At 38.4% G+C, this 256,551-nt stretch overlaps 9 protein-coding genes and 4 non-coding genes across 24 annotated transcripts; 4 read left to right on the top strand and 9 right to left on the bottom strand.

The window, feature by feature from the left end:
- Positions 1-15,033: 15,033 nt before the first annotated feature.
- hrob (homologous recombination factor with OB-fold) lies at positions 15,034-33,480 on the bottom strand. Of its 3 annotated transcripts, none has more exons than XM_007229936.4 (11): positions 33,169-33,473; positions 32,935-32,991; positions 30,089-30,725; positions 28,413-28,744; positions 26,912-26,995; positions 24,469-24,606; positions 22,194-22,302; positions 18,101-18,186; positions 16,587-16,709; positions 16,070-16,256; positions 15,034-15,268 (listed from the first exon to the last, which is right to left on the bottom strand). In XM_007229936.4, the coding sequence occupies exons 1-11, from the start codon at positions 33,178-33,180 to the stop codon at positions 15,228-15,230; spliced, it is 1,806 nt and encodes a 601-aa protein (XP_007229998.3). In that variant the 5' UTR covers positions 33,181-33,473; the 3' UTR covers positions 15,034-15,227. The 3 variants fall into 3 exon arrangements, with proteins under 3 accessions (XP_007229998.3, XP_022528717.2, XP_015461300.3); XM_022672996.2 differs by lacking the exon at positions 15,034-15,268 and adding an exon at positions 16,359-16,432 and having other exon boundaries at positions 16,160-16,256; positions 33,169-33,478; XM_015605814.3 differs by lacking the exons at positions 15,034-15,268; positions 16,070-16,256; positions 16,587-16,709 and adding an exon at positions 17,361-17,714 and having other exon boundaries at positions 33,169-33,480.
- A 4,996-nt stretch (positions 33,481-38,476) lies between these two features.
- Positions 38,477-41,380, bottom strand: rps11 (ribosomal protein S11). Its single transcript, XM_007229935.4, has 5 exons — positions 41,274-41,380; positions 39,929-40,063; positions 39,645-39,720; positions 39,227-39,356; positions 38,477-38,674 (listed from the first exon to the last, which is right to left on the bottom strand). Exons 1-5 carry the CDS (start codon positions 41,319-41,321, stop codon positions 38,551-38,553), a joined length of 513 nt encoding a protein of 170 aa, XP_007229997.1. The 5' UTR covers positions 41,322-41,380; the 3' UTR covers positions 38,477-38,550.
- On the bottom strand, positions 39,064-39,148 carry LOC125784546 (small nucleolar RNA SNORD35). Its single transcript, XR_007427328.1, has one exon. It is a non-coding gene; the product is annotated as a small nucleolar RNA SNORD35 (small nucleolar RNA).
- LOC125784543 (small nucleolar RNA SNORD35) lies at positions 39,492-39,576 on the bottom strand. The gene has a single exon (XR_007427325.1). It is a non-coding gene; the product is annotated as a small nucleolar RNA SNORD35 (small nucleolar RNA).
- LOC125784533 (small nucleolar RNA SNORD35) lies at positions 39,807-39,891 on the bottom strand. Its single transcript, XR_007427315.1, has one exon. It is a non-coding gene; the product is annotated as a small nucleolar RNA SNORD35 (small nucleolar RNA).
- On the bottom strand, positions 40,134-40,219 carry LOC125784547 (small nucleolar RNA SNORD35). Its single transcript, XR_007427329.1, has one exon. It is a non-coding gene; the product is annotated as a small nucleolar RNA SNORD35 (small nucleolar RNA).
- A 1,160-nt stretch (positions 41,381-42,540) lies between the features above and the next one.
- On the top strand, positions 42,541-50,674 carry LOC103042396 (apoptosis regulator BAX). The gene is made up of 6 exons (XM_022673009.2): positions 42,541-43,026; positions 44,844-44,880; positions 44,968-45,129; positions 46,792-46,921; positions 48,103-48,192; positions 49,048-50,674. The coding sequence occupies exons 1-6, from the start codon at positions 42,999-43,001 to the stop codon at positions 49,144-49,146; spliced, it is 546 nt and encodes a 181-aa protein (XP_022528730.2). The 5' UTR covers positions 42,541-42,998; the 3' UTR covers positions 49,147-50,674.
- Positions 50,675-55,327: 4,653 nt separating this feature from the next.
- LOC103023787 (apoptosis regulator BAX) lies at positions 55,328-67,330 on the top strand. The gene is made up of 6 exons (XM_022673016.2): positions 55,328-55,444; positions 59,487-59,535; positions 59,622-59,780; positions 61,488-61,623; positions 61,746-61,850; positions 64,036-67,330. The coding sequence occupies exons 1-6, from the start codon at positions 55,417-55,419 to the stop codon at positions 64,132-64,134; spliced, it is 576 nt and encodes a 191-aa protein (XP_022528737.1). The 5' UTR covers positions 55,328-55,416; the 3' UTR covers positions 64,135-67,330.
- Positions 67,331-69,188: 1,858 nt separating this feature from the next.
- Positions 69,189-102,096, bottom strand: map3k14a (mitogen-activated protein kinase kinase kinase 14a). Of its 2 annotated transcripts, none has more exons than XM_007229937.4 (16): positions 101,971-102,096; positions 85,649-85,905; positions 85,389-85,428; positions 85,083-85,281; positions 84,503-84,943; positions 81,076-81,210; positions 80,858-80,987; positions 79,860-79,988; positions 76,992-77,090; positions 76,750-76,907; positions 74,739-74,889; positions 74,255-74,632; positions 72,842-72,951; positions 72,155-72,293; positions 71,270-71,370; positions 69,189-71,168 (listed from the first exon to the last, which is right to left on the bottom strand). In XM_007229937.4, the coding sequence occupies exons 2-16, from the start codon at positions 85,893-85,895 to the stop codon at positions 70,950-70,952; spliced, it is 2,676 nt and encodes an 891-aa protein (XP_007229999.2). In that variant the 5' UTR covers positions 85,896-85,905; positions 101,971-102,096; the 3' UTR covers positions 69,189-70,949. The 2 variants fall into 2 exon arrangements, with proteins under 2 accessions (XP_007229999.2, XP_007230000.2); XM_007229938.4 differs by lacking the exon at positions 101,971-102,096 and adding an exon at positions 92,762-92,887.
- A 3,933-nt stretch (positions 102,097-106,029) lies between these two features.
- Positions 106,030-160,024, top strand: gpatch8 (G patch domain containing 8). 8 transcript variants are annotated; one of them, XM_049467983.1, is made up of 10 exons: positions 124,871-124,954; positions 127,625-127,737; positions 134,669-134,687; positions 139,299-139,371; positions 149,422-149,463; positions 152,867-152,934; positions 153,542-153,628; positions 154,024-154,167; positions 154,276-154,406; positions 154,616-160,024. In XM_049467983.1, the coding sequence occupies exons 6-10, from the start codon at positions 152,908-152,910 to the stop codon at positions 158,724-158,726; spliced, it is 4,500 nt and encodes a 1,499-aa protein (XP_049323940.1). In that variant the 5' UTR covers positions 124,871-124,954; positions 127,625-127,737; positions 134,669-134,687; positions 139,299-139,371; positions 149,422-149,463; positions 152,867-152,907; the 3' UTR covers positions 158,727-160,024. The 8 variants fall into 8 exon arrangements, with proteins under 8 accessions (XP_007230001.3, XP_049323940.1, XP_049323941.1 ...); XM_049467984.1 differs by having other exon boundaries at positions 146,537-149,463; XM_007229941.4 differs by lacking the exon at positions 149,422-149,463 and having other exon boundaries at positions 127,702-127,737.
- arf2a (ADP-ribosylation factor 2a) lies at positions 123,853-237,966 on the top strand. Of its 2 annotated transcripts, none has more exons than XM_049467985.1 (5): positions 123,853-123,872; positions 228,225-228,382; positions 228,840-228,950; positions 229,062-229,186; positions 237,147-237,966. In XM_049467985.1, the coding sequence occupies exons 2-5, from the start codon at positions 228,235-228,237 to the stop codon at positions 237,306-237,308; spliced, it is 546 nt and encodes a 181-aa protein (XP_049323942.1). In that variant the 5' UTR covers positions 123,853-123,872; positions 228,225-228,234; the 3' UTR covers positions 237,309-237,966. The 2 variants fall into 2 exon arrangements, with proteins under 2 accessions (XP_049323942.1, XP_007230008.1); XM_007229946.4 differs by lacking the exon at positions 123,853-123,872 and adding an exon at positions 217,801-217,938.
- On the bottom strand, positions 165,124-176,949 carry gosr2 (golgi SNAP receptor complex member 2). The gene is made up of 6 exons (XM_007229945.4): positions 176,744-176,949; positions 175,264-175,328; positions 171,721-171,829; positions 168,647-168,779; positions 167,960-168,100; positions 165,124-166,406 (listed from the first exon to the last, which is right to left on the bottom strand). Exons 1-6 carry the CDS (start codon positions 176,770-176,772, stop codon positions 166,245-166,247), a joined length of 639 nt encoding a protein of 212 aa, XP_007230007.1. The 5' UTR covers positions 176,773-176,949; the 3' UTR covers positions 165,124-166,244.
- On the bottom strand, positions 193,201-207,044 carry wnt9b (wingless-type MMTV integration site family, member 9B). The gene is made up of 4 exons (XM_007229944.4): positions 206,870-207,044; positions 203,630-203,883; positions 201,286-201,551; positions 193,201-198,504 (listed from the first exon to the last, which is right to left on the bottom strand). Exons 1-4 carry the CDS (start codon positions 206,959-206,961, stop codon positions 198,031-198,033), a joined length of 1,086 nt encoding a protein of 361 aa, XP_007230006.2. The 5' UTR covers positions 206,962-207,044; the 3' UTR covers positions 193,201-198,030.
- Positions 237,967-256,551: the final 18,585 nt, after the last annotated feature.

Here is a 256,551-nt window from a genome sequence, read left to right as displayed (position 1 = left end):
AAGGATGAATGAGAGGCAGACATGGAAAGAGAGAGAGAAAACAAGCAGAGAAAGAGGGAGTGACAGCACAAAAGTGTGAAGGACAAAGTGATACCTCAAGGTCCAAGAAGAAGTGAAGAAGTTTAGAGAGAAAAAAGGAAAGAAAGAAAAGGGCAAAGGGAGCCTCAGCAGAGAAAGAAACAGAGAGAGGGCAAGAGAAGAAAAGAGTGTGAGAGATAGAAAAGAGAAGAAGAACATCAAAAAGGGAAAAGGACAACTCAAGAGCTTGAAAGAGAAAGAGGGTGAGAACACCAAAGAAAAGAAAGAACGTGAGATAGAAAAAGGAGACAGAAAAAAGAGAGAGAGTAAACTGAAAGAGTGGGAGAGACAAAAAAAGGAAGAGAGAGTCAGAGGGGTATCAGCAAAGATTGAAAGATAAAGAAACAGACAGATAAAGATATAAGAGAGAGAATGTGACAGTGTGAAAAGCATAAAAAGAAAAAGAACCACCACCAAAAACAAGATATAAAGATTGAGAGACAGAAAGGGGAGAGAATAGGAGAAAGAAAGCAAAAATATTTAGAAAAAGAAAGAGAGAGAGAAGAAATAAATAAGGAAGTCTAAGACACTGACATAGACAAGAGAATGACAATGAGAGATCTTAAAAGAGAAAGGCAAAGATACCACCAGACAACACAGATACACAGACAAAAAGAGAGTTAAAAAATAAAGATGAGAAAGAAAGTTAAAAAAGAAAAAACAGAAGCATACAAGAAAAAATTAAGAGAGAATATCAGTGCAAGAGCATAAAAGAAAAAATCAGAGGACATAAAATAGAAAGAGAGAGGGGGAAAAGAGAAAAAGAGCATAGAGAGATAGAAAGAAAAGAAAGAGAAACAGAGTGAGCATCATAACAGCGCGAGAGCATGAAATAGAAAGTCATAAAGACCACTGATGAGACAGAGAAAGAGAGAATGTAACTGAGAAAGGGCAAGAGTTAGAATAAGGAACACAGGCAGCGAGAAAAGAAGTGAGAGAGAATGTGAGAGCACGAGAAAGAGAAAATCCGAGAGACAACCAAAGTAGAACAGACTAAAAAAGCCATAGAAACGAGAGACATGAAGACAGAGAGAAAGAGTGATAGGAAGAGAGAGAATGAGAATGACAGGGAGTAAGAATAAGGAAGAAAGTGAGAGAAAAAGAGCACGAAAGAGAAAGTCAGAGAACCAACCAAAGACAAAACAGAGAGAGAGAGAAAGAGAGAGAGAGAGACACAGAGCGTGAGAGCATGAAAGAAAAAGTCTGAGAGACAACCAAAGACAAAACAGAGAGAGAGAGAGAGAGAGAGACACAGAGTGTGAGAGCATGAAAGAAAAAGTCAGGGAGACAACCAAAGACAAGAAAGACAGAGAAAAAAAGAGATAGGAAGAGAGAGCATGAGAATGACAGGGAGTAAGAATAAATAAGCAAGAGAGAGAGAGAGGCAGAGCGCGAGAGCATGAGAGAGAAAACAGTGAGACAGTAAAAGTCAAGATAAAGACAGAAACACTGAAAGAAGCAGAGAGAGAGAGACAGAGAGAGGGAAATTGTGAGAGAGAGAGACTGTAGTAGTAGTACGGCTGACAGGCATGATATTGGAAGTCCGTGTGGCAGCTACTGCCCATGTAAGCTACTGCATATTATAGTGTGTGTGTGTGTGTGTGTGTGTGTGTGCATATGACTGTGTGTGAAAATTTCTTTACGCCTTGTGGCACGACACTCATGTCCCTCTCGCTGTATATGTGTGTGTGTGTGTGTGTGTGTAAGACAAAAAGAGAGCAAGACATAGAAGCTACTAGTGTGTCTAGTAATAGAAAGAGACAGGGTACAAAGAAAGGGAGTAAAAAGAAAGAGAGGGGGAGGGAAAGAGAGAGAGAGAAAGCGAGAAAGAATGCGAGAGTGCGAGGGCAGTGGGAGATGAGACAGAAGATGACAGCAAAAAAAGGATTTTGGAGGAAGCGAGGGAGCGCGAGTGCGAGAAGAACACGAGAGAAAACAAACGCTAAACGGATGAAAGCATACAGGACCTGGCAGCATAACAGAGAGAGGAAAGAAAAGATCTTGCTTGTGTCTTTTTATCCTCTCTATCGCTCTTTTCCCTCCGTCTTTCTGCACAAGAGGTCACACGACAGGCATCTTTATCATTTGGCCTCTTGTCACGCACTGAAGCTCAATAGTGAAGATACACTATTCTGCACTTTTCCAAACACCAGCTTACAAAAAAAATCAATGACTTTATCCTAGGGGCATCACTGGTCCTTTTTTAGGGGGGTTCAATCACCCCTAAAAGGAGTTCCAGCCCCCTAAAAGTAAAAGCATAAAGTTGTGTTTTTATTTGACTTTTTAAACTAAAAAAAAGTTTTCTCTTTTATTTTTGCATACAGAGTAATATGTTAATCCTCAAATTAAGAAGTAGTTGCAAAAATAACTGCAATCTGAAAAAAAAACTGTTGGATTGCAATGCTTTTCACAAGGGAGATAAGAAAAAGAAATCAATTAGACTGATTTTGGTCAACTCTTGGTCATATTTATTAAGACACATATTCAGCAATAGTGTGTAATGCATGTGCAACTCCTAAGAAGGCATTAGCATGTGGACGACAAGCATTGTCCTGTTGTAACGCAACATGCCAGACATCTCAGCATTGGATGGTAGAGGTTCCTAATGGTGTCCTGCAGTTCCTGCAGATTTTGCAGTAGAGGTGAAGTGTTGATAGTGTGTCCAACAGCATTCCACATTCTCCACATTTTTTAATATCAGGGATAGGTCTGGTGATGCAGCTGGTCATGGCATAGTATCTGTGTCTTTTTTAGAAACAGTAGAATATTTAAACTAAATATTTAAAACTATTAAACTAAATATATGCTTTATCCCACTGCGTGTTTGTGACGAAAGTGCTGGAAATTTTTTGGTATGACTTTTTTTGGCAAAAATATGCACAGGTTATTCTGTGGGAGGTGCCAGTAACCAAGGTAAGACGGATAAACACTTCAGAAATGAGGAGTGTTTTCGGATATTTTAGATTAAAAAGATAAAATGTCTGAATGTAAAATCATGATTAATTCCATTTTGAAAATCGCATTAAAACTGTCATTCGAATCAACCAAATTAATTGTGGAAATTGCCCAGCACTATGGCATAGTATCTGTTTCTCCAAGGCAAGCTCTTGAGAATGCATTGTCCTATTGGAATAGCAGCATATTGGAGGATGCGTTCGTAAAAGGTAGATGCACAGAGTACAGGATGTCATTAACGTAGAATTGGGACGTCTAAAGAAGTACTGTGCAATGCATGTGTAATGCAACATGCAGGACATATTTATGGAGTGAATTTTGTGCCAAAATTTGGAATTAAATCTGCAATCAAATTTTTTTAAATCAAAAATTGAAAAATGGAAAAATTGTATCTTGCAAATTTAAATGAGAAAAAATATATCGCAATTTTACATTTTTAAATATACTTGGTTACTTTATTATCCATTGCAGTTATTTGAAAATTATTTCAGTTTGGATTTTGTCAGTCTTTGCTTTTATTTGTGTGTTTTTGTGAATTTTCTGTAGATTTTTGGGGATTTTTCTGTTAAAGACTTTTGCTTTTGAAATCTCTCATTTGCTTCTGCTTCAGGTTTTTGCTTCTGAGTTTTGGCACAGTTTTGACGGGTGGGCGGGGCTTAGAAGAAGGCGTGAGCTTAACGTGAGCTTTTTAATGTAGTGAAACACTTGCTTAGAGAATAAATATAACATTAAACATAACTTTTATGAAATTTAACTGGAAAAAGTATTTACTGCTGCTGTGCGCTAAAACCTGTTTGCTACAAAACCAGCTGACCAATGGAGATTCAAGGGGCCTTCTTCTAAGCCTTGCCCACCTGTGAAAACTGTGCCAAAACTTAGACAGAAAAAACTGAAGCAGAAGCAAACAAGAGATTCCAGAAGCAAACAAGAGATTCCAGAAGCAAACTAGAGATTCCAGAAGCAAACAAGAGATTCCAGAAGCAAACAAGAGATTCCAGAAGCAAACTAGAGATTCCAGAAGCAAACAAGAGATTCCAGAAGCAAACTAGAGATTCCAGAAGCAAACAAGAGATTCCAGAAGCAAAAGTCTTCAGCAGAAAAATCCTAAACAATCTACAGAAAATTCACAAAAACACAAAAATAAAAGTAAAGATTGGCAAAATCCAAACTTAAGCTTAAATATTCTCATGCAGTTCCAGCAGATTTTGCAGTAGAGATGGAGTGTTGATGGTGCGTCCAACAGCATTCCACACTCCACATTTTCAGTATCAGGGATAGCTCTGACTATGCTTCTGGACATAGCAAATTATCTGCGCCTTCAAGGACAGGTCTTTTTCAATTCAGTAGCATGTGGACAAGCATTGTCCTGTTGGAATAGCATTATATTGAAGGATGTGTTCCTAAAATATATAGGGCCACTGGTTACAGGATGTCATTAACGTAGCATTGGGATGTGTACTGAAGCAGTGTGTAATGCATATGTACCTACAACCCTGAATGGAGTTGTAGAGGTTCCTAATCGTGTCCTGTGATAATCCATCCCATGCAGCTTGAAAACTGTCATGCAGATCCTGCAGATTTTGTAGTAGAAATGGAATGAAATGCAGCAGCATGTGGATGAGCATTCTCCTGTTAAAAGAGCAGCATATTTGAGGATGCGTTCGTAAAAAGGTAGATCCACCAGTTACAGGATCTTGCGGCATCTTACGTAATTGCACACCACCCCGTGACACCAGGGCTTCTGTATATGTGACACGTGAACCAAACTGTTGATCTTGCTGCTGAGCACACTTCATTCTCTTCCTCTAAATATACTCACCAGGTTATATTCTGGAGAAAGGAGGTGCAGAGCGACTACCTGAGCTATCGATCTGCTCCACGGGGTGCTCACACTCACACACACCTACACCCACACACTTCCACCCTTCAAATGGAAAGAAAAGCAGCAAGAGGAAAGAAAAAAGGTGCTTTACCTTTCACAGCGGACCATGAATGTCTTCCTCTCAGTGAATTTTCTTAGAAGATTTTTTTTTTCCCTTTTAAACGTGTTCAGGAGTCGATGTTATTTCTCTCCTCCTGACACCTGCCCTGCTCTCCCTGTGCTCTTCCCCCTCTTTCCTCTCCACCTGCATTCCTTCAGTCCACTGCTCTATTATACTCCTTTCACTCTGCAGCCTCTCGCGGCCGGCTGTCTGTCCAGGCCGATCAGTGCAGGAGTTTCTACATGACTGTTTTATAAGCTCCATCTGCAATCAGCCTCTCACTTTCACCCACATAACCAGGCATATGTGTAGAACCACTGTCTTTACTATATGTGTATATGTGTTACACATATATAGATGCACAAATACACAAGTGTAACACATTTCCAAATGTTATATCTAAATAAAAACAATTTAAAGGACCATTAAGGATTATATTTACAGTAGTAAATGATAAAATAATCAGGATGTATCATCAGATATTAAGAAAACATGCTGAGTTAAAGCAATTAATGCTCTTGTTAGCAGGGCTTCAGCCAGTACATTCCTATTTGAACTTTGCAGTCCGTTCTTTTGGCCTCTGCCTGCTGCTCATTCCCCAACATTAACTCCACCCAACAGCAAGCGAGTGGTGCTGCAGCATGGAAGCTATCAAGCAGGGCTGGTTTCAGCTGAAACCTTACTGTAGCTGCTACACAGCCTAAAAAGCCTCAGCATGTCTCAAAAAAGATCAAGGAGCAAAGAAGGAATAAAACAAGAGTAAATATTGGCAGTGAGTTTGAAAGTTTCTCTGCAACTCTGCAACAAGATATAAATGTTGTGACATTGCAGAAGCTTGTAGAAAGTATGCCACAGTGAATGCTAAAAGCTAAAGGCAGCATTTGAAGACATGTTACTCAAATGTATCACTTTTTAAATGATCAGATTTGTATCTGTTTTAAATGTTTTTACACTGCACTGAATAAAAGTCCAGATCATATGGGGATCACACTTCCAGGACGTCTATGATGTGCTTCACAGACATGACAACATGCATAAAGTCTATCTGCACCAGATCACATGGACTGCTAATGACTGTACAATCACTATACCATGATTACACAACAGTGCTGGCACAGCTTTAAGCTGACATCAGTGATGCAGTAGGAAGAGAACAGATGTAAAGTATCAATGTTCGATGCTACACATATACAACACAGAGCATCAACAGCAAACAGAAGACCAAAACCAAGCCTTAAAAAAGAGTTTATCCTGAATTTTCCAGGAAGGGCATCCTACTCAAATTTTGGAGCATTGCTGTGGCAATTTGATTGCATTCAGCAATAATATCACCACCCACCCAAATCATCCCAAAAGTATCAGATGGAGCACCAGCATGAGCACCAGAGAACAAAACTTCTTTTTTTATTGCTCCATAGCTCAATGCTGGGGGGCTTTATAACCCCTCTAGCACACATCTGGTATGAGGTATTAGTTAGAAAGGGTATCCAGAACAATTGGTCATATATTTCACATAAAGCAGTGTAATGAGTCCAGTAGGGAGCCATACAATCCTCCAATTCAAGAGCCTCAAGCCTCATTTCATGAAAGCAGGGTAATCTAAGTCCAAAATAGATCATGTCAAGAGCAAACAGGGATCAATGCTAACTTAATAGCGATGCTAGTTTAATAGCGCTAACCGCAGCGCTAGCTCTTTCGCCTTTCAGAGGCGAGTATATCGGACAGTAGCTTGCATGTTTACTGTGTTAAAACAAGCTATGAAAGGTGATAGAGCCCTGGCTTACCGGAACATTTAGGGTTCCTCAGTGTGGCGCAGTGTAGCAGGCAGCATTTACTAGCGCTAAGCAGTGCTAACTGTGGCTAGAGCATCTGCTAACCATGGCTAGCACTGCTGCCAACCGCGCTAAAAAATTAAAGATCTATGCTTATTGTAAATAAATGGAATTGCTTTGCTCACCCACATAAACAGTTTTCTTGGGAGAAAAATCTGTGTACATCCAGCGTTCATTTCCCTTTTTTTTTAGAATTACAGTTTTGTTTACATAGCTTAGCTCTAGCTTAAAAAGGCAAACATGGCGAGACCCCTGTTCCTTACTATTGTCACTTAAAATGCATCTTATAATCCGGTGCACCTTATGTATGAAAATAGACCAGAAAATAGATGTCCATTGATAGTGCACCTTATAATACAGTGTGCCTTATAGTCTGTAAAATATGGTAGTCATTTGAATCAATAGATTTGTTGTGTCCTCCATCTTTGTCAGGGTTTGTTCAGCCACATGTCCAACCTGTCCCTTAAAAATACATTTTTAGTACCATCACTGGAATATTATGCCATTTACCAGTGAAAACCCACATCAAATGGCTGTAACAGGGAGTGTGGCTGTCACTTTAGCCTGATATATTCCACCCCGGCGTATTCCCTGCTGTCACAAGTGCAATGTGATAGGGTTACAATTTTCGCTGTTTTGGAACAGAGCAAAAACTTTTGACTGAGGGTTTCTGAGGTGGGAAAATCTGTTCAGGCTTTGACTGTGGAGTCTTTGTAGGATGGAGAGAATAATGGGTAGGCCAGGGGTCACCAGTGTTATCCACAAAGGGCTGGTGTGTTGGCAGGTTTTCGTTCCAATCAAGCAGAAACACCTGGCAGCCAAACCGTACCTTTGTGAAGAAAAGTGGTGTTTCTGTTGCAAGGAATAGAAAGTAGGGTGTAGGTATTATCACTGCTAAACGGAACAGACTGAATGTATTATGATATTATTACATGGGAACAATCAGCCTCATGATGTTCTCCCTATTTAATTACAATGTTGACAACATGTTTACCAAGCACACCTAAGAATACATGCAATTATCTAACCATCTGGTCTTGTGCAGCAGTTCAATGCATCAAACCCTGCAGATTCAAATAAAGAAACAGCTTCAGATAAAGTTCAGAATTCCAACTTTCCAACATTTCACCATTCAAAAATATTCTATATAATGTATAATTATATTTATAAATGTATAATTATTCTGTAGAATCTCTATAATACCATAGCAACCACCTTGTAACACCCTAGCAACTAACTGGGAAACAAAATCTACAGCTCTGAAAAAAAAAATAAGAGACCACTTAAAAATGATGAGTTCCTTTGATTTTACCAAATTGAAAACCTCTGGAATATAATCAAGAGGAAGATGGATGATCACAAGCCATCAAACCAAGATGAACTGCTTGAATTTTTGCACCAGGAGTGGCATAAAGTTATTCAAAAGCAGTGTGTAAGACTGGTGGAGGAAAACATGCCAAGATGCACGAAAACTGTGATTAAAAACCAGGGTTATTCCACCGAATAACAAAAGTACAAAAGTAATTCAATTTGAATAACTAAAACAGTAATAACATAGTAACAACACATTTATACAACATCTGTCTCTATATCACTTTAATATCCATATTAAGCACTATTAAATATATTTTTGCAAGCTAGCACCCTTCATCTGGAAAACATAATACAACATAATAATTTTGTGCCATACTGTAGCAACTTAGGATTTCTTCATATGTAAGTTTATCAAATAAAAACTGACACCTGTCTTATTAAGCCATGTCTTTAAAAAATAATGTAATAAAAGTCCAGTATTGGTACAACTTTAGCAGCAGCAGCTTAGTCTATGTGTCAGTCTGAATAAACTGAGGTGGGAGCTTCCTTCATTCAGTTCATTAACTAAAACAACTGAAACTTATTCATGTCGTGTCCTGATATCATGAATCAGCCACATATGATGAGCACGAGGTGCCCCCTAGTGACCACATCATGTCCCACAGTGGTTTCTCAGTGAGCCTGAGAAGAGATTATTAGTTTTAAGTACAATTCAGGAAAATATATTAATAAAGAATATTTTGCAATATATATATATATATATATATGTTTTATATATGCTAGTATTTTGTAAAATTTCAGTTTGTAGCAATTCTCTGATCCTTTACTTTTTAAACTTTTTAAAACATCCTTAAAACTACACACTATCACATTTGCCTTTGCTACAGCAGATTAAATGACAAATAGCAAACAGAAAAGAACACTATGCCCTAGCCAAAAGATTTTTGACTGTCTGGTCCAGAAAGTCCTTTTGGCAATACTCCATGTAGTTCTTTTGGAATGAGATGGGGTGGTAATCACACAATATTCTGACCTTACTAATGCACCTATCAATACATCCAATCAAATTATCACAGCACTAAATCAAAATATCATAGAAATACTTTACTGGACAGAAGGGGCATTTACACTAATTTTATTCCCACCACCAGGTGGTTGCTAGTCTATAGCATTGCTGTGAGGATTAGATTGCATTCAGAAACAAAAGTGTTTGTGAGGTCAGGAGTTGGATGATCAGAACACCACATCTTCCAACTTATTCCCAACTCACCCTGAACTTATTTCCCTCCACTCATCCCAAATTTATCCCCAACTTATCCCAAATTACCTTCAATTTATCCCTAACTCACCCTCAACTTTTTTAAACTCATCCCCAACTCACCCTCAATTTACCCTTAAATATTCCCCAACTCATCCAAACTTACTCTCAACTTTTTCCAAACTCATCCCCAACTCATCCCCAAGTTACCCCCAAATTATCCTCAGCTTACCCTCAAATTATCCCCAATTTACCCACAATTTACACCGACTTATCCCAAACTCACCCCCAACTTACCCCAAATCATCCCCAACTCACCCACAATTTATCTCTTACTCATCCAAAACTTACCCTCAACGTTTTCCAAACTCATCCCCAACTCACCCTAAAATAATCCCTAATTTATCCCCAATTTACCCCCAAATCATCTCCAATTTACCCACAATTTATCCCAAACTCACCCCCAACTCACCCTCAACTTACCCAAACTCATCCCAAACCCGTCCCAATCACTACCTCTACTGCTCTATGTCTACCTCTACTGCTCTCTCTATCTAGATTTAATCCTGATACGCAAGACACATAAAGTGACAGTGTAAACGGGGAAAAAACCCAGGAATAAGAACTGAAATCAGGGTCGGGTCAAGTCATACTAAAGCTCTAAGAACTTTTCTTATAGTTATATTTTTGACCATTGCCACCAAGTATGAAGTAACTTGTCTCTTTTTTAGTTTTGTAGGCCAAAAAACAAAGTTTTAAATCTGATGTTTGCAGCTCCAGTGTTGGGAAGCCACTGAAGAAAATGCCAGCAGCAGAGCAGTCACATGGCTAAACTGAGAAAGACTGAAGATGAGTAAATGTCATAATACATTTTAAGAACAAAATCAAACTGGCAGAAAGTTCAGAGCCTTCAAAGAGACGACGTGTTTCTTAGTTCAGAACTGACTGGTGTATATGGAGAAGAGCTTATAGCACTCATGACCTTTTTTACCTTGATCTCAGAACTAGTTTTCAAATAAGTTTCCTCACATTGGGCCCACGAGTGTCTCTGAGGACTCTTCTGATATTCCTGACAGCTGCAGGCCTTCCAGCCTGCTAATGATTTAATGAGGCATCTCAGGCAGGGTCCTTATGCCTCTTCAGCTGGGCTAATGAATGCAGTTTAAACACAGATTAGCCCTCCTCTGGGTCTCTCACAAGACCAAATACATTCTTCTTCTCTACGACAGAGCTTCTGAAACATGCTGCCAAGATTAGGGTTTGATCTATTCTGCCTGGGCCTGGACTCGCCCTTGAGCTCAGAAAAGGCATTCAGCAGTTTTCAAGGATGTGTCACGACACCAAGATAATATTCTGTGATAATTCAGTTAAGAACTTAGCACACATTGAAATGAGGGACTGTTGCGCAAAATACTCACATACAATTTGTTTCCAAATGTTTGTGGACGGCTCTGAGTGGTCCAGCAGATCAAAGTGCTTCCACAATGATCCAAGGATCGGCAGCGCAAATTCAGTCATCAGCAGCCGGAGTCCGAGAGAGCTTTGATTGATTGGCCTTGCTCTCTTCCCACATCACACACTAATATATCAGATCTGGTTCGTTACTCTTTTGTCCGAGAGATGGCGGCTGGCTTTACATGTGTTAGAGGTGCTATTCTTTACCCTCCAAAAGCAGCCTCAGGATCATAAGATCAAATCTTAAGATATGATCCTTTGCTATTAGCAGCCGGAGCCCGAGAGAGTACAACATGGGAGTCAATGAGAGGGATCTTGGGTGATTTTTAAATGGCTGGGAATCGCCCCAAAAGACGCAGTACTGTGGGGAACACTATTCATTGCCGATTGGTCTAAGATATTCAGAGGCAGGACTGGCTGAACAGAACAGTCACAGCTAGTCACTTTCCTAACACTTTCCTTACAGCTTTCTAGCAATGCTGCACTGGCATCAGTTTGAAGAGGTGCAATGGCGGACTTCACCTGTTTTGGAGTCATGTGCTTATCCTCATCCTCCTATTGTCAGAAGCATTGCAAGTTGCAAGGGGTGGTTTAAGTGAGTGGGTAAGTGGATAATCCATACAGTACTCATGGGATGAATTAAGGTGGTTGGTATCCAACATCCTGCCCTTAGTAACATTCAAGAATGCCATCAAATTAGTTTCTCAGGGGGTTCTGGGGTAATTCTGTGGTCTGGGGTCCACATGTATGTGTTGTTTTCAGATGTCCTCCGAGAAAATTACAGGCTGAATTATCTACTGTTTTCACTGAACTCTGTCCTCTGGTTATTTTAGTCCTGTCCAGAGTCACATCTCTGTGTTTCGTCACCTCGTGTTTAATAAAAGAGCTATTTGTTCATTGCGACGCACCATAATTACACTTTGGGTGCGTGTTTCCATGGAGATCCATGTAAACACAACAGCGAGTGTAAATGGAGGAGCTACTAACGTTTATGTTACGTCGTTAAAACGTTATGTCACGTAATCGAGAAAGCCAAAAAACTAACTGGTCCTCCTGTCTTTTTCAATTACAGTCCAGATGCAAGAGTTTTATCACTCAGTAAAAGTGTGAAATATTTTTCCATTTATCCATGATGTGTAAAACACATAGCGCATGAAAACGGCTTCAATCAGACTGTCATTAAAAATGTAATTAGCTTGATAATCTACTAGCTACCTCTGCCTGTCATGTGACTGTACTATGTCAAACCAATCAACAAGCTTGACCTAAACATGTTTTGTTTTGTTACTTAACATCTTATTGCTTAACTTAACTTCTTAAATTACATTACATATAAAATACATAAAGTTTAAATAAATTTTACTTTGCACAATAGAAAAAAAAAATTACCCACAGCCCCTTGCAAAACATCTGCGGCCCACTGGGCCGTTGGTCCACAGGTTAAAAACACTGGTCTAAGTTATTCAGAAGCAGAACTGGTTATACTTAAATGAGCTTAACACTGGTTAAATGTGCATTACCTTAACCACCAGTGGGGCCTACCACAAGGGCTTAACAGTGGTAGTGTAGGTTTTGAACTTGAACCTTCAAAACCTACAATTACCCCAGTGAGTTCACAACTCTATTCTAGTAGCTAATGCTACATCAGCTGCAGTTTGAAAAGAGGCAGCGGCTGTCTTTAGATATGTTGGTCAAGGCATCTACTAGTCTTCATCCTCCTTGTGTCAGGGGCATTACTAATGATAGGGGTGTCCTAAAGAGTGGGTAGGGTACCTCCACTGTTAAACTGGCTTGCTAACAACTCTACATCCACCCAAAAATGCTATCATTCTGCTGCTCTGACTACACCTCAGACACTCCTCCGAGCCTGTCAAAGACATCAATGAGAGAACAGTGAAAACAGTGTGTATTCAGATCCCACCTCTGCCATCTGCTACCGCTTCAGAGCAGTTTATCTCCACCCACCGCTGCAAAAGTTCCCTCAGAAGCCTCCAAACTTCAGAGAATCCCACTCACGCTCTCCTGCAGTCTGCAGCTCTACCCCTGGGGCCGGGCGCGTAACCGATAGGACAAAACAGGCAGAGCGGAGAAGAGACGTGACATTTTATCAAATCATTAATAACAGAGAGACGCCCTGACACGCTTGTGAAGATTGAATAAGTAATTACACTTTCATAACTTCATAATGACTTAGAGGGAATAAGCTTCAACCAGAGATAATTAGGACACACAATGACTTGGGGGAGGGAGGGAGGGGTAGGAGGGAGCGAGAGAGAGAGAGAGAGAAAAGGAGAGAGTGTCAGAGACTGAGAAAAGATGAGAGAGAGAGAGAGATGTAGATGTTTGATAAAATGAAATTTCACAGCACTGTGAGAAATTTAGCATAACACACTTTACTCAACAAATCCATCAAAACAGGTCAAGCTTTAAAGGGCCCATTCCCAACAGTTTTTCTGTCAGTCCGATTAAAGTCATTTGAATAGGTTTCCCTATTTAAACACATTTTACAATATTTAGAATTAAAAAGACCAGTGCTAGTGGTTTTGTTACTAAATCTCTAAAAGGCTGACATTCTACATTTTTTCTATGAATTTAGCAATTTTCCTTAAAACTTCAGCTTAGAAATTCTGAGTGAAACAGAAGTGTAACAGGGAGAATAGCATCATTAGCATTCCCACTCTGGGCCATAATGCTGCTACTGCACTACAGAACTTTTGTGAAGCTGCATGACCGACCATATAAAAACGGTCCCAGATTCATATTTGCATAAAATTTTATAAAATGATTCCATCACCTCCATTTTTGTTAACATGCATGTGTACAGCTTTCCATAAATGTAATAAAACTGTATTTACAAAAGTGATTTAAAAGTAAAAGAGTGTAAAAACACTAGCTTTTGCTTTTTCAGCTTTGATCTTTAAGTGACGCTTTCCTAATAAATATTATGAACAATCCTCCGAAAGCTCTGCGCTTTATATCAGTAATCATCAAGAATCAATCACACACAAGCATAGCAAGCCTGACACATCAGGAGGACTGAATGGTGCAGTGAAATTAATCTTTTAATGGTCATTTTCTATTTTGGTATAGAAATAAATGTTGTGACTTACATTTGATTAAAACTCTCTCTTTCTGCTTGTTTATTGATTGTACTTGTGAGAATCATGAGTTAAAATCAAAGATATGATTCGGTCATATAAGGTTATTAAGGCAAACAATTTTGTTTTGTTAAATGTTAGGAACTATCCCTTTGAATTACGCATAAAATATTGTGTCAAACTGTGGACATGCTGCCCTAGTGGGGCACAATGGAAGGGGTGCAAGTGAGAGGTAACATTAAAATATTCTTAAAACTTTTATTTATAATAATTTAATAACTAATCATTTATATATGTAGTAATTTAGCACTATGTGTTGTCAACTTGCAATTGTTTAAATGGAGCTTAAAATGGAGCTTGGGGCGCCAAGTGGTCCACCGGTCTAATGCGCTGCCACTATGAGCGGGAGGTCGCAGGTTCAGACCCCCGCTTATGCAGCTTTGCCATCAAACTGCCGGTGCTCAGAGGGAGCACAATTAGCCTTGCTCCCTCCGGGTGGGTAGATGGCGCTCTCTCCCCATCACGCTTAAAGGTGGCGCTTGGCAGCACGAGGCGTCTGTGAGCGGATGAATCTGAACCTAGCCGCTGTGCTTTCCTCCAAGCGCACTAGCTGCTCAGGCAATGATTCATCAGAAGCAGCTTGGGTACAATTTATCTTTTAGCCAGTTAAAATAAAAATGTGATCATTTGGGCTGATTTTTTTTTCTTGGTCCAACAAAAGAGTGCATCATGAGTGCATTAAGCTGCCAGATATAATTTCAAAAGTATAAAAGAACATGAAAACCCTCCATTCTTTTACCTGCCATTCATAAAATTCATATTCTTCATATCCCACACATACAGCACAGCTTAATTAGCTTCTTTTTGTGTTGATCTTACAACATGCGGCCCACTGCTCCTGCTCAAATAACAGATTTTAGGATTTTTAGAAACTACAAAATGTGATATGCTGATATTCACATCCTGACACACACAGATGTTTTTTTCAAACTGAACAGCTGCTGTTTACTGAGTGAGAAAATTAGCTTTGCAGTAATGAGATAAAAAAATACAGAGCAAAATTTCATTCAAAAGAATTTATTCATCTTTTCCAGATGATTTTGTTCTATGATTATTTACATATATTACAAAGGCACTTTTACAAACTGAACAAAACGCAAAGACAAAGACTTTGAAAGGCTATTGGACACAGCCCTTTACAGTGTAGTTTCATGGTAATGACATCGTATTTTCATGGTTAGTGCTTGATGCAGCATCACTCAAAAGGTAACTCTCCAAGAAGCTCATCAAGATCATCTGCAAGACAAGAAAGACACAGACAATTATAATTGATACAGAACATTAGAAATTTAGATAAATGTGCATATTTTTTTTAGTTGAGGCCTTGATGTCAGTTATGCAAAGTTCATACTACACGATTTTAGACGTTCACAGATACCTGGCAAATATTTGGCATGCTAAATATCTGATTCAGTCGGCGACAGGGAGTCAAGAGCAGTAACAACCTACAGCCAATGAGATCACGTAGAAAGTGAGAAAAAAAATCAAAACGCATCTTCTGCATGACCTGAACTGTTTATGGATAGTCTGACCACTTTTTGTTTCCCCTGTTATACCAATATATGACTGTTAAACACTAGAGGGAGCTCGCGAGCGAGTCCTCTATGAAATGGAGTTCATAGACGGGTTAATAAAAGTAATTAACTACTTGTTTTGCATATTCCTTTAATTTTAGAGAGTATAATGACGTTTTTTTTAATTAAAAAAGCAAAGAAAGCATTCCTGTATATTTCTACTATTTTACACAGTAAAGACACTAGCATCTCTGCTACCGTGTGCTGCAGTGGCGCAAAAAGGGGGTATGCAGCCTACACGATGCATAGGGGCGCTGCACTAGAGGGGGCGCCAAATCAAAGCCCCAAATAGCCAATCAGCTTGCTGGTTTTGCGGAGCGCGGTGGCAAGTAATGAAAGGATGATTGTAAAACGTATTTCCATAATCGACAATGTTGATTATGTGGACTAAATATTGCAGCCCCATTGCAAGGAGCAAGTTTATTTTTTTATACTAAGATGTTGCTAAAACTCATTAGCTTACCTGCACCCCACAGGGCATCCTCTGAGGTCTGGGGACCTGAAGGCTGAACCACAGCACTAAGAGGAGCTGCAGCCGAGTTAGCTTCCTTTTCTGGCTCTGCATCATCATCATCAAAGTGCAGCTCCATCTGAGACACAGGGCCCCCTGGAGGCCTGGAGGAATCACACTGTGGTACTCCAGCTGCAGCCTGCACACAAACAAAAAATATATACGTTTAAAATGAGTAACAATGAATCCAAAACTGTGGAATTTTTAGGACTTTTGATAGATGTATTTAAAACAGACATACATATATACAAATCATGGCCTTTTTCAGCTAAATGAAATAGCACTATTTCCATTTAGGAGCTGTTTGATATCTCCCTAAAATAAGAACAACAATGTTTCAAGGCTTTTTTATGACAACAATTCTCAGTGACAAACAAACAAACAAAACATAAAAATATATATATTTATTTAAAGTTTTACTTAGTATAAATAAACATTCAATAGAAACACAACCAAATCTGTATTTTACCAGCAGAGGCTGTGAATGCTGAGAAAAGCCGAGTGGGGATCCATCAGGGGGGTAGATTTTGAGCAAGTTGTTGGGGGTAACGTTCAGGTAGTGGTTCCGATGGGAAGGTGAGAACACACCGACCTGTACAGACAGAGACTTACAGTTTCTGAGACTGGTAATTCTGATGAACTTATACTGTGCAACAGAAGTAACTCTTGGTCTTTCTTTCCTGAGGCAGTCCTTATGAGAGCCAGTTGCATCGTAAAGTTTTGGATGGTCTTTTCGACTGCATAATAATGTATACCAACACTAGTTAGCTTTTAGAGAAGCTAAACATGTTAGCAACATTTCTGTTCCACCTTAAATGAGGCAGCTCTGTGTCTCATTTCTTAAAAAAAATCACATTTAGCTAGGAAACAAGTTAGCATTTTCCCAGAGTTGCGCCTGTTACACCTTAAATGCAGCAGCAATTCCAATCAGAGTAAAAGAAAATAAATCCAAACATTATTTTTGATAATAAATTCGACCCCTTTTAGTGACTTTTATGATACTGAAGTTAAAAAAGTGTGTTAGAATTACATCCATGTGTGTTTTTACAATACACGTACAATGTTGTGTTCTGAAGACCTTAAATACTTATAATAAGAAATATTATTGTAACTGTCAAGAGTTAATTCTCCATGAAAACATATATTTTTCATATCTACATAAAACTTCTAATAGTAAAAAAAAAAAAAAAAAATCAAATCAAATCGAATCTAATCAAATGGAATAAAATCATATGTAAATTAGTGGTGATACCAAGCCTTAATAGGCACTATAGTTTATTTCTAAAGAACAAAGGGTCTAAGTTGTGATGGGTACAGGATAAAGCAGCTGATCTGAGTAATGGTGCTACAGTGAACAATGGTAATCAACACAATACATTCAGATGATAAACAACACTAACTCAATACAACACACTAAATGCTAATCAATACAGGACAACACACTACAGACTAGACAATTAGCAGAGGTTTCCCAAGGAGCACAAAAGACATCTAATTAGTCACAAAAATCTATATTGTTAATAATACATGTAGCAGCTTCCAGTAGCAGCAGCAGCTACCCCCTCTGTTTTCTACACCTGACTAATGTCCATTGTGCCTGAAGGAAAAAAAAAAAAAGAGTTATAGTAATAAACTGAAATCTCTTTTCTAAAATAGAGGTTTAGAAATTCCAGTTACTCCCCACTCCATAAAGCCCATATACACTGCCTGGCAAAAAAAAAAAGTTGCTACCAAAAAAAAAAAAAGTTCACAGATTTAGATGTCAGATGTTCTGATTGAGGTATTTTTCTTATATGACAATTTTCATGACAATCTGACTATAAATAACCTGACAGAAAAATTTACTGTTTACTGTTTACAGAACCACAATATACTGCAACATGCTGAATTATACCTGTGTATTTATTTTCGCCAGGTTCTTAAAACAATACACAGGCCTAAAGCTGTCAGTGATGCTGTGCTTTTGATTAAGTGCTACATTACTTGTTTGAGCAGCAGCACAGCTCCAGTCTTCAACTCTCCCTGTCTGTCCTCCAGCAAACGACGGTGAAGAGTACCCTGTATCTCACCTAGAGATCAGACAGATATAAATAATATACATATTTATAAATACAGTATCTCACAAAAGTGAGTACAGTCCTCACATTTAAAAAAATATATTATATTACTGTAATTTTCGCACATTATAAGGCACACTATTAATAAACATTTATTTTCCGGTCCATTTTCATACATAAGGCAAACAGGACTACAGTGCCCTCCATAATTATTGGCACCCCTGGTTAAGATGTGTTCTTTAGCTTCTCATAAATTGAGTTTTGTTCAAAATAATATAGGACCACGATGGGAAAAAAAGTAAAGTCCAACCTTTAACTCAAGTAAATTTTAAGGGGGAAATAAAATCCCTTACTAAGAAATAATTATTCTTCATAAAATCACCTGTTCCACAATTATTGGCACCCCTAACAATTCTTAGGAAATAAATTTAATAAAAGTATTTCTGTCACTTCTACAGTAGTTTACGAAGTTGATCAGAGTATGTAGGAACATTTAATTAGTAATTCACAACTTCCTGTTTCCCTGGGGTATAAATATGACGTGACACAGAGGCCATTTATCTTCAACATGGGAAAGACAAAGGAACATACCATTCAAGTGAGGCAGATGTGTGTTGACCTTCACAAGTCAGGCAATGGCTACAAGAAAATCGCTACTCGCCTACACCTGTCCATATCTACTGTCAGAGGAATTATTAAGAAGTTTAAAACAACTGGAACAGTGGTAAACAAGCCTGGACGAGGACGCAAGTTTATTTTGCCACCACGCACAGTGAGGAGGATGATAAGAGAAATAAAAAGTTCTCCAAAGCTCACTGTTACAGAATTGCAACAAATGGTAGCTTCTTGGGGTCACAAAGTCTCCAAAACAACCATCAGGCGCTATCTACATGCCAACAAGCTGTTTGGGAGGCATGCACGGAAGAAACCATTTCTCACTCACAATCATAAACGCAAACGTTTGGAGTTTGCTAAGCGGTACTGGGACTTCAACTGGGACCGTGTGCTTTGGTCAGATGAAACAAAGATAGAGCTTTTTGGCAACAAATGCTCTAAGTGGGTCTGGCGTAACACAAGAGCTGAGTATGCAGAAAAGCATACAAATTTCCTACTGAATAAATTCACTTGAGTTAAAGGTTGTATTTTACTCTTTTTTTCCATCGTGGTCCTATATTATTTTGAACAAAACTCAATTTATGAGAAGCTAAAGAACACATCTTAACCAGGGGTGCCAATAATTATGGAGGGCACTGTATAAGCCCATTTTAAGAGATACTATTAAGGAACAGGGGTGTCGGCATGTTTCCCTTCTCATTCAGTAGGTAAGCTAACTTATGTAAAGCTAAGCTAATTAAACAAAACTTTAATTCTTAAAATAAAGACTCATTTTTTTTAAGTCAAACTAGTGCTGGATGTTAATCTACACATATTTCTCTCCTAAAAAAATGTCTATTTGAGTGGGTAAAGCACTTCTGTTTATTTACAGTAACCTTAGATTCCCGAATTTCTACAGCGCTAAGACTGGAGCATTAGTATTAGCGACTAATGCAGCTTATTTTAAACACTGTAAACGCGCAGGCTACAGGCAAATAATGCTCACCCTGAGCAGCAAAAGAGCTAGCACGGTTAGCGGCTAATGCTAATACTGCTCCTGCAGTGCTAGCCGGGGTTAGCAGCAGGCTACAGGCCAATAAGACTCACCTTTGAACAGCTAAAGAGCTAGCGTTCAGCACAGATAGCGGCTAATGCTAATGTTACTCCAGCCCTGGTGCTGGAGAACTAAACTGAAACTCCTGTATAACGCTGTATTTCAGCGAAGTGGCTTTGCTGCTTCTTACAACCTGACTAGTAAAATTCATACATAAGGAGCACTGGATTAAAAGGCACATTGATGATTTTTGGGAAAATTAAAGCATTTTAAGTGCGCCTTTAAGTGTGAGGTTAAGGTGCAGAAGGTGAATTTCACCGTAGGGTTAGGTGTTGTGTTTAAATAAAGGAAGCACAGAGCAAACTCAGACATTTCTTAGCCTGTCAGGAAAACACACACTCTGTATTACTACTGCCAAATAGAAACCTTGGAAATATTATTTTTCATTTTTCACATTTAGAAACCTGACAATTCACTTCTATCATATAATGATGCAGCTGTCTGCATGACTAATGCTGCCTTTATACACTTTTTGGTCTCCCATCTGCAAAGCTGTAATTAAAGTCTTTGCAGGCTTGCAATGAGAAAAGTCAGCCAGTGTATCGACTCATCATTTATTCAATCTATAAACATACATATTAATGAATGCAGTGGTTGCAGGGAGGAAATTGTTAGAGACCTATTTGGACACCTGCTCATTTCATTATTTCTTCTGAAATCAAGAGAAGTAAAGAATATTTATAACCCTGTTTTTGTTGGTGTAAATGTGTTGGATTTCATTGGGTGGTACATTTTTAAAGGGTGAAAGCCATAGCTACATTTAATATTGGCAATATATATTATTTTATTTCTTTTATTACTTTGCAATAACTTCTTACTGCCATTCAGACTTTTAATTCTCTTCTTCACTGCTGGAACTGATATTGAGACTTAGTCCAATGTTAAGCTAAAGGCATTGCCATGTGGGTCATCCAGAGCCAGTTTTTTTTGTTTGTCTTCAGTTTTCAATAGTCTTTTTAAGGTGTAGGAAACAGTTTTCACTGCCCACTGCGTGCTACAGGCCATCTGTAAATTGTTAGCACACCCACCCCCTACTTTTTATTATGTTTTTTCTTACACAAAATTTTTCAGAATTTAGTCAGGCACTGGTAGTTTAAAGCTAACTTTATCCCATTTAAGTCAATACCATTTCAGACATTTTAAAACTGATAACGTAACAAGAATCCCATTCATACAGAACTCAGGGGCCTGTCTCCTCATTAATAAGGTCTAAGGTTCAGTCTGTTATTAAATCAGTAAACTAACTTGCATATCAAATTTGCAATTTAAACGCAATGGATAAGAAAAAAAAACAATTTATGGACCTAAAACTGTATTAAATGTTTGTGGTATTTTTAAGACCTTTGGGAGATGTATTTAAGGACATTGTACAACATATTGATTCCTTTTTTTTTTTTTTTTTTTTTAGAAAAAAAATACAATTTAAGACTTTTCGATATTTTTTTTAAAGCTAACTTTTATTCCATTTAAATTCAATTATAATTTGATTAACTTGCTGAATAAAATCACAGCAAATTATCAGAGTTGACATAGCTGACTGTTTTACTTAATCTTATTTATTCTTAACTTTAATTTTTTATTTGAGCCTTTTTTTAGTTTTTTATTTCCTTTTTATGTCTTTGCTTATTTTATTTTATTATTTTTTTTAAAGGTTTGTTTTACTGCTTTTTAACTTTTGATTTTCTTTTATTAAGATTACTATTCTTTTTATTTTTTTTGTTCATTTATTTTTTTATATTTTTATTGTATTATGTAAAAGTTAGTTTTAGCTAATTTTAACTAATTTCTGTTGTATTAACCTTATCTTCTTTTGATCTTATTTTTTATCAATTAAACCTTTATTAAAAGCTTTATTATAATTATTATTGTTTTATTCTAATTCTATTTTTAATTTTTTATGTATTTTTTATATTTTATTTACTGTTATTTTAAAATGAATAAATGTTGTTATTATTTACTTTGTCATGTCAATTCCTGTTTTTGTCAATGTTCGGCTACATTGAAAATGAGGGTTGCCCATAATGTACTTCCGAGTCAAAATAAAGGTTGATTGATTGATTTATTAAATGATTGAAGATTGCTTCTATCTGTGAGCTGCAATTTACAAGCTTCAAAAGATTCTGTAGCAGAGGCCCAATATTCCTGCAGTCTTCATGTCACAACTGCTTAATTTGAAAGTTTTGCAGGTCCTAGCAAATATTCCTGGGACATTTATTTTGCTATTATCTCACTTTCGAAGTGCTTCCATGTCTAAAACATTACATTTAACATTTAAACATTAGCCAGCACAATACCTACTGCTCCAGCTCACCTGTGGGGTCCCTGAACACTGCCTTGGCATCTGCATGCGTGTGTAAGATGCTCTTCAACACCACAGCCATGTTAGGAACCTTATTCTTAGTCAGCTGTCTCAGAGCAGCCTGAGAAATGAGAGAGAAACAGCAGATATTAAACCGAGAAGAAATAAAAACAGTGAAAATAGGAAAAAAACAATAAGACAAAGTCCTTCACAAGCCCAAGGCTGCTGGAAGGCTAATGAACTATCCCGGCATTCATCACCCTGATGAATAATTAAAATGCGCCTGCCATTAGCGCCAGTTTGTTATGGCACGTCGAAAAAACACATTAAAATTATAATGGCGCATTAGCACGACTGATGACGTTTCTGATAATTACTACTAGTGGAAGGGCTGCTCATCAGTCCTGATTGTAGTCCTGCGCCTCCTCTGTACACATGAATTAAACAACAGCAACATTTACTTCTGGATTTAAATAGGAGAACTGCAGTAACTGAAGTGGTTTGGGTACAATGGAAAGTTATTTAGAAGAATAACTTTGGAGCTTTTTGCACAATTGGCATTTAGAAAAATAACATGGTTAAAATGAATCAAAATGAAAAATATATCAAAACTGACATTCAGAATCTCTAATCCACTCAAACTTGTTCATATTAGGGTTGGGCAGTTTGGCGATAATATCATATACTGCGGTCAAAAAAAAAAAGTGGCAGTATTTCCAAACGAGGACGGTATTTAAAGCTGATGTCCGTAAGTTTTGAGATTTGGAGGATTTAGGACCCTCTCTGGTGAGAATGGGTAATTGCACCAAGCATGCGGAAGAATAATTTGAAACTGGGTGGGTGTGGTGCACTCTCCTTTTAGAGCAGATGAATCCGATTCCAGGTTATGTTCAGTCAGAGAGAGTCCTTCGTTTCTTTGTTTTCAAGTGAATGAGCTACTGAGCTCTGAGTTTCCCCTTCTGAGGTCTTCATTGCTTCACCAGTCGCTCGCGTTCAGTAAAACTGAGCCGGATCCTCTCTTAGAGGCTGTACGCGTGACGTGGCCAAAAGAACTCCCGTGAAAAGCGACCAGACACACCAGTTTTTAGAATGAAATTCTAAGTCACTTCTCCATTTAGAAATGCTTCTGCTTTCAACTTAGAAACAAAATAATACAGACTGCCACTTTAATCAATATGACACCGTGTCTGACGTTGCAAACAGGACACTAAACCTGGACATAGGAATGTGCAAGATGAACAAGCTAGTTTATGCTCAACTGCGACAGAAGCACAAAACTCATTATTTGAAAATACTTACATCATCTGCTGACTTGCCACAGACCCAGTCTGACTTTTTTCAGATCCCTCCTTCAGAAGAAGTCTAAAGACTAATCCTGCTGTGTACTGTCTAAGGTCCTCAACCAGCAGACTGAAACAGTGTTTCTTCAACTGATCTAGCAGGTGGGGCTCTGGTGGGGCTGACAGGTGAGGGGTAGTGCCAGATTGGTTCTATGTAGGTTTCCTTTTATTGTGACGTCACAATAAGGGAGATATCTAATCATCTAAACGGCTTAAAGAAAAACATGGTTCCTGACAACAAACCCTCTTTAACTGACTACCAGAAAACAGATGTATTGTTTTTTTTTTTTTTACATTTGGAGTGTTTATTGTGGCTGTTGAGACCCAGGTGGAATTCCTAAAGCATGCTAAAAGTCAGTTTTGCTTATTTTGTTCCCTTTAATAAAAAAAAATATATTTGACCAAATTTTAAAATCAAACGTTTAATTAGTAAGTCTAAATAAAATAGTAAATTATTTTTAATAAACATATTTTCAATAATACCATATGCCTGTGAATTTCAATAGCAGATTAGCCACAATGAAGCTGGCTAACGATGTTAACTGTTTTCCAGAGCTGGATTCATTGATAACTGATGGTTGATAACAGTTCAATGGCACTCCACTGATTAAATAGAGTACATTATGTTCTGTACATTAATCAGGTCTTCAGCTATATTAAATGTGGCCATCAAGCTTGGAGTAATACTGAATTATCAAAAATGTGTTACAAAAAATTATATCTGTAACTGAAATCTTTTAAATTATTGCCCAGGCTTAATTGTCCTCTTATAACCATACTATGGTGTAGTCACATGGCTCTACCCTGTCCAATCAGCAATATGGAGGAAACATGGAGGAGCTGGTACCGAAGAAATCGGCAGTGTCTACCAATCGTTAATATACTCATTTATTAATCATAATTGAGGTAAAAGGTTTAGTTAATTGAGAGTCAAAGGATGCACTTACTTTCCTCAGCACCATAACTATACTGTACGAATGCAGGAAACAGGAAGGGTTCCTCTCATCCAACCCCATCTCAGCCTTCATTGCTGCCCATGGACCCCCACTGAACTCTTCTTCCTCACTGCTTTGAGAGTTCGAGACCTGCTCATGCAAACACACACACAAACACACGTTTTTTTTATCTTGTGTATAACCAAGTAGGGCTGCAATAAAAGAAAGAAATGGCATTGCAGTATTTCATAAACTCTTAAGAACTGTCTGGTAACTCTCTGGTTTAACATAGCTCAATTCCCACATGGTTCCATTTTGGGGCCTATACAATTTTCACCTTAAAAGAGAAATCTGGTGTGAAATATACTTGTGTAGTGAAACATGATAAATAGTACAAACCTCTGTCCAATGGCCCAACTACATGAACGTTTTTTTTTGTTAGCTGAAATTACGTCGCAATAAAGGCTGGTTTATATTTCCGTGTCGAGTCAGCGCGTTCCCTATGGCGTAACCAGTGCAAGTTGCCTATGCAGCAGAGAACGTTTATTTCTGCGCGCATATGTAGATCTGCAGCTTAAACCACAAAGGCAGGAACGTGTGGTAAGCCCACTGGACCGATCACAGTTGTTGCTATCTGTGCACTTTCAGAGTTCTCAGAGTTCGCTCATTTTAATTGTCAGGGTCATCAGAATTCTACCAATAAAGTGTGGAGCTACTTTGATCTTGCTAATGGTGTAAAAAAAAATAGAGATTTCTCTTCATGGATAAAGCTATGCCCCTATCACTAGCATTGTACGCTTGTTGGGAGTATTTACTAAAAGCACTGTAGTTTGGGAGAATGGATGTGGGCTACTGGACACAAGTTCATATTGGTTATCATGTTTCACTACATCCCATGTCTAATTCACACTGGCCTTCTCCTATAATGTAATTATAAGTTTGAATGATAAATTGCAGGTTTAAGTACTCAGTCTTACCTGGATAAAGAGCTGTTTTGCACAACTTTAGTTAGTATTAACACAGCAAATGGGGCAATGATCTATGATCTGCAGTTGAAGAGAAGCATTGAGGTGGCCTCTACTGAAATACAGTACCTTAGTACAGTTCCTCTGGACTGGCCTTTCAAGTACAGAATTCCTGTGTATCTGTTTCTACTTAATCTCCTAAAGTTTATTCGCTTTGAGCAGCATGCAGTTAAAGCTATTCACTCAGAAAGCTGGCTTTAAATAACAGCTTTCCCTGCAGTCAGCTAATCAACATTTAGACAAAACTGCTGCCAATTCTAATGACTGGAGGCGCCATCAGTGAAAAATAACAACCTCAGGCTTTATTACAGCAATAACGAAAATATAATGTGCATCATTGTTTTTGGTCTCAGTGTAGAACATTCTGGGCTTTTGGACTGTTGTTAGTGCTGGCGAAAGATAAGCACTATGTATTTTACAATAAACAAACTGAAAAATGTTGATAACAATTGGCAGGTCTACTCATGTTATGTGTTGTATATGTACACTATATAACAGAGGTCAGCAATAGACATGCATGGAACATCTGCCCCATGAGGTTGTTTGAACTATAATGAATGATAAAAAAAAATTAAATAAAATGCTTCTCTGGTGAGATTTTGTTTACATTCCTCCCCTGTCTCGTTTTCGCGCTAGTTGTGACTTTAGTTTCCCCCGTTCTCGTTTTTCCGCTCGTTCTTGGACTCCCTATCTCCCTATAAGGGCATTTTTTTCCTGGCTGTATCTCAATTCACTAGCCGGGGCAGTGGGTTCAATCCTGTATGAGGAGCGGTGTTTTTTTTTTTTTATTTATTCCTTTTTTCTTGTGTTTACCTGTTTTGAATTCAACTGTTCTGCAATCGGGTTCAACCACCCTCTGGGCTGGAGAGCTACTAGTGTGTAGCACACCATCCCATTACACTTCATTTTCCAAAACTTTTTTTTTGTGACCTGTCACGTAACGGCTTGGAAAATATCTGGCCCACAGCCAAACCTAATTGCCGACCCCTGCTATATAATGTTTAAATATACTAAATTAAAAAAAAAATCATAAAGTAAGACCACTGTTCTAAAACAGAATAGACCAGCTAGGTAAAAACAACAACCAATTTCCAGGACAGCAATAATGATTAAGGTCATCTTCATATATTGTACGACAAATTTTTAATCATTTTATTGTGAAAATGAGCATTACAGAGGGACAAACGTTAATAACAACACAATAAATAGAGAAATGGATGTATTTCACGTGTGTCAATAAAATGTTATTGTAACCTTAAGATTACTGATACAAGCTGTCCAACAAATAAAAACCAGAATATTGTTTTTAACAATTGTTTTCTACAAGTGTCATAAAGCCTTTGGGCAGGAAACCTTCAAATTCTGTGTTATGCTGTTATTAAAACAGAGAAATACAGAGGGTGTTTTTTGTGAGTGTGTTTTTATATTACCTCATTTCGCAGGCGAGCCACAGCTCCGTGTGCTGGCGTCTGTGGCACTGATACAACAATGTCATCTAGATTCTGCCGACTAATCTAAGGGACGACAAAAGATACAGACACACAAAATAAAGACAGGGAAAAACAAACTTATCAGACTCAGACAGTAATTCAATAACCTTTTTCAATCTCAAAACACTAAACTGTCAGGCTGAGGGCAAAAAGTTTGCGTAGGCTTACTATTCAGTTATTAATACTTATTCCGAAATGTTGTAAGGGGGTAAGGAGATCGCTGGGTCGAATCCCAGTCATGCTGCTTGCCATCAGCAAGCAAGTCTCAGTATAAATACACTTGTCCTGTGAAGGCCTCAGTGGTTTGTTAGAGAAAACTAGTGAACAAACAGCATCATGAAGACCAAAGAACCTTCCAGACAGCTCAGAAATAATTAGTTTGTGGAGAAGTTTATAGCAGAGTTAGGTTATAAAAACAAGCCCCCCCCCCCCCCCCCCATTTTCACCCAATTTTGGATATCCAATTGTCCCACCCCTTTGTGCGTCCCCATCACCGGTGACGCCCGTGACCCTCGGGGGATGCGGACGACCACACGCCTCCTCCGACACGTGTGAAGTCAATCACCCCTTTTTTCGAGCTGCTGCGGATGAATCATTGCCTGAGCAGCTAGCGCGCTCGGAGGAAAGCACAGCGGCCAGGTTCCGATTCATCTGCTCACAGACGCCTCGTGCCACCCAGCGCCACCTTAAGTGTGATGGGGAGAGAGCACCATCTACCCACCCCAGAGGGAGCAGAGCCAATTTTGCTCCCTCTAAGCACCGGCAGCTGATGGCAAAGCTGCATGGGGGGGGTTCGAACCTGCGACCTCCCGCTCATAGTGCCAGGGCATTAGACCGCTGGACCACTCCGCGCCCAAAACAAGCTTTAAGCACCTTAAGGAGCACTGTAAAATCCATCATCCAAAAATGGAAAAAGTATTCTACACCTACACTCAAACTGACAGATCAAGCAAGGAGAGCACTGGTCAGAGAAGCAGCCAAGAGGACCATGGTCACTCTGGAGAAGCTGCAGAAATCCACACCTCATAAGATTGGATAAGACCAAAGCTTAAATTTTTGGCCTTACTGTAAAGCGCTGTGTGTGGTGAAAAAGTAACAATACTCATCCCCCTAAACACACCATACCCTCTTTGAAACATGGTGGTGGCAGCATCATGCTGTGGGAATGCTTTTCTTCAGCCGTGACAGATTTGGAAAGTTAATGGAAAGATGGATGGAGATAAATATAGTATAGGACAATCCTGAAAGAAAACCTGTTGAAGGCTGCAAAAGACTTGAGACTGAGAAGGAGATTCACCTTCCAGCAAGACGCTGACCCTAAACATACCGCCAAAGCTACAGTGGAATCGTTTAGATAAGGGAATATCCATGTTAGAATGGCCCCTTAAAAAGCCCTGACCTAAATCCCATTGAGCTTGTGTGGCAAGACATGAAAACTTACCTGTTGTGGCAAAGCTCCTGCCGGTCCTGGAAAGCGGCGTGTTTTGGGCCGAGCTGTACTGCTCCGCGGCCTCTGAGGGGTCTTACTGGCTGCAGACACCAGCTGGACCAGGTGATTGGTCAGGACGGGTGTGTGGAGGGGGCGGGGCGTACGCGTCTGTGTTGGAGCGGGAGATATAGCTTGGAACAGGGACTCAGGGTGGCGCTGTGGAGCTTTTGGAGTAACTGCAGCTCTCTGGCAGTCAGGTGCTGCTCTCCCGCCTCTCGGACTGGAGAAACGGCAGGCTGAAGAAGAGTTCCTCACAAAGGGTTGGTACGGACTCTGAAGAGGAACTGCACAGTAAATGGTTTGTTAAGCATCAATGCTCTCAATAAACTCAATAATGCATATGCAAATCTACAGGAAAAAAAATAAGAGTATATCATTTTAATTGGAGACTGTGAACAAACCCCTGGCCAAACGGCCTGTTCTAATAATCATGTTGGCAAATTATGAAAAAACATATGGGCATGGACCCAGTAGCATTAGCTGACCCCGACATTGCACATTGTGAGGAGAGCCCTCGTTAAGGAAACCCATTACCATTTACTTTATTTACCACCCGAAACCAGAAAAAGTGTGTTAGATGGAAAAAAAAATGAATGTGATTTTGCATTGTCTTGTTGGAAAAAAATTATACATGGGCATTGCTAGAAATGTGTTTTAAAGGCAGCATACATTCATCTAAAACCTCAAAGTTTTGCTTTTTTCCACATTAATGCTGATCACAGATGTGTACTAATACACACCACAAACCTTGAAAGACCCTGGCTTTTGGATTGTAGACTGATAAGTCTTGTCAAACTTGGTTGCGATACATCAGCTCACAGACGCCTTGTGCTGCCGACATCACCCTAGGAGTGATGAGGGGAAAGAGAGCCATCTACCCACCCAGAGCTCCGGCGGCTGATGGCAAGCTGCATGACCGGGATTCGAACTAGCGATCTCCCGATCATAGTGGCAGCGCTTTAGATTGCTGGACCACTTGGTGCCCAACCACAGCTATTTTTAACTTTTATTAAAATATTTAAATTAGCTAATTAATGGTTTAACAAAAAAAGCTTTACCATCAAACACAATGAAGATTTAATGGAGGAAATGAATGCTAGCTGCATGTTGCCAGTAGATGTGCGCGTGCATGCAAAGGACAGACAGAGAGAATGAATCCATATTTTGGCAAAAATAAAAATAAAAAAGTAAAGCTAAGTAAAACTGCTAATACATCACCAGGCTTGGTTAAAAAAATAATAATAATAATAATAAAAAAATACTAAATAAATAAATAAAACTTAAATTATGGAAATTATGGCAGGAATTTGCGGCCAGATCTAGTAAGGCGATTTTGCATAATTTGACGGTGGAAAAACAGCGTACAAGTTTCCATATTAATAGCATGCATTAATGTGTTACACACTGACAAAACTAGATAACATTATATAGTTACATGCCCTTTTTAAATGATATTTAGGATTTGGTTTATTATGATCATCATTCTGTTATTGTTTATTGTTTAATACCTTGATATTTCCTGAGACATACTGTTAACGTTCCGTGAAACGTTAACAGTTACTATTCAAGATTTAACTGCCCCATTCAGTTAGCTCTTGTATTGTGCAGTGCAGAGGGTGGTATCTTACCTCTTGGAGATAATATGGAGGAACACGGGGTCCTGGCAACAGACTGTTGGGGTCCAGATGCTGGAGTAGTGCTGCAGAACCCTCTGAGAGAAGATACAACAGGGGTATCTTCAACAACAGCTGAAGATCTCAGTCTTTTAACGGGACAGACCCTGTCTGCATCTGAGGCTGGAGCAGCCTGGGGCCCAGAGACTTTCTGCAACAGACTCTCATCCAGTTCCTCCAGATCCACATCCCAGTCATCAAAGTCATCGGCCTGGACAGCACTGCTGAGTGCAGATGAAGGCTTCGGCTGGTCAGAAAAAGGCTGCAGAGAAGCGACAGCACTGGATACTCTCAGAGAAGCAGTAGGTATACAGGGAGCAGGTGTAGAGAGAGAGGAGGAGCTGGGATTGGGCAAGCTTCTGAGACCTTTAATAGTTCCGGGCTCTGGGAGACCACAAGGTGGTGCTAATGAGCCTGGCCCTGAACTGTTGTTCTGGAAGCTGGCTGATAGAATAGTGGAGCCCTGCTGCTGCTGTGTTCTGTCAGTAATGGAACTAGATGGTTCTTGCAAAGGAGCAGAAGGCGGGGCTGCAGAAATTCCAGGAGCAGAAGAAGGTTTAGATGCAAGCGTCCAATCAGCTTCTAGTAAGTCCTACAACAGAAAAGCAACATACAGAAATGCTACCACTGATAATACATAGCTGCACATACAAACCAGATTATACAGTTAGTTCTGACTCGGCAATGTGATTGGCTGAGAGGAGTTTTATAAAGGCCATTATCAGCCGGTAATGCACTTTAACCGAAGCTCTCCATGTATTACTCCGCCCAAAACAGGTAACCTACCAACGATGCAGCACTTACAAGCCAAACAGTGCAGCTACAAACAGAGCAGCAATGGAACTATATAAACTCATGGAGTGTTTATAACCAAACAGATCATATATTCTCATCCTTTTAACTCAAAATCTTTTAATAAACAGCAATAAATTAAACAATAAAACTCGATAACCAGCAATAATTGAAACTATAACATCAGAGCAATCTCTGCTTTTATTCCTCGCATAAGAGCCACACTGGAGACCACCACGCCCATCCATCCTTGTAAATATATTCCTAAACTCCGGCTCTATTTTAACATGATTGTTGATGGGGTGCAATGCCAACCTTACACCAAACGATTTTCAAGCAATTTCTCTGTTGCAGATAAATTTCCAGAGTCGAGTTGCGTTCGCTTCATCTCGATTTAATGTTATTCTAAGTCTTGAGGCTTGGCTCATGCCAATAAGGACAAGAACAATGTCAACAACCATGGGAAGCCACAAGGCTAGAATATGTTACAAGACAGTATACAAACGATTGAGGAAAAAAAACAAACAAACACATTTTGCAGTTAATACGTCTTATATGGTCGTTACTTTAATATTTACAGTATTTTAAACACAGGCGCTTTAAAATCATTAAATCTAAAGTTATTTTATTTTGCACTACATTGTCTTATTGTGCAGTGTTATTTTTGAAACAAACAAACAAGTTTATTGGAGTAGTTATTTCTAAAACAAAGGCAAAGTTATAGCAGTGAAACTGCAATTCTTTGCTATATATAAGGCTGTAGCAAAAAACACTGTAGGGGGAGAGCTTATAGGCAGAGTTGAACACAAAATGTTTTCTACTAAAAAAAATATCAAGAACTAACAGTGTGGCAGAAAAATAAAGTGTTGATGGGGACAAAAGTTATGAGTCTGATAAATCATAGTATTGATTTACAAACTATTTGTAACTTAATATGTAATATGTATTTTATGTAAACTCCACCAGAAGCATGATGGGAAATAATCTCAAAAAAGAATCTAGTTACAGTCTTGCAGTTATGCCGGCTGTACATCTAACGATTTCAAGCGATTTCAAGCTGCAGTCAAGTCGAAAGTTTTAGTCAGTCGGGTTCTCGTCCTGGCGCTCTGATAAAATCAATTTTTGTTTAATATTATCGCAAGTCGTGAGACTCACTCACGCAAATAGTGACGTGAACAATGTCAACAACCAATAGGAGAGCTATGGGAAGGACAAGAATATATTTCATGTGACTTTTGACAATCGATTTACAAACGATTTAAAAAAGAACACTTTGCAGTTAATAGGTTATTGGTTCTTACTTTAATATGTACAGTGTTTTATACACAGGTAGCACCAGCATAATGCCAGTAAAGTCATTATATTTAAAGTTATTTTATTTTGCCTTACTTTGTCTTATTGTGCAATAAACATGTTTAGTAAATACACATTTTGCAAGAATGATGTTCTTTATTGCATTAATTCTATCTAAAACAAAGGCAAATGTATAGCAGCGAAGCTGTGATTCTTTGCTATACAAGATTGTAGTAAAAAAAAAAAGTGGGAAAAGAAACTTATAATTAGAGCTGAACACGAAATGTATTCTATTAAAAATATCAAGAACTAACAGTGTGGCAGAAACCTTAACTGTTGATGAGGACAAATGTTGTGAGTCTCTAATACATCACAGTATTGACTGTAATTTAATTGTTTGTAATTTAATATGTAATATGTATTGTATGTAAACTCCACCAGAAGCATGATGGGAAACAATCTCAGAAAGAATATAGCTGCAGTCTGGCAGTTAGTGATTCCCGGTCTTTGCAAAATCTTAATCTGTGGCTAAAGGTGGGAGAGGGTGTCAGACTTCAGTCTGTTAAAAGTCTTTTCAGAGTCTTTTCGAAGTCGTGTAGTGCATGAACAGCATTAGACAGCAATGAGCATCAGAACGATAGAGCCCAATGACTGCCAATGTGGAACTTCTACTTCTAACAATGATCCTCCACCAGAACTATAACTACTGAACACACCTCATCATCAGAGTCTCCTCCAGCGCTGAACAGGCCGCTCCACTTCTCACTGCACGCCTAGAAAACAACAGCAGCAGCAAGAGATATAATTACAGTACAGAGCGGTTACTAAAGGTTCCAGCAGCGGTTCACTAAGTAATAGTAGTGAAAGTACAGCAGCTGATATATAACAGAGTGATATTAGGTTACAGCAGAACCGAGGAGCAGAGAAAAAAAACAAACACAAACACCTACCGCAGCCTTCATCCTGCCTTCTCCTGTTCAGATCCCTCAGAACCGCTGATTACAGAAAGAGAGTAACTACTGAACTCTGAGAGAGAGATAAACAGCTACATCTCTAAAACTGAACAATAATAATCCAGCTCTAACTAACCACAACACTCATATACCTATACACACACACACACAGAGCTGCCCCTCTACTCAGCGCCGCCACGTTCAAACACACAGTGACGCAGAGCTCACCAAACTCAGTCTGATCCGCGCTGCTGCCCCTGGTGGGCGTCTCGAGGTATTGCATTCAGAGAAGTTCAAGGCTGCGCCCCAATGCCGCACTATTGATACTATAGATAAGTATAGAAAGGTGTCAAAAGTATTCACATTCAGTACTCAGGTAGAAGTATAGGTATTAGGGTTTAAAGTACTTCTATAGAAGTTGAAGTATTAACTCAAGTAAAAGTATATTTAAGTAAAAGTACTGTTTTCAAAACTACTTAAAGTATGAAAGTAATGAAATGACAAATAAAAACTGACATTTACTATAGATGAATAAAATAAACACGTAAAAAAGGAAAAATTGATACATAAAACATAAGGAATTTTTATCTTATGAAGAAAAAAATAATTAGATCAATAAAATAATACAACTATTTAAAATGAATAAAAAATAATTTATATAAAATAAAAACAAACAAACAAAAAAAGAATAATATCAGTTTCAGTTTCAGTTTCAAATCAGTAAAACAGCTCACCAAAACCTCAACCTGTCCAAATATTGGACAATAATTGATTAACTTTACAGGCCCTCACTCATTTTCATTTATTTAACTAAACTGAGTTTTATATTCTTATATTATTATATTATTATATTCAGCCTCGCGCTTAATTCAGCTCGAATTAATTCGCGGCGAATTTTGCTTACCCTAGACTATATTTAGTATTAAAATGAAACCCCTTAAAATCAAGAGGGCTTCGCGACCCATCGTGGATCTTTGGCGACCCATAGGTTGGGTCGCGACCCATAGGTTGGGAACCACTGGTCTAGACCAAGGATCACATATTTGCAGACTGCGGTCTGGGTCCGGACCTACTGAGAAGGTTTTAATTCTGACAGTGTTCATTTGAAGCACCGGAACTTTTCTTCCCTTTATAAAGAGATAGTGAGCGGAAAACGGGCGGAAAACGAAAACGGGCGGAAACTAAAGACACTGGGTAAGGGAGCGGTGTGTGTGTGTGTGTGTGTGGAGGAGATGAGGTGGAGAGAGAGAGAGAGAGAGAGAGAGAGAGAGAGAGAGAGAGAGTAACGCACAATGACTTAAATAAGTAACTTTAATCTGATTACTGGATTGGAAATAGTAACGCGTTAGATTACTCGTTACTGAAAAAAACATACCTGTCAAGTCTCCCGTTTTGGCCGGGAAACTACCGTATTTTACTCCTCTTTCCCGCCGTCCTCCCGTATTAGTATTTTCCCGTAAATTTCCCGTATTATACTAAATAAAAAAATATATGCCACAGGCGACAATGCACTGACCGCTGTGTGTCTCTTAACCAATCGTGGTGCCGGTTCAAGGAGAAAGTCCCGCCTTTCAGGAGAAACAGCCAATCAGCTAGCTGGTTTTGCGGAGCGCAGTTTGGTGTGCGGGAAGCCCCGCCCCTCCCCTCGCTGTGAGTTCAGGCAGCTAGTCGGAGCAGCTGTCGTTAAAACTAATCTGGATATACGGAGATTTTTTCTAAAAGAAAGGTAATTAACCATGTAAACTGTGATGAGATTGTTTCTGATAGCTGGTTAAAAAGACTCTTCTCTGAATCAAAACATAAATTAAACCCACTGTGTGTTTAATAAAATACAGCTTGTGACTCAGTTAGCTTAACTTTAGAATTAGCTAGATAGATATTCAGGGTTTGAGAAAAATCTACACATATATATATATATATATAATGCCCTGCCCTGATGTGCCTGATCAGCCAATAACTATCATTTCCAAACTCTATTAGTTCAGGGCTAGTTTTAGGGTTTGTTAGAATTTGTTTAAATCTCAAGTATTGTGGTAATGTATTATAATGTAATGTAATGTATTATTTAGAAGGGTTAGAAGAGATGGTTGAGCTGGAGAGAGAGAAAATGTGGAGAGGGCTGAAATTAACTGAACTGATCAGGAGTGGAGGCCCCTGTGTAGGCCCCTTAGGACTATTATTTACTTATGGAATATATCTGATCCATGTCCTGTTTGTAAATTTGTGCACCCTTCAATTTCAATTTTAAATCTATTAAATAAAAAAATATATATACATATATAAAAAAAAAATTTCCCCTCGTTTGGGCTGTTGGGGCGGCGGAAAAAATCCCTTATTTTTAAGTCCAAAACTTGACAGGTATGGAAAAAAAGGGTCAGATTAGAGTAATGCGTTACTGACATCACTGCCTACATAGCACTTTTACAGGAGTAGAAAGTACAGATAATTGTAAAAGGTTGAAGTAAAAAGTCTGAAAGTACAAAAAATATTACTACAGTAAAATATAGATATAAAAAAAAAAAGTGTTTGTCTCTCATTACTTGACAGCTCTAGGGGGCCAAGTATTATTTCTCTAATTACAATGTTCAAATACTCTAATTGTAAAAAGCTATAGAGTTAATTTTGTGCAAAAGTTTTACATAAAAAAATGTAATCTGCAATCACAGTTATAAGAATCAAACAGAAAAAGTATGTTGCAAAAAATAATTATCAAATAAATATGAAAATCTATTTTTGAATTGAATTTTTGCTTCTAAAAGTATATTATTTGATTTGAATTGATATTTTTGTGTAAAACCTAGCTCCATAAAAATCTCCTAACATGTGCGTTAATGTTCTAAAATAAAAAATTGTGTAGTTCTGGTGTATTTTCAGGAGTTTTTAGAAATTTTGAGCACTCACCATAAAGAAGCAAATTAGAAAAGGTACATGCTTTAAATAATCCCCGTTTCCCAGAAGCAGTTGATATCAGTAAAATGATAATTGGATTTAGGAACTGATTTGGGTGTGTGAGTATTTTGCTGTTAAAAGGACATATTTTATAGCAGTAAAGTATACGATTATTTTTATTAGGACTCTTAAACAATGTCGTAATTTGGAGAATCCATTGATGTTTAGAAGAACAATGTACACAGAAAAAAAATCTAAAAGAAGCAACTTTTTGAAAAGCCTGTTCGTTTCGACCATAGAGAAATACAGCTTAGACACAGAACACCAAATATGAGCATAAACAACACCACACAGACTACAAAATAAGGACACAGTAGTCTAAAGCCATTTCTCTTTTGTACCCCTAGCCCTTGTTTTCCCTACTGCCTCCTGTTGGTCGTCTGGTGGTATTACATTCAGATAAGTTCTAGGCTGCGTTCTACACAATATTATAAAATACTTGCATAAAACAAGTATAAAATACTATATACTAATCATAATAGTGTATGTCTGGCACATTAGTATATAATTATTATTTTTTTCTGAGGTTGTGTCCCAATTCTGTACTACACATTAATGCAACAAGGCATATACTATACACTAATATTAATTTTACCCAAACCCTCTATGGCAGGATGTTGTACTCAGGCAACAAACTATCTTTTAATTATTCCACCATTCCATAACATTAGAGACGCACGATATCGGTATCAATAAACGAACATTGATAAAAAGTCCTCTAGTCCAGAGCCAGTATGGAGAGAGACCTACATATCTGCAAACCACTAGAGGGAGCCCGCAAATCAAACCTCAATCAAATGGGGGTTTAAAAATAATAACTGTCCATTAAGACAGCATACTTCTTATTAAAAAAAAAAAACAGAACAATGAATGTTCCTAAAATCGTAAAGAAAACATGCCTATAAATTTCAGTGGTGTTGAGCGAGTGCCGGATTTACAGCTTTAAATTTAATTTTGTTTGTATTGAAACATCTAATATTGTTATGATTTTGCTGAAGTTAGGAATTATTTCACTATATAAATTATTAAACATTTATAAACTCTGATTCATGTATATTATTTTCGTCATTTTGGTCTCACGTAAATAAAAAAGTGACTATGCAATAACAAATTAATCAGAAGCAATTTTATATGATTATCTTCACATAAAATCAGCACATCTGGGTCTCAATCTTTACAGAAAACTGCCTTTTATTTCTGTCTGTTGTTTTTGATCAATTTGCAATGAAAAACATGTATCTCTTAAACAGTAACTTATCAGGAGAGATAAAACACCTCATTAACTTTAAATGGAAGTCAATGAAAAAGTAATTTATTTCAGGTAATATTGGAGAATTTCTATTGGTCTATTCATTAAAACATTTGGACATAGATTAAGTAACTTTTGTTTGGTTAAATTATGTAACAAGCTAAAAATCGACCAAAAATGTAGATACTTTTTCATTTGACAGTAACGATATGCTTACAGCTTGCTTAATGCTCCTTTTCATTTTTAATACACAAATATTTTGTGATTATTGGTAAAATAAATATTTGTGTAAATGTTTGGAAATAGCTGGATAAACATCTATTACTGTCTTTAAAATGTAATAAAAATATTACATTAGCCCCTGTACATTAAAGAAAAAAAAAATATATATATATATATAGCCAAAATCACTGAAATTCCACGTCAAAATATGATCTAAATTTTAAACAAAATTGAATAGTTTTAATTGAAATGTAATTATTTACTCAAGTTATTACATAACATTAAAGACCAAACGTAAAACTGAAAGCTTAAAAGAAAAAGAAAATTTAAACTGCAAAGCTGTCAATTAAACCGCTACTGGCTTCGATTTTTCTTGTCAACCATGATATGCAACAAACAGTTGTAGAAAAAAAATGTTTAAGTAAAATTTAGGGTCAGTTTAAAACCCAGTTTTCAGCCATGAATTGGGTGCCAATACTAAAAAGAACACCACCAAGAGCTGATTTACTTTTTCCACCTTTTTGCCCCAGCTGTGCATGTACAGATTTATATTAAGTTAGCAGTGTATTGGACCTAAGGGAGTAAAGACTTCCCTTGATGCAAGACTGGATGAAATTGTCAAGTGCAGAGGTTTGTTTTTTTTTGAGCCCAGAACAGCAACAGCAGACAGCTAAAGGCATTTTGTATACCACTGTACAAAACTCCTAATGAAATGTATGTATTTCGATTGTGCTTTTCCCTATGGACACCTAATACATTCATCAAGTAATAACCCCAAACACCAGTATAAATATGGCATGTTAAAATAGCAAAAACACTAAAGTGTGCAAAAGGTGGTACACAACAGTATAGGAGCCACAGGTATAGAACAGAATGACTGACAACTTCACAAATCCACAGAACTTTTATTTTTGTCTTGCAAAGTCAAGTCAGTGGAACCTAGAATTGATCAATTAACTCTAGAACTTCTGGAACTGCTTCTTGGATCCTGCTGCCTTGGTGACCTTCAGGACATTGAACCTCACTGTCTTGCTGAGGGGTCTGCACTCTCCAACAGTGACGATGTCACCCACAGCCATATCCCTAGAGATAAAAGAAAAAGATATTAACTGTTAAGTTGCAAACCCAGGCTAATCTGCCATAGCCAGTCTGTAAGCTACAACACCAGCATCAGAACTCATGAACAGGGACCTTCCATTATAGGTGCTGGATTCCTGCAACTGTGCACTTTGTGCTTGAGCAGAAATTCGTTGTAACTATCCTAGAAGTTGCTAGGTTTAGTGGGAGCCGGAATCAGTAAACTGTGCCGGAATCCAGCTAATCATAATGCCCACCATAATGCATTTTGTACATTACTTAAACTTAACTGAACTTATGACTTACTAGAACACAACCGCAATGCTAAACACAGCATGACTACAAAAAGTACAACTGAAGAGTACGGCTATTAAAACAATACTTAATTTGAAAGAAAATCTGCATCAGAAATGCCAGTAGGCAATGTCGTCAGAGTCTTCAAGACTTGGAAGACCATCGTGAGAAAAACCATCATATGCAGTTTTCTTGAACCATAAGTAAACCAAAAATCACGTCTACATAAGAATGTATAGAATGGAAAAGAACTTAGATTTTTACCTGAAGCAGGGAGAGATGTGGACAGATAAGTTCTTGTGTCTCTTCTCAAAACGGTTGTACTTGCGAATATAATGCAGGTAGTCACGTCTGATAACGATGGTCCTCTGCATCTTGATCTTGGTCACCACACCTGAAAAGTTAAATACAAAAAAATGAGTGCAGAAGTGAACAAAGTTTAAAACTGAGTTTATCTACACATAAAAAGAAAAAAAAGGTACACACTCAGAAGTGTGGATTTACTAAAATAAAAAGAAACACCTAGATACTGGAAGCTTCAGCAAAGCCATAAGGCAATGTCGTCAAAACCCCAAGGGCTTGGAAGACCATCGTGAGAAAAAACATCATTTGCAACCCAGCAAAAGGCTCACACACATCTAAGACAAAAAATATATTTTTTAAAAGCGTAAAATAAACTTACCAGACAGAATGCGGCCTCGGATGGACACGCTGCCAGTAAATGGGCATTTTTTGTCAATGTAAGTGCCTTCAATAGCCTATAAAGTCAAGCACACCAGTAAAGAACCGATTAAAATGTTATTTAAATTATTACACTATGAATTATAAAAAGAGTTTCAATATTTAAGCTGCATCAGCAAAACCATAAGGCACTGTCTGCAAAACCACACAGGTTCAGAAGACCATCGTGAGAAAAGACATCAGCTGCAGTCTGAAGACGGACCTCCAAGACGGGGTCAAACTCACCTCTCTGGGGGTTTTGAAGCCCAATCCGACATTTTTGTGGTAACGTGGGAGCTTTTCCTTGGCACCTCCTTCCGGAACCAAAACTCGCTTCCTGTTCTGGAAGACGGTGGGCTGCCTTTGATAGGCCCTCTCGTTCTGCCAAATAGAAAAAACATAATTTTCAGTCAATGTTTAACAGCTGCCATTAGCATTTACCACTAGCTGTGGGACTGCATCAGTGTAGCCTTGTAGGCACTGTCGTCAAAGCAACAAGAGCTTGGAAGACCATCGTGAGAAAATACATCATATGCAGCTACATTCTTACAAACCAAAGCCCACTTATGTTATCTTCAACACTTAGCAATAAATGACTTCCTAGACAAAAAGTTAAATCATAGATCTCCTGACAGCCTAAAAGTACCCGTATAAAAAATTGATACACCAAAACTTCGGCAACTAAGAATTTTGCAAAGACGTTAAAAAGCAAACTATCAAACAAATATTAAACTAGTTTTGTAGTAAGCTATTTAATTTCTGCTATTGAAAGCGGTACAACCAATGACAGCCTACAAAAAGACTTAAGGTATTAAGATCAAAACAAATGATCACTAAAATTACTATTAATGATGTGAGACTAAAAACAACAATCCTACCTACCTACCTACCTTCATACCTACCTACCTACAAATCCTAGTTTTTAGATTATCTACTTTTAAAAAGAGATGTTACATTAAGCCTACATAATGGTTTCATACCTTATACTCACTTATTAAACCTGTACCTGTTTTAACATTAAAATCTGAGTTTTTCTAAAGAACACAGAACAGAACTGAGCACTTTATTAAGTTTAGTAGTTACTTACCGGTTATGTGATTTAGACAATATTAATTAAGGTAGTTAACAGCATAAATGCTGCTTTACTAATTTAAAATTGGAAAATTAGCTAGCTAGGCTTTTCACTAGATCTGCAGCTACAGCCATACAGCAGCCATGTGGGGCCCGCTAACGGCAACTACTGGCATTAAGACGCCAGACAGCATCTATGCAGAATGTAAAATATATCTCGTGTAAAAGCTGATTTACTAGTCCATTAGAAACTCGAAGGTCCTAATCGGGAGATTGTGGCTGTAAAGCCGCGTCAATAGACCCGCCGCTCAGCCTGCGGCCCAGAGCACGCCGAGTTTCCGCTCACTCTCACACAGAAAGGATAAAATACCGCTTAATACACACTCATGGTCTCTAAAGATCCCCCGGTTCGCTCACACACTACCTTACAGACCCTTATATGTCGAATAACTGCACATAAAACCTCATAACCAAGTAAAATTAGCCTTTTATCCCCACCACGCCGCTCCGCTCACCGTACCTGAACATCCGACATCTTGCCAGGCGAGTCGTAAAGAGGACTACGCATGCGCGAAGCAGCGGGAAGAGCATCCTGGACCGGATGTGGCGTAAGGCAAAGGCGGTACTTCCGACAACCCGTAAAAAAAAAAGAATAAATAAATACAGCTCTGGGTATTTATCACTGTACCCATTTGTATAACTAATAATACAAAAATACAGCTCTGGGAAAAATAAGAGACCACGTAAAAAAGGAGTTTCTTTAATACATCCAAATTTAAAACCTCTGAATGATAATCAAGAGGAAAATGGATGATATGATCTCAAGCCATTAAACCAAGCTGAACTGCTTGACTTTCTTTAATACCTATAAACAGCAAAATGAGGGAAAATAATTCAGAAACTGAAGTGGTCTCTTATTTTTTCCAGAGCTGTATAATATATATATATATATATATATATATATATATATATATATATATATATATATATATATATATATATATATATATTAATTTAAATATACAGTTTTATGTTATCATTAATATACATGACTTATGTACGGGAGACCAGGGACAGTTGTAACACTATTTTCCCAATAAATAAAAAAATTATTTACACTGAAATAGCCAATTTACTATGTTATAAACTTAAATGTATTAACTACTAAAACAATGTATTTAAGTGGTTTTATGAAATATGTACAGGTTGCAAAACTGATTTTAACAAGTCATCACACTGTTCCAACTGTCCCAGTGTACATGGATGGATGAAACACATGCCACATAATTCAATAAATAATATTTAGTGTTTCCCTAGTCCACAAGTCTCCTCGGTAGTCTACTTGTCCATTCAGTAGCCTACTAGGACACTTCGTAGTCCGCCAGTCAACTCGTTAGTCCAATAATCTTCTCTAGTCCACAAGTTCACTAGTCTACTCGGTAGTCCACTAGTCTGCTAGTCTACTAGGTAGGCCAATAGTCTAATGGTCTTCTTGGTAGTCCACTAGATGACTCAGTATTCCACTAGTTGACTAGTCTATTCGGTAGTCCACTAGTCTACTAGTCAACTCGGTCATCCACTGATTCACTGGTCTACTAGGTAGTCCACTAGACCACTTGTTATTCCACTAGTCTACTAGGTAGTTCACTGTTTTACTCATTAGTCCACTAGTTTATTATGTATTCTACTAGTTTACTCAGTAGTCCAATTGTCTACTTGGTAGTCCACTAGTCCACTAGACTAGTCTACTCTGTAGTCCAGTAGACTACCCGGTATTCAACTAGTTCACTCTGTAGTCCACTAGACCACTCAGTTTTACACTAGTCCACTAGTCTACTCTGTATTCCACTGGTCTTTTCTGTAGTCCACTGGTCCACTGGGTAGACTATTAGTCCACTCTGTATTTTACTAGTTGACTAGGTAGTCCACTGGTCCACTAGGTAGTCCACAAATTTAGATTAGAAGAAGTTTGGTGTGTGCATGGTCTGAGGCCAGAAGCTAGTCTGCCGGCTTAAAGGCTGAGGAAACACGTCACAGACCTTTCTTCCACCCACTTTCAGCTGAACCAGTCACATGAAGCTCCCTCAGGCTTCAGTTGGGTTAGTATGCCTTGTTTCGTTTCTTGTATCCCGCCCGTCTTCAGACGGCCCTTTACCAGGGTGTGTTGTGAAAGAGTGACATATTCACCAGTGGACTTTCAGTTGAATTTTACTTCTACTATATTTTGAAAGTTGATATCTGGATCATGGCAGCTCAGGGAGAAGGTTATGCTGGTAAGTGGCACAACTGTTTAATATTTTCATTACTACAACAATTGATATTGTTCTTTATAAGAGAACTTACACTGTACATTATTTAAATTCATAAAAAAATACTGTCTATACTGGATGAACAAAATTCCATAAATGTTTGTGTTATTTTTATTACTTAATTTGTTGTGTTATAAAAATAATCTTCTTCTACTACTACTATAATTTTTATATAAATTTTAACTTCTGACTTTGTTAAACAGGGATGTTTACACTCTAGATTTTGTTAAATAATTTATAGATTTAGAGACACACCCAAATTAAGTAAATAAAGTACTGTACAGAAAATAATATAGTAAATTGTTTAAATATATAGATTTCTGGATGTACTGAACATTGTCAGACAGGTCATTCAGTTATGGTGACCATATAATAGGGATACCATACCAGTTGAGTATGGTACTAAAATATTTGTGTTTGGATTTCATTTCATATAGATACTTTAATTGTATACATTGTCAAAATTATATGTTTATGTTTATATATACCTTCAATATATGTATATATATATATATATATATATATATATATATATACAGTATATATATATATATATATATATATATATATATTTTTTTTTTTTTTGACACAGCTAATTCATATTTAATTGATGTAGTGTTGTAATTTACAGCACCATGCGTGCTTTCCTGTGTTGCGTCGTATTTCCTTGAAAGCACACATCTTTTTTCTTTGGGTGTTTTTTTTAAATCACCAAGGAAGTGGAGGATCAACGTACAGAAGTGGTCAGAAGTGAAACTAAATGTTTACCTTATCTGTATGGCTGGCCCTGTTTATGTTTTGTTAGGTATTTTGTTATGTTGAACAAAATATGAAGTGTAGAGAAGTATTATTATTAGATTATGTTATCCATCCATTGTAAAAGTGAAAAAGTTGGGAAAACTCTAAATTTCAAGTTTGAGGCCAACTCTTATGTTTTTATGTTTTGAGAAAAAACACCAGCAATTGTGTCAACTGAAAATCTTTAGTTTAAGAGACTAACATAAAAATTGACTTTGTGTTTTTAGTTGGCCTAATTCAAGTTTTTTGAAATGTGTATTGTAAATTCCACTGACTTTCCTTTATGATCAACTTAAAAGAAGGACTCATCAATGACACGTTTTAAATTAATGTCGTGGGCCCAACAATATGTTTTATTTTATTATAATTTATTACTTTTACATATCTGCATATATTGTCTATATAAGCTATCATACATACAAATACAAGTGTGATCAGCTGGACCCATCCAGTAAAAAGTCTATAAAAACTCAGCAACACAAAACATAGCAACTTGTTCTCATAGCCTTCAATACTGAGAGCAGGCAGTTAACTATTATAAAACACATACAGTATAGAAATACCTGGAGAAGACAGTCTGTGGAGAATGATTACACACTGAGGATTATTGAGAGGTGAGAGAACACAATATGCAAATAGCGTGGCCAACACCTGCAAGTAAAAACCCCTGCAGAAATGCTCAGTAGACCCTGTTTAACTTGCCCACACATATTTTTTTAGTTAGCCAACTTTTAGGCAGAAACTTAATCATCTTAGTTGATTAAATTGGTTTACTATAGTTTACGATACAATTCAATATTTCTTGTTCAGCTTAAAAATCACAATAACTAATGCAATACTCCAAAATCCAAGTAGATCTAATCTGATCTAGTCAAGTGCATCATGTCTTTAGAGTATCAGTTTGTTTGAGACATAAGAATAGGTAATATGCACTGTAATTACAGAATTGTCACTGTGTTGTATTGTATGTTCTCTGTTCAAAGTTAATCTGCTACGCATAGGATATAGGCTACTGATAAAGTAAGTTTCCAATCTTATTTATTTTTTTATTACTTCTCTGTTTATCCAGTGACCAAGCAATGATCACTTCTTCTCTTTATCCCCCAGCTTTATCTCTGAGCGTCTTCAGCGCACATTGGAAATTGATGCTGCAGTAACCAAAAACCTGTTGGACGAGACGGAAGAGGTGCCTGATCCCAACATTAAGAAAGTTGGACAGCGTCTACAGCAGTTTGGAGATGAACTGGACAATGACACAGAATTGAAAAAGTGAGGAACCTGCTAAATATCGAATTCACCATTATCACTGATGTTAGCCAACATTGAGAAAGATTTATGCAGCATTTACACTGACATGTCTGCCAGTGCAATTAGACTTCATTAACAATAGTGATAGTGGGGGGAAGATGGATGGATAGATGGATGGATGGATGGATGGATGGATGGCTGTTCCATTTCTAAAGTTGTCCAGGAAATACATAATAGAAGCCACTACCATCCACAGCATCGTCCATTGATTGTGACATGCAGTGTCTGGCTAGAATGGTCAGTTTCTGGCAAAAATCACATCCAAATTCTAGTGCTGGGCGATTAGTGAAAAGTCATATATCACGATATGGAATTTTTTATATCACGATAAGAATATATATCATGATATACCACATTTAAGTATGTTTTCAGTTATTCTTCAAAGAATATGACAAAATAATATCACTACGTACTTTCATATTATATTTATTTCTAAATAAATTAACAAACATGAAAATGAGGGTATTCAATTTGTAATTTCAGTTCGTTTTAGTTTTCTTTTAATTACCGTTTTTATTCGTTTCAGTTAAGGAGAACTTTCACTTTCAGTTTTCGTTATTTCGTTCTTTTTGGTTAACAATAATAATTGGTTACTTAGCTCTAGGTGATTATCATGCCGTAGCTTTATATAAAATAAAAATAGTATTAAAAAACAGATGACTACATGGCAGACTATTTCCTGGAGCCCAACCCAGCCTGAGAAAAGTGATGGGAAATCTCGGGTCAGGTCCAGGCAGAGAAATAAAAGTCAAAGTATCCTGTTATTATAAAAACGAATGGAAAATTAATAACAATAATAATATAATTCTGCATACTAGAGTTTAGATTGTCTGCCCAAACCCAAACCTGAACGCGAGGCCTGATTAATCCGGGTCCCTGGAGCACTGTCTATTCTGCTGAAGAAAATGGTCTGTGACGTGACGTAGAACTAAGTTCATTGTAACAAATCACACTGTGATTTTTGTGCGGATCCAAATGTTACAGCTCATCCGCGCGTTTAAAGCTCTGCAGTTGGATTAATGTCAGCATATAAATCGCATGCGTTTTCCTGCAGGACAAACCATTCAAACATGCGGACGATCTCTCCACACCCGATTAAAAAACATACAGTGTCTGTCTGGCTTAAAATAGTTAGATAAGCTATTAAATGAATGAATCAACATTCATTGAAAAAACAGTGAGACGTTCTGTATGCTAAATAACAAAAAAAGCCGCAACAAGCTAAGAATCTAATAACAACATTTAATAAAAACAGAAAAAGAGATATGTAATAGGAAAATAACCAATTAAACTGAGCTCAAATTGCTAAAAGAAATATAATCTAATGAATTCTGAAAGAGCAAAACGAAATAGTGAACACACAGACCGCACAGTACTACCAAATTCAATGAACATCTATTGGGTCCACACACGCCTCCAACATAGCAGTGTTCTTAAGCTTCCATGGTATGTGGCAAAAGTCATGGTACACAATGCCAAAGCCATTTCACACAACAACCAACATGTTAGTGTACAGTTTACTCATTAACTGTTTGTGGCTGATCCTTGTGTATGGCCTCTTTCTCTCAAAGTAAGTGGTACTTGACCACTGAGTTACAAATCAGATTTTGGTATCTTTTCTAGGATGATTAATAACCTAATGCCCACAAAAGAAGTGTTCCTGAAAATCGCCTATGAAATCTTCTCTGACTGGAAGTTTAACTGGGGCAGGGTGGTGGCACTGTTCTACTTTGCTTGTGAGTTTGTCAAGATGGTGAGTACACACAACTAGTTAGACTTTCACTAAATAAAAAGCAGACAATTACTCCAGCAACCTTGATATAATAGCCTGGCCAACAAGAATATTGGGAAATGTGTGGAAAAGAAAGGCTCAGTTACTGCAGGAGGACAGTGGTGGAGAATGCGGGATGCAATTCGTTTAAATAATTTTAGATCAAAGTTTTTGAGTTCCAATTTTATATTAAATGTAAGTGTAATTGTATCAAAAGCAGACCAGATTCTTAGACTCTCTCACACCCAATCCTTCTCATAAATGAAGGACTCTTATTGATCGCTATGATTACTCTGAAGGCCAGTTCTCTGGACATGGATAAAGCCTTGTATTGGACTACACTGACTGTGCACTTTGTACCAGATCTGTGAAGGGAGAAGGTGCTTCAGAGTAATGTTCTGTGGCACAATGCTCTATATTTTCTGATTATTATTCAGTCGTTAGTTTTTTTGCCCTAGGGATGAATGTTGTTCTATCACTTACCTCATTGCCTCTTAATATGCACTATGGCGGCATGGTTTTCCATTTTAGTGCTTTTTAGTGAGTCATGAACATTGAAGTTAACTGAGGAAAATGAGGCCTGCAGTTCTTTACATGTTGTTCTTGGTTCTTTTGAGACCTCCTGGATGAGTTGTCCATGCCCTTTTGGAGAATTTTGGTAGGCTGGTCACACCTGGGAATTGTTCACCAGTGTTCCATGTTTTCTAAATTTGTCAATGAAATGATGTCTTTTCATCTGTTCTTGATTTTTTTTTCATATTGGGGCTTTATGTGTTGCTTTTTCAGACATTTGATCCTGCTTCATTTTGAAGGTCATACTTCCTGCTACATATTTTTTTGGATAGCTTTTTTCCTTCGTAAATGAAATCACTTTTTTGCATTAACTGATAGTAAAGTTTGTTTGATAATCAGAAAAATGTATGTAAGTATGACAAAAAGCAGAAACAAAAATCTCTAAGGGAGAAAAGTGTTTGCAGCTCTTCTTTCTCTATTCTTTAACTAAATATGTAATTTAATCGCCTTAAAATGACCAGAAGACATTTAATTGTGGACTGGGATGATTTTTAAAGTATATATTAAAGTATATATTTAATCTGTTGTGTTTGGGTCCTTAACTTTCTTTCTCTCTATGTCTTCTGTTCACGCACACAATCTATATTCAGGTTCCTGATATCATCAGTAACATCATCAGCTGGACTCTAGAATTCATGCGTGATCATGTGATTGCATGGATCAGTGGACAGGGAGGCTGGGTAAGTTCCTGTTTGAGCTGTACTCTGGCTTTGTCTGAAAGAGCTAACTAGTTAGGCAGTTGGGGTATTTATCAGACACTGAGTATCAGTATCTAAGGTTTAAGGGTTCTGGCAGTGGCCCAAAACTTTGGTTCCCAAAACCGGTTGGTGACTGAATGTGGCATTATGCTTGCACTGTTAACGAAGAAGGGCTACACAAACGTGAATCGTTTGAATTAAGGGAACATTAAGGATTATACTTTCTGCAGTTACCCATATCATGTTTAGGATGTATCATCAGATATTAAGGAAATATGCTGTGTTAAAGCACCGACAGCTATTGATACAGTACGCCATACAGTATGTTATATACTTATTGGTATGGTATGTCACAGTAATCTGCATGGGTTATAGCCTCTGAAACTGCCCACAGCCATTCCCTCAGTCCCATTTCCACACCTTGGGTTGCCAGGTATAGACAAAAGCACACATACAGTGTTCTGCAGCCATTGAAATGGGAGATCTGGCTATTTTTCTGCTGAACAGGTAATCACTAATCTTCAGTAAGGTTTGCTAACCATAGCTAGATAAGTTCACTTGTCGTCACTTGTAGCTATGTGTCAATCTGGCATCCCACATGAGCGTCGTGTCTGGGGAAGAACAAGAGGTTAGAAACCTCTATCAGTGTTTGGAAATTGGGACTCCTGTAGCATGTCACAGTGTGAACAAAATGAAAAATCTCATGAAAACTGGAATATTACATTAAAAATGAGTTTAAATGTGTTTATATCAAATATTTCCATTTGGCCTCATTTAGTATCTAAATAAAATCATTTGTAGTCATTAATAGTAATTATTTTACTCTCTATCTCTCAGGACGCAATCCTCTCACAGATTGAAGCACCTTCCTGGACAACTGTCACTGCATTTGTGGCTGGAGTTCTCACTACTGCTCTCATCGTAAACAAAATGTGAAGATGAGGGAGTCTGACCATGAAGGATATAGCAGATGGAGAGAGAGATAGAGAGATGGAGAGAAGAGATGGAAAGAAGGAGACAAAAAAAGAGAGCGATAAAGACAGCTGATCAAGAGAACAAAGAGATGTAGGAGAAGAGTGAGAAACAGCGTTGCAAAGACAATGTTAGAACAATACAAACGTTTAACATGGCAGGTTGTGTAGAACTTCAGTCTTCAGATGGAGTACAAGGTTTTGCCCTTCGCAATAAAGGAGAGATGTTGCCTTTAATTGTGCAATTCAAGTATGTTCAGAGCTAGAACAGTTCAAAACCCTAATGATTTTTTTTTTCACAACTGACTTGTTTGAATGCAATGTAACAGCATTTGCAGCAATTTTACCATGCCAATTTACACACAACTTTATAGCATCGCTGTCCTTTGAAAAACAACTATCTCCATTTTTAATGATTTTTAGTTTAATACAAAGATTTTACAGACAAAATGTCTTGAAATAAACTCTTTTTCCATTGACATTTCATTGACAGTTAAGAACAGATGTGTGCAGACATAGACATCAGGTGGGGCTAAAGCACCACCAACTCTGCCCTTTGTCAACCAAAGTGCCCTTTTGAAACTTCGTTTAAAAATATATATATATATTATTATTAGTAAGATTTTACTGTGGCTGGTTTGAAATGATCTTTTGAAAGCCTGAGAGATTTAAAACGAGTGAAAACATAATGCCCTGAAATCAGCTCGCACACACCCGACCCTCTCTTCCTCTGCCGCGCGACGGCAACAGATAGGCTTCTTCTCCCCCGTGTCCCACCAGCCAGGTAACATACACATCAAGTAAAATCCTACCGTTTGCCCTCTAAGCCCAACATGAAATCATTTTGTTGTGCAGTAAAATGTCTCATACAGCACCAAACTACTACGCATCTTTTCCCGACTGGTCACCAGATAAACTAGCCGCTCTACCCCAAATCAATGATAGATAACGTTTTTTTTTTTATAATGAAGTGTTCCGCATGCGCTAAAAAGTGCCCTTTTCCCCCCCTGAGCACTTGCCCCCCAAAATGTCTGTGCACGCCACTGGTTAAGAAGGTTTTATCTCTTTCTTCTGTAAAGTTACTGTTTTGGAGACAGTATGTGTTTTTCATTTGACAGCAAAGATAGACACACACATACCCACACATCTACATCTTTTAGTCTCTTAGGTTAGTCAGTCAAAAGTAGCACTTTTAACTTATTTGTTTAATTTAAACCCATAATCTTCTGTCTGTTAAGGTCTTAAAACTCTATCCAACAGTGGGCTCATTTCTTGGGTTGGCAAATTGTAATAAATAACGTTTAATATAATATTTTGCTGTTTTATATGAGTTTGTTATTTACTGGATACTAACTAGGGACACCTGCCATTGCATACCTTATGTATATTTAAATTGAATTGTACCTACCTTGCTCTCATTCCTGCCGCAGGACGCAATATTTAATTGCCAAATAAAAGACGTTCTGTATTTTACAGGACAGGTGGCATCCCTACTTGATGTGTGCTAATGAGTGGGTTGGATAATTGGCTGAGAAAAATTGGTGCAAAAATAGGGAAAAATTTGAAATAAAATTATATATATATATATAAAAAAAAGGAATGGGCTCACCAGCTTGCTGTAGTTCGTACAAACATTTTTAACAATGCACTGATTTAGGTGACTGTACCAGTGTGCTTTAAGACTACAAACATTGAAAAAGTGCCAAAGAAGGTAACTCTCTCCTGAGTTAATGGCCTATAGACAACAGCATTTAGCACTCACTCCATTCATTGTAAGGTTCTGAAATGCAATTGCAAAAATACGCTGCTCAAAAGAAAAATTAATGGAAACTAAAATAACACATCCTATATCTCATTGAATTAAATTTTCGAGTTGAAAATCTTTATGTATTACATAGTGGAATTAATATAAAAACATAAAAATGATCAGTCTAAATCCAAATTGTTATCTCTGGATAAGGGGATCATACTCAAAATCAGCGGGAAATCAAATTACAGGCTGATCCAACTTAAGTAGAAATTCCTAAAGACAAGTTAAAAAGAAGTCTCTAGTGTGTGGCCTCCACGTGCCTGTATGACCTCCCTACAACGACTGGGCATGCTCCTGATGAGGCGGCGGATGTTCTCCTGATGAATCTTCTTCCAGACCCGGACTAAAGCATCAGTCAACTCCTACACAGTCAAGTCAATACATATGGTCTCACAATGGGTCTGAAGATCTCATCCCGGTACCTAATGGCAGTCAAGACACAGCGAACCTTCTTGCCACAGTATGTGCTGAGCTGCAATCCTAGATGCTGTTCTATTGCTCTTGATTGATTGATTTGTACAATTTTTACGATGATTCAGACATTCACCATGATTTTTTTATAGGTGCGCTTTTCTCACAGCAGATGTAAGAACAAGTCTTCAGTTTAAAAACACATCATAAATCTGACGTAGACTTTCTGTTAGAACCTTTCTGAAGAACAAATGAATGGAAAAGGCCCGTTATTCACTGCATTTTGTTTGAGTCTGGAACTGTCTGGTAGAAAGTTTCTTCGGGTTAAGCTATTAGCCATTCCAGCTACTGATTCACATTATTATGACATGACTATGGATAAACAGTAGGTCCCGACCCAGAATCTCATGCCCAGAGAAAATAATGGTCAACCAGTTTAGTTATACTGTTTGACAAGCATGGTAAAATAGTATATAGGCCATTCCACCAAATGGGTGCCATTTCCTTGTTGTATTGCTTCCAAATTAAACTTATTTTTTATCTTTTTTTTTTCAACTCTGAATCTTATAACATATTTAAATATTCGAAACATGTACTGTTCAAACTGAAGCTTTACTTCATGTTTTAGAAGGTTTCAAATATGAAGATGGTTACAAAACTATTACAAAAATATTTTCAGCATGTGTATTTTCTTTATATTCTCTTTATTTCTCTTCACTAATGTATGTAACTATTCTTCGCGTAGACTCCTCCTATAGCAGTGTATGTCTACAGTATGCTTAAATGTTTCCAGATGTATACCATAACACCCTATTTAAGCAGTTCCCCAAAGTGAGGAGGAGAGAGACAGAGTAGGAACATCGAATCGGCAAAACATCTTTCTCCAAGGCTGGCCTAAGAAGCCTTGAAGATTGTCTTAGTCTTTTATAATAAATAATTACACCTATGGCAGTGTCTGCGGTGTCTTCTTCCTCATCTTCAAGCATCTTCACAGCAAAGAGACAGCGATAAACGACAGACATTTAAAAAGCTTGTTTAAAAGCAAGTCCACTAATTCCTTTGATTTTCTTTTTTGAAGTCTTTATTTTAAAGAAATGGTTGACTGCATGTTTTAATAATTGATATTTATGACAAAAAAATCTTTCCTGTTACTGTTATTCATTCCTGTTACTGGAACTCCCTTCTGTTACTGGCACTCATTCTTGTTACTTTGTATGTTTTGAGTAACAGGAATAAAAGTAACAGGATACAATTAGCAAAAACAGGAAAAATAGCTTAATGGTGGCTATGCTAATAACATGAGGACTTTAAGCATATTCCCATCATTTTTCCAAAATCTTGTTTAAAAAATAAGATCTACGAATTAACTTTGGTAACAGGAATGAGTGTTGAAATTGACCTTCTTAGTCATAGTTACAATAAGATCAAATATACAAAAAAACTAATGAGGGAACTTAATTTTGGTCTTTCCATCATCTTCAGAAGAACCAGCTAATGTCACTTCCTGTTGTTTCAGATTGGGTAATGCTTTTCTGTGACTGGAATGAGTGAAACCCAGAGACACAACTAAAATGTCTATTTTAATTGAAATATTATGGATTTATTAAGAAAAAATATTAAAGCATAGATGAGATTTGGACTCACATATCAATGCAAAAAAAATACATCTCTAAAGGATTTTAATAATTATATTTCATGGTAAAGTTTATAGTTAGACCATGGGGACAGGTAACAAATGCTATTTTTTCAGTGTTCTAAAAATTTTTTTAGACATTATGCTTAGTAATAAAATGTATTTTAAAGTTATTTAGCTGGTAGACCGGCTAAAACCACCAAACAAAAATGGAAACATACCCTATGATGGTTAATGTCAAGAGCTAATCTGTAAACTAGTTTTATCAGGTTGTGCAAGTCAGTCTGGTTTTTCAGCAGGGATAATTTCAGACATTCTGGAGACTTCCGTAGTCTACATTCTAGTTTACATTCTGTAGACATTGTTTATAGACATTCTATCCTGTTGCCATACAGTCAACAGGTCAAAAGAACGTACATGTAGCCTAAATGGAGCTGATGTACAGTATATTACCCTCTGTGAACTATAGTGACTGAATATTAATGAATAAACTGAGTTTAAAATGTATATATTTAATAGGCCTTGATATAAACTACAGAGTATTTTAGAGAAATAAATCTCAAATGTTACCTCAAATGAGCAATATGGGGTAGTTTGAGCAGGGCACTGGGTGATGTATGGGTTTATGGCTGATTGGCTGAGATGCAGCAGCAGCAGTGTGCCTCTGATAGCAGTGAGATGCAGATGATTGGATGTCAGCAGGGGGCGGTGTTATTCATAGACTGATCTGCATATTGGGATGTGTACATCATCCTCGTATAAAGCGTTTTTTGAAGGTTAGGATTTTTTTTTTTTTAGAATATTAAGCAGAATTAGTATGTTTCCTTACTTCAAATAAACACATTTCAGCTATTAATGGAAGAAATATGGTTTAGGGTTTAGTGGCTTTTTAATAAATTGTTCCCTCAACTGAACTGATCATTCCCTCGGTTTAAAAATAACTACAGCTCTGGAATAAAATAAGAGACCACTTAAAAACTATGAGTTTTTTTGATTTTACCAATTTGAAAACCTCTGGAATATAATCAAGAGGAAGATGGATGATTTCAAGCCATCAAACCAAACTGAACTGCTTTAATTTGTGGCATAAAGTTATCCAAAAACAGTACGTAAGACTGGTGGAGGAGAACCCAAGATGCATGAAAACTGTGATTAAAAATCAGGGTTATTCCACCAAATATTGATTTCTGTACTCTTAGAAAAATATGAATATGAATTTATTTTCTTGGCATTATTTGAGGTCTGAAAGCTCTGCATCTTTTTTTCTTATTTCAGGTATTTCTCATTATCTGCAAATAAATGGCCTAAATGACAATATTTTATTTGGAATTTGGGAGAAATGTCGTCAGTAGTTTATAGAATAAAACAACAATGTTCATTTTACTTAAACATATACCTATAAATAGTAAAATCATAAAAACTGGTTGTGAAAACTGAAGTGGTCTCTTATTTTTTTCCAAAGCTGTATTTGTTCCCTTATATTAATAATTAATTCCCTCTATTTAATAGAATTAAACAGGATAAACAGTGTTAAATTTACAGAATAATGTATTAAATTGAGGGAATTGAGTCTAATGGTATAATATTAAGATATTATTTTTCTACCTGATATTTTAGAGCAGGGGTCGGCAATTAAGTTTGGCCGCGGGCCAGATTTTTTCCAAGCCATTACATGTCGGGCCACAAGCACTTGGCCGGTTGGGGGGGGATTGGCGGGCGCGGTGGCGGGAGGGCGCTCTTAAAATGACAAGCAGACATTCAAGTGGGCTGATGTGGGTGAAATCTGTGGACTGACCATTGGGGGCGCTATTAATGATATACCTGTTTGTTAAATTAAAAAAAACAAACGAATAAAAAAAAAAATAACAGAATAAAGAAGCTAGCAGTTATCTAACAGCCCGTGGCTCTATCAAAAAATCTTTAATACATTTTTCTGTTTTGGAAAATTAAGTTTCTAAATAAAGAGCATTTTTGAGACGGACAGTCCGATTTTTTTTTTCATTATAGTTCAACCTCACGGGCCAGATGTTTCTTGCTTGCGGGCCGCATCTGACCCGCGGGCCGCCTATTGCCGACCTATGTTTTAGAGGATCTGAATAAACTGAGGCCTTCTGCTTGGCCCCGCCCCAAAACACTCCTCTTTCCCACAGTGAGGACTGCTGCTGTCTTCTTCTGCCATAAATATTTTAAAATAAGAGGCTGTGTGTAAAGGGCTGTAGGGGATGTTCATGTAGTGAAACACCTTTAACAGATCCATATTTTCTCAAACAAACATCCCAAACCAGGCAGGGTGAAGACCCGCGAGGCCACGCCCCTTCCTGCCTCAGACCCGTTACGTCGGTCGAGGCGGAAGCTCTCCGCAATAACATATCGGAGCTAACATGGCACAGCAGGGTGAGGGCGACTCGGGTAAGTGGAGAGAGATAAACGGGTGGTTTACCGGGTTCAACTCAGACGGTAGGTTTATCCGGTACCAGAGCCGAGCTTCTGAACTAACTGACAAACAGGACAGAGCAGGTTTAGCGGTAACAGCTGGTCTCTCAGCTCAGCTAACACTCCGCATTAGCTTCTGCGCTAACTGAGCCTCCGCTAACGGTCTCAACCCCACTCACTCACGCGCCCGGGTTACTTACTGCTGCCGCAACCGCCCTGAGACACCGCGGGGTGATTTAAACTGAGAGAGAGAGAGAGAGAGAGAGAGAAAGAGAGAGAAGGAAAGAGAGAGAAAGAGAGAGAAGGAAAGAGCGAGAGAGGGAAAATGCGAGGGAGAGAGAGAAGGAAAGAGCGAGAGAAGGAAAATGCGAGGGAGAGAGAGAAGGAAAGAGCGAGAGAGGGAGTTGGAGAGAGAGAGAAGGAAAGAGCGAGAGAGGGAAAGAGCGAAAGAGAGGGAGTTGGAGAGAGAGAGAAGGAAAGAGCGAAAGAGAGGGAGTTGGAAAGAGAAAGGGAGAGAGGGAAATAAAGTGAGAGAGGGAAAGAGCGAGAGAGAGAGAGAGAGAGAGACTGACTGACTGACTGACTGGGGGTGACATCATCTCTCTGACTTTGTTTGTGATCAGCTGTTGGCTTTACCTGCTTTAGTTTCTTCTCAGCACCTTTTTTTTGCTTAGTCATTATTGTATATAGTTACATTTGCTTGCCTAAGACATTGGCCAGCTATCAGGGTTTTAAATATATAACTAGCTAGTTATACAGTATAATCGCTAAAGCCATATATGTTTGTTTTATCTAACCACTGTTTACTTTTTTACATAATGTGAATTTGTTAACTGTTTGTAATTTAGGTTAGCTAGTTACCTAAGCTATCCAGGCGTGTTATAGAAATTTGGACCAACTAAAATGCTTCAAAATGACTTGGAATAAAATATGTTTACATTGATTTCCACTGAAAATTAGCTACTATAAAAATTGTAGCTTATATAGGGCTACATGATGATACTTACTGACATATGTATTGTATGTCGGAAAATAAACAAGTGGTGCTGGCACACCGCTAAAATTGGTAGACACTGACCCTGCTACTTGAAAATCCATTAATTTTATCCATAAAATGTATTTTTATTAGTTATACTGGTTTACTGTCTACTTTCTCTGAAAGTTATGAATATGTGTATTGGCATCGATATTGGCAAATTACATACACGTATGGTATTGGCCCAGAATTTCCACATCGGTGCATCCTTACCTGTTTCCTTATCCTGTAAAGTTGTTGTTTTTGAGCTTAACTAGTTTATTGTATGTATCTTACTTTGAATTTAACACATAGAAATCACATGCATATTCTACCTTGTAAAACCATTTACTTCTATGATCTGATGGTGGTAGTGGAAGTGTTGGGTTTTGCCATGTGTGCTATGTGTGGCTCAAGGCCCAGGATGTACTCTCAATAGGCGTATTTGGTTAGGAATGTTATTAGTTTTCACTGTGCTTCCTCCATGAGACATGTTAGTTTTACACATTCAGCAAATGTAAGTTTAAGTCAGAAATGGTAAAAAAGAAGAAGAAGAAAACTAAATTGCTGCAATGATATAGGTACAGGTATAATCATATAGTAATGTGATTGTACCCTTTTACCTTTTGGTTATGCTAGGTATGGCTCAAGTAATGAAGTTTGACCTGGAATAGTTTTCTCAGCGTCTTGAAGTAGTTCCTGGAGGTGCTGAACAATAATTTGATGCTTTTACTTTATGCTCTTCTCTAGCTCATCCTAAATCTTATAAATGCAGTCTGTTACTCAAGTCAAATCCATTGCTGACATAGCTGTACATATACACTGAAACACAGCTTTTCTATTTCCTGTAGAGGAGTAATTTCAGTAGAATAGGACTCTGCAGCAGATGTGCCTATTGGAACAATTTCATGACTAATGTTAGGCATTGGCTGAAGTGGTAAAAGTTCCCCTCATCATTGAGCTGTGGAGCTGTGTTCTCTGGAATGATTATGCTTTATCCAGTATGTTGGGCATGACTTGGGCATTTGGGGGTGGGGTGGGGTGGTGATCATCCAGCATCCTGACCTCACTAACATTCTTGTTGCTGAATGCACAAGTGTTTAATTAAATAGAAATATATTGATGGCAGGATTGTTCACTAAGCTGCTGGCCCTTGATGATAGCATACACATCTCTCTCTTGCTCTTGTGGCCGACCACATTTTCTGTATGAAAAACAAAAAGTAAGAAAACAGCCAAACTTGCGAAACTTAAAATGTTTTGTGTCACAGCAATGATGTGTATATTTTATATATGTTGGTTGTTTGTTGGTCATGCTTTTATAGTCAAAGCAAAAGTACATGGATGAGTTTATGGCAGGAGATCATCTGACAATATGCCTGCCTCAGTGATCAAGAGCCCTTTGTGTGCCTAGTCTTTTACACATTAGATAAAATTCTAGCAGAATTTCTGAAATTCACTATTTCCTATTAAAGTAGGCCTAAATAGTGTTTTGGGGCAGATACCGATTGCTGTTTGTCTTTGAGCACAATCGGTAAAATGACAAAGGTCATGGCCATGGATGTATTTTCAAGAGGGGTATTCAGTAAGGGATATTATTCGTTTTCATTGTGCTTCCTCCATGAGGCATGTTAGTTTTACACATTCTGCAAATGGGAGATTGCATCAGAAACAGTAACAAAAAAATCTAACCACTGTTTACTTTTTTACATATCGTGAATTTGTTAACTATTTGTAATTTAGGTTGGCTAGTTAACTAATCTAGCCAGCAGTATTATAGAAATTTGGTTTCCACTGAAAATTAGCTACTATAAAAAGTGAAGCTTATATAGGGCTACATGATGATAGGTATTTGGTCAACATACTTACTGACGTATGTATTGAATGCCGGAAAATAAACAAGCGATGCTGGCACACTGCTACAATTGGTAGACACTGACCCTGCTACTTGAAAGTCCACTAATTTTATCCATAAAATGTATTTTTATTAGTTATATTGGTTTACTGTCTACTTTCTCTGAAAGTTATGAATGTGTGTATTGGCATCGGTATTGGCAGATAACATACAAAAAAAGTAAAAAGCAAAGTATGAATTGGGTAATAATAGTAGGTTTATAACCTTTTTGCCTTTGTACTGCCTGTCAAGTACAATTCTAACAACACATTTTTACCTGCCACAGTGCTCTCTGTATGCAGATGCTGTACTAATTTTTATGTATTGTTAAGCTACTAGCTAGAAATCACAATGGATAATATTAAGATAAACAAAAATGATTAAGGTGATGCCCATATATTATATAACAAGTTGATGACATAATTATTGTGACCGGCTTGGCCTTATTGTTTTTAAATATTCTTAAGTGAAGAATATGATATGATCCTCTCTCAGGATTGGCTAATTAAAGAAATACCAGATGATCGATTGCATATTTTGGCCTGATACTGAAACATACACATTTTTTTTTCCATCTCTTTAAAAATATGAAAGTTTTGAAGTTGTGTGTATAAAATCATCAGGGTTGTGTTTCCGGATATTTGAATGAGTCTAGTGTGAGTGAGTCTGCTGCTAGTCACTGATGACTCAAAGCATTTATCAGTGGAAACTGTTGTGGTGTTGTTTTGTGTCATTTTCCTTTGCTTACAGAGAAACTGAAACTATAATTTAACATTGCTATATGGCCCTTGGTTTCCATCCTGGCATTTTGGTGGTGTTATTTGTGTCAGGCAGTGGAGATAGGTCTGTTAATACTGGTAAAATTAGTCTGTATAAGATGACTGATACTATTTATATGTAGTGTTCTGATGCATTTAAATAGAATATGCAGTTATAGACACACACACACACAACTATATTATAAACCCACATGCACATGACATGATCTTTGGCTGTGGCGAGAGCATCATTATCTGATTCCTCTCTTTGTTTTTCTTTGTCGTTCTGTCTGTCTGACTGTCTGTGTTCACACCCACACTCACTGTATGTTTGTATGTTCTGTGTTCAAAGGCAACGGTAATGAACAACTGTTAGACCTGGGAGCTTCCCTGCTAAAAGAGTGAGTGTCTTCTTTATTCTTTTGCTTTTTACTGTCTGTGTTCTCTCATCATCAAGATCTGACGCCTACTTCTCTTTAACCCTCAGTTTTATCTACCAACGGGTTCAGCGTCATGGGGACAGCAATGCTTTGGTGACAAGGAACCAGTTGGGCGGGACAGAGTTGTGTGACCCGAGCCATAAGAGACTTGCGCAGTGTCTTCAGCAGATTGGAGACGAGTTAGACAGCAATGTACAGCTGCAGAGGTGAGGCAGACCACAGTCCTAAGCATTTGGAGAAGTGCTTATTAATGGTTTTGATGGTGCCGAACTGTAAAGTTGTGTTTTTTTTAGTAGTGTCAATAGCTGTCAAAATATCTGTGAAATTTAATGCACTAATCACTTGACTTGAAGTTTTGCTACAGCTTCTTTGCGTAATTCACTCTTATTGTTATAGCGATGTAAACACAATGTCACTATTGTTGAGTTAAACAGGTAGCCAGATTACTTTTTATTTTTTAAAGAAATATAAATGAAATCCCTCTTCATTCTCTCTCTCGCTTCTTCAAAATCTGCCAGCATTGTAATTTTTAAATAATAATTTGATTCAGCAAACCAGTCCCAGTATTATACATTATAGCACAAACCTATTATTGTTATTGCTATTAAGCCACAGCTCCATTATCTCTTTTTTATTGAAAGATTTTTTAGTTAAATAGGACGGGAAAGTACAATCTGCATGTTAAAATAGTTCCATACAATGGCCCGCTGCTAAAACAAAACACTGTAACAGCCCAGGAATAGCATTACCTAATAGCTATTATAGAGGTAAATTTTCACAAATACAACTATTAATAAAATAATATCTATTAAAAGTAAAGCATAATAAACTATCAATATAGATATTTTTTTACAGTAAAGTTAAGAAAAATAAAACTATACTATGTTTATAGCTATGGTGTTTGGCTTGTAAGTGCTGCATCGTTGCTAAGTTACGTGCATGTAGTGAAGTATACATGGAGAGCTTTGGTTTCTGTGCATTATCGCCTGATAATGGCACACATAGAACGCCTCTCAGGGTCTGAACTGACTGTGGTATGATCCTGAATAATCACAGAATATTTTTGTGATTAATGCAATTACTTTTTTTAAGCTATTGGTACTAGGGGTGGGCGATATGGCTCTAAAATAATATCACAATGTTTTATGGTATTTTCTTGATGACGATACTCTTGCCGATATGACAACAATATAATATGGCACAGATATTAAAAAATACATGAATTTTATCAGATTTGTAACAGAAGTCAATGATCCAGAATGTCATGATACTAATAATGCTCTCCAAATATCTTCATATATCCAGGATTAATGTAAAATAAATGATAGTGGACAGATATGATCTAGTAGATATGTAATGGGAAATGAGAACAGTGATTTTTTTTTTGCTAAAAACAGCTAAAAAGTAGGACCCTGATGCGACAATTAGGGGTGGGTGATATGGTACGATATGGCAAGGTATAATATCGTTCACGATATTCAAAAAATGTTGACAATATTATTGCGCACGATACGATATGGCACACCCCTAATTGGTACCACGTATATAAATATAATTAAATTTTGCCAATCTTATATTTAAGTAGTACACCAGTGCCAATATCACACCTTATGGCATATGTGCATTATGGTTTATTAACATGATTATACCACAGTCCCCCCCCCCACTCAAAAAAAATGTTAGAGAACTGGCTATGAAAAAAGCCAATGTGTTTTTAGCAGTTTTTAGAATGTAATACATACAATATAAGATGTTATTCATGAATTATTTGATTTATTTGTACATTTTATTCATCGAAGATGCATCCTTTCATTGTACTTATGTGACCTCATTTCTGCAGTACTCAGGACTGACCTCTGGGTGGCAGTGTGCAGTAGTTACAGTCTGTTTCTATCTTTTCTTTCCTCTGTCAGTATGATAAATGACTCGGCGCTACAGCCCACCCAAGACGTGTTTGTGAAAGTGGCTTGTGAAATCTTCTCTGATGGGAAGTTTAACTGGGGCAGGGTGGTGGCGCTTTTCTATTTTGCTTGTCGACTCGTCATCAAGGTGAGGATGCATCTGTTCTGTTCAACTGTCTGAAACTTTCTGTTACTTACTTTTTCTGTATATGGATGGTTTTTCATAGCCTTTTTCTTTTCATGTCCTACTCATATATATATAACCTTCAGGCTGTGCTGACTAAGCTTCCTGACATCATCAGAACCATCATCAATTGGACCGTAGACTACCTGCGGGAACATGTGATTAATTGGATCAGGGAACAGGGAGGCTGGGTAATTGTTCCAATATTATTTTTTCAGCTATTTCCTGTGTAATGTTCACTCTGTTTGTAATATTTAAATTTGTTAAGACTTTGGGCCCTATCTTACACAAGGACATGCAGCAGTGCACAAACCCAACATTTTCATTAACTTAAACAGAATAAAGAATAAAATAACATTGCCAGTCCTCGTAAATTACCTGCTCGTGCACCTTCACAGCATGAATTCGCAGGTCAGTTTCCTCTGCTGAGAAGCGCAGAAGAGCTGCGCTGTTAAAATAGCAATCCACCAAAGTCAGAGGGCACCTGCCTCTTAAAGGGAATGTGAGGCAATTGACAGGCTGATTGGTTTATTTCACGTTACGCCCAAAACACACCTCTGATTAATTAAGAGAATTAGTACATGCATTAGGCTGCTTTTCCTGTCATTTCAATAGCAAAGACACCTATAGATTGCCTTTAGATTGCTAAAATAGGGCCCATGGTCTTGCTTTATCCCCAGGTTGTGTTTTACGTTAGTTTATGCAGAATATCTGTTGATAATCCCATTCTCCCTAAAATATTGCAGTTTTTAATGGATTAAAAGATTTACAGCTAAGTATGTTTAGGAGGAATAGTTGTTTTATATATATATATATATATATATAAGCTCCACACACTTCTTCTGTCTACTGTACAGGATTTGTAAATTTTCTCATTTTCTGTTTTAGCAAATTTAATGATCAACCAGAAGACTGCTGCCCATAGACTAGGGTTCGTGTGTTTGTTACACTGTGTGACATGCATGCACGCCAAGGGAAGTCGTATTTTAGCAAAACACCAGCTCTTATGTCTTCTGATTTAAGGCTGAGGACAACAGCCTACCTCTACTTCCTCTAATTGGTCAGAAAGTCCATATCTTCTTTAAAAAAAAAAAAAGTATACCTTGTAGACAAACCAGACCAAGACCACCTCTTTTGGTCGGACCAAATTGTGATTTTTTTCTGACTGTCGGTTGGGCTCCTTTAACATCAGCTGTTTTGGTTCAGATCAAACTGAAAAGTCAGAAAGTCTTTGAAGGCACCGAGTAGTCCAGCGGTCTGAAGCGCTGCCACTATGAGCGGGAGGTACAAATTGGCCCTGCTCCCTCCGGGTGGGTAGATGGCGCTCTCTCCCCACATCACTCCTAGAGTGATGTCGCAGCACAGGGCGTCTGTGAGCTAATGTATCAGAACTGAGTCGCTGCTCTTTCCTCCAAGCACGCTGGCTGCTCGGCAAAAAGAAGCGGTGGCTGACTTCACATGTATCGGAGGAGGCATGTGTTAGTCTTCACCCTCCTGGTGTGTTGGGGCATCACTAGTGATAGGGAGAGTCCTAGTGAGTGGGTTGGGTAATTGGCCGTGTAAATTGGGGAGAAAATGGGAAGAGTTAGAAATAAAATTATATTTAAAAAAAAGTATTTGAAGAAACAGGACTTTCTAGCAGTGTGAGCTTGATCTGCATTCTAATTAAGAACTTCTCAAGAGGATTCAAGCCATCCGCATCAATGACCCAGCGTTAGGCGCAAGAATGAAATGGCATAGTTATTAAAGAAAAAACATTTTATGCGTATTACCACGTTTCACTTTACCTCGAGTCACACAGATTTCTTTTTTAACTCTTCTGTTATCTTTGTGGTCAATTTGTTGCTGACATGAATATTTAGACATACTGATCTACTTACAGACTAAACCTCTCCAAGCTTCACACAGTGCTCTAGCTTGTTTTATGAAAAAATGGCTGCTACGATCATGTGACATTTCAAAGTTTTCAGAGTCTCGTTTTAAATGTCAAGGCCTTTAGAATTTTACTAATAAAGGGTGGAGCTACTTTGAACTTGTTAATGGAATATAGATAGTGATTTTTTTGCTATGCCCCATCATTATACTTATAAGCCTTTTGGAAGCATTGGCTAAAAGCGCTGTATTTTGAATTACTGGGGCAAATGGAGGTGGAAAATTTGACAAGTAATGAGTCTTCAATAAACGAACATGCATGTCATCACTGAAGCTTCCTAGTGCTACTTACTGCTATTCGTCTTTAAAATAAAAAGTTTACTTCACTTTCTAAAAGTTAATTGTTTTCAAATGCCAAAGTTTTGTCCTAAACACACTCTCTCTGTCTCTCTCTCTGTCTCTCTCTCTCTCTCTTTTTCTCTCTCTCTCTCTCTCTCTCTTTAGGAAGGTATCCGGTCCTACTTTGGAACCCCTACCTGGCAAACTGTTGGCGTCTTTCTGGCTGGAGTGCTCACCACTGTGCTGGTCATGCGCAAAATGTGATGCGAAAAAGAAGAGAGAGCATGCGAGAGCATGAAGGAAAAGAATTATGAGAAAGAGAGAGAGAGAAAGGTACAGTCAGCTGATTAAGGGAACAGACATGCAGGGGAAGAGGGAGGGACAAAGTGAAGAGCAAAGATGTTATGCAGAGAGAAAGATAGAGTGAGCGAGATTGATTCAACAGAGTGAACGAGGAGAAGTTCACTCAATCTTGATGGCAAAGAAAGAAAGAGAGAAAGAGAAAGGGGAAAAGAGAGCGAGGAATAGAGGAAAGCTGGGGCCGAGCGAATTGTTTCATTGCTCCTCTTTACTCTTAGACTCTTAAGCCTATTCCTTTCCACACCTACATAATCAAACCTCAGAAACACATGCACTGAAAAAGGAAACGAAACGAGAGACAGACCGAGGGATGCACAGGAGGCTGGGCTGGGGCGGGGCTTTTTTTGTTGTTGTTATTTATTTTTTATTTTCTGTCAAATGAAATCAAAGTGGGGTTGCCTTTTGTCTTTATATAATGGGTAGTTTAGATGATTTTTGAAGAAATCAACTTTTAAGACTTTTCCTGCACTAGGAAATCACTCATTCATTTGCATGCCTACTTGAATCACTGTCCTCTAGCAATGCAAACATGAGGACGCACATATATATATATATATATATAAATACTGAAGTTGCACATACACTTGGACGCTTTAATTTAGGTTAATGTTTCCACACCTGTAGTTATCATATAGTACCATTTTCTGATCCAAATCAGTGAACGAGTTGACTGTGTAAACTTTGGATTGTTTTCCTCTTGGTTTGGTTTGGTTTGGTTTGTGTTCACACAGGTGCACCAAAATGTGTCACAACAAACCACATGATAAACTACTCTCTGCTTATTGGTCAGACCTGTCTGTTGTGGACACAGATAAATACAGGAAGAAGATACTGTGTTCTGGACTAGTGCAATTTAACTTGTAGTAGCAGCAGAAATGGCAGATTTCATGATTTAATAATAATGGGCTGGGCAATAGTTCGATATCGATTTACATGTATATGGCAATACATTTTTGTTTAGCAAACATAACAGGACATGAGGTGATTTCTGATATTTCAGTATACATTTTTTACAGCATCCGTCACTGACTGATTTTCATTACAGGACCCATTATGTACAGTAAATAAACAAATCCTTTGGATGCTTTATTTACAGTTTTGCTGCAGGTTTTATATTGTTTATATTGATAGTGGAATTAATTTGAATTATACAGACGTGAAGAAATATATTACAATATAAAATTTTGGCCATATCGTTCAGCCCTAGGTTGGATTAAGATCACGTTTTTTTTTTTTTTTTTTTTTTTTTTTCTTCACACCAGTAACAAACCGCTCCAGAGTTTGTTCAGAACTGGGCTGAGATAACACCTTCTCTCAAATGTCTTGATGTGTTTGTTTGGTTTGGATCTGAATATGAGTGCAGTTTCTGTGTTCACACCTGCCCAAATGAACCGGACTAGAAAGTCCAAGTGTGAAAACGCCCTCAGATTACAGTTACTATTTGCAAAAGGTTTCTAAGTGCTTGATGTTTTGATGTTTTCTTTTAATTACCCCAGTGTCTTCAGTCTTTTTTTTTTCTTCAGTCTGAGGCCTGTTTTTGTAATATAATTGAAAATAGGCAATCATCATCAGGCTCAAAAGGAGGTACTCTGCTGTCTCCCTCGTTCTTTCTCTCTCTTCCTCTCTTCTTGTGTTCGTTGTCTCCTCCAGTTTATCTCAACCTTCACTTCTCTTCTCATCCCCTCCTCTTATTGATTATGCCTGGAGATGTCTGGAGATGTGAGTGGATGTGATTGTGCTTTTTTTTTTTTTTTTTTAAAGATGAAGTTAGTTGAACTCCACCATCCATAGCTTTGGCTGGCAGTAAGGGCAATAATAACAACCTGACGAAGGTGACAATCTTTTTTTATATCTTCTGGACTGGATCATCTTAATGCAGTCCAGGGTTCTGCTGTCAATTTATATTAATAATAAGCCCTAAGCCTGGTTTATGGGTGTTTAAACCTGGAAAAGGAAAGGATGGAAATGTTACCCATTAAGGGATTCACCAAGAGGACTTCCTCTTAAAGGATTAAAAGGACAGTTTAACGCAGCCATAATTGTTATGCCTGATCTAAAATAAGTCCTGCCTGGTCTGACAAGAAAGAGAAATATCCAGATATTCTGGCCATTACAGTCTCCTCCACGTCGTTCCCTTTGTGAGTACTGTATTTTTTGCACTATAAGGCGCACTTAAAATACTTTAATTTCTTTAAAAATCGCCTGTGCGCCTTTTAATTTGTGCGTCTTTTAAAACCGTTGGTGCACCTTATGTATGAATCCTAGCAGTCAGGTTGTAAGGAGCAGTAAAGCCACTCCACTGAAGTACAGCATTATACTCAAGCTTCAGTTTAGTGGAGTAGCATTGTAATGCATTAGCATTAACCGTTAACCCCTATTTCCCCATTCAGAGGTGAGTATTATCTGCCTGTAGCCTGCTGCTAACCCCAGCTAGCACTGCTGGAGCAGCATTAGCATTACCCGCTAACCACGCTAAGCGCTAGCTCTTTCTCTGTAGCTTAGCTTTACTTAACTAAGTTTGCTACACCCCCACCCTTCACTATTCCACTATTATAATCTAGTGCTCCGTACGTATGAAAATAGACCAGAACTTAGACGTTCATTGATAGTGCGCCTTATAGTGCAAAAATACAGGCAAGTGTGAAATGAAATATCTGTATATGTGTGTGTTAGTGTGTTTGTCTCTCATTTGGACAGTACACTCTCGCACGAACTGTGTCTGTAGACACAACCAATCCCACAATCCCACTCAATAACCTGGTCTCTTTAGCGTGATCTCCTCAGTACTGTATTTTTTTCCATGGTTATAATGTGAAAAAAACAACAAAAAAAAAAAACAATCTTTATCGGCAATCACTCTTTTTATATACTTTTTTTTTTTTTTTTTTGGGTACAATACAGAATCTGTTGACAGTGCCTTGGCTTTTTACTATGAAATCGATTTGATACAGTCACCACTTTTTCATCTTTTTCTACTTTGTATAAATGTATGGGATTTCAGTAAAATGATGCCCTCAAGCTGTTTTTCTGTCTTGCTGTGAGCCCATTTCAGATGTTTTTGTAAGTCATAAAAAGAAATAAATTGTTTTTATGGATTTCAGGTCATTATTGATGACGTTCCTTTCTGTTTCACGTTCTTCTAAGAAATACTTACTGGATTCTGAACAAAAACTACCATTACTAATATACTAAGTAATACACTGGCATGCCAAAAATCACAAGATAGCTGTTGATTGAGTATGAATCTTGTGAGTGAGCCTGAACACTGGCCAGCGATGGATGGGACAATTTATTTATTATTGTGACCAGCGGATTCTGGCTAAAAGTAACTCCAGCAGAAATAAATTAATAATATGCATTTAATCCGCATTCAAATGAATCACAGGAGGCTGCACACACACACACACACACACACACACATCCCTCACGTAAAGGCAGCCGTTCTTTGGCTTCCATCTTGCCTGTTTATAATTAGAACTGTGGTGTTTTTACCCATCATGCTACACCTGCTGGCAAAAGTTTGATAGTATTATTTCTACAAAAAATATATATATAAATAGTTCAATATATCTACGATCTAATCACTGTTTGGATTTCTGAAACACAAGGTATTCTAAATATTATGCTGCTTTCTGGTTTATGTTACAACTTTGCTCTTTTTAAAGTAGGGATATGCCATTTTTTGCAATAATATTTATTACTGATAAGCAATTATTATGATATAGTAAGTCATTATTATGGGATACTAAGTCGTTGAGATACTGTTATAATTGAGATACTAAGATACTTAGTTATAATTACGAGTTACTGTCATAATTATGGGAAACTAAATCATTGAGATTTTTTATTGAGATAAGACTAAGTTAACATTACCAGGCTGGAGTGACTCAAATCTGATTTTTCGGTCAATGTGGCTCAGATCTGATTTTTTCATGGCTGTGTAAACGTGCCAAATACGTTTTTTTTTTTTAATCAGATCTGAGCCACTTCCATATGTGGTCCTAAATCAGGTACGTATCCGATCCATAGACATGCAACATAAATGTGAGCAGTCAGAATTCATGTGTCTTTTTGCACTGCAAAAAATCCATTGGCAAAAACTAGACAAAATATATGCAAATTAAGACAAATATATGTATATTAAGCAAAAATCTGCCAATGGGGTAAGCAACATTTTCTTAGTAAGATTTCTTACAAAAAGCAATGGCAAAGTCTCAAAATGAGTGAAGTAACACCTAAATCAAGCAAAAAAGTCACAAGAATCAGAATAACTTGATTGCTGCTTGATTGTGCTTATTTTGAGTTCAAATGACTTAAAATAAGGTACAAATTCTAAGTAAGAATGATGAAGATAATTATCCCTAAAATAAGCAAAATAGTCAAACACTTACACAATGCTTAGTAAGACAAAAAGAAAATAGAAAAGAAAAGAAAATAAGATTTATTGCCTTAAATTTAGAAAATTTCACTTGCTAAGATTTTTTTTTTGCAGTGTGCTTTTACGCATGAGCTATGTGCTTCTCTCTCGTGAGCTATAGCATCTCATTATCTGATTATTATGATTTAGTATCTCACAATTATAAATCATGTCTCATTATTATGAGGGGAAATTGGCTTATATAGGTTTGAGCATCCAGAGCTTCCAGAATGAATCACATCTGTACAAATCCGACCACCTGCAATTTGGTTTGAATGTGTTTTACAAAAATCATTACGTGTGTTTTTTGTTTTAGATATTCATTATTGATCTGTAATCAATCTAGATACAATCTTTATTTGTCATTTGGATTTGGGCTGGCAGTCTGAACATAGCCATTGTTTTAACAACATCCCTTAATTAATAGAACATTAACTGTCCTGAGACGCATGCCATTTCTCTTATACACAGATTTATGAGTTGCTGAGTTACATTTCTGAACAATCGGCTTCAGCAAAAAAATGAATCACACAGCTGGGAATTGGTATGAAATCACAGCTTTTATTCTCACAGTCATGCTCATGGTGGCTGTAGGAGGGGGTAGCAGTAATTAGCAGTGGTTAAGAAAAGAGTAGCACACTACAGTAGAAATGACTATATATGGCTCTATGCTGCAGCAAGAAATGGTGTATAATTACTGTGATTGACTGATGGGTGTGTGATTAGGAGTTAACTTAAGCTGAGTCATAAGGATGGTTTTAAAACATGTAAATCTGTAAACAACATTCAAACCTTATTAGCACACAGTGTAAACTTTCTTATAATACACAACAATTTTATGGAATGTTTGAAAAACTTGAAATATGTGTAAAAAGTCACATTTTTACATGTAAGTGTACAATTTGGTGAATCAACCAGAAACAGGAGAACAGGACAGCATTAAACAGGGACTGGATTCACAAAAACCTCCCTAAGAAAATGCAAATACAATGGCTCTTAAGATAATATATACACTTCATAGGAATGTATGCAGAAATGCAATTTGTAATTATTTTCTTAAGATTTTCTTGAGACCCTTTGTATCGTTTTCAGATATAGAAGTTTATAAGGTATAATTGTATTGCTGCATTTTACATCTTATCTTAAATAATGTGCAATAACATTTTGAATGGTTTAATATTCAGGTAAATCTGTGCAAAATGGATGAAAACCCGAAATCATATTACACATTCAAAACATTTAGTAACCAAGAGCTAAAAATGAATTGCATTTATAATATAGAACTATAAAGAGTTCATATTATACTGAACCGCATAAAGTGTTAACAAACATATATTTAATTCTGATTAGTCAAACCACTTCAGGAGGTGGTCTGAGACGCATCTGAACCGCATGTTACTGCAGTGTAAACACATCCATCTCTCCAAAATATATTTAACAACCATTTAATTTCTCCCAGTATAACCAAAACGCCAGAAATAATTGTGGTGCAGTGAGTGAATTTGTATGAATTTGTATTGCCCCACAGCAATTTCACATTATTTCAGTCTGACTAAACAGAGATGCATGTGCTGAAAATCTTGAAAATAATCCACATATTAGTCAGTAATGTGATCAGGTGCCAACTAGGTCTAAAATTAGTGTGAAACTATTGTAAGATTTGTTTTTGTTTTTTAATTATAATTATTAATATAAATTATTTATAAGGATCTGAATTGTTCTCTGACTTTTTTGAGATTAAAAAATACCTTTTTTTCTTAAGTATTAAGTTAAATAATAAGCAATAAGAATTAATTTCTTAAGAAAAATATGTTTTTTTTTACTACTGTTAATAGCAGTTGAAGAAGTATATTTTACAGTACATGCCTCTATTTTGTTTTGACTTTTTTTTTCCTCATCCCTTGTCTCCGCCCTTGTCTAGCCCCACCTAGTTATTAGTGTCTCCGTCCGTGTCTCGTTTGAAGAATCTAAATTAGTTCTTGGACCTTTTTTGAGATTAAAATAATCATTTATCTTATAATTTTTCTTTAAAAGTTAATTAATAAGTTGAAATTTATTTCTTAAGATGCATTTGTGAATCCGGTCCCAGGTCTATTTTTTATATTTGAGATATTTACCAACATTAGAGCAAGTGTGATTTAGGCATGCATTAGACAAACAGATGTTATCAGTGGTATAAACCCTGTATACACTTTTTTAATCTATATAAAGACATATTTATTTTTTATATAAGAGACAGAGCTTTAGTGCGTAAAGTGGGAATAGAAGAAGTGCAGGCTTTACAGAGTCAATCAATCAGAAATCAATCTTTGCTCTCCAGCACTCCATCGCGTACTCTCCAGCTCCATGGTGTTTTGCAGCAGGGGGGGTGTCTGCAGCTTGGAGCTCGTCTGCAGCAGGGGGCGTGGCTACAGTCTGGGGCGGGGACGCAGCGCAGGAAAAGGCCCGTTTCCTGCACTTCCTTATCATGAGGCACCAGAGAACCGTCCTCACCCTGCAGACTGAACACATTCTCGGAGATCTATTAGAGATAAAGACACACACGCACACACAGATCAGCACACGCATTATATCACACAACACTGGAAAACATGTGGAAGAGCCCTGGCACTCTTTACATACCTGATCACTGATTCCTACAGCAATGTGGCCCACTTTCACCCGGGGTGTTTCACGGATACGGAAGCAGCGTCCGTTAAAATCCCTGATGCAAACATCAACTCCTGTAAATAGAGAAAAAACACCTTAGCATGAAATATTCCTCATTGATGCTTAGGGAACTATTAGAACTATTATTATTTGTATTTTATCAGTGCTTTTAATCATTGTATGTCCTTCTGTTATGCTTTTGTGTTTCGGCTGGGCTTTGAACAGTGTAGTAGTAGTCAATAATAATTATTGTGTTTATTATTAATAACAGTAGTAGCATAAGTATATTAATGCCAAATTTCTTGGTCTGTCTTCGTCATTTGTCTGCTGTTTTTTTCCAGCTCATATCTCTGTTTTGTTTCTGCCTAGGCATTAGTGTTCCAGCCTGTGTCTCATTTGTAGCTCAGCCCTTTCGTTATTATCCCCAGGTGTCCCTTGTCCGTTTCAGTTTATAACCAAGGGCCCTATTTTAGCGACCTATAGCGCACCAGAGTGATTTAGGGGCGTGTCCATGTTGTGAAGGTATGCCAGCAGCTCATTTAGGAGAAGAGCAATGTTATTTTATTCTTTATTCTGTTTATTGTTTGTCACATAAGTTTCAGTTTCAAATCATGGAAACAGCACGTCAACCTACTCTTTATATTTGACAATATTTGATTAACTTTACAGGTCCTTACTCACCTTAAGTTTATTTAACTGATTTTTTTTTTTTTTTTTTTTAAGATTTTATTCCAATAGACGCCTAGCAGTACCACTGCTGTCCACTGGATGGCCACAGCCCACAGGTTAAATAGTACAGGCCTAGCCTAAACACTAAATGTTAAAATATGACCCCTCATCAGAGTGTTGGCCACTTACCCTCAAAGCAGCGGGGCGGAGGCTGATGGGCTGGAACAAGCCAGTCCATGCTGAAGCTCTGGCCGTCCGATTGGCTGTTGTAGGAGAACACACCTGAGCTGAGGTCATCGCCAGGGCCGACGGACCAGCGTCCCGAATCCTGAAAGGAAGGAGGAGGAAATGATTAGTGAGAGAGTAACTAGAGTATCCGTATGCAAAATCGCCAACCTAAAAACAACAACCAGCCGAGAGCCGAGAACTGAACGTTTGAGGAAGTGCAGTCATTTGATGGTCAGTGGGAATGCAGAACTACGAGTTGTTGTTTAGTGTGAACAGCAGAATGTAAAACACAATATGAGGAAGTTTAAGTTTCACAGTAAAAACCAGTATCGTGAACTTTCGAAAATTAAGCTACTACACAATATTTTAACCTTTAACTTTTCCACTACAGGAAACGATGATTTATACTGAAAGGCATCATGCATCATGTGAAATGAACCCTCCTACTGCTTTCTGGCAGCAGCTGGGAAAACAACAAAACATGCAGAATAACTTGAACTTCCAGTGAACAATCGCCTTACTGTCATTTGTCACCTATTCTGAGTAACTGATCCTTAAATGCGGCTGGGAGATGTGTATCAGCTTCTCACACTGCACAGTAGTAGCTCAGTGTGCTGCTAACAGGAGGAGTATACAGTGTGTGTTTACCTTCTTTTCCCATGGCTCTCTGGCAGAGGGGCAGTCACTGCCCAGGCAGGACAGGAGCTGTTCCTGTAGTTCAGCGGAGTGAGGCTGAGACAGGCTACTTAGGAAGAAATCTACAGAAGAAAAAACAAGAGCAGTATATCAGTCTCTTCCATGGTCTCAGGTGTATAAAATCAAGCACCTAGACATGCAGACTGTGGCACTATCAGGAGCTCAGTGAATTCCAGCGTGGTACCATGATAGAATGCCTGTTCCTGTGCAACAAGTCCAGTCACGAAATTTCCTCACTACTAAGTATTCCTCAGCCAATTGTCACTAATTTATAACAAAGTGGAAGCGACTGGGAACAAAAGCAATGCTTTGTCATGCTTGGTCAATGTAAAATGACAGATCAGGGTAAGCGAATGCTGAGGAGCATAGTGCACAGAGGTCTCCAACTTTCTACAGCAAAGTCAATCGCTACAGACCAGATTAGCCCAAAAACAGTGATTTATCCTGTTTTTGTCCTCAAAAGTCAAAAGTCATTGGAATACTGATAAAGGACAATACTAATCCTAACAAACTGTTATTCATCTCAAACAAATGTACTTTTGTGGTTCCTGAAGCTGTATGAGGTGTGCAGAAATGTAGTATGCAATGAAGTCTAGTACAGGACCATGCCTGTGCTGGATGCAGTGCTACCTGCGGGCCAGAAGATCGCCAGCATCCATTATATTGACAGTTTTCTGGATGTTATTAAAATACTTTAACTAAACGTTTTTAACATTTTGATAATGTCGCTGCAACACCACTTGTGTCCATATTTTTACCTTTATTTCTGCGAATGTTCCTTTACATAATGTTAGTAGCGAAGCTATTCATCTAGCTCGGAACATTATGTGAAAATAAATCTTACAGTAGCGATGTAATGCAAACCATTATTAGGTCACACATTTTCAGAAAGTTCCTGGAACATTATTTATGGAAAATTACAGACTAACATTCTTGGAACTCTTTCAAAACATCTGTTCTCGGTTCTCTGTTAGCTGGATGAGTGTGAAGAACGTTTGAAACGGCTAAGGACCCTTTACTTAATTAATTTGAATGTCCTATACACTCTTATATCTTGCAAACATGGTTCTTTAAGAAACCAAACATTGTAACAAATGTATTTTACATGCCATCTCTAAAAGAACCATTAATTAAGTATCAAAACTTATGAAGTCAAATAACCTTTTGAATGCAGAAGTGGTTATTTTATTTTCCTGGTTAAACATGAAACCATGCCTGTTTTTAATGCAGTGCCACGTGAGGATGACGATGTATATGTAAATTATGTAAATTATTACTTAAAGAAAAAAGGGTTCTGCCCTTTTCATGAGATAAAGAACCAACCCTTCTTTATAGTACTATATAGTAATTAATATAAATACCAACCCCTCTCAAGTTTGCGTAGCTGGAGCTCCTGCTCGGTGAGTTCACTGGGTTCTGGGTTTGGAGGGTGGATATAGAGCGTTGAAGCTTGAGGAGGACATCTCTTATTTCTTCTATTTATTCTATCCTCTTGTTCTTCATCACCGTCATCTTCCTCCTCCTCTGGCTCCTCCTCTTCACTGACCACCTCCTCTGGTTCGTCGTCACTGGTGCTCGTGTTCTCCAGCCCTTCCCTCACTCCAGCCCCCTCTCTCCGCTTTTGCTCTGAGCCCATCCACTGCTGCACAGAGCTACGGGAGAGAGGGGCGGCATCACGCCTCTCTGGCTTCTCTATTGGTTTCTGATAGGCTCCTCCCTTCGCAGGGCTACGAAGACCTCCCACTGTAGCAACATGCACAACAAGTCAACATTCAGTAAAGAAAATAAACGGACAACAATGCAGACTTGACAATGTGTGTGCATGGTACAGAGAGTTTTGTATTCTCACATTGTTTAAGTGCTTTGGCTGTTAGCAGTCTGAGATCCTTGGCCGAAGATCTTTGGCTCGGGTCTTTCTGCAGTCCTCGTTTAATGGCGTCAGCAGTATATGAGCTGCAGTCAGCCGGGATCTCCCTTAGGGGTGGCGGCTCTTCGGCTATCTGCAGTAACACACAAGAGAAAGCATTGAGATGAATAATTCTCTGACCAAAAAATCTGCTTTACAAATTCCAGTTCAAATAGTGTAAGACAAGCACCCGACATTACCAAAAACACCAAAGCCTCACAAAGGACAATACTAATCCTAACAAACTGTTTCTTCATCTCAAACAGATGTCTTTTTGTGGTTTTGAGGTTCTGAAGCTGTATGAGGTATGCAGCAAGCCACGATGCACTGGTGTCTAGTACAGAACCATGCCAGTGTTGAATGCAGTGCTCCCTGAGGGCTCGAAGATCACCAGCATCTTTTCTGGTTGTTCTTAGAATGCTTTTATTAAACGTTTTTAAACATTCTGATAATGTTGCTGCAAAGTCACTTGTGAGTGTTTTTATCTTTAATTTTGTTTCTTTTAACATTTACATAATGTTAGTAGTAGGGGTGGGCAATATGGCTCTAAAATAATATCACGATATTTCATGGTATTTTCACAATAACGATACTTTTGGCGATATGACAAAACACTGCATTTGAAAAATTATTTAGAATTGTATTATTGCATGCAATATGATATGGATAACTAATAATTTTATCAGATTTTTAACAGAAGTTAATGATCCAGAATGTCATGGTACTAATAATGCACTGCAAATATCTCCATATATCCAGGATTAAAGTAAAATTAAATAAATAATACTAGACAGATATCATCTGTCTCTATTAGATATATAATGGGAAATTAGAACAGTGTGAATTTTTGATTTGCTAAAAACAGCAAAAAAAAAGTAGTACTGTGATGTGTTTTTTTGGCGATATTATTACATACGATACGATATGGCACACCCCTAGTTAGTAGTAAAACTATTAATGTTGTGATGCAAACCTTTATTAGGTTGCATGTTTTCAGAACATTACTGGAACATTATTTCTGTAACATTACAGACAAACATTCCCGGAACTCTTTCAAAACATTACCTAAATGTTCATATCCTGTTTTCTGTTAGCTGGTTAAGTGTAAAGAACTTTTGAAGGGGCTAAGGAATCTTCAATTGATGAACATAAATGTCCTACACAATCATATCTCGCAAACATGGTTCATGGTTCACATGGTTAATCTTGTGATAAAAATGGATCTATTATGCCATCACGTAAAAAAAGAACCATTAATCGAGTATTGAAAATTGAGAAGTCGAATAACCTTTGAAAGCAGAAGTGGTTCTTTTCCTTTCCTGGGTAAACATGAAACCATTCCTGTTTTTAATGCAGAGCAGCGTCAACAGCATCCACTATATTGACCATTGTTCTTGTCACACATATACACAGGAATTTCTCTAGATTTTCACCATCATATCTTTTGACTTTATTATGGATTCTGTTTTTTATTTATAATCATTTACATTTTACACAGCCTTTTTTTTTTACATTACTTTACTGAAGCATGATTATTGTCTGTAGTTTTACTGTAGTAAATTAGATTTATAGGCAAAACAAAGTCCCTACTGCAGCTTCTTCAAGCTACTGCACTGTGACTTTGGTGACGTAGACAGAACAACACTTACGACAACTATGCAACACTGTGCGTAAGCAACACTGGGTAAATGTGGTTGTCTTGTCTTAACCCACATCATATATTTGTTTAAAATCTTATATCACATTTTATTATTGCAGTCTCCCAGAGGTCCACATACTTCTTTCTTTTGCTTTCAGTGACAGTTCCAGATCTATCAGCTTGTCCAAAAATGCATGTGCATGTGGGGAGCCCAGTTCCAAAAAAAGGGAGAGCTAACAATGCAGAAGAAGGAGAACATCTTCTGCATCTTCTATGCATGTGCTAAAGTACCAAAATGTGTCCAGTCAACCCTACCTTCAGACAAAGAGGGTGGGAGTAGTATCGGATCCAGGGCTGGCAGCCATTGAGCATGTGCAGAAGCATGCAGCAGCTGCTCCACACGTCCGCCTTGGCGCAGCGCTGGTCTCCGCGTGCCACTTCAGGAGCCATGTGTGTCTCTGTACCCTTCAGACCTGCATGCACACACACATTGTATTAATTTTTCACTTTCCAATGAGATTTACATTCAAAGGGTCTACTAATATCAGTGTGTTTACCTTTGTAAGGACTGAATCCATGATGGTCTAATCGCTCTGACTCTCCAAAGTCACAAAGGAACGCATCTTTCCCATCTTCAGACAGCAACACATTATCAACTGCAAACACAAGAAAACACACACACATGCAGATTAACTCAAAAAGGTCACAACATGGTGCCAACTGAAGAACTGAAACCAAATTTAATGAACTGAAAGATGTTTGTGTACATCCATGACATTTTTGATCTGGTTTTTGTCACCTCTTAACAATGAATCACATGTGAAAACCTGTCAGTATGGCTCTCACACCTTTATTTATCCATTATTAAATGCTTTAGTCTTAAGAAATAATAGATTATGTTCTATTAATTGCAATTAATAGCTATCATAATTATTCTGACTAATACAATTTCCTAGTATTAATAAATTGTCCTAACTGACATTTGCCAGTCTTACATTCATTCTTTTACTTACAATGAATTATTCTTTATTAAAGGCTTTAGTCTTAAGAAGAATGAGTGTGATTAATCACTATTAATCACGATTAATCACAGAAAACGGTTGATTTATAAGCGGCTGACGACACTACTATTAACATTTGCCAATCTTACATTCATTATTTTATTTATCCTTTGGTAATGGCTTTAGTCTAAGAAGAATGAGTGAGATTCATTTACAATGAATGTGATTAATACAATTTCCTTTATAAGTAACTGACGATGGTACTATAAATATAATGGCAACTTGCCACTCTTATATTAATTGTTTGATTGACATTTAATTATCAATTATTAAAGGCTTTAGTCTTAAGAAGAATGAGTGATTAATCAGTATTAATCACGATTAATCATTAAATTGTTAAAAAAAAAAAACTATTCCAATTTCCAATGTTTTTTTTTTTTTTTTTATTTAATGACTAACACCACTAGTTTTAACCCTAGCAACTCAAATACATTTTTTATGTTCCTGTTTAACTAACACAGGTTCCAGAGGTAAAAGTTCATAAAGTTCCTCCAAGGCCATTAGCAAAGCTCAAAAAGTCACACAGTGTTTTGTGGTGTGACTGACCCACAAAGGACGTGTACGAACAGGCAGGTTAAAGATATTTGCCGGATTATTCTAATGAAGCCAACTGCCAGGCAGACTGGCTCTTCCCAGAAAGCTGATTAACTGTTTGGGCAGCAGTGTGTTCCAGGAAGGGTGCAGAGACAAGAAGGGTGAGAAACGTCCTTTCGGTTTCCACATCGTGACCAGAGCTACAATTTGAATCTGATGGCCCACACAAACAGCCCAGACTCATCATTATCTCTTCTCCTCAAACCAAACACCAGGGGGCAGTGTGGAGGACAGACGCAGCAGAATCTACTGTCTCGTCTCTTCCTGAAACACTGTCATAGTTCTAAATGTTTCCCTTGAAATTATACGTTCATTCTACAGAAACCTGCTTTTGTTTCTTTTAGGACAATGACCTCTCGACAACAATGACCTCTCGACTTCTCCACATTCGTTTTCTTCTGACCGTCAATGTCTTTCTTTTTCCCTTCCACTCCCCCTCCCCCCTGTTGCTCTGTGTTTCATGAGTCACTCTGGGAAATTCCCAACCCTGGCCTCACTCAGTCACTCACTCTTTCTCTCTCTCTCACACACACACACACACACACACACACACCTCCTTCACCACAGGTGCTGCATTCTCTGAGCCTCACCCTATTCCTCTGAAGAGCCATAAAACCAAAAAGCAAGCCACAGAATAAAACAGCTGCTGAAGCTGAAGAGCAAGTGACTGTTTGCTCTAATAACATCCACTACTTTACTCACCACAACACTTCAGTTCACAATTTCATTGTAGTAATAACAATTCATAATTTATTGCAAGATTAATTGACCCAAACAGACTTTATATCATATTTTAAAATAATATTTTTATTGATGCTGACAGCACTAACACAAAATTCATATGGTAATTTCCTTCACATAATTCATGCATTTAACAGAGCCTGGTGATGTATTAGCGATTTTATTATTTATTAGCGTTTTTTTAATTATTATTATTGCTATACTGTTAAGTTCAGAAAGTAATAAAATATTTATTTATGCTAAAATATCTATTACATTTCTGAACCTAAGTCTTATTAACTCTGAACTCAAACACGCACAGCTTATTCTGTCTGATGCTACAATGGCTTGCAAAGTATTAATTCCCCCTAAATGTTTTAACCACAAACTTAAATGTATTTTTTGAGCTTTTAAGTGTTAGATTAACACAAAGTAGCAGATAATTGTGAGTGGAATGAAAATTATACATTTTCATTTTTAAAATTTTTAATCAAATAAAAATCAGAAAAGTGCAACAGTATTCACCCCTACTATATCAATACTTAATGCAGCCACCTTTCACTGTAATTACACCTGCAATTGCAATTGAGGCATGTCTGTACCAGCTTTCCAAATCTAGAGACTGAGATTTTTGCTCCATTCTTCTTTGCAAAATAGCTTAAGCTCAGCCAGGTTGGATAGAGAGCATCTCTTGAAGAGCAATAAGATTTCTGTGATTTAGCTCAATGAGATTTATGAATACTTTTACTTATTTGAGTTTAAGCTTAAAAAGGTAATTGTGACAGTTTAAACCAGCAGGAGCTATACAATGTCATTAAATATTACTGTTTCAAAGTTTCATACTATGTCAGTTGTGACTGGTCACACCTCTTCAGAATGAACCGTTTATAAACTGACAGCTACTTGGTTTCAAAGTGAACGCAGTCCATCTCACAACAACACTTTTCACTTACTCAGATGTTCCAAAACTGTTCTATTACCAAACATGGCCTCTGCCAGTGTCATTTTAAACTCTTTGAACCTGGAAAATGCTACTTTTCTGTAGCCTACCTTTGATGTCCAGGTGCAGGATGCGCCTCTTATGCAGATGTTCCAGCGCCCCCAACACTTGGTGCAGGTAGTGCAGGGAGAGATCCTCAGGCAGACGGCCCCTCTCCTTTAGCAACTGCCCCAGACAGCCTGAGGGATAAGAGTGGAATTACAGAATAAACTGAATAAACTGAGGTCCACTTAAACGGAACCGACAGGGATTTGACAGGGATTTGTACTGGTTGTAAGAGTCTGTTTTATACAAAATAGAGACAGCAATGATCTAATATGGTGTGTCACAGGTCGCTGATAACATATCACTGACATTTTACAGAGATTCTTTCAGAGTCACGTGATGCCAACCATTAAATAGTTGGATAATTAGCTAAGTATCATGCTAAATTGAGAAATTGTATATTTTAAAGTCTAGTTTGGCATACATTTGCTATCATGTTCATATAACTGGTTATGTTCATAAAACTGGTTATTTATTTCCTCCTGTACAGTATTCATAAATAAATATATAGAATTAGTCTCTTAGGGGTAATTCCCTCTGTTTAATGTACTATACCACTTATCCCTGCTGTCTGTTCTCGTACTATGTTGATTGTCTGTCACCACTTGTTGTGTAATGTTTCTATTTGTTTTCACAAATGATGACTGTAAGCGTCTTTGGGTTTTAGAAAAGCGCTATATAAAAATAAAGTATTATTAATTAACATCTTGAAATAATATCTGGATAATATATTTTGGGATATGGGAACAGTGGGAACAGTCTGAGGTGTCATATTGCTAGCTGTGGTTGATCATCTGTATTGGTAAACAAAAGGGTTTCTGACCACGTTCAAATATGGTACAGTTGAAGTTACTTGACTTTAATTCAATCACAATGCCTCCTGAGTGTGTTTGCAGATGATCCACATTTTATTGCAGAGTGTAAACAATAAAAGAAGAAGCATATCGTGCCTTCTCTAACATGTATTAATGCACAATGTGTGTGTTTGTGTGTATTTTCTCACCAGGTTTACGATCCATAAAAAGAATCACAGATGCACCTTCTCGCACAAATCCAAAGAGTTCCACCACATGAGGAGCTTTGAGGGCACTCCACGAGCCCACCTCCTCAGAACTGAATCCCTTTAATGGCACCTGACAAACACAAAGAGGCAACGGTAAGATAATCACTCACACACACACACACACACACACTGTACAGAACACAAACATTCACAGTTACCTTTTTGGCAGCGCAGATGAAGCCACTGGATTTGTCCCTGATGCTGTACACGTCTCCATATGAGCCTTGCTTTATCAAACCATAAACTTCATAATCCGTCCCCTCCCGATATTCATAGTTTTTGGGATTGAGTTTCTACAAAAACACACAGAGAGAAAGAGAGAGGAATGAACGAGAAGGTAAAAAACACACGCTTACTGTTAGCTTTAACCCATCGAAACCCACTGTTTTAATTTTATAACATAACATAATATTTAGTAAATGCCAATTAGTAAATATTAGTAATATTAGTACTGCTTATAATTCAGTATACACTGTTTAGTAAATGTTATTTATTCAGCGGTCACTAATTATTCAGAATACATTACTTAGCAGTTACTTACAATCAACTATTCAGCAACTGCTTATTATTTACAAGCTATAATAAATAAGTGTGTATTATTCACTAGCTAATCTAAATTATTTCAGAACTGCTAATTCTTTAGTATAAATTATTTAGCAACTGATAATTATGGTTACTGCTAATTAGCCAAAAATAGTTTATTCAGAAACAGCTATTTATTCAGTATGAATTATTCAGTAACTGATTAATATTCAGTAGCTAATAAACATTATTTTGTAACTAGTAAATAATCAGTAGCTTATAAAAAATATTCAGTAACTACTAAATATATAGTAGCAACTATGAATTATTCAGTAAATACTAAATGATAATGATTCAGTAACTACTAAATATTCGGTAGCAACTATAAATTATTGAGTAAATAATAAACATTCAGTAGGTAAATTTTTTCAAACTTATTTATTATCTACTAAAGTTTTAGTAGCTACTATAAATTATTCTGTAACTACTAAATATTCAGTAGCTAATCAAAATTATTTAGTAACTACTAAAGTTTCAGCAGCTACTATAAATTATTCAGTAACTACTAAATATTCAGTAGCTTATCAAAAATATTCAGTAACTACTAAAGTTTCCAAAATATTTATAACTACTAAATATTTAGTAGCTAATGCAAAATGTTTCAGAAACTGCCAATTATTCGGATATGAATCATTCACTAACTGCTAATTATTTAGTATGTATGGATTATTTGGTAACTTATAATTATTCAGTAACTAACTGTTCAGTAGCTAATAAATTAATTTAGTAACTGTTATTTTTCAATAGCTACCATAAATAATTAAGTAACTGCTAATTATTCAGTAGCTACTATAATTTATTCAGTTACTGCCAATTACTCTTAATTACAATTACAATTAATTTAGTTATTCAGTAACTGCTCATTATTCAGTAGCTATTGTTTATTTAGCAACAGTTTTTTTGCCATGTTTCTGTTCAGGAGCAGGATGCGTCTTTTACGCAGGTGCTCCGGGGCCCCCATCACTTGGTGCAGGTAGTGAATGGAAGAGATAGACTACAGCTTGTAAAAGCAACAGTAAAAGCGGTGCATCAAACAGTTCAATAAAAGCATCCCTCAAAAGTGTGTTTCACTGCGACTGCACGCTGATAAAACCACAGCTCATGTCAGTGCTGAAAGTAGAGGCTATATGTTTGGTTTACACTTGCAGAGAGTGAACACACAGTTCTACGAATGTTCGTGTGTGTGGTCTGTGTGCGAGCGTGTGTGAGTGAGTGAATGCATGTGTGTATGTTTGTGTGTGAGAGGAAACTCCCGTAAGCAGAAGTAGGCTACTGAGGTAAACATGAAACTTCTAAGCACTGAAAAACAGGAAATCAGAAGCCACAAAGACAACTTGTAGCTGCTGAAAACATGCATGTGTGGTGCCTGTATTAACTCAAGATGTTTTTATAGATGTATGTTTCACTCTCTCTCTGTTTTACTGTGACTACTGTACGTTGACTCATTCCTTCATGGCGTGAAACAGGTAGCCAAAGCGCGAGCGTGTCGGATTGTTCGGCTGTGCAGTCATGTATGTAGTCATATCAGCTTGTGACTCTCACAACAATGAGAGCTGATGCGATTGATGTGTTTCACTAGTTGACCATTCCTCTTTCGGTATGATGTAGAGAATGCGCTGCGTTAAACGCATGTAATGTTGTATGTTTTCAGCAGAGTGTGAAAAATGTACAAAGCAATTCTTTAACCCTATTTAAACCTGTAAGGACTCTACACTGAACATGTTATATTCGTTTTATAGTAAGCACTAGGGGTGAGGAAAACTTTAGATTCTTGGATAAATCTCGATTTGGACGTGGATGATTCTTAATCGATTCACAAATGTCAAAAATGTATACAGACATGTACACATTTGACCTTCTAATACGCATTTAGTTTGATCTCACATTTTCCTCATAACGTCCCAAACTTGTCTGTGTGTCCCTCACTCAGTAACTCAGCACATTACAATATTCTCATTTGCAAAGCATTAAAACTGAGATACTATAATACATTAAAAAGAGCTATATTATACACTTTGCTATTAAATACTTCATTCATGCGCAGATCAAACAAAGGTCAGCCATAACATTAAAACCAGCTCCATATATACATTACACTAGTATATGGTTTCTGCTTTCTTTGTAGCTGGTTTTAATATCACCCTAACAACATTAATCCAAAATGTTTGTATTAATCATTTTATTAATTTAAATAATTAGGCTTTTTTCCAAGAAAATAAAAACAGTGTCATAAAGCCCATTAAATATCGTGAATTATTATGAATTATTAGATACTTTTCTTTGAAAGTAGCAAGTACTCATGCAACAAGGAAAAAGAAGTTCTGCATAAAAGAAAAATATGCAACAAGATGCATTGATAATCATTTAATAATCACATTGCAGGCCTCTGCATCATAATAGAATATTAGTAGTTACTAGTTACTTACTAGTAGTTACTGAAAAATCTATCACAATTGGTGGATAATATAAGCCTTTACAGCTTTTCAACCCAATCTGTACTTGTCCTATCTATAGCATTAACTCGATTACCATGGATGATCATTTTGAAATGTCATTTTGAATTCTTGTGACCTCAACCCTTAATGTTGTTTCTCCTTCTAAAGAACATCCAGCAGAACCAAAATAGTGCTGGGAAATGTGGCAATTACAAAACACTAAAACTGTTACATCAAAGTTTTGACTCATTCTTATTTAAGCACTCACAAAAATTGACCAAATAAACCACATTAGAACGCTCTACTTAAAATTGGGAAACAATAAAAGCTGCTGGCAACTTTAGGAGAATATGCTGCTGTTGATACTAGAGAGCAGCACATCATGTCCAGACTGCTAGTTATGGCAATACAGAATGCTACACCAACCAAACACTGTGACTACGGCTTTTGCTCTTTAGAGATGCTAGGCTAAAAGAAAATAGCTTTTCCCAGCATTTCTTAAATTATTTATTTATTTATAGTTCTTATGAATTATTTAACCACTAAATTAATGGGGGAAAAAAATCACCTTTTCGAAGAGAATCCCTTCGTTTGTGTCATTTTCCTCCCACCCTTCCTCCTCATCCTCCGCCTCCTCCTGCTGCTGCTGTCTCTCCTCCTCTTCTTTGACCATTTCTCTGGCGAAAGCTGGTGCGTAGCATCTTTCAGCGTTTGTGACGTAGTTTCGGAGACCCTGGACAGCCAGCTGGCACTCTGTCTCACTGACCAGAGACGAGTCAACCGAACTTTGACACTCCTGGCCATAGAGGTCACAGGACGGCTGTGTCTGGAGGGGCCTCCAGTGTGGGCAGTGTGGGGAGGAAAGGGGTGTGCTGTGAAGGTTGTGGTGAGGCTGAGCTGTCTCCTGCACAGACAGGCTCTCTGTGCTAACAGCACTGCTTCTGCTGCTGCTGCTACTGGTACTGCTGTAAGAGCTGCTGCTTTGACTGCTGTAGATACACTGTCCCACCTGAAGCAAAGAAAAGACAGGACAAAACACAGGTCAGTCATGCTGCTTTCAAACTTCTCCCTTTGTTTTCAAATTGTGTGAATTTACTTTATACTTAAAATGCTATATATATATATATATATATTAAAGCTGATCTCACCTCTCCACTGTCCTGTTCTGGCACTCCAGTCAGTCTCCTCTCTCTCACTCTCTCCCTCTCTTCATCCGGCCGCTGACCCTCCCTCTCCCCCTGCCTCCGTCGCCTCTTTCGACGCTTTTTCCGCGGCCGCCGGCGACTGGCTGACCTCTGAGTGCAAGAGAGGGAAGTGCTGACTTCACTGTAGATGTTATTTTGGAGTCTAAAGAGAAATGGAAAAGGACCGTAAGAAATATGAACACGTAGTCCACAGAGCGTGTTTACTGTATGTTTTATAGTAAATTAGATAGATGTCCATCAGGCCTTTACCTGGTGTTAGGGCAGAATTCCTGCGAGTCCTGAGATTCACCTGTAATACAAAGAGGAGGAGGATTTTTGTTAATGTTACTGGATTAACAGTCTGTCAGCATCAACACTTGGGCCCAATCCTACTTTAGTCGAGTGTTTAAAGGATGGTCCCAATTTTAAGAGGGAGGATTACACTTAAAAACAAGCGGTAGGGATATAAAAGAGAAATGTGATTAGACCTTAAACTGGGTCTTCTTTTACACCAATACTTTGGTACTCACACTCTGCCTGGGCAATAAAGGATGACTTCTCTGTCCCCAGAGACCCCGTTCCCACTTGCTTGGCTGTTCCTTGATAGATGGCCTTCAAAAGGGCTGTACCAAGAATCTGCTTATGGAGCTCGTTTTTGCCAGCGGTGCCTGCTGCATGTGGTTCTGGCATGGGGTAGTGACAACCAACTATCTTTTGCTGGTCTTTGGCATCGGAAAAGGGCATGGTGGAGTTGAAAAACCTCTGTACCGCTGCCATTTTTCAGAGACTGCAGTGGAAAAAAAACACACAAAATGGCCATAAATGAGAAATCATCACTGATGGATATATGAGATAACACGAGAAGATGGAAGAAAAAATAATAAATTTAGCTGAATAAATCATTGCTTGTCAAAGGCAGATCATGCTATTAAAAACAACAGGCATGTGTGGTCAGACTTTAACCTAAAAATGAGTAGCTAGTTCTGAACATTAGCTAGTGTGGAGGATCACCACACACACACACAACAAACAGTATTGCAACAAATAAATGGAAAACAAGTGGCAAGAAAATATTAGAGAAAAAAAACATGAATTGGTAATAATTTGATCTTGAGCACGTTAGTTGGGATGCTAACAGTTTTTTCCAGCTGGATTACTCACTGATAGTTGGTGACAGGCAGATGGCCTATATAAAGTAAGCAATGCTAACAGCAAAGCTTAGCCTTGTTAAAGCCACAATGCTAATAGGCTTCTACATTCTTGGAGCATGTTGCCAGAATAATTCCAGAAATAAGCAAACACCATACTGATACAAAGCCAGTGTATATAAGCCAATAGCAGAAAATACTGGGGGAAAAAAAGAAAAAAGTTGGTTTGATTTAAACTGCAAACCAAGGTAATGACTTTTCACACCATTTAAAATAACTTACAGCTCATTACACCACTGCCTCACTATGTTATAGCAAGTACATTATCACAAACTCATTAACACTCGCTCACATGTTTGTTGTTTTCAGAAATGTTCAGACTCTAAGGAGCCCTCTAGTACAGTAGCTGTATCATTAAACATCCAAGCCAGAGTAAATGATTCACAAAAGATATTGTTTTTAAAAGACATTCTTTTTCATACAAAAAAGGAACCGAAGAACGGACCTGACAACACATACACACACCTGTCATTCACACACACACACACACACCTTTACACCTGGCCTTCTTTAACCGCTGCCGGTCACGGTGACTTACAGGCCCCAGATAAAACCTACTTTATCTGCAGTTACAGCAAAACATCAGAAACTCTTACTTTGACTTACTTACTTAGTAAGTTAAATAATATAGAAAGAAATGAAAATGGAACATATATGAGGTTCTCACGTTGTCTCTTCACTTCCCAACATCAATCTGAACTTTACTTGGCAACATCATACAGCTTAAGGTTTTCATATGGGTCATGGGTGCTTCATCCATAGCTTACAGCACAGGTTGCAGCATTATGAAGCTAATAGTTATTGACAAAGCAGCTGTTCAGTTACTTTAGTCCTTTATCAGGGATGTCCCCAATCCAATCAGGGTGCAAACACGTAATTTTTAAAGGATCAGAATTGGGTGGAAAAGATCTGGATCACAGATTTGTCAAAAATGTAATTTTGCTTTTTTACTCCATGAGTTCATTATAGACTCTGTTGCATGCACACACTGAAAATGCCCATGCTGCGATCACACAAACGCCTCATTTTGTGAGTGTGTTCGTGGCCGCTTACGCTGTTTATCAACTCTGATTTATGGCTGATCAGTACAGAGGCTAATCCAGCATGGTACCTATGGAGCCATTTGCTACTTTCATCCACGCTTCGTTTTCCTCCAAACTGTTGACACACAACATCACTGTGCTGAAGAATCACAGGTGCTCTCAGCTACTCAGCACATTACAATACTCTAATTTAAACATAAAACTTCACTATATTATAATATAGATATTATAACAGGGTAAAAAAAGTCTAGTCTAAATCTAGTCCTAAACCACACTACACTATTATTACAGCCGCCCTCCCAAAAACAGATCTGCATAAAAAAAATATCATGATCTTAAATGATAAATCACAGAATTGTTGTCATGTGACATTTTTTGTTTGTTTATTTAACAGATGTGTATTTAAATAAAAATAAATTTTTGTGGCTATTTATTACTTGTGTATTTCGTATTTTGTGATAAAAATGATATGTTTTTATACTGTTGTTTCAATAATAATTTAAAATAAGAAATAAACTTCAGGGACAACTTGGATGTGTTCTTTCTTATTTTACTGCAATGCAGTATCGGCAGATACTTAAAATCAAAGGATTTCGATTTAGGGGCAAAAATGTCATTGAGACATCCCTAGCTTTTATATATTTACCTCAGTTGCTGAGTAGAAGTGTAACAAAATATTGTCATATATTACATTTTGCTATAGTGTATTGTATAGCAGCACTATCCAAAAGAATATTGAACAAAAACTGACACAGCTTCACACCTGGCCTTCATCAACTGCTGGCGGTCACGGTCACTTACAGACCCCGGTATTTTCTTTCAGACATGAACTGGTAATAAAACTAATTTATCTGCAGTGACAGCTGATTCGCTAATCTCCTGTGAACTTTGTACCTGTGAGGAGATAAGTGGAGTAGACAGCTCTCATTGTGTTCTGCCAAACAATGCACAAACACTTCTCTGTTCTCTTAGCATTTGCTAAGGTTTGTGGCAGATGAAACCTGATCAGCACGCTGCTCTAACGCTGGAGGATACAGTACATTGCCTCAGGGTCAGTTTGACAGTAGGGACAGAAATCTCACAGTCTTGAGCTGATGAGGAAGTTGCTGACTGTTTGAAATGGAGGCTAAAGCCAGAGAATCCTGTTTACTGTCAGGCCTTAAAGGCAGAATATGATACGGGTTGCCTGGAAAAAGATGAGTGAACAATTTATACATACTTCTAAAACGAGACATGCTTTATTGTTAAGGAAGATGTAATGTATTGGTTTGCAGTCGAGCAAAACACATATTTTAATCCCCTCAACCTGAGGCATTTCCTTTTAATGTTTAGCAGGGATGGAATGGTGAACAATTAATGCCACAAGTTGGACTTCACAGTTACAAATGAAGAAAGAACAGGAAAAAAAGTCTAATCTAGATTTGTTTTCAATTATTTAAAAAGTCATTAAAGTCATCAAAGCTGCACTTTGCTCCACCTAGTTTAATTTAGCACCCCCTTGGGGAGCTTAAACACCATGAGCCCTGTTTTAGCGATCTTCAGACATGTCATCAAAGGTGCACGGCACAGCTTGATTTATGGCATGTTAGTGTATTTTTGCCATCATAAGGACGGGAAAAGTACGCCTTGTGCGTATCAAAACATGCAAAAGGCATGTACTAATTCTCTTAATTTATCATAGGTTTGTTTTTCGCATAAGGTAAAATAAATCAATCAGCATGTTTCGTGACATTCCCTTTAAGAGCCAGGTTCGCTCTAGCAGATTTACAATACTATTCCAATTGCACAGCGTCTACGTGTGCATAACAAGCAAGAGTGTACACGTGTTGGGCAATGAATGTCTGACTGTTGACTGTTGCCAGGGTTTAAATCAGTCAGTGGCGCACCTGTGTTTTTCCCAAGATAGCAACATGGCACAAATTTACCTGAACAGATTTCTCATTTTAAATAGATCTCCGTAGATATGTTCACAAGCACCACTGCTATTTAAATGACACAGATGTGAGACATGAAAATAGACAGTTGCCTAATGCGTCTAATTTTTAATAATTCTTCTACCAATAATAACTTACTTACAATGTATTTATCATAACAATAACAATACAACAAACAGTACAGTTTCAGTATGAGTGTGTGCTATGCTGATTGGAAGAAATTATTTTGCAAATAATATTTTTTTATAATTATTAGTAATAATTAATATTAAAAACTGATGTAATGTATGTAAAAATGTGCAGGTCCACTGACTGAGTCCAGAAGAGCAGGAGTGCAAGCTCTGAACTGAAGAACTTACAGCATGTTGCATCAGAGAGCTGTCACATGACTTAGTATTAGCCTTCTCTCACTCACTCACTCGCTCACTCTCTCTCTCACTCTTTCAAGCTTGCTCTCTTTTTCTCTCTGTGTTCGCTTTATCTTTGGTTTACTCCCTCCTCCTTTCGCTCCCTTTCCACCTCTCTCGCTCTCTCTCTTTCTCTTTCTCTCTCATACTTCTAAGCTAAGAGAAAACAGGCCTCATTCTGGAGGTGACATCATGTGAGAGAGGGCCTGCCAAAAGCTGGCCGGCTTCAGAGAGCCGGATCCTCCATTTTGATCCCTCTTAGCAAGCAAGGCTGCTGGTGACATCTTCAAAATGCTTCCTGAGCTACCAAGAGCATTTGCAGCTCAACGTGCTTCAACACTGACTTTACAGTGCCACTGAATCTGAATTGTGACGCAATATATGGACAAAAGTAGTGGGATACATACACACTACACCTCTAAGAGCCCTAAGTTGTAATGGATCACAAATCACTTGGGTCTGATGATTTCATATTGAGTCATATTTTTCAGATCTTAATGTTTACAAAAAAGAAGACAAATTTAATTTTGCCTTTAATTTATTCAAACATAAGTAAGTCTGTAGTGACTGGGATATTTGTATTGGGTCTCTTTAGCTGCTTCTCTCAGTACCTGCACCATACATAGGGCATGTCTATAGCATCAAGCGCCACCTCTCCCATTTGAACCGTGGGCAGTCGCATTAATGAAGCTGTCCTGAAAATTCCAGCTGTCTATAAGACCCCAACTAAATCTATTCACGTTAGTATGGATTCGGTTCTCCCTAAACAGCTCTAACAGCAGGTGTGGTACTCTGCACGAAGATTAACAAAGCTGAGTGTTGGCTCTGACTCTTTGCACTATGCTTCTCAGCACTGTAACTTCAGATGATCTGTAATAGTTTTTTGTGGCGATCTGCATGGCTATGTGCTTGTTTTTGTATACTATTGTGGATTGAATTACAAACACCTGAATTTATGGTTTATGATTAAGTGTTGCGTCCCTCTAATTTATGTCAGTTAAATAAACAGCTTGTGGTTAGGGTTAGATATCAATGATGATTTAAACCTACTCTTTTGAAGGCAAACAGGTCTTTAGTACCTATCTTTTTACACAGTGATTACACTGTAAACACATCATTGCTAAAACTGAGCTGCTTTACTTGTTTTGTAATTATGCAACACACTCATTACCTGAAACAAAAAAAAACAAAGAAAAGCTTCCGTGGAAGGGTGTGGCTGACACGGAAACCAGGGCGAGAACACTGTGGGTGACCACATTGCAGCTTCAGCTCATCATCACAGCTCCATTTCAGCTCTGAGTGAAGGCTTAAATTCTATTAACAGACTGTATTATGTGGGAGCATAGCACTAGCCCAGCAGGCCAGACTGTACCTACATACATATCTAATGCTCTTCTTTATTACATCACAGAATACACAGTGTGCAGGGATATTTTGGTTGATTTTGTGTAGTGTTCAACCCCTGACCTCTTGATAACAGTGCTGTACTCTTCTATCTTCAGATCCAGCTGTTCTGACTACATAAAAATGTTTATAAAATTGCTATATTTATCATAATATATTGAATCCCTGTATCGTGATGCATGTTGCAACACAAGGTTCTTGCCCATACACAGCCCAAAGTTCAGCTCATACTCAGAACAGTGCTTTATTTTTGATAGTACTATTAACCAGTTAATTATTTTGATTATTAACTAGTTTAGTAACACTAAAAAGAAAACAGGGATAAATATCAGATGATATCCCAATCATATCTGTATTGCTTTAAATGTCACAGGTAAAAGTAGCAAGTAGCTTTTTCTGCATATCATCACTGTCCAATTAAAAAACAAGCAAACTTTATGGGACAGAGATAAACCATCTTAACTTTCAATAGAAGTCAGTGTAAAATTAATTTATTTCAGATCATTTTGGAGAGTGGTCCGTTAATCAAGATATGTTGGCATAGTGTATGAGATAGCTTGCATGTTGAAATTATGTAGTAAACTAAAAATAATTGATTATCATTGGACGGCGATGACATGCATCATGTGCACATGTGTATATGAAAAATATATTTTACAGATATCAGCATCAACCCAAAAGCTCACACCAGCCCAATGGGTTTAGAATCAGATATACCAGAAAGCCTTTTAAAGCAACATTATTTGACAATTATTTTAAGATAACGGTTCACCTGTAGGGAGGGTCTAGAAGCAAAAAATACCAATTCTCACATACAGCTGCTTTAAACCAGCCATTAAAAACAATGTGCAAGCAATGGGTGCGTTTGTCTGTGGATATTTCTTATTTGAACAGAAGAAATGTAAAATATGCATTATCATAACTTAAACTGCCAATGATTCTCAGAGACATCCTACATGGTGGAATAATTATGCTTAAATTAATTGATACATTCATCAATCAATCATGACTGCTCTAATGCTTTTAATGCATCCAAATAACACAAGCACATATTATCGCTGTCATTAAAAAAGCTTTTATCTCCTAAACAGCAATTATAAAAGATGAGTAAGAGACCTTTTTAACATAATTTTGTCACATTCAAGCATATATATTCGTACGTTAACCATGAAATCTGGACACGATGTGAAGAACAACTGGCAGATTCACACGATGCAAAAACTAAAACCTGACAAAAACAGAGTTGAGAGGTTTTTACATAAATATAGACAGGCTGCAATACTTTGGATGGGATCAGTTTTTTTTTATATCTATGTTCTCTCTTTATCTCTATTTCTGTCTCTCTCAGTCCACTCGGGTGTCTAACGTCAACTTCCTGCTACAGTAAAGCTCTACGCAATACACACTTCCATACACAACACACCCCCCCACACACACATTACACATACAGCAAATGTTCTGCATTACAAATAAACCAGAGCTGGATCAACCCACATACATCTGTGCATACCTTAAAAAAACTACAAAACTAATAAAGGAACCAGAGAACTCCCACTCACTACAGAGTCAGACAGAAAAACAGAGAGAGAGATTGAGACAGAGATAAAGAGAGAGAGAAACAAACAAGCAGAAAGAGATAGCCCATACCAGCTAAGCCAGTGCAGTGGACCTCTCCTTCCCTGTACTCTTGTCCTGATTTATTCCTTTACAGGCTTGCAGGTCCAATTCAGAGAGCGTGTGCACAGACTCTGCTTCCTGTGCAGCGTGAGCACGGGATCTCTACACTCTCTCTCTGCCAGCATTCGTTTACTCACAAGGCTCCTCCCTCTCTTGTCTGGTGATTGGATGGGGCTGATTTCTGAGAAATCCATCCATTTCTTTGGCGGTTCAACCCCCCCTCCCTTCCCGCCGTGCAATGCGAAGAGAGTGCAACCTTTCAAAACTCGGAAATGCTTTCTCTTTTTCGAGCCCTCTCTCTTGCTCTCATTCTCTCTCTGCTTTTATCTCTGTTTACATTCACTTCTCTATCCTGTATTGCTGTCTGTTTACATATGCCTCACTGTTTAACTGCAAGGTCATCTGATATTTATTCAAGTTGACTGCATGTTTATTTTCTCATTCCGAGTTTTTACTTATTACTATTGTTACTACGTTTACAAGTGTTTTATTACCATGTTATGACAATGTGCTACAACTTATAAAAATGTTATTCTGATTGTTCAATTAAGTGTTATTTTCCTTTGTGCTACTGCAATGTTATTACTACTGTGTTACTACAGTGTTATTTCCACCCTATTACTAGCATGTTATTTCATTGTGATTATTAAAGTTTTTCTTTTTACAACTGTTATACTATTACTATTATAAAAGTGTTAATTCCATTTTATTAAGCAGTTTCTTTGCATATTGCCATACTGCTACTACAATGTGTTACAAATATTATTTCTGTTATTACAATGTTACTACTAAGTGTTATTTCCATGTTATATTTGTCTTGCATCAACAAACATGACATACCAATTTAATTACATGCCCCCCCCCCCAAAAAAAACAACCAACCCAATTCATATTCCTCAAACTGTCATACAGAGAATATAGATATGTAAAAAACCGGTCAATATTTATGCAAAAACCTCTGCACCTCATTTTTGTCAGGTTCAGTTTTTGCACCATGCGAATCTGCAAGTTGTTCTTTACCTCATCAGATTTCATGGTTTACATACCAATAGAAATGCTCCAAATTTTTAAAAGGTCTTTTAGTTATCTTTTTTAATTGCCTTAAAGGAGATACAAGCTTTTTTTTTAATGACAACGACAATATGTATTTGTGTTATTTAGATGCATTAAAAGCATTAGAGCAGTCATTATTGATGGATTTATCAATTAATTTAAGCATAATTATTCCATAATGTAGGATTTATGGTCTTGGAGAATCGTTGATAGTTTGAATTACGACAGCCGGCATGTTTACTTATTTATCTATATTTTTGCAGTTGTTTTAATCAAGTGGCCGGTCTTCAAGCATATTGTCCCTGAACTTTTCAAATTTACATAATAATTGGTAGCATACAGTATTTTATATTAAAATGTTTTTTGGGCATGTTGCTGTTTCTATCATTTTGAAGTAATAAAGCCTTACCAACAAAAAGCAGAAATGGAGGACATAAAAAGTTATTTGAGAGATTAGTTGACTAACAAAATCATTAGTTGCAACCCTACAGTTTACTGCCAAAATATTGTTTCACCCAAGCTAAACCAAACCACACAGCCACATGTTACAGTCTCGTGTCTAATGGCTTCTCAAACAGAACCAACCAACAGTTCTTTCTTTCGTACTGAACTGTTTTACTACCCTGCCCTCCTACGATCACATGATCTACTCAGCATTCCTGGTCTATCATGCCTAACCGAAACTCAAATATTTCCCATGCATACCTCAGTTGCTTATTATGTCCTTGGTAATGGCTTGTATTGCCATGAGCACCCACATATAAAAAAAATCCGGTATGTTTGGTCGACTGCACAAACAAGATCCGACAAAGTATTTCAGACACCAGTAAAGCAGGAAACATCCCATACTAAAATGCTCACCAAAATGAACTCTGTGACTGGAGAAGTTACATGTTGGCACATAACAATGGGTCAGTATGTGGAACTGCACTCTTAATTTTTGGTTCTTCTCTAAACCAAAAGTAGTTATTTTATGGCGACTTAGGGCTGCAAAGATTAGTCAACTGAAGCAACAATGTTGATTATAAAAAAATGACTAAGTTTCAAATTCATCTCCAAATTGTCAACTGATCACTGGAGATGGATGATGATATCGGGATTAAATTTATATCGGCCAATATTTTTTTTGAATCACTGACATCGGATCGAAGCCTAAATTTGGTTGATATTTCAAACCCATAATTGCTTACATACAAACAAGGCTGGCATGTTATTAAAATTGTCCAACAATGGCTTTAAAACCCATCAATTTAAAGTAGACACATACAAAACTCACTTTCAAAGATCCTACCATTTTTTTTGTGAATAAGTTGAAAAAATTTTAGGAATCAGTGTCGGGGATCAAATGCTTCAATGAGTCGTTTTGATGGCTATCCCCTATTGTGATGTCACAATAAGCAAACCTGCATAGAACCACCCTGGCACAAGTCCTTACCAGTCAACCCCCACCAGAGCCTCATTCACTTAATCAGTTGAATTACCAGCTAACAACCTCAGTATACAGCAGGACTAGCCAGCAGACTTTATCTGAAGAAGGGATCTGTACTCATCTGTAAATACTTTCAAGTAACAAATTTTGTGGTTTTATTGCAGCTAAGTGCAGAAACCACATTGTCTCTTGACTTTTTTTTTTCAGAGATGTCAATCTGGTTACTATGAAATGTTACTCAACCGAATCTTAAATCTTTTTTTAGGCTTACTGTCAGAATGATTAATGCATTAACACACAGATACGAGCGTTAAACCACCGGCAATGACAGTGCTTCTGTTTTTTCTGCATTTTGTGGTTGGTCGGCCTGCCAGAGACGAAACTTGCTTATTAGGGTTGTTCACTGGGTTCAGTGCTGGTTCTTAAATGACGTGATCAGAAAGTGGACTACAACACTGGGTCTGAACAGCAACTGGATCGAATTAGGACGAAGATTTTCCAGCATGTTTTAAAAGCATGGGCCGGTTCTCAAGTCACTGCTTTCGTCCAACACTGTTTTGTCCGTACGAACATTTAGAGAAGTGAGAGACAAACAGGCAGATGGGGAAGAGCCGCAATTGCTCTACACTGAGGTGGGCCGTTAGCTCATGCCATACTAAAAGGAAGTGTGCTGGTTCTGGCTGCTGCTACAGGAACCATGTGGCAGGCAGAACATTGCCAGCACACCACAGAGAAAAACACACACTTGTATGGCCCTCAGCAGTAATAAGAGGGTTCACCATTGCAGGGTCAGACCTTACAAACCACGCTGACCACTGGGCAGGTCCACTCCAGCTTCCCATTAAACAGTGACAGTGTACTGATCATGATGAACGGACCAATAGACTTAACCAAGTAATCTTGCATGCTAGAAGAAATAGTCCACAACAATGTGGACTAAACTCTCCTAACGTTTACATTAACATTGCAACGACAGTCTACTTCGCTGTGAGTCATTTTGTATACAATATCATGGACCAAAAGAATTGATCCACATTTATGTGGACTAAACACTTGTTATGGACAATGCCTATTTAGGTGGACCGACAGAAATGGCAGACAAAAAGACATTCATTCATGTCATTGTGGACAATATATTTTAATCCACATTGTGTCCACATGATGTGCATAGTGCTTCTACTGGTCCACAATCAGCCTTCAATGATTAGTCAACGCAATTAACAATCACTAAAAAATCACTCAACTCGGTTACTATAAATGCCCAAACACAACAGACAACAAAAGTTGTTTAAATACCACATTTTGCTGTATCCATTGTTTTGAAGCGATACAAAAAGCTGGTAACAGGAGCAGAGATGGAAGGCATGGCAGAAACAATTGTTGCCCAAACAACAAATTACTTAATAACCAAAAATAATTAACAACAATTATTTTTGTCCATAACAAGAGTTTAGTCCACCTCAAAAGAAATGGTCCACTACAGTGAGGACTAAACACTTGCTGTTGACTAGTTCTATTGGCCAATTTTTGTTTATTTTTGTCTATAACAAGAGTTTAGTCTGCCTCAATAAATGGCCCACAACAGTGTGGACTAAACTCTTGCTGTAGACTAGTTCTATTGGTCAATTTTGTTTCTTCTGTTCCATTATGACAGTCTAGTCTCATATATAAAAACAGTCCAAAACAACATGTACTAACTTCTCGCTGTATACTATTTCTATTGATTCCTGTTATTTCCTGGTGTCTACAAAGTAGACAGAAACAGTCTACAATGATTTGGAATAAACTCTTGTTGTAGATTATTTTTATTGGCCCATATTTTGTATGTTGGTCCACAACAAATATTTAGTTCTGATCATTATTAATAGTTAATACCAATTTTGACTAAGCTCTAGATACAGAAAATGTATCTCTATTGGTCTACCTTGTTTCTACAGGTGCTCGACAACAGTTTCATGCACGTGAATAGAAATGGTCAACAGTGTAGCGTAAGCTCTCATTGTGGATTACTTGTATTGTTTCTAGTGGTGTCAATCGATTAAAAAATGTAATCCGATTAATCACAACAAACTTCTGTTGTAAAAAATTCTCAGGAATGAGGAGCAGGGCAGGAAAGCACACATGTATTGCACCAGATCTTTCCAGCTGGTCCACAATCAGAGTTAAGTCTGTACCCAATAAAAACAGGCCACTACATTGTGGATCATGTCTATTGTTTAACATAACTTCTTTTCAACCACAACAAAAATTTTGTGCACGTCATAGCCAACGGTCTACAACAACATGAATTAAAACCTGTTTTACACCATTTCTCTTGGTACATGTTATTTCCATAGGTAAGCAAGAGCTTTAAATGCATGCCAATAGAAATTATCCACAACAATGTGGACTTAACCCTAGTTACAAATCATTGTTAGTGGTCAACCCTATTTCCACTGCACCACAACAGGAATTTGGTCCAAATCAAGAAAATTGATCAACAAAAATGAGGACTTATCTCCCAACTTTTTGTGTACCATTTTTATTGGTCCATTCACTTTCTATCAGTCTCGAAAGTGAGTTTCACAACAATGTAAACAAAGTGGTATTAAAACACATTAATTAATTAATAATTAATGAATTAATCTGATAACAGATAGCACTTAACAACCTTGGATATCAACGTATTGACACAAAAATCTGGCATACACTGCATAAAAGCTGTAAGGAGGGCGTATTCAAAGGAAACTCAGGCAAGGTAATGAATGTGAGTAATGAGTGAGCCTCCAGATAGTCAGACAGACAAGAATGTGTAAATCCAGGACACATGCATTCACACACTACTGAAAACAGACACTAGTACCCAGGACCTGTAAGAAAGAGAAGAAAAACACATACTCCTACACTCCCACACATTTTCATTCAATGTCAGGACTTAATCACCTAAATTTGATGATAATATATCCTATAAGCATTACATAAACAAGTACCTATTAGTAATAATAACCATATGTCCCATATGCATTAAACTGTATGTGTGCTGTATTTAAGGACATTACAACAAATGTAATTATTTATAAAAAATATATATAAATAATTTTCTAGGCCTAACTCTGACCTTACACTCAGTACACAAAATATTTTGTTGGTCCTGTCATTAGGCTGGTCCTGTAGGTACTCAGGCTGTCTGGGTTCTAACATAATCAGCACTAAAACAAACATACTAACACACACACACACAAACACACACACACACACGGCAGTGAGTCATGTACGCCTCCGCAGATGTGCAGGATGCTTAAACTCTGAGTAAGTCTAGTGCTTTGAGCTCTATAGCTGCAGCCCATTAAAACCTAAAGCCCCATTGGTCCTTTCCAAACTTCTCCAAAAGCAGCCCTGCGACCCACCAAATGACCTCAGACCCCTATCTGACAGCAACAGAGCTCTGATGCACTTCAATTATATTAATGGATACACATTTAGCTGCCACCCACACAAATTCCCTGCCTAGGTGAAAGGGTGAGGCTTAAAAGCGGCTCATTAACCACTTAAACTCCAGTCTATGTTCTAAGTTTGAATTTTAACACCTACTTTTCTGCGCCTACTAATTATTCATTAAGTAGTACTCATTTAGTATGTAATTAATTATTCAATGAGTCGCAATTATTCAGTAACTCCTGATTACTTAAGTAGTTAGTATTCAGAATCTTCTAATTATTTAATGCTTACTAATTATACAATACATACTGCTCATCTATTAAGTACCAATTATGTAGTCTACAGTTAATTATTAAATGAGTATTAATTATTCAGTAACAACTAATTACAAAATACTTACTAATTATTCAGTACCTGCTTTTTGTCAGTGGAAAAAAATAGTATAATATTTTATTAGCTAATTGTTCAATAAGTAGTATTTATTCAATATTATGACATACTAATTATTCAGTACCTAATATGTAAGTAGTACAAATGAGTATATTAGCTAATTGTGTAGCGCATAGTTTTTATTTAGTAACTACTAATTATTCAACAAGTACCAATAATTTCATGCCTACTTATAATCCGAAATCTAATCAAATCTATTCTAATCTAATATAAAAACTAAGATGAAACTCAATATTAAAAGTATGCAAAAAGGCCTTAACAAAACTGAAAGTGTTACATAAAAATGTTTTGGGGGCTTGATAATAAAGCAAGTTTCAGGTGTATGATTTACGCTTAATGAAGCTTCCATTAGCTAGATGTTTGAGAACACAGAATGTTCAAATACAGACAATGGATCTTTTTCTCAGTGTCAAAACCTTCCACATTTTTATAATTTCTAAAGAAATGGTATAACTGTGTACAATGTGAGTACTTTCTTACTCTAGTTTGCACAGTATTTTTCTAGAAATGAATGTCAAAGCTGCAGTATAACAAAAGCTAATACTATGTATGCAAACATGTTGTACCAAGTAAACCAAGACGCAAATGTATTTGAATTTCAAATTTCTTTTAAATTTAGATGTGAAATAACAGTATTTCTTTATTCAGTATTGATTTATTTGTTTATATTTCAGATATTCAGTGTTGAACATTTTAGTGTGGGAATTTTCTGGCTGCTCAGGCAACATCTACTAAACACAACATACACACACTCACACCAAGGACACCTGCTTACACAGAGAAGCTAAAAATACAACATGGATACAAAGCTATATTCAGTTTACAATGTGGACTATGTCCATGCCAGTCATTATGCCAGCTACCTTTCAGGTTTTGCGTTCATAAAACAGCATCATATCCCATGTTATTAGTGCTCTATTATTGAGTCATTAGTGCAGTATAAATACAATTAAATTTATTCTGATAATAAAATAAATATTCCTAGCATCTCTGATGATAATCACGAACAAAAAAACATTCAAAAACTAATACGCTAAATGTGTTGCCTATATTAATCATATTTACATTAGTTTAGAAGCTGCTGCATATATCTGGTGTACTTTAATATGGTTTTATTTTTAAAATACAATTTTTGGTCATTTTTGTTAAGCTACTTCTGCACCCATATTGAAAAGAAGATGCTGAAAAGATATAGTGTACAAGTGAATCTCCAAAGAATTAGAATAGTATTGAAAAAATACTTTATTTCAGTAATTCAGTTAAAAAAATAAGCATTTATTTCTTTTATTGTTGATGATTATGGCTTACAGCCAATGAAAACCCAAAAATCAGTGTCTCCGTAAATTAATACATTATATAAGACCAACAGGGACTTTTGGCAGTTTGGGCAGTGTGCCAAGTCCTGCTGGAAAATGAAATCCGCATCTCTATAAAAGTTGTCAGCAGAGGGAAGCATGAAGTGTTGTAAAAATTTTCCCGGGAAAACACTGCACTGGCTTTGGACTTGATATAACACAGTGGACCAACACCAGAAGATGACATGACTTCTTAAACTTCAAGCAGTTTGGACTGTGTGTCTCTCCACTCTTCCTCCAGACTCTGGTCCCTTGATTTTCAAATTAAATTAAATTTACTGATGGTTAGTGATGGTTTGGAGAGCCATGCCATCTCCTGTTGTTGGCCCACTGTGTTATATAAGTCAGTGCAGTGTTTTCCCGGAAAAACTTACAGTTCTTCATGCATCCGTCTGCTGACAACTTATATGGAGATGTGGATTTTATTTTCCAGAAGGACCTGGCACACTGACCACACTGCCAAAAGTAACAACTGGTCTTATGTAATATTCAAATTTTCTGAGATACTGATTTTTGGGTTTTCCTTAGCTGTAAGCCATATAAGCCATAATCATCAGCAATAAAAGAAATAAACACTTAAAATAGATCACTCTGTGTGTAATACATCTATGTAACATATAAGTTTCAGGTTCTAACTTTTCAATGATACTCAATTTTTTTAGATGCACCTGCATAATAAATGTTGGGACCCAACATTGTTAATCTGTTTCAAACTAAAGTTAAAGAGTTGTTGAGTTGTTCAGAGTTGGTAGGGGAGGTGTAATTGTGTTGTAATCCAGGTAAGAGAGCAGGTGTGATGCTGCTCACCTTTCATGAACATCATTAGCAGGCAGGTCTTAAGGAGCCTGCAGTGAATTAGCGTTAGAGTTAACAGTTCAGGAAATGATGTCTTTCAAATGAAGGCCAAACGTTACACCCATAATTTGAACCAGGACAGCTAACCTATCTAAACATGTTTAACCCATAAACTACAGAACATATTCTTTAAATGCTATTTAATAAAACAGAACATTTAAACACCTAAACACAGTCGGTTACCTAGTTAGCTAGCTAATATTTCTGAGGTAAATGTATGCTAAGCTAACTACCTTAATTAGCAGTTAACGTTAACTGTTTTTGCACAACTTGGCTTCCTAATAAAGTAAAGCATTTCCTACAAAAACTCGCTAACCTAATAAAGCTAGGAAGCAAAAATGGTCAAAAAATATAAGTTTAAGACTCGGTTAAACAGCCAACCGTCCATAAAACTAACTTCAGCGCTGAAACAGAGGTTTACAGCCGAGTTCAGTCGAGGAGGGCTGAGCTAGCGATACAGCTGCTTCCACTTCCTCCTTCTTTAATCCGCCATTTCACTTATTAAACAAAACAGCTTTTCTCTCTGAAATAAACTCGAATAAAGTGGATTCCTCCGTCACCTCCAGCTCAGCGAACAGACACTGTACACACAATGAGTAGTGAAAGTGAAGTAAACTCACCGGTTAATGTGTGAGAAGTGAAGAAAACGCAGGCGAATGTCTCGTATGTGTGTCGTTGTGCTTGCGGTCTGAGAGCTGCTGCTGCCTCTGCTCGAGGTTCCTCCTCCTCCAGATACTCAGCAGAGCTTCAGCTCTGGGCTCTCTGACTGATATCAAAACCAGTATATAGACACTTTATCAATATAGAGCAGAGAAGTTAATAATTGTGACACTGTATTGGTCTTTACAAAATGCTAAATGCCTCTTCTGTATCAAAGAAATGCAGCAAAAAATGTATAACAACTGTTCAGTTCCTTCTGGCACATTTAGCTCATCATAGACTTTAAGTGTTTACATCCTGTGCATTATGGTGTTACACTGTATATACAGCTCTGGGAAAAAATAGAGAACACTTAAAAATGACGAGTTTCTTTGATTTTTACCAAATTGAAAACCTCTGGAATATAAATAAGAGCAAGATGGGTGATCACAAGCCCTCAAACCAAGCTGAACTGCTTTTGCATTATGTGTGGAATGAAGTTATTCAAAAGCAGTGTGTAAGACTGGTGGAGGAGAACATGCCAAGATGTGTGAAAACTGTGATTAAAAAACAGGGTTCTTCCACAATATATTGATTTCTGAACTCTTTATGAGATTTATTTACATTATTTGAGGTCTGAAAATTTTGCATCTTGTTTTGTTATTTCCGTCATTTCTCATTTTCTGCAAATAAATGCTCAAAATGACAATTTTTTTATTTGGGGGAAATGTTGTCCGTAGTTTATAGAATAAGACAACAATATTCATTTTACTCAAACATGTACTTATAAATAGCAAAATCAGATAAACTGATCTGTCTCTTATTTTTTCCATATACAGTGGATTTCAAATGTATTCATTCTTCTTTTAAGTTTTTCTCATTTTTTACCTTACAACCACACACTTAAATCTATTTTATTAATTTTAATTGTTAGAATTAAAATTATGCTTTCCAAATTTTATTCATATACAAATCTAAAAAAGTGTCACGTGGAAATAAAATCTACTGCAATTAATTGCCCTCAGAAGTCAATTTGTCAAATAGAGTCCAGTTGTGTGTAATTTAGCCTTGTAATTTAGAACGTGTTCTGTTCTGACCTCAGAGGTTTGTTAGGCTTACAAGCCTCATTCCACATTCACAAATATAAGTGACCTGTATCTGTGTGTAATGTAAACGAATCTGTCCCTGAAACGCCTCACATGTGCACATTGATACGTGTATAAATGTCGCCTTCCTCACCAACAACAAGAAAAACCTTTAAGAGACATATGTGAGAGACAACCCATTACTTAACTTTTTTAAGGCAACCGGTTTCCTCCATTTTTTTTATAATAAATTCAACTTATCTGGGCTTACAGTGTACCAAGAAATGGTCATCCACCCAAACTGACAGATGAAGTAATTATATATAAAGTAATTATATAATATATTTATATACAATATCATATCGCCTACCCCTAAACAAAAACTATATGTACACAAATGTTCTACCTCTTTCCATTTCTAATTTAGGAAACATTACATAATGAATGGATTTGAAGAATGGAAAGCTAAAAATGAAAGGAAAAGTACAGAAGTCTAATATTCACTGAATCAGAAATAGGAACATCTGGGTGTGAATACTATCATTTTAGTATTGTCTGTAATAAGCTGTATGACTTGATTTGCTTTAGATACATTAATACACATCTTTATATGCAATCTCAATGTTTTTTTTTATGGAAATCAGGAGTTGATGTTTACTGGGATGTTTAGGTATAGATTTATCTGTAGCTCCACCTGCTGTGCAAACATCAAAACCACTGAACAGAGATAAAATGCCAATGTTACAGAAGTACATGCCACCCAAAACAAAACCTTTCAAATACATTATTAGAGCAACATTTTAAAATGAAGCAAAACTGTCTGGGATTAGAATTATGAATATACATTTTTTATATATAGATTGACCCTATATATACTTTATGGACAAAATATTTCTTCCACTGCGTATTCATTTCTTCAGAAATCATGGGTATTACTTTTTTTTTTTCAGAATTAACACCAAATCCAAAGTTGATTCAACCCAGCTGGCATTTCAACGATGAATCAACGGTCATCAATCAATGTTGATATTATGGTTGAATCAATGTTGGATTTGGTGTTGATTTTGAAAAGGGAATCAACATTGATATGGCAACATTGTTTTAACGTCGTATGTTCAACCTTTAATAAACCATAGCTCACATTCGGGATTGTATGCCATTGTATGCCATGATGAAAAAAATTAGCATATTATTTTTATTTTCTCTCTCAGAATATACATCTCTGAGAAGTAGGAACGGTACAACTAGAAAACAAAAAGCAAGTACTGCAAGTAGCTAAAACTAGAGTTTCCTATGGTTAACAGTGTTAACAATAAACATCACTGTAGTAAAGTTGAAAATAAAGAATGTTACCCACCACTACCAATCTCAACCGTGAAACAAATAGAACATGAACATACTCCCAGGTATGCAAATGAAAGTAAAACCATGTTTTATCCCTCCATCCATCTGTTTTTATAATTGTATGGTGATGAAATGTAAAATGCTAATTTAAAAGGCAGAAGGCTGAGGACATTTTGAACAACCATGAACAAACTTTTGAACAACCATTTAAAATGATATGTTGTTGCAGTGGTGTTTCAATGTTGAAACAACTACAGACTACTTCAACCATATTTCAACGTTGAAGTTCAGTTGTGTGCCAGCTGGGAATGTTGATTCAACCATAATATCAAGGTTAATTCAATGCTGATTCAATGTTGAAATGCCAGCATTACCACACCCCCTGCATCTCTTAAAGGGCTAGTAAATAAATGGTTGAATCAAATGTATGATAAAATAGTATTCATTCTTGATTCAGTATTTACAATCTTCAAATATATAATTGTGGCGTTATTGCGCTGACACACTTTAAAACCCCACCCCAGAATTCACCAGTGGAGAGGATAAGGAACTCTAATAAGGTCCAGGATTGAGAAATGGTTTAACCCTTTCAGATGCTACATCCATTACAATGGACATCATGTATTTTCTTTACTTTTTTAATGTTTTGTTGTACATAACACTATTTGAGAGCTGTTGTCTATCAAAATAGACCATTATTCAGCCAAGGAACAAGTTTATAAAACTTGGAAAACACTGAAAAACAGTATTAGAGCAATTGCGGCAAAGTAACTAAATACATTTGTACTAATTTAATGTGATTTAGAGCACTTTTAAATCATTTTTTACTGTTTAGGGATGGTTTATAAAATAAGAAGGTCAATATGACATAACATATCACACACATTAAAAATCATTATTCAATATTTTACTTAATTTGATTTATTTGCTATATAGATTTTATAGTTTAATGTTAGAGTCTTTTTTTCTGTGCATTACAGACAGAAAATAGCATTCATAGCTACATTTGTTTCCATCACTGGAGATAATTCAGGTCTAAAAGGGTTACGTGACTATTGGTTGTGTTGAGGCCTACAATCACTAGAGGGCGACTTCTTATTCTTAAATTTTCATTGGGCACATTTTACAGTATTGATAACAATACAGGATAAAGCTCATGAAGCGTTAAACTAAAAGATTTTAAAACTTTAAAGCACTAGCTAAAAGGGTGTTAAATAGAGCAGTTCTATATGGAGTTGTTGAAGACATACAGTCTTTATTTTAATATATAAACTATCTATATAAGATAATAAATATATAAACTATCTATATAAGTATATTTTGCACAAATTAATCTTATTAAAAAGGACGCGGAGTCTCTCATTGAGCTAATAATGCATTAATATCATTTGCAAGTGCTAAGAAAACGACATATTTGTCAAAACACAAAACACAAGCAATCTATTTATGCTCGATAACAAGCCCGTTGTGCTTTGGCGTAGCGGGAGGACTTGCAGAAAGTCATCTGAGGTATCAGTCCATTGTGCGATTGGACGGGCGAGGCGTCAGTCAAGGCTTCGCGCGCTGTCATTGGTCTGTTTTCGCGTGTGTGGGCGGGTCAGGCGAATTGAGGCTCGAGTCTGAAAGCGAAGGAGAGAGACGGAGAGGAGCGGAGAGAAAATGGCTGACAGGTTTTCTAGATTCAACGAGGAACGTGATTTCCAGGTAAATACGAGCTAGATAAACTCTAGCATTAAGATAAAACGGACCACAGTGTTTGTATTGTATTACAGCTGCTTTAACTGTGCAGCTACGCACCCTCAGAGCTGGAATATCCGACTGCTAAGCTAAGCTAGGGTAGCTATGTGGCTAAGTAACATTAGCTGGTGCGCTGACCAGAGAGAGAGAGACCAACTCCTGCGCTTCTTGGTTAGCTATTGTTTCTCCAAAAACATGTAAATATGAGCGTTATGGTTACAAAAGACTACAGAATATGCCTATACATGGTCATATATCGTCTTATACGCACTTATACTGTATCTGTTGGCGTCTTTATTTTTGGAAATACGGCTAAATTAACCTGCTAGGCTAGCCCAAATGAGTAAAACATGACCATCGCATGACAACATGCACTGTCCTCTATTGTCACACTTCCATACAACTAATTTAGCTTTAGCTTAGCTAACGATCGTTAATTATCTAAGCTAACCTAGCTTTAGTTTGTTTTCCTCCACAGAAACGAACTATTTTGCACCGTTGAACCGTATACATAATTAAAACTGTGGACCAAACTGGAATGACAATAGGTTTAGCTAGCTACATTAACTCTTAGCTTAAATAGTTAACGTTAGCTAGCTAATGCTGTCCATACATTACACGACTCTGAAAAGACTTTTAACAGATTAACGTCTGACACCCTCTTACATCTAAAGACAAATTATAGACTTTTTACTCATAGGCTAAGATTTTGTAAAGATTAAGGATCACTATTTGCAAGACTGCAACTAGATTCTTGCTGAGATTATTTCCCATCATGCTTCTGGTGGAGTTTATATACAATACAAATAACGTGTATATTATATCAATACTGTAATTTATCAGAGACTTAAAGTGTTGTCTCAATCAACACTTCATTTTTCCTCCACACTGTTAGTTCTTGATCATTTTTAATAGAATACCTTTTGTGTTAAACTCTGCCTATAAGTTCTTTTCCCCTCTCCCTTTTTGCTACAAACTTGTATAGCATAGACTGCCGTAAATAACATCATTCTTGCAAAATGTGTATTAATTAAACTTGTTTGTATCAAAAATAACACTGAACAATAAGACGAAGTAGTGCAAAATAAAAAAAACAACTTTAAATATAATGATTTTAAAGTGTTACCTGTGTTTAAAATACTGTATATATTAAAGTAAGAACCGTATAAGGCATATTTACTGCAAAATGTGCAAAATTGTCTTTTTTTTTTTAATCGATTGTAAACAGGCATGTAAAATATTCTTGCCGTAGCTCTCTTATTGGTTGTTGTCATTGTTCACGGCATTATTTGCGGCGTGAGCCAAGTCTCAAGACGTACGATAATATTAAACACGGTTAATTTTATCAGAATACCATGATGCAAGAAAGACTTGCTAAAACTCTAAATCCTAACCACTTAACACTGAACGATCGATATGACACTCGACTTGATTTTATCCTGACTCTGGAAATGTGTCTGCGACAGTGAAAGCGCTTGAAAATCGTTAGGTGTAGGTCGGCATTATCTAACCCAGCTAGACTCATCTGGCCGTCTGAATTGATGATTATACAGCCAGCAAGCTACCTAACCAAGGTTAGCTAACTAAAAGACTAAAATCCTTAAATATTCTTCCAACAACGTAGGGCCTCTCTCAGTCTCATTGGCATGCATTTATTTAGTTATTTGTCTATGGCAGCAAGTAGTTCGTTTGTATGCACAGTGTCTCGTCCCTGGCCATGGCTGTAGCTGCAAGTTAACCCTCTGTTCACTCAGTACAATGCCTTGTTTGTGTTACATGTGTTGGCATCTGTTCTTCTAGAGCCTAAGCTGTTCATCCAAGCCAGCTTCTTGGCATAGCTGAACTGAACTGGTCAGCTGATATGGCAGTGATTCTTAACTGGAACTGGTTCAGGAAGACAAATCTATACTCATCCTTTTGGATAACAGACTAATATTGTTGTGCTATCTTAAATGTATGTAGCTTATAAGACTAAAGAATCTTTTAGAGAAAGGTTAGAGGTGTTGGCTTGGGAAGGTAACAGGTTTGATTGCCTGGACCAGCATATGAGTAGTTAAGAGCAGGTGGAAGTAAAGAAATACCACTTTCTCTGTCCTTAACATTCAACTAATTTGCCTTTAAGAAATTTGCCCTCAACTGATGCTCGGTGGCAAGACACAAGGTTTAGGCAGGAAACTGTTTTGAACATGGTCTAAATTAGGTTTTTGGTTCTGCTTTTTGTTTAAGACACATGTATTTTGATAATCTAATATCCTTTTTTTGCATATTGAAAATAATATCTGACATTTTCCACCAGATTTTACCTGAAGTCAGTGATCCAACATTTACGAATATTCTTAATAAACTTGATTGGACCAAACATAAATGATTGGGCAAATATAATCAGCCACTGGTAGATAGAAATGTCATGAAAAATGAAACAGTGCGAGTTTTCTTTTAGTACTGTTACTGCTAGAAGCTTAACATTAGTAACTGTTATTCAGAGAGGATAACAGTTACTAATGCTAAACTTCTAGCAGTAACAGTACCAAGCCAAAAAAGTTGTAGTATCACGTGGTTGATCTAATTTGACAGTGCGTTTGTCATTGCAATGGAACTAATAAAACAATGATCTATTGTGCAGCCCTATTCTATTGTCGGTTATTCTTGTGTTTAGTTTTACAGCATGATTTTTAACGTTTTGTCAAATTACTTTCATTTGAAGGGCTTTGCTGCTCCAACACTTTTTGTTAATTACATAGCTGATTAGCTGGATGTTCGTATCTGGGTAAACCCTTCAGGACTAGGGAAAACACTGACCTGTGGCATGTTGAGGTGGCAAATTAGCCCTCAGATAGGGTCTATCTGTCACACTTCTGTGGGACTGGAGGAAGGCAATTCTGATGGAAATTCTGTTTACTAAAAAGAGATGGCTAAGGCTCTGTGAATGACTTTGGAAAGCGTATTATTTATGCATGTTGCATAAATGTATGCATTAATGATTTACAGGGAAAAAAAATGCAAAAATAACTAAATGTTGATTAATGTTATGTTTGGTATGCAAATTTTGCCTCAGGATTAAGGGTGAAGCGATTCTGGGATGATGCCAATATTTTTCAGTATGCATATTCATAGAGGAAAATTGAGACTAGTTTGCAGTAAAGTTGTACAAACTCACATACAGAACTAAGGAAAGATACCTCAGTTCCCCTGAATAGTAGTAGTTGAGGTATTGTGGCATTGCTCAGCAATGTGAAAGGAAGAGAAAGTGCTGTTTCATTACTCCCCCTTTCTCTCACTTCCTGCTGGTCCAGGGAATCAAACTTGTGACCTCCCCAAGCCCACTTCTCTAACCTTTAGCCTCCAGCTGCCCCCGGATATACAAGCATTTTCAGTATAGAAGCTCAGCATCTATTAAACAATCTGCTTTTCTTTGGTTTAGTGTGTATCACATCAAGTTCGGTTGCATTATTATGACACAAATCTCTACCCATCTTTTTACATGCCATACTATAAGGTTTTATCATTGTCAAGTATGTTTGTAGTCCAGTGATATGGATGCGGGTGTTGAGCTTCACAGCATGAGGTTTAACACTTTGTCAGGAAGTCTCACTTGGTCCAGTATCCACTGGTCCTCTTACACTGATGATGCTGGTGGCAGTGGACAGATGGTCCTTCTTGCCTGACAAATGTTCAGCCCCCTTTCTTAAAGTAGTGTTTCTAAAACTGCCTAGTCGGGATGCTTTTTTAAGGCAGTGATAGAGAGAACAGATGTTTTTTTTTTCCTGCGATGATGACCATAAATAGTGTTCTGGCTTTCTGTAGATGTACTGTGTGAATTCTAAACTATTGACCCTCCAGCATGTTTGGAATTAAAACTAGGATCAGTCTTATTGCTGCCGCTTTTTGTAGTATTTTGCATGGAGTTTAAAGTATTGGGTTAACATGCTAGTATTTAAACAATAAAAAAATCATCTTTGTTTGTTTGAGATTGTAAAAACCACACAGCAATGTGTGTTTTAACAGGATTAGAAAATGTGACAGATTTGCTTGTATTTGTGACTTAAGTGTGTTTATTATATTGCCCTGTGCTTTTCAAAAAAATGCTTAATTGTGAGCATCCTTTCAAGAATATTTTAAGGACAGCAAGGCTGCTGATGTTAAGTGGAGAATAACTTCTCCACTGCTGCTGATGTCGTACTGCAGTGTATGTAGATTACATATAAGAGTAACACATACATTATGTGTGGGCATGTCAAATCTGATTTGAAAAATATGTCCACACAGGATAATAAGAAATTAATGTGGGTAAAAAAGTAAAAATGAGGTTTAGATTTGAGATAATGTTAACTGTAATCTGTAATCTACCCTGTTGCGGCAGTAACTTGTTATTCATAGGCAGCATTAGATTTTTTTTGAATGGCTGCTAAAGGACAGGACTGCCTGTTCTCAAAGGTAGCAAAATCTGCAAAGAATTCAGTAATTGATAAAATGTGGTACATTGTTAATGCATTCACATTAGCTTTTGTAAATAGTGCCAGGATTACTGGAATAGGCTTACTGATACATAATATAAATTTTTGATTAGTTAATTTGTACAATTATCTGTTCGCAGTAGACAGACAATATTAAGAGTTACTTCTTCTCTGGTTGTACATTTGTGGGTATAAATGTAATGTAGTAAATTTCTGAGTGATTGTAAATGAGGTCATAACATTTTAACCTATACAATGTAATATGAGTACAATTAGTATTGAAGGAAGAATTGGAATTTAGAATTGATCATAAAGTATTTATTAATTTGCTGTCATGAATCAAGATATTTGCTAATCTACAAAAGTAAAAAAAAAAAAAAAAAAAACAATAAACAACCAACCAACTTGGCACAAGTTTCTCTGTTATTTCTTGGTCAGTGAATTAACATTACTTGCATGAGGGCGGAGTAAACACAGATCATATTTAGTGTGTTTAAGTTTGTTTATCAGCAGATAAAAGCTCTGGTGTACAGTGTCAAGCAAAACTAGTTTTGCATGTTTAGCAGTAGTGCAGCGCTACATGAGAACTGTTGTGTGATATTAAACAAGTGGAAAGTTGCTTTACATAAGCACACCAGATATCAAGCTTTTATAACATAATGGTTGTTATACTTTGTTAAGCTGCTCTTTTTATTATTAGTGTTTTTGCTTTGCTATTAGTATTGTGAAAAGCATCACAGGTATCCCCATTGGTTTTGTGTAACTAAATGTCATCAAGGCATCGTCATTGTGTGTTTTGTTGGTAACCGTATCACTTAATCATGTTAATGGTGTAATATTGTACTTTGTCCATTTTGTGTGGTGTTAATTAATTTAAAATATAGTATTAAAATTCCATACTGTATCTAGGTGTCTGCAATTTGATTATTTAAAAAAAAAAAAAAATATTTAAAAATATTTTCTTAAAACTTATCAATAAATCAAGATTAAAATAATATTGCTCAACCCTAACAATACTAGTACAGTAACCAGCTAGAAATGGCCACCCTCAGTTAAGAGGAGATCTAAAGAGTTTAATGTGTTGCCCGATCAGTCCGTCATTGAATGCTTGGCATTCTGATTTTTGCTGAATTCCTATTCCTATTCTATTAGTCCTGTCTTGTCCTTTGACGCAAAATTCAGATATCTTGTCTGTTTACCTACCTGAATAGCAATGACTACCAGTAGATGGACAGAATACCAATCAACTGGTTCAGGCACCTTGTGGGCATTGATTAACATGTGGAAAGAAACACAGTCACGTAGTCCAAAAATACCACGTGGTCTGTTTAGACTGCAGGCAAATCAGATATGTTACTCAAATCAAATCTATTGAGACAACTGTCAAAGTCATCAGATCAGATTTGCATGTTTGGACACCACATACATATCTGTTTTTGGGTTAATGGAGGATTAATAAGATTAATAAGTGAAGCTGGGGGGCAAGCCTTAAGGAGTTTAAGGTTTAAGTTTGAATAAAAATGTTGTTTGACGCCATGTATCGATAATATGTAGCAGATGATGAATCGCAAAATGTTTTTTTTCTCCCACCCCTAGTCTATATGAGTTGCTGTGTAGTTAGTATCAGTAACTTAACTTTTCACACTCTTTTTGGACCCTCACATTTCTGCGTTTTTGGATTTGATAAGGTTGTTGTGGGTGAATTTGCCACCCCTCCAATCTTTTAAAAGGTTGAACACAGCGGTCTAAACACAGCTTTAAACACTAGTCAAAAATTAAAAGCCAACACAGGAAGAGAGTCATATATTATGGTAGATATATGTTTTTCTCTAAGTGGACTTCTCTTTTCTGCAGCTGCATAAATGTCTTCATCCAATCTAATTGTTCTAATATCTTAATTGATCAGGCTTACATTTTTTTTTATCTCTGTTTGATGTTGATCTGTTTGTGGGTGTGCATTTATTTGTTTATTTATTTATTTATTTGTATGTATTTGGTTGTTTGGGTCATTTACTCCGTGCTTCACTGTGACACCACTTGCCTCAAGTGTTCAGCTTTTTTTGGATGACCTTGAAGTGGTGTCACTTCTCAGTAAAGATGGAGAGCCTTTTCCACACAACACACTTTGCTCCGAAGTTTAGTGCAGCTGTAGCATTCCTCGGGGAGACTGGTGACTGTTGACAGCTCTGAGTCTCCTCTTACTTAAATTTACTTCTCCCTCCTCCCTCATTAGGCAGTGTTAAACAGCAGATGTAGACTTAGTGGTCAGTGGTACGGTTTTTGTGCTGGTCTTGTAAACCAGCCTTGTCACACTGTGATATTGATTTATTGGTAGTTATTTTTGCTGATTTGTTTTGGATGAAATATGTTATATTGATGGACTTTTTTCTTGTCATTGATCTTTTAAGTTAAACGCCAGCCTGGTGCTAGCTTATTTGAAGGTTTGGATGTTAAGAGAATTGAAGTGTTGACAAAACCCCTTGTTTTAAAATTGTTTGTAACATTTTGTGCTGTTAAGTAATACTAAAACCAAACTTAGAACAATAGCGCACCAGTTGTTGTTTTTATAACATATTGTTAGGAGTTCAGCATACTTAATTTTTGTTGTGTGTTTTCATAATATATGTTTCAGTATTTCATGAAGTGGGTGTGTAGAATGTGCGAGCTTCAGCATTAATAATAGTATTTATATGCAAGTTTATTTCTGAAAAAAATTGATAATTTGGCTAACATTTGGGTGTGGTGTACCTATTTTTTGCTAGAGAAGCAGAACAGAACAAATATTGTATTATAGATTTTCTTATCGGTGCTGTCCAACACTTGGCTGACTCCACAAATATGTACGTGCACTATGAAGATATCTGACAAACTGCTTTTTGCAAAAACCTTGTTAGGCCTGCTGACCTTCTTGCTGTGCCTCCGTAAGGTCAGAGATGATGTGTTTATACACAGAGACTTGAGGCAGTCCTGCCACTTTGTGTGGACTATATTTTTCTTACTTGATCGTGTTTTCACCATGTGATCCACTGATTTATAAGTCCCACAGCTCTAGATGTTATGACTCACAGTTTAATGCCACGTTAAAGAAGAAATCTGTGGGATAATTTGCACTTAAGAAAGGTGTGTTTAGGTTGTGAATAGAAATACTGTAATTTTAATAATAACACGGTGTAAACAGATTTCTCATTGTTAGGAATTGGTGCTGTCCTGGTACTCCACAACATTCAATCGTTTTCATCATTCAATAATTTTCTTTCAATTTGTTTGTGGTTTTTCTAACTGCATGAAAAAAGCCGTGCGAGAGGTAGTTGTTATTTTTTTTTTAAGGGGAGATTTATGCTGTTTATTTGATCTTTTTTAGTAGAAATCATAGTCCCTTTATAACCTAGAGTGCACTACACATGTACAAATTAGTTCATAAATTTCCTGCTTTGTTCTACACCAAATTTAATTAACCAGGCCTGATTTTGTAATGAAATGTGCATTTGGTCAGTGCTGTAACAGTACAGAAGCTATTCCAGTATACTCGAAAACTTGTGCATTGTGGTTAGAGGTGGACAATATGACACTTTTTTTATTGTACTGTGATAAATATTTGTATATTTGTGTCATGCATAAAGTAATATTAGAATAATTTTTCTAATATTTTTTCTAAACATTGCGAGACATATTGTTTATTGTGAAAATATTTTTTTCAAATATCGTGATACAGTATTTTTTATTTTATTTTTTTTTTACTATTTTTGCTTATAATTGTGACTAAATGTATTGTGAAAATGTGGGATATATTGCTCATCCCTATGCATTGTGCAGTTTCTTGACTTTCCTTGTGCATAAGGGATGTTTTTTCTCTTTTTTGAAAGTTGTATCTATCTGAAAATGTGTGTTTATTTCTCAGCTGACAAAAATATAAAATAAATCTGTACAAATTTCCACATATGTTCAGTCTGCAGCTGTTTATCTTACATGAATACAGGCCAGTTTAATGTCAAGTTATATAAATTGAGATACAATGACTATGAAGGTTAAGGCCTTTTAATGCAGGTGCAATGTTGTATGGAATCCAGATATGCTTGCTTCTTTCACTCTTTTTTTCTTTTCACCACTTAACACTGATGTTTCACCATTTTCCTCCTGATGTTCTCTTCGCAGTCAGTGTTCTGACTTTGCTCATTCTGCTTCAACTCCTGAGAGGCCTGCACTCAAACTGTCCAGGACTAATCCTGTGTTGGCAGGCATATACCCCAGCACTCCATTAAAACGGATGAGAGTAGAACTGAGGCAGCAGGAAAATGTGCGCCACTGAAAGGTATTCCCTAAGGGAGGTGTCAGACACACTCCTGCATGCTTGGCCTCCTAGGACTGATTCTCATCATTTTGCCCGGTCAGCTTTTCTGTGGCCTTACTCATCTGCCCTTTCTTGATCCAGGAATAAACCCACAGCAGAGTGGAAGGGGTGGTCTTTACACTTACGGCTTTTACTGTTGATGAGCTCTAATTTAAGTAGTGTTAACTAATAGAGGGCAGCGGAGCACAACATTTCAGCAACCCCATAAAGCCCATAATTCCAGCAGATGATCTTGTGGCTCATTTTTAGCTTTTGCACACACTGATTCCTTGTGTACTTACTACTAGGGCTGGGTATCGTCACTGATTTCCCAGTTCAATTCGATTCCGATTCACAAGGTCCCAATTCGATTGAAAATCGATTAATTTAGGTAAATTTCAGTTACAATAAAATGTTTTGTTTAAATATGAAATGTTGTAATTATACAAGGAATACTCAAACTTCCATTATTAAAATATAAGTGTTTATATTATTATAGACTTAACACAACAGTTACAAAAACATAACATGCTTAATAATTTTTGTATTTATTTGCGAATTAAAGTGAGAATTTTACCCAGACCCACTAGTTCAGATGTGAAATTATAATAAGCTAAATGCAAAATGAATAATGTAAAGAGAAAACACTTCTGACCGAAGTTCAGCTCTACCGTTAAAAGCATTATGCTTTATTCATACACAGATCATACCCAGATCAGCCACAACATTAAAACAAGCTCCGAATATACACTACACTGGTCAGCCATAATGTTATGTTTACCTTCTTGTTTCTGCTTTCCTTGTAGCTGGTTTGACTTCCAGTTTGTATTTCTGCATTGAACCTACGTTGTAGCCTATGCGTTGTCACATACCCTAAGCCGTAGCTTGATGCGCACCTCCATGGAAATGTAACTATGCGTCGCACGGAACGGACAGCCGCAGCTGTGATTGGTCCACCGGGCCTTGCGTTCTCACCCACACATCCCCATTTTACCGTTTAAAATTGCAGAGCGCTGTAGAGCCACTGATACGCGCACGCAGAAGTATAAACACGCAACAACTTTTATCTTAGATTTTTGTATTACTTATTGGGTCCTTGTAATAACATTGCTTTTATTTTTTTTAGTGGATAGAAGTTCAAAATGCCAATTAGCTAGCAGGATACGTTATGGATCATTAAGGATGCATTATTTTAGAAGTGCCAAAAAAATCAATCCAATATAGAGAAAAAAAAGCATTAAGATAATCGGTCTATAATTGCATCACATACAGTCCTGCTCATCATTATTGGCACCCATGAAGTAGTGGGCGATATGTATCCTTTGCGAAATTATCGTGAATGTTGATTTGACGATGTGTAATTTTGTAATATCGAGGTTTTTTTGTTTTTTTTTAATCGCCAAAAATTAATAAACTGCATCGTATTTTAAGGCTGTTATTTATATATTTATACATATACATAATGTAAGTAAAAACAACTGATTAACTAAACTCAGAGTGTGTTGTGTATAAAGTAGAGACCTGCACCCGCTGGACCCAATGCATAGTAGTGCAGCGCAGGGCAAATTTTGAAAGCTCATTGCGGGCGGGTGAGGCAGACGGAAAGTCTCGGAAAGCTAACCTTGGCTGCTCTTCCTTTCGTTGTGCTGGTTCTGGTTAAGCTGGTGCTTTGCCAGTCGTTACATTGTTGTTTGTTTATTTCTTTGTTTCTGGGTGATTTATTGTATTTGGTGTCGTCGTCCAGACGCAGTTTATTTACTTTATTATTTACTTATTTATTGTTTTCCTACTTTTGTGTGACGTTTTTATTTTTCATCTTTTGCAATTCGTTAGATTATAGTTTCGTTAGTATTTTGGGTTTAGTTTAGTTTGTTTGTTTTCTAATTTTATTTGTTTTTGCGATTTATTATTCATTTATTTTCCTTAAAGAGAGGGCCTTGGCCTGTGTCTTGTGTCTTGGCCTGCAGGCCCTGTTTGCTTTCAGTTGTGTTTGCTTTATTGTGGCGTTTATTTGTTTGGGGCTGTAGGTGGGTTTTGTTTAGTTACTTCTTTTTTTTAGTTCTAATTGTTTACTTTTTAGTTTGTTTTGTGTAAGAATTTATTTGTTATTTTGGTTAAATATTTCTGTTTATTTGAATATTTTGTCATTGCAGCTAGCTTAGTGATGTGTTCAGCTAAGTACATCACTTTTAATTCCTCAAGCCAATGACAAGAACTGCCTTGAGCAGTAACGCGAACGTCGGAATCATGCGGGAATTGCGGGCGGGAGTGGGACTGAAAATCATATTTTTTTGCGGGAGCAGGACTGGAAATGCTGTCCCGCGCAGGTCTCTAGTATTAACACGCCCTGTCCCGCCGGCGGGCCAGAAAAATATCATAATTCATATCTGGCTGTGTTTGAGTAAGTATAGGCTCAATATAGACACCCAATATGCCATTTTAAAGCTAAGAATCTCTACTTTTCAGTCACATTTAGCTGTATTTCGTTTTAGAGCTGAAAGCGTGCGCTAGACTGTCCGGTTTGTGATAAAAACACGCTCTTTGATCCGCCCGGGGTACCTGCAGAACACCCCCCACACCCAAACAGAGCGAATCAGCACCTACCTGAGAGCACTGGCTTCAGAATCCACCCAACCATCAGAAAATCCATCAATCCAGTCCCCAATAATCCCCATTTATGTCTGAGAAGCGCTCTTATAAATCCGACGCAGATTAAAACTATTGGAAACTCCAGCGCTGTGTTCTGAGACTTTCCCTTTGTTCTGGAGCGATCAAACTGCGCATGCGTGTTACCATGGTAGTTGGGCAGACTGAGAGCCCCCCTCTGCCCCCCTACATTCTGTCAGCCAATCAGGTGGCGAGTTATGTGGGACAGAGGTGAAGCCCGCTCTGAAACCGGACACTCTGAGAGCGCTCCCCCCTCCCTCTGGAAAATCTGCTCCAGCGGGTCTATTCTATAGGGAGAGAACAGCGCCTAAAAAAATTCCTGTTTTTTACCATATTTTGAACCTTACATGTTCAATTGAATACTTTTTTTAGAATAGTTTTGTATTTTTTGGAAAATATCGTCAAAATATCGTTATCGCAAAAATCCAAAAAAATATAGAGATTTTTTTTTGCCCATATCGCCCACCCCTACCATGAAGTTTAAGTACATATTGTGGAAATTCCCCCTGAAAAAAGTAGTCGACTGTTTTGTATAGAGCACATATTTAAAACAAAAGAGAAAATTATGAACAACAATTTAAAGCAACAAACAATGTGAGGGAAAAACAGGAAAAAACCTTAAGCTTGCTGTGACACTGGTATTGGCACCCTTTACACTAAATAAGTATCAAAACACTTTCACTCACCTGTGGCAAATCGCAAAGGATAATCACCTGTGACAAATTATCAGTGCCCATGTGACATGAATTAGCCAATGAATGATGACTTCAGAGTTTTAAAAAGCCAAACCTTGGGCCATGTTCTTTTGTTACAATGGTGAAGACAAAGTAGCTGTGTGAGGACATCAGAAGTGCTATTATTAGCAAACACAAGACTTCCAAAGGGTATAAGGCCATCTCCAAAGACCTTGGTGTCCCTGTTTCAACAGTGCGCAATGTTATTAAGAAGTTTGCCAAGCATAGAACTGTCAAAAACCTTCCTGGACGTGGAGGAAAGAGGAAAATTGACGAGAGAAGTCTTCAAAGGTTGGTGCGAATGGTGGAAAAAGAACCAAGGCAAACATCCAAAGAACTGAAGGTCAACCTGGAACAGTCTGGGGTCATGGTTTCAACAAGTACCATACGCCGCACACTAAACCAAGCAGAGCTTTACGGGCGAAGGCCAAGGAAGAAACCATTGCTGAAGAAAAGACATAAAAAGGAACGACTGATCTTTGCCAAAGAGTACCTTGACAAACCACAATCCTTCTGGGAAAATGTTCTGTGGACAGATGAAACAAAAATAGAGCTTTTTGGCAATGCAAAGCAACAGTTTGTTTACAGGCGGCGCAATGAAGCTTATAAGGAGAAGAACACCCTACCAACAGTTAAGCATGGTGGAGGATCCATAATGCTGTGAGGTTGCTTTGCTGCGTCTGGTACTGGAGCACTTGACCGTATCACAGGAATCATGAAATCTGAGAATTATCAAGAGATTTTAGAGCAAAATGTCCTACCCAGTGTAAGAAAACTTGGTTTGAGTCGAAGGTCATGGGTATTCCAGCAAGACAATGACCCAAAGCACACGTCCAAAAGCACACAGGAATGGTTTAAAAGGAAAAAATGGGCAGCAATGAGTCCTGACCTCAATCCCATCGAAAATCTTTGGGGTGAGTTGAAATCTGCCATTGGGAAAAAGAACCCTGCAAACATTCAAGAGCTTGAACAAACTGCAAGGGAAGAGTGGGAAAAAATACCAGCTGAGATGTGCAAGAAGCTTATAGATGGCTACAAGAAATGTTTGAAGGCTGTAATCACAGCCAAAGGGTGTGCAACTCAATATTAACAAGGGGTGTTTTTATTGCTGCACATGCTGTTTATTCTGTTTTGTCTTTAAAATTGCAACATGCAAATTGAAAAACAATGTTTTATTTGTTGTATTACTTTGAACCTCCAATTAAAAAACCCTGAATATATAACTTTGGTACATTTATATTTAATTCTGTAGATATTGTCAGGTTATGCAAAATAGGAAGGGGTGCCAATAATGGTGAGCAGGACTGTACATCTAAATTATAATCTAATTAATGCTAGAGGTGCCTAGAGATTCCCACCCCTACTTAATTGTTTTCTTCACGTCACATGGGGTTTGTAACCTTGTTTTGCTTGACAAAAACATTGTGGCATACACATGTTTCTCAAGGGTAAAGAATCAGTCATCAATTTAATCAATTCTGTCTAGAAATTCTCAGTCATTGCATCTGTACCAGATGAAACCTGAATCCATGAAGCCATCATCACTCACCAAGTAGGAGCTGATAATGGTTTTGTGGAAGCAGATTTGTGCAGTAATGAGAAAACAGATGTTTCGGTTTTGGTTGTTTACAACAGATAGACGGAATGCTGTGTCTCAGGAGTGGATAACGCTGGATGCTGGGGTACATTTTGTTGCCCACGCAGGAGTGATGAAATAGAGGTAGAGAGATTGTTTTGTGATCTCAGGTAAATGTTAATGGATGACTGTGCTGTCCTTGTTTGTTTGAATCTGTCTGTTGATCACAAACAGTAATCACAGTCAAGACAGGACTGGCGATGCTAGCAATTCTAATTTGCTAAATTATTAAGCTGTGCTGCCAGTTATTAGTATGATTCTGCAGTCCTTTCTGTATTATGGAGCAAAGGGCTCATTTTCATTGTTGTCGGTGGATTGAAATTAAATTGAAGTTAGATTTTTTTTTGTTTGTATGTTTGTTTGTACTGCAGTCTTTGCTTCCTAGAGTGTAGAATAGCTGGAGTATGAGTAAACTATCTGAACACATGTGATTTAATGTCTTGCTCTGTTTCCGTGGGGCCTGATTTGTTGCCACTGAGTTCCCATCCCAGGGCTCAGTCTCGTCCTTGTGAACATGGAATGTGCATCTGTTATATACACACAGTGTTATTGTTTCGGCTTAAGTCACTAGGGTGTGGGGGTGTGGAGTGTTGCTGTAGATTATGCAGACCTTGGTATTCACATATGGGGTGTTGGACATTGCAATATGCTGACATTGTTGTGATAAATCTTCTAAGTATATCAGAGACGTGCTAGTGTCATTAAGAGAGATTTAAACGGAGCTCCCAAGCTTAAGTGCAAATGCACAGATTGTACCAGCACATGAGGACAAACCAGGTCAAGATTTTGTCATTTGCTCTACATATCAGGACATTAAAGCAGAGATTCAAGATACACAGATTTTGCACCAAGAGGAAAGTGTCGGATTGCATTGTTTTTCAGAAAAAAAGGTGTACATTACCAGAACAATAAATTATTACCAAAAAAAGCCTGATATCTATAGGGCTGTGAGTAGTATTTCTATGTTACTATTTTAACAGGACAATGCTTGTCCACATACTGCTGCCATCTCACAGCTTGCCTTGAAGACATACGCTAGGGCTGCACCACATTTTTTTCAATTATTCAGTTCAATTATTTGTCTACAAAAAGTCCTATGCCTTGTGCTACATGCAGTTTTTTTAAGAATAACCAACAAACTTTAATACACTGTCTGTTCAGTACACATTTACCACTCAGCGTTTTCTGTACATTATGCCAGTTTGACATGATTGATGGACCAGTGACGTCTAAAGTTTTGATGCAGGATCAGAAGTAATTTGGAAATTCTAGTGGTCACAGCAGATTTTAAAGGCATTTGCAGCTTTACGTCTCACAAGCTCACAAGATATATCAGACATATAGCGCTGGAAAAATTAAAGAAACACTTAGATTTCTGAATCATCTCTGATTTTGCTATTTATAGGTATATGTTTGAATAAAATGAACATTGTTGATTTAGTCTATAAACTATGGACATTTCTCCCAAACTTCAAATAAAAATATTGTCATTTAGAGCATTTATTTGCAGAAAATGAGAAATGGCTGAAATAACCAGATGCAGAGTTCATATTCATAAAGTTTTAAGAGTTTAGAAATCAATATTTGGTGGAATAATCCCGTTTTTTAAAGCAATTTTCATGCATCTTGGCATGTTCACCTCCACCAGTCCTACACACTGCTTTTGGATAACTTTATGCCACTCCTGGTGCAAAAGTTCAAGCAGTTCAGCTTGGTTTGATGGCTTGTGATTATCCAGCTTTATCTTGATTATATTTCAGAGGTTTTCAATTTGGGAAAACTCATTATTTTTTAAGTGCTCTCTTATTTTTTTCCAGAGCTGTATATCATATGAAGGACCTGCTGGATGTTTTGTTTTTGTCTGTACAACAATCCAGACCAAGTTAGGAAAAATATGTGCACTGATTTAAAATGACCTACTTGTTTTATGCAATTAGTGTTACATTTTCACTTTAATAAGGTCAAATCTGTTCTATTAGGTAAAATAAGGTTTTGAAATGCAGAGTATGTGGGGAGTTGCTAAAAAGGTCAGCTTTCCTTTTGAATTTAAATTAAGACATTTTAGTAAAAATGAAATGAGTGTATTTTGGATTCTAAAGCAGCAGTGTGTTGTGATTTGGGAGGTTTGGTTTGATGGATTTGGATCTACGCTGCTGCTTGAGGTCTGATTTGTCATTGGTGTGTCATTGAGGCCGGGCTTTGCGCCTCACAGCAAGAATTGATGAAAGCTTGCAGAGCCAAGGAGAGGGGCATGACATGACAGCAGCATGTCTCTTTTGACAGCGCACTGACAAGTGTGTGTGTGCATGCCTGTGTGTGATTCCATATACACATGTTAAAGAGAGAAGACACTGACTGTGTCTGGGATGACTCTCTGTTTTGTTTAAAGAGGAGTTATTGCAGTGAAAGAATATTATGTTGTAAGTTTTCTATTAATGCTACAGCCACAAATACAACAACTGTTTACCTCATTGTTTCTACGCTTGGTGCCTATTTTATCAGCTCATCTGACCATATAGAAGTACATTGTTGTTTTATAATTTTAAACTGTACTTGATCTGTTTCTCTGCATAACTTGTTTCACCTGGTTCTTCAATGGTCAGAAGGATCCTACAGGACCACCAAGAAGCAGATTTTATTGGTGTACATAGTGGTGTGTAAGTGTGTGCTGGTACAAGGACATCAGAGACAGCAGTGCTGCTGGAGTTTTTAATCACCTCAGAGTCACTGTTTGGCTGGAAATAGTCTATTAACCAGAAATAACCAGCAAATAATCTTGTTGGGAGTAGAGGATGACCAACACAAACTGTGCAACACTGATGAGCTTCTGTTTCTGACTTTATATTTACATAATGGACCAGCTTGGTAAGAATGTCTAAAAGTGAACAGTGAGCAACCCTTAAGTAATATCTGCTCTGTTGTGAGCCTGTGGGGTCCATGCTCCATCGTGCTCTAATTTTTGATGAATTAGAGAGGATTTTTTCTATCTTTATATAGTGGGTGGTGGCAACCTTCCAAATATGAGTCTCTCTGGGCCTTATCATCCCCAAATGTGCATTTTTCAAATTAGCTGAAGAGGCTGAAAATAAACTGAAGGAACATGGAATTGGGCTTTGTAATACACTGGGAACTAGTAATCTACAATGAGTTCCTTTTATAGAAGTCGTTTGTTTAAATTATTTTGAAGATAATGAGTGCTTTTCACCTCTGCACCGTAGTGTTATTAATTAAAAAAAACAAATTAGTAGTAACAGACTGGATGTTCACCTAATGAGCCTTTTATTATTTCCCTTCATATTTCCCTTTTTCCATTATTTTAGCCCAATGTGCCTTATAGAAGCACTTTGTAATTTAAAATCAAAGACTACAGTGCATTTGTTTATCATACTTAGCACTTTTGTCAGTGGTCAGTACCACCACAGGATAAAGTATAATTTTGAGTGGGGGATCAGTCTCAGCACTGCAGAAACAGATGCCATTGTAACCCCCATAATATTGCCTCAAGAATTATACAGTCCCAGAATCTCTGCTTCTGACAGGACTAAAAATAGTTGAAATAATATTTTTGTGTTCAAAAACTGTTGTCTGCTCTTGTCTATTTCAAGCTCCTGTAAATCCTCATTTGTGTGTCATTGAGGCTGGGCTGTCTGCCTCACAGCAAGAATTGATGAAGGCTTGCAGAGCAGCAAGCCTACAGAACTAAGGAGAGAGGCAGGACATGACAACAGCATGTCTCTCTTGACAGCACACTGACACAAACACATAAAATCTGACATTTTATATTCTAATTTCGGCCGCTTCAGTTACTGGTATTGAAATCCAATACATATTCAATTCCTAGCAATGGAGGGGGCTTGGACATCAGCAGTAAATTTGGGGTTCAGTGGTGGGCTAATAAGGTGGCTTTTGTCACAATAGCTCTGCATCTCTCTTTTTTTTTTTTTTCTTTAAATTTTATATCAAATTTTTAGCACAGCCAACCCACTCGTTAAGGACACCCTAGTAATGCCCCAAGTAAAACATTCTTCCTCTGATACATGTGAAGCCAGCCACTGCTTCTTTTCCAGCTGCTGCTGATGCAGCATTACCGAGTACCATCACAGCACGCTTGGAGGAAAGCGCAGCGACTCGGTTCCGATACATCAACTCACAGACCCCCTGTGCAGTGATGTGGGGAGAGAGTGCCATCTACTCACCCGGAGGGAGCAGCGTCAATTTTGCTCCTTTTGAGCCTTACAGTGCTAAAGGGAAAGAAAAGATTACAAATAAAGTTCAAAGAAAGGACACAAATAGAAGAAGTGTCTGTGTTTTTTACATTGAGAATTATCTGTGATGAGCCCAAATGTCAGCCTGACCTCCTATCTTCTGGCAAAGATGAAATCAAAACTTAGTTTAATGATGCGTATAACCACAACAGCATTGCTTTACACATTGCAAAATATTAAGACATGTCAGATATGGGTCACATTGAAAAGATTTTATGAACAACCTGAAGTAAACATCATTTTTGTTGAGAAGATCGTATTTGGGCCACTTTCCGTTCATTCACTGTGTAAATGTAGCTTTAGTCTTTTGGATTTTGAGTGTTTGAGGGAATGTGCGTGTAGGAAGAGTGTCTTTGATAGAGTGCCCTCACTTCTCTAAGGAGAGAAAAAAAAGACAAGCGGGTGCAGTAACCTATAAATCTTACATCCTCCTTCTGAAGGTGCCCTTATTTCTCCTACTCGATTGAGCTCTGGGCAGAGTTTTATAGTGCTGGGTTTCATGCAAATAACGGAACCAGTTTGTCTGTATTCAAAGCCTTGATCTGAGCTTGTTATCTTAGCCAAGCATATGTGATGAGCTAAAATGTAACCCTGGTACTTGTTATCTAGCCTGTCTTTGTTTTTTTTCTGTCTTACAGGGCGGAAATCACTTCGACCAGTATGAGGAGGGCCAGTTGGAGTTGGAACAGGCCTCTTTGGACAAGCCAATAGAATCGGTAAGGTCCCACCTGTAGCTTGTGGCATTGGATTAAATCGATGGCTGACTGTGTGTGAATGGATGATTGGTCCAGTCAGAGATTACAGCCACACCTCCTCTGCTGTCATCCCCGCCCCTTTTGTCTTATATCCCCTTTCAAATTTAGCCAATTTCCCATTCCTAAGATGTTTTATGTCCCTCAAGCCCCTGTAGTGTACGTTTCAGCCCCCCTATCCTCCCACCTGCCCTCCCTCAGTGATCACTTCTTCACCTGTGCGACTGTTATCATAGTTAAATGATGTGGAGGAGATCTGTTGAATTGTACCAATCACTGTGATCAGTCCTTCCCCTGTTTTTGTCTTTTTTGGCTTGATCACAGATGTGAGAGATAGAGAGAGAGATGAAGTGTTGTCTGTCTGAGAGTGTGTGTGTGTGTGTGTGTGTGTGTGTGTGTGTGTGTGTTGGGTCATGCTCCAGGCCTTTCTGTTTCATTTTGATGTGTTTATTGATTTTAAAATGGAGTGGACAGCACACAGACTCTTGCTGAATGGTAGATAGAGCCCAATCCAAAGCACAACAAAACGAACACCCATATTTGGTCCAAAGCATTGGATCAGTTGAACACGGGCAGTTCATATTAATGAAATAAGGTTGTTGTCAATGTCAGGCTATTTACATGTGTAGCCTGTGCAGTGTTTGAGATTCAATAATTAATTTAGTATGAATTGAGTTTTGTTCTAGGTACCATTTTTGGGATTTAAGTTTGTGTTAATAATGGAGATTAATGCACAGCTAATGGGAAAGTATAGAAGTTGTGGAAGAGGGTTTACAGTAGCAGCCTAAAATGGTGTCTGAGGAAAATTTGATACAAATATATTATAGAGATTAGGCCTTTTTGGATGATATTGTCCCAGATTTTGTCCATTTTATTCCTCTAATTTAATGTTAATTTTAGGCATGTCCCCAATCCAATCATGTGGTTTTCAATAGTCTTTAAATTTAAAGGTCACAAATTAGAAAAACCTTAATTGTATTTCAAAATGTGTACTGCGATATGACAGTATTCCAGCAATTTGCTTAAAAAAATTATATATTACTTTGCAACATGATAAATATTGAATCATCAGGTTATTGTCAGCACTGTTCCTAGATTAGTACCTCTTGTTGAAGCTCAATAGCTTTAATTAATCAGAATGCAGCTCTCAAAATGTGTTTGATGTTCAGAATAGGGCTTCAGTATAGCTCATTTTCGTCTCATTTAGCAGTGAGGTGCTTGTTTTTAGGCTGAGGTGGTACTGAGGAATTTGATTAGCCTCGTCCAACTGCTGTGTAGGAGGCTGCCAAGAGCCTGCCTGATGGCCAGAGTGTTGCTAGATCACGCTGTCCTGAAGCATACCTCTCACTATCTTTAAATTTACATTCAATTTTGTGACAAATCAAACTGAATTCTTTAAGTCGGTTTCACATTATTGTATTGTTTGACAGTGAAACTACATGTATTTAGCACTCAAGTTCAAGTACTGAATTCAATAATTGCTGACACAGATGTGTCACAGATGCACAAGTACAGCCAGTTTGTATAGAGAATTGTATTGATGAATTGCAGTGATACAAATAGAGTATGAATTGAGCTTGAACCTGTTTACATATGCCTAATGCCAGGCGTGATCTTTAGAGGGGTATTATAGCCCCCATCATGAAACTGTGGAGCAGTGGAAGGAACTTTGTGTAAGGTTCTCTGGAGTGATGGTGCTCCATCCAACCATTTTGGGATGAGTTGGGGTGGTGATCATCCAACATTCTGACCTCAGTATAAAGGTAGAAAATGTAGTTATAGAAAGCTTTCTCCTCTGGAAGAAATGCAGACGAGATTAGTTTCTCAGGGGGTCCTGGGGTAATTTTCCCTTTTACGGGGGTCCTCTGTGATTTCATTTCTGTCCAGAACGACCATGTATGTGTTTTTCTCAGACATCCTCTAAGCAAATTACAGTCTGAATTGTCTACTGTTTTTCACCGAACTCTTTGGTCCTCTGGTAATTTTATTCCCGCCTGGACGCACAACAGAGTTTTGTCACCTCGCGCTTAATAAAATGGTTATTTATCCACTGCCATGCACCGTAATTGCACTTTGGGTGCACGTTTCCACAGAGCTCCAGGTAAACACAACAGAAAATGGAAAAGGAGGAGCTACTGAACGTGATGTCGTGACCGACAAAGCCAAAAAAAACCTCACTGGTTCTCCTGTTTTTATTTGCAGTCTTGATGCAAGAGTTTTATCACTGAGTAGAAATGTGAAATATTTTTTCCCAGACAGCCCCCTGAGAAACTATTCCTGTCCAGATAGGGCTCATTAACAGTTTTAGCCCAGATCAGCCAGTTTAATATGGAAATCTACAAATTCTACATTCAAAGCACAAGTTTAATTGCATTAACCATTTAATGGAATGTGCTTTATATTTGGAGTTCAGTGTGTTGTCCACTTTATAAAGAGAGATTGAGAGTGTGCGGCTGAGTGTGGTTGTTTTCGTGTGCCTGTCCTCCCGTCTGTCTGTCTATCTGTTAAAGAGTGAGTGAGAGAGATATAGAGAGAAAGTGCCTACCTGTAACTGTGTGTGTGTATGTGTGTGCCTGTGCACCAGTGATCAGTATTTATGTTTGCGTGTGTGTGTGTGTTCTGTTTTTGTGTTAGTGTCTGTGTAGGACAGTAATTTCAGATATTTGCAGTATTGTACACAACTTGGGGTGTTCGACATTTCTCTCCTGCAGCGAATTGGCCCCAATTAGCTAAGCAGCTCTGACCCGGTTTGTATCTGCACGCTCTGCTCTTCTACTCCTGTCTCTTTAGGGGCTCCTTGTAACGCTTCTCTCACTCTATTTCTCTCTCTCTCTATCTCTCTTTCTCTCTTGCACATATTTCTATCTTTGTCTCACACTCTCCTTCTCTGTCTGTTTCTCTCTCCAACACAGTGATTTGGTGTACAGTACCCTCTGTCATTCTGTGCTGGCATGGTGCTTGTGCAACTGGGACTGCATTTTTTCGCTGATTAGGCATGTAGATAATATCGCAGGCAGCTCTCTTTTGTTTCTCTCTCTCTCTTTCTCTCACACTCTCTCTCTGAGCATAGCTTGCCTGCCCTCCTCCTCTCCATATTGCCCTCTCTGCTCCAGCACATCAATCAGTTGAACCCTTTTCAGCTTCAAACGCTTATTATGATAATCAACACAGCTGTACACTACATTGACCATGAAAGCAAACAGCCGCCATGAGAAATCTTGCAACATATTTCATATTTCAGAATTTCTCAAAGATGCTGTGATCCTTGAGCTTATAAAATGCTTATAATCATATGATGAAGCAGTTTAGCTCCAGTAAGAAATCATAAGTAAAGAATAGAGTGCAGCCCTTATATTATATTACATTACTTTTGCATAGTTGTTTGTGTACTTTGTGTATTGTATTTTTCGCACTATTAGGTGCATCGGATTATAAGGCATTTTATTCGACACTAGTAACTAGTATTAGAAACAGGGGTCTCGCAAGGTTTTCTATCTAATTCAGCAGATAGACCTGTAAAGCTAAGCTAAGTAAACAAAACTGTAATTCTTAAAAAAAAAAAAAAGAAAAAAAAAAAAAGATTTCCAGATTTCTGCTTAAGCTGGAGCATTAGCATTAGCGGCTAACCGCTAATATATGCTTGTCTCTGAACAGCACCACACACTTAGTGTGGTTAACGTCTAATGCTAATGCTGCTCCAGCAATGCTAGCCTGGGTTAGCAGCAAGTTACAGGCCAATAATATTTACCTCTGGACGACTAAAAAGCTAGCGCTTAGTGCAGTTAGCAGCTAATGCTAATACTGCTGGAGAACTAAACTGAAACTCCTGTATAATGCTGTACTTCAGCAGAGTGGCTTTACTGCTTCTTACAACCTGACTGGTAACATTTATACATAAGGCGCACTGACGATTTTTGAGAAAATTAAAGGATTTTAAGTGCGCCTTAGATTGCGAAAAATACAGTAGTCTGACAATTTTGATAGAGATTGGTGATTTTCTATAATTGGCTTAATGTGGAGGTTGATCAATAATCTAACAATAATCTTGATAATACTGTTTCTATTCACCTCATACCAGAAATGATATAACAAAATCCTGCTTATAAATATGTTTTTGTTTTTACTGAATCAGTCCTATGGGCTAATGGTGATAGGAACCTTAGACCCATTACACTTAAGATATGTGGGAGTGTGGAGGAATAATACAAATGCTTCATCCCACAGTAAAATCCTGCCAATTTTTTTGTTTATGAAACCTTATCTGCTTAAACTGATCCAGCTCAAGCAGTGCTTAAAAAACAAAAACTGCAAGTTTGTGTACGAAAAGGCATACATCCTTTTCCAGCAAGATTTCTCATGCCTTAAATATCAGCAAGTTCTCAAACATCTGTACACTGCTGAGCTCTGTCTTTAGCCTGCAGATTTCAGGTATGGTGGATCTCAGAGAGGGCAGGAGAGAGCAGGAGAGGTGGCTCGGCAGCTGTATACTGAAAATATCCTGCTCCTGCGCTATTGTCTATAGAGGGGCAAGGAGAGCAGGGTGACCACACACACTGCAAGGTGTTGAGACACTACAGCACATGACATGATGGCTGTCACTGTGGTACAAAATTACCCATCTGTTTATATGTATGCAAATTTCTGTCTATATGACTTTTGTCTTGTAAAGGGCCCATATAATTTCTCACAGTTTTGAACTGGTTACCTTTATCTATACAGCTTTAAGTTGTCTGGTCATTCATACTGCAGTTTGCACTTTTGAAAGCACAATATATGGCAGTCATTTGGAACAGAAGCTATTCATGTATGATGTACACTGAAACAGCCTGCCTTACACCAATAAATGCTGTAAATGTGCTGCACCATGCGGTAAATTTCTTTACTAACCAGTAGCATTTTCAGACCTGCTGCACACGTTTAGACTATTTTTGATGCATGGCATTGCAGCGGTTGATAGGCAGAAATGGTGCAAAATGCAAAAAATTCAGCATCCTGCTTTATATTTACTTTATATTGGGTGAGTAAAGAGCTTCTGTTTATTTACAGTAAGCTTAGATTTCCAATATTTTGTTGAAGGGTGAGTTTTCAATGAAGGTTTTCCGGCACGATGGTTGGGTGCAGCAGCATTAGCATTGTCCGCTAACCACAACACTAACAGGATGTAAATGCCGCCTGATAGCGCAAGACTGAGGAACCCTGAGTGTTCCGGGAACCCAGGGTGATATCAGCTACATGAAATTGTCTTAAAATGACAATAATATTGATTATTGCAATCATTCTTGGGAAAATATATGGCCCCCCAAAAAATATATTGTGACAGGCCTAATCTAGACCAATAAACATATTAAGAGATAAAAAGTTGTTGAAAAATGGTCAACTAATCATTAATTATGACATTTCTGATTTATAAAGCCACACAATTCAGTCCAATTATATTATAATTATATTGTTAAATGCAGATGAAAAAAGAAAACAAGAAAATCGTATGGGCCCTTTAATGCTTAGTTTGCACACACTGACACACAGATTTGAGACACAGAGATTTGTCCACACATCCAGAGCAAATGCATTCCAACTTTGACCTCCTATTCTGGTAGCAGAGCAGGAGCGTCTGCGCTATTTTTCAACCAAGAGTGTTTATACCAATCATCACTTCACAAGTGGTGCTTGGGACAGTGACAGCCATCCTTGAGAGTGTGTGTGCATATCTGTGTGTGTGTGCGCATGCCTAGCAGGCTGGGTTGGTTGGTGGGTGGGTGTTTGAGAGCGTGTGTGTGTCCTGCTCTTGTTTCTCCGTGCCCCTCTTCTGCCACTCATTGTGTGTGATCCGTAGGCAGCTAGAGGTCTGTGGTTCTTTAATTGGGATCTTTTTTTCTTCTGCTCTCTTTTCTTTTTTTCCCTCCCTCTCTCTTTCTCATGCTTTTTTGTCTCCCTTATTTCTTCTCCCTCTCTCCCCCTTTCTCTCTCTTTTTCTCCCATCACTCAAGTCTTTTAAAGCCTTGCATGTGTTAACTTGGTAGCAGTCATTTCTTTCTCTCATTTTCTTTCTTTCTTTTTCTGTCTGACCTTAACCTCCTCCCCCTCTCCGCCTTTTTATGTTTGTCCCTGATACACCCCACAAACCTGGGAGATGTGCACTGGGTAGCTATGATTATGATAGTGGTCACTTTCTTGCACATAGACACACATACACACACACACAAACATTTGCTGAGACACCGTTCAGGCATGTACACACTTCACATATATTTTTACAGTGTTACAGTGTATAGATGAAACAAAGGTGATTATTATTATTATATTTATGTTGAAAAATATTTGTATTTATATAGCGCCTTCTCTAAAAGCTTGAAAAATGTAACATAAACCTGTACACAAGCACAAAGTAATTTTGAGATTTATGGTACAGTATGGTACAAAAGTCATGGGATACCTCTATATAAAATAATCATGAATTGACATTTATCATTCTTTAGTCCAGTGTTGTGCTTCATAGAAGTCCTAAACAAGTCCTAACAAAATAAAAATTGTAACAAAAATAAAGTAAGTAACAACAGAAATCTGCCGCAGAACTTAAATGCAGCATATTTATGCAAAACAAATACATTGTCAGAATTTTTGGTGATATTGCGTACAATAAAATATGGCACACCCCTAATTCTGACACTAAATAGACGTCCTTACGTACTTACTAAATGAAACATGGCGGTTGATAAAAGGTCTTGAGTAAGTCAGTTGCATTCTGGAAGTGAAACTTGCACACAGGAAATTCTGCACTAGTCTCCTTGTGAGTCTCCCTCTAGCTCTAACCGTCTTACTCACCAGCACAGCCAGACAAACAGAGTCAGGCAAGGTCACTGCCCTCCATTTTGCACTGCAGGGGGATGCAGAATTTCTATGCAGTTTTTATAATGTCTTTGAAGTTCTGTAGTTTTCACTGTGTCTGTGTTAAATCAGGTGAATGTAGCGTTTATGTCACAAGACCCTTATTGATATAAAGAATGGCCAGCCCAGCTGAGGGCTCGGAACAGTCTTCCACATGAAGGGCATTCATTTTTAATCACCCGAAGCATACAATATTATATTTGTAACCGTTTCTGTGCAAAAACTTGCAGTATTCTCTTTGAAGGTCCGACTGCTTACACACACACACACACTCATGCAATCTTGTAGGGCCAAGTTAACACACACACACACCCCTCGTCAGTGTGTCTGAAAGATGAATCCAAGAATGTTCCGAGGGAAAGGTCAAAAGTTGTCGTTTTCACGCTCTGTGCTGACCTTTGTACACATGTCCAGAATTGCTCTGTCCAGCTTGTTTAATAGGGACTGCCAGTTTACGATAATAAACTGGCGTAAGCCACGCAGGTAAAATTGAATCACCCTGTTATAGCAACATGTAGATGGGTTTTAGGGTCAGTGCTGGGTGGGCTTGGTTTTTAATAGGGTAGCAATATATAGTGTTTGTTATACACAATATAAAACTTAACAATACAGATATGTTAGAATTGTATAAACTTTAAATAACCATCTAACCAGTCGATTAATCGCTTCTCATAAACCTTAAATTCTAGGTTTATTATTCTGATCATTTTAAATTATTTGAAAACTTGGTTGTGTATCTAATGGTATCCCATACGGTTAATTTTTTGGGCCAATAAAACATTTTTACAAAATGCATTAGTGCAATTGTGAGCTTGCATACAGGGCTAACATATCAGTTCTCTGCATGTCATCATAAGGTCATATCATATTGCCAATAATTATGGCAGTATGGTGCTTTCTCCATATTGTGGATCCTGGATTTGGCTTAAATATGGATAGCTGAATGATTCCCAGGGAAGATGAGCTTAAACTGGATAAAGCTACATCTCCCTCAGTCTCCTCACTGTCCTTCCATTTGTTTCAACCCAGGCACCCCACTGTGACTGTCCGTTATCAGGAAACTGTGAGGTCTCTCTCGCAGTTTAACACACACACGCAGAGGGTTAGAGAGCAGCTGTCATGTTTGGATCCCAGTTAAACACACAGGCACACACTATTAAATACCTCAGAGGTTCAGCAGTGGGAGACACCCTGCTGCCACCCCTGAGCATCAACAGCGTACAGTTTGTTAGCACCTTATCATTTTCACTTAAAGGACTGCAATATATGTTAAGAAAGGTATTTATCTACATTGATTTTATTCATTACGTTGTGTAACGGTTGTCTAGGAATCCAGATTTTGCACCCATATAAAGCAGGAGAGGTTATTTAAATATTTAGATATGGATAGACCTGTCACAATAATTACATTATCAATGATAGTGATAGATTTGCTAACATTTTACCACAATGGGTATTGCCGTTGTTTTAGTGTATTTAAGTGGAGATGCTACTTTTAACCAGAGGAGTATTGCATTTGGGTTAGACACGCACAGCACAGTTTTACTGCTGCTATAGTCTTTTACATTGCTTAATCAAGTGATGTTTAGACATCTTTAACTTCTGTTTTAGCACATCCTGCATGTGCTACACAGCAGTACAGGAGAGTTCCACACCTTCACTGGTTCTGTATCTAGACTTTGCAACGCGTTCCGATTGGAAATGTGACTCTATCTAACCCAAACTCAACCAGAGCTGCTGTTGAACATGTACATAAGCATGGTGATGAGTAGAGTAGAGTACACACGCCCCCCCAACAGGCAACTGCTCTATGTATTTATGCAAAAAATATTCCGATCCGAGTCTTAGAGGAGATTCCATTAGCATAAATGAGTTGGTATGTCGACTTAATTTTTAATGTTTAAGATATATATGTAAATCTGTATATACATGGGGTGAGCCCCTCAGTGTAAATGAGACAGTATATTGACTTTTTATTTTTAGTAATGTTTTAATTATTTGGGGTTTTAATTAGTTTTGTGTTTTAATTACTATGTCTGAATATTCAAAATAATTAAAAGTTAATTGCTTTTTAAAAGTATTATGTTGTAGGCTTTTGTATTATTATATTAGTGATTTAAAAATGAATGAAATTAGTTTTTTTATGATGTGCTTAGATATGGGTTGCAACGTCATGTGTGCTTGTTGCATCACGTGAGTACAGTCGTCAGTGTGAAGAGCTCCCTCTGTTGCTGTAAGCAAGTAATGCCGTTTTTAATAGTTTGCTATTATTTGCAGTGCTATTACACCTCTTCTGATGTGTTTATTATGAAATACACACACACACACACGGCTTTAAAATCCGTTCCAGCATGCAAATTCACACACATGCTGCCATGTACATCTCTCTTTCTCTCTTTATTCCTGTAGATCCTCCTCTTTGTTTGAGGTCCATTTTAAAACCCCCATCAGTCCCTTTTCCCCCCATCGCCTCTTGACTCGTTTTCCTCTCAGTGGGTTAATAGCAGCACATTGCACACCTCCCATCCCTCTCTACCAGTCCTTTGTGGGAGTGTACCTGTTTGGACAATTAAATAACACTTATTTTATTTCATTTTATTTTATTTATCATTAATATTAACAACTACTGACTGACAGTTAGTGGATTTGTAGATGTCTGACACTGTCACTGTCTTAATATAGTGAAAAGATTGCATTAGTTTTAAAAAAGAGAGACAGTGTGAACAGTAGAGAGTTGTAGAGTCTGGCCGTTTTTCTTCCGTTTTGTGTGACGTTTGACTGTTCTTTTGACAGGCCAGGGTTTAAAAGCCAGGTTCGTATGGACATGTTTTCACTCCACTTGCACTGCTGTTGGATTCTTCGGCGTTGTTGCTTTTCATCTGTCTTTTATTTTAGCGCATTCATTTGTTTCATCTGCACAGAACCCGCCCCTCCCCTCCTCACGTGGACACGTCTCGAAACGTCCACCCATCATTTCGATGGCTGACCAGTCAGAGGCTGGGTAAATCACCTGCCTCGATTCTGTTAGTTCTGATTTGTTGCTGCCACTGAATAAACGAGTCTCTCTTGCCTCTTCAGTAAAGCCGTTTTTTGATTGGCTCAAATGTAGGGTGGAATTATTATGCAGCGATCACTAGGTAATATGAGGTCATCTCAACCTTCTCCCTGCAGCTTGTGTCCTCCGAACAGCCAGCCAAATGGATCGTTTGCTCGCTTGCACGAGTGTGTGTGTCTGTGCGTGCGGTGCGTGCGTGTGCGCATTGCCGCAAGCGGGATGTGCTGCAGAACCACTGCATTGCAGGCCATTTGGGCAGGGCTTGCTGCAAGCACATCTGCACTGCTGATAAATGAAAGGGATCTCAGGGTGTTCAACTTCCTATTGCACACCGAATTTGTAGCTGTACAAGATTAGGTGACCTTCATTCTCTCTGACCTTACTAACACTCTTTTTCAAAGCAGGAAAAAGACATAGAGCTTATTTACACCTTGCGTTAAAACGTCTTGTGTTCAAATCGTATCTGGATGTACAGTGCAAAAGTATTCATACCCCTTAAACTTTTTCATATTTTGTCTTCTTACAAACAAAACCTAAATGTATATGATTGAGATTTGCAAAAGTATTCAGCTCCCTCTATACCAGCTTTGAGCGTTTAGAGACTTTAGCCCATTTTTCTTTGCGAAATAGCTCAAGCCTAGCCTGTTTGGATAGAGAGTGTCTGTAAACAGTAATTTAATTTTCATGTCTTGCCGCAGATGCCTAATGGGATGTATGTATGTGGAGGGTCATTGTCTTGCTGGAAAGTAAATATTTTATAAAAATATATAAAAAGTAAGTCTTTTGCAGCCTCCAACAGGTTTTCATGCAGGATTGCCCTGTATATTATTCATATTTGACTAAAAATGTAATAATTACGTATCATTTTCATTCCACTTCACAAAAATGTGCTGCTTTTTGTTTGTCTATCACTGAAAATCTCAGTAAAATGCATTTTAAAATGTAAAAGTTCAAGGAGTATGAATATTTTTTTTTTAAATCACAGTGTGATTTAACACGTTCAAGTGAAACGCATTTGTGATCTGATTACAGAAGATGTGCAAGGTGTAAACAGCTCTGAGATCATGTTGATCCCTTTCAGAAAGCTAATTATATAAATATATAAATTATATGCTAAGATATAATCCTTTAATTGCATGTTGTTCTACCAATAAAAATAGGAGATATGGTCCAAGACTTATCTTCTGCCATCCTTACTTTTGCCCAGAATAAAGTAAGTACCAGGTATTCCCAGGCCCAATGGGAATGTAGAATAAGATAACATTTTGTGTGGATCTTTTTTTGAAGCCATCTGGATATTTTTCTCTAAAAACAAAATCACACACACACATTTGGTGTTTAGAGTCACTTGCTGCCAGTGTTCCTAGCAGCAGCCATTTTTCTAAAATCTTTACTTCTCAGAATATTAAACATTAAACAGAACATTAAAAAAATGTTGACTCCAAAATACTGGGGACAGAAACACAATGGGAGAAGTGTAAAACTCATCTCGGCCTGTTTCTCCAAAAGTGCCTAAGCACAACAGGTTACATATTTACTCTATGTAGCAGCACCTTCCACAATTAAAGGACAGTGGTCAGGATATTTAAAGACCATTTAAATCCCACATTTAGCTATTTCTATTGTTTTGGGACAGAGAAAGCTAGAAACAGGAGCCTTACACACAGCAAGCAGAGATGAAGGGCATGGCAGAAATAAGCATTGTCTAATCAAACTACCAAAATAATCACTACTTGCAGCTCTCCATTCAACCCTCTTTTAGGTTTGAAACGTGAAGGAGGTTCTTAAACCAATTTTAGGATTAAAGTTAGTTATTAATAATCCTAATATGTGGATTTAAAACCCTATCTAGTTCCCGTAAAATCTAAAAATGATTGAAAAAAGTGACTGGTCAGTTTTGCCACAGTATCAAAAAACAAAATGAGAAAAAACAACCGCTATCAAAAAAAGAGGGGCGTGTTTTGTGCCGGTGACCACTCCCACCCTGACCATATTGCACTAACTTTGTTCCTGCTCCACCCCTAGACTCTGAGTCAACCACTCATGGCCTGCTTCAGTCCAACCCTGACCCCCCACTCTAGCCTGTGTCCTCGGTTTAGTAGATGACCTTGCGCGTGCCTGTTCTCATCTCTAACCGCCATCCACGGCTCTTTTGTCCCTCCCCCCTCCTCCCCTGTATATGCTCAGTATACAGTCAGTACTAACACCGCCGTCTCTCTCTTTTTGTTAAATTGGTTTTAACAAAAAGCTGCATGCGGGTTAATGAGTTTTGGTAATCACCTTTTTCCACATTTCTTATGACTACATTTTGTGCCCTTCTTTCTTAAAGAAAGTATTTTTTTTTTCTCTTTTATGCTCATGTTTGTCTTTTTTTTTTTTCCAAATCCATTTTTCCTTCAGTGTGCTTGGAATGATTTAGACACATTTTGAAGTGTCTTTGTGGCTTGATGTAGTTTGAAATGGTGTAGTTTGCATTTCATTTTTTTTCTTTTATTTATTTATTTATTTATTTATTAAAAAATATATATATTAGAATAATCTCTTATCCCGTCACACACTTTCTCTCTCTTCTGTCTTCCCATGCACATACATACATGTGCACCCACACAATGGGCCTCCAAATGGTAACCCGAGGCCGCTGTCTTTCTCTCTCTCTTTCACTTTCTCTCTCTCAGGCTGTTTCTTTCTCTCTGTCCATTCCTTAATTCTCTCTTCTATCTTCTTCTTCGGCCTCTCGCTCTTCTTACAACCTGTCTCTATCTCGCTTTCGTTTCGGCTGCATTCTGTATGTTTTCGTGGTGGTTCTGTTGTCATGGTGAACTCAGAAAAGCTTGTGGAAGTTTTTTTTTATGTTGATGCAAGATCTTTACGTATGTTTTATTTATTTTTATCCCCCCTTCCCCCACTTTTGTTTCTTTTCACCCGGTCGTTTGTTTATTAATCTCTCTCTGGAGCGGTTTATATATGTATGTACATGCCATGATACGTATATAACCGTGCATTTCCCTCCCTTTCCTCACTCTGAAACTGAAGGTGAATCAGTTGGCTCAGAGTGTGTGTTCTCGAGTTTGTGTGTGGTGCTGGCTGTTTAGCTCCATTGTATGGTGTATCGAAAATGCTCCGCTTAGTGTGTAGATTAGACTTTAGACTCTACACTGCAAACTTAAATATCCTGGCAAGTGAGGTTGTCTTAATTATAGTCAGTATGCATTTCCAATATTTACTGTTATGTGGTCGTACAGCCTGAAGGAAGCTAAATAATCTGCTGTGTAATGTAGGGGCGTAATGGTATGCACATTTTAGTTCTCAATATTGATTCCACCATATATAGTTATCAAACCACCTGAGACACAGTGTGTTTATAGCATAAGCACTGTGAACTACCAGGCTCTAACTAACTTAATTGCCAGTACTGATTATGATGCGGATGCCATCTTTTTTCCTCTCTTAAACTACAATACAAATAAAACAAATAATTATAAATGTATCAAATAAATGCGCTTTGGATAAAATAGCCATTTAAATAACATCCTACTTAAACTGTAAAGTACATAATATACTATATTATGAACCTTGGAATATGGAATACTTAAGCATATGTAGTTATAGGGTTTATATTTATTTTCTTCCCATAAATAAATATGATCCTTAGTATCAGATCTTGAGTATCGGATCCCAAGTATCGTATTTCTGCATTTTGGGCCCTGCGTTTCATATCAGCACACCCCTATATTAAGGCACAGGTGACTTTTATAGTTTTGTTGACATTATTATTATTCAGTATTGAGTATCTTGATACTACACTTGGTTTCGGTTTAAAATCACATGCTGTTCAGAACCTTTAATAGAATAATACTACACAATGACAGAATAACACTATACAATTAAAGCTGCCTTTACTTGCCAGAATATCGTTTCTTTTGCAGTGTAGAAAGTAAAGAAAAGATCTCACCCCATTTACTTCAGCTTTACAGTGACTCTACATGTAGTGGTAGCCCCAAAATAGTCTGTAGGAGCCAGTAGGGTTTGCTTACAGCAGAGAACCCTGTGAACCTGTCCTTTTATTCGTTCTTTCTACCCCTCTTTCCACTCCTCCTGCCCTCTTCCCTCCCTCCTTCCCTCTCTTTTCTCTGACAAGGAGTACTGACCTCAAAGGGTATGATGATTATGATCATTGTCATGATGATGAAGACAAGAGTGAAGATTTTGTCACGGTAGTCTTGCTGCTGTGTGGGCTTGTCATAAGAGTGTATATAAATATATTTATTTGTGTGTGTGTGTATGTGTGGATGGGTGAAGGTGTGTGTGGAAAGCTCTTCTTATTATTGGAATATTTTTGGTCTTTCTTTCCTCTTTTCCTCCCATCAGGATAACATTGGCCATCGACTACTTCAGAAACATGGCTGGAAGCTGGGACAAGGCCTTGGCAAAACCATGCAGGGTAAGGAACTCTCTCGCTTTCTCTTTTTTTCTTTTTTTTTTCCTCTCTACCTCTCTCTCTCTCTGTTCCTCTGTCTCTCTCTCTTCCTCTCCACGCTACTCTTCCTCTACTTTTACATGTCTACCAATGCTGTCTCTTCTCTTGTAAGTGGTTTTATTATTTGATTGATCATATATTTTCCCCCTCTACCTTCATGTCTTTTCTGAGGTCTCGTTTGTTACTTTCTTGTTTGGTTACGATAATTTCGTCATTTGCGTAGCTCCTTAGCATTATTATGTGGATTTATCAGAGTTTTGCTCAGGAAAGGCTGCTGGTATGTTGTTTTATGGGACTGAAACAGAGAGGGAGTAGGATAAGCGGATGGAGTAGAAAGCGAAATCTTTCGTGCATGCTAGCCCTCCTCCTGTCCCATGATGCATTTGACCTAGAGCTGTGTTTATCCAATCAGAGCAGCGAACAAACAGTGCCTTAGGATGACACACACACACAGACACGCGCACACACTCTACACACATACAGAGAAGATCAAAAGCACAAGCAAGCACATTCTGTCCGCTCTCCAGTTACATAAACAAAGCAAGATTTTATCATATGTTAAAGGAATGGGGCTCAGGACTGCACTGCGCACTGCTCCGGAGTAACCAGGAAAACAACTGGCTGTGTGCCCTCTTTCCTCCCTTCCCATCCCTCCTTCCTTCCCTCTCTTCTTTTCTTCTTCTCCCATCTTCTCCTCCTCCTGTCCTTCTCCTCCTTTCCTTCCCCCTATCTCTCTGTCTCCCTCCCGCTCCATCTCTTGCCTGCAGAATGTCAAAATCACCCTTTGTTAATACAGACTTGTTTACTTGCTGCAGGGCTTGTGTGTTCTGTTGGGAGGGGCTTGAGAGAGCATTTTCCATACACACAGCCCGTCGCTTGTCTCTATGAACAAACAGCTGCATTGAGATGCAGGGAATGATTAGCCTGGCTGTCCACTCTGCTTGCATTCTGATAGAAGCCATGGACTTCTGGGTAAGGATGCAGCGAACACACAGCACAGCGCACTGCTGTCGAAGCTAAATATGTCTGTGATTAAAAGGTTTTTTTTCTTCACTAGTAAAATAGCTATTTTGGTGATACCTGGAGCCTCATGTACAATGACTGGGATGGAATTTCAACTCAAGTGTTACGTATGCACAAAAATCTAAATGTATCAAACCATATGTAAGCCTGAAATGAAACTAACATGAGAATGCGCAGTCCTCTACGGCAATGTCACATTTAGTACATTTAAGTGTAAGCATGAAATATGGCCTACGCAATGTTTTTGTACAGGTGCAACTGCAGTACATGAGGCCCCAGGTGTTTGCCTGACACTAACAATATATGCAAGTGAGGTCCAAAAGCAATTTTTAAAGAGGTATTCAGTACTGTGAATCAAATAGAATCGAAAAATGAATCTGTAGAGATGTAAAAAAAATACTAATTTAATTTAAAACACATCTGTGTTTCTTGATTGATTACTTTTTCTGCCATTGGTGTAGTTCTGAGAATATATATATTGTGCAGGCAATGTACAGATAAATATTAGTAGAGAGATAATAAAAATGATATAATAATTAACATTCAGTGGAGGAATCCCCACACACGGGTCACTGCAGCGCTCTTTGTATTCTACAGGACATGGCAGAATTCATGGGAGAAGATAACATTTCCTGTCCCATAATTTTTGGCATGTCATTGCACAGTGCCTATAAAGATCTTAAATCTTACATTGTATTGCTTTTAAACTCTTTAAACTGTAATTTTAGAGGCAATATCAGTTAAATAAAAGCACATAATGCCAAGTGTTTGGTGGGGTGTCCCTTTTAGTTTAATTATGTTTAATTAAACATTCTTGTATTTCACTAAAAGATAAAGTTGGAGAGAATATTATACTATTATATTATAAAACACGCTGTTACATTTTAAAGTGTTTAAATCATACAGAACAGTAAACATGCCGCAAAATATGACCCTCATTCCTTACCTTTCTGAGTGCTTTTAAGTAGGTGTTTATTAGATAGCAGCCTTGAACAGGCGCAATGGATCCGCTTACTGTTCCACACCATACATGGCGTCTCAGAGGACCTCACGACCTTAAGCCGAGATGAAAGGTCTTGATTCCGTATACTCTGTGTACTGCTGACAAGTAGACCTAAACACATACGGACACTCAGCCACACCAGAATTAGTAGATCGGATCATGACATACGTACATACATACATACATACATACATATATTCATATATAGAAATCTCTCACATTAAGTGACTGATGAAAGCGTGCCTCTCATATTATGTGCAATATATAGACAATATTCGGGCAATTACGTACAATACACAGGATACAAGCAGCAAGTGGAATAAATAAGGACAATACTGTACACACAATGTACATATTGTTTATAGAAAATATACAGTATACAAATTATACAAGCAGACTATATAAGGAGAATAAAATGCAATATAAATTAGAGATGGGAAGATCGATCGTTATTGGCCAATTTTCAGCCAAGTGATTGGCCCATATTTTTCAGATTTTAGCCTGTCCGTTTTGGGAGCTAAGGTTACCACAGCAGTTTTGCTGTGTGGGCAGTTTGGTCACAGGAAGCTGCAGTTCCTTGTCCAGCCACTAGATGGAACTCCACAGTGGCCAATACTTGCTTGAGGAACCCTGCAGGTGTCTAAGTAAACAAAAACATGATTATAATAATAAATGATATAAATAAATAAGAAATATAATAATAAGAAGAAATATAATACGAATATAATAAGAAAAGTCAGAACTTTATAAATGGAATGTCCCATCCATCCAGGTTCTAATCTCGCGAGAACTCGTGCCACGAGATCTCATCACACCTCTACAATGAACCAAAACATACTTGAATGTTTATATATTGATTGGATTCAGTGTACTATTTGCTATCGTGGATAAAACAATAAACCAACAACAAAATGGGACATTGTCTTTTTACACCATTTACATTGTAAGAACATTTCAGGACAGTTAGACCAGTAGATGTTTAGTGGAAATAGTTGGAGACTGTTGTGTCCTAGTTGAGCGAAGTTAGTTGATGTTAGCTTGTCAGATGACTGAAGCGATGGATGTGTGTCTCTCTTTCTCTCTCTCTCTTTCCTATTCCCTTTGTTCTCTCTCTCTTCTCTGGATAATGATGTCATAGCTGGCAGACTCGAGGGCTATTCAGCCATTCATCAGTGAGTTCGTGGGGTTTACAGATCTGCACACACACACACACGTTGTTGGCTCAGCAGGATAGAAATGAGCTGCCACCCAACATAGCCTGCACTAATTGAAAACATCTGCGCACTGCTGAGATGTGCAGGTATTCAGCATCTTCAGACAATGCCGTATTTGGTCGTATTTATGTTTACGTCGATTGAGCAGCCAGATTGAGTTTATTTGAATGTGTGGGTGTATGTGTGCGGGGTTGTAGATTGGAGAACTGGATTATGGTAGCATGAACTTCATTTCTTCCGCCTCTGCGCTCAGTTAAAGAGGATGTGATTATGGTTTGTGTGTGTTTGCTTTTGTGCTTTGGCCTTTCAGCCTGGGCTTAGTGTGGCAAATGTGTTGGTGCTAGAGTTACACACACACACACACGTACACACACATGTACACACACACACACTGACAGAACAACAATCTCTACTGAACAGCTGTTATTATCCAACCGTTCCAGTGGTGAGATCAGCATTGGGCATAGAGCAGCAGAGCTTTGTATGTGTGTCTTTTTGCTGCTTTATCTGTCTGCTAGTGAACTGCATGTACCCCATGTCTCTTTTACTAAGCTTAGGATGGCCAATAACACATTGTTCCGAAGGCATCTAAAATTAAGTATGCACTTATTTGTGGCAGTAGTACATACCGTTCTCACAGTAGCCTACTTGATATGACGTTAATTGAGTGAAGAATTGTTCAGACCGGCTGCAATTGTTGCCAGTATAAGACTTGAACTGTTAAAGTTGTATATTAATTTGATTACAATTTGAATAGTTAACTGATTATATCGAAACATTGCAGCGTTTTTGTCACCTACTGTGACTGGAACTGACACCTTTTCTGTTTTATCAAACAGATTTCCATATTCAAGATGCTGCCTAAATCATTAGGCATTTGCTCATTGTGACAACAATGCTGAAACAATATATTGTGCACCCCTAATTGTTAATTAATAATATTAATATATTTAATCATAAAACCTACCTTTGGCTTTCTGTAGACATTGTAGCAGGGTTTGCTTGTAACTTCGCATCTGCTTGCTTTTCTGGGTGTTTAGGTCCAGATTACCAAATTTTTCGCACTATAAAGTGCATCAGGTTATAAGGTGCATTTTGCAACACTAGTAAAGAACAGGGGTGTCGCCATGTAAAGTAAAGCTAAACTAAGTTAAGAAAAAAAAAAAACATTTTCTTTTAAAGTAAGACCGGCGCTGGATGTTAATCTACACAGATTTCTATCCAAAAACTTACAGTAAAATTAGATTTCTGTATTTCCACTAAAGCTGGGTGCAGCAGTATTAGCTGCTAACCTCACTAGCCGCATTTAGCTCTAGTAAATGCAGCCCGACAGCGCTATACATATGTATAAGTGTATACATATTTTATATTTTTCTTCCTACTTTTTGTTTCAACCAGTGGGGGCGAGAACGTTTGTAGGCCTAGACACGAAGTCAGATTTTCTGATCCAGAAACAAGAAAACACATTAATATTAATGCTGTCTCTTGATGCAGTGTGGCATCAGGATGAGGAAGTAGTTGAAGCCAAAGGCTGGCACAGTGTGTGATGGATCGGAAATGCTTTCGGCAAAACCCAAATCTTAGCCCCGTTTTGTTTGGTAGGGAAATGTATGTTGTTTATTATGATAATGTAATGCTTTGGGTAAGGAAGGACAGGGAGGGACTGGTAGGGTTTGGCCACAGCTGGGAGGAGATACTGGGAATCAGATAATGGGCTGAAGCTGTTTGTAGTCAGCTTGAGGAAATGGATTAGGTCTCCAGGGAAAGCAGGAGTGAGGCAGACGGTCTGAGTGGGAATGCGATTGCAAAGCTTGTGCACACACCCGGCACAGAACTAGTTCATGGCAGCACTCAGTCCAGTCACTGAAGATTTTTAGAGTCACTTTTTTTTTTTTTTATTTTAATGTCTGCCCCATTTTTAGATCAGCTTGTTTGGGCACTGAACAGCAGTTCTATGTGTTGCTGGAGTGCAGGTTAGGCTAAAGAGTTATAAGGTCTTCCTTGTGCGTTACATGATGTTGTTTATCTTCTCCATAAATGGTGTGAATTTGTGCGTGTGTAAGCGTTAGCCTTGATATACAGGTTTCAGTGTGGATTCATAAATATTGGCGAACGCAAGCTGTTAGATAATAGTGACAGTTCTAATGTTGCTGTGTTTAAGATTTGCAGTACTGATAAAGCTATGCCAGCTAACCAGAAGACTTATTTTGTTGTACACGCTTCTGCATTAAAGCGCATGCATTAACCTTAATTAATCATATTGCTAGGGCTGGACTGAACAATTTGGTTTTTTTTGTTTGTTTTTTTGTTTTAGAACTACTACAATTTTAAATATATATATTTTTTTATTTCTCTGTTTGGAGCCCCTTATTGTATCAGTAAAAAAATACATTTAACTTTGGTGCACAGAATGTTTTATTAGTTTATCTTGAGTATTGTTGTCAAGCAAAAACCTTGTATCTTCAAAAAAAGAATGGGGAAATAACTTTAAAATGTAATAATAGATGTCAAGTCCAGAATGTTAAAATTCTGTTTTAACAGAATTTAAATGTTCATTTAACATTTGGTCACATGGTAAAAAATGGCAAAAATGTAGATGCAAGGTTTTTGTGGTGCAGTGATTTACATAAGTAGTCTTTAGCCCTATCCAGAGGAGATTAGTTTCTTAGGGGGTCCTTGGATAAGTTTCTCTTTTATGAAGAGTACTCTGTGACATTTATATCCCATGTGTTTTTCTCAGACGTCCTCTGAGCAAATCACAGGCTGAATTACCAACTGTTTTTCGTTGAACTCTGTGGTCGTCTGGTAATTTTAATCCCGTCCGGACGCACATCTCTGAGTTTCATCACCTCGCGATTAATAAAATAGCTATTTGTCCACTGCCACGCACCGTAATTACACTTTGGGTGCATGTTTCTAGAGGAAGTGTGAAATATTTTTCACAGACGTCCCCATGAGAAACTAATCCCGTCCGGATAAGACTTTTAACTGAGAAATGTTTTCTCACAGCTCATTCCGGTTGTTTTGCACAATGTATTTAAAGGACCTTTTTGTAAATGCTGTTCAGGCCAGCCCTTCTTCAGTCTGCTGCAGTATTGGCTAAATAATCTTGGCTTTGTTCAATAAATTCTAAGAAGAAGCAGCTCTTTGTCTCCTAGATTTCACTGATTTAGTACCGGAAGTACAGGACAACTCAAGTTATTGTTTGTGGTACTCAACCCTGTGGTGCAGGGTTGGAGATTAACAAAATCTTGCAAAAATATGTAAAATCTCGGATTAAGTTGTAAACCACTGCAGAAAATGCAAATCGTGCTTTGAACTCTCTCTCATTGACAGTTGTACACAAGCATTTGTTGACTAGCTGATACGGAGATCTGAAGTGAAAGAAGCATGTGGACTGAGCCAGTAGAGTATTGGAATATGATTTGAAATCCTGCAGATCTTGCAAAATTCCTTAATGAAGTAGCAGCAGTTTCCGGCCTACTACAGAGTCACAAATTCAGAGACACTGTTCTGTTTTCCCGATTACAATCAGTGGAGCATCAGCATTATTTTTGAAGCTGCTATTATAAGGTATGGACAGGAGGTTTTGTGATTCAGCTTTTTTTTTGTTTTGTTTCTTTTTCTTTTCTTTTTTTGTAACGGCATTATCAGGGTTTGATGATCCTTGAGTGGTGCTGGAAACACTGATCTGCATGTACAGGTTTGGGTTTCACTCCTCGAGGGAACGGTGATGTGGAGCATTTAACCTCACCCTGTACTATCTCTCCCACACAGAGCCCTGCTTCTGTCACTTTATTGAAATGTCTCCCCAATGCTTTGAGTTTCCATTGTATTGACTGTTTTTTTTTACTCTTCTTTCTTTTTTTGCTCTTGTTTTGTTTTTTAGGTAAGGTTTGTAGGAACCCCCCTTTTTTGTGTCTGTATATGTGTATGTGTGAGTGTGTGTGTGTGTGTGTGTGTGTGTGTGCGTGTGTGTGAGCGCGTGGATGTTTTTCTTTTGCAAAATAAGGATGAAATAACTCTCCCCCCCTTTACAGTGTAGCCTAACGGCCTCTCTTAGTTGCCTCCTGTAAGCTTACAATCACTAAACTTTTCTCTGCTCAGAATTACCAGTGCTACGATCCAAAACTCACTCCAGAACGAAATCAGTAAAACCTGTAGCTCAATGTAGAAACCAATGAGCATCATTTCCTTGATTTCATGATTCCGTTCAGGACTCTACCTGCGCTAGAATAGTCCAATAGCCACTTTTCATATATCAGCGTACTTCTGGCTGCGACGGGGGGTGTTTTGATTGGCTGTGAACATGAGATTGGGTTTTCTGATTGGCTTTGAACGTGTCTTCTTCACCACCCGCCCCCCCACCCCATAATTCTTTTGAATGGCTTGCAGAATGAGCCTGAATCTCCACCCATCCCCACCCCCCACCTCTTCCTCCGCCTCTCAGTCGACCTGTCTGCTTGTGTCCACTCTTGTGAAGTGACTGTACACATGTGATAATGTGGGTGTGGGATTTGCGTGTGTGTGTGTGTTGTGTGAGAGTGTATGTGTGTCACTGATGAGGGGGTGGGGGCTCGGGTGTTTTGCCTTGAAGGGAAAAATCTCACACCATCCCGCCTGCATCCCCCACTCCCCTCTTTCGTACTCTACGAACGTCCAAAAGCAGCACCCTGTCCATCTCTTCTCCCCTCTCCTGCAAAGCATGCTGGTCGTACAGAACCAGACTGGTGGATCTCGAGTTTTAAGTAGTGCACGGCCAGTGGAAAGTCAATAATAGATAGAGAGAGATGAATACTTAAATTAGAGAGATTATTAGGGTTAGGCTTCTTAGGGATGGGCATTTAAAGTAAAAAAAAAATAAATAAATAAAATTTTAAAATATATAGCATGAGATTCTGGTCATTCTAGAGCAAGTATACAAATAGCACTATATTTTTTAATTAGCTTTAATGTCAAACACTTATACCCACTACTACATTGGATGTGGATGTTGATTGAAAACATAACTTACCCTATGGATGGTCCAGTCATGACCCACAGCTTTTCAAAGCTTGACTTAGGCCCAATCCCATTTCTCTTTTGTCCCCCTACCTCTTGTTTTTGAGTGTAACTCTTTTCCAAGGGGAATTCTTCCCCAAAGAATGGTAACAACTCAGACAACAACAGATACAGAGCTCTCATTTTTTAATGAAGACCATAGCAATAAAACATTGAAACTACATACTAAATACAGTAATATAGTGGATATCATCATTTTGAAAGTTTTCATCTTGCCACTGATTCTCATAGCCCTCTCTTTTGAGTTTGCTTCGCAAAAAAATAAGTTTGAAGGGCCATGTAGCCCTAACACTTGCCCCCCTACCCCTCCAGCCTAACAAGAATCGGGACACCCTATCCCTAGACATCTAGACATCTATCCTAAAAAAGCTGAATCTAAAGCTAATCTAGAATGACTCTGCAGAGCTCTCCTAGAACTGTTCTGGTGTGTTTGTCCTCCCAGATGTTGATTTGGTTGATTTTATTTGGGGCGGCACAAAGATTTCAGAGCTCAACGACACCTTTGCTGTCATGCTTCTGTGATTTGTAGTTGGTACTTTTACTGCTGTCGAATTGCCTGTCCCATAAACAGTTCATCATGCCTGTGAATCACAGATTAATAACCAGAGTTTATTCAAATTAGTTTAGAATACTATTTTAATGCTTTGGTTCATTTGGTTCATAGAATATGTCCTGGCCTACATACTTAATAGTGCCCTAAAAAACTGAATAAGTTTTTTCATTTTTGGTCACAGCCTGTGTCAGCGGTACCTTTGCAACATTGTAATGCGATCTACTGTAGAAGGAAATGATTATTATCGATTATTTTTCAAATTGATTGCAGTTGATTGAATTTGCAGTTCCGTAATGAGTACTCAATAAGTCGACTACTCTTGCCCATCCCTGAAACAGACAGACAATATTTTAAAAACTTTCAAAAGATATGTTGATTGGCCTATATAGTTCACCTTCTCTAGTCCAGAGCTGAAAGTTGACAAGGTTCTTAATGCCCTGCAAAAACTCGAGCACCGCATCACGTCTCTCGCATCTCTCGTCCTTCTGCTGTACAGTGATGCAGCACGCATACACAACGGCCACTGCACTCGCTCACAGACCTTGACCTGCATGGTGGATTGGGGAAGGGGGAAGCAGGGAGGACAGTGGTCTGTATTTATTTATTTATTAATTTATTTATTTGATATTATTTTTTGGTTTAGTAGTTAAAAGCTGAATTTTTGCATACTGACATTCTACCTGAAAGGTTGCGACAGCAGAAAGAGGGTGATGGGAGAAAGAAGAGCATGGGTATTGTAGGACTGTGAAGAGTAGAGGTTTTGAACAATTACATTTATAATTATATTGTTGAAAATGGCAGCAGCAGTGATGGAAGATCATTACGAACCATAAAAGGCTCCTACAGTTAAAACAACAAATAAGCTAAATCCAGAAAAAAATGATCAGTATTTAGATTTGGTTCTTTCACGTTTAAGAGGGAAGAGCAGAGAGCGGAGAAGGATGTCAGGAAAGCAGGGGATGGTGAGAGAGGGGTATCCCTGGCATCCCCCCCAAAAAACACTGGGAGTGGTAACGGGGTACACCAAGGCCTCTACCCCTGAGTCCCTAAACCCCAACCCCTAACAGTTCACCCCTGACCCCTTTGACAAACCCCCACCCCAACCCCTCTCTGTGTGCCTCAATCTTCCTGCTTAACCAATTGGTGTTTCTTTTTTGCAGCGTTATGATCCTGGCCATGTTGTGCTGATGGTAAACTTAGTGGTAAATGTTATTTTTCCCCCGATTTAATTGGTTCCTTTTATTTTTGGTTTTCTTTCTCCTTTGTGTTTTGTTTTTGCTCAATTTAATTTTTTAACCCTCCCTCCCATAATTTTTTATTTTGTTTTATTGATTTGATTTTGATTCTCGTCATCAGAGCACCAGTATTTTTAATAAGCTTCAACTGTCTCTACCTCTCTCTCTCTGTATTAGTCGTCATTCTGCTGCCTGTGTATCCGTGTAATTGACATTACTCTTCTAGAGCATTTCTCATTCCGTTTGTTTTCAGTTTTTTTGGGAGATCTTGTGATTCACTTCCCCTTTTTTTTTCGTTTCGATGCACATCCTTCACCGGAATGCACAATGCTAGATGAGACGTCACTGTTATTGTTCCCAAGTTTTTGATTGTTGGGAAGGGAATAGATCATTTTAGTTTGGGGCCTGATTCGGGACTCTGACCTGCTTTTCTTCAGAAACGATCAGACACATTGGCACGTTGACCTCTTTATAGGTCCTACAGGGTTTGCTTCACAGCTCTGTTCATTAACTAAGCTCTGAAGTGAGTAAAATGTCTGTCTGTCTCTCTACAGATTTATGAGTGAGGTATGTATCGCATCAAAACTTTCAAACTTTAAATTCTAATCCTGTACTAATTGAAACCTGAATTTCTCTCACTGTTCACTGTTAAATAAATGTCCACATTATCAGTTAGCCATTTTCCTACACAAATTATTCGATCCTCTGATTACAGGTCTGGAGTCCCGACAGGCTCTAATCGTTCTGCACGCTCTCCTCTATCATTTCATTACAGGAACAGTTGTATCATTGGGCTGAGGCTCCAGGCTTAGCAGCTTGGCAGCTCGGAAATTATGACGCATCTCATTTTCTCAGGGGCTAGGAATTAATTAGACATCTCTGTTGTCATGGCAGAGCTTCAAGCATGGCTTTTACTGGTTTAAGAGGGCTGTTTTTTGTTCTCCGCATTAAAAAAGGAGTTGTATTATTATGTTGTAATGGTAGTTATAAAAGGCTGGAGATCTGAGCAAAAATCTTTTTTGTTTCTGGCTACAGTCTGTTTTTTTTTTTTTCAATTAGTTAGTACAAGAAAATTCTATAATGTCTGCCATAGTATTGAAACCTATAGCTTTAATATGGATAATAATGTAATTTATCCCCATTTTTTATTTTTCAGGTTTAGTTCTGTTTGGCTGTATATAGGCTATGGACAATAATGGGCTCTAAAACAACTTTAGGGACTTAAGTGGGCCACATCTACTAAAAACAGGGGCTCTAATAAATGTTAATATAAAGTTACACACATACAACAATAAAGGGGCTTCAAATAGGAATAAAAAGAAATCAAATATGGAAGAATCCTTCTTCATACTTCTATACTGTATCTACATTTAAAAAAAATGCATTCAGCATTGTACCCATTGCTGCTAACACAGATGTGCAATTGCACACACACACACACACAGCGTAAGGAGTATAAAGGCCCACAGTATTGATAGCAGTGTTCCAAAATCTAGTTGAAAGCTTTCCCTGGAATGTAGACACAGTTACTCCTACAAAAGCTGGATTAACTCTGATTTGTAATACTATTTATTTACAAGAAACAATAAATGAGCACATCTTACAAATGTTGTCCTCTATTGTGTTTATCTTCCTTTCACACGTCGCTTTAAAAAGAACTCTTTGAAGATCCCCTGTTTTTAGAAATGTAAGATTGACAGTGTCCCATTTTTCCTACTTATAACCAAACTGATTGATGTTTGCTTTATTACAGTTCTTTGCAACATCAGATGTTAGATTTGAATAAATTGATGCTGTTTCAAAAGAGTCAAGAGTCAAATGTTTGACGATTGAGAACCGAATGAGATCAGAAAATGAACTTTTCTCAAAATGAGTTTTCTAAAATTGATGGTGCAGAGATTGTTAATTAATTCCTAGGCCTTTTATTTCTATCAATTCTAAAAGGTGTTCTGAAATTGTGATGCTTTATTTCAGCTTTGGATTGTATGGCCTCAGCCCATGTGCATAAACTGACCTGTTCAAATTAAAACCATATTAAATCTAAATGAATTTTAATGGCAAAAAAGAGGAAGAGTGAAAAAACTGAAACCAAACCACATAACTGATTGGAGTCTTTGATTGAATGTGACCATGGTGCCAGCCTCCGCAGCAGCAGTTTAGTATGACTTCTGTTCTTTTGCCTTTCTCTTTCATTTGAGACCCCCCCCCTTCCCCTCCCCGTTTGTGTGTCTGTCTGTCTGCCCCCACCCCGCCCTCCCCACTCTCTTAGGTAAGTACACCCCCCCAAAAACCCTGCACTGTCACCATGGCAACGTCTGGCCCGTGACATCACTCTGCTGCTGTAGCTCAGTGCTTGTGTCCTTATTCTTTCTTTTCTCTATCTATTTATCTATCTATCTATCTATATCTCTCTCTCTCTGCTTTGTTTGGCTGGTTATGAGTGGATTAAGCAATTACGTGTCAATTTCTGAGTAGTATTGATTGTCTTTTTTTTTTTTCCTTTGGTTTTATTCTGGTTTTGTTTTTTTGTTTTTTCTGAAGTTAATTATTATTTGATCTAGCTCTTTTCACAGCTTGCGTATCTCTAAGTTTACACTTGTAAAATACAGAAATAAAAGAATCACTAGCTTTAGATAGAGCAGAGAGGCAGGCAAAGGCCAACAGCTGTTAATGAAGATAGGTGGAGTTTGTAAGCTGAAGGCATTTACGATTAACTTAGCTCAGCAGTTTATGCATAGACTCCAGTACTAAACTATTTGAACAGGATGCGCTCTTGCACTGTTGGGCAGTTTGCATATTGTCGCAGTGCTGAGGCAAGGTGCAGTAAATGCAGTGACTTCCTCCTCTCCCTGTTCCTCTCTCACATTCCTCCAGGCCAAATCCTGTCCTGAGATACGTAGTACATTGCAGACTGTGGCGAGGGAGGGAGAGAGGGAGGCAGCAAGATGGATTATCATTAATGGAGGCCACTGAGGAAGCACTGCGACAAATATGACAGCCTTGCTAACTATAAAACTGCTCATCAACTTCTGATTTGGCCAGATCAACAAAACTGAAGCCCAGAGTTTAGGTTCATAATGCACGTCTTGCATCTCCTAGCATCCAGCTTAGCATGTAGGACTTATGTAGGAAAGTTCAATTGTGGTACCAGGCACGACCATTAAAGCAGAGTGCCGCACACGAAGCTGTGAGAATGGCTAGTAGCGTTTGGTTCACTGTAGCTTTCTGGTCTCTTGCACTTGAAGGCAGTCTTTCTAACCCAGCACCCTGTGCTCTAAGCAGGCTGTCCCACCCACGCTGTTTCTTAAGCCTGGTTCATTTTCTAACTTCTGCCCTCTCTCTCTTTATCTCTCCCCCCCTCACTTCACAGGACGCACCGACCCTGTGCCCATCATCCTCAAATATGACGTCATGGGAATGGGACGCATGGAGATGGAGGTGAGGAAGGAATAGTTATTGCTGTTAACCAACATTTAAGCAACACAATTAGCTGCGCCTGCTTTATTTAGAGTGATTTAATAAGAAATTTTTAAAACTAATACTAAAAGAAAAAGAAAAAATGAATCAAGCAATACAGTACTTTCAGGCTTTCAGTTACTATAACGCACTTATTATAGATTAATGAATGAATCCTGTGAATATAATCCCTACAAAACAAAATCCATCACAAAGGCGATTTCAGATTCATACAAATCTACATGCGTATTTAAATTCTGTTCATATTTTCCTTTCAAACAAATATAATTAGAGTAGTCTAGGATCTCCTATAAAAAATAACAATGTGTGGAATGTGTGACTGTCTCCTATATAGGCCTATACATATACACATATGTGCTGTTTTTAAGTAAAGTCGACATATCAGCCCAGAACAGATCCTGGCATTTTTTTTAAGAATTAAAGATCTCCAGTCACCTGTGCTGATTATTAATAAATAATTATTTATCATCATTAATAACTGACAGATTTGACTTAAAAATTATTATTAGCTGCGGCCCTAATGACTTGCTGAGTATGTTTGGCTGATGTTTTGTGTCTTGTTTGGCAGCTGGACTATGCAGAAGATGCTACAGAGAAGCGGCGAGTGTTGGAAGTGGAGAAGGAAGATACAGAGGAGTTGCGACAGAAGTACAAGGTAACTCTCGAGTGAATAGGGGTTATTTGTTTTAAACATAAATACTGTTTTACACAGACATTGCATTTATATTGCTCCTGGCTCTTTTCTACCTCCTCTTTAACTTGTTTCTGAGCAGTTTGATCAGTGTTTGGAAGTATGAGGTAAAAAAAAAGTGACCTTGTGCTAATGATCAAATATATTTTTAAGCTTTGAGGCCAAAAATATTTTTGTAATCTTTTGAAACAGTTGACTGACAGATTAATAAAATATTTGAAAGCTGCTTAACACGTTATATTTATGCACAGTTAAGGTGTCTGTTTTCATTGTCTGTCTTAACCAGTATTATGCTATTTTATCTTGTATGCTGTATCTTCCTTCTGTATTTGCATCTCATAGTATTATCTGGTTTGCAGGATTTTGCAGAAAAGGAGAAAGCCATTGCCAAGGCGTTGGAAGACCTGAGAGCCAACTTCTACTGTGAGCTCTGTGATAAGCAGTATCAGAAACACCAGGAGTTTGACAATCACATCAACTCCTACGACCACGCACATAAACAGGTGAGAGGGAGACCTCAAGTGTGGTGTGACGGTTCTGTGGGGTGATTAATACATTGCAAATTAGCAATGTATTAATCCCCCTCTTTTATTTTTAATCTTTTCTAACAGAGGCTGAAGGAGCTAAAGCAGAGGGAATTTGCACGGAATGTGTCTTCACGATCCCGTAAGGATGGGAAGAAGCAAGAGAAGATGCTGAGGCGTCTACACGAACTAGCAGAGCAGAGGAAACAGCAAGACTGGTGAGTAAAGCGACCACTGCTGGCCCCTTGTGGCGGTTCAACAGCATTGCATGACTTGCTATCTAATGGACAGTTTGCTATGGGACATCTTTGTTCTACATGCTTGCTGAAAGGAATTGGTCTGTTAAGTTTGTGTTCCTCTCAGTGAATAAAACCAATGGAAAAAGATAAATAATTTAATTTAATTTTTATATATATTTTTTTCTCAGTGTTCCTGGAAGTGGGCCTATGTTCAAACAAACCACAGTGGCAGTGGATGGAGATAAGGGAGATGATGGTGGCTTCTCAAACGTAGATGGTGTTCCCATGACCCCAGACTGTACCGCAGAGGGATCATCAGGAGAGGACAAGGGAAGTTCGGGTTTTGGTGGTCAAAGCTCACCTAGACCCGGCCCAGCTATTAGTTTCTCCCTCCGTAAGAACACATCCTCTCCAACACCAAGTGGAGGGCCCCAGGCTCCCAAAGTCAGCGTTTCCTTCTCTTTTGCCAAAAAAACACCAGTCAAACTGGAGACAGCAGCTGCTGTGTTTGCAGACCATGGAGAGGAAGCAATGGAAGGACAAGAAGGGCAGGAGGAAGGAGTAGAGAAGCCTCCAGTGGACGAAGGAGGTACAGTCTCCTCCAACAATGATAGTCCACAGGCTACAGCAGGAGCCCCAGCTGTAGGAACCACGGCTGTAGGAACCACGGCTGCAGGAGCCACTGCTGCAGGAGCCACCGCTGCAGGAGCCACCGCTGCAGGAGCCACCGCTGCAGGAGAAGATGACCAGGCACAGGCTGATGATGGAGGCACCTTGGCATCCACCCTAAACAAGCTTAAAATGATGATGAAGAAAGAAGAAGGTTACGCTGGGCAGGAACCACAGTATTATCACTACGTTCCTCCTGCGCACTGTCGGGTGAAGCCCCATTTCCAGTTCCTACTCTTCATGAAGGCTTCAGACCAGTGTGGCAGCCGAGAGGAAGAAGAGGATGGAGAAGAAGAGAAGGCAACATCAACGGAAGGAGATGTGGAACAAATACAGACCAAAGACCAAATTGTCTGCAAAACGGAGGAGGACACAGATAAAGACACAGAGAAAGAACCTACAAAGGATCAGGGTCCAAATCCTGATTCATCTCCCAAAGTAAAAACAGAGGAAGGATCTGAGAGTAAGACAACAGCAGAGGGCAGTGTAGATTCTTCAGCCATTAATTCTCAACCAACAGAATCTAAACAGGGGACTTCTGAAACTCAAGAGACTGGACCCCGCATACCAACAGGACCCTTTTTTCCAGTGTTGAGTAAAGATGAAAGCACTACTTTACAGTGGCCCTCTGAACTCCTAGAGTTTACCAAGGCACATCCTTCCCTCTCTTACAGTTGCAACCCTCTATACTTTGACTTTAAACTGTCTAGGAACAAAGGCAACAGGGCAGGTAAAGCCAGTAAGCCTGGTAAACCAGCCAATGCTAGTGGAGATAATGGCGAAGGATCCAAGACTGAAGGCGCCATCACTACCACCACTGGCACAAGTGGAGAAACTAGCACAGCAGCAACGCCAGCACAGGCCAGCACTGACAAAAAAGAATCATCATCTGTGAAAGAAAAAGTTGCAGAGGGTGAGAACAAGGACAAAAGCAAGGAACAACAAGAAAGCACTGAAGATGGAGCTGGGGGCTCCAAGAAAAAGAAAAAGAAGAAGAAACACAAGAAATCAAGTAAGCGTTCCAAACGCAAAGATAAAGAAAAGGCAGCTGCAGAGGGAGAGATGGAGACTGAGACACCTGGTGAAAAGACCAAAAAGAAAAAGAAACACAAGCGAAAGAAAAGTAAAAATAAACAATACGGTGAAGAAGAGGGAGAAGAAGGGGCCAAAGAGGGTAAAGAGAGTAGCAAAGAAGTTAAAGACAAAGATGACAAAGCTGGTGCCAGTGCCTCAAAGCAGGTTTCAGGAGGAGGATCAGGAGCGTCTGCTTTAGAGGGAGGAAGGAGAAAAAGACCCCATAAAGAAGTGTCCCAGAAGTCAGGGACGGAAGAGAGCAGCAGTGTAGGAAAGCCCAATTCTTCTGGAGCTGAGGAGCACAATGGTACAAAACGTCTCAAACCTGACCCCAGTGCTGCGTCTTGCTCTGCTTCTGCCCAAAAAAGCCCAGGTGGAGGTCGACCTCCTAGCAGTGAGAGTGAAGAAGATGGTGGTTCTTCATCTCAGCGTTCTCGTCCACCTCACCGGCGCACTACACCTTCACGTGAACAGCGACGCCACCACAGTGAGGAATCCAGGCGGTCAGGTCGTTCACATAGTCGCTCATCTCGCAGAGAAGACCGTAATCATAGACGTAACCGGGGGCAGGTGTCTCGTAGCCATTCGTATTCAAGCAGTTCAGAGCGTTCATCGGCCGGGAGCAGCGCTTACAGTCGGCATAGCCGCAGTTACTCAGACAGCTATAGCGACTACAGTGATGCAGAACGTCGCCGCAGGTCAAAAAGACGTTCTTCGGACTCAGAGTATGAAAGAAGAGGCGGTGGACGGTCGCACAGAAGACACTATTCATCCTCTTCTTCAGAAGAGGACTCTCGCTCGCGTTCCCGCTCTCACAGCCGGAGGAAGCATCACCGGCGGAGGCGCAATCGCAGCAGTAGCCGCAGTTCCAGCCGCAGCAGCAGGAGCAGCAGTGCTCGCTCGTACAGACGCAGCAGCTACAGCCGCAGTCGCAGCTCTGCTAGTCGCTCATCTAGCTCTCCTAAAGGCTCACCTCACCGCCGCAGCGACAGCCGCCGAGATGACAGCTCAACACACAGACGAGACTTTAATCGATCACGCATCTATCGCTCGCAGTCACCAAGGTCCTCGTCATCCCGCCCACAACCACGAAACAGCAGTTCATCCACACAAAATGCCAAAGGAAGTGGGGGAGGTGGGTTGAGGGATGGCGGAGGTGCTGCAGAGCATCGGAACTCGTTCACAGCCAGGCAACTTCTCGAAAAAATCCAGTCTCGCAAGGGTGGGGAAGATTCTGGGACTGGAAGCAAACTTGGCCTCAAAATCAAGGACCCTCCACAGGGCTACTTTGGACCTAAGCTTCCCCCAGCCCTTGGAAACAAGAGCATGTTGCCTCTTTTTGGAAAGCTCCAAGCTGGGAAGAAACCTTCATTACTTGCCCTATTGCGGACAGACGATGGAGAAAAGTCTGGGCAGGGGAAGAGTTCTGATACAAGTAGTGAGGTGATCCTGGTGGAACCCATTCGTGAGTTTCCGCCTCCACCTCCACCGCCTCCTCCACCAGTTCAGCAGAAACAACAGCAGCAGCAGCATCAACAACAGCAGCAGCAACAGGTGGAGGAACCAAACTCTAATGCTGCAGTCCCGGAAGAGATCAAAAACCCAACCTCAGAACCTCAAGTGCTCCACGAAGCAAGACCGATCTTTGAGCAAGATCCAGCTAACATTATTCCTTCCTACCAAGCTGAGCCAGGACAGGACCCCAACAACCAAATCATGGATGGCCGTCTAATAGGGCCTGACATGGGCCAACAAGCTTCCATGCATGGCTATCCAGGCTACCCCATGCCCAACATGGAGGATGAAAACATTGGAATGGAGGCTGAGGAGGACGGCTTGGCGCCACTGGAGAGCCAGCCCATTACTTTTACCCCAGAGGAGATGGAGAAATACAGCAAGCTGCAACAAGCAGCACAGCAGCACATCCAGCAGCAGCTTTTAGCAAAGCAGGTCAAGACCTTCCCTTCGGCAGCTGCAGCTGCAGCTGCGGCCGCGGCCAACTTGGCGGCCGCTGCCAACCTCGCACCTGCACCTCCTCCTCCGCCTGCTGCTCTGCAGCAAATCCACATCCAGCAGCCCGCTGTGTCTGCAGCTTCAGCTACTTCCATCACTACAGTGCAGCATGCCATTCTGCAGCACCATGCAGCTGCCACAGCAATGGGCATTCACCACCATACCCCACACCATCCTCACCCTGCTCATGCTCAGCTTGCCCAGGTACATCATATACCGCAACACCATCTCACCCCAATTTCCTTGTCACCCTTGGGTCATACGTTGGGCCACTCCCTTGGTCACTCTTTGGGCCACACTGGTTTAATCCCAGCCCACCCCTCTGCCTTTCTATCCGGGCAACCAATACACATAATCCCAGCTTCTGCGCTCCACCACGCCCCTCTAGCTCTGCACCACATCCCCCACGCAGCCCTTTACCCCACGCTTTTCGCTCCTCGGCCGGGCACCGCAGCTGCTGCGGCCGCCCTGCAGCTCCACCCTCTTCTTCACCCCATTTTCTCAGGACAGGACCTTCAGCACCCTCCAAACCACGGGTCCTGAGATGGAGGCTGTCTTTCTCAGCATTGAGGCAACAAAAAAAAACATTTGAGCAGTCAAAAAGGAGGAGTTGCAAGGATTGAAAGAACTTGAAATTGAAAAGCATTTGGTAAAAAAAAAAAGAGAAGCTGAATGAAAAATCCTCCTGAGCCTGGGTAGTTTCCTGAGGATCACGAGCAAGATCAGGATGAAAGATTAGCTCACAAGTGAGTTCTTGCATCTGTTACGGACAAAACACCACCTGGAGTATTTTTGTCGATTCCAGTGGTGATCGTTGATTTCGTTTTTTTCGTACAGCCAAAGAGACTGAAACCACGCTGGCTGAGGGTTGATAAGTTCTGTGGGCGTGTAGAATACAAACTTGTGACGTGAGGAAGATGCGATGACCGTTCGATGATTACTTTGGGATTTCACTTTGTAGAAGGGTGTTGGTATCTGGTGTCTGTCAGAGGAAATGTTGTAAATCGCAGAAATCGCAGACGGAATGTCCATAAAAAAAAATAAAAAAAAAATTGTAGAAATTATGTATGAACCTGTTGTCTGGTCAAATCCAGTGCAGCAGCAGAGTTACCTTATCACCCTTTGTCCTCCAAGTGCGTAACAGAACAGGAACAACAATTACTAAGTGGAATGGATTGAAGCCATATTTGTCATACTAAATGCATTGAAGTTTTAAATGGTTCGTTGTAAATCAGTGATATGAAATATGAAGAAACTGAAGTGCTTCACGAAACGTCGACGTCGCAAGATGTTGCCGTTCCTTCTAAGTTACACTGTTTCGGGGTGCCCCCACCTTGTCAAGGACTTGACATGCACTGAAGAAGAAAAAAAAAATGTACACCAGGATGCTGCTTTTGCATCATGTAAGAACTGTATGATTGTAGTATTCTGCAATAATTTTATTTTCTATTTGTTTGATTTTAAATTATTTTCCAGTGTTTCTTTTTTTCCTGAGTTATCCCCACCCCAACCTTGTATAATTATCCCTTTGTAAATAGTTATCATAGACAAAAGCGTATTGTAAAATAATACACCTTTGTAACTGTTTAAAAGAAAAAAAATACTACAGGAAAAAGGATGTGATAAAAAGAAGAAAAACAAACAGAAAATGGAGTCATACTTTTGATCAGGGCTGGTGCTGGTATAGAGGCCTATCCTGCTGTAACTGGGGTGGTCAGGAAGTGGGTCTGCAATGAAGAGGGACGTTTGGAAACTTCAATCGAACTGTACATGGCAGCAATGATATTTACTTTTTTATTCTTTGTTGATGCGTCAGAAAATAAAGCGTTTTGAGATGTAAACGACTGTGCTTAGATCTGAATTCTTCCTGCATTGTTTTATCCTATTTGTTTTCACCAGACATTTGTAAGCCCTGGCCAGGTGTGCAACAGCCAGCAGCTAAAAAAGCTCAGCAATGTTCCATGCAGGACAGTAGCTGGGATAAATTAATAAACTTAAGCTACATTTCCACAGGAGGTAGAAGTGACTTAAATTTGATTGTCATGTTTAACACCTACTGCTCTGGAAAAAAATAAGAGAGCATTTAAAAAATGATGAGTTTCTTTGATTTTACCAAATTGAAAACCTCTAGAATATAATCAAGAGGAAGATGGATGATCACAATCCATCAAACCAAGCTGAACTGCTTGAATTTTTGCACCAAGACTAAAGGCATAAAGTTATACAAAAGCAGAGTGTAAGACTGGTGGAGGAGAACATGATGCCAAGATGCATGAAAACTGTGATTAAAAACCAGGGTTATTCCACCAAATATTGATTTCTGAACTCTCAAAACTTTAAGAACATGAACGTTCTTGGCATTATTTGAGGTCTGAAAGCTCTGCTTCTTTTTTGTTATTGCAGCCATTTCTCATTTTCTGCAAATAAATGCTCTAAATGACAATATTTGTATTTGAAATTTGGGGGAAATTTATCTGTAGTTTGTAGAATAAAACAATGTTAGTTTTACTTAAATATATACCTATAAAAAGCAAAATCAGATAAACTGATTCAGAAACTGAAGTGGTCTCTTAATTTTTTCCAGAGCTGTGTGTAAATTGTATACACATGCAATCTGATATTTTCAGTTTCAGTTTGACCAAATTCACTAAACTCATTTAAACATATCCGATTTGAAGCAGTGCACCAATTAATGCAACTTTTAAATCAAGAAGAACTAGCGTAATGGTCATCAATGATCATCTCAGTGAGCTAGCAACTAGAAAGCTTTTTAAATATTTATCAAGCTATTTTATTGGGAACCTTGTGTTTTTATCATATTTCTGCTCTGTTTTTACAAAATACTTCACATTATACCCAAATTTGTTATCTATAGAGGTACTGGGCGTTAGGAGTGTGTGGTCTGGAATCGGAATAAGAGAAGAGGTTCAAATTGAAGTAACTTTGATGTCTTGAGGACATGACATGCCCTGAACTGAACATCTGTCTTTATTTTCAAGAAAGAAAAAAGAACAGTAAGGTCTTTAAGGATGAGGTGCAGACTTGTTGAATTTGTGTTGCTGATCATTTATTCTGCCTTGTGCTCAGACTGTGAAATTTTATTAATAGTGCAGCTGGTCAGTATGCGCTCCCATGCATCTTTTTTTAAACTGTTGAAGATTTAGATGGACAGGTTGACCTTCATCTGTCTCCTCCTGGATTAAAGTAAATGCTGTTCCTGTTTGCAAAACTTAAAACGTACTTTGTGCAAAGAAAAACAATATAAAACCCGCTCCCTCTGAGATGTGGAGTAATTGAAATTCCACAACGCATCAGCAGGATAGATCAATGCACTGCTGTGCCTTTTTAATAAGGATGGGAGGTGCTGAATGTCCAAACAACATACTGAATAATTCAAATTGCTTTTTCCACAGCAGCATCATTGATTAGGCGAATATTTCTAGGGCGTCACATCAATGTCAAAAGTCGAGGGCGCAAAAATACAAGTGAAAAAAATGTACCAGCATGTTTTAACATTTTGCGTGTGTAAATTAACTTCTCGTGAGCACAAATGTGAAACTACTGAGCAAAAAAGGGAATCGTGTGCGTGCTGAAGAAAATTTTACTTTCTAGCTTCATTTTTCTCCTCTGGGGTGCTTTTTTTTCCCCCTCGCGCGCTGTGTGAATTACCTGCAGCAGCAGTTTGTGCTCGACTGAGACCTCAAGCAGCTTGGAGTGTGTGTCTCCACCATAGACTGTGCATAGCTGGACAGAGCATCGTCTCTCAAAAGTGAAGCCACCACAGGTCGAGCGCCCTCTGCTGTTCGGTTTCAGAAAGCTGTGTAACCCCACCCATCCCCATAGGTTTCAATGGCAAAACAGACAACTTTCAATCACGTTTTTTTTCTAATATACTGTAATTCTACCTCCTTTATTTAAATGCAACAGCTAGTGTAACCTCTGCTTATAATGTCACATTTTATAGCCACACACAATTATTTTAAACCGTTATTAAGCTAATAACAGACCGTCAGCTCCACTCCGCTCTGCAGCCTGTGACCTCGAGGCAGCCCTCAGGGGCGGGGTTATTTAAATGAGTAGGCTGTCTCTCCACAGTCTTTCTCCCTCCTCTGGTCTCTACTGCGCAGACTTGGGTATCAACATGGAGGAAGATTTTGGCTTCATTTTCATTGAAATAATGGAAACGACGACACGTTGTCCATCCCATCTTTTTTTTTCTTTTTTTTTATAGTCTCTGGTCTCCACTCTTCCTTCCCTTGATTTCCAAATGAAATGTAAAATTTACTAATGGTCAGTGATGGTTTGCAGAGACATGTCATCTGCTGGTGTTGGTCCACTGTGTTATATCACGTTTAAAGTCAGTTCAGTGTTTCCCCAGAAAATCTTCCCTCTGCTGATAACTTTTATGGAGATACAGATTTCATTTTCCAGCAGGACTTGGCACACTGCCCACACTGCCAAAAGTACCAATTGGTCTTATATAAAATTCTGATTTTTGGGTTTTTATTGACTGTATGCCATAATCATCAACAATAAAATAAATAAACTCTTAAAATAGATCACTCTGTGTGTAATACATCTATATAACATATGAATTTCACGTTTTGAACTGAATTACTGAAATTAAGTTACGTTTCAATGATCTTCTAATTTTTTGTTTTTTTTTAGATTCATCTGTAACTCATTGACCAATAGTAGAATTATTCACACAGTGTAAGAATGGAACTACTCAATCTAGTGATGAATTAGGTGAGCCTGAGAAGGAAAAACACCAAACAGTGCAGAAACCAGGCCCCTCCAGGTTATTTATCTGGTTCCTGGAGATCTAACATCCTGGAGATTTCAGATCTTACACACCTCTAGAGTCTAGAATGTTCATTGTAGATTGGAATGTCCCTAAAGTCTTAAATTGCCTGAATCTAGGTGTTTCAGGTTACCACAGCTTCAAGACCAGAAATGAGCACCCCTGCTCTAAAAGCAGCGTTTCTCAACCCTGGAGGTTCCTGGAGGCTCACTGTCCTGCACATGGATCCGGAAAAAAGTAAGTTAAGTCGAGACAATTTGGCTTAAAACCACTGCCTTCAAAAACAGAGGCTGGTCCATTTCTGGCGCTGTAGGTCCCCAAACCTTGCTGTGGAAACCAGCCCACCATCCATCATCTTTTAGTGCTTTTTAGGCTCCCAGCATCAAACCCAGTTAGTAGGGACAGTAGGGACGTCCTAATGCATTATTAATGTGGGTGTGTCAAAGCAGAGGAAGCACAATTATTTTTAGGACTTTAGAGGAAAAGACTGAGCAATCTGATGTTGGGAATAAACCGTAATGTATTAGTGTTTTCTGTTACTAGGGCGTTCCTGGTGCAATAAGGTCCTCCTCATAAAGGCAATACTGTTTTTAGACACCAGGTGGCACCATTAGTGCTCTGGATGGTAGGTGCTTTATCTTACCATTAACTTTCTGGACGTCTTTAACTCATTGGAACCTCATAATTTCTCTCTCTTCTAACTTTGTCAGTTTGTATTGATTTGCATGTAGTTTTGAAACATTCCCTCATCCATCCATCTTCTAATCCACTTCTTCCTGATCAGAGTTGTGATGTGGCCAGAGCTGGTCCATCACAGGGAACCATATACAACTCAATCACAGTTCACTTGCACATAGGGGCAGTTTCACAATTTCACAATTTCCCCACCACATGTCCTTTTTGGGAGGCGTGAGAAAACCCAAGCGGACGTCCCTGGAGCTTTGACACATGCGCTACTTGAGGCTTCTCAAAAATGTTTAATATCATTGAAAAGTTACTTTATTTCAGTAATTCAGCTCAAATTGTGAAACACATATTATATAGATGTATTAAACACAGAGTGATTTATTTTATTTTTATTACATTATTATTATTGATGATGATTATAGCTTACAGCCAATAAAAACCCAAAAGTCAGTATATCAGAAAATTTGAATGTTGTATAAGACCAACTGGTACTTTTTTTGCAGTGTGGGCAGTGTGCCAAGTCCTGCTGGAAAAAGAAATCCGCAGCGGTGGTTTTATGAATATTTATACATTCATACTTTTCTTTTCTTTGGCCTCTTTTGGCTTGAGAAAGCACCACAATCTGCCATGTTGCCATCTATCCAGTTCATGTGAAAAGTGTGTGCTGTTTTATTGAAGGCAGATGGTGTAGTGTAGGGGAGTTTATGACTTACCATGATGATAAAAAATTCAAAATGTTTTTTGCTGAGTCTCAAAGTTAAGATTTTAAAATCCTGTAACTGTACATACGCTGTATTGCCAAAAGAACCAACAAAGCCCCCATAATAATAATAATCCCCCCTCCACCAAACTTTACACTTGGCACAATGCATCTAGACAAGTACCGTTCTCCCGGCAACTGCCAAACAGAGGTGTGATTTGCCACTTCAGAGAACACCGCTGAACACTTAAGAGTCTCTACTACTATAGAATCCAGTGGTGGCATGCTTTACACCAGTGCATCTGATGCTGTGCATTGTGCTTGAGGATGTACGGCTTTTGGCAATATAGTGTATGACCACCCTGCATTTCCCACAATCCCCTATTATTATTTGGCATTATCTCCCCATTTTACATGGCCAAATACCCAACCCACTCATTAGGACCCCCCTTTTTCACTAGTGATGCCCCAACACTAGGAAGGCAAACATCTACCCACCCAGAGGGAGCAAGGCCAATTATGCTCTCTCTCAGGGCTCCAGTAGCCGCTGGCAAGCTACAGGAACAAGATTCGAACTGGCGATCTGCTGATCATAGTGGCAGTGCTTAGCCCGCTGGACCACTCTGAGCCCCATCCCAAATCTTAACACCAACCATTCAGGTAGTCAGCTAATTAAGGCTAAGGTAAGGTAAGAATTAGATGCTCTCCAGAGACTGGAATTCCAAAGCAATGAATCCAGACACAAATAGTCTGTATAACCAAATCCTCTTTTCTCCAGTCAAGAATCAATAAATTAGCAGATTTTGCAGATTGGATCAAGTCGATTCAGCATTAGTCTTGTTTTACATGACAAAAACATCAAAGTCAAAGTTTAGTACATCACATTTTTGTTTTAAATTGGGAGCTATGATGAGGTTATATGTTAACCTTTTATTTTTTTTTATTTTCTTCCTAAGTTGGACAGCCTTGAAGTTTTAGATTCAACACAAAAAATACAACTTAAACCACAAAAAAAAGTCTCTTGGTTGATGAACTACAGTTGGAATATGAGGGAAATCCTGACCTGGATATCTCAGACCATTTGCAATAGTTCAGCAAGTTGTCTATGTAACTGTTCACCATCTCTTCAGCCCAGCTGCAGCGAGGTCTGCAGACACGACAAATATCAAAGGGTTTTTATTTGATTTTGGAAACTTGTGTATCCCTGGGCCAGAGATACGATGGACCTCTTAGGGGGTTGCATGTACCAGGTGAGCGTTGATATGAGGTCGCAGCTGTCCAATAACATCTCTCATTTCCTGTTCGCCCAAAACCTTGACCCCTGCTTAGACAGAAAAAGTTTCAAATAACGAAAATATGAATCTATGACTCTTTGACGTTCAGGTCGTTCTCTCTCGTCTTTTGATTTCTGTTCTCTGTTGCTGTGATTCCAGGGTTGTCTGATAAGGGTTTGAATAAATTATTGATGAAGATGATGCAGATAAACAGGAAACAAACACAAAGAGGATAAAAGGAAGTCACGATCCTCTCCTTTTGAATCATGAGGATTGAGGCTTTCAGCCCTGGCTTAAAGCGAGAAAACTACAGATAGGAGATAAATAGAGATTTTTGTTGATAATTAAGTAAATACCAGTTTTCCAGATGGTCTGAGGGCTCTTGTGGTGGATCTTCTGCACTACAGGCTTGCATCACCTGCTTTGACTTTTTCAGAATCATCAGAACAGTTTTATTCATTTACCCAAAATTTGGCTCAGTAAGTCAAATCAGGTGTGAAAAACCAGATGAAAAATCCACCAAAATTAAGATCATTTGTCCGTTAGAATGGTCCTTTTCACGGCAGTTGAGGTGGTTTAAATCACTGAGAGAAGATTCAGCTCAGATATTTGACCACCAAGAACATGACGACGCAGGTAACCAGCATACCAGTAATCATGATGAATTTATCCTGGGTTGCTCGCTTCTCGATCAGACGCATCACTGTGTTGGACAACCCCAACATATTGGCCACATCCAGCATCTTCTTATGGGTACCCTGCCAAACAAACAGAAAAGACAATGCTGTGGACGACTCCTTGAACTTTTCAGGAAGAAATTTTGAACCAACACAGGTATCCGTGACGTTTTTGGGATCTGAAAGCTCTGCACCTTTTTGTTATTTCAGCCATTTCTCATTTTCTGCAAATAAATGCTCTAAATGACAATATTTTACTCAAACATTTATCTATAAATACGTATAAAATTTACTCAAACTTATACCTATAAATAACAAAATCAGAGAGATTTTTTTTTCTAGAGCTGTATATATGGTGATGCCTAAAAGTTAGTAAATTCTTCACAATTTTTTATATTTACGCATAAATATGACTTAAAACATAACCAGATTTACTCCTAGAAGTCTTAGAAGTAGATAGAACCCAGTTAAACAAATGAGAGAAAAATATTATTCTTGATCATTTATTTCCTAAAGGAAAATTACACAATATTACATATTTGTGAGTGGCAAAAGTATGTGAACCTCTAGAACTAGCAGTTAGTTTGAAGGTGAAATTACAGTCGTGAATTTTTCAGGTATATGGGCAACCTGTTTCAGGCTGGAAAGAAGAGTTTGGACTCCAAAAATGCACAACCAGACAGATTGTGCACAAAAGAAGGAAATTCAAGCTCATTGTTACCCTCCCCAGGAGTGGTCGACCAACACAGATCATTCTAAGAGCAAAGCGTGTATTAGTCAGCGAGGTCACAAGGGACCTCAGGGTAACTTTTAAGCAACTGAAGGCTTATCGCACAATGGATAATGTTAATGTTCATGAGCCCACCACCAGGAAAACACTGAACAACAATGATGTGCATGAAAGGGATGCAAGGAGAAAGCCACTGCTCTCCAAAAAGAACACTGCAGCTCATCTTCAGTTTGCTAAAAAAAAAAAAAATATATATATATATATATATATATATATATATATATATATATATATATATGGACAAGCCAGAAGGCTGCTGGAAGAATATTTTTTGTGGACGGATGAGACAAAAATAAAAATAGGGTCACACCAGATATTGAAAGCAAAGGTTTATATACTGTGCCACATTTTCCTCAATAAATTAATTATCAAGTAAAATATCTTCTTTGTTTAACTGGGTTCTCTTTACCTACTTTTAGTGTAAATCTGATTTTAGGTCATTATTATGCAGAAACGTAGAAAAAGCTTGCTAGCCACCACTAACTATCTCAAAAAAAACTCGCTGTCTTGATCGCCCAGCAACACACGAACCAGAATATGAATGCAAGCACTAAACTGTTGAAATTATTTTAAATGCCTGCATGGCTACAGAACTCTGTTTTCCTGCTTTTATGTTGTGTACCTGGCAACCCAGGGTGTGGAAATCAGAGGCTAACACTGTAAAATTTCCATTTCCTACCAGAATCTATTAAGTTCTGCTGTCAAGAGATACCAGTGCTTAAACTTCTGATCATATTATGGGTCACTACAGAAAATAAAAGCGCTAACACCTTCCTCATATCAGGAGGAAGAATCCTTGATATTAACCAAGATCCAAAGGGGGGGCACAATAAAAAACACACACCTTCAGTGTGCCCCTCTGATCACGGAGGCCATTAAGGATGCTTGATCCAGAACCAAGTAGATCGTCCATTCCTCTGTGAGCACTGTGTAAGCTGGAGTTAAACTGAAGCGTGTCGTCTATAGGGATAGAAGTGTCTGCGTCCTGCAAAAACAATCCAAAAACAACAATAAAAAGAATAAATAAAAGTTGAAAAGAGAGCCCTGCCTATTGTGATTGTTTAATTCACATTTAATGAAAATTGTTACAGTAGTAAAAACACTATAATGAGATACAACACTGACATCTAGTGATCAACAAAATGAACCACTGTGACAGTAATCTGTTGACTGATCATTAAAATTCAATACAGTTGTTTTGAAAATCGATACATTATAGCAAAACTAAGTATTGTATTGTGGTACTTTGTCATATCTGTATTTTCTTAAACTTTCTTGGTTGGAGCTTGGCCTGCACTTCCTTCTAGACACTTTTTTTAACACAAAACAACAAATTAGTGTAGTGTAAAACCAGCCTTCAGCTAACACATATCGCCCCCTACTCTTCCTCTAGTGTACTGCACTCTGATGAAAAGACCACCAGTGTGATATGAGCACTATACAGCCCCTTTCTTGTTTTACAGGTGATGAAAAATTGACTTTGTCGACTAATTGTTGCCGCTCTGTTGTTCGTGTTTGCATGTGTACTGACGTTGGTGGTGAAAGTGCGGCTCATCAGCTCTTCTCTCTCCCTCTCCTGAGCCTCGCGAGCATAGCGTCTGTGCTGGAAGTTCCTCAGGGCTGTCTGCAGATGTTGCACGTCATACTTCAGCTGGTCTGCTCGCCTGCGGGGAAACAGAAAGCAAAACAGTGTGTCACGGTCTGTCTGACAGTCAGCCAGCAACACAACCCTGCAGAAGACGACTGAAAGCATTGATCTATGGCTCTATTGTAGTATTGTGTGTGTGTAAGATAGAGAGAGTTGAAGAGTTCACATTTGTCAACCCCATGTCTATAGATACTCTTCATTCATGGATTTAGGTTTTCATAATGAATGTATTATTTGATATCCAGTGTACAGTGAGCACAAGATAAGTTTTAGGAGTGTAAACTGTTCTAACAACCAGTGAAAAAAATGTCAAATAAATGTAGGTTTTGTTGTTTTAAAGAAAAAAAAATTACCTGCTGTGTGAATGTATTCTATAATGCAAGTCCATTATAACCCTTGCTCAGAAATAGAATATCTATATATTTCATGCATCTAAACCGACCCTAATTATCATTATTGAGACACATAGCACATATTAATATAGTAGCAACAAATACAGTAAAATGAATAAAACATAAGCAAAAATATTGATACTACAATTTACAACCTTTTTTTTATATTTTTATTGAAACATGCGTGCTCTAAACTCCCTAAGACTTTACCACCAAGTTACTGAAGTTACTGCTTCATTAGTGCATGTGGTAGCGCTATAAATACATGAATAAGGTAAATCTACCGTGAAGGTTCTTTGGTTGTCAAGTTCTGTTAAAGCAATTAAGCTAAGCAATTAATCCATAATTTCTTGGTATTTTCTTATTTAGAAGTAATAGAATTTAAACTCTACACAGGACTAGTGCTGGGCGATATGGGAAAAATCATATATCACAATATGAATTTTTTTTAAATAACGATATATATCATGATATACCACATGTAAGTATGTCAAATAATATCATAGTTTTTTTCCAACTTTATTTCAAAGTGGCATTAATCCAAACTTTCACAAATGAGAATTACTACCTTTTACTGCAGCAATCTTTTATGAGTTTATTAAAGTATGTCGCAAACCGTCAAGTAAAACAGCATCATGTCGCAAAACCACATTATGAAGCTTTTTTTGCGAAGATTACCTTACTATCACTTATATAAACCGGGTTTATGCAAAGTGACCACGCCAATACATTTCATCGTAGCCTACTTCATATAGTTGCATGAATAATTAATAAAATGACTGTAGAAACGATAGGGACGATAGAAGGTAAGTAGTACGATAGACACTTTTCTATCATCCCCACGATATTTATCGTCATATTGCACAGCACTACACAGGATCACAACAGAGCGAGTATCATTCGGGAGTTGGATTCTTAACACTGCAGTGACACTGACGAACATGGTAGTAGTGTCTTAGTGTGTGCTGTGCTGGTGGAGTATTAAACTTAAACACCGCAGCATCTACTCTATTAAACACTCTACACAGAAGCTGATCTGTTGCTGCACAGTCTGTGTATCATCATCATCATCATCATCTAGTGGCCATATAGTGGTCTTTAATCAGTGCTCACAGGACACTGAGGTGTCCTGGACCAGCACAACACACACTAACAGCTCATATACCACCACCACGAGAGCGTTACTGCTGTGCTGAAAATGACCCTCCACCCAGTTCATCTGTGAATCACTAGTTTGTTACCTATACTCTTCTAGAGTTCCATAAATACTGTATATCAAACACCAATTAAACCCTATGTTGGTCATTTATCAAGGAAATTATCCACCCATACTGATGTTATGTTTCTGACATCACTGTGCACTAAATTTCAATATAAGATTGATGATAATAATAATGAAAATAGTAAGGAAATACAAAGCTATGATTATTTGCTTTGGTGTGTCTCAGTGGTATGCAGCATCCTAAGTAGTCTGAGTAGTTTCAGGTGTGTGTGTGAGTGTTTGTGTCTGTCCGTGCATTTGTGTGGCATCTCAGGTGTATTTGCCTCGGGTCTGTTTTTGGAGCGTTACAGCCTGGATTTGGCAAACAGGTTAAAATGACATGACCTCATTCAGATAGTTTCCAAACGATTGCAGTGCCACGGGGCACACACACACACACACACACAAAATCTCAATAAGCATCATCATTTCATCATTATAGCCATCATCCATAAAAAAAAGCTACCGTAATTACACACTGCACAATAGAAGTCACTGTGTGAAGATCCACAGTCTGCCTCCCTTAAATTCCTAATGAAGCACGTGTGTGGAAACTGTGATCTGTCCTGTACATTGCCTACCTTAAACTGGAATGCACCCAGTACTTATTGTATATGTTTCAGAAGGCAGGAGCATTCTTCTTAAATCTGCAGTCAAGTGAGGCGATTCTTACTTTGTAGGTAACGCAGCCGCCCAACTGTATATACACTACCGCTATGCTTTTTGCTAGTCTTAGAACACCCTCAGTTTTTTCTTGTTTTGTTTGTTTAATTTTGCAGTTTAAGCTCATTAGGTATAGTGAATAACCTGAAAGGTATAAAAAGTAAACTGCCAGAGCTATAAGGACAAAATCATAGGAGGAAAAAACTGAAACACAAAGAAAAAGGACTGAGGAGTGGGGATGTGTGCTTTTTAGGAAACATGTCATTGGTTAACAACTTGTAACAGCTGGTACATAGCAATAAAAAAAAAAATTAAAATACATGCAAAGCAGTATTAGAACAGATCCAGCTGACCCACATGGCAACTCCTTTAGTTCAGCTCAACAATGGACTCAAGCAGCTTGTTTAGGCCATACAGAACATACTGAACTACAAAAAATTGGGGGTATTCTGTAACTTTTGGTAACGGTAGTATATGACAAAAATACTCTACATTACACTTAATATTCTGGTGAGACAATTACTCTTGTGTGTGTAATACTTAAACTCTCACTTATTTCAACTCTGCTGTGGCCAAAGCTGTTCTGTGCTGTGCAAGCACAGGTTATTGTGAATGTGGCTCAAGGTTCAAGAGAAACTTACAGTTTTGCGTTTTGGCGACGGTTGGGTGGCTCTTTGCTGGCGAGAATCTCAAGCCGCTCCAGATGTGTGAAGATCTGTTCAATTCTGGCCTGTAACTCATTTTCTAACACTAGAACACAAATACGAAAAATTAAATTTCTTAAGAATAAGAAACAAAAAAACAGTGCACTACATTAACATTAAAAAACTAAAACAATACTATATATACAAAAACATTCAATATACATGAACACAAACATTACAGATAACTGGTGATAAAAAAGAGCATATGGATTGACTGTAATTTAATAAAATGCGCATGAACCTTGTCCAAACTCATTCCGCTCTATACTTAATTTTGTGCTAATAAAGCCTGCTGCATTATTTGTATTTCCTCCTCACTTGTACTTCCTTGCAATAAAAATACACATCACAACATGATATTTTAAACACCACCTCATGACAGCTGTATACATGCATTTGTTGACAAGCTGAGAAATACAGAAGAAGCATCTGAAGTAAAATAATCAGGTGGTCTGAGTTGAGTAGAGTAATAATACAGGATTTTACACAGTTCAATAGTGTAGTAATCCTGAGCCTCTGTGAAGCTGATAGTTGTGTGTCTCTCTTTTAGGGGTGTGCCATATAGTATTGGACGCAATAATATCGTCAACATTTTTTAATATTGTGAACGATATTATACCCTGAAATATCGTGCCATATCACCCACCCCTAATTATCACATCAGGGTACTACTTTTTTGTTTTTTTAGCAAAAGAAAATTTCACACTGTTCTCGTTTCCCATTATATATCTACTATATTATATCTGTGCAGTCTCAATTATTTTACTTTAATTCAGGATATTTGGAGACATGTGGGGTGCATTATTAGCATCATGACATTCTGGTTCATTGACTTCTGTTACAAATCTGATAAAATTCTTGTCCTTTTTTAATATCTCTGTTAGGGGTATAACATATGCATGAATAAAATGTTTTTTTTTTGTTTGTTTTTTTTTTGCAGTAGTGAAATATCGTGCTATTATTTAGGGCCATATCGCTCACTCCTACTCTCTATGTAGGTGAAATTACTACGTAATGTTGCTTTAACAGAGATGAATCGGGACAGTCAGGCAGTGAGAGAGAGCACACAGCTCCACCCTCTCGGTGGCTGATTGTAGATCAGGATGTGAGTTGTTTCCTGGGAGAGGACCTGAAGCTGGTGGGAAACATTATCAGAACTTTGTTGGGGCAGCGTGAGGAGATTCTTCACACACATACACACACAATGCATCCCTCCAGTCTCTGACATCAGCACATGATGTCATCAGCACAGACAGGCGACTGCCTGACTGAGACCACTATCTGTCCAAACCTCACTACTACTACACCCCTCTACAATAAACACACACACCAAACCCAACACGGTATTAGCACTTTTACTCTTCCTATCCTTTCTTCACCCCCTTCTCCTCTCAATCTGGCCTCTCCCCACCCTTCCTGCCAGGGCACCAGGCTGGCTTAACACAATCAGACACACAAACACACCCACCCACCCACCCACACACACACACACACACACATTTTTCCAAAATATAGCTAAAATTGCTAACTTTAACTTTTCCAATTTATACTATATTTCCTCAATGATAGGTTTTCATCAAATGCTCAGTTCAATAACTGAGCCCTTCCAAAGAATAACCATACAGTGGTTTGCAAAAGTATTTTCACAATTTGTCACCTTACAGAAAGGAGATTCACCTTCCTGCAAGATAATGACACTAAACATACAGCCAGAGCTGCAGTGGAATGGTTTAGATTAAAGTATATTCATGTGTTAGAATGCCCCAGTCAAAGTCCTGACCTAAATCCTATTAAGCTTCTGTGGCAAGACATGAAAATAGCTTTTATTAAAAAGTCTCAGTCTCTAGATGCGCAAAGCCAGTAAAGACATACCCCAAAAGACTTGCAGCTGTAATTGTAGTAAACAGTGGCTCTACTAAGCATTGATACAGCTGAATACTTTTGCACATCACATTTTTCAGATTTTAAATTGATGGAAAATTGGAACATCATTTTTATTCCACTTCACATTTATGTGCTACTTTATCACTTAAAATATAAAAAATACATTTAAGGTTCAAGGGGTATGATTAGTTTTTCAAGTCACTTTACATCAGCCATTTCACCCCTTCAGGAGAAATGTGTTATTTTACTATATTAAGCCTAAATAAAGCACAAATGAAAGAGTTGCTATATGTTTACTCAGCAGGCATCCTGTGAGTTTCTCTGACTTTGCTGCTGCAACCATTCAAATTCAATCAACACTGTAGCTGTACGAGATTCTCAAAATCAATTCGTACTTGATTCAGCTTTTTGTTGAGGCAGAAAACAAGAAAGATGGAGTTGTTTAGGTTTCGATATTTGGTTGCCCAAACATACAGACTTCCATTAAAAGTTATGTTTCACTTTCTGTTATCAGTGGCCCTACGTCAAGAGCTGGAACACAGGCATTTCCATTCTTCCACACCCAACTCACCCAACCAGATTATTATGAACCTTGCTTTGTGCACTGGTGTACTGTCATTTCGGAACAGACAGGGCCGTCCCAAACTGTTCCTGTGAAGTTTGGAGCATAAAATTGTTTAAAATCTCTTGGTATGCTAAAGAATTAAGATATATTAAGGGGGCGCAAACAACACTATAATCCCCCCTCCACCAAACATTACGCTTACCACAATGCTGTCAGATAAGCATAATTTTCCTCGCAGACACCGAACCCAGACTTGTCCAGTGGATTGCCAGACGGAGCAGAATGCACTTTTCCTGAGCTAATCTTGTTTCTTTTTACTTTTTTTATGTGAACCTACATCTGCTACGTGCTAAGCTCAAACTAACCCTACTAGAAACTATTGCTATCTACTCAGACTGCTAAACGCACACTGCCCCAGCTGGATATAGAGAGCACAGCATCGTTACTCAGTACGACTTTTACTCAAATTTCTTGCTACAGTGTTAAATACTTTGCTAGGCTAGGCTAACCTAAACAATATCACTGCTGTATTTGGTGGTGTTCATATCAGGCCATGTACAGTGACTGTCAACGTGGCGCAGCCAGAGACCAAAGTGGAATTTCTTATCAGTGATTTTTAGAACTCACTGATAAGAAATATTTTGAGAGAACAGGAAGGTTGAATGGATCACCCTAGAGGCGGGCAATGATCAATTTTCTTCTTGCATCAACAAAGTACTTTAAGGATACTAAGAATATCATCAGAACTAAAAGAACATTGATCCAGTGCATCTTTCATTTAAAAAGAAAACGTGTGATAAGTGTTTTTATTGGATGATAGATGGGCCACTTTGAATGAAAATCACGATATATTGTATACTGAGTACTGGAATGGTAACCAAGATAAAATTGTGTATGGAAATTATATATATATATATATATATATATATATATATATATATATATATATATATATATATATATATATATATATATAGAGAGAGAGAGAGAGAGAGAGAGAGAGAGAGAGAGAAGGAGGGAAAGGCACTCACAGTGCACAGACTGTCGGTCAGTGGTCTCCAGTCGTCCCATCTGAGACTGGACCTCCTGGATCTGCCTGATAGTATCAAATAAATTCACATTACACACATATACAAAGATGTTCAAGATGACTTTGGATGACAGCAACGTTTTGTCAGAATAAAAACAAACAAATGCTCTACAATAATAGCTGTACAATGTGTCAACAGTGACACATAACTGAGAACTTGACCTCCCTGAAAGACAAGTTTTGTAGTTTCATTTTAGAGGTGAAATCCTGGTGACACAAATGAAACCAATTCATGTTACTGTATGGTAAAATCATGTATAATTAACATGGCTCATGTCTCTTTGTCTATTACATGAAGTTCCGGTACCGATGAACTACCGGTAATCAGTCTACACTGTAGGATATCAATGTAAGCAGCATTACATTCTGTTAACAACATATATAAAGTCATACATTAGCGTGCTTATAACACTGGTGCTTATTCTCTTTGGTGTACTACCAACAAATGTTTTTGCTTGTTTCTAGAGATTGATTAATGTGCTTTTTTTCTTTAAATTGCAATTACTTTGAAAGCAATAAAACATTAAATAACAAAAAGAAATGTGTATGTGTGCCACGTCATATTGTACACAATATAGTATATTTAAAAATCATGTGTATAACTCTGTTTTTTTGTATAGTTTTTGTTTGCAGTTCATATGAATGCACTAAATTTTGGAGGTATTTGTATTTTTTCTGTTATATTACTAGTTCTGTGTTTTTTTTGTTAGATTATTATTTTATACAAAATGAGTCTTGTAAGTCACTATTGTTTACTAAATAGACAAGTGTACACAGATTTTGTTTTTATGTTTGTTTCTGCTTAACGTAAAAAAAAACACTTAAAATAGCTAAATAAAAAATAGCTTCATTTTTTTTTATTAAATATTGTTCAATATTGTAGTATACTGCCAAAAGTACTGTTATGACAAAATTACCCTCAAATATTGTGATATTGTTGTAGGGTCATATCGCATGACTGTATTAATTTGTATGGATTATGTCACTGAGTTATAGCTAGCAGTTATAGCTAAAAATATAATATTCAATATTACTGTATTATTTTATAATATTTACTTTCATTAATACTATTATTTCCGACTTCTTTTCTTTTAGCTAACGTTAATTATTCAAACTACTGTGGTTACTAATGTTGCTAATGCTAATGCAGGAAAAGTGAAACTACGAGACCTTTAAACTTCCCTAATATTAGAACAAATAAGACAGAAAATGTATATAACATTAAACTGTGACATTTTATAAAACTATCTAAGAGCTACAGCTCTATAACTATGATTAATAATAAAATACAGACAGTGTTATAACTGTTATAAAGAACCGGTTTATTTAGTTCCTGTAGTTAAAGCTAGCGCTGGTCTGGTAAATTCTAGAGCTAAGGCTAAAGCTAACGCTGGTCGGAGCTCGGGTGTTTCCGGACTCACTTGTTGGTCTGGTGGTAAAGCGTCTCCATGTCCTGCTCGGGTTTTAGGACCTTTAGGACTCGGGGTGAAGGTGCAGCAGCGGCCCGGCTCCTCTGATAAACACAAACAGCGCTTAAAATTCTTCAGCCACAGACCAAAACAAACCCCTCAGAGCTCCACATCATCCCTCCATACTAGCGCTACACGTCACCACGCGCAGGCCCCCGCCGCTCCGCTCCGCCGCGCGCCGCTCCCGCCTGACTGAAACTCCAGCAGACTAGCCGAGCCTGTGTCTGAGGTACATCAGAGAAACGCCTGAAAGACAAGAAATGTGTTTCAAAATACTTCACTCATTCACTATTCAGTCATTCACTATGTAGTATTTACTATATCGTGAATTATTTGGGTAGCGACCAAGCAACAAACAATTTTACAAAATAATATATACTCACAGTTTATTTTAATATGTAAATTTAAGTAAAGTTGAAATATATTTCCCAAGTATATATTATGTAGTAAGTACACTAGGATCAAAGTTCTTGTAGTAGACTTGTAAGTGTACTGTTTCAAAACTTCTTGGAACAAAAATTGGCCCACTTTTAGTATATAAAAGTATACTTTAAGTATACTTCAAGTGTAGTACAGTTTGAGTACACAACTAGTTTACTAATATGGGCAGAAATAAAACTTAGCTCTTTCGCCGTTCAGAGGCAAGTATTATCAGCCTGTAGCCTGCTGCTGGAAATCTGTACACTATACACTATATTTTCAGTGTTCTCAAGTCTCACGCTTTGAGCGTGTGACACACGCACCTCAGCGAGTTCACACGCCACACATGGTATTTCTCACGCTTGCCAATCCAGCGGCTGTATATTATAATGTACTCTCGTTGAGCCAATCAGAATATTGATCGCTCTTGTTAGGTGTATTATAAATAGCACTACAAAATGTCTGAAACACTATCCTGTACAGATCTTTTTCACACTTCTGCGTTGGTTAACTGGGAAGCATAAATTGTAGCATAGAGAGACTTACAGACATGTTCTACTCCATGGCTGAGGCTACTGCTTGGAATGCACAGAAGCACTACGCCATTAAAATATCAATCTGCCAAAGTTATTTCACTTTTCGCCCAAAACACACTCATGATTAATGAACAGAAATAATACACGCCTTTTGCTTGTTTCAAGTATTTTTTAAGTCCTTATAATACCAAAGACACTGGCACATCCTAAATCAAGCTGTGCGGTGCATGCTTAATGGCCTGTAGATTGCTAAAATTGGGCCCTTTGTCTTTTAGCAATAAATAAATCAGAGTTTATCCTGTTGTGAGTGCACCTATAGGGCATCACATAACATCTTCTCCAATAACTGGGCAGCCATTACAAGTCTTGCATTACATATAATCCACTGGTGGGATACTTCTCTGTAAGAGGGGCACCTATCTGAACACTTGTTCCTGTTTTCTGATCTGTAGGAGAATCTTATACAGAAATGCATCCTACCACAACATTTCTTTACTGGAAAGGGCACCCTCTGGACATTGTCTGTCTGGTGGCATAGAAGGGCACCCATCAATGGGCACTCATTAAGACACATTATCAAATTTTCTTGACGTAGAAGACACATTGCCAAACTTTATTGCAGGAAGGGGCACTCTAGCAGGCACTTGATCACTTTTCTTCCCACTAGAAGGGCAGACAATTTGGCACTTTGTCTCTTTTTTGCCACTCTAAAGGGCATTTTTTTTCTCACATGGGTGCCATCTTGCCCCCATGTTCATTGTACAGTGCAGATGTTTAACCCCTCCTGGTCCCATCACTGACATTCATATGTGCGACCAACATAGAACCCATGGACAAAATTTACTGGGACCCAGTTGCAACCTTATCTGAACACAGAGAGCCTTTGGTAGGTGAGAAAAAGAAAATCCACATAGACAAATATAAGACTCATGAATAAAACTTCCTGCTCTGTCTTGGTGCCACCCTGATTGACAATAATAATGAATGATGTAGTTATGATACAACTGACATAAGTTGAGTAAAACCTGCGTAAACTTGATCAGATGAAATCACCGCCATGTATTGTTCCACCGTGGTGGGAAATGACCTTTCCAACCCTGGGTGGCACAATTCCATTTGGCTCATTTGGTGCAACATTATCGGCAAATAGACTCCGATCTGTGTAATTCCCCACACATCAGACAGACAGCTCTATTGATTGACATCTAATTTTCCCACTGAACTGAATCACCCACCAATTGTGTTCTTTATAAAACCAAATGCGATTTTCCTCTGAGGAAGAAACTGGCACCTGGAGTCTGGAGTTTTGACTCTACTCCATGACAGCGTCACTGACAGGAAAGAATAATGACAAAGCTTCTCGGGGCTAGATTTTGTCAACTCCCACTCCAGTCCTGTCTTTGTCTAATTACGCTGGTTTCCGCAGTTCTGTATCAGAGCGCAGCACAGTGGAGCCTCCCTTGCCTGGAGTCACAGACTTGAGTGGTGATATCAAACTTTCCACGTAAGACAGAGATAGAGGGAGAGAGAGGGAGAGAGAGAGACTATGGGTGACAGAGTGTTTGTTGATTCGTTCATCTCAGTTTTGACGTGACTGAGTGGATGAAAGAGACATTGATTTCCCTACATTAAGTTGTGGTTGGGATTTTTTGCCCTGTGGTGGTGACATATCAACTGTGCCATCTCATGAGATCTGTATGTGTGTGTGAGTAAGCGAGACAGCGAGAGAGAAATTTTGCCTTGGGCAATACATAGAAAATACCACACTTTCTTACAGAATAACACACAAAATAGCATAAATGTAGCCAAAATTTGGCCATATTTGGCTTTTAATATGACCATAATTTATAGATATTACACATAAATATATTACATATATTTATATGATGTGTTTTTAGTAAAAGAGATGAGCAAGAAAAGGCTGAATGTACTCTATGGTTCAGCTGGCATAGTATTGTAGGGTATAGTTTGTTCAGTGCAGAATGTTATTAAGAAATCTCAGTTTGTAGAAATCAAGATATGTTCTGGAAAAACTTCGCTGACTTCATTATTTATAGGTATTTTTGAGTAAAATGAACATTGTTTTTTTTTCTGTAAAATTACTGCCGTTATGTTCAGAAATCAATATATGGTGGAATAACTCTTTAACTTTATAATCACAACTTTAATGCATCTTGGCATGTTCACCACCAGTCTTTCACACTGCTTTTGGGTGACCTTATGTTACTCATAGTGCAGAAGTTCAAACAGTTCAGCTTTGTTTGATGGCTTGTGACCATCCATCTTCCTCTTGATTATATTCCAGAGATTTGCAATTGTTTTAAGACAATTTTGAATTTAAAATGAGGTTAAAAGGGTGCCCAAATTTTTCACATGACTGTATGTATATGACCCGGCATTCCGACTTTGTGTTAACAAAAAAAAGGTCTCTGGGTGTGTGTGTGTGTGGTTGATGGTGATATTTCTCAGAGCCTCTCTCTCTCTCTGAAGCAGTTCAGACAGGCAGCAGTATGGAAGCTTTTTGTAAATGATAGTTGCTGCTTGTCTCTCCGGGCTACTTTTCTCCAGCGGTTTCCCCTCTTTTTTCAACCCCTGTGCTCCCACTGCCACCCCCTCAGCCCCCCAGCGCCCACTCCATTCAAGCTGCTTCATGCTCTCCCTCTCTTTCTCGCTCTTGCTCTCTGTCATAACACTACCCCAGGGCATAGGCTAAATTTTGAGACAGATAGAGGAGCGCACTTAACTGTGTTATCAAGAATAAATCAGCAAGCAGGTGAAAGAATCAAACGCAGAAGGAGAGCAGTCGAGATGCTGCTCTACTAAGCAAATAAAACGTACATAAATCAGATATATGGTATTGTTACAGAAACGATGCTCATGGAAAACAGTGAGGTGACTGCTTAAGCCTGACTGATGTGCCTTAGGTTGAAGCCATTTTTTCTCATGTCTGAGGTTACACGGGTCGACCCTGCCTTTCCTCCAGCGACAAGACATCATTCAGCCTTCTCCTATCACACACACACCTGAGTACCAGAGGCGGGAGGTGTTGTCCAGGTGCGTGAAGTGCGAGGATAATGACTCTGTTGACCCCAAATTCCAGCACAAATATCAATAACAAAACATCAAGACAGAATACAGACAATACTGTCTGTGCCTGGTAGGGCTGGCATCTTTTAAAAAAGGACCAGGATGTGATGCTTTAATTACAGGACCAGTCAAAATTTGGACACACCTTACCTTTTTCTGCATTGTAGATTAATACGAAAGTCATGCAAACCATGAAGAAAAACATATGGAATTATTTAGTAAACAAAAGTCAAACATCTTGGCATTTTCTCAGTCTGCTGAACTTGCCAAGAGTTAAATAAATAAATCTCTTGTACATGTCCATGTGTTTGAGAGCATCAGTTGTGTTGAAAGTGATAGAGTTGGTGAATACAGTAAATTTTCCTGTTTAAATAATATTAATCGATATACTACATAATATACTATATATTATGTATACTATGTATACTACATACATAATACTAATCCATATTATGGCAAGAACTACTCAAATAAGTAAAGAATTTGCAGTTGCAAAAGACCGTCTAAAACATTATGATGAAACTGGCTCTCATCAGGACAGCCCCAGGAAAGAAAGACCAAGGGTTACCCCCTGTTGCACAGGATAAGTTCAGCAGAGTTACCAGCGTTACTAAATGTTTTACGTAGTATTTTTTAAACACTTTTATGTTTACTACTTGATTCATTATGTGTTCCCTCATAGTTACAGTATTTTATCATATTATTATTTCTGTTGACTGGTACTGTAAAGCAGAACAGCAGCTTGACATTACAGATCCTGTAAGTTTTTTCTTGAACTACAGTATACTTACCATATAATACTATACTATACTTTCATTATTCTCAGCAGACACAATTTTTCAGTTGTTTGAGTTAGAAAGATTAGGGGGGGGGGTCTATATGTTTGTTATGTGTATGTGTTTATTTGTGTTTATTTTTTATATATATATATAATTATATTTTTTTTTCCCATTTTCTCCCCAATTTATACCGCCAATTACCCAACACACTCATTAGGACTCCCCCATCACTATTAATGCCCCAACACACCAGGAGGGTGAAGACTAACACATGCCTCCTCCGATACATGTGAAGTCAGCCACCGCTTCTTTTCAAGCTGCTGCTGATACAGCATTGCCGAGCAGCCAGCGCGCTCGGAGAAAAGCGCAGGGGCTCGGTTCTGATACATCAGCTCACAGACGCCCTGTGCTGCAGACATCACCTTAGGAGTGATGTGGGGAGAGAGCGCCATCTATCCACCCAGAGGGAGCAGGGGCAATTGAGCGCCGGAAGCTTGATGGCAAAGCTGCATAAGCGGGGGTTCGAACCTGTGACCTCCTGCTCTTAGTGGCAGCGCTTTAGACAGCTGGACCACTCGGCACCCCCAATTTGTGTTTAGTTATTTAAATTTAATTATGTTGTGGCAGTTCCACTGTTATAGCAATAGTCACCCTCCTGGTGTTAGTGTGCAGGTGAATACGGGTCTTTAGCAGTGGAAGCTAAAGTTTATTGAAAGGTGTGTCAAAACATTTGACAGGTACTGTATATTTTAACATTAATTTATTCATTTATTATCTTTTTTTAACTACTTATTCCTAAGCGAGATATGCGTGGGTTTGAATTCTCCTAGGTTATGAATGAGCTTAAGTACTGCGCGTTACTTATGAAGGTTTTTGGGAAACACTCATAATTCTAGGAATGTTCTTAAGTACGAGGTTGAAGATCCAATTCTAAGCATATTGTGTATTCTAAAAATTTAAAAACTATAAAATAAAAATTGTAAATTAGGATTCACAGTAATATCAGAATTATTTTGGTCAATATTTTAAATTGATATTTGCTTATGTATTAGTTTGTAGTGTATTGCCGGAAAAGGACCAAGCAAAGCTGGCTGTACTCCTGTTGATTTAAGCAATTATTTATTAAATGTTATAAAGTTATACCGGAGTGTAGAGTCTCTCTGTAATTTATAGATGTGTATATATCAGGATTGCTATTGGCCCAGATTTCCCACAGTGGTGAATCCCTAATTTTATATTACCGGTGTATAATAATAATAATCTTTGAATTATTAATGAGTATTTTCTATAGACTCTACAGGTTATATTGTAGAACATTAAGGTGTGAGTTGTTTACACAGTGTGTGTGTGAGTGTGTGTGTGTTAGTGCGTGTGAAGGGAACAGGCTGCTATGGGCAGTATCTTCTCTTATCTTCTCTGCAGCTTGTTGATCAGTCTGGGAAAGTCTTGTTTTCACTGTTAATGGAGGTCAGGACTGAAACGGGTCCAGTTGCCTGTGTGTGTGTGTGTGTGTGAGTGTGAGTGAGGTTGATTTCTGATTTCAGTCAGTGATAGTGACTGATTTCAGCTGAATCGTGTGTTCTAGTGAAATTGGTTTGGTTTTTCCTGTGTGAGATGCTGTGTGTGTTGCTGGTCAGCAGGGGGGGCTGTTCCAGAGTTTGTGTGGTGGTGGGCTGTGGAGCTGTGGAGGCTGATAGTGTGTGTATGTGGGGGTTGAGTGTTGTTTTGCTGTGTGCTGATGGCTTCAGACATCCAGGTGTTTCTGCAGCAGCACTCTGCACAGGCTGATGGGAAATCCTCCCACAACATTTTCCCACCTCTCACATTATCTAGTTTTAGTATATCTGTGTGTGTGTGTGTGCGTGTGTGTGTGTGTGTGTGTGTGTGTGAGTGTGTGTGTATGTTTGAGCCCCTGGCTGTTAATTGAGCATGTATTGGAGTCCTGTAATGGTGGAAATAACTAAAAAAGGTTATTCTCAAACGTTTGTGTTTATATCCACTTCAGTGATACGATCAGATATTAAAGGTCTCATTCCGCTAAAATCCTTTTTTTTTGTTTTTGTGAAATACTATACGCAGCCGCGATGAGGGGGTTATTTGCGCTGCAGCGGGGATAGTGCCATCACGACAGACAGTCTCTACTTGCACTAGCTGAGTGGCATTGATAACAGTTCTCGGAAGCAGGGCGCTCAAATCTAACGTTAAGTGAAGTTTAAGAGTTAACCTTAGCTAGCACTCAGTGCTATATCTTTATAACTAAGGCTGTATCTCTGAAGACATTTTGTTCTTTGAGTTTTAAAGCTGTAAAATTGGTTGTGAGGGGGGGAGGCAGGTTGCATTTTCTGCTGCAGGGCTGTTAGCCAATCAGAGGTGATATATTTGCATGTATGAATATTCATGAACAAGAGCCAAATCCTTTCTTTCTTCAGAGACCACTAATTCAGTGATCTTCAGGGCTAAATAGAAACACATGAGCACTTTTTTTCACAAAAAAAACAGCTCACATGGCATTAATTCATACTAGAGACCACAACTGGATATTTTAAAATGAATTTGAAAACGATGCAATAAGACCTTTACTCACTCACTCATACGCTTACTCAGTTACATACTCATTCACTCACTTGTTCACTTACACTTACACCCAATCCCTTATCCACTCATTCATTCATTTATAAACTTTTTCACTCTTTCACTCAAATACCAAAATACTCAAAAGTCTCTTACTCATTTATCCACCCAGTCACTCATTTATTTTTCTCACACACCCATTTACTCACCTAAAAAACCCACTCTTTTATTCACTCACTCACTCATTCTATCACATACTCAATCGCTTATCAATTCCCTCATTTATCTAATCATTGTTGTTGTCTCACTCACTCATTTACTTACTCATTCACTCTCTCTTTTTTCCCCTTATCCAATTGCTCAAATTCTTTATACTCATTAATTTACTAATATGTTTCTCACTCCTTCATTAGTTTAATTATTCATTCACTGACACATTTTGACTTATTTATTCACATTCATTTATCCACTTACACCCTAACTCATGTCTTCTTATTACTTATTTATTTATTCACTCATTCAATGACTGGTATCTTGATTTATTCACTCATTTATCCACACCTTATCTCTTTTCTTATTTCTTCTAATCACTCACTCTCTCACTGCACACAAGCTCATTTATTTACTTGCATATCTATTTATTCTCATCTTTTTAATTTCTTTATTCACTTACTTGCTTACTCATTTTATTACCTTCCTAGCTTTAACCATTCTCTTTAATTTGCTACATTCAGTCACTCACGCTATCACTTATTAACTTATTCATTCAGTCACTTATTCAATCCCTCATTCACTCATTTGTCCTCACTCTCATACTTAATTATTCTCCCACTCTCTCTACCCTCTCTCCCTCCTTCACTCATTCACTTACTCTCTTTTTTAGACTAAATGGAGTAATACACAGCTCTAACGCTCGGTCAGTGTCTCTCTCAACCAGAGGCAGATGTATGGCTGGATGGACGGGTGCAGTTGTGGCCCGGGCGAGGAGTGCAGGGTTAGATGAATAGAGTTATGAAGGGATAAAAGGATGAAAGGATAAACTCAGGTATGAAGGGCAAAATGAAGGGATAGAGAAACAGGCGTGTGCCAGTGCTGAAGGATAAAGAGACAGGGGGACAGAGGGGCTTGATGGAGGGATGTGCAGGAAAAGGAAAAAACAAAGACGCAGAGAAGAAGAAGAATGTGGGGTATAGGGATGAAGAGATGGGGGGACGGAGGTATGGAGGCAGCCGGTCATAGCTCCAGGCCTTGCATGTTCTTCAGCAACAACATTACTCAGTTCACATTCCGAATACCTTTCTCTCTCTCTCTCTCACTCTAACTTACTCACTCCTCTTACTCTTTCTCTTTCTTTCATCTCTTGCTTTCTCTCTTCCTCTACCTCTTTTACTTGTTTCTCTCTCTCTCTCTCTCTTTCTGTCTGTAAGGTTCACGGGTCATATTAAAAACACAGAGTTGCTCCAGGCATCGGGAGCTTAGCCGCTATGCTACGCTAAACATTGCTGTGTACCAATCTGTGATGTATAAACCGGTAATATTCCTAAAATATGTAACTTGCTACATATAAAGGACGTTTGCTAAGCAACAGGAAACGATATTCATGTATTTTTTTTATTGTTAATGACCCACTGACCGCACTTCTCCATCCGCTTACAGAGAAACACTTAAAGGGAATTTTTTTAACGAGGCCAATTGTCCCATTCATTCAGCTGATCAACATCACCCTGGCAGTCATAAGGGGTAGGAGTGCCATTTACCCACAAGCAATTGCTCTCTCTGGGCTCCAACAGCTGATGGCAAGCTGCATGACCGGGATTCAAACCAGCAATCTCCCAATCATAGTGCCAATCTTTAGACAGCTTAACCACTCAGCTTCCTTACAAAAAAAATTCTAACAGTAAACTAATCTTACATCACATTTGAGAGTTTACTATTTAAATTACCTAACCACAATTAGCAGAGAATGCTTCGAGAAAAGCTTCTTAGCAAGGAACACTAGTAGGGTTAACTTCCTGTCTTACTTTCTGCATCTTGTGTTATTTTCGTTTAGTTTATTTAGTTCATTTGCTCATAAAGAAGTAGTTTTCTTTGTATAAAAAATGTATTAAAAATCTGCATTCTCTATTGGCTTCCAGCATTATTTATTTGCATAATGGACGTGCCCTAACCCAACCCTCATTCTCGTCATCAGTGTGTAGCCTTGCCCACCAGGGCAACCTTCTTAGGTTTTAAGCTTTATTATATATTATGGTTGACTGCCTGGTCACAGTATTGTAGGCCATAAGAGCAAGTTACCATTTACTTTCCTAAAACCCAAGCTAACCTTCCCTGAATAAGCAATGGTTTGTCATATAGAATGAGTACTAGAAAAGGCAACGCTCCATCCATTACTTTAGGAATGACTTGTTGTGGATTGGGTGGAGAAGTGATCCATCATCCTGTGTGAGTGTGTTCATGTTTGTGTGTGTGATTCGTTTCCTGTCCGTTACGATAGAAAATAGATAGAAGATAATGTGTCTTGTCTTTTTACATACGAGCCTTCTTCTTTACTCCACTGAGAAAACAAAGCATTGTTGCCTCACACACACACACACACACACACACACTAGGACCCCTGTTGAGGCGTCTGTTTGTAGGATGTGTGCGTGAGAAGTGCACTGTGCTCTCTGTGGACGCTTGGCTTTTGGGGAAATGAAGGCTTTGCGATTCATTATTAAAGTAGCGCTGCGGCAGCCTGTGCAGAACCCCTGTAGATCACACACTGACCACTACACACACACACACACACACACACGTATTTCCCCCTGTGAGACCTCCAAAAGACTGGTCAGGTTGGTCTCATTCTTCTTTTATGAATCAGTTCAGGATGGCTTTGTTGAACAGACAGTTTTGAATTTTGAGTACAGTATAATAAAACAGTTGGTGTAGTGTAGTGAATAACACACCAACTTAGGTTTGGTTTCTGGCCAGACAAGCCCAAAACATTGCACCAATAAGAGTCCTTGGTCCATATTCATAAAGCTAACCATACACTAGACAATTGCTAAAAGACTCTAAAAAGTCTTTTAATAGACTAAAGCCTAAAGCTAACGAACGTGATTTTTTATCACTTCTACTCAGTGATGAAACTTTTGCATCCAGACTGATGCAAAAAAAAAACAGGAGGATCAGTGAGTTTTCTCAGTCACGTGACATCACGTTCAGTAGCTTCTCCATTTCCACTCGCTTTTGTGTTTACATGGAATAGCTATTTTATTAAACACGAGGTGATGAAACTCAGAGATGTGAGTCCGGACGAAGTTCAGCGAAAAACATTAGCTAATTCAGCCTGTAATTTTCTCAGAGGACATCTGAAAAAACAAATACATGGGCAATCCAGATGGGAATAAAATAACAGAAAACCCCCCATTAAATAGAAAATTACCCCACGACCCTCTGAGAAACTAATCACAACTTACCGACACCTGCCCAAACAAAGGTGAAAAAAATGGAGGGCTTGGGCTGTAGGGCTGGGACTGTGGATGTTTTGCATTATCTTGTTATAAAAGATGGACATCCCTGTGAAAAAAAGTCATCTTAAACACAGCATTGAGTTAGGTTTTATCGACATAAAAAGTACATGCGTGAAAATGACTCAAATGTAATAATAGTATAGTATAATAATTGTTAAATAATTAAAAAGCAACTTTTTCAGGAGTAGGAGATTTTACTTCATGAATTATTGTGTAAAATCTATTTACATTTATTAGACAAACTTTAAATGTTTTGTAGCATCCTCACCATTGAGGTTTATGACTGTGATCTTATCCATAGAGATTAGATTAGTCTAAGCAGTGCTGCACAGTAGAATGATGCTCTCTTCTTAATTTTCACGAGACAGCTCAATAGCTAAACGTTCAATAAGGTTCTTGGAAGTCACATGACTTTCATTATGGCAGCCTTACAACAAATGACTTCTCCTTTGATTTCAAAAGGTTTCGCTCCAACAGTGATGGTGTGCTGCACATATATAACTTCTTGGGTAAGGGTAAGGATCTTGGAATTTGTTGCTCACCGTCTCTCAGGCTGTGGCATGTTGTGACACATTTCACGATGAGCGATGCTCTGTGCCCTTCAGCAAGGAGAACATGTAATTTTTCAAATCTGGGATGAGGTTTTTGAGTTCCTTTGTGAACAGTGGCAATTCTAGGACTGTATAAGTAGGCTGTTCTAGTGGCTCCAAAGGCTAGGTAGGCTGTAGCATCAGAAATGACCCAAGATGAAGATTTAAAAGTGTATGAACATGTATGTGGTTTCATATGCAGTTCAAATTGGATCTCTGGATGTGAATGTCTATAATTTCCCATAGAGTTATCAAAGAAAGGTAGACATTTGCATATTTCTCAATCTATAGTGCATAATATTGTTAAAACATTCAACAAATTAGGAGGAATCCCCACTATCCTCCTCTTCTCTGTCCTCTCACTCTTCTGTTTCCCCTGTTTTCCCTTCCTTTAAATGCCCCAGGGGGCAGAAAATATTTTCTTAAATCATGCATCTGCCTATGTGCCTGTAGCTCAATGATATTTTACAGCTTGTCTTTAGATAGTGTACCCCCTGGTGAGAGATTGTTGAATGTTAGACATCGGTCGCTCAGCCTTTGTTTGGAGTTGTGTTGTAAACGACAAACATGTCTTGACATGGACTCTTAAAGAGTGGAATCATATCATCTTTAGCAGCAAATCCAGGTTCTGTTTGGAATCAGATGACAGTCATGTTAGAGTATGGAGGCCTTGTGGTGATCGTTTCATTCCTGCCTATGCTATGGAGTGAAAAACTGCCCCAACTGTTGCTGTGATGATCTTGGAAGCCATTGCATCTTGCAGTCACATGTGTTGTATCTCATGACAGAATTTCCAACTAGCATTTTTCAGCAAAATAATGTTCGCCCACACTTTGCAAATGTCTCCACCTGATAGCCTGACTTTCCTGGCCTGTTTGGTTGCCACATTTTCTCACCTATGAATGCCCAGGCCTAGCTGGGTACACATGATTCAAGTGGACATACATACTGTTTGCATATACACTCACTGGCCACTTTACTAAGTACAGTAATAAGTACCGGGTTGGACCTGCTTTTGCCTTCCGAGCTGCCTTAATTCTTTGTGGCATAGATTCTACAAGGTACTGGAAACATTCCTCTGAGAGTCTGGACCATATTGACATCATGCAAATCTCCCGTTTCACCACATCCCAAAGCTGCTGTATTGGATTGAGATTTGGTGACTGTCTGAGACCATTCAAGTACAGTACAGAACTCATAGTCATGTTTAAGAAACCAGTCTGAGATGATTCACGCTTTATGACATGGTGCATTATCCTGCTGGAAGTAGCATCAGAAGATACACTGTGGTCATAAAGGGATGGACAGGGTCAGCAACAATACTCAGGTAGGTTGTAGCGTTGACACAATGCTTAATTGGTACTAATGGAAAATATCCCTCACACTATTTTAGCACCACCACCACCTGAACCAGGCTGAACTGTTGATACAGGGCAGGATGGATCCATGCTTTCATGTTGTTGACGCCAAATTCTGATCCTACCATCCAAATTTTGAAGCAGAAATTGAGACTCATCAGACCAGGTAACGTTTTTCCAATCTTTTATTATCCAATTTTGGTGAGCCTGTGCGAATTGTAGCCTCAGTTTCCTGTTCTTAGCTGAGAGGAGTTTCAGTGTGTGGTCTTCTGCTTCCGTAGCCCATTAGCCTCAAGGTTGGACGTGTTGTGCATTCAGAGATACTCTTCTGCAGACCTCGGTTGTAACAAGTGGATATTTGAGTTACTGTTGCTATTATATCAGCTTGAATCAGTCTGGTGATTCTCCTCTAACCTCTGACCTCTGGAATCAATAAGGTATTTGCGCCCACAGAACTGAATCCGCTCACTTGATATTTTCTCTTTTTCGGATCATTCTCTGTAAACCCTAGACATGGTTGTGCGTGAAAATCCCAGTAGATCAGCAGTTTCTCAAATACTCAGACCAGCTCGTTTGGCACCAACAACCATGTCACGTTTAAAATCACTTAAATTGCCTTTCTTCTCCATTCTGATGCTCGGATTGAACTGCAGCAGATTTCCTTGGCCATGTCTACATGCCTAAATGCATTGAGTTTCTGCCATGTGATTAGCTGATTTGACGTTTGCGTTAATGGGCAGTTGGACAGGTGTACCTAATAAAGTTGCCGGTGAATGTATATGTAGGATCCCATGTTCTGATATTGTAACAAAACAAATCTCTGTGTTCAAAATGCGTAAACACAATTTTAAAGCATTTAAAGCAAGTCTGCATAATAAATCACCTTTAACCACAAAGCAGCTACAAGTTATGCCAGTTGTCTCCTAGGCATGCATTCACCCCCCCCACATCCCACCCACTGCTCTCTCGTTCTCTCTCTCTTATAAAGGTAAATGGTGATAAACAGTCATTACTGGGGGGTCTGGTGTGTGGAGGTGCTCAGACAGTGAGAGTGTATGATAGTGCAGGTCCATTATAGTCATTACAGCTTTACAGAGACAGAGAGCATCGTGTTATTACTGTCATACACATCAAACAGCCACACACGCATTACGCACATACTCATATATTCCACACAGTGCACCACTGTATGGGAGGGTGTGTGCATGCTTTGTTTCGGAGGCATGGCAGCTAAGAGTAAATAAAGGAAAAAACGAGAGGCGTTATTAAACTCTTATTAAACTGTTTATTACTCTCAGACCTGCATCATTATCTTTATCTTTCATCACCGTTGTTATTATTATTATTGACAGAATCAGCAAATAGCACACTGGCTAGTCGATGAAGACGCACTTTACGACCAAACATTCCTGGGAGTTTGTACTCCCTTTGCTGTAGTAACAACTTCTGCTCTTCTACACTGTAAACCCAGTGTTCATTTAAGTTCTTTGAAAAATTTTATATTTCTAAACATCACTCAACTATTTTGAGTTAGCTGAATATTTGTGGGCACATAAATACATTCAAACATAAATCTTTTGAGTTGAACCAGCTTATAATTAATGAGTTTATTCTGTTGCCATTGGCAGCTTCTATTCAAATGGCTTCTGGCACTGCCTATTTGTATACTGTGTGTGTCCCCCATTTTCTGACACTCACCATCAGTGTGTAGTGATTCCCCCCGGGCTACCTTAGTTAAACTTGTAGATCATATATTATCTACTGTATGGTCTTGTTGGCTGTAAGAACAAGCATCATTTTCTGAGCCGCTACCTTTTTGTTGGCTGAGCGCTCAATAGTGTAGACTAATTTTTGTAAATTAATGATTTTAAGAAAATTAATTAATTTGAGGCAAAATGATTTGAATAGACCTAAAATATTTGTAAAATATATGTTTGATGACGCCAGCTCATCTCAGAAGTTTTGGATTGAGCACCATCATTCAAGAGAACATGGTTTCACTGCTCTACAGCTCAATGCGGGGGGAGAGAGGGTTGTTAAACCCCTCAAGGCAACTCTGTGGCCGCTCCAGAGCATACAGTTTTATTGGCAATGCTTTATTGTGGAACATTTACCATTTCAATGCCTGTGTCTTTTAGCTCAGTTGTGTTTTTATTAGTGGTGCCAATCGATAGAAAAATTAATCGGATTACTCACAACAAAATAATGTGATTAATCATGATTAATCACATCTTTTCTTCTTCTTAAAACCAAACATTAATAATGGGTATTTAAATCTAAATAAAAGAATAAGGGCCCCATTTTAGTGATCTATAGCGCACCGGTCAATTGTGCATTGCGCAGCTGGATTTAGGGCGTGTTGGTGTGTCTTTGGTATCGTGAGGGTGCAAAAAATACACCTTGCATGACTGTACTAATTCTCTTAATTAATCATTGGGTATAATGGGAAATAAAGCAAACAGTGTGTCACTTGCCATTCCCTTTAAGTGGCAGGTGTCCTCAGGTGCAGGCGCGTTTGTATCTTAACAGCGCTGTGCTTTGCACATCTCGGCAGAGGAAATGGACCTGCGCATTCACGCTGTAAAGGTACACCAACAGCTCATCTAAAGGTTCAGCAATTCTTTATTCTGTTTATTGTTGAGTTAAAAGTCTGGTTTGTGCTCTGCAGTGCATCCATGTGTGTGTTTAATGAGAAGGGGTGTATGCGTGCTGCACGCACCTATAGGAATGGACTCTGACGATTAATTGTTGTCTAGGTTCCTTTCAGTCAGCGGCGCACTTGTGTTTTCCGGAACACACATGAGACTGTGGATCGAGGAATACTAAATTCTCACACAACTTTGGAAATGGAATGTCTCTCCCATCTGGCACACACAATCAGACCTTGCTTAAACCTCACTCACAAGATACCACCTCAGAACTTATACAGGTGTGGTCCATCTCCTGAGGTAACAAACTTGGTACATTTTTGCACACTGCTATCCCATAACTTTTGAGATGTCAGTGTAAAATCAAGCAAAATAATTTCTTTGGCTTTTTCATATAAAATCTTTTGAAGTCTATGGCATTAACTAAAGTTTGTACTCTGTCAATAGCGCCAAGGAAATTTCTATTTAATTTTGCAGCATTCCTTTAAGGTTTTGATTGCATTCAGCCTCAGGGGCATTAGTGAGGCTTATGTATTTCTGATCCAGAGAGTCCTATTCTTTTGGCATTTCTTCTGTACAGTGTCTAGACAAGCTGTGTACATTTGCACATATACAGTGTGTAGCTGAATGCATTCATTAGTAGGAGTATCACCTTCAACTACATTATGTGTCCATCTAAATCTAAACTGGATTCAAATTCTCTTTCATTCCAGTGTGAACAGAGCTTTAGGCTTGGGATGTTGGTCACTGTACCCTTCCTCAGCAGTCTGAGCTCATTTTACTAAAACCACTGTCCCTCACGTGAGGAGCTCAGGACAGGTGCTCAACCATATATATATATATATATATATATATAGAGAGAGAGAGAGAGAGAGAGAAAAACACTGGAGCCAAAAAATACAACTCGGTTTCTACAAAGGTTTACATCATCTTTATTAGAGTCTGATACAGTAACTTTTAAATACGGGAGTACGCCACAAAAGAGGTAAAACAAAAGGTCATAAGGTCACCATACACCAGGTCAGAGACAATGCATATTAAGTTAGGATAAAAAGCTCTTGTTTTAAATATGAGAACGGAATATATCAACTTTTCTTTATTATTTGAATCCCCCCGTAAGCCAAGTGAGGTAGAGAAACACAAGATACCCCCAGGAAAAAGTGTGCCTTGCAAAACGTAAAAAAAAAAATATATACTGTCAAAAAGCCCCCTGACACAAAACTACTGCGTGGATCACTGATATTATACAATAAAATAAACACTGTATGTGTTTTAGATGGAGATCAGGGAGGGCTGGAGCTGGGATGTTCTGTGCTTTGGCTGTGGCTAAAGGTATTTGCATGTGTTCCCTCAATGAAACAAGCAATGGGTGTATCCCTTTGTCTACAACAACACAAACTCTCACTTACTGTACACACACTGTGTTACAAGATTGTGATTAAACCGGAAATGCTGCCTAACTGCTGATATTCAGAATATCTCTCTATCACTATTTAATTACAGGGTCAATATCAACATAACGTGCCTATTATGTCTATAGGATATAGTTGTTTAAATTTAATATAAACAGTAAATAAACACTGCCCAACAATACATTTTTCAAGATTGACTCAAAATTAACATATTATTATTACAAATATAGAGAAATGATAACTTTCATTGTAAAGAAGATTTTGCACATTTTATACAGTTTTCTTTGTCATGTCCATAGTGCTGCTTTGGTAGGGTTGTCCCATATCGTATCATAAATAATATAATGAAAAAATAATCGAGCGATAATCTTGAAAAATCTATTTTGTAATCGTTTATCTGTTTGCTGAATTTACTTTTGATTGTGTGTATGCAATTAATAAATAATATGCTGCATTTTAGCTATGTGGTAGTAGATATTTGGTGTTACATTACTATATATATATAAACGTTCACAAATACTGTGCTAATATTTTAGGGCCATGTTGCCCACCCATACTGCCTGATAAAGTTGAATAATTCTTTAAACATATAAATAAAAATATTTTTCTTCTGACATCAGTGTAATCACAATCTATATTTGTGTAATCCCTTTATATTTATCACAGGTCAACCATGTTTTCCAAAAATGCCAATTTTGACTAAACGATCTAATGTTTCATTGCATGCATGACAGAAAATAAAAGTGATTGTCTTATAAATATGATGAAAAATGGATAGAATGAAAAATCTGAAGTCCAAAAGGCACAGTATTCTGATATTGACCCAATACATAATTAATACACCAGCACTTTAGGCCTTTAACAGTTTAATGAAACAAAAAGGCAAAGCTTAGAAGCAATTAAACCAATGCTTGCAAATGATTTATGGGTGTCTTTTATGAGTGTAATCAAACTGAAATGTAAAAATGTTACATGTAGCTTTTTAAAGTCTCCTTCAGAAGCTAACCGCTTGCTTTTAACGTCCCAGCTGCCTCAGTTCACTAACCATGACACTAGAAACTTGGACTTTCCTCAACTTGATTGATGTGGACAATTTTACTGGAGTTTCTCTTCCTGTCCAGGCAACACACACACACACTCACACACACACTTAGTATTGCACAAGTAGGCACACAGTCTCTCACATACTTGAGTCCGATAATGTTTAACTGTTGAAAATGCTTGCATATGAATTTTAATGCTTATGGGAAATATTAAAACAGCAGGGTTTCAGAGCTGGACTGCAGTAATGGGTCACCCAGTAGCACTTTAACCATGTGGTCGGATTCCAGTAATATTGTCCCACTGTCTGAGTATTTAATAAAGGAAAAACAAACAGTCAAATATATTAAATTGTTGCTGTCACACCGAACACATGTATCTCAAAAATGCCAACTTTTCTGGAGATCTTTCAATGGAATTATATTTTAAGGCATTCATTTTCTTTCTATTTCTATTGGTACATTTATTAGAGATTAAGACAAAAATAAGGATTAACAGCCAGATTCAAAATGTCAAAAAGTAAAAATACAAAATTCTTCTTTAAGATTTTAGGCATTAAGGCATTTTAGTTTATGTCAAAATATTAATAGAAAATAAAAAAAGCAACAAAAAATATTCTATTTGATTAATTTGGCGTATTTATATTGGTTAATACATTATTTTGACAATGTAAAGAACAACTGCGAACAACAAAGTTTTTGAGTGGCATCAATTATCTAAAATTTGTTGATGTCACACACAAAAAAAAAATCCAAACTGGCAATTTTACAAGTAACAAATGTGAAAGGACGGTGTTTCTATTGGTAAATTAATCCTGAACGCAAAAAATAAAGAACAATTAGCAAATTAAAAATATTAAAAAAGACAGAAAAGAAATGGCAATTTTACAGCAATAGATCAATGTAAAAAGAATTCAATGTAAAAAATATTTTGAAGCATTTCTATTTGACCTTTCATAATAAAATTTCACAAAAAAACTTCAAAAAATGACAAAAAGTTTAAAAAATGAAAAAAAAATGAAGAAACAACATTGTTTTTGTGCAACAACAATTATATATATATATGTTTTTTTTTTCAAAAGGACAAAAAAAACCTAAATCAGAGCTGCGTGACTAAGACTGGTTGGGCGGTCCGTGTTTGACCTTTGGAGTCCGGGGCAGAGAGAAACGCTGTGTTTCAGAAGAGTAAGAGCTGTTATTTTCTCTGATTGGTAATAGGGAAAATAAGGGGGTGGAATGAAGCCGTTTCAAAGACTTCACGGACATGAAAGGGGCTCAGATGAGAGCGAGTCGGGCCTGACGGAGGGAAAGTGAGGGTGATCGTTGTTCTGGGAAAAGGCACTCATTTGTCCTTGATGGGAAAGTGCAGCATAAAGACACGACAATAACTAGGCACATGTTTACAAACCTTACACAGCTGTAGGGATCATACACACAGACACACACACACACACACACACACCGACTAATAACACACTGTACTGGCCTGTGCATTCCACCACAGATGAGCCACTGGTCATAGCACTTTTAAACACTTAAGCATGATTAAATTGTTGCTGTCACGCAAAAACCTCCAGAAATCTTCAAAACATCAACTTTACTGGAGAAGGAATAACCTTTAAAACTTTAAATGTAAGTCAGTGGAAAAATATTTTATTCCAAGCCATTTTGGAGCATTTCTTTTGGTCTGTTCATCATGAAATTTATAAAAAACAATATATAAAACAGCTTAATTCACATCATATTAAAAAGTTTACATCCGTAAAAGTGAAGGTACAATGCATTTGTGTGACAATAGATAATAGCCATTCAAACGTTTTGCTAATTATTTGAACACATTGAAACCATGTAAAAACAAAAACAACTGAATTAAATTACAACAAAAAGTTTTTGAGTGACAGTAACAATATATATCATGGCTGTGGATTGAATGGCATTTTTACACCCACTGTCTCAAATCAATGCATCATTCCTCAATGAATTTTATACTATAAATATATACTATTTATTTACTAGGGAATGTTTAATTGTTTATGTGCTTATTTTTATTTTAGATTTTACTTTTCAGAGTACTAAAAATGCCTTTTGTTTACAATTAAAGACACAGGTCCAGAGCTTTCTCCCCCTCCGAGCAAATGATCTGCATAATATTCACAACTATAAGTGCTTCATAATTTCAGCATAATATCGGACCCTTATTGGACCCTTTGATTCTTGCAGCAAGACAGCTATGCAGGTAGACAGGCAGGTATGTAGGCAGACATACAGACATATAGACAGACAGGCTAATAAGTGTATCACTGTGGCACTGGCATGTCCTCCCTCAAAGTCCATGTCTTTAGGGTTTTTTTCAGAATGTCTAATCCATTCCAGCACCTACTGTAAGGTGCTGCGCCTGCAAAATGATTCATGTCTCCTCTGGAACCCATTGGAGCTTCCAGAAGGCCATTTCTTTCTGACCTGTGTGTTCAGCCAGCAGAAGCAGTGTTAAGAGGCAGTTGGTCTTGTTGAGACCTCTGTTAGTGGTTCTCCTCAACTTGAAGCAATCACGAGTGCAACTCCTTTTTCAAGGAGCATCTTGTCAGCCATGCCTTGGGGTCCTTGTTCAACGTTGCCCACACTTGTTTGAGAGGCCAGAGATTGGGAAACTTGATGCCACACCCCATTTTTTTGGTTTGCAAATGCGGATGACACTATTTGTTTTATTCCCTACCTTTTTTTCCATTTATCTTTGATCAAATGGCTTCCTAAGTTCGCCCAACTTACTTCTGCCTTGCGCTTGTTGTCTTCACCACGTTCTGTGTTTCTATCTACTCACTGTCCGTCATCCCCACATTCATCCCCACATCACCTTTCTACTTGTTCATCTTCTTGTAAGTCTCTCTACCTTTCTCTTTTCTTGATCCTTCTCTGGCTCTCTTGGCCATCTCTTTCCCTTTGTCCCTCTGTTGTCCTTTCTGATATCTGTTTCTGGCTTATTCACAATACAGTGGTTTTTGGAATGTGTCCAGAAAAATAGGGCTACGTCACAATCCCACAGCGCACTACAAAAAGTAGTCTACAAGCAATGCACCCTAACGGTAGTTGAATACTCATAATGCACTGCATCATATGAACCCATTTTGTCCCCTATATAAAAGTGTCCTATATGCAGGGAACCTGATAGTTCGATGGGGGTTATAGTGGTTAGGGATCATTTCAGTTCCCGGTAATTATGTTCTACATAGTTCTTCTGTTTATCCACTTTAGAGAACAGTGATAAGAGGACTGTTTTGAATGCAGCGTCTCAGTGCTTCTTGCAGGTATACACCTCCTCCTCCCGGAGGCAGGTCTGGCACTCCACGTGGCAGCACCAGCGGACCTGGCAGTTGCAGGACAGTGTGGTGAGGCGCAGGGCAGTGTTGTAGCCACGGCCACAACACAGGCTGCCGCAGCTTGTGTCTTTGGCACAGGGGCGTCCTGCCGTGCCAGGGGAGTAACGGGACGGCCGGCAGAAACTGGGCGACTCCTCCAAGAACACCAGGTCCGTTGGGCGGGCGCGGGGGCCTGCTCCATTTCCTTGTCGGCGAGGGCCAGCCAGTTCTGTCTCTCCAGTGGCGGCATTGGTGAGGCTGAGGACTCGCACGGCCGTGTCGTAGCGGAACTTGAGCAGACGGCCCGTGTCGTGGAACGGTGAGAGCTGCTTCCAGCACGTTCGTACGGCGCAAGAACCAGAGACACCGTGGCACTTGCAGGTTGTCTTTAGGCCACTCTTTACAGCCTGGGAGAGAGAGAGAGGTTTGTGAGTTCTTCTTAAAGCTGAGGTCATTTATTGACGTTAATGAAATGCAGGTATATCACAAACGGTCAAGGCAGTAGAAAAAATTGCCAGGAATTGAGCAATAAGGCCTGCTAAGAAAGTGAAAAACAGGAGGAGACTGTCAATGAGAGAAAAATGGGGACCTGGCAGCCTGATCAGACTGATTCATTAGCAAAGATCTTATCTTGGCTTCCTAGCTGACAGAAAGTTACTTTCCTGCAGGCTATGTGTGAGAGTGGGCGTTGGGAGGGGGTTAGTGTATTCCGGGATGGGGCGTGTGTTGGGTTAAGCCTTGAGCTATTGGTGGTGGGTGCATATGTTGGAGATGATGGATGCAGAAGGACTGTGCCGGTGCATTTCATTTACTTCTGACCTTCTGTCTTTCCTTCTATGTTCTTCGATCTCTTTGCACTGAGGAGCCTGATGAGGTAAATGTGCCTCTGTGCCACTAGACGCTAGCTTCACACTCTCTATCATCTGCAGATTTAAGCCCAATCTTTTCCTTAATTCATCCGAGCCAGTTTATGCTTGCTTTGCTTGTCTTTTTCCTGGGAAATGTAATCAGCACCAAGAATGTCCTCTTCTCTTACTGATAGCACTAATTAGGAAAAGTTGAAAAATTAACTTTACACAATTTTAACCTTACTCTCCAAGTGTAGTTGAGTCAGTCAGAAAAGACATGTTTTGGTTTTATAGTTTTTGCACAGCAGTACAATGAAATATATCCCCATTTAACCCATCTGTGGCTGTGATAGGAAGACTAACACTAATAAAACCACAGAGCAGTGAGCAGCTACGATAGCATTTCTTCAGCCTTTGTCCATGACAGCATGGTGACATGGTACACAGCAGGCATTTAAGCACAAAAGGCACATCAAGGACTGGGCTAGGTAATAAAAACACTACCTGGATAAGTAGAAGGAGGAGTTATTTTGTGTGTTGGCTTAACTGTGCTGGTAAAATCTGGTAAATGTTGAATGTTGTTTTTTAAAGTCAATGTTCTTTAGACTTATCACATTGCTATTAAAGATATGTCTCTTTATGGAACCAAAACTGATTCATCGTTATTTTTAAGAATGGGCAGTCAAAACCCACAAACACAACTTTAATATGCTGTCAAGAGTTTGTACCCGACTGGTTTGGGAAATACAGGGCCAGGAGAGGGTCTCATTAGCAATTCGGCGTGAGCTGAGGATGAGATTCTGGGGCGATATGGAAAAAGAGAAAGAGGGGGGCTATACAACAGTATTCCCCGCAAAGGTATGAGGTCCCCCTAGGGCCATCCAGGAGGGTTGGAATAGGAATGAAAGAACGAAAGGGAAGACAACAAGAACTCTTCAGCAAGCCACTTTAACTTGTTTTGGGCCCTTCAGACAAAAAGCAGAATCGGAGACTTCTCTAACTGTCATTCTATGTGCGGTGTTTCTCTCTCTCTCTCTCTCTCTCTCTCTCTCTCTCTCTCTATGTCTCTCTCTCTTTCTGTATATGTCTCTCGCTCTTTCCCTGAGGCTGCTTGTCTCCTGGTTACAAGTGAGTTGTGGAAGATGTTATGAGGATTTATGGAAGTCTTTTGAGTGCAGTGGCAGCAGTGCTCAGATCAGCCGTGCGGGAGGCATACACTATGTGGAAAAAATGCTCGTATATTACAGAGGTCTCTTCACGGTATAATCGTCCTGATGGGAGGCCTCTAATTTTCTGAGGGCCCCCGCAGCAAGCCTGGGCCAGAGGAAGAAACACCTGGCTCCAGAGAGCCGGCCGGTGCCTGCCTGCCTCACCCCACTCAGACAAGTCTCCTTGGGCTGCTGGCAGAGAGAGCCGCACCCTTCCGAACATGACTGAGAGCAGAGGAAGGGAAGGTGGGACGGAAGTTTTGCTTCGCTAAAAGTTCTCAACATCAGGTTGGACAGAGACAGGAAGGCCACCTAGGCTGCCTTTAAAATTTAAAAGCTAATAATCTCAGTAATACATGTGTATTACCTGTGAAACAGCACAGGTACCTTATTTTAAACAAGAATGTGTTGTTTTCTGAACATTTTGGTTAGACATGTGGTCGCTGCTTTCTCTGTGACACCAAATGTAGTCCTCATTTATTTGGTAGCACTTTAAAATAAGGATCACAAATAGCAGGACTTATCATAGTAATAAACTTTGGTTAAATTGTCACTAGTTAAGACATTAATAAATATTAACCAATTTTAATTGTACAAATGTTGTTACTAATGACGTGAGGCATTATTTAAAAAAAAATAAAAAGTAATAATATCATAATTACACTATAAAGAAAAGAAACTGTTTAGAAAACTCTTTTTACAAAAAAAAAAATTATGGGAACATGATGCATTAAGATTTTTTGTTATCTCAACAACTGCAGTGTTTGGCCCAATCCTGTTTCACTCCTCTGCCCGACCACTTAGCCCTACTATGCATGCCTAAGGGTAGGGGAAAGTGTTATAGGCACCCTCAAAAGCAAATTAGTCATTTACTAATTTGTTGCCACATTTTACTGGTAATTAATGTTCCCTTATTGTAAAGTGTTATTGACAGTAATGCTTATGTTTTTTCAGCAAATAAATGCTTACTGCCTAGGTTTTCTAAATGCATTATAGTGAAAATATGATATTTTAATGTTATTGCAACCATCACAATAAACCCCTTGTTCTAACATTTACAGTGTATGGTTTTGAACTGTCGATTCCTTTGCAGAGCAGAAGCACACATTGAGTTCAGGTCTGGTGCACTTACCCGGATGCCCACGTTGATGTTATGGGCATCGATCTGGGCCCGCAGGTCCTTGCTGACCCGCTTCTGCCCCAGGAACTTTTTGAGGAACTTGGTGCTGTACTTCACGTTGTCCCCGCACACCCCCCACTGCCACGCCTCACGCTGCTCTAGACCCGGAGAATCGTCACACGTGCAGCGCTCCATGCGCCCGGAGCTGCATGCTTTGGCCAGAGCATGCGAGAGGGCTGCTGAAGACACTGCCAGCAGGAAAGCCGTCTCCTTAAAGGCTGGAGGGGGAAAACAGCGTGAATTACTATAAAATCTTATTTCATTTGACTTTCCTTCTGCATGACACCATATTTAGTCTATTTACTTGCTATAGTGTCTATATTAAAGTGAAATACCGACAAAATTACTTGCTGTACTGCAGTTTTTGTATACTAATAATTAAATAGGCTAAATAAAAACATTCCTAAAATATAAAGTCTTAAAATCAATCTATCAATCAATCAACCTTGGAACTCATTAAAGGTTACTCTCATTTACAGTGTAGCTAAGCGTTATACAAACAAAAGGATTGATAGTGTAAATTTAATATTCAAAAATGTAGCAGGAAAATTAAGTTAGTTAAACTAAATTATAAAGATGATACATAAACAAATAAATAAAATTATAAAACTGTGCGATAGAGACTAATAAAATAAAAATATATAACAGTAAAACAATTATAACACATTAAGAGTAAACAAATAACTAAACAGATTAAAAAAAAGGAAAACTAAAAGAAAAAACTAAAACTAAAATGTAAGATCATAAAATAATAAATAAGAAGATTTACTTTAATTACTTAATTTCCCAATAACAAAAAAACTTTGAAAATGTAATTTTTCACAAATTTCCTTTTAGCAAGTAGATCAAAGCATACATTTCAGTCAGGATGCACAATGTACTCTATTTTATTTGATTATATTTTATGATCAATTTTATTTCAAAATTTATTGTATTTTATTATATTTTATCTTTGTGCTGAAACTCTTATTAATCGACTTTTAAAATAGTGTTATCTTGTCTTATTTTGTCTTATCTTGAATATTTGACAATACAATACAATTTTTGTAATAAGTTGAATGATCACAACTATTGCTAAAAAAAATTCAACCTATAGATTGACAAATTATGTCCAGATGACACAAGTCCAAAACGCTGCCAGGTCACGTTTAAAATTTTAAGACACATCAAGTGTCAATAATCAGTTCAGGAGTCAAAGCATAGTTACGCTGTTGTTGTTAAGAGAACAAACACTGGTAATTGAAGCTGTTTGTATAAAAGGGATGAAGGTTTAAATTGTTATGTTGTTCTTTTGAGGCTGGTCTATGTTTTCAGCCGTTTGCACCATACAAGCTTTAGGCACAGCAGGCCGATCCTCCACCTGACCTTTTAACGCTGTTGTTTGCTTACCCCGGAACCCATCGTTAGGGTGTATTTAGATCTAATTAATTGTTATTTTGACTAGAATTTTTTTTCTTCTTTGTCAGAGATGAAAGTCCGCACTCACGCCGCCCTCTTCCTCTCACAGCCGGGCTCGCTTCCACATTAGATAAAAATAGATCAAGAGGACTGCCAGGCCTCACGACCAGGGGCAGATTGCCCCACCCATATTTAAATTAAAACCACACCTCCTTAACTGGGGTTACCTAATATCTGTTCTGTGCTGATTGGGTACATATAAAATCATATATAAAATACTTAAAAACCTTCCTTTTAATATTTAATACTGTAGGCTAATCTTTACAAATTATTTGCTTAAAATGAAATAAATGTACATAAAATATTCAAATAAAATATCATATATAAATATAATATATACATATGTTTAGTATATACTGTCTGACAAAAACTCATTTTTTCTTTTTTCCTTTTAAAATTTGTGTTGTGTCCAAATTTGTGAAATGCTCCAAATGACTAGGAATAAATTCTTTATACACTCACTTCAATTTAAAACTAAAAAAGTTATTTCATCTTTTGTAAATGTGCTAATTTGTAGAGACAAAGTTTTGCAAGGACTCTGATAGAATATTTTGTCCTCTCCCAACTCAAGAATACTACTGCTTTAATGTAAAAGAAAAAAGGTACTGGGACTGCTGCTTTCATATGAACAGGTTTAAGCTAGCACACATTTTTAGGTCTTTATTAATAGAAGGCTTTAGATTTGCATTGCGTTTTTCAATTTCTGCATTTAATTTGTGAATGTTATTATCATATCCTTAATGAGGTTTGAGATTAAATCTTGCATTCGATTTACTTTATTTTTATTGATTTGTTAAACAGGATTATTCTTAATACTAGCTCTTAATTCAGTACTCACCTCTCTTCAGCAGGCTGCCCCTCCCGTCCAGGCTGCAGTTCCAGCGCTCGTTGCGGAACTGGTAGCGGCACTCCAGCAGGCTGAGGCGGACGGACTCACGTAGGGTCTCAGGCAGGCCGGGCTCCCTCCGGCACACTCGCTTCTGGCGGCGAGTGAGGCTCAACTGCTCACACTGCTTCACATGTGCTTTCCCGCCGGGGGGCTCCAAGGGATGAGGGCTGGGCAGGAAGAGAAGGGGCTCACGACCAGTGAGGCTGGAGAAACAAAGAAACATAACATCATCAAAGTTAAAACATTATACGCAATGTCCTAAAAACTATCTAGGCACCAAAATTTACGCATGTTCTGTATACACTCATCCTTAAAATATAGCAATGATTTTTTTATAAGGAAGAACACTAAAACAGATGTCTCTGCATAGAGTTGAGGTAGAGTTAGTAGAGGTTCCTAATGGTGTCCTGCAGATTTTACAAGTATGGGTGAAGTATTGAAAGCACATCCAATAGTATCTCACATAATTTTCATATATAAGCATTGTCCTGTTGGAATAGCGCACTGGTTGCAGGACCTTCATAATGTAACGTTGGGCTGTCAGAGTGCCTGTAATAAACTCCAAACCTCATCTTGCATTATACAAAATTGCACCCAACACCATAACACTAGGCCTACTGGATTTTCTCCTTTATAGGTTTTGGAACATCCCTGTGAGGATCTGACTGCATCCAGCAACAAGAGCATTATTGACCTTCACAACTCATGCAAGAATAATTTTGGATGGAACACCATCATTCCAGAGAACACAGCAGTTCCACTGTTTTACATCCCAATACTGGGGGGTCTTTGTACCCCTCTATCCCATGCTTGGCATTAGGCACAGTGCCAATAGGTTAAAATGTATCTGCACCAGGGAATAGGCAGTACAGCACATCTGCGTCTGTAAAATGAATGAAACTTAATGAAGCCAAATGCATTCATTAAAAAAGTGTCTACATTTTGACACAGTCTATCAGCACAGAAACTGCATTTAGCCTGCTTTTATTCTCCTTTTTCTGGAACAAATGTGGTCTAAAAAAAATTGGAGAACAATGATCACTAACTAAGCAGGTAAGCAAGTAGGTCCCCAGGTACACAAAACTCGGTAACCTGGCTCAATTACTACCCACCATTAGATGTAACCCAGAGTAGAAGTTGGTCAGTCCTGGTATTAGAAGTTAAAAAGCACCTCCGTTTTTGTGCACTTGGTGAATGATTTGCATGCATGTCATTTTGCTCACGTGTTTTGAATGCATGCTTGAATTTGACTAGCAGCATTTCTACAGAAGGTCAGCATAAATCTAAGCCACCAACTACGACACGGATTCCTCTATCACAATGGAAATATACTGGGGATACAGTGTGACAAATAATTTATTATTGAGTACAAGTTAAATTTAGAGTTCAACTGTAACTGGAGTGTTCCTATAGCTCCTAAATTTACTGATGGAAAATTAGCTTCATACACTATATGTCCAAATATTTGAATGCATTCAGCTTCTTTAAGTTGCACCCACTGCTGGAAACACACACACACAGCTTGTGTTGTCAATAGAACAGGATCCTCTTAAAAATATATATATATATATTTTTTGAACAATGTCCAATGCCTAGAGAGTCTAGAGAGTCTTAGCAACCCCCCAGAATTGAGCTGTGGAGCAATACTTGATGTGGGATGAGGTGAGGAGATGTGGGAATGAGGTGAGGAGTGTATTAAAAAAGTATAAAAACTTATCTAGACAGCACAATATCCAACAGTTACTCCAACGAAAGCAGGAAAAACTCTTTTTTTATACCCCTTATTTAAAAAGAATGAATGAGTAGGTGTCCAAATACCTTTGTCCATATCGTGTATGCAAACCCATGGAGGCATAGGAACTGTGTGGTGTCCTAGCTTATATTGTTATTAAATATTGATAGATAAATAGTCAAAATAGGGCTAGGAGAAATACTAGAAGTATTACATTTTCTAATTAATAGAATTATAGAGATTATCTCAAGACATGAAAAAAGGATGTGACAAGATAGTGTATAAATATTGTTGTATTGTTCACATCTAATTTATAACCGTTTTATTTATTAGAGTTTTATGTACTTTAACTAAAAAAGTGTTTGTTCTGTGGCCTCACTGTGGCAAAGAACCTTTTTTGGCATACTTAATATCTCAATATCTAAATACTATTACCACTGCTACACTTAAAGCCTAGATAAGTTAGTTGAATTTACTTAAATACTTCAATAAATCATTTACTTAAATGAATTAAAAAAATAAATAAATTAAAAAAATGAAGCAGTTCAGCTTGGTTTGATGGTTTGTCATCATCCATCTCATCATTTTTAAGAGAACTCTTATTTTTTTCCCAGAGCTGCATAATTTATGTATTTCAAATATATATAGAAAACAGAGTTATCATGCAAAGGAACTGATATAACAAAAAGAAAATCAGTTAAATTTTTAAGTTTTTTAGTAAACATTATTTAAAAAATCATCTTTAATTCAACTTATCCAGGCTTACGTAGTACTACTACTACTGCTAATAATAAAAATAATAACGAATATATCCAATGCTATATGGTTTCACAGACTGACCCAAACTTGTCCCAAACACCAATTCAGAAGCGTCTCTCCTCCTCACATTCCTGAGTGGTGGCTTTTCTAAAAATATCCAGTAAAATATCAATACTTCAGCATCCGTGACGCAGGAGAACCCTAAAGCACACATTAATCTAGGCAGTAATGTTCTGTGAAGGAAAGCCAGAGTAGGAGCTTAATGATGAGGTAGAGCTGCCAGAAACCAGCTGAGGGAACATCTGGGAAGAGCCTGCTGCACTTCCCTCTCTCTCTTCAGACCAGGAAAAAACAGCACTCTGACCAAATCTAAACACAACCGACAACGACAAGTGCGCAAACCACAGGGGCACGACTGTGTGGAGATCGTTTTCCCCTTTTCCATTTCAAATACACAATAATAATCCAGCAACCTCTCACAGACTGTTTTCTTTAAGTAAGGACTTGAAACCTGTGGTTAAAAGCGGTTAAAGGACACGTGCGTAATTACGCACAGAGTATCCAGGCTCCCCGCGCGTAACGGCATCCCAGAAACCGGACACGAACCCCCAAAAGTGACTAAAAGCCACCAGATCGACCCCTCTCACCCCCTCACCCATCTTACCCCCCTCTACATTCAGTCCAGCCCGGCTACTGACCCGAAATAAGCTGCTGCGTGCGCAAACAGCGCGCAGAGGGCGATGGTGAGCGGCAGCAGGCAGCAGGCGGTCCTCGGCAGCCCGGTGCGCATGGCGACGGCTCGGCGCTGCTCTTCATCGCGCTGCGTGCGTGTGTGGATGTGTGTAGGTGTATGTAGGTGTGTGAGCCAGGGAAGAAAACGCGCGTGGTATTAAAAAGGGGCGGGGAAGCGCGCGAAGAGGGGGCCGGACTCTTCTGGGACTCTTCTGCGCGCGAGGGAGAGAGAGTTATACCCAGTAGAGCAGACCGACCAATCACACATGACTTTTCAAGAGGACACGCCCACCAATCAGAGCAAAATCAGAACATACACACAAAAGACACGCCCACTATAATAGCTACATTTACTGCAATTGCAAAACGCATGTCTCTATAATACTATGACCACATAAAGCCACGCCCACTACAATAGCTAGGTTTACATATGGTGCAAGCCAGCCCTGCCCATTCCCTGATAGCAGGCCCAGACCAACATACTGCTCTGGAAAAGAATTTCTTTAATTTTAACAAACTGACAACCTCACTGGGGACCTTAAAAGATACTGTACCAGCTAAGCTGCGTCTTCAGTAACGTCTCGGACTTCACTATGTGTACAAAGGACAATAAGTGGCAAACAAGGCGTTTTGTGAAGCAGAACTTTTAATAATATGCACACAACCGTGGTAATCACAGGTAATAAACATAACTTACTTTTCAGAAGCTTGTTTGCCACTTATTGTCCTTTGTATACAGCTGGTACAGCATCTTTTAAGGTCCCCCGGGAAAATTCCGTTGTGTTGTGACTCACTTCCGTTGTGTTGTGGTTCTATTTGCAGCGCGTTTTTCTATTTGCTGCGCCTGTGTTGTAATTTTGATGGATGTGTTTTGTGCTTTTGCAGCGCTTTTCAATTTGCACTGCGCTGGGCTTTCTCGGCCAGCGTACATTTCTCATTTTCTGCAAATAAATGTTATAAATGGGAGAAATGTCCGTAGTTTATAGAAAACAACAATGTTCATTTTATTCAAACATATACCTATAAACAGCTAAATCAAAGAAATTGATTGAAGTGGTCTCTTATTTTTTTCCAAAGCTGTATGTAACAAATCTGGCAGACAAATTTGGCCCAGCTTATTTTTCACAATGGGTCCAAAACTTTACAGACATGCTTTGCACGTCTGATTTGAATTTGGGCCAGAACTCTTACAGCTCCACAATTAAATGTATTACATTTGACCAAGATTTGGCTCAGATCTATGACTCATTTTCATATATGTGCAGTTGCAAAGACTGACAAAAACATTATGATGGAAATGACTCTCAGCCTTACTTGTAAACCTACTCTAATAAAAGCTATACTTTAGCATGTATTAGTTTTGTTACTTTCTTCCAACCGCTTAATACCAACTGTATACAAAATACAGTTAACATACATATTCTGACAGACATATGAACATACATAAAGAAGACAAAACCCATTTAAATTTTATCCTGTAGTTTGGCAGAAGATACAAGCTTTAACCCCGTTTTCTCAGTGGCCATAAAATGCAATTTTTGCCTATTTTGAGGGTCCCTTTCTTCAGCTTAGAATATGTTTTTAAATCAAACTGTACCCTCGTGGTTAATGGTTCATGTGAGAATAGATACCTGAAAAAGGGACCCAATGGTTTTCAGTATTGAGGAATTTAAATACATTTTTATTGATTATATATTAAGATTTTTGTAACTAAAAATGACCTATAACTGCTTAACCATGAGCAGCCAAAAATGTATTGAGCTACATATAATGGGGTGAGTTAAATGACCAAAGAGTCCTAAAAAATGTCTCCAAGAAAAGTCTCCATTTAATCAGGAAAAACACATATTGCAACCATAAATGTGTGTGTGTGCCAAAACACCTTTTAGTGTAGCAAATTGCTTCAGTGAGAAAATTGCTAAGCTAATTAACTAGCTAGTTGATTCAAATGGAAAAAGGTCAAATAATTACTTAAATTGGTTATATGATAAAAAGCATAAATTAACAATTTAATAAACTGTGTTAAACAGTAAATTACACGCAGTACTCTACTAAAAAGGGCTTGTGTCTCTCTTTTGAGTTTTCCTTTGCCTGCTGTTGTGTGCTACATCGAGCTAAGCTAATGCTAACCTAGTTGTCTTGTTAGCACTGGCACTAGGTTAGCTAGCTAATTAAGTTTTAGCTCAGACATTTAGCTAACTAGCTAGTTTGGCTAACTAACAATTTCTCTGTGTAAATTAAATGTCCAGCTATCTACATATGTGTTGTTTATTTTAAAAAAAAAAATTAATGTAACAAATATACTTTAAAAATACAGCTTACCTGGACAGCAGCTGCTCCTTTTAACACTTTTTTTTGAGTGGACTTTTCTTTTTTTCTCTCTCAGTTTGTCCTTTTAGCAAAATTGGCCTACATTATTCATGATCTGTGACCGGACCTTCATTTATATGGTTGAAATGAGAAGTAATTACTAAATTAAACATAGTTACTCTAACAACTAATGTTAGGTATATTTGTTTGATAAAAAAATAGTCTCACACCAAAAAGCATGCTTTATAGCTTTATTTCTGTTTTTATATATTTTGGCTCTATATTTTTAGGCAAAGGGAAACAGCCAATTATTACTGTGTGATTTGGCTGCTGAGTCATCACTGATTTTTTTTTACCCTATATTTGGCTTTGTTGAGTTCTCAGAACCATAGACCTTCATACATAGGCGCTGCATAGTTTGCCTCCTGGCCTATCAGCCTGAGTTTTACACGGTTTGGTTTGATACAAACAGCAGAGATGTAGTAATAATACAGGATGCTGTCACACATTACAAATACGTGCTTTCATGCTGAAACACACACACACACACACACACACACACATATAAATAATGTATAAATGTAACGGTACAGAAAATGGTACAGAAACTTCACGGTTCGGTTCACACCTCCATATAAACCCTGGTTCGGTATATTTTTGGTATGGCTAGTGGAAAAAATAAAACAGCTGAGCATTCTGTATAGCCACACCTTTATAAACACACCTTCATAATAACAAAGGAACTTTATTAAACCATGTTTTGTTTTTTGGGATGGAATGTTGTAACGGGGTTAGAACACTTTTATTAAATGGCTGAAACCAGGGTTCTCTCCTACTGTCATCATGAGAGGCTCCATCATTTGGATCTTGTTGTAATAAACAAATAGTGAGCATGATTGTGACGGTTTATTAGAAACAAAAACAACAGCATTACTTTAACTGCTTAAACTACACATATTTTTTTCTTAAGCATATTGAGAGATAGAGAGAGAGAAGGCGTGGGAGAGAGAGATGAAGAGAGAGCGAAAGTGTGTGAAAGAGAGAGAGAGAGAGAGAGAGTGTGAGAGAGAAAGAAAGCACGCGAAAGAGTCTCCTATAGGCTGTACAGTCTATTCTGTGTGCGATTACACGAACTGAACCGTGACCCACAGTTCACAAAGAATACACGTACCGTTACACCCCTAATATATACATAAATATATATAAATAAATATAAAATTAATGCATTCATACACTTATTAATATGCCATACCATATGTTTGTCTTTATTAAAGAGCATAATACAAACTGCATGAAAACATGTATTTCTAAAGTGTGACATCGTCCTGTCACATATCTGTATCTCTGCCATTTGTAACAAACCAAACCGTATGAAACTCAGATAAAAGTTGTGATTATTTTTTCTCAGTACTAATAACTGCACTGGGGGCACATGGTTGATATGTCAGCTTTAACAGACAGCATAAGTTGATGTGGCTTCTATGTATATATGTCTAGAACTCCTCTTAAACCTATAATCGCCTCTGGTCTCTGCTATCAGGGTTACCAAAAGTGTCCATTAACACATCCCATCCCAGTACACTACTACATACTACAAAACACTCTAGAAAGGCATATCTCTATAACACTACATAAGGCCACGCCCACCAAAGACGTCCACTACAAGGCAAGGATATCCTGAATTGCACATGTGCTCTAAACAACCCCCCTCCTTATTCTATAACAGGGTGGGCTTGGTAATGAGCTAATGAGTTGACGAGTCATGGGGGAATTCCATCAGGAGAGCCCAAAAGCTGAAACAAGTATTTGATTCTGAATTTTGTATGTTTTAATTAAATATGTCTGACTTTTAATAAACAGTAATGCATACAATTTGAATGTTAACAGTGCTTTGTGTGCTTTGCAATTTTTTAATTCAGTATTTTTCATAATTCTAAACTTTTCTTGCATTGTAGATTAAAACATATGGAATTATTTGATAAACAATATTTTTTGAATATACTTGAAGTATATTATAAATGTACTAGCTTGGCATTGATGCACATATTGTGTAGTACACCTTAATGACACTGGGAAAAAAAATCCTAAAGTGCACTTTAAGTATATTTAAAGTATATTATTTATTTTCTTTGAGTATATTAAATAGAAAAATACTTTTATTATTCTTAACCTTAATGAACATACTTTCAATGCCCTTAAGTATACTTCCTTTTCACAAGGGTTGTCACAAGCTAATTACTTCTATCATGTCAACATGGCCTATACTAGAGGAGAAATTGAGGCTGATTTGAGTGTAAATCGGGTGTCTAATTAGTATAATACTTACTTACTTAATAACTTTCAATGGAAGTTTGTGTACAACGATTTTTTCAGCATTTCTATGGATCCATTGAAATAGGTTAAATTGTATGTTAAAACTAACTTTTAATTAATTTATTAATTTTGCTGTAAATGATTTATCTCCTTATTTTGGTTCTATTTTACTTTTTTGTTAAAAATCCCCTAACTATGTGTGTTTACTTTTGCTTAATTTAAACACCGTATTTACAAACTGCGGCTCCATTCTCATTTCCTGCGCATCATTAATACAACAGAGCGTTTTCTGTTGTTATTTCACGCCTGTCATCACCTCACACATGATTGGGGGCCTAATTACAGTGAGGATCTGGCCTTATCTCAGCTCTCTGTCCTATTGAGGCTGACCAGCTGGGCTCCACATTTCCTAGGATGATGTCATGCTCTTTGTCTGAAAATCTGGACCCTCTGGTCTTTGGAGGTGTGTCAGGTGCCTTTCCTGCTTGTGCCAACTCCTTAGAAACACACTGCACTCTTCTATTTATTTATTAAAGTTCTTTAACGAGTGCAACAGAAGGCCTTATTTTGGATCTCTGAAGAACCTTTGAGATGGTGCTTTAATAAATGAGATGTGGGTATTAAGAATCTGAATGATGGATTGATGTTATCCGTTAACATGGCAAAAGTCAGGGAACAGACGGCTTAGGTGCACCAAACCGGTTGCTAAGTATTATGTTGTGAGTAAGGCTAAATATTGGCCAATGTGCTCATGGCAAGACAAGGTAATCTTAGTTTCAGTTGAAAACACATACTAGATGCAACATTGCATTTCCTCTGTCCACAGTGTTATGTGTTTAACAGGGATACATCATAGAAGGCATTGCCACCCAAAGTGGACAACACAATAGGTGGCTATGATCATGACTGGCAGCATCTGGCTTGAATTGTCCATGTGAACAGACAAGCAACTCTGGCAGAAATCACAATCTATATTTAATGCAGGAGGCCCCACACTCATATCCCATATCAGTGCAGAATTCTTTAGCTTAATTAGAGATGGCAAGATTAAAATGACATGGAACAGGAACTATTGTTGTGGCCCTTGACTTTTGTAATGTCATTTTAATAACTATAATAATACAAAGTCTGATGCTGAAACTTTATGAACACTTTATTGTCATTAACTCTGTTCCTGAGGTTGTGGATAAAGATAGCACCACCTTATTATCTAGACTAAAACACTCACTGTTCGAAAAAGCTTTTCATACACTATATGTCCAAAAGTTTGAGGGAACCACCACAATTCTAATGAATAAAGGTGAAAACACCAGCAGATGACATGGCTCTCCAAACCATCACTGACCATCAGTAAATTTTTCATTTCATTTGGAAATCAAGGGTCTGGAGGAAGAGTGGAGAGACACACAGTCCAAGCTGCTTGAGGTCTAGTGTGAAGTTTCCACCAATCAGTGATGGTTTGGAGAGTCATGTCATCTTCTGGTGTTGACCCACTGTGTTCTATCCCTGTGTTTTCCCAAAAAAATCTTACAGCACTTCATGCTTCCCTCTGCTGACAACTTTTATAGAGACGTGGCTTTTATTTTCCAGAAGGACTTGACACACTGCCCACACTGCCAAAAGTACCAGTTGGTCTTATATAATATTCAATATTTTTGAGATACTGACTTTTGGGTTTTCATTGGCTGTAAGCCATAATCATCAGCAATAAAATAAATAAAGGCTTAACTCTTTTAGACCTGAATTACATTCCAATTCCAACGCTGTTTCTGTATGTAATGCACTCAAAACCACATGATTCTGTAAATAATTGAATTAAATAATAAATAAGTAAATAATATTAAAATATATTATTTATAATTTGTTATGTTTATTGTGTACTCACTTGTTTAACATTGTAAAACACACAACATGATGGGGGAATTCCCATTAGCTGGGATGCTGCCATGGTTTACATTAGTGCACAGATTTAATGTTTCCAATGCTGAGGGTGAGGCTAAGCTGCTGTTTGATTGGCTGATAAATGTCTATTTTAATAGACAGTAGGGCTCAATCTGTGTTAAGTGCTAGAAAATGCAAGAAAGAAGAACACATATTACACACAGAACACAAGCCCATTTTAAAGGCACAGGGTCTGAAAGGGTTGAAATAAATCACTCTGTGTGTAATACATCTATATAGTATATGAGTTTTACATTCTGAACTGAATTACTGAAATAAAGTACCTTTTCAATGATATTCTATTTTTTTAGATGTTCTTGTATATTTAGCTCCTTTAAGTTTTATCTAAACATTATTGACACAGATGTGCACATACACACACAGACACTAGAGTGAGAAAATATATTGCGAATAAAACCAGACTGTTTGGAGCAGATAAACATGATCATGTGCTATAGGGGTTCATGACATGCACATTTTGGTGGTCTTCCTGCTTAACCTACCCCTACAACTTTGTAAGGATTACTAAATCTGGTTAGTTAAATCAAATGTGTTGAGTTGACTAAGGCTATATTCAGACTGAAGGCAAATTGGATCCAATCAGATCTGTTGAGACTGTCTGCCCTGTTATTAGTATGTGATCAGATTTGATCAGGATTTGATGAGGTCATTATGTGTCACATTGTGAGTAATTCAGTTGGCACTTCACACTCAGATATGAGTGTCCAGAGTCTCCAAACTGAGATGCATCAGTACAAACCTGATTGTAATCAGATTTCACCGGGTTTTTGGCTGTTCAGACTATCGAAAAATCATCTTGAAACGTCAAAAATTGGATTTGGGCTGGTAGTCTGACCATAGTCTAAATATCAGGGCAGGGGGGGCTCCAGAACCATGATTGAGAAACACTGCTATAGGGCATAGCACTGGTCGTGACTTGTTTTGGTATGAAACTATTGTAAAATGGCCTCCCAGGAATAACTCTTTATTGATGATTGATGGATGAATGGATGGATGGGATGGATTGAGTTATCTGTTCTCATCTGCCTGAGAGGGAGAAAAAGTGATGACACATAAAATCATATCTCTACCTATAACATTTAAATTAGTGAACTGGATTTCCATGTTGTGCTGTTTATGTGGTTTAAGCATTAGATGGAAAACTAGGGGAATAAACTGTTGTTTATTTAAGTTATTTTTCCAATGTCTATGTTTTGGTCTGTGGAACCCAAGAAAAAACATCATACCTTCTTTAAATGTTTAGAAGTTCAAGATGGTGGCTTATTCCATTTGAAATGATTAGACACTGTGTCTTTCCACAAGATGCATGAAGGTGCTTCCCTTGCTGCCCTATAAAAAGACTCTAAGAGGCTGCTTTGGGTAGAGTACCTCTTGGTGAGAGACTGCTAACTGCTAGACAAGTCTCTATAAAACCTTAAGACATTTTGCCATGTGATACACTGTGAGAGGAAAAACATCATTGGACTGGCAGAGGCAGGATAGCTCAAATTGCCCTCCATCAACGCTGTATGTCAGCCAGCTACCGTTGCCATAATTTGCAGTAATGTTGTAAATGAGAAACCTTAACTCATATTGACTGGAACTAAATCACCTTAAGGAACAAATCAAGATTTGTTTTGGGATCCTTTTGAGCAGAGCATGGAGACCTTGTGATGAGAAGATCACTGTCATAGGGTGAATGTGTGAATGTCACAGAAAAAATCCTAAAAACACATAGTATGTGAAATGTCTATACAAAACTGCCCCCTGGTGTGTGCGTCATTGCTTGTAATCAGCCTGTTCATGGGTTCATGATTTTCCTGCATGGCTTTTGACCCACTATGAGTGGTAAAAAAAGCTAATTAAAAGATAAACTAATGGATATATTAAAAATTAAATCCAGTGAACATTCGAATGTTGGCAATCTCTTATATAGTATTTGTTGTGGTCCTGCCTAAAACCTTATCACGCAAAAGAGCATCAAAGCTAAGGCATGTTCTACAGAGGTAGAAAGCATCTACATCACCTGCATCACCCTCTAGTTAGGCACCCTCTGGTCACAAGACCCTACAGTGGATATTTAGGTCAGCTGAGAGGATCATCGCGGTCTCTCTCCCCTCCGTCACAGATGTCTTCACCACACACTGCATCCACAAAGCCACCAACATTGTGTACGACCCCACCCATTCCTCACACGGACTCTTCTCTCTGATGCCATCAGACAGAAAATATAGAAGCACCTGAGCCTCTACTACCAGACTCTGTAACAGCTTCTTCCGCCGGGCAGTTAAACACACACACTTACACAGGTACTGGAACTCTCTTTATGCCTATCTGCAATATTTGCTTCATTCCATTAAGTACTATAAACTCTCTACCTCAGTAACTGCTGTGATTATCTATGACCTATATGTTACTGTATGCTACATATCTTTGCACCTTATCTCCTTCACACACATTTTATTTGTACTATATAGTACTGTTCCGTCCGTTCTCTTAAACTGTCTTATGTCTGCTGTATGACAAACTCCAAAACAGTTTGGAGTGCCTGTATATCAATAATATAACAATAAAACACATGCAGCAGAAGCTTTATTTGTATTTAGAGTTTTCTTTATTACAGTCTATTCCAATGATGAAAAACTTACCTTCAACAACTTGAGCTCACATTCATTTTTAGCAATAAACACATATAATATAATATAATAATAGTTTTCAGAAGACTATCTAATGTTAGATACTACTAAAGCTTTACTGTGTAATCTATATTACAACGTTATACATTCTAAAATTATTACTGAATTAAAGATAAACTACTTTTTTTCACTGAGTAAAAATATCTTTGTTATTTAAATGGTATTAATTGGGATACTGAGTCCTCTATTCCCACAGTTAGTATGTTATTGCCATCTAGTGGTAGATACGTGGTCATAACATTTCCTCCTTAAAGTAAGATGAAAACTACCATTTTACGAAAAACGCTAGAGACTATTATTGCAGGGTTCGTTTACAGTCTGAATAAAAAGAAGAAAAAAAGATAACTAGCAAGTTTACAGCCAAAAACTGTAGCTAACATAGACAAATACAACCCCGGGGACTTTTATTATGCTTTCTCATTCAGTGAGAGGCCATTTCTACACAGTTTTCAAAACTAATTTTGTTAGTCACGTACAATGTTCTTTACAGATATAATACAATTTTTTTTAAAGTTAAATAAAAAAAAATAAATTTTAAATAAGTTAATTAATAATAAAAAATATTACCCGGGGGTTTAGATATTACACCTTTCTATACCATACCATATTTATTTATTGATTTACTTACCTATTAATTTATGTTAATATAATGTTACACGGCATATCTACGTCCAATACAGTGATGATAAAAATATGTCATGGCAAATATATGTGTATGTGCAGAAAATGTAATATTTACACTCTTGTAGTAAACTTACGAAAGCAGTGTTTTATATTATTATATTGCTTTGTGCAGTTTTGTTCAAAATCAATTAAATAGATCAGCTTGTTATCAAAATTTAAAATCTAAATTTCAGCTTGCTCTATCCACTGGGACTCAAGCTTCTTAAGCTTCCAAAAAATATATTTTTCCTCTCAAAAAAACATAATAGAACGCATGCCATAGAGGTTTAAACAAACAAATGATTGATACATTGTTGGAACAACCAACAGAATAGGAAACAATGTTTGAATATTTGTTCAGCTTCTATTTTTTGGAGTTTGGAAGAAGGAGTTTCTCTGGCTTTTGTGTATTAGTTAACCTAGCCACTTTACACAGGAAGTGTTGGGGTAGTGTTAGCGTTACGTGTCTTATCGCCCCATACTAACCTAACCTAGCTGAGTAATAGTGAGGGGGTTGAACACTAAAGGTGATTATGAACCCCCTTGTTGTGCCTTAAAGCTAATTATATATCTCTTACACTTGTATGAATGTTATAAATGCGTGAGTTCGCTTAAGCGCGTCCAAATCACCTCGTTTCTGAGGGTTTAGCTTCGTGTGTGTCGCAAGGACTTTTCATAGGAAGCAGTTCTGGCTGACGTTCGTCTGGCCTTTATTCGCATTTAGTGAGAAAGCTGGGAATAGTGGGACACGTCTGTTACTCCAGTTGGCCTCTTTTGTGTTGTTTTAACCGGTAAAATGAAGCGAAACTATAAAAAATAAAGGAGGAAAATGTGTGTTTTTTTCACTCCACGCCCAGAAAACTGACGAGCTGACCGGTGTATGTAATTGGACAGTGGTGCTCGAAGCCGTGTATCCGCGGCGGCTCCAGAGCACATGATTGGACAACATTTTGATGTGGGCTTGGCTTGTGGCCACTTTGGACCATCTGATAGGTCTGACGCTGGCTCGGGGCGGGACAAGCGACGCGGCCCTTCGTAGACTTGTGAAAGCGCCATTTTGTTACCAGCGGTGAGGAGGAGACGGATTTTTGTTGAGAAGCCGGGCTAATAAGGTAATTTCAGAACCACAGAAAACCTACAGAAACGGCCGATATGCTTACTGTTTTATTAGACAGATACATGTAGTCGACAAACGCAGCTTATTTAACATTTCGTCGCTTAGTTAGTTAAACTAGCCTTTGAGCTAAGCTAAACCAGCGGGTATTGGGGTTTTATGTGTAGCTAGCGTTACGTTGGGCAGCTAGGTTAGCTAACTGTTAGCTATCTAAGGTAATTAGCCGCTAATTTTACGTTTTCTGTGGGCCATTTAGTTGCTTGTTTTGTCGTCTTCTGACGTGTAAAGTATCTGATTAAGGCTAGGAACATTCTAAGATTGAATTTATTTTATTTCCGAGCCAGTATTCTCGTTAATATTAGCTAGTTAGCTAGGTTAGCTAACGCTAGCTATCTGTCGAAGCTGATGTCCAGCTAAGACTAGCTAAGCTAATGTTAGCAAGCTGGCCTCACTGCAAGGAGCGGCTTCTATTTTTTTTATTTATATATGATATATAAAGCAAACGATTCCTTTGTCGTGGTTTATATAGAGCCTATATATTTAAAATGAATTGATATTGTAGAATTTGTAGCTAAACATTGTATTTAGCTAGCTAATCTTGCTAGTAAGCTGATCGAGTTAACAAGCCAGCCAGCTGGTAAAGTGTGTAGGCCGGGTTTGCGGTTGTCGACCTGAAAGCCCAATAAAATGAAGAGACTTTACCTAGCCATAGCTTATATATCTATTCTAGATATATTTCTCATAACCTTAGACCATTTTGTATTATACATTATCATCTGTATAATGTTCATATCATTTTGATTGTATTGGCCGTGCTATTCTCATAGAGGAAGCGAAAGTGTTCTCCTAAACCCTCTTGTTTGTTCAATTATAAGGAACAGCAGTACAGTAGTGTCTTAGTCAGGATAAACTAACTGACCTAAGTAGTAGTAAAAAAAAAAAAATATATATATATATATATATATATATATATATATATATATATATATATATATATATATATATATATATACATACACCACCTGGAAATCTAGTCACTAGTTGGTGTAATCAAATATTTATAGTCTATTGATATTGGTTTACTTATAAAAAAAATCCCCTCATTTCACAACATTTTAATGTTTTTAATAGGGAATTGTGGGAATGTGGGGATTCTGAATTGATACAAAAGTCCGATATTACATGTCTGTGTATTTGCTGAGATACACCATTTATAACTTGTATAGAAAACAGACACTTGGTTAGGTGTTTAGCTTAAAAAATATTAAAATAACTAATATTATCGTTTAAAGTAGAAGAACCAGTGTGTACCAATTGTAAGACCAACATTGCTTTGTTTTTTTTTCTGACATACAATTAATGTCAGCTAATATCCGTTTGAATTATTGGCCACATCGCCTGAAAAAAAGGCAATTATTGGCCAATAGTGTTATTCCTTTCCTGTTATTCCTTAAGAGTCTTTTTTTTGTAGACAATATATCGTACCAGAAATTATTTCAAAGAATGATATTGGTCATTTTTTAAAGACCATTCACAGAATGGTCTAAAAAGCTGTAATAGTAGTTTGAAGATGAAACAACAATTCTGGCATTCATCAAAGTTTGGAAAATGTGTAGTTTTTATTTTCTTCACCTACTGCAGCCTGCACTATACACTATATATTAGAACGAATATATAATCAAACATAACTGATAAATAAAGTTTTAGTATTATTAAGGTCATGTCCATTTATTGTATAATAAATGGGCCTAGGTGTAGGTTTAATTTCCAGTGCAAAAATAATGTTAGAGAAGCAAACTAGGGTTCTCAGACAATAGAGTAGTGTAGTTTATGTTAAGTTGAACTATCCATTTAAAACAGGTTGTGCTTGTTACACCGGGCTTAGGTGGCTGAAAATATTTAATATCTTGTTTTCTGGATGAGGAAGGACTGTCACCTTTACAAATATGTTTCTTTATGTCACCAAATTGGCTTGCCTGTTGGGAGATGTCCAGTAAGAGTTGACAATATTTTTGGGTTTCTGCTTGGGAAAGGACCGTTCCTATATTGGGCATAAGGTCTGTTGCAACATCCTTATTGTGGAAGGACTCGGATGTGGTCATGTGTTTAGCTCCAGGCTATCAGATATAGCCCTGCTCTCTCCAGCTACTTCGCACATGCGTTTGTTTACTCTTCTGCTGTATGTATGCTTCAGAAGGGGAAGCAGGTGCAGTGGGAACTTGCACAGCCTTTTCAGAGACTTTTGTTTACAAAAGTCTTTGAGGATTCCCTTTGTCTTTCCATTCATTGGAGTTTCCTCTGTCAACTAAATTCCTAAAAGGACAGGTTGGCTTGTAATTCCAATTTGCATTATTTACTAATACTGCATTCCATTGAGAACAATATCATACCCGTGTTGATTCCATTATAGTTAAACGATACATAATTTATTTACATTTCAGTTAGCCTAATACTTTGGTATTAACAATCCTTTACTGTTGTATTTATTAAAAAATCTATATATATCATTCTTTTATGCCTAGTGTTATTGTTAGCATTATAAGCAATTTATAACAACGTGTTATGCAGTATTGTGCGCATATTAAAACCTTCAGAAATGCCGACATTAGAAGTTGGATAGTACTATGTGTATGCTTTATTGAGACAGATAGATAAAAGTTCTAACAAACTATATAGTACTACCTCTTTTACTACTGTTGATGTGGGATGTAGCCGTGTTGCATTCTGAATTTGAGGAACATCCTTTGAGAAACTCCACAATAAGAGTTCAAAAAGGAATGCAGCATTAATGTTATCTTTGCTGTTAGTGGCATAATAAAAAGCACAGCTAGTCTGGTAGTAGTTCTGAAGTATTTTGTGTGAAATGCAGATAAAATTTTAAGTAGGCATTAAATGATGACTGCACTAAAACCTGAAATGCAATAATTTAAATGGTCTCTTTCTTGGTGTGTGGTTTCATGGTCTCCCAGTTTTTGGTAGTAGATAAATGCTGTGTGAATGGCATATACTGGTGCATAATGGTGGTGTTCACAGAAGCTTTATCATCATGTAGCTTAACACATTCATACTCGTGAGACAAGGGCAGGTCATGTGGTCGTAAAGAAAGTAAGCTGTTTGTCTAAATTGCACATAATGACACAATGAGGCCCATTAATAGGATTTTAATGCTGGCAATGGTGTTCTAACGTGTCTAATGTCCATATATTTTCGATGTTCAGTATTGTCCTGCTTTACTTCAGCATGGTGCATTATATTTAAAGTTTGTTTACTGCATTGTCTATGTTTTGTACAAAAATAGTAGTACATGCTACATGCTGTAGTATTTGTCTTGGAGTATAAAGAAAAAGCAGATATCATTTGTTAACTTAATGTGTGCATGTGTCTTCACAGCTGACTGTTGTACAGGATGAGATCTCTATGCAGGTTGGCATAATTCCTAATGGTGTTAACTTGTCCAGTGGTCGATTTTGAGTCTAGCACTTCTGGCTGAAGGTCTCCTAAAGGCTGCAGAAAGGAGAAAGATAAGCAGAAAAGGGATTACACCACAGGTGTACTCTCAAGTTAATGAATGCATTGTCTGAAAGTTGACCAACTGCCTGTTTTTTTTTTCGTGCTGCAGTAGGTAGGCACCACGGTCAGCTTTGTTTTTACAGGACGAAGATATTTGTGGAGGCAAGTGAACAGTGCATTGTCCAGAGCTCCTTCCTTCTCTTGTCCTTTAGTAGTCAATAATTAATCCTTTGTGGCGCTTTTTGAATTACTTATGAGGCTCAATTTGCGGGTTGTGCTTTTTTTTTAATGGTAGAGAGACGTCTGTGTATCATGTTTAGCAAAACATGATGTTTTGTTTGTTAACTAGGGGTGTTGCAATGTATATTAATATTAAGTAAGAATAGCATTTAATTTGATGCAGGGCTTGCAAGTACATAAACAAAATTGGAGGTACTAGGCATTTAAGATAATTTCACTATTGACTTTTCGTACAGTATATAGACATGGCCTCAGTTATTTTGTTGACCTTGATGTAGACAATTTTTTTATTTAGCAAGGAAAGCCCATTAATAACATTGAGCTGGAATATCAACATGTAAATGTTTTGAGTTATATATTTTATTTATTTAGCCTTTGTATACACACAGTCTAGTTTTAGTGTCTAACTATTTTTAATAGTTTTTTTTTAGTGGAACTATTTTTAATAGTTTAACATTTTTAATGGCATGTGTACCTGTTTTTATTCTACTATATTACCATTATATTATTGGTACAAGTCGTCCAGAATAGGCATAGGTGCTACAAACGGTGCTTTGAACAGTGTCCTAGAAAATTATTAATAAAAATGTGAGCTCGAAGAACCTTCAAAATAAAAAAAGTTTTTTTTATATATAAAGCTTCTTTAGTGAACCAAAATGCTTTTTTTATGAATACCTCAAATACCTTGTAGCATCTTATTTTAAAAAGTGGAATGTAGGCCTAGGTTACTACTTACAATAGATATACATTGTATGCCTCAGTAATATGGTGACCTCATTAGGCAGCTATGTTTTTCTTGGCAAGAAGAGTCTATTAACATGGATGTGCCAGTTGTTCTTTGTGTTAAACAAACAAAAAGATGATGGTTCAAATTTGACCTATGTGTATTGTCCTACATGCCTAGCAATAATCCAGTGTCTGTTCTCTGCTTTCATATGCAGTCCTTTCTGGTAGGGTGCGGGCCGGTAGTAGGTTATCTCTGTAATTATGTGTGTAGTATATATGTCGCAAAAAGCATCTTATAGATGTGCGTTTTTTCCAAGCGCCTGCATCACCACCAGCATGTGTGTGTGTGTTTCCAGTATGATTCAGTGTCCCAGTGCACCTCCTCCTCACTGTGCTGGTGGAATGCTGTCTCAAGCATCTGTAATTAAGATTTTTATCAAGTGAGAGAGTGAAATTTAGTCATTTAAGGAACGGTCTAGATCAGGGATGCTGAATCACTCCTACCTCCCTACTGTGTGGGTGAGGAATGTAAAACTGGACAGCTCTGAAGCAACTCAGTCTCTGTAATTATCAAGAAGATTGTGTGTACTGGTTTTCATTTATGTTGAATTTGGTGCTTTTTTCAGAGGACCAAAGATTGTAACATTGATTACAACTTTATACAAGCACTAATAGTTAAATTAATAACAAAAAAAAACAAGAAAAAAGAAAAACAAGGACTTTTGTATTAAAACAACACTGTTTTATATTGTTAACTGCTGTGCTTGGTTGTTGCTTTTGTGTGTCAGCTGCAGTGCTTTAGGAAAAAATGAAAAACAAGGCAATGTCTGGAGGAGGTTAACTCAACACACACATGTCCAATCCCCTGCAAGTAACTTGTACAGTTACCTAATGAGCTTGAGAGACTTAATGCTGGAGTCGTTGGTGAGCTAATGAATTGTTTCTCTCTGAAAACACGCTGCGCTTTAGGTGCATCTGATCTTTGTTTTCCTGGATGCCCTCAAATTAGGGAGACTGATGAGATGGAAAGGTAAATTACACTGTGATGAGTTTTTTTGCTGAGCTTTATCATGGGTATCCTCACTTCAGCTGCAACCTAAATTAACTGCGTTTTTCATTAAAAGGAGGTTTATTAGCGTTGTAGTTGTCAGAGGGAGCTTAATTGTCCCTGCTTAATTGGGTATAGTTGTGTATGAGATGCTCAGTAAGGAATCTGGTAATTGGAGTAATTGTGCAATGAGAGTTTGATGATGGTGTAATGTGGCACTTCTTTTTCGCTGGTAGATTATCACTTTCCAGTGTGTGTTCTGTATCTATCTTTAAAAAAACCTGGAAATTTTAAAACTTTCTGTCATTGAGCTGATTGTCCAATAAGTTTAACTAAGTTCCAATCAGATTTCATTTGCATCTGAAGGACTACAAAAACTACAAAAGGACTTCATATGCGGCTGCAGAAACCTTTTATACCACTCTAGCACTCCACTCTTTGTGCTGTGTTTGTCAGTTTGGCTTATTTACTGTATCTGACAAACTCACACATTTGTAGAATGTGTAAAACTAACATGCCTCATGAAGATGAAGTGCAAAACCTTAAACAACACTGACTGGATACCCCTCTCAAAAGAGCAGATCTAACAAACACCAATCAACACAAAACAGCAAACAATGCAGACCACGTTTAACCACAACCAGAAGTACAGCAGCTATGGTCGTAAAGCTAAAGGTATCGCATCCTAAATGCTTGAGAACCTAGCAATGGTTAATTAGCCTTTTTGTGCAAGTTTCCACTTTGAGCTCCACAGTGCAGTTTTGTATGGGAATTTGCAGTATTTGAATACCTTTTAGGTAATATTGATAATCAACAGATTGTGCTGAAGGGCAATAAACATTGATATTAGCCCCAAAAACAGAAGTTTAGTCTGTCTTCTAACAAACACCATGCTTTATTATTCAATTTACCATAATTTATCTTAATTGAAGATAAAGCTTGTGCTTTTTACTTACGGTGGATTTCAGTTAAATACAAGATAATCACACCCATGTGATAGAAGGAAGTGTGATCTTTAGATGTGCTGTGAAGGAGTGGGGTGGCTGGGTGGTACAGTTGAGCCTTTTTTTTTTCTTTTGTAAGATTAAGTAAGAAATTGAATACTTTTAACTATTCAGAGAGATTGTGAATCATGTCTGCTTTATTCATAAAGGTACATTAAAAGCCAAATTTTGGTAAGCGAATAAAAGCCATTATTGATTACTAAATAATTGAGTAGAAATGCACCAAAATGAGAATTTGGAATTAAACTAAACAAAATGAAATCATTAATCATTTTGCCACTTGTTTCACCACTACATTAAATTAAATAGCGTGAATGAATTTTGGGCTTGCCTCTTCTGAAACACCATTGTTTGGTATTAATGATTTTCTTCTTTCACCTAATTTCAGTTGCTGCAAATTCTATGCATTCCTAATATTATGTAAATATAATCTGCCCATGTAGATATGGTTTGAAATGAGATTAAATAAAAGAGGAAAAAATTGATTATCAAAAAAAGCATGATGCTCAGCATGAGTGCTGAAATGATATATTGTGCAGCATTAGTCTGAGGACTTACTGGAGATGTTGCGCAGGCTTGTTGACTGTAGTTTAAGCTTTTCTACATTTAAGTGTTAAAGCAGTGGTTTGCAAGGGTGCAAGTCTCGCCTCTTGTGGTTTTAGATCTGTGACCTTCACAAGTGCTGCTGCTGATGGTGTAGATACCAGTAAGATGGTTACTGCAGTGAACTTTATTAGATATTCTGCAGTTTGTGTGCTGATAGAAGACTTTGTCTTCATCTTTGAGTATTTGTAGCTAGGCCAAATGGCTACAAAAACCACTGAAAATGACTTCTTGAGTCTTGAGTATCTCAGGAAGGTCCCAGCTCTCTTTTCTTGGGAAAAGTCTAACCCTCGCCAGCACTGCTGTGTGCTTCCTGCAGTAGCTCTTCCTGTTTGCACAGTCCTGTATAGCTCCATGTTTTTTTCATTTACAATATTTACTCTAAAGACTCACATAATTCACCAGGGCAGGAGAAAATCAAACATAGGAAACAGTTCTACACTCGCCGTTTATTTTCTCTGGGTTGTGACAAATGTGTTATTTAGGAGTTTATTATAATGGCAGAAATTTTAAATGCCTAAACAAATAAGTTAACATAGGAATAGTTATAGCAAACCAGTTAATTTAACAGTTCTATTGATAACATACACCGAAAGGTTATGACTTTCGAAACATGACCCTTGTACTAACAAAGCAGTGCACATACCCTTCGAGGGCTTGTGAACTCTACAAGACCTGTGAAGGTGTGCTGTGATATCTGGCACCAGGAGATCATTTTAAATCCTGTAAGTTGTGAGGTTGGCCCTCCATAGATGGCACCAGTTAGCATTGGGTGCCCTGACCGTGTGATTGGGTCATTGGTTGTTTTCCATACTTGGTTCACTTCTGGTTTAAATATTTATATCGCAACATATTTCTGAAATTGCTGTTAATATGATGTGTGTTGCCAGGCTATGTTGATCTGTCCCTTTTTTCCCTTAGCTTGAATGGAGTGAAATGACTGCAGAGTCTTGTAATAAAAATCTCAGTGACTGAGGCTGTATATATGTACCTAAGACTGTTTTTTGATATACATACAAATGTATTATAAACCTTATAAACCTTAATTCGCCTACAAATTACAAATAATTTATAGGAAATAGTCACACGTCAGATGTTAGTAGAATGAGATTCTAGGCTACTTATATGTGCCTTAATTTAAAAGGGAAATGTTAGCAGAAATTTTAGGTATATGATATATGAGGCCTGAGGAACAGTGAATCTTATTATGAAGCCTACAATAGGGGATTAGCCACACTGCTACACTAAAATATTGCTAGTTGTTAACCAGCCTGTTCTGCTTTATCCAACTTAAACAACATTTTAATCTAGTGAACAAGATGTTCACATAGCAAATGTGTTTATCTACAGTTGTTTAATTAGGAGTATTATGACTGTTGCAGTTGAGGCCTGTTTCAAGGCTGTATTGTCTGGTAAACTGTTCCCATCATCTCTTGGGTTTCAGTTCGTCTGGATTCAGTTGTAACTCAATCGATTGGGGATTTGCTTGCTTGCTTGCTCCCTCTCTAGCTCTCTCTCTCTCTCTCTCCTCTCTGATTAATTCAGAGGCCAGGTGTCTTCTCTTACAGGCTGGTCAGGTTACCTGCAGTGCTCCTCCCTGCAGTGGCCTACATTCACCACATCACTGACCTCATTGTGCTTCTCTCCTCCCCTCCTCTCTTGGGTTGGGGTGGTGATGCAGGGCAGAGCTGCGCTCTTTGTTTGTCACGGCGTTACTTGTGGTTAGGACAGCTAACCTGACTTTGTCTGTTTGAAGCAGGGTCAAAGAACATGCAGAGGTGACTTGATATGCTACCTGTGCCAGGTGTGTCAAGTGTTGAGCAGTGAAATCTTTTAGCACATATTAGCCTTTTATCTGTTTTGAGCACTGAGTCATAATCTAGAATAATAATAAAAAAGGCCTGGCTCTAATTAATTGAGACAAACAGAAGTGAGTTGTCTTGTGACTCATGGTATGAGTGGGATGCCATCTGCCATAATAGAAAAATGCCATCTGAAGTGTGACAGTTTTTGCTTTCTTTAATTTAAATGAGAGTTTTGCTTTTTGTGACAATTTCTATGCTATACAACTATACAATACACTGTTAAGTAAAATAATATTGATATGGTAAATATTGATATTGAGCAATGCTTCCAATTAGGGCTGGGAGGTTAATTGAATTAATTTGATTTATCAAAATACTGTTTTGATACAAGGGTGATTTTCAAAATGGCATATTCCAGATTGTACATTTCTTCATATAGAAGTTTTAGTAGATAGACATTTCATTTGCTCTGTCAGAAACCTGTAACCCTTTATGTGGATGTGATTTTATTTTATACTTTTCCTAAACTGAAATAGTATTTGTGTGTAAAAAAAACAAACAAAAAAAACATTTTTTTTAATTAACTGTAAAAGAAAATCTAGCTTGTGCATAATTTTAAATGGTTAGAACTAAAATGTTATGTCTTTTGTATATATCTCATATATTTGTAAAATATTAAGAATATATATATATATATTTAATAACCTCTCACATCCCTCCTATTTCCAATACTTGTTTTTCACTTTTTGTTTAATTTTTGTTCATACAATTTGTTAAAAAAACATGAATTTACCATTTATGGATGCATGAGTTTGCAAAATGATATGCACTACACATCAAATACAGTTCGTTTTTGCAACGTGAAATCTGATTAGACGTCCTGCTGGTAAATGAATTAGTAGAGTAATTGTATTATTCATTCTATCAAAACAGTAGAATTGAAAATGTCTCATATCTTGAATGTATTAAAGTGTAATTATTTGTCTAATGCCAAGCAGTTATTTGTCAGATTGAAAGGTTAGTCCTGCCTTCTTGTGCATGTTTTGGATCAGTTATCATATTTAATATAAAGCAGCAGCGTGCAAATTATTTGGACATAATTTGCCACTCTGTTTGATGGTAATTTCCTTTAGCACCACTGAAAGGCTTTGTGTTACAGACATTAAGTAAACAGCACATCCCCCCCCCCCACCCCCCCCAAACAGTCGCAGGTCTAGCATGCACAACAGCTTGTTATTGTGAGGGTTATTGACTCAGTGTTATCACTTTAAGTGTTAATTGTGTTAATATTTTTGTTTTAAATAAATATTATTATATATATATATAAAGATATATTTATCTTTTTCAGATCTGCCACCATGGGGAACATGTTTGCAGGCCTCTTTAAGAATCTCTTCGGGAAGAAAGAGATGCGTATTCTGATGGTGGGGTTGGATGCTGCTGGCAAAACCACCATCCTGTACAAGCTTAAATTGGGAGAGATAGTCACCACCATCCCCACTATTGGTCAGTTGCTATGGCTCCTCTGATTTAAACACTTGTTAAATGTATCATTTGCTCGTTAGCAGAGAAAATGTTATTGTTTTTAAAAAACTGCAGCCAAATGTGATGGATAATTATATAATAATTATAATCACTTATAATTTAGCACCATATTTTAAGCTTTCCCTTACTCTAACGTAGACTGTACTGGGCACTTTCACACCCCAGTTTCGTTTCCTAGTTTATATCTTTGTGTGTTGTGCAGAAAAAGGGAAGGTCACATACACGTCTGTGGTGTTAAGTTGTCCTAGGGCTGTTGTAGACTGTTATAAAAATGGAGCCCACAGTGAGATCTGGCTGCATTAAGTACCCCTCAAGCTGTTTACACAGATCTTCATCCCCATGTCATGCCTTATCTCTGTCTGTTCTTTGCCACAAACTTCTCACTGACATGCTTGTTCCTCTGCATTTCTCTCTGCAGGTTTTAACGTAGAGACAGTAGAATATAAGAACATTAGTTTCACAGTGTGGGATGTGGGCGGTCAGGATAAGATCCGACCCCTGTGGAGGCACTACTTCCAGAACACACAAGGTCAGTCTCTCCCAAAGTGCATGGGTTTCTCTTTGATTAGAGGATGGGTGGGCTCGTTGCAGTGTGTCTCATTCTTTTTTTTTTCCCCCACTATCTCTCTCTGGCTGTCAGGTTTGATCTTCGTGGTGGACAGTAATGACAGGGAAAGAGTAAACGAGGCGAGAGAGGAGTTGACGAGGATGCTGGCTGAGGACGAGCTCAGAGACGCTGTGCTGCTCGTTTTCGCCAACAAACAGGTAGGGGATGAAAACAGCTCAGTCTCGAAAGCCCAGAAGAAGTGGTGCAATCTAGCACATTTAACAGAAACACAATGGCTGTGCTTAACTCGTACTAAGTATGGTAATTATATGGTGTTAATTACGTTTTATTTCATGTAGCCATAACTAAGTTGATGGGAATTGCAAAAAAAAAAAATAATAATAATAAATGACAATTAAGCTAACCTATACGGTTTAAGTATAGGCAAAAAGTTTTAATCTGATAAATTGCTAAAATATTAAGTAGTTGTGGTTATTAATATTGGGATATTTAATACAGTGTAATATATTAGGATATATTACGGAGTCGTAGTCTGGCGCTGTGAGAGATGGCTGCCTCTCCAGTAGCTCCGTAGTTTTGTAACTTTTTAACCTCTTTTCCGCACTTTTTTCCCACGGATATTTTTAACTCTAAGATGCAACCAGAAGGCAGTTTTCTCTCTTATTTGAGAGAGGAGCTGCTGGCGCTGAGAACAATGGGGCGAGCCGGGATACGCCATCTCATCCCGGCGGAGCTGAAGCGGAGACCCAGGGGCTCCAAGGCTGGGGTTAAGCTAAAGGCTAAGCTAGCGGACAATCGGCGGTGCTGCAAACCATCTGTTCCCTCTGTTATCATGGGGAATGTGAACTCGCTGCCGAACAAGATCGACGAGCTGTCTGCACTGAACAACAAGCGGATTTACCGCGAGAGCAGCTTGTTTATGTTTACAGAGACATGGCTAACCCGGCTAGTACCGGATGCTAACGTCGACCTGCGGGGATTCACTACCGTGAGAGCCGACAGAGACACTAAAGCATGCGGGAAAAGCAAAGGTGGGGGACTCATCATCTATGTCAACAATCGTTGGTGTAACCCGGGACATATCTCTGTAAAGACGGTCTTGTGTTGTTCGGACTTGGAGCTGCTAGCAGTTAGCCTGCGGCCATCTTGGGGATACCCACCCAAGATGGCGGCGCGTTAACACGCAGCGGCCGCTCCGGGTCCGTTAAATGGTGCTTTTGTGTTACTATTTGTCGTTTTTTCCGTTTATTTCCTGCAAATATGTGCATCGGAACACCCGTGCACATGTTCTACCACCGCCAGACCCTGCTACAGTGGAGAAATCAGCCAGAAAACACGCTACTGGACGAGGTTCTGCAGATGCTACTTGAGCTTAGCCTGCTAAGAGACCCAGGCCGCCAGCCCGCGGTGTTTCCTGACGCCGGAGCCCAGCGGAAGTGCCATCGCAAGCGGTGCGAGTGTAAGCGCGGAAAGAGAGCCGGGATCCGCGCAAGGCTAAAGGCTAGTCCCAGCCGGCCGGCTATACCATCGCTCTTTCTGGCAAACGTCTGTTCCCTTGACAATAAACTGGACTACATCCGACTCCAGCGAACTACCCAGCGTGAGTTCAGAGACTGCTGTGTTTTGGTTTTTGTGGAATCGTGGCTGAACGACAACATTCTGGACAGCGCCATTCAGCTAGCCGGGCTAACCGCGTTCAGAGCGGATAGGAGCACGGCTCTATCCGGGAAGACCCGCGGTGGAGGCGTGTGTGTTTACATCAACACGGAATGGTGTAACAACGCTGTGACTGTCGCCAAACACTGCTCTCCGCTGGTGGAGTTCCTGATAATCAAGTGCAGACCTTTTTATTTAGTACGGGAGTTCTCTGCCGTGCTAATAGCTGCTGTCTACATCCCACCCAGTGCTAGCATTGGTGCTAATGCTAAAGAGGCTCTGTGTGAACTCTGTCGGACTATCAGCGATCTGCAGAACAAACACCCAGACGGACTGTTTATTATCGCCGGAGATTTCAACCACGCAAATCTCAAGTCAGTGCTCCCTAAATTCCATCAACATGTGGACTTTGCAACGAGAGGAGCGAGCGTGCTGGATCTTGTTTACACAAACATCCCCAGCGTGTTCCGGGCGGAGCCCCGCCCCCACCTCACTGTCTCGGACCACATGTGTGTTTGGCTGACTCCAACATACACACCACTCATCAGACGCTCCAGACCAGTTCAGAAGCAGGTGAAAACCTGGCCGGCAGGCTCCATCTCTGCCCTTCAGGACTGTTTTGAGTGCACTGCATGGGACATGTTTAGGGAGGCTGCTACTGAAGGCGATTCTGTTGATCTGGAGGAGTATGCAGCATCAGTCACTGGCTACATCAGCAAGTGTATTGATGATGTCACTGTCTCCAAGACCATCACCACACGCCCAAACCAGAAGCCTTGGATGACTGCTGAGGTACGTGCGCTGCTGAGGACCCGCGACTCCGCGACAAGGTGGCCCTGAGGAAAGCGAGAGCCGACCTGTCACGAGCCATCAGAGAGGCAAAGCGCGCACACGCCCAGAGAATCCACAGCCACTTCAAGGACATGGGTGATGTGCGGCGCATGTGGCAGGGCATCCAGGCAATCACCAACTACAGGACAATGCCACCATCCTGTGAACGTGATGCCTCCCTCCCTGATGCCCTGAACAACTTTTATGCACGGTTTGAGGCACAAAACAACACGATGGTGAGAAAGACCATGCCCAAGCCGGACGAGCAGGTGTTGTGCCTGACTGCAGTGGACGTGAGGAACACTCTGCGCAGAGTCAACCCACGGAAAGCTGCAGGACCAGACAACATCCCCGGCAGAGTGCTCAGGGAGTGCGCAGACCAGCTGACAGATGTTCTCACGGACATCTTCAACATCTCCCTGTGCAGCGCCACTGTCCCAACGTGCCTCAAGTCCACCACCATCGTCCCCGTGCCGAAGAAGTCGTCCACAGGGTCTGCCTCAATGACTACCGTCCCGTTGCACTTACACCCATCATCATGAAGTGCTTCGAAAGGCTAGTCATGAGGAACATCAAGACACAACTGCCCTCTTCACTGGACCCCCTGCAGTTTGTGTATCGTCCCAATCGCTCCACGGACGATGCCATCACCACTACTCTTCATCTCTCCCTCACCCACCTGGAGAAGAAGGACACTTACGTCAGAATGCTGTTCATAGACTTCAGTTCAGCATTCAACACCATCATCCCATAGAACCTCATCAGGAAGCTAAGCTCGCTCGGCCTCAACACCCCCCTCTGCAACTGGATCCTGGACTTTCTGACGGGGAGACCCCAGTCAGTCCGGTTCGGGGGCAGCACCTCCAGCTCCATCACACTGAACACTGGGGCCCTCCAGGGCAGTGTCCTGAGTCCTCTGCTGTTCACCCTGCTCACTCATGACTGTGCTGCAAAACACAGTTCTAACAGACTGGTGTACAGTCAACAACCTTCACCTGAATGTCGACAAGACAAAGGAAATGGTTGTTGACTTCAGGAGAGCACAACACACCCACTCTCCACTCAACATCGACGGGTCCTCTGTGGAGATTGTTAAGAGCACCAAGTTCCTTGGTGTCCACTTAGCAGATAACCTCACCTGGACCCTGAACACCAGCTCTACAGCCAAGAAAGCCCAGCAGCGTCTCTACTTCCTCCGGAAGCTGAGAAAGGCCCGTCTCCCTCCACCCATCCTCACACTCTTCTATAGAGGGACCATTGAGAGCATCTTGAGCAGCTGCATCACTGCCTGGTTTGGGACCTGCACCGTCTCTGACCGCAAAACCCTCCAGCGTATTGTGAGGACAGCTGAGAGGATCATCGGCGTCTCTCTCCCCTCCATCACGGACATTTACACCACCCACAGCATCCGCAAAGCAACCAGCATTGTGAATGACCCCACTCATCCCTCACACGAACTGTTCTCCCTCCTGCCTTCGGGAAGAAGGTACCGCAGCATCCTGTCCAGCACGACCAGATTCTGCAACAGCTTCTACCCCCAAGCCATCAGACTCCTCAACTGCAGAGACTGAACTGATGGTTTTCTGTACATGCGCGCACACTCTTACCCCACTTACCCCAGAAAATGGAAGCACCAAAAACCCTACTACCTCACTGGACTCTATTGCATACTGTGTAATAGAGGTAATTACTACCTCACTGGTCTTTTTTGCACACTGCATAATTTGCACACTGTCTTGTTGTTTATTATTCTTTGTCTGTATTGTGTTGTATTGTCTGTCTGCACTTTTGTACTGTTGCACTTATTGTTCTGTCTACACTGTGTTTATGTGCACCATGGTCCCTGGAGGAACGTTGTTTTGTTTCACTGTTTACTCTGTATATAGCTGAAATGACAATAAAAACCACTTTGACTTTGACTATCTGCCGAGGGAGTTCAGTCACGTGATCACCATCTGTGTTTACATTCCGCCGAGCGCAGACGCAGCCGCTGCATGTGAGAGGATTCACTCAGTCACAGCAAGGCTGCAAACACAGAACCCCAATGCTTTTATTATCATCTCCGGGGATTTTAATCACGCAACATTTGGACTCTACTCTTGCTGCTTTATACCAGGTTGTAGACTGCCCGACCAGGAACAACAGGACAATTGACTTGCTGTATACTAATGAAAGAGAGGCATACAGCGTCACGCCCCTCCCCCCACTGGGGAGGTCTGACCACAACCTGGTTCATCTTCAGCCAAAATACATCCCCCTGGTTCAAAGACAGCCCCCAACAACCAGCTCCATCAGTAGGTGGTCCCCAGAAATGGAAGATGCCCTCAGAGACTGCTATGACACCACAGACTGGGATGTGCTGCTTGGCTCACACTGTGAGGACATAGATGGGATGACACACTGTTTGACAGACTATCTTAACTTCTGTACAGATGTGGTCTGTCCCATGAGGACTGTATGGTGTTACCCTAATAACAAGCCATGGGTAACACAGGAAGTTAAAGCTGTCCTGAACAGAAAGAAGGCCGCCTTTCGGAGCAAGAACAGGGAGGAGATGAAAGCAGCACAGCAGGAGGTGAAACGCTGTGTGAGGAAAGCTAAGGACAGCTACAGGAGAAAAGTGGAGCAGAAGCTGAAGGAGAACAACATGAGGGAGGTCTGGGAAGGTGTGAAAACCATCACAGGCCACAACTCAAAGACCAGAGTTGCAGGGGGAACAATGGAGGAGGCAAACAGGTTGAACAACTTCTTCAACCGGTTTAACCAGTCCACCCCCCCATACTCTCTACCACACTGCAGCCATCTCTCCCTGTTTCCTCAACACCTCCCCCAAGGCTTTCCAGCAGTTTCTTCCCCCCAGTCTCTCCCACCCCAACACACACTCCATCATACATCGCTGCAGACCAAGTCAGGAAACAGCTGAGGAGGCTCCACCCCAGGAAAGCAGCAGGCCCAGACAAGGTCCCCCCCCGAATCCTGAAGACCTGCGCGGCAGAACTGGGTGAACCGTTACAACGGATTTTCAACCTGAGCCTGCAGCTGGGGAGAGTGCCCACCCTCTGGAAGACATCATGCTTAGTACCAGTTCCGAAAAAGAACCGGCCCAGTGAGCTGAATGACTTCCGACCGGTGGCACTCACTTCACATCTGATGAAGACGTTGGAGCGGCTCTTCCTCTGTCTACTCAGACCGCAGGTGCAGCATGCCCAGGACTGTCTACAGTTTGCATACAGGGCAGGTGTTGGTGTGGAAGACGCCATCCTCTACCTGCTACACCGAGCCCACTCACACCTGGACAAGGGGAAAAGCACAGTGAGGATCCTCTTCTTGGACTTCTCGAGTGCCTTCAACACCATCCAGCCTCTTATGCTCCAGGATAAACTGGATGGGATGCGAGTGGACCCCTACCTGGTCGCCTGGATCTTCAGCTACCTCACTGATAGGCCGCAGTATGTCAGGCTGAAGGACATCACGTCTGACACTGTGATCAGCAGCACTGGAGCACCTCAGGGCACGGTGCTGGCCCCTCTCCTCTTCACCCTGTACACCGCAGACTTCTGCTACAACTCCGAGCTGTGTCACATTCAGAAGTTTGCAGATGACACAGCCATCGTGGGGTGTATCAGGGACGACAACGAGGAGGAGTATAGAACTCTGGTGAGGGACTTTGCTGTTTGGTGCCACAGGAATAATCTGCAGCTCAACACCTCAAAGACCAAGGAGTTGGTTATTGACTTTGGGAGGTCCAGACCAAGGTCACGACCAGTTCTGATTGAGGGGGTTGAGGTGGAGGCTGTGGACTCCTACAAGTACCTTGGGCTGTGGCTGGACAGCAAGCTGGACTGGACCTGTAATTCTGACCACCTGTACAGGAAGAGTCAGAGCAGGCTGTACTTCCTGAGGAGACTGCGGTCCTTCAACATCTGCAAGAAACTCATGTGGATGTTCTATCAGTCTGTGGTGGCCAGTGTCCTGTTCTACACCGTGGTGTGCTGGGGATACAGCATATCAAAGAAGGACTCATCCAGGCTGGACAAACTGATCAGGCGTGCTGGTTCTGTGGTCGGCATGAAGCTGGACTCCTTGGTGACTGTGGCAGAGAAGAGGACTATGGACAAACTGCTGAACATCATGGACGATGCCAGTCACCCTCTGCACACCGTCATCAGCAACCAGAAGAGCCTGTTCAGTGACAGACTGCTCCTCCCCAAATGCAGGACCAACAGACTCCGAAACTCCTTTGTCCATCATGCCATCAGACTTTACAATTCCTCCCCTGGGGGAAGGAGGAATAACAGGAGGACAGAGGATGAGGAGGAGCAGTAGCAACTCAAATGGACTGCAATGAAGTGCAATAAAATAACACATACGGACTAAGCGCAATAAATTAATACATACGGAATAAGTGCAATAAAAATTCTATTCAAATACATTCACTGCATATTTATATTTATAGTTATACTAATTATATTTGCTGTTTTATACTTTTGTCTACTTGCTTTGCACTTTATATTGTAAGATTGTTTAGTTTTATTTTATTACTCCCTGTCACCTACTCTTTGTTTCTATCTGTGTGTACTGTATTGATGCTGCTACTGGAACCCTAATTTCCCTGAGGGAACCTCCCAAAGGGATCAATAAAGTTCTATCTATCTATCTGTCTATCTATATTTTTATACACTGTGCCGTGTAAAAAAAGTATATTGCTTTCTCAGCACATTAGAGAAATTTGTGTTAGAGGTTCAATAACAATTATATAAAAACATGGCTTAGTATAGAGTGGTAGGTGTACAAAGGAGACAGCTGATTACTTTCCTGCTTCATGTGCAGTGTTCTTGTCTGTACTTGTGTTCTTGTGAAATCTCACCAGTCACAACTCAAGTATTATTTCATTTAGAAGTTTATGGTTAGCCAAGAACACTACACATACCCGGAGGTGTTCTTGCTTCTCCCACATTATTGAGGATGCATGGAAAGTGACTTGTGTGGACTTCTTGTAGTCTGATATTCCAGAATGCACCTCACACCAGTATTAGAGTAATGGTGGAGAAGAAAGTACAAACCTGTAAGTTATACGTTTTCAAAATTGTAACACTGTGTGATCAAATAAAGTTTTAAGTAATTTTCAAGCCAGAACATGGTGGTTTAAACTTTAAATTTCTGCACTTCTAATTAACTGTCCTACATCCTCTTGTCCATGAGTGTATGCACCTGACAAGTACGGAAGTTCAAACTTGTGTACCCTGTAGTGAAAAACGGCCGTGGTGTCCAGTGGGAGTGTCAGTATTTAGGAGGTCACTGCACATTGCTAAATCCCCCCCCCCCCCCCCCCCCCCCTAACTGCCAAATTTATTGTTAAAACAACAACAGCAACAATGGAGAACTGCATTCTTGTCATAATTTGGTATGGTATGGATTTGGAATAAGTATATAAAACATAACTCTCACCCTGGGAAATAACTATTTGGACATATAGTCTTGCAAGTTGCAGTTTGTTCCATGTAGCGCTGTATAGCTCCTGCTTGAGATTAACACTTGTCTACAGGCTTAATTAATAAACTTTTTTTCAATTTGGGTATATATCCTAGTCATAGTTATTTTAAATTTAATTGAAGAGTATAGGGTAACTGTGAGGTTGAACTGTGCATGACTGTCTCTGTCTCCTTGCAGGACCTGCCCAACGCAATGAACGCCGCAGAGATCACAGACAAACTGGGCCTGCATTCGCTGAGGCACCGCAACTGGTACATCCAGGCCACCTGCGCCACCAGCGGAGACGGCCTGTACGAGGGCCTGGACTGGCTCTCCAACCAGCTCAAAAACGCTAAATGATCCATTCCACCTAGTCCTCTGCATTTTGCGCTGTGTGTGTGTGTGTGTGTGTGTGCGTGGGTATGTGTGTGTGTGCGCGCGTGTGTGTAGTGATAATGACAGCGCTGGATTTAGTCTCTCGGTTCCCCACTTTAATCCATCCTTTTCCTCTTTGATTTGGTCCTGTTAGACTTTAGAGGCTCTCCCCAGTGCTGTCTAGTGCACACACACCAGGATGGAAGTGCGAGCGTGTGTGTGAGAGAGGCGAGAGTGGGAGCAGCCCTGCTGTGCCTTTTGAACACACATGCGTTTCATACAGCTCGGTTCTCTCTCTCTCTCAATCTGTCTCTCTATCTTGATCTCTCTCTCTCTCTCTCTCTCTCTCTCTCTCTCTGTTTATTCCTCTCCATTTGTCCTGTCTCTGGTGCCCCCTTGATTTCCACAAGGCAAAGAATGACCCAGGATGCTAAATGTTGTTTTTTTTGTTTTGTTACTTACAGAATAAATAATTATATTGAAATAAAAAGTACAGTCTTGATTTTCATCCATCTGTCCGCGTGTCGAAGATGTTACAAGGTTCACATTGTCACCCTTTTACCCCCACATATGATGAAACTCATTGTAACCTGCATCAGGTTGGGAGAAAAGAAAAGACAATAAAGTGACGTTTTCCATCCTAGATCCTTCTTTGCGTTCTTTGAAAACGATGCAGTTGCGGCTATTCTTCCTCTTCAAAAGCCAGTTATTGATCTCTTCCATCTTCTTCTATTCTCGTATCACCCACTTGTTTACAGAAATGTGAGGATGCAGGTTCTTGTTAAATGCCAGCATGTCTTTTTAAAATACAGCACCAAGGCATTTTACACACTGCACCCTGAAACTGATAAAGGCGCTACAAATGGTTCTTTTGAGTGATGGCATAGAAGAAGGTTTAACGTCTTGTTGGTTCCGTTAAGAAGCATGCATGCAACAGAACCTTTACATCTCAATTTATTAAATCTGGACCTTAATCTGGAGTTCATTTGATTGGCCATATGATGTCTCACATACCAAGGATCACATCAGGCCTGTTTACACCTGGCATTAACTAGGATTTTGTTTACACTTACAAACTGAACGGTTTAGAGGAAATGTGGGGTTCATTTAATACGGTTAAGCAGATCTAAGAAGATCTATAAAAAAGGCAATGGATTACTTAAACGGCAAGGGAGCAAACTATACTTCTCTACTAGAAAGCATGCATGTAAAAGTGAGGGAGAGATTGAGCAAGAAAGAGAAGCTAAGATTAACAGTAAAAATGACTATTATAACTTTTTCTTTTTTAATTGCCTGAGTAGAATCTGATCACAAAAAACAAATCTGTTTACACTTCATCTTTGACCACTTCCAAACACGGTTTGAGTGTTCACATTTGGCTTTTAATCTAAACGAGTAAAATCTGTAAAATCACCAAAAATACATGTTAATGCCAGGTGTGAACAGGTTCAAAGTCCAGGAATGGAAACTGGATTTAAGGTTCAGATTTTATGATTTCTGATTTATATCTAGAAAATGTTTGTCATCCTAACCTAACACATCTTTACAAGCATGGTCTTCATCCTAATCCTCATCAACCAAAAGTGGTCTAATCTTCTGTGTTGCTCCTTTATTTTTAAAAGCATAAAAATCTCAAAAAAGGACAGTGTTCTAATCTGAGAACAAATCAAGTTATGACCAACCTCATATAAACTGAGTATTCTCTAATACACTCCTAAAAATCAATCAAAAATCAAGGTGCTTAAATTGGTTCTTTAAGTGACGCCATAGAACTAACCATGGTCTTCAATCCTGTCCATTGAATCTGTTCCATATAGAAGTGTACCAGTCCTGAAGTTCTAAATGTGGTCCTTGTTATGTGATCGACAGTTTGACTGTTTTCAACTTCCAGTTAAACTTCCAGTGTGAACGCAATTCAGGACTGAAAACTGGATTCAAAGTAGATTCACATTTGAAGACCTCGACAATAGAAGAACCTCTTTCCTTTTCATAATGTACATAATGTTTATTGTATGTGTGAGGAGCCTTAACATCAAGTAAAGGTTCTTTGGACCTTTTCCAAGGGGTTCCACTTATTTATGTACCCTAAAATGGTGGTTCTGCTGCATTACGTAAAGAACTATTTGTAGCACCTTTTATTGTTATGATTTTTGAGTTTTTACAACCTAAAACGTCTTGATTAGGAGTCTGTGTTTGAGTGGAGGCTGTGCTTTAAAACAGAAGACCACCCAAGTGTAGTCTCAAGTGTGTGCTTAGAGAGTAGAGAGGCCTTTTTAGAGCTGCTCCCACTCTTTTCTAATTCTGTTCTTGTTTTCATTGTTCGTATGGTCTGTTGAGTCAGGGGTGCGCTCAGTCGCTCTGGTTGTCCTCTCTTGGCCGCTAAGGGCTTGTTAAGTCTCTCTTCTTGCTTTCAGTTATATTTTTCCCCCTTTAAAAAAAAAAATCCCAAGCTTCTAGGAGCCCATTAGATCTGCCAGAGGAAACGTTCACCATTACGAGGCAGTTTAATTACAGACCAGATTAAAGGCAGCTGCCTTTAATGGCAGACTCTAACGGCAGCTTAATTCTGAGCATATTAGCTATTCTATGCCTGTGGATCGATCATCGATCATGGCCTTTTTCCCCCCCTCGCTTATTTCTTGCTGGCTTCTGGCTGTGTCCCAAACCAAACCTATAGTCCATATATCCGAGAAGTCGCCCTCGATTAGACGTAACCATCAGACCATCGAAAACCTCCAAAACAACTGACAGATCGTTTCTTGCTTTCCCCTGGTGTGTCTGAAGTTATTCCAAAGGCTACTGCGCGCGAATGTTGGTGTACATCCAGTAATCAATCCAGTACTTGCACACGCAACTTTCTGTAAGACAAGGCATCATTACTGACCCCTGAAGGTCATAATCCTGTTCCTGACCTCTTTCTTTCAAAGGAACGGGTGAGAAACAGGTGTTTACACCTGGTCGCTTTATGTGATTAATATCTAGATTTAGTAGATTTAGTATCCTGGTAAAGTTTGAGCTACATGAGTTTACACTTCGAAGGCAGTCAAATGCAATTCTCTCTCTCTTTTTTTTTTTTTACTAATATCGCTCTTTTGGTTCAGATTTTTCAGCAAGATAATGCTCGCCCACACGCAGCAAGTTTCCTAGGAATGATGTCTCTGCAAGGTTTCTGCTTTCCTTTCTTGTGCTTAAGTTCCTGAAGTGGTTTGAACAATCCGAATTGTATTTGTTGTTGTTGTTGTTTGGGTGCATTTACACTTGTTGGTTTAAAGCTCATAATACCCTCTTTACCTTTAAAATAACAAAAACAATAAAACTCAGAATCCGGACAAAAGGCTCTTTTTATAACTATTATCTAGGTCTGTTTCTTTTTCTGGTCCTTTTCTGGATATGATTCTGTAGTACTCAAGTCGCATTGAGTGACCAGGTGTAAATGCGGTCTAGGTCAGTCTACAACTGGACAGATGCGGTTTTAATTTTAGTGTATTTTAATTCTATTATCTTTTTTCATTTCTTTTTTTTTCTTTCTTTACCAAAATGCACCAAAACTCAAGCAAGATTTAAAACTCTAATGATTCTCATTTTTGTTGCTTAATTTTTTTATTGTAATGATCTCTTAAGAAATAACTGATTTGTTTTGAAGAAAACATCATCTGTATGGCAAGTAATACTGTGTAAGAACATGTATTTTAGCTAGCTGTTTCATTTAGCCACCCTTCTGTTCAGATGTGAAGCTTTAATTTGAAGACAATTATGTAAAAAAAAAAAAGAAGAAATGAAGAAAGAAAAACAGCAAGAGAAGGTGTGCATGTGTTTTTTTGTTTTCTTTTCTTTTCTTAAGTTTCTTTATTTCTAGCTTTTTTAACCCATCTTGTAACATCTGAGAAATGCACTATAATAAAGAGATCTCTATTACAGAACTCGTGTTGTGTTTATTTGAGTGGAGAATTGTTTTTTCACCTGCATAGTCCGTGTTAAGAGGTATTTATGAAAAATATTCCTGCTTTTGTTGGAGTAACTGTCTCTATTTGTCCAGGAAAGGCTTTACTAGATAGTAGATACTTGCGCATTGTTGTAAGAGTTTGATTTAATTCTGCAACAAGCGCATTGTCCCAAACCCTTTCTAAAAGTACTGGGATTAAACCACATGATTCCAATACTATTCCAGAAAAAGCAGTTCTGCTTAAAACCTACTAACCAGCAAACAGAGAGGGTTATAAGAACGTTTAGCAATGTTTCAAAAAGGTTCCAGAAGGGTTAGCCTGTAACATTACAGAAATAACTAACCAGGAATCCAGGAATGTTCTAAAAATGTGTGATATAATAATAGTTTGCAACACAACCTTATTAGAATGTTTCTCGCTTAAAGTTCCCAGCTAGAAGAATGCTAACATTATGGAAACATTAAATGTTGCATTTTCAGAACTAACTAAAAAATCTTTTTTTTTTCTTTTCCTAATTTTTCACATTTTCTCCCCAGTTTACACAGCCAAGTACCCAACCCACTTATTAGGACTCCCCCTATCACTAGGAAAAAAATGAAAAAGATAATAGAAATAAAAATACACAAAAATTAAAACAGAGGAAAGAGCAGCAGCTTGGTTCCGATACATCAGCTCACAGACGCCCGGCGCTGCAGACGTCACCCTGGGAGTGATGTGGGGAAAGAGCGCCATCTACCCACCCGGAGGGAGCAGGGCCAATTGTGCTCCCTCTGAGCGCCGAAAGCTTGATGGTAAAGCTGCATGAGCTGGGGTTCGAACCTGCAACCTCCCGCTCATAGTGGCAGCGCTTTAGACCACTGGACCACTCAACGCCCCCTAACTAAAAATGTAAACATTGACACAAGTGACATTGCCATGACGTTACCAGAATGCATAAAGACTTTAAATGAATATATTGTCTAAGAACAGCCAGAAAACTTGGCAAAATGTCTCTTCAGGGACCAGAAAAGCTGTGTGTGTACCTCTGCACAGCTGTGTCAGCAATGGGTGCTATTAAAAGGAGTTGAATGCATTCATTAGAAGGGGTGTCCACAAACATTTGGACATGCCTTATATTGTGTACATTTACATGCTGTGAGTAATTACACAGTTCTGTCTGCATAATTACATGGTTGCGATGTAAATGGATTCTTCAGGGTGTTTTAGTGTGAGAGACATAATTATAGAGGTATTTACTAAGTGAGAACTGTTTACAATAGTGGTGAATTGAAACAGACGTCTCTGATCAATCTGAAAACCTACATAACAAGAAATTATTTGTTGTGCACTCATTGACAAAACAGATTAATTAAATAACACATCCAGAAGTTGTGAAAGACCATTAATATTTTCTGTAATAAGATGATCATAACATGATCAGGATGTATCATTATCAGATATTAAGGAAACGTGCTAAGTTTAAGCAGGGCCAGCTCTTGTCAGCAGAGCTTCAGACAGTATTTTCTTATTAGAACTGTGCAGTACGTCACAATAATCTGTGTGGGTTCAAGCCTCCGAAACTGCTCACCACCATTCCCCTAGTCCCATTATCACACACCGGGTTGCCAGGTAAAGAACACATCAGCACACAAACACAAAAAGTGTGATGCAGCCATGGAAACAGGCGAGCTGGCTGGCTATTTTTCTGCTGAACAGGTAATCTCTGAGCTTCAGTAAGGTTCGCTAAACAAAGCTAGGTCATTTACAACCACCACTCAGGTAGCAGAGCTGGGCATTTTAGACACTGAAACCTATATATTCTCTTATTAGCTTCAGAGTAGTGTGTCAATCTGTCAACCCGCGTGAGCTTCACGTGAATGGGGCGAAAAAAATCTCCAGTGTTTGGTATATGGACACATGTAGGACACAGTTGCTCATATTTATTACTGATTGTTCACTGCCAAGATAGCAATGAACGCCTGACTGTTGACATCTGTCTTGGTTGTTTTCAGTCAGTGTTGCACCTGTGTAGATTCAGAAACACTGTTGTTAATGAGCATCGCAATGTGGCTGGTGCTTGGTGTACCATTTTATTCAGCATGTTTTGAGAAGATTTTGGGCTAAAATACATTCTTTCTGGTCGATTTTTGAGAAGATTTTGGGCTTAAATACATTCTTTCTGACCATTTTATGGCGATGAGGCATGTTTTGAGAAGATTTTGGGCTAAAATACATTCTTTTCTAATCAATTTATGGCAAAAAGGCATGCTTTGAGAAGATTTTGGGCTAAACTATATTATTTCTGATGAATTTATGGCGACGAGGCATGTTTTGAGAAGATTTTGGGCTAAAATACATTCTTTTCTAATCAATTAATGGCGATGAGGCATGCTTTGAGAAGATTTTGGGCTAAAGTACATTCTTTCTGATCAATTTTTTAGAAGATTTTGGGCTAAAATACATTCTTTCTGATAAATTTATGGCAACGAGCCATGTTGTTAAAAAGTAAACTGTAGATTTTTCAAATTAAAACTGTTCAGGTTATTTAACATTTAACCTCTTTTTTAGAATGTTGTTTGAAACAACCTAATCCTGTCCTTTTTTCAGTTGCAATATTTGAATGTATCATGGGGTGGTGCTGATGAACCAGGCACAACTCTCTCACCCAACTTCTCTTTAGAGATCTGGAATAAGAATTATTTGCACGGTCTGAATGTTTGTTCAGATGGATTCTTAGCATTATCCATATATATATCAGTCACAGAGCATCAATAGAACAGAGGAACACTGTACTTATATTCCTTATATTTCTTCCTTTGGATCCTTGAATTGAGGTGTAGTAGGGCAGTATCAGAATACTGTGCATTTCAAAATATACAAAAAATGACTAAACATTTTTATCTCTTTTAACAATTTGTAATCACACAGAAATCACATTTTCTCAGATTAATCGCTTTTTATTTCCTGTCATGCATGTAATGAACCCTGGGATGTTGGGATAATATTGCCATGATTTTTAAATATAATTATCACAAAAATACCCTACAATATCCTGATATTATTTTATATTATGTTTGTAGCAAAAGGAAAATTCACACTGTTCCCATTTCCATTAAATATCTTCTAGAGACAGATAATATCTAATTGTATCTGTCCAGTATTATTTATTTCACTTCAATCCTGGATATATGGAGATGTATGGAGTGTATTATTAGTATCATGACGATGCTGTTGGATCATTGATTTCTGTTACAATCTGGTAAAAATATAAATTAGGGTTGTGCCATATCATATCATATGAAATATTTATTTTCTTGCCGTTGTCAGTCTGCCTGTCATGAACTCTAGTATACACACCAAAGACTCCATATCCCAGCATGCATCAGATCTACCGGACCTTCCGTTCTGACTCGCCGAGTTTCTAGATTGCTCACACCTGCTCTCACCTGTATGAATACCCATTGTTTTCTTTTGTTCCCTGCCCGGTATTGAATTTAGTTTTCTAGCTCTTCTACCTCATGTTTCCTTTGTGTTTTGCATATTTGTTACCGACCTGTTTTTTTTTTTTTTTATTTCCCACCACTGTTGCCACAGTGTGTAAATCTGGCATCCTGCATGAGCTTCGAGTCTGGGAACTAGAAGGTGAGCCAGAATACTAGGAAACGCTCTTCAGGGTTTGGAAATTGGACTCCTGTTGCAATTCATCACTGATTGTTCTTTTAAAATAATTTATTTATATGTATATTTATGAAATACCACAATGATAACACCTCCTCACACACACATTAATGAAAACTGTATGAAACGGACAATATGTACTTTAAAGTGAAGGTCATCACGCCACTATACTTGTAACAATGTGTGAATTCAGATAAAATCTTGAAAATTGGGTGTTAATTAGAAATCTAACACATTGTATTGACAGACATCCCAAGATGCAAAAATGAATTTCAGGGAAAATAGTGCAATGCACACAACCTTATGGGTGACATACCAGAGTTCAAAAGAGGACAAATTGTTGGTGCACGTCTTGTTGGTGCATCTGTGACCAAGACAGCAAGTGTCAATGCATCAAGAGCCACGGTATCCAGGGTAATGTCAGCATACCACCAAGAAGGAAGAACCACATCCAACAGGATTAACTGTGGACGCTGTAAGAGGAAGCTGTCTGAAAGGGATGTTCTGGTGCTAACCCGGACTGTATCCAAAAAACATAAAACCACGGCTGCCCAAATCACGGCAGAATTCAATGTGCATCTCAACTCTCCTGTTTCCACCAGAACTGTCCATTAGGACAATGAATTATTGTGGTCTAAAACCAGGTGTTTCGGCTACTTTTTCAAGCCCCTGTATATATATATATATATATATATATAAAGCAATGCTATAGGCAAGACTTATCAGGGACTCGTTATGGATATGCGGTAGACTCCCACAACTTCCGGAAGACCTGGTACGTCTGAATTGATTTTGCCTCAGAGCTACGCTAAGACTGGTATTGCTGTTACAGTACATATACATGTGGTTAGACCCAGCAAGGCCACTGCTGATGTGTATGGGTACATGTGTGAGTGTGTGTGTGTGTAGCATATGTGTGTCTCCAGGGTGTGGTTCTGCAGTTACAACTTTAGATCACATCTGCTTTCTGTTACACATAATATGAAACTGCCTCTCTGCACATGCGGCTCACACTCCCAAGCAGCGCACTACAGCAGGCCTCATAATGCAGAACCCCCTGGCAACACACACACACACCCACACACACACACACACACACAGATATGCTTCCCTTGGTTCTTCCACTTGATTGACAGGTGACAGATTTAGGCTAGCTCATCGAACTGTGGCCTGCACATGACTGTCAGACAGCAAGGGCCCACAGGAACACCCAGTCTCTCTCTCTCTTACACACACACACACACGTTTTCTGTTTTTTTGGGTGCAAAAGAGACATCCAGTAAAGAACAGCAGAGCATAAGCAGAGAACCTGTTTGCGTGAGATATGAAATATCGATTCAGAGAAGGTTATTTCTAAGAGTTTGGGATTCCAGTGGACCACTGGTCATCTTTCCCAGAAGTGACAAACCCAGACAAACCAAGTCTCCCTGAAGCTGCAGGATTTCGGTAGTGGCTCCCTGATGTCCGCGAGTCACATATAATCTCCCGGAATTTAGAACGAGTGCACAAACGCGCACACAGGCGACAGACTTTTTTTCTCTAATCTCTAATAGTGGTAACCTCCCTGAAATCAACTTTTGCAACTTGGGATGTCTGCAAACCTACCGAAATTACTCCAAAAGGGCATGGACAACTCATCCAGGAGGTCACAAAAGAACCCAGAACAACATTAAAAGAACTGCAGGTCTCACCAAACTCAGTTAAGGTCAGTGGTAATGATTCAATATGATTGGTCAAAAATGTTATTCATGGGAGAGTTTCAATTCAAAAAACACTGCTGACCAAAAAGAACACAAAGGGCCGCCTTATATTTGCCAACAAACATCTGTGGACTGCTGAGACAGAAGTGGAAGTGTCTAATTACATCTTGCATACATTTAATACATAATTTCATTAAAAGAACATCATACTGCATGTAAAACATGGTGGTGGTAGTATGATGGTCTGAGGTTGCTTTGCTGCTGTAAGACCTGGACAACTTGCTGTAATTGATGGAATCATGAATTCTGCTCTCTATTAGAAAAACCTGAAGGAGAATATCTGTACACCAGTCTTAACCTTAAGATTTAGCATACTTGGGTTCTGCAGCAGGACAATGATCACACAAACAAATCCACCTCTGAATGACTCAAAAAAACAAAATGAAGGTTTTGGAGTGGCCTAGTCAAAGTCTGATTAAGATGTTGTGGCATGATTTTAAACAGGCCAATTATGCTTGAAAACCCTCCATTAAAACAATTCTGTAAAAACTGATTACAGTTTTGGCCGATAAAGGTTATTAAATTTAGGAACTTATATATATTTTTTTACATAGGGCCAAGTTGGCATGGATAGTTTTTTTTTCCTTAAAAAAAAATTAAAAACTTATTTTTCTATTTACTCAGGTTATATTTGTCTCGTATTAAAATGTGTTTATTAATCTGAAAAATGCAAGTATTCTAAAAAAAGCAAAAACCAAAGAAATCTGTAGGGGGCAATTTTTTTTTACAGCACTCTAGTGGACAGACTAGTGGTCAGTGCATTAGGTGGCAATTATTGTGACCTGCAGCATCTGCCTGCAATTGTCCATGTGGACCACCAAGTGACTGGGAAAAATCACATACATATTCAGTGCAGGTGGCCACACATATATATGACCCACACATCAATACAATTGTCCTTTAGCTTTCATAGAATATGCCAAAAGTCATGGGACACAATGCTAATTCCATGCTATTACCTTTATCTATTACACTATATGCAGCACTTTTAGTCACAATTTTCTTTTCTCAAATGTTCTTCTCATCTCTTTCCTTTTCCGCCCCTCTCCTCCTTCTGCTCCTCCCATCTCTCTCCTCCTCTTTTCCCAAATCCCCACAACTGAGCTTTAGTGGGATGGATCTTGGAAAATTCTCTCTTATACGCTAATTGTCGTCATTTAATTAGGAGCTTTGATGTTCTTGGGATGAGCTCGGGTTCTTCATTAACACAGATATTAATTATCATTATCAAATGGGCGGCAGACCTGGGAGGGGTGTCTTCACGCTCAATCCCTCCTTACGAGACACATGTATGTGTGTAAGTGAGTGTGTGTGTGTGTGTCTAACGAGAAGCTAACCTACCACTTACTGACCCCCCACATGCACGTTTATTACCTCCTGTTAAAGTGTTGGCCAAAGACAAAACCCCCTTACCGTATTTCCTTATTACCCTTTAGCACTCTGTGTGGCTGAGACTATTTAGCCCTAATTAAGATGGAGCGGACCTCCACATTATAAAAAGAGCAGCTATAAGCCTGTGTCAGGACCATTTACACTGCTAGACCATAATTGCTCCCTGCTGGATGCTCTAACCTTTGATTTGCCACCACCCAAATGATCTGGCCAGGCCACTGCAGCAGTATAGCCACTAGAGGGCAGATTGTTACACATTCTTTTAATTAAGGGGTTGACCCCTGACTGTGGACTAGCAGGTGTAACAGTTACCAGCAGGAAAACTGGTGGCCTAAATCATCAATTTTTACTGAATAAGTGACAAGAACATCTCAAATCAACATTAATGGGATGAATCAACAAGCAACTCAACCAACTCAACACAACATATACTGTATAGGTGATTAGTTACTAAGCAACTCAAACAACTCCACATACAGCTCTGGAAAAAATAAGAGACCACTAAAAAAAATGATGAGTTTCTTTGATTTTACCAAATTGAAAACCTCTGGAATATAATCAAGAAGAAGATGGATGATCACAAGCCATCAAACCAAGCTGAACTGCTTGAATTTTTGCACCAGGAGTAAAGGCATTAAGTTACCCAAAAGCAGTGTGTTAGACTGGTGGAGGAGAACATGATGCCTAGATGCATGAAAACTATGATTTAAAACCAGAATTTATTTCACCAAATATAGATTTCTGACCTCTTGTAAATGTAAAAAATGTTATAAATTCTTTGCATTATTTGAGGTCTGAAAGCTCTGCATCTTTTTTGTTATTTCAGCCATTTCTCATTTTCTGCTCTAAATGACAATATTCGTATTTGGAATATGGGAGAAATGTTGTCTGTAGTTTATAGAATAAAACAACAATGTTCATTTTACTCAAACATCTACCTATAAATAGCAAAATCAGAGAAACTTGGTCTCTTATTTTTTTCCAGAGCTGTATAGGATGAGTTAATAAGTAACAAGACCAACTTAACACAACATATTTAGGTGATTAGTTACAAAACAACTCAAACAACTCCACTTATATGGGATGAGTTAACAAGCAACTCAACCAACTCAACATCACAACATATACAGGATATACAGAGCTCTTAGAGCTTCTACTACGGCTCGGCTCGACCCCACGGTCTTCAAACGCAGACTGAAGACTCCTCTTTTCAAAGAGGTTCTAAACTAATCTTTTAAAAAAAATCTCCTAATGTTTCTAAACATTATCAAAGCTTGGTGAATCTTTTGATCCTAGTCTCTACAAACTCCACTTATATGGGATGAGTTAACAAGCAACTCAACCAACTCAACATCACAACATATACAGGATGAATTACTAAGAAAAAAAACAACATTTATAACATTTATAGTGCTAAGCAACTCAAACAACTCAATTCAACATATATAATATGAGTTAACATGCAACATAAACAACTCAACTCATCATATCACTTTTTTTTAGGTCTCCAAACTCTGGTCTATATATATATACAACCAAACAGGCCATTTTCACATTCGTTCAATGTTAGAAATGCAATTCGAGCTCGAATCGATTTTTTCCTGCACCCCTAGTTTCCTCCACTGGCTTCCTGTTGCCACCCTCATCAAAATTAAAACCCTGACGGTGACCTGCAAAACCAAAAATGGACCAGCTCCTTCCTACTTGACGGCAAAGATGGTGAAAGCCAGATCTGTACCAAGAGCTCTTAGAGCTTCTACTACGGCTCGGCTCGACCCCACGGTCTTCAAACGCAGACTGAAGACTCCTCTTTTCAAAGAGGTTCTAAACTAATCTTTAAAAAAAAATCTCCTAATGTTTCTAAACATAATCAAAGCTTGGTGAATCTTTTGATCCTAGTCTCTACAAACTAGATACAGATATTTTGAAGAAAACAATGAAGCACTGTTGTAAATCGCTCTGGATAAGGGCGTCTGCTAAATACTGTAAATGTAAATGATCAATAGCAATGATTGTCAGATTTTTTGCTCCTCCTCTGCGATGACCTACAAACTCATGCAAGGACATGGGCGATGATTGGACGGTGACTAACTTGTAGTGTTGCCAGTTCTTAGAGTAAGACACAAAATGAAGATGACTGATTAATCTGACAAAGTAAACATCGTGAGAGACAAAACTGTTGTGTAGTCTAAGTATGACTTGTCCTCACTTGCCACAATCTGTGTCCTCAATCTGGCAACCTGTGAGAGCTTTGCATCAGGGGATCTGGGGCGAGTGGGGCTGAGAATTCTCTCCAGTGTTTGGAAAAATTGGACAGCTGTAGCCTTTTTTTTTACAGGATCGATCTCATTTAGAACTGATTGTTCTGTTTTTTTTTTTTTTAATGAAAAGCTCCGAACATGTTTTGGTTGATCACCTACTTTTGGGATAAGGGGAGCAAAACGGTAGGAGTTTAAATCTTTGCTGAATTAAAACCTAAAACTTTTAAACCTCCACCACCATTCAGAACACACCTAAACACACACAAGATAATAAGCTTTGTTCCTTCAGCTCTCTCTTCCAGTCTCTCCAGAGCTCGGTGCGGTTATGCCGTTCCAGTGGAGAATTTATTGCTGACTTATGCTGGGCTTCGCCATATGGCGTGATTTAACGAGAGCCAGCGATGGGACGCCACAGGAGATGATTGAAGGAGCGGAGCACCTCGATGGATATATGCCTGAGATGTACAGCTAGGCCGAGAGCGTCTGTGTGGATTTGAGCTTCTGGACGTCCTCAAAGGTCTCTCCCATCTCCACCTTTCTCCTCAACAAGATTTCAGGTGGCCCAATCTCCAAGGAGATGTTACCTTGGAAACAGCACCTTACTTATTTATAGAGACTGGCGAGAGAGCGAGCGAGCGAGTGTGCGAAAGCTGTCGGAATATACACTTCGATCAGGCATAACATTATGACCATCTCCTTATTGCTTATCTCCACCCATTCTAAATGTGTTCATATAGGATATTCATCACCTTGTAGTAGAGCTTAGATCCGGCCCAAAATATCCAGCCCTACCCGGCATGAGCCGACCCAATCCATAAACTGTCATTTTGAGCCAGAGTCAAATTTAAACCCAACATTTTTTAGTAAGTAGAACGTTAAAAAACCAGAGGTGGAAAAAGTACTGAAAAATTGTAATTAAGTAAAAGTACCTTTAATTTGCTAAAATTCTACTCAAGAAAAAGTAAAAGTACCCATCTAAAAATCTACTTGAGTAAAAGTAAAAAAGTACTTAATTAAAAATGTACTTTGAGTAAAAGTTACATAGTTACTTTTAATTATTTAAAGTAAAAAAGTAAAAACAAATAATAAATTAAATAGTTTTTAATTAACTAATGAACTATTGTTCCACATAATATTTTTAAACCTTTTAGACCGTTTTTGTTCAGACCACCCTATTAAATATTTTGAGTGGCATAGGTTTCTATGATCCATTTTTTTTCTTTACTGTTAAAAAGTTATGGTCATATAGGTGACTATAAACTTTATTTTTATAGTTTTACAGTTCATTATTATTTAAAGCATTATATAAATATATATATATATATATATATATATATATATATATTTATTATAGCAATATATATATATATATATATATATATATATATATATATATATATATATATATAAAGCATTGCTATGCTTTAACTGCTATTTTCATGTTTTTTAACATTTAAGCAGATTGTTTAATGATAAAAATACTTAGACCACATGCTTTCTCAGGTTTGATGTGGAAGTTTTGAAAGCTGACAGCTCTGACCGGCGGGGCACATTTTGTATTGCATGAGGACTCGTTATACTCGTTATTGCATTGCCTTGTTATTCCCCATGCATATATGCGCCGGCGTATCCGCCCAATTATTATTTTTTTTAATTCAGCATTTTATTTTTTACTCAGTAACGGGGAGTTTTCCAATGTAGCAAAGTAAATTACTTGTGTCAAAATGTACTTTAGGTAAAAGTAAAATTACCTATTTTAAAAACTACTTTAAAAATTACAAATTACTCATAAAATTTACTCAATTACAGTAACTTGAGTAAATGTAATTCGTTACTGTCTACCTCTGGTTAAAACTAGGCTTTTTTTTTAAATCCTCTGTTTAAATGATCAAAATCTGTTCAAAATGATGTTAATTAACACTGCAACACTGAAGATGCACAGACCTATTATTTAAGAATAAAATGTTCATTAAGGACAGATCTCAGAAAGATTAAAACACAAACAATGCGAAGAATGATCCACAGCTTAAACATTGGTAAATTAGGCTATAAGAAAGATGTCTGAATGACTTTCCTCTAATCTAATATCATTAAACATGGTTTAAAAATAGAAAATAATTCTAAACAAACAAATTTTTAATATTGAGCTCATAGTCTATGAGCAAAAAGACAAAAAGGTGCGTAATACGGACATGTGGAGTGTGTACTGTGCACTTGTGCAACTTTTTTTAAAACACAGTTTGATTTGTTACTTTTCTGTATTGTGATTTTTTTATGCCATAGCTTTATATAAAATTAAAAAGCATAAAAAAACAGATGCCTACATCACAGATTATTTTCTTGAACCAGTCCCGACCTGGCCCAAGGAAAGTGGTAGTAAATCTGTTCGGGTCGTGTTGGGTTCAGGCAGAGAATTTAAGCTCTACCTTGTAGTTCTATAATTACAGACTGTAGTGGTTCAGAAGTGCTTCTGTCTCTGGCTTTACTTTACATTTACAAGGTGGAGCAGCTACAGCAGGTAAGAGTGTCTAATAGACTGAACAGTGACTTGAAGATTTGTTAAAAAACTCCAGCAGCACTGCTGCTGTGTCTGATCCACACAGCACAACACACTCTACTAACACACACCACCACAATACACTGTAAAAAAAAAAAAAAAGAAATTTAAAATTGGTCTTCTTAATATGATTTTTATGTCAGCTGGGAAAAAAATATTGATTGCCTCAATTAACTTTATTAATTTTCGTGTTAAAAGTTGATCTAATTTAATAATCTGTGTTGGCAAAATGTACAAATTGTAGTTGAACCATAATCGAAGCCAAATCAACTACTTTGAATATATTTAGTTGAACTGAGCAATTCTGCAGGGTTAACTTGCCCTAAGCCCTATTTGAATGGGATTCGTTTCTAAGGGGGTCCTGGAGTAATTTTCTCTTTTATGGGGGGGTCCTCTGTGAGTTTATTATCTGGAACGACCAGGTAAGTGTTTTACGCAGACGTCCTCTGAGAAAATTACAGTCTGAATTACCTTCTGTTTTTCACTGAACTCTGTGGTCCTCCAGTAATTTTAGCCATGTCCAGACTCACATTTCTGAGTTTTGTCACCAAACGTTTAATAAAATAGCTTTTTATACACTGCTGCACACAGTCATTACACTTTGGAAGTGCATTTCCGCAGAGATCCACGTAAACACAACAGCTAGTGGAAATAGAGGAGCTACTGAACACGATGTCATGTGACCGAGAAAGCCAAAGAACTCACTGAACCTCCTGTTTTATAGTGTGCCCCTGCAGAGCTGGGAATAAAAATCCACCCAAATACTATCTGCGGTAAGGTGGTCCCAGAGGGTCCTCACTATTTTAGGAGGCCTCTAGTTCTAGTGGTCTTCACTGAGGCTGCTAACTTCTTTGAGGAGTAAGGAGATATGATCTTGTGTGACATCTCTATTTTTCTCTCAGTTCTACACACACACACACACACACACAAACACACACAGTACACACACTCACTAGGGTGTCCTTGACCTTTTCAGGTTTTGGCTTGAGTGAACCAAGCCCTGTACTCTCACATTGATTCACATCTCTCACACCTCCAGTTTAATGCTACGTTAACTCCATAGACCTTCATACACCCCCACAACATGACCATCACACACACACACACACACAGATCCTTTCAATGCACTGTTACCACAAATGCAGTTTTTTAATGGATGTCCTGCACTCTCTTTATCCCCCTGCTGTAAAAACGTCTCAGTGCTTCAGATAGTTCTTATTGAAGACTGTGAGAGATAGAGGGATGAAGGGAGGTGTATGATGAACAGATTTTTATTAGTTCCATTACTTTCTGCCCTTTAGATCTTAGGGGTGATGGAGAAAAAATGATTTTCCTATTATTTCATCCATCCGTCCATAAATTTGAACGTCCGTCCATCCATCCATTTATCCATTCATCCATCCATCCATGCATCCATCCATCTTTTAGTCCCTTCATGCCTCCAGCCAATTGTCTGTCCATCAGTCTGTCCAATCACCCTTCCATCCATTATATTGATCATCCACATGTCTAACCATAAATCAAACTGTATTTTCAGCTATCCATCCAAAGAATATTTATTCCATCCAAGTAAAATATCCATTTGTCCATGTGTCATTGCATTTATCCATCCATTCAACTGACCATCCAACTAATCATCCAACCAGCCATCTATACATCTGCCTGTCCATCCATCCATTCATCTGTCCATCAAACCATCCATCTATTTATCCAAACAATTATTCATCTATCTGCCCAACCATCAATTGCATGTTCACCATTCAACCGACCATCCTTCCATCTAGATAAATCTGTTCATCCATTAATCCATCCATCCGTCCATCTATAGATGAATCTGTTTATCCATTAATCTGTCCATCCATCCATCAATCCATCCATCCATCCATCCATGTATATACAAATTTTTCTTCCATTAATCCATCCATCCGTTCACAGGCCCTTGCATTTATCCATCCATCCGTCTATGTGCCATTGCATTTATTTATCCAACTCTTAGTACATCCATCTATCTGACCGTCCAACTATTTGACCATTCGTCCATCCATTTATGTGTCAATGCATTTATCCATCCATCTATTCCAACATCCAATTAATCATCTGACCATCTGTTCATTCATATTTTTGTCCATCCATCCATGCATCTATCCATCTCTTACTCTGTTTGTGAAGTTTGTGTACACTGTGCTGAAGACTACTTCTTTAAAGACACTTTTCTGAGAGTGCTGTACTGTTTGAACTATGTCCTGCTTCAGGAGCACACTGTCCCCAGAACACCCTGTTCTTCTTCCTCATCCAGACATGATGGAACTAGAGGAGGAAGGCTGTGATGGTGGTGAATAAAAGAACACACAGTATTTATGCTGAAAGTCCTCCGCATTGTTTTTCTCATTTCCTGCAGTCAATCATTACAGCCATTAGATCCCCTTTAAACCCCAAATCAGAAAAATCTTTCATCTGATTTACTATTGATGTTGTGCAAAAATCTATTTTCCATCTGGTCTTTGTAACTTCTGACTAACAGTAATATAATTCTACAGACAAAATTCTACAACTACTCTAGTGTATAATGTGTACAGGAGATAATGTGTATGTGTGTATGACTATCTTGCTCATATGAATGTAGCATTTTTAATGATATAAATAAATGTTTTTCATTTTGCCTTCTCTCATAAAGTCAATTTTTGATGGCAACAATATATAGTTACAGGTTTTAATTAAATAAATGTGTATATTTTAGCTGGAATATGTTTAATATTGTGTGCAACACCCACATTTACAGTAGTAAATTAAACATTTTAAAGAATAGCTTGCAAAAATTAGCTGCACAGAGAAAAATTCAATTAGAGTGTATTAAGAAATACATGTCTACAATTTAGTTAAAATAACAGCCAGTAATAAATGCGGGTGAGAGTGTGAAATGGCTACAGATTCCAAACACTGGAGAGAGTTTTCTGCCCCAGAAGCGAAGCTCACACGGGTTGCCAGGTTGACAAACAGTGGCAAGCGATGACGACGAGTCTTTCTCTGTAGCTAATCAGTGAATATACATATGTTTCAGTGTATAAAATGCCCGTCTCTGCTATGCTAGTGGTGGTGGTAAATTACCTGGCTATGCTTAGTAACCTTACTGAAGCTCAGTGATTACCTGTTCAGTAGAAAAATAGCCAGCTCCTCTGTTTCCATGACTTTAGCACACTGTTTGCATACTATTGTCTATACCTGGCAACCTCAGTGTGGAGATGGGACTGGGCAAATGACGATGGGCAGATTTAGAGGCTACATCCCACACAGATTACTGTGACATACCGCACAGTTCAAATAAGCTCTGCTGACAAGAGCTGCTAATGCTGCATGTTTCCTTTATATCTGATGACACATCCTGATCCGGCTCTACAGAGTTCCTACAGTAAATAAATCATCCTTAATGGCCCTTTAATATTAATTTCCAAAGAATGATTTAGAATTAATACTAAAGCATTGTGTGGGGTCCCACAGGGTTCTGTTGTAGAGCCTTTGAAACTGAAGGAAACTAAGTAAACATAGCAATGACATACATACAGGGTTTTCTTGGCAACAATATGGTTAAATTCTGGAAATATAAAATCAGAAAATATCCTTTGAGGGTTTTTAACAAAGAACAAAAGGAAATGTCAGGAA

The sequence above is a fragment of the Astyanax mexicanus genome, chromosome 19, assembly GCF_023375975.1.
Source record: "Astyanax mexicanus isolate ESR-SI-001 chromosome 19, AstMex3_surface, whole genome shotgun sequence".
NCBI lineage: Eukaryota > Metazoa > Chordata > Actinopteri > Characiformes > Acestrorhamphidae > Astyanax > Astyanax mexicanus.
This window is presented reverse-complemented; position numbering and strand designations above follow the sequence as displayed.

What these genes read in the sequence shown, in the direction of transcription:
- map3k14a (XM_007229937.4), bottom strand. Translation starts at nt 85,895, where the DNA reads ATGGCAGCGGTACAGAGGTTTTTCAACTCCACCATGCCCTTTTCCGAT. An exon ending in TGGATTCAGTCCTTACAAAG is followed by an intron (nt 76,908 to 76,991) that starts GTAAACACACTG and finishes GTGTGCATGCAG; the next exon opens with GTCTGAAGGGTACAGAGACA. An exon ending in GAGAGCCATGGGAAAAGAAG is followed by an intron (nt 72,294 to 72,841) that starts GTAAACACACAC and finishes CCTTCCTTTCAG; the next exon opens with GATTCGGGACGCTGGTCCGT.
- LOC103023787 (XM_022673016.2), top strand. Translation starts at nt 55,417, where the DNA reads ATGGCACAGCAGGGTGAGGGCGACTCGG. An exon ending in AGCAATGTACAGCTGCAGAG is followed by an intron (nt 59,781 to 61,487) that starts GTGAGGCAGACC and finishes TTCCTCTGTCAG; the next exon opens with TATGATAAATGACTCGGCGC. An exon ending in CTTGTCGACTCGTCATCAAG is followed by an intron (nt 61,624 to 61,745) that starts GTGAGGATGCAT and finishes TATAACCTTCAG; the next exon opens with GCTGTGCTGACTAAGCTTCC.
- LOC103042396 (XM_022673009.2), top strand. Translation starts at nt 42,999, where the DNA reads ATGGCAGCTCAGGGAGAAGGTTATGCTG. An exon ending in AATGACACAGAATTGAAAAA is followed by an intron (nt 45,130 to 46,791) that starts GTGAGGAACCTG and finishes TATCTTTTCTAG; the next exon opens with GATGATTAATAACCTAATGC. An exon ending in CTTGTGAGTTTGTCAAGATG is followed by an intron (nt 46,922 to 48,102) that starts GTGAGTACACAC and finishes ATCTATATTCAG; the next exon opens with GTTCCTGATATCATCAGTAA.
- wnt9b (XM_007229944.4), bottom strand. Translation starts at nt 206,961, where the DNA reads ATGCGCACCGGGCTGCCGAGGACCGCCTGCTGCCTGCTGCCGCTCACC. An exon ending in GGGCAGCCTGCTGAAGAGAG is followed by an intron (nt 201,552 to 203,629) that starts GTGAGTACTGAA and finishes TTCCCCCTCCAG; the next exon opens with CCTTTAAGGAGACGGCTTTC. An exon ending in ACATCAACGTGGGCATCCGG is followed by an intron (nt 198,505 to 201,285) that starts GTAAGTGCACCA and finishes TCTCTCTCCCAG; the next exon opens with GCTGTAAAGAGTGGCCTAAA.
- rps11 (XM_007229935.4), bottom strand. Translation starts at nt 41,321, where the DNA reads ATGCGTAGTCCTCTTTACGACTCGCCTGGCAAGATGTCGGATGTTCAG. An exon ending in GCTTCAAAACCCCCAGAGAG is followed by an intron (nt 39,721 to 39,928) that starts GTGAGTTTGACC and finishes TTGACTTTATAG; the next exon opens with GCTATTGAAGGCACTTACAT. An exon ending in CCGAGGCCGCATTCTGTCTG is followed by an intron (nt 39,357 to 39,644) that starts GTAAGTTTATTT and finishes TTAACTTTTCAG; the next exon opens with GTGTGGTGACCAAGATCAAG.
- hrob (XM_007229936.4), bottom strand. An exon ending in TGGCTCGCCTGCGAAATGAG is followed by an intron (nt 24,607 to 26,911) that starts GTAATATAAAAA and finishes TTGCATGAGCAG; the next exon opens with GTCTCGAACTCTCAAAGCAG. An exon ending in AGCATTCACAGCCTCTGCTG is followed by an intron (nt 16,257 to 16,586) that starts GTAAAATACAGA and finishes GTTTGTGTGCAG; the next exon opens with GCTGCAGCTGGAGTACCACA.
- arf2a (XM_049467985.1), top strand. Translation starts at nt 228,235, where the DNA reads ATGGGGAACATGTTTGCAGGCCTCTTTAAGAATCTCTTCGGGAAGAAA. An exon ending in CACCACCATCCCCACTATTG is followed by an intron (nt 228,383 to 228,839) that starts GTCAGTTGCTAT and finishes TTCTCTCTGCAG; the next exon opens with GTTTTAACGTAGAGACAGTA. An exon ending in CTACTTCCAGAACACACAAG is followed by an intron (nt 228,951 to 229,061) that starts GTCAGTCTCTCC and finishes TCTGGCTGTCAG; the next exon opens with GTTTGATCTTCGTGGTGGAC.
- gosr2 (XM_007229945.4), bottom strand. Translation starts at nt 176,772, where the DNA reads ATGGAGACGCTTTACCACCAGACCAACAA. An exon ending in CTTTACCACCAGACCAACAA is followed by an intron (nt 175,329 to 176,743) that starts GTGAGTCCGGAA and finishes TGATACTATCAG; the next exon opens with GCAGATCCAGGAGGTCCAGT. An exon ending in TGACCGACAGTCTGTGCACT is followed by an intron (nt 171,830 to 175,263) that starts GTGAGTGCCTTT and finishes TTTGTGTTCTAG; the next exon opens with TGTTAGAAAATGAGTTACAG.
- gpatch8 (XM_007229939.3), top strand. Translation starts at nt 106,078, where the DNA reads ATGGCTGACAGGTTTTCTAGATTCAACGAGGAACGTGATTTCCAG. An exon ending in ACGAGGAACGTGATTTCCAG is followed by an intron (nt 106,123 to 124,876) that starts GTAAATACGAGC and finishes TCTGTCTTACAG; the next exon opens with GGCGGAAATCACTTCGACCA. An exon ending in CCTTGGCAAAACCATGCAGG is followed by an intron (nt 139,372 to 152,866) that starts GTAAGGAACTCT and finishes CTCACTTCACAG; the next exon opens with GACGCACCGACCCTGTGCCC.